Raw genomic sequence first — 228,745 nt, 5'->3', positions numbered from 1 at the left:
CCAAAGTACAAACCAGAAGAGTCAGGGTCACAATCCAAGCAGGGGGTCAAAACACGGGAGATCCAACAGAATATCCAGAGGACAGCAACAGGAAACAGGAGCAGGTCAACAAACTAAACAGCAAGCTATAACCGGCAGTGAGGCTGCAGACCTCACTGCCTTAAATACTCAGGGAGACCAATCAGGGCTTGTCCCTGAGAAACACACACACACTGAAACTAATAAATGAGAGCTAGTGAGCTCTCGCGCGCGCGTACCCGGCTTCTTACATTGCCGGGACGCGGTGCTGAAGAGGCATCCGACCATTGCCTTAGTCGGGTACTGGGCGGAAGTAACGTCCCCGTCAACAAGGTGACGGCCGGGACGCCAGGGAGCACAGGAAGCGAGCCGCAGTGGCTATGAGTACCGCCGCGGGTCGTGACAATGGAAGAAACTGATTTGACAACAACACAAAAAACAGTCACTTTCAATTTGAGCAATATTAAACATACCAGGATATTACAGGCAAAGCAAAATTGGGTGCACAATACCACTACTGTTTTATTTGTCTTTAACCCCAAATTTATATTATACTACTATTTTCCTCTAAATAGAGCATGTTTTATTGAAGTAAAACAACTGTAAGAGAAGCACTTAGAAAATAGTTGTATGTCTGTCCTGTGCCTTTTAAACTTCAGGGAAATTGTTTTGTGTGTTGGAAAGACAGCTTTTGAATAGGTTTGGTTCAAGAGAGAGCTGATTTAAGGGTTCCTTGAGTGAATAGAGAAAAGAGCAGGCCTCAGTTCCTGGTGACCAGTTCGGGTCTTCTGGCCTACACCCCAGACAACTGGCTGATTAGCAGTCGCAAGGTCTAAATAAAAGGGTGTGACCCACTACCTGGAGAAAGAAGCAGGGAAGTATTTGCTGAGAGGGACACCTGTTTTTTGTAAGTGGGACAAAACCTGCCTGTATATTTATTGTGTGTATGGGCTGGATACTATGTTCCCCAGAAACAGATAGTTAGAACTGAACAGGCTAGAACGTATGTATGTTAGTTAGATTTAGACAGGCTAGAACGTATGTATGTTAGTTAGATTTAGACAGGCTAGAACTTATGTATATTAGATTTAGAGGGGCTAGAACTTATGTATGTTAGCTAGATTTAGACAGGCTAGAACTTATGTATGGTAGTTAGAGTTAGACCATATTTGCCTACTCTCCCGGAAATTCCGGGACGCTCCCAAATTTCGGGGAGTCCTCCCGGACTCCCGGAAGAGTAGACAACCCTCCCAGATCCTTAAAAAATGCCCAAATTCACAGCATTGAATATCGGGGGGCGGGGCTTAATCCAATAATTAAACCCTGCCCCCGCTATTCAATGCTGTGAATTTAGGCAATTTATTGTGGGGGCGTGGCTGTGGTGACGCGAAGACGTCACCATGGCCCCTCCTACCCATCACGTGATCTGTCCCTCCGGAGGACAGAGTCACAAAGTCGGCAACAATGAGTTAGACAAGCTAGAACTAATTTTGTTGTTTTTGCTATTTGCTTATTTATTCTCAAATAAATCTAGTTGCACCAGACTGCTGTGCTTTTGTCTCACTTACTGGCTGCTGTGTTACAAAGAGCCAGAATCTACACCAAGAGAATCCGGTCACACAATATGAACTTATATCTATGTAGTTAGCTCTATTATGGTTGTAACGAAAGACATGGAAAGAAAAGTATTCAAATAAAACATATGTATATAAATAGGCAAAATACAAAATAAGGAATTATTTTTCCCTCTTTGAGAAAAATGAAATGTCTCTGGGTGTTTTCTTCACCTTCCTCTGAATCTATAGATCAGTAAATGAGAAAACAGATCCCAGCAAGCCCCAACATGACCAAAACAATGAATATTACTTCAGAAATACTGGTGAATTGGTCAAAATAACTACACCTAAAAATCTGTGGTCCCATGGGAGCTGAATGTGTTGGTTAATAAATGAAACTTCAAAAATATTTCACTCGGTGTGATTCTTGTTTAAATTAAACTTCACACACTTAAACACAATTATCAAATTAGGCATAACTATGTAACTGGTTGGTTATCAACTTAGTTGGAAGTGTTTACTGGGTAAGGACACATCAGTGGCCCCATCAAAGTCTGAATGTGGGTAGGGAAGAGGGACTGAGAGAATGAATAGCTTCTGGTCTGCATGGCCACCCCACATAAGCCTAGGGGGTGTCCATAAGAAGCACACAATCCTATTGGTGGCCCTGAGTACCGCGGATACAGACTACAAGCTGATAATATGGAGGAGGTTTGTTTATAACCAGTGGTTCAGCAGGACGTGAGCTGTTCCCATGCTGCAATACTGCAATACACTGGTGTATTTCATACTTGCCAACTCTCCCGGAAATGTCCGGGAGACTCCCGCATTTTGTGGGAGTCTCCTGGACTCCCGGGAGAGTGTGGCAATCCCCCGCATCTGGCATAATTCTGTCCACTTCCTAGTGAAGTGGGCAGAATTAGTTGAAAAACGCCGTGATTCACGGGAATCGCGGCGTTTGGCTCCACCCCTACTGTCAAATGACGTGATTTCTGTCATTACGTCATGGGGCGGGGCCAAAATGGCGCACATTTTGGAGCCCCGCCCCATCACGCCCAGCTCACCTGGCAGGCTCCCGGAGCAAGACTTCAAGAAGTTGGTAAGTATGGTGTATTTTCATTAGGAATTCCAGGAAAGTGGTTGATTCTGCAAAAATATCAGATGGGGGTAAGATTGGAAGGAGGGGTACATGACAACTAGTTAATCATTATGAATACAGGTACAGTTATTGGACATTATACTTGGAAAACCATAACCAGATAATTCTAAAAATCACAAAGGAAGAATTAAATAATTGCTGCTATTTGGTAATAATGTGATATATACAGACATTATCATAAAGTGTCTCCTTCTTCAGGTACTGCGAGGAGATCTGTTTATTGTTAAAAAAAATATGAAACACCTAATGTGAAACATGCTTCAGCATATTTTAATGTACAAGTTGTTAGACACCTTGGACCGGCTCCCTTCATGAGTGTACCAGAAGTCAGTAGTCTTTTCACACCTTCATTCCAAGATTTACGCAACAAAGCAGTTCAGGAAGTGAGAATTACAGCTTAGCTCTTCATTACATGCAACTCATAAGTTTCTGATGTTTCTAAAATGTATGCAAAGATGTTTCTGTTCAGCTTAGGCTTTTATACACTTTATACATTGCTCTACCCCTCGATTAATACCTTAATTTCCTATATGTCTGTTCAGCACGAAAGCAATAGCCTTCTGTAGCAGAGGAAGGACACTCAATTATGATCAATGGTGTAGGACAGTTATTATTGCTACAAGCTGAATGTTCCGTTCATGTTTCGTGTCTCTGACTTCTGCTGCCTCTTCCCGTTCCAATTATAATACAACACCAGTGGCTGCACAGAAATGACAGTCTCCAATGGCAGTTTCATTATTGGCGGCTGTGACTAGACTTCTCCATTTCTCTCTCAAAATACAGCTTATTGGGTTCTCAGGGTGCATGGAGGATGCCCTTAATTCTTGTGTCACACTTATTACATTGGTATTTGTTTGACAGTGCAAATACTCTGCAGCCATACACTGAACCAGGAACGATCTAATTCCATCCCTTCCTCTTGAAGCACATGTAAATATCTCATTGCACAACATGGAGTCTCAGCTTTGCATTTGGGTCCAATACAAGGTACATTACTGCGACTAACCTGCATTCAGTAGAAATGCTCTAATCTGCCCAGCACCTCCCATCAGAAAGCACAACATTTTGCCCACCTGCAGTCGCCGCCATCTTAATGTGTCGCTATTTCATTTAGGGATGTGCACCGGCGACTTTTGGTGTCTCGTGTTTTGTGTTTTGGATTCGGATTTTCTTGATGTTTTGGGTTCGGATTTGTTTTGCAAAACACCTGCCGAAAGGTTTTGGTTCGGATTAAAGGTTTTGGATTCGGATTTTTTTTGAAAAAAGCATAAAAAGTTCAAAAATCAATTTTTTGGCCTTATTTTCACTCCTACGCTATTATTAACCTCAATAACATTCAATAACAATCATTTCCACTAATTTACAGTGTATTCTGAACACCTCACAATATTGTTATTAGTCCAAAACGTTGCAACGAGGTATCTTTCTGGACTGCGTAGTGGAGTGGTCCCCACAATATAATTTAAAAACCCTGAACTTGTATGATTCGCACCAATAAATGTACCTGGACTGCGTAGAGGAGTGGTCACCACAATATAATAAGAAAACCATTAACTGGTATGAATCACACCAAAAAATTTACCTGGACTGCGTAGAGGAGCAGTCACCACAATATAATTTAAAAACCCTGAACTTGTATGATTCGCACCAATAAATGTACCTGGACTGCGTAGAGGAGTGGTCACCACAATATAATAAGAAAACCATCAACTGGTATGATTCGCACCAATAAATGTATCTGGACTGCGTAGAGGAGTGGTCACCACAATATAATTTAAAAACCCTGAACTTGTATGATTCGCATCAATAAATGTATCTGGACTGCGTAGAGGAGTGGTCACCACAATATAATAAGAAAACCATCAACTGGTATGAATCGCACCAAAAAATGTACCTGGACTGCGTAGAGGAGTGGTCACCAAAATATAATTTAAAAACCCTGAACTTGTATGATTCGCACCAATAAATGTATCTGGACTGCGTAGAGGAGTGGTCACCACAATATAATAAGAAAACCATCAACTGGTATGAATCGCACCAAAAAATGTACCTGGACTGCGTAGAGGAGTGGTCACCAAAATATAATTTAAAAACCCTGAACTTGTATGATTCGCACCAATAAATGTATCTGGACTGCGTAGAGGAGTGGTCACCACAATATAATAAGAAAACCACCAACTGGTATGAATCGCACCAAAAAATGTACCTGGACTGCGTAGAGGAGCGGTCACCACAATATAATTTAAAAACCCTGAACTTGTATGATTCGCACCAATAAATGTATCTGGACTGCGTAGAGGAGTGGTCACCACAATATAATAAGAAAACCATCAACTGGTATGAATCGCACCAAAAAATGTACCTGGACTGCGTAGAGGAGTGGTCACCACAATATAATAAGAAAACCATCAACTGGTATGAATCGCACCAAAAAATGTACCTGGACTGCATAGAGGAGTGGTCACCACAATATAATTTAAAAACCCTGAACTTGTATGATTCGCACCAAAAAATGTACCTGGACTGCGTAGAGGAGTGGTCACCACAATATAATAAGAAAACCATTAACTGGTATGAATCACACCAAAAAATTTACCTGGACTGCGTAGAGGAGCGGTCACCACAATATAATTTTAAAACTCTGAACTTGTATGATTCGCACCAATAAATGCATCTGGACTGCGTAGAGGAGTGGTCACCACAATATAATAAGAAAACCATCAACTGGTATGAATCGCACCAAAAAATGTACCTGGACTGCGTAGAGTAGTGGTCACCACAATATAATTTAAAAACCCTGAACTTGTATGATTCGCACCAATAAATGTATCCAGACTGCGTAGAGGAGTGGTCACCACAATATAATTTAAAAACCCTGAACTTGTATGATTCGCACCAATAAATGTATCCAGACTGCGTAGAGGAGTGGTCACCACAATATAATTTAAAAACTCTGAACTTGTATGATTCGCACCAATAAATGTATCTGGACTGCTTAGAGGAGTGGTCACCACAATATAATAAGAAAACCATCAACTGGTATGAATCGCACCAAAAAATGTACCTGGACTGCGTAGAGGAGTGGTCACCACAATATAATAAGAAAACCATTAACTGGTATGAATCACACCAAAAAATTTACCTGGACTGCGTAGAGGAGTGGTCACCACAATATAATTTAAAAACCCTGAACTTGTATGATTCGCACCAATAAATGTATCTGGACTGCGTAGAGGAGTGGTCACCACAATATAATAAGAAAACCATCAACTGGTATCAATCGCACCAAAAAATGTACCTGGACTGCGTAGAGGAGTGGTCACCACAATATAATTTAAAAACCCTGAACTTGTATGATTCGCACCAATAAATGTACCTGGACTGCGTAGAGGAGTGGTCACCACAATATAATAAGAAAACCATCAACTGGTCTGAATCGCACCGAATAATGTACCTGGACTGCGTAGAGGAGTGGTCACCACAATATAATTTAAAAACCCTGAACTTGTATGAATCGCACCAAATAATGTACCTGGACTGCTTAGAGGAGTGGTCACCACAATATAATTTAAAAACCCTGAACTTGTATGATTCGCACCAATAAATGTATCTGGACTGCGTAGAGGAGTGGTCACCACAATATAATTAAAGAAAAACCCTCCACGGCTCTGAATTCCCCAAAAAAAAAATCTGGACTGCGTAGTGGGGTGGCCCCGTTACTCAATTTGATACCGGGGCCACAATATAATTAATACACCCTCAACTGGTCAGAATTCCACCAAACAAGTATCTGGACTGCATAGTGGGGTGGCCCCGGTACCCAATTTGATACCGGGGCCACAATATAATAAATACACCCTCAACTGGTCAGAATTCCAGCAAACAAGTATCTGGACTGCGTAGCGGGGTGGCCCCGGTACTAAGTTTGGTACCAGGGCCACAATACCTCCTCCACGTTCCAAGTGTAGTGTTTATAACATATTAACACTACACTAATTTTAGCACGCCAATACCTCTTGTTTTAAATAATGACAGGGCATTTAACTTTTGATTTAATTTTTTGAATTTGTTGACATTTTCTTTTACTTTTTGAACATGGCAAACGACTGTTTAATGGTCACATAATGGCAAAAAAAGAGTTGCAAGATGGAATTGTCCTTGGGCCCTCCCACCCACCCTTATGTTGTTGAAATAGTACATGCACACTTTAACAAACCAATCATTTCAGCGACAGGGCCTACCAAACAACTGTGGCTGAAATGATTGGTTTGTTTGGGCCCCCACACCAAAAAAACAATTCATCTCTCCCTGTACAAACTAAAAAGGCTCTACTGAGGAAAGATGTCGTCCTCATCCTCAACCTCTGATTCCTCTCCCCCTACAGTGTGTACTTCCTCCTCCTCACACATTATCAATTCGTCCCCGCTGGACTCCACAACCACAGGTCCCTCTGTACTATCTGGAGGGCAGTGCTGTACTTCATTGAGGAATTGATTATTCATTTTTATAAACATCATTTTTTCAACGTTGTGAGGAAGCAACCTCCTTCGCCGCTCACTGACCAGGTTCCCTGCTGCACTAAAAACTCTTTCCGAGTACACACTGGAGGGGGGACAACTCAGGTAAAATAGAGCCAGTTTGTACAGGGGCTTCCAAACTGACTTTTTTTCCTGCCAGTAACAATATGGACTGTCTGACATGTCTATTTGGATGGTGTCAGCAAAATAATCCTCCACCATTTTTTCAATTGTGACAGCATCCAATGCAGCGACAGTACACATGTCTGGAATGGTTGGCAGGTCCTTCAGTCCGGACCAGATGTTATCAGCATCCCCGCCAGCGGCTCTTTTAGGAAAACTGAGCTTTTGCCTCGCAGCCATAGATGTGGAAGAAAATGAGGGTGGAGCTGTTGGCATGTCAAGGTCCTCTTCAGAGGACAATCTCCTGACCAGAAGGTCTTTGCACCGCTGTAGACTTGTGTCCGCCGGAAACAGAGACACAACATACGCTTTAAACTGAGGATCGAGCACGGTGGCCAGAATGTATTCCTCTGACTTTAAAAGAGTGACCACCCTCGGATCCTGGCAAAGCGTACGAAGGGCTACATCCACAAGAGCTACATGCTTGGTGTAATCGCAATGGTTTACCAGCTCCTCCCTCACTTTCTCCAGCTGCTTCTGCAACAGCCTGATCAGGGGAATCACCTGACTCAAGCTGGCAGTGTCGGAACTGACTTCTCGTGTGGTAAGTTCAAACGGCTGGAGAACCTTGCACAACACAGAAATCAGTCTCCACTGCGCTTTAATCAGGTGCATCCCCACTCCTTTGCCTATGTTGTAGGTGGCTGTGTAGGCCTGAATGGCCTTTTGCTGCTCCTCCAGCCTCTGCAGCATATAGAGGGTGGAGTTCCAGCGCGTCACAACCTCTTGTTTGAGGTGATGGCAGGGCAGGTTCATGCTTTTTTGATGTGCCTCTAGTCTGCGGTAGGCACTGGCTGAATGCTGAAAGTGTCCAGCAATTTTGCGCGCCACCGCAAGCATCTCCTGCACACCCCTGTCACTCTTGAGGTAATGCTGCACCACCAAATTAATGGTGTGGGCAAAACATGGGACGTGCTGAAAATTGCCCATATTTAATGCCCGCACAATGTTACTGGCATTGTCTGACACCACAAATCCCCATGAGAGTCTAAGTGGGGTAAGCCACTGGGAGATAATTTCCCTCAGGTTCTCTAATATGTTGTCAGAGTTGTGCCTCTTATTAAAGCCTGTAATTCACAATGTTGCCTGCCTTTGCACGAGCAGCCTTTTTGTAGATGCTGCTACTGATGCAGCTGTTGCTGTTGCTGCGGAAGGGGATGCATCTACCCAGTGGGCTGTCACAGTCATATAGTCCTTCGTTTGCCCAGAACCACTTGTCCACATGTCCGTGGTTAAGTGGACAGTGGGTACAACCACATTTTTTAGAGCACTCTGGACACTTGATCGTACTTCTCTGTACATTTTTGGTATCGCCTGCCTAGTGAAGTGGAATCTCGACGGGATTTGGTACCGGGGACACAATACCTCCATCAACCCTCTGAATCCCACTTCACTGATGGCGGACACCGGGCGCACGTCTAACACCAACATTGCCGTTACAGCCGCAGTTATACGCTTTGCAATAGGGTGACTACTATCGTATTTTGTGGTCATGGCAAACGACTGTTGGACGGTCAATTGTTTTGTGAAAGACTTAGCGGTCTTACGACTTCCCCTCTGGGAAGATGACCGACTAACAGCAGCAACAGCAGCAGTGGCAGTAGAAGGCGTACCGCTGCAGGATTCCTCGGATGAATCCCGTATTGAAGAGGACTCAGTCTGGCTGCTGACTTGGGCTGCAGGACTGAATCTGATGGAGATCGTGGAGGAAGTTGACGAGGAGGGTGTTGCTGGTATGTATCCAACTGGACCACGGGATTTAGGTGTCCCTGTACCGATGACGGTCCTAGCCCCAGTTCCTGAACTAACCACTGAACTATGAAGGTTATTCAGGTGACGTATAAGGGAGGATGTCCCTAGGTGGGCAAGATCCTTACCCCTGCTTATTTGAGCTTTACGTAAGCTACATATGGCCATACATTGGTTGTCCGGATTGGAATAGAAATAACTCCAGACCGAAGAGGTGCATTTTTTGGTCTTCTGACTAGGCATGACGATGGGCTTTTTCATCCCATGGACATCAGCTGTTTCCCCCCCTGGTGCCTCATTTTCAATAACCACATCACCATCCTCATCATAAAGTTCCTTCACAGCGCCAGCTACATCATCAATAGCCTCCTCCCAAGCCACCTCTTCCCGTACAGTGATGGGAAGGTCAGGCTTGACAACCAGGATACTGCAGGATTGGTTTTGCAAATTTTGTTGTAATTAATTTTTTTTTAAATTATTTTTTTGTATTTTTTTTTATAACTTTTTTTAAAATTTTTTAACACTTGGGAATATTGGGGAAATAACTATGCCCTTAGAAGCACAGAGCACAGGACACAGGACCACTGGACTGAACAGGACACAGCACACAGGACCCAGCAGCATCACTGAACTCAAAATTGACAGAGCACAGGACACAGCACCACTGGACTGATACTGCAGAATGTGGGAACTTTGTAATATTGCAGCAGTACCACTGGACTTTTACTGCTGAATGTGTGAACTTGGTAATATTGCAGTACAAATGGGCTTATACTGCAGGATTGGTTTTGCAAATTTTGTTGTAATTAAAAAAAAAATGTAATTAGTTTTTTGTATTTTTTTTTATAACTTTTTTTAAAATTTTTAAACACTTGGGAATATTGGGGAAATAACTATGCCCTTAGAAGCACAGAGCACAGGACTAAACAGGACCCAGCAGCACCACTGAACTCAAAATTGACAGAGCACAGCACCACCGGCACGGCACGAGATCTACCAGGACAGAGGACCACCTAACACACCCTCCCTCTACCCTGATCAATGCCCGAGTGAAGATGGCGGCGACTAGCGGGGAATTTATAGGATCTGAGTATCGCGAGATCCGACAGCGGGATTATGACTTCGAGCCTCGGTTTCAAGTTTTCATTTGGCGCCAATACCCGGATCTGTCTTGGATACGACTCAGATCGGCAACGCTCGGGTGGGCTCGGATTCAGGAAATCCAAGTGCGCTCATCTCTAATTCCATTACCCTTACGGGAGCAATCATGCAGAGATAAAGGCATCATGCCGCAAAATGTAAAGGATTAACATTTTTTATACATGAATTAATCCGTACATTTATTGTTTTACATGATTCATTTATAAAACACATTTTTGATTGATTAATGCCAATTCTGTTTCTACCTTATGCAAATAATTTTGGCCATTTGATAATTAAAAAATGCCTGCTTTGGAATTCTGTCACTGGATTGTAAAAAAAAAACCAAAAACACAGTTGTTCTCTGACAGTTATTGGCGTCAGAAATTAACTGGATTTTGTCCTTGTCCGGAAACTTAAGCCGCAGATCGGAAGGCGTTTGTTTAAATGATATCACACTTTGATTGACACCTGCCAATAGCACAGAAATAAAGGTGAGATCGGTATAAATTTTCTCTTTTCGTACAGCGGTACTTTGCTGTCATTTACAAAAAGACTGCAATACCTTTCAGCCAAGGTATTAAAGTTCAGGCCAAGATATAGTCACCTAACTTGGACAAAATATTATATGGGCAGCACGGTGGCGTATTGGTTAGCACTTCTGCCTCACAGCACTTGGGTCATGAGTTCAATTCCTGACCATGGCATTATCTGTGAGGAGTTTGTATGTTCTCCCCGTGTTTGTGTGGGTTTTCTCCCACACTCCAAAAACATCCTAGTACGTTAATTGGCTGCTATCAAAATTGGCGTGTGTGTGTGTGTGGGGTCACAGGTGGGCTTTAGTCATCTTGGTATGTCTGTCAACATTTGGAGATTTCTTTTTGTGCTGCTTTTAAAATATTATGTGTTATATGAAGACTATATTGACAATTAAAAATGAATCTGCAGGTTATTTTATATGCAGGTGTTTTCCATAAGTGTGACAACGTAAACAGTAAGACATCCCAATATAATGCTAATTACCCCCTCCCCAATACAAAACATTTTTCAAATAGAATGCTAAATACTTATGTCTATAACATGAGACAATTGACTTCATGTAATAAACACTTGTGTAAACAGTGGAAAGAAAAAGTATGTGAACATTTGGAATCACCAGAGTTTCTGCATAAAATGGTCATAAAATGTGATCTGTTCTTCTTCTATGTCAGAATAGACAAACATAGTCTGCTTAAACTAATAACAGACAAACAATTATATGTTTTGATGTGTTTATTGCGGTGGTAGTCATATTACCGATGACGAGAATTCCGACAACAGGGATGGAATCTGGATAATTTCGATGGATATTATAGGGACATGTACTGAATGTACACTTACACAAAAAGTGGAGGAAAGATTTCCGACAGGAGTGAATGCCAGCAGTCTCATGCTCTACACTTAACTTCCCGACAGTCAGTTTGCTGCTCTTAAGGGGGCAATACGAGGACCCGGATGCAGGATAAAGTATAACTGTTACTACATAAGGTAAAATAAAAATCCAAAACATGACAAAATGTGTTTGTCTTCCTTCATATTTATATACATGTTGTAACAAATGTTAGTCCTTTGCGGAAAACAGACAGTTTATCTAATGCAAATGTCTTACATTAAAGGTTAATAACAATGCCATTTAGATCATCACTTCCCAAGGCTCGTTACAAACTAATGAACATACTTTGAGCTTTGCTTTGTGTAGTATCAATGGTATATTCCATGCTGCATTTTGGTTGGTGCACCAAGGTTTACCGACATCACAATAGTTTGAGTTGGAATTGGTGATGCCTGTGAGATCTGTTAGTACAGATTTTGCAGTATGTTCCTCCTCAATCAAATTAGCGTCACAACAATGTGAATATATGTTTCTATATAAAAATAAAACCTTTACATTGCTGCTTATAAGACAGCTTTGGTTATCGTTGTAAGTCAGCATCACGGGATGTGGGAAGATTCACAATATAGAAGCATATATTAAATAACTTCTAAATCATTTCTCCAATAAAGAAATAAATAAACAAACAAAAGCAGACACTAGTGGTATACATCACCTCTAATGGCCCATTATCCACTGAAAATTAAATTGTGGCTCATGTCTAGCACCAGTTACCTTAATTGACCTGCTCATAGAGAACATTGATGTCCATGGGAACAGCAAGGACATTACAAAATGACATTTGTTACATATGTTGACCAGTTCTAAATGCTTTTTATGATCTGACGAGCAGGTTTGGGGGAGGGGGTTGAAACCAGGCAGTGGATACTGACAGTTCTGTTACCATAGGGATCAATGATCTCTATGAGCAGATCTATTTCAGCTGTGGTTATGATGTGGTACAGCTTAATGCTGCACCTCACACTTAAATGAGACCAAACAGCTGTAATTACATTTCTAGTGGATGCATAACCTTAGTCTATAGCAGCTTCATCACATTAAAAATTTTCGGTATGGGCACCGTGTAAATCATTATGCCCCAAACACTTGTTTCTCACTGTTCAGTGCAATTTATCAATTCATTTACAAGAGACACTAAAAGTGATCCATTACCAAGGAACACACAGAAAATGTAATTTTTCCAGTGGTTATACGTGGATAGTATTAATGAAGGCTGCAAAAAGACATAAAGGTCATATGGAAAACTCCTGTTATGCTTATTTTTTTTTCCTTTGGATTTATCCATAATTTGCCTGTGCGTCACCCAGTAGTTCTGTAAGGATGACTGGACAGAGAGCGCTTGCTCTAAAAATCAAATGGCAAATACAGTAAGAGCAGCCCTCTCGGAAGTCAAATTTCAAAGTGATTGTTGCATATATTGTCACAGAGTGTGACTAGAGTAATGCACAGTGCAAAATGGCAAATTGAAACCCACACAGAAATGTGGACCATATGGTAAATATGCAGAAATACTGTTGATTTTAATTGAATTACTACAGAATTGTCTAAAAATTCTAAAGTAGGATTAAGAGGATTACCGTGTATTTAAACGCATGTTAATAAAGCATTTATATTCCCCTTTTGTTATGCATTAGTAACCAGGACCGGGCCAATTATCAAAGATGTAAAACTATATCTTGAAAAAAAGCAGGTGCTCATGTGGAGTTTAAGGGGTTTTATGACGTATGTATGCTCATTATTACAGGTACTTTGACACTGCAGATATGTGCATACAGCAGCAACATGAGAGAAAAAAAAAAAAGCTTACAGTATTTGTCAGTAGTGAGGCCTATCTGGAGAGTCTTTACTATGATGGCACATATACATATTGTATCAGACTCAAAGGGTATGATGTCTACTTTACAGATATCGTACTATGTTATAGATGTTCAAATCAGATAAGCACGTGATCCTTTACTAAACTGGAGCTTTCTCCTCTGTTCCATTTTTTGGCAGGACAGGGGAAGAGAACATGATACATCAATTTCATTGTCCTCTATGGAGAGGCGACCAGTGCAGTGCACATTAACACTGTACTGAAACAAGATAACAGAAAAGGAATGAGGAAATTAAAACTACTTTCCACACTGCCTGCTCAGTCATCCACAGTTGTAAAGCCTTTGTGTGCATTGTACCATGATTTCATTGCGAGTATCAGTCTCTCCTACTTTCTGTCAATAAACAGAACAGAGGGGGACATATGTGAAGTACTAGCTCTAAGTTCATACCTTTCATGTACATCTTGGATGATAAAAGATTACATCAGGATCTTTATTTCATTTTTGCTTTGAGGTGTGTTTAGAAGTCTTGACCCCTGAACAATGTTGTATTTGTAGTTCTGTAGTCTAGTTTCTGTAGTGTTTGCATTATACCGCAGCAGTGCCTTTGCATTATACTGCTGAATAATATGAAATAAATGAACGGTTTGTAATTTAAGCCAGCATGATATTCTTTGAGGCAAATTTGTCTAAAGATCACCTTATGGGTGCAGCAAGATTCCTCTAAGTTTCAACACCTGGAAATGAGACGACAGGCTGTACACAGAAGCTTCACAAGTTCAGTTTGCAGACTTGTAGTAGTATTGTAGATACAGAGTCACACACGAGGACTAAAACAGTGGTTAAGCTGGGTACACACTATAGAAAATTACTGCAGATGCGATTTCACCAACGACTGAAAGTCCCAATGATGATGCAGATTAATGTGTACACACCTACACAATTTACCTTCAGATCCATCTTTAACTCTCATAACCATCTGCTGAAAAGATTGTGACTATGTACACTCTACAGATAACTGTCTACACTGCTGATCATGAGTACATACACACTTCCACATTCATTTAAGTTGTCGTCAATTAAGCGCTACTGCTCTGTAATTGTACATGTGCATTCTATCACTATTCAAGCTACCTGAGCCATCTGAGGTATTATTACCTCTATGAATTAGATTTAATTCCTTTCATCACAAAGCAAACAGTGACAGTACCGAGTCATCTGCATAAGTATAAACTATACAGGGGAATGGGGTTCTCTTTGCAATGCAAACACCATTTACATTTATAAATTTGTATAGTACATGGATGTAGATCTGTGCTGTTGGGGAGTCTCTTTACACAAGACAACTGATATAAAGCAGTTTACATAGTGGAAAATGAAGCAAAACTGTGAAGACCTGCATCCATGTACAATACAATTTATTAACAAAGCAAAATGGCACTTGTGTGCATGAGCCATTTTTATTACTATAGATGTTTGGAGGGTTATACTTCTACTTAATGAATAGGAAGCAGCTTGTTCTGTGACAATACATTTGTCCCCATCATTGTACACCTTTGCTCAATGTGCAGGGCAGTCTACAGCTTGTCCACACATCAGACTCTCAAACATAAGTGAGAAAACCCAAAGATAAAATACAGCACATTAGCGAATCACTGCCCACTATGCCCCAGCGAGTGTGCTGTCCACATGGACACCAATGAAATATGCAATACAAAAGGAGAACACAAAAATTGGCTTCATATTCTCACACTCTCCTCCATGTCATATATGTCATTGTTATTAACAGAGGCAAATATATAAAATACAACAATAGTTTCTCTAACCTAGCAATTAAACATCACTTGTTTGGGAAGCTTTTAAGTCAATTTATTCAGCGACAACTTTGAAAGTGATCAGAAGAATATTCTCCTGATAATTAAAATATGACTTAAAAAAAAAAATAACAGCAGTGTATGTATGCTTATTACAGTCACAGATACTGTGACTATCTTATTACAGGACTTCAGTCACTTTCTAGATCAATCGGGTTAAAGTCAGGATCATCTTCGTCATCGAGTTCTAAATCATCCAAATCTTGGAATAGAGATTCATCCACTTCAACACTGTTCCCAGCTGTAAGGTAAAGAAGCCAAATCATGCATTTTGTTATCGATATTTACAAATAATCAATTTTCAAACACAGCATTTGCCTGTAGTAACTGCCATCTAATATAACTGGTATCACAGTACTTTACAAAACCAAATCAAAAACATATATGGTATACCAGACTCTATGTGACCAAACAAAAAATGCCGAGCATGAGATGAAATATATTGTTTTATGACACACTCACCCTTACAAATATATGGTAAATGTTGTGCCTGTCCCTCAAACTTACTCACAGCTTTCGATATGTCTGGAATCTGGATATTTCCGGTTAGGTTAATGAAGTGCTGCACCGTACAGATAATATCATATGGGATAAGGTTTTAGATTTTAGGTTAGCTATGACAGTTAGGGCTTAGAGTTATCCATTAAATTGGGCAACATGTTTTTCTTTTTCTGTACTGAAAAAAGAAACCTCATCAATCAAAATGTGATTTAAAAAAACGTTCTGCCTGTCAATGACAATCGTTCAGACTGACAATGGCAGAACCTGCTTGCATGTGGTGTCACATGGTTTATTTTATTAAGTGATTAACTAATGGCAGATCCCTTGCAATTTACGTGGCAGCATCACCCTCATTATTACCAGGTATGGCCTGGGAACTGCTCACACAGAGCATGCAGTGATGGATCTACCCTCAGCAAACAAAACTCTGCTGAACTAGAAGAAATGTTGCACATGAAAAACATTTAAATTTGAGAGTAATGAGTATGAAAATATAAACAGAGCTTTAGGATATAATTGTGCCATATATGCGACAGGATTAAAACAGGGAACTTTGGTAGTGAAACCATCTTTCGAAAAAAATAAATAGAAGCTATTTAAGAAAAAAAAAAAAAAGAAAGAAAAACAAACAGACAAAAAAAACAACGTTTCTCAATACTCGTAAGCCACCTAGTGGCTGCATCTTTCAGGTTCTCTACGGAATAGACTTGCTAACAAAAATGCACTGGTGCTAAAAATCTCCAAATCACAATAACTTATTTACAGAACATTTCATTACTAGAAAAAACTTCTATAAAAACAGATCCATAATATGCTATTAAGTACCATTAAAATACCTCTAACATTTTTTGAACTCCTAAATGTCTGGAAATTATGTAATTTTATATTTAACAGACATATTAAGTATTGACGCAGATACAACATTTACATTCTCTAATATTAAGCTGAACCTGTATGGTAGGGGAAGGGGGGGGGGGGGGGGAATCCCTGCCAAATTTACTTGGCAGGGTTTACTTTGTATTGACCTATTCACAGCTCTCCCAGAGGTTACAGTGGCAAGGGACAGATTTCTCTTTTCTCATTTATATACAGTGCTAGTGGTAAAGTAGTAAGCATTTACTTAACAAATGACCAACATGATATAAAAACAATTTTGTTATGCACTTCTGAATTGGAAAAAAACGCTACTTTATTGTGCCTGTTCCGGTTTTAAATTAATATTTTCTACCAAATATTACAGTTGTTTTCTACATTGCTATAACTCAAAGTCTATAAATAAATGGAACAGGATAACAGAGTGCATATTTTCTATGGAAGATCTGCTCTGCTATTGGCTGTCTTATAACCGTATCACCATAAAGCAACAACCATAACAAACCTTCTTCCAGGAACTTTATGTCGGACGTGTCCAGGTTATGATCCGTTTCAAACAACTGCTTTCCTGCACAAAAAAATATATAACAGATCTATTAAATGTTATAAGCTATCAGCTGATATAAACACTGTATGTAAAATAAACAGTGTACATTATGCACTTGTGTACCATCCCTTGTTATAGCCTGCACAAATAAATGGTAGTATTCCTATGTAAAGTCCATGAAGATTCTACAAACCAACATAAATGCTTACAGATGAACAACCATTGCATAGAGTGCTTCCAAGCAGTAAAAGTGGACATAGTTACCACATGATAGTATAGGAAGACAGTTATATATTTTGTAATATTGTATTTTCTTCTAAATAAAAGAGCTGAAACTGGTGTTTGTGGTTCTGTAGTGAAGGCACAATAAAATATACTCAACATAAATAAATATGTAAAAGATAAAACAAGTGTTAACCAACAAAAATATTTGCCCAACAGAGCTGTGGGAATATTTATGAAGATAGTAGAAAAACTGTACCAAAAGGACATCTATTGGAAGTATCTGAAAATTTAGTAAAAGCATCATTGATATGCCTTCAGGATTGTTTTTTTTAATCAGTGTAAACTCCACAGTGGCCAGCCTAGTATCAGCTTAAATGAACAACTCGGGCCTCCGTAGTCCATTCTTGCAATCTTAGGTCTCACATGGTCAGCAAGAGGTGCAGTACATTTCTCCCCGCAGCGCAGCTTGGACGGTACGAACTTGTGACAGGTTGTGAAGTTATGTCATGTTGTAATTGCATTCTAACATTTGTTTGTTAGTTTTACAACTTGAACTCACATGTTCTTCTACTACTATAATAAACACCATTCTTCAGATCTTCACATCTACATTGAACTATTAAGTAAGGTAGGAGTGGTTATGCTGTCTGATCAGATCAAAGGGAAGTTTATAGTGAGGACAGAGCAATCATGGTTGCACGAACTTCCATATTACACTGTCTAGAAAAGGAACTGTTCAAAACCCTGTAATAGGTACACAACCAGATGTCTCTTCATCAAAGTAAATTAATATAAAACCTCTTCTAGCCTGGTACTGAGAAGAACAATTGGCCCGTACTACAGTGGAATAAATATCAAGAATGCTGTGAAAAGCTTACCAGTTAATTTACTTTTTCCTGATTGTTCCTCTTCCTTCTGTCTTTTTCTTCTTATTTCTGCTATTTCTGCTTCAAATTTAGCTTTCCAATTAAGAAAGCTTTCAATTGTTACTGGAGTTCCATGGAAAACAACCTAAGAATATAATCAGTTAGTGATGCTGAGATATTCCTTCTAATTTGTAGTAATTGTGTATTAAACTACATTACTTGCACATCAAAATGTTAAGTCATAATGATTTTATAACTGTAACAGGTAATTTCTGAGCCACTACAATTCTCATAGCGCGCCAAGGACACCCACTCATAACAGGAACATTGACAAATAGCCAACATTGTGATCACGTCTTTTAGCAACACACATGAATGTACAGTGTCTCTATACAGTATATATCTATATCTAATAAAGAAAATAAAACTAAATACAGATGCTTTATTGCTTTTGACAACCTTTTCAGAGACACCAAAATTTAAAGACTAACTGTATATTTATAGAAACCGTATTTTCTGAGAGATATTATCAGCATATACAATTGTTGCTCGTTAGATATATAAAAAATTACAAAAATAAGAGAATAGTAAATTCATTAAATATTGATTCTACTACTCAAGTGGAAATTGGCATACAGGGAAAAGTAGAAGCAAATTAGAAAATAAAAAAACTGTAGATAGCAAATCCCCCAAAAAATAAGGCTCAAGCAAATACACAAATAATTGAAACAGTTCCATTTTGCGAATAGCAAATGTTTCTGGTAGAAGTGACCCTTTAATTATTCAAATGATCACCATACACATGGAACACCCTGGTACATGTCAGACTGCAACATATTAGCTTTGCCTACTCCCATGCAGTGTATGAGTGACGTCAGCATGACCGAATGGAAGCAGTCCACTTAATTCTGCTCCATCAGCACATTGTAATAATCGCTGGTGTTTCAATTTACAGTCTTGATAGGGAACTAGCTGTAGCACAACCACTGTTGTGGTTTGGAAAGTCTGTACATCTATAGGTTATCATAAATCTCTTACAGAATAAATACTGCTAATATAACCCATTATTGTCCAGCAACATCATCCTGCAAGAGAAACACATACCTTTTCTGCTTCCTCTGCCTCTCTCTCCTTCTTTACTTTTTCTTCTTCTCTTCTGGTTTTTATTTGGTCTACAATTTCATTTAGTCTGTCTTGGACTGCAGACACTAGAGTAAAAATCATAACCATTCCCAGGTTCTCCTGAGCCTAGAAGATATTAGAACATGGCATTTGACAACACAATCACGCTGACATTTGTGCATTTAACATGATCTCCTAACCTAATCGTGATTACCTTAGCAGAAAAACATTTTGTTAAATTAGCTTATTCTCTAAGATACTTCAGAAAAACTCCACATTTAATTATGGTGTGCAAGACTTATATCCACTGGCACTTTTACAAACCAGGGTTGAATGAATGGGTACACTGTGTAAGCATACAAGACCTGGGACAAAATTTAGGTCCCCTTATGTATCACTGTTGCCTGGATTTCTTGCATGACTGCAACACTAGATCTTAGTTTCTATTCACACGACAAATGGAAACTACAGGCACACTTGAATCCACTGCAGTAGCCCTGGATTGTAAATGAAATGCTGCCTCCAATGTGTGACACTGCCGCTGCACACCCAAAAGTTATATTTATATATATATATATATATATATATATATATATATATATATATATATATATATATATATATATATATATATATATATATATATACACACACACACACACACATATATATATACACACACACTGATCAGCCACAACATTAAAACCACCCGCCTACTATTGTGCAGCTCCCCTTCATGCCACCAAAACAGCTCTGACCCATTGCTGCACGGACTCCGCAAGACCTCTGAAGGTGTCCTGTGGTATCTGGCACCAAGACGTTAGCAGCAGATCCTTTAAGTTCTGTAATGCCGCAGGGGGAATTATCCTGCTGAAAAGAGGCCACTGCCATCAGGGAATACCGATGCCATGATGGGGTGTACCTGGTGTGCAACAATGTTTAGGTAGGTGGCACGTGTCAAAGTAACATCCACATGAATGCCAGGACCTAAGGTTTCCCAGTAGAACAGTGCCCAGAGCATCACACTTTATCCACTGGCTTGCCTTCTTCTTATAGTACATCCTGGTGTTATCTCTTCCACAGGTAAACAATGCATGCGCACTGGGCTGTCCACATCATTTAAAAGAAAACGTGATTCATAAGACCAGGTCACCTTCTTCCATTGCTCCATGGTGCAGTTCATGTGCTCATTGTAGGCACTTTCAACAGTGGACTGAAGTCAGCAGGGATCTTCTGCAGCTACACAGCAAGCTGCGATGCACTGTGTGTTCTGACACCTTTCTACAACAGCCAGCATTAACTTTTTCAGCAATTTCTGCTACAGTAGCTCTTCTGTGGGACTGGACCATACGTGCTAGCCTTTTGCTCCCCTCACGCATCAATGAGCCTTGGGTGCCCATGACTGATGCTGGTTCACCAGTTGTCCACTTTTGGTAGGTACTGACCAATGCATACCGCATTGGAACACCACACAGGACCTGCCATTTTGGTGATACTGTGACCGACTCGCTAGCCATCAGAATTTGGCCTTTGTCAAAGTCGGTCAGATCCTTATACTTGCCCATTTTTGCTGCTTCCAACACATCAACTTCAAGAACTGACTGTTCACTTGCTGCCCAATAATTCCCACCCCTTGACAGGTGCCTTTGGTATGAGATAATCATTATTATTCATTTCACTTGTCTGTGGTTTTAATGTTGTGGCTGATCGGTGCATATATATCACTTTCAGTCAAGGAGTAATGTTGTATCTAGTATTTTGAATTCATTTAATTCTCAAGTGAGTCGCATTAGAACAATCAAGCTGAGACTATGCTTAGGAAGAACGTATTGCTTCTCTGACAACGGTCGTAATAACTCTTCCTGAAGCTCTGATATTCTTGACCATTATAATAATTACTAGCCCTACATATAACCAGTTGATCCCTATATGACCATCTAGTTACTCAGGTGACTCATCAATTGGATTTGGTGGATCTATAGTATTGGTTATCTACAGAGTGCAAATGTTTCTAAATTACATGCATTGTTTTGACATTTAAATTAATTCATAAAGCTAGATAGAACATTTCCTCTCCTCTTCATTGAAAGTGATTATACACACACACTAAATATAATATAACATATATATATATATATATATATATATATATATACACATACATACACACGTTTTGTGCATTTTAGAATTGTAATAATCATTTTTTCTGTTTAAAACCTTGGGAACATAGTTATGTATTTTTTCAAGGTCCAAGATTTTCTTTTGATACAATCTATATATATAGCTATATATATATATGCTCATTTCAGATGATTTGTTTTCTTCTTATAGAGTGTACTAGAGGGTAGCAATACAGATAACTCTGTACACAGGCAAACATTACAAATGCAGTTATTGGTGATAACAGACATTTGTTGAAAAATGAGACCACAAGAACAATTGGCAATTATGTCCAACATGTAAAGAGTTCTGCCTGGAAAGCATTGTCCCTTTTTTATATTTATAATATTTTACATCAAACTGTTCGGAAATGGCCTTATAACCCTTTGGAGTGATCAGTAGCAACAATTGCTGCTCTGACATCATTGCAGAGGTCCTTTCTTCTTGGCATGACGTGAACACAAACAATTATGCTGCCAACCGTTCTGCTTTTATAAAAGTTGGTAGCATTTCCTGATTCTCAAATGAGGTGCACTGTATTATCAGCAGTTGGTTAAATTACCTTCTTTATTGATATTAAAGCAGTAAGGAAGAACGTTTTCACACATGGCTCTTCAGGTTGGCTTGCTTTTTCTTGAATAAGTGGAATCTGTTATGTGTTGTCACAAGAGCTTAGACCAATCAAATTTTAGGATTTTATGATGGTTAATTTTGTCCTGATATGTAAAAACACATTTGATAGAGGGTGTACTTTCTTTAGCTGTCACTGACTAATGCTAACACAGAGATGGAGCAAAGTCCACTTAGATTTATGGCACAATCAGGTGCTTCCTAAAGTGAAGAGCACATGCCAGATCATGCAACATTAAACTACTCCATTAGGTTTCATTTTACTTTTCTGTGTTGGGAGTGAAGCAAGAGCAATCAGATCCAACATAGGAATAGGTTAAATCACGGAAATGTGTGAAGATATATTATCAAAAAGCTTTGTATCAGTAGTACACAGGCTCAGCGAAACCTTAAGGAAAATTGTAGGACTTACCTGCTCCTCTAATAAAGTCAGTATACCAGATGCATCAGCATCTTCAAGGTTCTCTTGGGAAACTATTTCATACAGAGGAGCTTGATCTGGATACGACCCCGCGTAAGTAAACTTAAGCGCTACTTGTATATCTGTAAAATATGGCATATTGCATTAAATATTTTGACAAATAATTTTAGTCTTTAAAGATAGCAGTTTCATTTTATCGATAATTTAACCAGACTACTACTGTGATAAAAAAATAAAAAAAAATCCAGCTTAGATACTTAGAGAGAAGATTACATGTAATAAATTTTTTAAAACATATTGAAAATAGCAGTGTAACTAATTACATGAATTTGCAGATTGTGTGGCTGCAAATGCATTTAAAGGAAGATTACAGAAAATGATATAGATCATAGTTGCCTACTCTCCCGGAATGTCCGGGAGGCTCCCGAATTTTTGTGAGTTCTCACGGACTCCCGAGAGAGTAGGCAAAAATCCCGGATCCAGCTGTCTCCAGTGTTGAAGATGGGTGGGGGCGGGGCTAACCGTGCAATCTTGGCCCCGCCCCCTACTGCGATTGGCAGAAATTGCATAGGATTGACAGGGGCAGAGCCTAACAAAGCACCACACGTGGCTACGCCCCTTCGATGGACCCCCTCCCGGACAGCTGCCTTCAAAAGTAGGCACGTATGATATAGATCCTACAGGAAATATATTAGTCTACACGTTGTCTAGGTGTACATATTACCTTAAAGCTTAATGTTTTAGACGTGTGTTTGAATGTTAAAAAGATATAACCACTTTGTGGATTTCACACGTAAGAATTCCTCAGTGTCAAAGTAACATTTTAACAAAATTCATGATACGTTTTCTTTGTCATGATAAAGAATTAATTTGCCTTAATTTCCTTTTAGTTGATTTTGACAACATGCGTTACTCTGTCTGTCTTCCACACATGCATTAGTTAAAACCTTCAACTTGAATGGTGAAAATCACAGCTGTCTTTTATAATCATTGTGCATCAGTATACATTCTCACAACAGCAGATGCATATTGCAGCAACCCCTGACAATATATTGACAAGGGACTGTGTTCAAAAATTGTTTGTACATTCAAGCAGCAAAATATTCTACAAACTTACTTTCTTCTTCTTCTTCTGCTGCTTCAGATGTCACAGTGATAGAGAAACTTGCTGGGGATGAAGACAAGACTGCAACAAAATAAAAATGAATTGTGCATGACAATAAAGACATTACTAGTTCATTATATGCCTGCTCCCACTTAACAGGACCACTAAATCTAAAAATTAGTTGACGCTATATGTAAAACATATTGCCATACTAATACATGTAAATGTTCCCATATGTTTCAAAGTATTTCTTTCCAATTATCAGCCATGCGACGTTCTCAAGCAGTAAGCTTACAAAGAATGGTTGGTGTGCATACAAACAATCCTTTTTTCAGACTTACAACCTTTTCTCTCAATTATATTTACATATGGGAGTGAGAGCAGCCAATATAAAATGAAAAGTCCCCATGAATTTAGAGCAAACAGCTCTCCCGGTTTCAAAATATTACTTAAACAATGTGTCGAAGTCAGCAAATTGGATAAAGTCATTTCAATTAATATCGAGCAAACTTGGTTGTCTTTGTCTGAAAAGATGCGTTGAGCACGCTACGGCATGGAAGGGCGTATCCAGCCGCAACACGTGGCAATAACAGTTTTTACACTTTTATACACATTCGCACAAACACACATATTTGTAATTAGTACACATTAATTGTAGTTGCAACACAGATATTTATGTCAAAATATAGTAGTATTTATGTTTAATATTATAAGTTATATGAAGAGATCGCACATTGCATACTCTAGTTAGCGATGTTAGGGAATAAATGTTTAAAGTAATACGGACTATTAAATTCTAAATAGACTAGTTGAGACTGGATTCTTGGCGGGAAAGTCGGAGCACATCCCCTGGAGAGATGACCCCCACCTTTGGATATTTTGGTTTGAACTAGCCTATGACCAGCAACATCCTGGACCTTCCTAAAACCTGGACCAATAGAAGCAAGCCACATCATCTGCATTGTTTTACTGTATTTCTGACTGCATATAAGCAGGAGCTCTTCATCTAGTGAGCAGTCTTCTTTGACCACAGACTTCAGAACTGAATGACTGCTCACTGGATCCAGAGCGCCTGCGATAAGTAACGGCTGTACTTATATTATTTCGCTTGAATTATTCTGCTACTTTTGGATAATAAATCTTTGTTTGTTGGAAACACAAATCGAGATTCGACAATCGTTATTGGATAGCGACAAAACGTGCATAACAATTGTTTTATAAAACAATGACTTTTGAGCAAAGCTAACAAAAACTATAAAAACTAACTAAATAAATATACTGTGTGGCTTAGAGAATTTAGACTGTAAGCTCCAATGGGGCAGGGACTGGTGTAAATGACAAATATACTCTGTAGAGGGCTTCGGAATTGGTGACGCTATATAAATGGTGGTGATGATGATGAAGTATATGCCGCTTCATGAAAAGTCTGACAGTTATTCTATAAAAATAAAAGTAGTAACAAACCTCAACTATGTTTGTTGTGAATTATAACAAGAGTTGCAGCCCATACTGTACTAGGCTTAAGACCTACAGCAAACCCTTGATGTAAAAGGGCCAAATGTTTTGACTGGAAACAAAGTAGGGGATATACCTTTTCTTTTCACATCATCTGAGAAACATTTTGACATCATTTATAGGGACATGTAACTACATCTCCTTTAGGCCCAATGTTACCATTATGCCTCATTGATTCCATACACACTTGGTGGTCTTGACAGATTGCATTTTGAAGATAGCGTGTCTCACACCGGAAACCGAGGGGTGAATGGAGCGGGGCGGCAGCCTAGGCAAGAGCAATCAGTGTTGGAGTGCCAATCGAACATCAATTTGCTATACCCAGTAGTATTTGGCAGTGTGAACTGTAATGAATACATTTCTTGCCCCTAAATATCTTTGGGAACCTTATTGACTCGTGTGGTTATTGTGCTTCCTCCAGCACTGGTTAACTTGAACGTGTGCATGGCATCATGAAATATGGAGATTACCATGCCATGGAGGAGTGCATGTTGAACCCAGTGTCAGACAGCTGGGTTGAAGGTCACGAGTCATCCAGCAGGACAATGACCCCAGACACACCTCAAAAAGCACCCAAGAATTTAAGACTAGATGCTGGACTGTTCTCAAGTGGCCAGCAATGACTCCAGATCTAAATTCTATCTAAAACCCAATTATCTAATTCCCCTGACAATCTGGCTGTTAACAATTTAAAGAGGGTTAAATGGGAAGCTTGGATCAGTAAGGCCAAGCTGTGGTTTTGGGTTGAATAAAATAAATGTTATGTTGTAATGATTCGAACTATTAGAGTGGTTACAAGGCCTATTCCGACGATACATGTGTTCATTTATGAATGAGTTATAGTTTTGTTTAACTTTCTAAATTAGCCCATTCTCCAAGGTCCCATGTGTGTAATGTTGCACACCTTATGATGTCAGATGAGAGATGCTGCAGAGGACTCACTAAGGAATAGAAAATATAAAATGACAGCTGCTAACTATAGTGCAAAAGAGAAAAAACAATACTGAACACCAGACACTCTTGTACCTCTATCTGCATGGTCAGGATTATTGGAAATAAACACCTATAACGTTTATTAGGTCACATCGGTGTATGCGTTTTCTGTTCCCAAACCATTGGGAACCTTACTGAAAGTTGGCAAAGAGTCAATTAGTGTCATGGCACAATACTGACGGCTGGCAGGCTGAGGCCCCGGAGTCCTAAAGATGAGACATGGACCAGTAGTCAGGTCACACAGTATGCAGCGGCTGGCTCCGGGGTTACTAGTGATCCCCATCCCCTACATCTATTGTATTACATAGGGAGGCTCCCTATGCTGGCTCCGCTCACCTGTAAAGGAGTCGGCATAGATAGACTCCAGAGCCTCCAACTCGTTGCGCTGTTCCTCGGCGTAGTCCGTCATGGTTGGCGGGCCATGGAGCGGGGGGCGCTCACACGGGGTATTGGGTGTAGTGAGGACTCCGCCGGTGCCGGGTCCTGGCAGTCGCTACCACCTAGCCAACCACGCTCAGGAAAGGATCGAGCGCTCCAACATTGATTGCTCTTGCCTAGGCTGCCGCACCGCCCCGTTCACCCCTCGGTTGCCGGTGTGTATTACAGCACAGATGTGGAAGCAGTGTTGTCTCATAGTGGTGCTACCAAGCACAGGATACACAGTCCCCAATCTCCTCTGACTTACATTACACAGAATGACTCATTTAGGATTCATGTAACAGTGGACGGGAGCGCATTTGATTAGTTAAGCCTTAAACGGCGCTCTTATGATGTCATAAGAAAGCGCTCCTTCGCATGTGATGACTTCTTATGTATGTAGTAACCATTTAGACTCTGGCTTGTGTACATATGAAACCGCTGATGTTATTACCGGACTGTCAGTTCCGCCTCGTAACCAATAAGTAACATTTATACTGTACGGAGGAGATGTGTCTGCAGTCTCCAGCTGAAAACAGACATCGACTGCAAGTGTATTCTCACAACATCAGAGTTTTTTTTTATTGTCCAGCATACTAATGTCAGTTGCTGCTGTTGAACTGAATAGAGATGTACTAAACGGATGACCGCAGAAAAGGATGATCAGGATGACTGCCTGCAGTTACATTTTCTGCCATTAGTTGGCACTAACTTTTTTCTTTCACCCAATGCTTTCAAAAGAGAAAAAGCAACTCTATTACACTTTAATAAATTGTAAATTGTAAATAATTGTAATAAAGTATAAATTCCACTTTAATATACATTCCTGTTGATAAAAAAAAATAATTGACATGTATTGATTTATTCTAGCAAAACAGCTGTATCATTTTTGTTTATGTGAAATGAAGGCATTTTAAGCATAGATATGTACACTGTGGAGTGTTTTCTAAGCGTTTCTCATGGGAAGATGGCTATATCTTTTTTATTTATGTGGGATGATCACGTTTAAAGCATAGATATGTAGACGTATTGCTTTTCTGACAGCGGTCGTAATAACTCTTCCTGAAGCTCAGATATTCTAGACCATTATAATAATTACCAGCACTACATATGACTATGTATTTACTCAGGTGACTTATTAATTAGTATTGCATTTGGTGGATCTATAAAATTGGTTATCTACAGAGTGCAAATGTTTCTAAATTACATGTACTGTTTTGACATCTAAATTAATTCATAAAGCTAGATACAACATTTCTCCTTGATTGAAAGTGATATATATATATATATATATATATATATATATATATATATATATATATAAATAAATAAAAACAGACATAGGTCCTCTGCACTCAACATGTACAGACTGGGGTGCAAGAGGGGGTTGCCCACATTGTATAGACAAGAAAACAGGGATACTCTGCACTCTCCAAACACATAATTAATGCTATATCAAGTACTGTTCTATATTAAAAACTGGGAATGTTCGTTCCACATATTGCAATATATGTTTAAGCTGACCAACTCACGCCAAAGTCTTCCCATTCTAGTCAGTCCTAACATGATCAAATGCTATGTTATTTTATCTGGGCTTAAGGCTTACCTGCACACTCTGGTGAGTGCAGAGGACCTATGTCTGTTTTTGTTTATACAATGTAAGTCCCATGACTCTTGCACCCCATTCTTTACATTAATTAATTCCAACTTGTGTCAGGTGAGTCCCAGGTCTCCCATGGCTGCTAGTGCTAGGGAAAGACTTGCCTTTAAAAGCTGTGTGCAGGTAAGCCTTAAGCCCAGATAAAATAGCATAGCATTTGATCATGTTAGGACTGACCAGAATGGGAAGACTTTGGCGTGAGTTGGTCAGCTTAAACATATATTGCAATATGTGGAACTAACATTCCCTGTTTTTAATATAGAACAGTACTTGATATAGCATTAATTATGTGTTTGGAGAGTGCAGAGTATCCCTGTTTTCATATATATATATATATATATATATATATATATATATTATATACTTCATTCTGCAATTCACAGAGTTTCTAGTTTATTCTGATTTATAGTTCAAAGCTGTATGTTTCTTGTAGTGTGCAAAATTCTGACACCAAGTATTGTGGAGTTGAACTGCAGGTAATCATCCTGATCATCCATTGTCTTTTATTTAAAAAGAGACCATTATGCGTGTTGGTGTCCATTCTATTATCCCAATCTCCTCCTCACTTCTTCCCAAAACTACGCATGCCCAAGACGGACAGCTGTACGCAGAAGCATGCTATCATCATCAATGTTTATTTATAAGGTGCCACAGAGTCTGCAGCGCCATAAGCAAGGGAACACCAATAAAATAAAACATACAGTAATACTACATAATAGGAATAAAAATACATAAACCATATAATACCTGGACTCAGATTAGCATATATCAAATACAATCATACACGGAGCTAACACAGTAACTACAGTGTACATTGTAACAGGGACATACAGACGGAACCGACACAAGACCAAGGGTAGAGATGGAGGGAAGAGACAGAAGGAGTAGAGAGGGCAGACATGCAAGAGAGGGAGCAGATGGCAAAGCTGGGGTCCAGGAGGGGGGAGTTTAGGCCAGCAAGAAGAGGTTAGTTTTGATGGAGCATTTGAAGGATTTAAGATTGGGTGATAGTTTTGTAGAGCGTAATTGGGGTAATCTCGAGAGAAGTCTTTGAGCTTGAAGTTGGAGAAGGTAATAAACAAGGCGGGGCATAGGGGTTGCGCAGGGGTATATCTAAGGTCAGCTATATAGGGAGAGGCGGGCTTTATAGGCGAGGGTGAGGAGTTTGAACTGTATTTAGAAGGCAATGAGAAGTCAGTGGAGTGATTTGCAGAGGGGTGCAGTATATGAGCGTCAGAAGAGAAATATTAGTCTGTCCGCAGCATTCATGGTAGATTGGAGGAGGAAGAGGCAAGTGAAAGGAAGACCAATGAAGAGAATGTTCCAGTAGACGAGGCAGGAAATGATGAGCAAGTGGACCAGGGTTTTAGTTACCTCCTAAATGAGGTAGGAGTGGATGTTTGCTTGATGTGAGTAGAGAAACTAAGGGCAGAATTGAGAATCACACCGAGACAGTGGGCATGTGGAAGCGCGGAGAGGGTAATGTCAACTGTGAGGTATATGCAGGGGGGACTTTCGTTCAGAGGGGGGGGATAACAAGCTCAGATTTCGACATTTTAAGTTTGAGAAGGTGTTGGCTAATCCAGATGGATATGGGTTGAGAGGCAGTTTGACACAGGTGAAGAAAGGAAGAGAGGATGGGAGAGGAAAGATCTGAGTGTTGTCAGCATAGAGGTGATAGTGGAAGAAAAAGGGGTGTATGAGTCCACCTAGGGAGGTGATGTAGAGAGAGAAGAGTAGAGGGCAAGAACAGATTCTCGAGGGACACCGAAAGAGAGGCAAAGGGGAAGAGTGAGAGGTAGAAACACTGAAGATGCGACCGGAGAGGTAGGAGAAGAACCAGGAGAGTGCAGTGTCACAAATGACAAGGGATTGCAGAGTGTCAAGGAGAGGAGAGCAATCAATAGTATCAAAGGCAGTGGAGAGGTGAAGTTATATGAGGATGGAGAAGTGGCCTTTAGAATAGGAGGCAACCATTAGTCACTATGGTGAGGGTGGTTTCCATGGGGTGTAGAGCTTGGAAACTGGACTGTAGATGCTCAAGAACGGATTAGAAGGAGTGGAAATGGTACAGTTGATTAATACAAGCCTTTCAAGGTTTTTAAAAGTGAACAGAAGGATAGAGAGGGGGAAGTAATTAGAGATGGAGAACAAGTCAAGAGATGATTTCTTAAAAGTCAGGAAGATAAGAGTATTTTGGAAGGTGGAGGGGAAGATGCCAGTGGAGAAGGAGAGGCTGAAGAGGTGGGCAAGGGGAAAGGTTGAAAAAGAAGCAGACACGAGAATAAAGGATATCTCAGATTCAGTTGCCGGAGGAAAGGAAGAGAGAGAGTGTGGAGTGAAAGACGGGGGTGGGTAAGGGGAGGCAGATTTGGTGAGAGGTGATGTGTGGGTGAGTCTATTTTGTTTTTAAAGGAGGTGTCAAAGTCATCAGCAGTGAGAGTTGAGGGTGGAGTGGGAGGACAGAGAAGTGAGGGAACAGTGGTGAAGAGGGATTGTTGCATGGGTGAGAGATTTAAAGTAAGATTGTTTGGAAAAAGAGAGAGGCAGAGGAGAGAATAATTTTGAAGGTGGTTTTGTCGGCGTCACAGCTCCATTGGCATTCAACAGAACGGGCGCACCTTTGAAGGTATGAGGTCTGTGGGGAGTAGTAGGTTTGGAATTTGGTTCATCAGAGTTGAAGTGTGATGGCCAGGGCGGTAGTCTCAGAGGCTGCAGAGAGTGAAGTGTTGTAAAGAGAGATGGCAGGATAGGGCGGAGATGTGAGACAGGAGGGGTTCGAGATTGCTATAATGATGTTCAGTGCAAGCAACTTTAAATAGGTATGGTGGCGGAGAGGTGTAAGGACAGGAGGTTATGGTCGGAGAGTGGGAAGACTGAATTAGTGATACCACAGAGGTGGGAAAACATGAGGTCAATGGAGTGGCTATCATGGTGGGTGGGGGATAACCAGAGTTGGATTAAGGTTTTGGTGGGCCTGGGGCACTTTAGACAGGGGGGCCCCTAAGATGTAACATGGTTATCATTTTAGACAAATACACAGGCAATACTGTGTGCACTTCTGTTAGGTGCACACAGTTCTGCCTTCAGGAGCAGTACAAGGTGAAGCAGGACATACTTCCCAACTGTCCTTGTAGTCGGACCAAATCCTGACTACGTGAGACAGTCACCCAAATTTAGAACTGCCCCAACAGTCTCGGGACAGTTGACAGACTGTCTTCCTCTCTCCTACCTGTTCTTGTCACTTTTTCCACCTGTGGCTGCTAGTGTCTTTAGCTCAGTTGCTGCTTGCCTAGATCCTGGAATGTTGGAGGCCCTATTTGGAAAAAAATGGGTACATGAAATTTAGAAAATTCCAACCAGCCCCAGCATTAAAACAATAGTACTCCCGTTTAATATATAAACATATTTCCCACCCTCCAAACAGCCCTATCAATAAATGAAATGGCATTTACGTTTAAAAAATATAACCATTTCCCACAACCATCCACGGCATTAAATAATTAATTTTCACATTTAATAAAAAGACCTAATCCTAAACAGCCCCACATTCATTTATTAGCTTCCAAACCACCACAGCATTAAATTTAAAGGTCCAATCACCCCATCTTAAATTGATAGACCCCACCATTAAATTAAATTGCCCCACCATCACTCCACAATAAAATAGCACCCACCTGCAATCCACCATAAAATTAATAACCTACCTCCCACATTATATTAAGAACCCCCCTTCCCTCACACATTATATTAACATACGACACCCTCTCACACACACATTATATTAACATACTACCCTCTCTTACACACACACATTAACTACCTCCTCTTACACACACACACATTATATTAACATACTACACCCTCTCACACACACATTATATTAACATGCTACCCCCCTCACACACACACACATTATATTAACATACTACCCCCCTCACACACACACATTATATTAACATTGTTACGAGACGCGGCAGTATGCCGCATCCTGGCGTGAGGTAGCAGCCGAGCACGTGCATTAGTTTCAATACACTGTTATCTTTGTGGCATAGAGTAGGAGTGTGTAGGGACATCCTACAACTCCAGGGGGAGCTCTCGCATGATTCTATTTGTCATTTATACATGTTCCCTGTTTGTGATATGACCTATGCTAGTTCCCAGCTAGTAATTAATTAGCAGCCTCTTGAAGCTCATTGTCAGCCCTGTCCTTTCAATCAGATTGGCCGCCCAAGAGGAAGCCGCCAAGGCCTCTCAAGCAACCCTGTCACCTGCCATAGAACCTAAATTGAATCTTCCGGATCGGTTCTCCGGGGACAAAATCCAATTCCAGAACTTTAAAGAAAGCTGTAAGCTTTATTTTCGCCTAAGACCCCGCTCCTCGGGTTCGGAGCAGCAGAGGGTGGGCATAATCATTTCCTTGCTCCAGGGTGATCCACAGTCCTGGGCCTTTAGTCTGGCCTCAGTCAGCCCTGCACTGCAGTCCGTGGATGCCTTTTTCAACGCCCTTGGTCTCCTCTATGACGACCTAGACCGGGTGGCTTCAGCAGAGTCGCACCTAAGGGCACTGAGACAAGGGAGGCGTACCGCCGAAGAATACTGTGCCGAAGTTAGGCGCTGGTCCGTTGATAGTCAGTGGAACGACCCTGCACTAAAGAGTCAATTCCGCCTGGGCCTCTCGGAGCAGATAAAGGACTCCTTAGTCCAGTACCCCTCATCTCCAACCTGGGAGACACTTATGCAACTTGTTATCAAAATTGAGCGCAGAATAAAGGAACGGAAAGCGGAGAAGGACACGTCTGCACCATCATGCCCTCCTCCGGACTTTTTCCCAGTTTCTCAAGACCCATCTGAACCCATGCAGCTAGGAGCCTATCGCCTTTCTCCAGAAGAAAGATCTAGGCGGCGTTCCTTGGGGCTCTGCCTGTATTGTGGAAACAAGGGTCATCTTCTGCGCACCTGTCCTAACAAGACGGGAAAAGATTGGGCCTAGGTGTATGTGAAGAGGTGCGCCTAGGCCTCCAAATGGTCTCTTCTAAGAATTCGGTCCTGATTCCTGCCGGGTTGCTTTTGAGAATAACTCAGTTTCAGTGTCTGCCTTTCTGGATAGAGGTGCTGCAGGAAATTTCTTTGACGTGGAATTTGCCAAGTCCCTCGGCATTCCTGTAGTGAAACTGGAATCTAGCTTCACCGTCTGTGGATTAGACGGTGGACCCTTGATCGGAGGCAGGATCCACTCCAGAACCCCGCCGTTGCAACTCTGTGTGGGAGCCCTTTACTCCGAAGCTCTTTCATTTTTTCTTATTTCTTGTTCCTCCGTGCCTTTGATCCTAGGGCATCCCTGGCTCCAACTTCACAACCCTCATATTGATTGGAGTAAGGGGGAGATCTTACGTTGGGGTACAGCCTGCTCTTCAACCTGCCTGACTCTTGCTCTCCGGGTTGTTCAGCCCTGTTCAGAAAAGCTTCCTTCAGCCTACAGGGAGTTCCAGGATGTATTCTCCAAGAAGAAAGCAGACTCTCTTCCCCCTCATCGGGACTATGATTGCTCTATTGAACTTATTTCTGGTTCTAAATTTCCCAAGGGGAGATTGTATGCCTTATCCATTCCTGAGACCAAAGCTATGGCGGTATACGTAGAAGAAATCCTTCGGAGGGGATTCATCAGGCGACTTCTAAATCACCGGTGGGAGCCGGTTTCTTTTTTGTGTATAAAAAGGACGGAAGTCTTAGGCCATGCATAGATTACCATGGCCTAAATCAAATAATGGTAAAAAACACTTACCCTTAACCGCTCATCTCTGTTCTTTTTGATCAGCTTAAACAAGCTAGTGTTTACTCCAAAATTGATCTGCGAGGAGCATATTATCTGGTTCGAATCAAACAGGGGGACGAGTGGAAGACGGCCTTCAACACCCATTCAGGTCATTACGAGTATCTGGTCATGCCCTTCGGCCTATGTAATGCCCCTGCCGTGTGCCAAGATTTTATTAATGATGTGCTGCGAGATTTTCTGGGCAAGTTCGTTGTGGTCTACCTCGATGACATTCTAATCTACTCCAATTCTCTGGAACTTCAACGGTTACACGTCAGGGAGCTACTTCTCAAATTACGTCAGCACCATCTCTTTGCTAAATTGGAGAAATGTGAGTTCGAGGTTACCAAAGTCACATTCCTGGGATATGTCATCTACCCTGATGGCTTTTCGATGGACCCCAGTAAAGTTCAAGCTATCTTTGACTGGGTACAGCCTACAAATCTGAAAGCCATTCAGAGATTCTTGGGGTTCGCCAACTACTACAGGTGATTCATTCGTTCCTTCTCAGTATTGGTGGCTCCCATTACAGCCCTTACTCGCAAAGGGGCCGACCCCACTAAGTGGTCTCCCTCAGCGTTGGATTCCTTCAGGGCACTCATTCATTTTTGCATTCATTTTTGCACCGGTCCTTCGACATCCAAATCCAGAACTGCCGTTCATAGTCGAAGTTGACGCTCCCGATGTTGGAACTGGCACTATCCTTTCGCAAAAGGATCCCTACGACCATGAATTGCACCCCTGTGCATTCCTCTCTCAAAAATTTTCTTCCGCGGAAACCCACTATGATGTCGGTAATCGGGAGTTATTGGCAGTAAAGTGGGCATTTGAAGAATGGCGCCACTGGCTTGAGGGAGCAGCTCATGTGATTACGGTATATACTGACCACAAGAATCTTCAGTTCATTCATTCCGCTAAGGTCATAAATTCCAGACAAGCTCGGTGGGTCCTGTTTTTCTCTTGTTTCAAGTTCTTCATCACGTTCCGACCAGGATCCAAAAACACCAAGGCTGATGCCTTGTCTCGCAGCTTTATCTCCACACATCTTCCTCCCACTGAACCATCTTCTATCATGCCTGCCTCTGACATTGTTCTAGGTCTAACCAAGGATTTAGGCACGATCCTTCAGGACTTTTAGCATTTGGCACCACCAGCGACTCCCACAGATAGATTATTTGTACCGGACCACCTGAGGAAGACTGTCCTCACCGAATGTCACGACAACAAGACCTCGGGTCATCCTGGAGTGTCTAAGACCATTGAACAGCTGTCCCGTTCGGTCTGGTGGCCTTCTTTATCCGCTGATACCAGAGAATTTGTGCTTTCCTGTGAAAGTTGTGCTAGGAATAAGTCCTCTCACAGTCTTCCTACTGGTCCTCTCATGCCGCTGTCTATTCCAGCTAAACCATGGACACATATATCTATGGACTTTATCGTGGAATTACCTCGCTCATCTGGCTTTAACACCATCTGGGTAGTCGTTGACCGGTTTAGTAAGATGGCCCACTTCATTCCACTTACAGGGTTGCCATGTGCCAGAACGCTGGCGTCCTTGTTTATCCAACACGTCTTCCGACTCCATGGACTCCCCGTCAATATTGTCTCGGACCGTGGCTCTCAATTTGTCACCACCTTTTGGAAAGCCTTTTGTAGCCGGCTGGGAATCAAACTCTGTTTTTCTTCAGGATATCACCCACAGTCAAACGGACAAACTGAGAGGGTTAACCAATCCCTTGAGCAATTTCTTCGTTTGTATGTATCCAAATGCCATAACGACTGGTCCTCTCTGCTTCCATGGGCGGAGTTCGCTTACAACAACGCATACCACTCTTCTTCACAGGTATCTCCATTCTTTTGTAACCTGGGATTCCATCCACGGTCAAACTCCTTGTCCATTCTGGCATCCTCCAATATCCCAGACTCTCATCATTCTGCTGGCCATCTCTCACGGATATGGAGAAAAGTCCATATAGCCCTCAAACAAGCCTCTTTTAAGTGCAAACTTTATGCAGACCTGCATCGCAGACCATGTTCTTTCAAAGTTGGTGATAAGGTCTGGCTGTCAACACGCAACCTAAGACTCAAGCAGCCCTGCAAAAAGTTAGGTCCCAGATTCATTGGGCCCTTTGTTATTACTAAGCAGATTAATCCAGTGGCTTTTAGACTGAATCTTCCTTCTTCTCTCAGGATTCCCAGGACTTTTCATTGTTCACTACTCAAACCCGGTACTTGGTCTCAAAAATTTAGGCCGCATCAAGCCCGCAAGCCTCATTCTGTTACAGTCAAGGGACACCAGGAATTCATAATCGAAAAAATTCTCAACTCCAAAAAGGTCCAAGGACAAATTTACTTTCTGGTCCATTGGAAGGGCTATGGCCCAGAGGAACGTTCTTGGGTGCCACAAAAACATCTACATGCTGACGAATTGCTCAATGATTTTTTCAAATGGTTCCCTGGGAAACCAGGTTGTCGGTTTTCCTTAACCCTTCCTCAAGGGGGGGGTACTGTACCGAGACGCGGCAGTACGCCGCATCCTGGCGTGAGGTAGCAGCCGAGCACGTGCATTAGTTTCAATACACTGTTATCTTTGTGGCTGTCACACGCCGGTCCTATAGTCAGGTCCCGGCTCTGTGACTTTCCCTTTAAGAACTATGATTCTGCTTGCTTCTCTTTCAGAGACATTACTTTCACAGGTGCTCCTAGTTACTGTGATCTGGACCACTCCCTAAACCTCATTGGTCCTGGAGCACTATATGAACCTCCCATGGTTATGGGCTCATTGCCTGATCTTCGTGTTACTCAGTCTGCCTTGGTCTAGGCTAAATCTACTGCTGTTACCTGCTGGCTGGACTCCTGCCAAATTACTTCATTTCATCTGGTACCTGTAGTTCTACGCTGTATGCTGAATTTACTACTGCTGTTACCTGCTGGCTGGACTCCTGCAATTACCTCATTGCATCCGGTACCTGTAGTTCCACGCTGTATGCTGAAGTTACCTGTTGTGTCTCATCTGCACACTGAACTGTCTCATACTCTGTACTCATATTGATTGGCTCAAGTACCTCTATGAACTAATGTGATATCCATAACACCCACTATACTGGATCATTATATTTCCTGTGTATTCATGCTGTTGCCATTAGTTACCATCTGAAGTGCTGTCGTTATTCCATAATGTTTTGTGAACTGCCATGTGCTTAGCACAGCTGAGTTGTATACAGATATTTATCTCACCTCTCTTATTGTTGTACCATCAATCAATATACTAAGTTGCAACATAATCATCGTTTGTGTTGTCCTTCCTTGTGATACTTACTATCTAGAACTATCAATCCCAGCGTGTCCTGTCTCCACCACACTCTACATTACCATCTCGGTAGAGGTTTGGGATCCATAACTATTCATAGCTGTGACAGTGGCATAGATTAGGAGGGTGTAGGGACATCCTCCAACTCCAGGGGGAGCTCTCGCATGATTCTATTTGTCATTTATACATGTTCCTGGTTTGTGATATGACCTATGCTAGTTCCCAGCTAGTAATTAATTAGCAGCCTCCTGAGGCTCATTGTCAGCCCTATCCTCCTCCTTTCTGATTTGTCCATCATAGTATTTAAGGCAGTGAGGACTGGGCCTCACTGCTGGTTATAGTTCCTGCTCTGTGCATACTTACCTGCTCCCTGCTCAGTTCCCCTTCTCTGCCTTTGGATTGATCTTGCTGTGTATGACCTTGGACCGTGTACTGGACTCTGCTGTATTGCCTGTGACCTCGATCTATGCCTGTTTCCTGGATTTGTTGTTTGTCAAAAGCCCTGACCTTTTGCCTGGACTTCACCACCGCTGTCTGCTATTACACAATATCCCTGGGTTCTCCCCAGTCAGTGCGCATCTCACGACTCTCTGTCTGTCTGCAGCCAAGTCTGTGCCCACCACTAGGGGCTCCAGTGAACACCAGACTTTCAGAGCAGATTCCAGGTTTTGTTGTACTGGCTGGAGGGGTTCCTAACAAACATACTACCCCCACTAACTTTGTTCTATCCGCACGCTGTATGACCTTGTCTCTCTTCACACATGGGACGGCACCTGTCACGTGGTGCACGTCCCATGTGAGACCAATAGCTGGCCACACAGGGGAAGGGGGGGACGGATTGAAAGGATCCACGGCCAATGATAGAAGGTGGCTTGTCTCGGATGAGGGGCCAGCCACCATGTAATAGAGACTTGTGCAGGGACTGGCCCAAAATAGTCTTTTTTCTGTCCGGCTCAGCGGGCATATGCCCCCAGCTCCATGTCCCAGCCCGTCCCTGAAACTAGCATTGATACTGCACATTAAAGAAAAAGAAACACTGATAAAATGACATCAGTTTTGACATATATATATATATATATATATATATATATATATATACACATATAATATAGATAGATATATAAAAATTGGTGTCATGTTATCAATGTTTGTTTTTTTTAATGTGCGGTATCATTGCTATATATGTATATATATTATATATATGTATATACATATATACAAACACAAAAAATATGTTATGGGATCCTATTTTATTAATAATTATTAAAGTAATTATTGAAGCCTGCCTTTTCTATTAAAAGTTTAATTAGATTACACACACACACACACACACACATATATAATGATTAATAAAATAGAGGATCCTATAACTTATAAGTTATAGGAACCTCTATTTTATTAATCATTATTAAATTATATATTATATTATAACGAAATACACTCCCCGACGCTCAAAAGAAAAGATACTAAGTGAAGAGGGATAAAGGTAAACAGGTTTGAAACCTTATGTGTAAATGAGAAAAAAACAAACAAAATATTACCACAGAGGACTTAACACTAATGTAATACATAAATAGATAAACACATACCCTTTGATAAAAAATATAAAAAATGTCTGCAGACAAATGTAAAATAACATTGAAAAAATGTAAAAATGATGAAAACACAGTCCAGAAAAAAGTATAAAAACAAATTCAAAATGGGTGGAACAATTGCAAAGATAGAAGATGTATATTCTAAAAGTTAAATATCGGAATCCTTTTAGATGTATACCGGCTCTTCCATATACTTATTCCATGAGCCAACAAGGGGACAATCCCAGATTTGCCTTATCCAAAAAGAGGTAAGGAAAAATGGGTACCTCAAATGTATAATATGTCTGGAAGGTCAGCTGTCCAGAAGTGGATCCAATTCCCTACTGGCGTAACTTCACTGGAGAGACGCTGGCCGGCTCTGTACTCTCCTTGCAGTCTTCCAGTCTCCGTGTCAGTACAAATAGATCATTGCCATCCATATATTGATGTGTACACGTACAAATCCAACGCGTACCAAAAGAGAGCCTGGGAGGAGCTGCTGCGGCTGCACATGCGCAGCAGCTCCATTTCGACATCTTAGAATGTACAGCAGCCGCGGTGCTGCTGTACATCAGGCCAGCTGTCAAATTTTGTGAGGGGAGTACGCCTGCATCAGGGGGGCCGCACAAGCAGAAGAATCGGATCACCAACTGACAGGTGATCCGATCAGCGTGCAGCCGTGGGCGGGGTCCCTCAGAGAGGGGGGCCTGGGGCACGTGCCCCCTGTGCCCCCCCCCCCTTAATCCAGCCCTGGGGATGACTTCATGGGAGAGGCCACAGGATTCAATGAGGGTTAGGAGTTTAGAGGATGCATAGCTAAGAGGAAGGTCTACAGGGATTTCAACTCCCCAAAAGCAAGACTGGGAAGGTCAGCTGAGAGGACATGGGAGAGCCAAGTAGCAAAGTTGTTGATGAATTGGAATGGGGTCAAGTAGGGATAATAGACAACTGATATGGTGATGTAATTTATGGATTATTTAATCTATAAGGATAGGTATATGCATATAACAGGTAACAGAAACTAGGCTTATATGTTTATTGTACCTAAAGGAAAAGAGAAAACTCCCGTCTTAATGGTGTTTCAATGGAAAATGTATACAAATCAAACATGGTTGTCAATGTGACAGATGGAATGTGAGAGATATGGTTCCTTCTAGAATTGTAAATATACCAAGAAAAAGAAAAGGATCCAGCTCTTTATTGAGTAACCCTATAATATCTATAATTTCACTAATATTAATGAATGCCCGTGAGGACAGGATAAAAGAACAGCATGAATATAGAAATTCAATATTTATTCTAAAACAAAATATTTCAAATAAATAAATGAATTAATACACATTAACAAAAGTAAACTTTCACATTCTAAATAAATATAGAAATGCAAAACCAGTATATCTGAATACTCTATGTGACGATTATGTATTATATCTAATGACTGATTGTTATTTTCTGTTGAATTCATGTATGACAATGTAAATTGTATGTAACCTTGTAATGTAATCCCAACGTGTGCTTTGCTAGATGAACCTATGCAAGGGTCAATAATCTTTTGCAACTAACCAGCAAGAGAAAGATAAGCATCTCTGAGGAGTTTTTTTTGGTATGCAGAGAATGTGGACCTGACCAGCAAAGCCGAACGAGCATAGGTGAGAATTCAGGTCCTGTGAACATTCCAGATCTCAGGACATCCCTAGCTCACTTCGAAAGCCCTGTGACATTTGAGAGATCAATCTGTCGTTATTGATAGCTAAACTCCAAAGGTGAGTGGTGAGAGCTATGTGGAAAAGGGTTTAAAATCTTCTGACTTAGAAAATAATGTGTGCATTTTCATGAGGGGGTCTATCAAGACTGAAATGTCCCAATTTATCAATTGTGTTCCCTCACACACACCAAGTCGAAACTTATTTGTGCAACATATTGTATGTCTTGTTGTTCATTTTTTGTAATTAAGCCTTGGAAACATTTTTCAGATTAAATACATTTTATCTAGCGTATTCTCAGTGATTCTTTGTGACCTTACGAAGCCCAGGGAGGCTCATGCTACATGTGTATATGATTTAAGCATGAAACATTACTAAGTGGCTTTGGTGAACGTAAGGACACCATAATAAATCCTTTGTGGTGGCAGAAAAAGTGTATCCATTGCTAAGTGACTAAGGTGACCCCAGTCACAGCCAGCTGCTCAGATTGCTGTATCTGGGACAGGCTGGACATTCGTGACACTCTATTTCATATAAACATCTAAAATAGGAGTAATATTGGATTGCGATATATCACATCTATTGTCTTCAATCAACTCTTAATGAAAAATCTAGCAACATATAACAGTTCCAAATAAAAATCAAGGTATAAAGAATGGGTATATAGCAGTTACCAATTGCAATGTAATTGCATTAAATGTCATGGCAACATCATATCTCATCGGTCGATAACAAGCAATGAATGAAATGCTACTTTGTAACATTAGTTGGAAGCAATCCCTAAATGGTAATGTCAGATCAATAGTCTGTGCTACAGTCTCACTCGTAAACATTCATGGGATCTAATTAGCAGTTCAATGTGATTAAAGGTAAACTTACAGCTCATATGGCTAACGCAGATGAATATATTTATTGTACTATATGCGAGTGGAAAATATAACAACATCAATTTTCGAATTGTATACACAAACTAGTCTTACAAAGAACATTAAACATATTAACTGTTTAAACTTTGAAATTAGTTAGGCAAACGGATCAAAAATGTCTATAGAGACTAAATAATGTAGTGTGATCGGCAAGTAAAAATTATTCTAAGCCTGGCAAAGATTGTCTTGATATAGCAATGGCGGCGCCTACAGGGTCATGCAAATATTAAATTTATGTCTATAATGACATACACCGACCAGCCACAACATTAAAACCACTGACAAGAAAAGAGAATAACATTGATTATCTCATTAAAATGCCAACTGTCACGGTGTGGAAATTGTTAGGTGGTATGATGGCTAGATGATTGGGTCAGAGGAAGAGATAGCACCAGAATGCACTATGGGAAGAAGGCAAGCCGGTGGATGCAGTGTGATGCTCTGGGTAATATTCTGCTGGGAATCCGTGGGTCCTTACATTCATGTGGAATGTTACTTTGACACGTACCACCTACCTAAACATTGTTGCAGACCAAGTACACCCCTTTATGGCAACTGTATTCCCTGATGGCATTGGGTTGTTTCAGCAGGATAATGTGTCCTGCCACACTACAAAAATTGTTCAGAATGGTTAGATGAACATGACAGAGAGTTCAAGGTGTTGACTTTGCCTCCCAATTCCCTAGATCTTAATCCGATCGAGCATCTGTGTGATGTGCGGGAAAATCCAGCCCGAGCCATGGAGGCCTCACCTTGCAGCTTACAGGACTTATAGGATCTGCTGCTAAAGTTTTAGTGCCAGATACCATAGGACACCTTCGAGGTCATTTGGAGTCCATGCCTCGATGGGTTAGAGATGTTTTGGTGTCATGAGAGGGACCTACACAATGTTAATCAGGTAGTTTTAATGTTGTGGCTGATAAGTGTATATGTAATATTCACAGACTTACTTCATGCTGTGAATTGCACTTTTAGGAACCAATGTGGTCCCAACATGTGTCCACAGCTGATCTCTTCAGTATATTTCCAAGTATGTTTTAAATATAAGTTGCATACAAACTGCAGATTGATTCAGATGTATCCAGTAAAGCTGCCCATTTCCTTCCATGCGTATAAGAAGCACTTCAGTTGCAGTATGCAGATGAAAGTGCAGGATATCTGATAATTAAAGGTAAATAAAACTCTCTTTGAAAATCGTCTGAGGAATGACTGAACAGACCAGTAGGATTCAGAAGGAAGAATATCATTGCCCTATTCTATCTCTGTTAAATAAACAATCATTTAATGAGTATCCCTGCACACATAAGATCCATCAGAGAGATTTATGTTGATTATTTTTTACGTCAGATGACCATATTTTGGAATTGCGGCAGGGCTTGCTGTGCTTTCTTTTTTCTACCAATTACCCTCTTTAATCCTCATGGCATGACTAAGGCTGTTTGGGGCAGGTAATATATTAGCGGGTAGTGGTGGATAATCTTGTGAAGGTCCGACTATTGGATAGGGGTAGTGATGTTAGTGTAAGTAAAGGAATGACAGTGGTAATAAGAGAACAGTAAGTATAAAGATAGTGAATAATAATCCACCATACTTACTCACACCTTTATATATTACCACCCACCACCTCTTAATCCTAATTTTTAAACCCAACCTAATCTGTGCACGGAACTTGCATCTTGTCCCAATTACCCAACTTCAAATGTCGGGAGACATGATTTTAACAGAAAACTGAACAGTTTATTCATTGTTCCAGACAGGCACAAAATGTGTAGGATGTGGGATTTTTATGAAATGTTTAAACTTTTCGACAGTTCACCTCTTATTTTCCATCCCCCACCTATCAAGGTGCGCTCCTAGTTTGCTTAGTGTGGAGAGGAGGTGTGCACCGTGATGTACAGAGGATGGGCCATCGAGGTACATCAGGGCAACCAAAGTGTTTTGTGGTGCAGAAGACATTCTGAAACAGACTGTTTTCTTCTCAGATCATGATGCTGGCCATGTCAAATGCAGACCTGTCATCACCAAATCAGTGAAGTGAACAAATCCCACAAGATTAGCACAATCATGACTTCTGTGTTGCTGTGATGATTTACAAGCAGAAAATAAAATTGCATCTATTGTGGTATACTACAAGGAAAGTAATGCACCATAATAGACACAATTCTTTAATCTGCTTGCTGATATATCAATTTATTTTGTTGTGGCAGCACCTCCAAACTTCACGATGGATAATGTATCTTTGGAAATAGTTGATTAGGAGAGTCCTAGAAATCAATAGAGAATAATAAATAGGTTAGATAAGTTGTGGTGCTGTTGTATTTTCCTTTGTGTAAATGCTCTGAACATTACAATGATCTGACTAGCTTCACGTTTTCTTTTTAGTTTTTGGAACTTTTTGGATAAATTGTTTCCAGATACGAGAACCAATAGCTGTATAATAAAATAAAAATGTTTATTTTACAAAAAAAACCCACTGCTGTTTACCAAATCTAGAAACCAAATGACAATTCAAAACTCTTTATTCTAGCACCCGGCAATTGGCCGGAATTGCTAATGTCTGCATCCTTATAATGCTGCTTCTTCTGGATATGAAACAGCAGTAGTCTCTAAATAAAAGAATGCTACTTACAAAGCCTTTTATTCTAAAGACTGCTTATCATAACACATGCCACTTCTAGCCCAACAACCTCTCTTTGCTTTCAATAATTAGCATACAATCTTCATCAGGGTCTTTATTATAAACTAAGGACAAAAGAATTGGACTATTCTACTTAACTTCATAAGGAGTGAGGTGAATGCACATGTTTTTTAAAGATTTTATCTTTGTTTTCAAGAACAACTGTGTACAATGGCAGGCAAGATATAGACATATATAATTAACTAACGCCAAGTATACAGTGCGCACAGACATAAGTCTTGAAACATAAAATTCATGAAATAGCATAAAAATGTTTAGGCATACTATGCAATGTCCGTGGATGAATTCTTCTCACGGTCTCTCTCGCACCAGCAGATGTTTGTCCCGCGTCCCCCCCTTTCTGACCCGGTCTCCACAGGCAAATGTAATTTCTAAAAAGGGTTTGGATGAAAGTTACCTGCTGTGAGGTTCACTCCCAATCGGTTAATAGGAGTATTCCTGTGTTTTTATGTATATGCCTACAATCTGAGGATTTCTGGTACTTTCAAAACTTTTTTATGCTTTTACCAATAAAAGATTTTGTTAATGCACTATGGAAGCACCCCCGTTTGTTCTTACTTTTTATATATAATTAACCATTTGATAATAAACATGGCCAAGATGGCTACATTAAAAGTAACACAATGGTGTTCAAGAGTTACTTATAGGTATGTCTGATGTAGGTATTTGCCTGTGAGCAGTGTAAGTGCATGGTGTAAGTGGGGAGGAGGGGAGTTGTGGAGGATGGTCCCTAGTGGCGAAAGGACAGGTGTATGTAGTGTTAAATAGTTAGCTATTGTATCTTTATTTTTTAGAATAAAAGGTACAGTGCTAAGATTGGCCAAACTTTGACAATTAAAATACAAACACAGTAAGAAAAAATGTAAATAAAATATAAATTTAAGGGGGTGTGGCTTGGCTGCCATACTGGAAGGACAGGAACTTCCAGAGCTCTCCCTTGGCCTCACAATCCGCTGGCTTTGCAGCAGTTTTGGGCCCCCAAAAATACACTGGGCAGTACCACCGAACCCCAGAGGCTCACTGGAGCCCAACTGCCATCACAGAATCTCCCCTATCTGACTCCCGCTGCCCAGCGCGGCGAGCGGGGATTGGCGTGATCATCACCGCCTGGCTGGATCCTGCACGAGCTGTTGCCTGCATCTGGAGTCCCTCCCCAGCCGCCTGGCACCCCCCTACACTTACCTGAGCCACCAGAGCCTCCAGATCGAGGACCCGCGAAAACCGGAAGTGCCCGTGCCTCCGCACTTCCGGTATCGGCAGCGGCAGCGGAGACAGGCTGTTCCTGTCCAACTTGGCCAGAGTTATTAAGCGGTGAGTGGGGGCGGGCTGCGGCAGACTCGGGGAGCCTTCCCCAACCCTGGGGGCCACTGTCAGCTCTCCAGAGCTCCGGGACCCTAACTTCCGGTCGGCGGAGGGGTGTACTTCCGGCCAGCGGCTGCAGAGGGCTAAAGCACTCACCAGATAACTGTCTCCCCACCCCCTTCTCTCCTACACCACCAAGGAGTGCCTGGCAAAGCCTGAGGCAATAGGACAGCCACTTAAGTCCATCTCCCCCCTCTGGTTGCAGACAGAGCACAACTCAAGCCGGCTAGTGAAGTTTCCTTGCTAAGAGATGTCCCCCCCTGTGACCCTGTCAGGGTTGTGCAGTCCAATGGAAGCATTTTGAAGTGTTACAGCGCCTTCCCACCCGCGGAGTACCCTTTTGAAATTCTATCTACGCAAAATCTATCTACAGATCTTGAGGTCCTGAAGCTGCTCCTAGGCAATCATGCCTCCTAAAAAGCTTAAACCTACTACTACTGCTTTGGCTCCTCCGATCAAATTCCAACCAAAACCGAAATCAACAACGACCTCGCCTTCTACACCAAAAGGCTCGTCTCCGTCACGACAGACACCAGAGCCGCCAGCCTCCGCCCTGGGCGCTTCGCTGCCTGACCAGGGCCTTGATACAGCTCAAGACGCACCTCTAACAGTTCGTGCCTTACATCAGATGCTGACTGCACTAAGGGCGGACCTGACATCTGAGGTTAAAGCAGCGATCGGTGGTCTGAAAACTGATGTGTCAGAACTAGGAGATCGAACAGACCATCTGGAGACGAAGATGGGAGAACTGGTCTCCTCGCATAACGACCTCTATTCCTCACACAACGCTCTTAGCTCTTCGCATAACTCTCTACAAAGCGAAGTCCTGTCTCTGAGAGAAAAGGTCGCAGATCTGGAGGATCGCTCTCGCAGAAATAACATTAAGATAAGGGGCATACCGGAATCTATTGCAAATCCTGATCTTCAGAGCTATGCTGTTTCCCTATTCAGCAGACTTCTTCCATCATTGGACGCTAATGACTTTTTGATAGATCGTATACACCGTCTCCCGCGTCCACGCACTGCTCCAGGGAATGTCCCAAGAGACACTTTGCTCAGGGTCCACTTCTACCATGTCAAAGAGGCGATCCTTAGAGCGGGTCGGGATCCGAGCAACGAGGCATCCCTCGGAGATCTTCAGCTTTTCCAGGACCTCTCACTTACCACCATCAACCAAAGACGAAGTCTACAATCAATCACGTCTGCCCTGAGGGCCAACAACATCACCTACAGATGGGGCTTCCCCGTGAAATTGCTGGTTCGCTACGAAGACTCTACTTATGTCATCTCCTCCGTGGAGGCAGGCATCAAGCTGCTGAAGGAGTGGCGTATCCCCATACCGTCTGGATCTTCTGCAGCCAGGCCCCCTCCACAGGCTGAATGGTCCCAGGTTTCCAGAGACTGAGTTGTATTCCTATCTTCTATGTTGAAACCTCATGGGACCTAATCCTGATTTGATAAGTATAACTATAAGTAATATCAGCAATTCCGTTTAACATAGATATGCTTTCTCGAGTTTCGTGAGTCTAGGGTGTGGCTGCCGGGGTGCCCGTGGAGGTAGAAGCTTAGTTCTGTGCCCAGGGTCAGTTATCCCTGGTAGTGGCCCGCCCGCTCGCGGGAGGCTGGTCCTCTCGCGGGGGGGATGGGTCAGCAGTGGACTGCTTCCATGGGGGCCCTGAGGTGGTTGTACCCCATAGAGTTTGTGCTAAACCTATCTTTGAGGCTGTCGTAATGCTACAATGCTATGTATAATTCCTCTTGCTGTTCTTTATTCTTAAGTTGTTTTTTGTTTGTTATTGGTTGTTGTTTTATATATTTGGGTGTTCCGCGGGTGGGAATGTGTTCCAACTACCCCCCACATGTTAAACAATTTGCCACACTCTTACCCATGTGGCAAATACTCTGACCCAGTTCCTCGGGTCAGTCCATCCCACTATTTCCCTTGTTCCCCTTTTTCCCTCCCTTTTAATCCTCCCCTTCTTCCTCCCAGTCACTCCAGAACTAAATTTCTAGTGCAATACTTACTCTCGCTCTCTCTATCGTATCACCATGACCCTTTAGAATATGGTTAAGTTCTATACCTTAAACACTAAAGGTCTTAACTCCCCTAACAAACGGCGCCTAGCGCTCACCACATTCCATAAACAAAAAGCAGATGTTGTGGCCCTCCAAGAAACCCATTTCTCCTCCCATGCCCCACCGCAGTTGAGGGACTCGAGATATCCGTTAGGTTACTTTGCAAATGGCCCTTTTAAAAGAAATGGAGTTGCTGTCCTTTTTAGCGCCCGTGTACACTTCCAACTCCATTCAAAACTAGAAGATAAGTCGGGGAGGTACATCATCCTGACAGGCCTCCTAGAGGACAAGCCAATAACTATAGTTTCATTATATGCGCCAAACTCCCGTCAAATCCCCTTCTTGAAGGCCTTGTGTGAGGAGGTACAAAAAGTCCGAAAGGGCCACTTGGTGTTATTGGGAGACTTTAATCTGACTTTGGACCCGAAGGTTGATAAATCCAGGCCCCAGAGGTCATCCGGTCCTGACCCTACCCTTGGCCCCTCTACTGCTTTCCGTAAGCTACTAGCGGAATATGACCTTTACGATGTTTGGCGGGCGCAGTGTCCGGGTGCTCGAGAATATACCTTTCACTCAATGGCCCACAACACCTACTCTAGAATAGACATGATTTTGTCGGATAAGTGGACACTCCAGCATACTGACTCCATCAATATCCTCCCTATTACGTGGTCTGATCATGCCCCGATGGAATGGTCCTGGAGCCTATGTATTGCCAGAGCTCCTCCAAGACCTTGGCGTATGCCGGCCTACCTATTCACTTCACTGGAGGCTAGGACTGCTCTCTCGGAGTCATTGTCACAATACATTCAGTTAAACGACCCAGCTGACACTTCCCTTTCAACACATTGGTGTGCCCTGAAGGCAGTAGTTAGAGGTGCTGCTATTCAAATTGGGGCCCGTTTAAAGAGGCAATACCTCCTACGCCAACGAACACTTGAGTCTGACCTAGCGAGATTAGAGCTCCAAAACCAAACACGCCCATCTAAAACCTTACAAAAAGAAATAAATGAGGTGAGGAAACAGCTGAATAATATTTTCATTACTCGCATGAAATCCTCCTTACTCAAGTTGAGGCAAAAATTCTACACAATGGGTAATAGGGCCAGTCGTCTCCTAGCCCGAAAATTAAGAGGCAAGCAAGCTAGAAATCGTGTTAAAGTATTGCACGGTCCTAGAGGCAACAAGATATATAACCCAGCGGCCATAGCTAACCAGTTTGCCAAATTCTACTCTAAACTTTATAACCTCCAGGACGATGATAATGTTTTTAAACCATCTGAGGCCTCCATTTCCGCATTCCTCCAACACTTAGACCTTCCCTTGTTAGACGCCGATAGCTTACAATTGCTTAATCTCCCGTGGACCCAGGGAGAAGTTGAGAGAATCATTAAATCCCTTCCAAAAGATAAGGCTCCCGGCCCGGATGGTTTCATTAATGCATTCTATAGTGCCTTCGGGACCGAAGTTTCCCCTCTCCTTACTAACCTGTATAATAGTGTTTCGGAGGGTGGGGGCTTTCCAACAGAGATGTTGGAAGCACAGATTATTACTATACCAAAACCGGGCAAGGACCACTCAGACTGTAAGAATTATAGACCAATAGCATTGCTTAACACAGACCTGAAAATTTACGCTAGATTGCTCGCCGATCGCCTGAATCCCCTCTTACCACAACTGATACACCCGGACCAGGTAGGCTTTGTAGTAGGCCGCCAGGCCTCGGATAACACTCGACGCATATTAAATGTCGTGGACCTCCTCTCTGGGTCCTCGGAGGAAGTCATTTTGCTCTCTTTAGACGCAGAAAAGGCCTTTGACAGACTTCACTGGAAGTACATGAAGGAGGTCTTGTGTAAGTTTGGTATACAGGGAAGAGTTCTTCACTCCATATTAGCCCTTTATCAAGACCCCTCCGCTAAAATCTTCAGTAACGGCTTCCTATCATCCTCATTCCCCATCACTAATGGCACGAGGCAGGGGTGCCCTCTTTCCCCTTTAATGTACGTCTTGGCTATAGAACCCCTGGCCCTCACAATCCGGCAGGCAGATAACTTCCCAGGTATTGACATCCATCCACATAGACAGAAGGTATGCCTATTTGCTGATGATGTCCTACTGTTTGTAACCAGCCCGGAGACCTCATTGATAACTTTGAAGCACATCCTAGACAGGTTTAGCGAAGCATCATACTATAAATTGAATGTTACAAAATCTGAAGCCCTTCCCATTAATATACCACAATCTTCCCTTTCAAGCTTACAAAAGAAATTTCCTTTTGTGTGGGTTAAAGACTCCCTATCTTATCTAGGCATACATATCCCGGCAAATCTATCTGCGGTGTTTGAAGTTAATTTTTCCCCGATCTATCTTCACCTCTCCTCACTGGCTAAGAACTGGATGGATTTTGAGGTCTCTTGGTTGGGGCGCATAGCGGCTTTTAAGATGATGTTGCTACCAAAACTTATGTATATTTTCCGTACCATACCCTATATTATACCAAAACGAATGATGGATAGGTTCCACACTCTGATGATGTCATACGTCTGGAGGCAGAAACGCCCCCTCCTTACATACAAACGTATGTCTTTACCAAAGTCAAGAGGCGGCTTATTGCTTCCCAGCTTAACACTTTACCAGGATGCCTGTGTTTTGAGTCACCTCCGGGACTGGTCGCTACCCCTTGCAGCTAAGCCGTGGGTTGATATCGAGAGGGCTTTATATGTAGGATTCCCCCTGCTGGATCTTCTTTGGATTCCTAGGCCGGACCGCCCACCGGGTGCCCGTAAATTACTCTCTATCTCGGATGCCTTACGGGTATGGGATAAGTTTATTGGGTCGCACAAGGATGTTGTACTCCCTTCTCGCAATCTTTCCCTCCAAGCATTGTCGAAACTCATACCGGATATCAATATTACTGTATGGAAAAATAGAGGGATAGTTTCTCTGGCGGATATGTTTGCGCAGACCCTTTTCCTCCCCTTTGACGTGCTTAGGGACAAATACAATCTGCCTCAGTCTGAGATGTTTAAATATATGAGAATTAGACACTGGGTGGGGGCGGCTTCCAGGACCCCCCATGCCTTGTCCACACTTCCAGCTCAGGTCCTAGATAGATTAACAAAGGCGGGTAGTAGGGGAGGAATAACATTCTGGTACCGCTATTCCCAGTCCCTGATCCCAGTCTCCAAGACTCCGATTCAGGCACGTTGGGAAGCAGATATTGGTATGACTCTCTCCCTCCAGCAGTGGGAAAAGATCTACATTTCCTCACACCGCATGTCTAGATGCATCAATCACACCGAAATGTATGTTAAGCTCCTCAATCGGCTCTATCTCACCCCGGATCGCCTTCATAAGATATGGCCAAGTCAGTCTAAATTCTGCTGGCGTCAATGTGGTCAGATAGCAGATGTTTATCATGTCTTTTGGACATGCCCGGTGATCCAGACGTTCTGGGGCGAGATATCCGCTTTGATTTCGGAGGTCCTGCGAGTTTCTGTCACTCTTGACCCGAAGGTAGCCCTCTTACATATTTATCAGCCTGGGGTCCCTAGCTATAAGCGCTATGTATTAGGACACATACTAATAGCCGCTAGAGCAGCAATTGCTCAGAACTGGAAGTCCCCTGCTCCCCCCAGCATCACCAAGGTCGTGTCTAAGATCCAGTATAGTTTTGAAATGGAAACAACGGATGTGCCCTATACGTCATCCGCCTCCAATCCAATTTTCAAATGGTTTAGCTGGCATGAATATGTTACAGAGGGCTCCGGTAGAGCACGAGTAGCTTCAAATACTTCACCCTCTCCATCCCCAGCAGCCCTCATAGAGGAACCCCAGCCTAACGATTAGGCTCTGCCTGTGTGCTATCTGAGCTACCTAGGTACTAATGTCTTCCCATCAGGCATACTATGAGAAAGACCAATGTGTATATTTTATTTATGTTTCTTAAAGTAACGTGCTTGCTATAATATCGTTGTTTCAATTGAGTGACCCCCCCCCCTCCCCCCTGCGTGGGGGTGTCCCCTCTTGTTCCCTTTTGTTTTTTTCATTACCCTTTTGTTTGTTACCTCAACTGTATTTGTTACCCTTTCTTTTTTCTGTACCCCATTTAACTCTGAAAAAACTCAATAAAAATTTATTGAAGTAAAAATATAAATTTAATTTTGTTCTTGAATCGCATAGATAGAATCATATACTAAAAAATGGCATTTGCTAAAACTCAAACTAAACTAAACAGTTAGTGTTCATCACAAAAAGATAAATTTAGAGCTAATAATCAATAATCGATTTTATGTAAAAAAAAACACAAAATCACTGTTGTGGATAATTTTCGCTTTAAACAGCCAACAGATGAGATGAAACTGATATGTATAGATGGTCATTTAAAGGTCCTTATGCAATCCACTAATACTTTACTAATCATCTGGGAATGATCAGCAATATATGAAAAGGTTCATCAGCAGCACTGATTAAAATAGATGTATCACATGATCAACTTAAAAAACTCACTGTGTGAGTGATCTTGTTTAAATCGCACTTTAGTGTAATATGTCCCTCCAGAAACTAATGTATCAAATGTTCAGAGTGCCTACTTACCGTATGTGTGGGCTGCCCTGCAGGGGTCCAGGCCAACTGCAAACAACAGCCAGTCAGAATACCCGCTGTTGACGGCAGCAGATGTAATATCCTGTGCACAACTGATAATCCTTCCTTAGTACTTCTGTAAACCAGGAGGAGCTCCAGCCCTTAAAGTGTCCACTGAGACTGTCCGCTTCCTTTCATTCCTCTGTTCCAAATAGTTTCCACAGTAATTCAAACACCATCTGAGCGAGTTGTTTAAATACATGGATCAATTAAAGTCACACATAAAATCTTATCTGACACGTTTCTTTACCCCCTTAGAAACTTCATCAGTGTTGGTGTGTGGTAGTATAGACAGATTTCAGAAGATACAAGCAGAAAAGTGCACATTTCAATGATGTCTGAAGCATAGATGGGAGTTTAGGGACTTTCAAGAAATGAAGACCCTGAATGTTGGGATGTGACCTTTAATATTTTGATCAAAAATTAACCATTATCTCTTATTTCTATTGTGTTAGTTATATTCAGATTTATATTACTAAGGACAAGCGCTGACAACAGCTTTTTGTACACTTCAAACTATATTTAGTATATCTGAACATATTTAATTAGCACAATTTAGAAAAGTTATTTGTATAGCTGAAACATCTCCTATTTTTCATGAACTTTCTTGCACATGTTACTGTTTATGATTTTTTCCAGTCAATCCACCAACTTGATAAACCTGAATTAGTTTTCACTCCTTTTTAATTTTCTCTTTTTTCCATGATCCCTTTGTGGAAAAAGACATCTGAAGCACAATGATACATTTCTACAGTTAGAGGACCCCTAAACCCATAGTTGCCAACATGTTTTTGTGAACTGTGAGGTGATCTGCGACTGCTGAGGGGGGCGGTGTACCATGAATCACATCATTTTAGCTCTCCCCAGCCCCCCACAACGCAATACCGCAAAAGAAGAATCTCCGATTTTTGTACTTTACTTTTGTATCCTGAGAATGAGCTAAAGTTAGCAATGGTCTCCAAAATAACTGGGATGGATGTAACTGGTTTAGATAAGAAAAGTAACATATCATCCGCGAAGAGAGACAGTTTTACCTCAATCCATCCTACAGAAATTCCTGTAAATAATTGATTTTGCTGGAGAGCCACTGCCAATGGTTCGAACATGATTGCTTTAGGCAAGACTTTAATAACTGCAATGTTAAAATTTAACGGAAGGTTGTTATCAGAAATTAGAGCATTATAAGGCCTGCAAAGTTTTAGAAATACGAGGCTACAAGATTTTGTAGAATTTCCTCCATTTGAGCCAGGGGACTTATTAGGTTTTAAATGTTTAATGGCCGCAATTACTTCTTCCTCAGATATCGGCTCAGTAAGGCTAGCCACCTGCTGCGTATTAAGCTGGGGCAGATTAATCTGATTCCAAAAACTATCTTTAATGAGTAAATTTTCTCATTGAAACATTCAAAATATCTACTCCAGCATATTTCAGTTCGCAATGTGCATCCCTAAGAGATGTGATCATAGTAGGAGACCTATCTCCTGAAGCAGAGATTTTTAGCCATTTCCATTGATTTAAAAAAGGTGAATTCACCAGTGAAGTTTAAAAATCTTGGAGAAGATCCGATTCGTTTCAATGTATGGGCTACATGTAGAAACTCCCCTGAAATAAGTAGGAGAATTGAAATAAATTGGAAAAGCTCAACCTATGGCTGGTTAAGATAATCTGACATTTGGGCATCGTGCTGGCGTTGTTATTTTTTGTGTTTTCATGTGCATGGTATCGCCAGCAGTGGCTATTTAATAGAGATCTGGAAGTGGTTGATTCATTTATCATCATGTGATTATGCTGCATATTGAAAGCTTTCACTGAAATTATATTAATAAAATAGTAGTGAACTTTCAATAGTGTGCATTACCAAAGTGTTAACAAATTAATTTAATTCATTCAAGACTTCCAAATCTCTATAGAGACTTACCCATTAACACTTCTGGGGAGCTGGGAAAAATTCAGGATCAAACGCAAAAGTTGACAACTTAAAAAGAGTTTCAAAATGTCAGACTATTCTATAACTAGACCATTTCTATAGTAATGGAACATTCCATAGATGGATTATTTCACATTTATTTCAATCCACTCATTTATTGCCACCTTCAATACATAACACTGGAAAAAATCGATGATTTCAACAATTGTGCAATTTTATTTTTTTCTGCACATTTGGAAAACTGATTTATGGGTCGTTTACTCTTAATAGGTTTCAAAACACTACAAAATAGCGATCACTATTTCTGCAAATTGACCTTTAGTAGATTACCTATCTGCAGCCATATTTTATATCCTAGTGGTACCTTCAATACACTTCTTCCCTCCCTTTCAGCACAGTTTCCTGTTAGATAACTCTGCCCAACATTTAATTAAAGTTTTCCATATCATCATCATCACCATTTATTTATATAGTGCCACTTATTCTGCAGCACTGTACAGAGAACTCATTCACATCAGTGCCTGACCCATTGGAGCTTAGTCTAAATTTCTTAACACACACACAAACTGACATAGAGAGAGACTATAGTCAATTTGATAGCAGTCAATTAACCTACTAGTATGTTTTTGGAGTGTGGGAGGAAACCAGAGCACCCGGAGGAAACCCACGCAAACACGGGGAGAACATACAAACTCTACACAGATAAGCCCATGGTCGGGAATTGAACTCATGACCCAAGTGCTGTGAGGCAGAAGTGCTAACCACTAAGCCACCGTTCCATATATCTGTTTGCTTACAAATCTCCAAAAACTTAATACAAAACAGATGTTTTACCTAGACTATCTTGTAGGGTGTGCAGGGGGAACAGAGAGGGTCAGACCCAATTAGACACACTAAAATAATTCTGTTATCTCAGAACAATAAAAGGAATATGATATATTTAATTGTCTGTAGATGAAAAATATTAGAACATGATGTACCAAAATTGGAGGTATATCATAGAAAATATTAAAATTAGGGTTAGAGTACCTTTAATTAAAAGCTAAAGCGTTCTTTGACCTTGATTTCTTTGACAGTGTTTAAAGTGTTAAAGATGTGCATAACATGATTATCATCTCTTCTATACTTTAGCTATAAAATTATGGGATAAAATAACTATTCCTAGTACTTATTCTACCATTTTGAAAGAATTTACATACATTTTTGTGAAATCGCCTTCACCTATTCCCGTGGCATACAATTTTCACACATGACTAGCCAATAATTTAAACTGTATGATGAGCATGGGAGACATAAAACATAAGAGAGTCATTTGGTCAGTCAATTAGACAATGCGTGTCTTTCATTAGTTCCTGCATTTCCAGGACAGTGTGTTTAGCATTTATGGTAGAACTAAAAAAAACAAACTAATGTTTTAGTCAAATAGGGCAGGCTAGAGAAAATAATTAAGACAGAATTCATTCAATTTTATGAGAGATGTGCAAATATTCGCTTAATGCATGATGACTGGTCTTGTTTTTTTTAAGACCAACTCCACTTTTGTTTTAATAAAAAAAAAATTCTCCCCACAATGTGTATGCCTTAAAAGGCTTTCGGTGTCACTTAGTTTATCAATGAACTCTGTTACATTACATTGCGGTTAATAGTGATACCCATACTCAATACCGTATCGGTTTTCCCATGCCGCTCTGACCTATCAGAGTGAAGCCACTTTGTATCAGTAAAGTGACAGGCTCAGAACCTGTCATTACAGTTGCTGCTTCTCATGGAGCAAGAACTTGTCGTTCCAGAGGTTTTGCTTACATCCAAATGGTGAAAAAAAACTGCATTAGGAACATTGTGGCCTCATAGTTTAGTGCCTGGAGCACTAGTGCTGGTAGCATTTTTTTGGGATGGGGAGCAGGGTGGTGGGGTTGTGTATGCTGTTTTTTTTTTTAAAAATGCATTTAAATCCTTTTTTTTATTTAAACCACTTGCAAGGTCCGCGCGATGATCACTCATAAGGGTGGAGCGCCAGCAACAGATACACCTCCTGACAGGCGTATCTGTATCTGTCTAGAGCTCTACATAAGCACTTGGCTTACATTGAAACATCCCTTCCCTCCCCCGTCCACCTCTCTAAGTGTAACAAGTGTTTAAATCTGCATAGGGACTTGCATCCAACTTTACATTAGACCCGGAGAGTAGTACCAGGGCCGGATTTACCACTAGGCAACCTAGGCAATTGCCTAGGGCCCCCAGAGGGTCCTCCCAGGGCCGGCGGTGAGACCACCCTTTAAAAATGGGATGCTACTTATGGGCCAGTGCTATATGCTTGCCCCCCCGGGCTAAAGTCTGCCAGCCATCCCCTGAATAGGGGTATATGTTATGCTAAAAAACTAGAGTGCTATGGATATTTTCAGGGAGGGGGCCCCAAACCAGTATCTTGCCTAGGGCCCCATGAGGTCTAAATCCGGCTCCGAGTAGTACAATGCATCTGCAAGGGGAGGACCATAGGCAGCATGGACTGGAGGTAGCAGAACGATTCTTCCTGAAATGAGCAGAAATTATCAAACCTTTGACCATTGCAGTCTGTAAGTTTTAGTGGAGACTTTGATATGACAAAATAGTATTTTAAAGTGGTTGACCAGTTTTTGGAGAACTCCCCCTCCCCTATATCTTCAGTTTTGAAGTGAGTGGGGATAGAATAACTGTAGCCAATCAGATCATCAGAATTATTGTAGTAGCACAAAGTGTTTCAGGAGATGAGTGCTGGTTTTGTGGAATACATTTGTGTACAAGCACTAATAAACATTTAGATAAGGATTATATTAACTTTGTATGATTAACTGATATGGGAAAAATCTTGCAGGTGGAAAAATGGACCATTATTTTTCAAAAGAAATAGAAATACAAGTCTCAACTATATCTCCTCAGGTTTACCACAAACATTGGAATTAAATTTTTATTCACTGAACCATCATTTATCAAATATAATAATTAAAAGAAGATAATAAAAAAGCAATTACGACGTTACAGTTGGAGGTATACTTCCAGGAACTTGTTCTATATCTATTGGAATAAATTTCCCGTCTGTTGGATCCTCATCTACCCATGCATGAAGAAGACTGTAATGGCAATATTCCTGATTGACCACCTTTAGAAGGTCAAGTCCAGAGACAGTCTTCCAGTCCAAACGTGATGGGATGCGGATTTCAGAAACATTTTTACTCCCGGGCGAGAACCCGAAAAATTTCTTGATGTTCTCCATGGCAAAGATCTTTGAGTGCTGATCTGTTGCTTGCTCAAAGAGAGCCTGCTCATTATTGACATAGCTGGTCCAATACCTCAGATGAAGATATGTGAGAGGAGAACAACACCTGGCTACACACAGGGTTATGAAGAATACGACGGCCACCAATGCTATTAAAAGCCATCCACTGATCTGAAAGAAATCAGATTGGAGAACAGGTAAAGTGCAATATACTGTGATGTTAAAGTAGAAAATTACCAGTTCCATAAAGTACTTAACTCAATTGTAAGCTACATCTAACTTATTCTACTTATTTATATTTGGATCAGAGACTGATTACTGCAAATGTTCAGAAATAAATATGAGCTTACTTTAGCCACAGACCACACACTATTTTTCGCTGGTAACATATTTCTTAACCCATATATCATAACTATGTGAGCTCTTGTAAAGTGGCAATATAGCAATGTAAGTTTTAGCTCATTCATGTTTATTAACACCACAAGCTTTCTCCATTTACCACGTGATTTATGGTTTAGACACTTGGACACCACTTCTAGACAGCATACTTATCCATTTTTTCAGCATAGTATGCTCTATGTTACATATCCTCCTTAAATGTGAAAAATATGGTAGAATTATGATGGTATTAATAAAAACTTAGCATTTTTGTATTCCTCTGGGACACTTGTTACTTTAGGGTGAAACCTCAGTGTTACATACCTCCCAAATGACCTGATTTTAGGGCTCTGTTCCGCTGTTCCACCCGTTGACATGTTAGTCCTTCAGGTGGGAAAGTTGGGAAGTAGCTTTCGTTCCCTGCATAGCAGAGCAGCAGTAAACGGGTGCAGCGTACCTACTACCGGTGCGTTTTTTAGTGTTTGGAGGGGAAGTGATGTTTCTAAGGGACAACCTAGTGCTTTGTAGAGCTAGGCAGTCCCCTGGGGGGGTGGCCACGCTCCCTTTCCCGACGCCAGGTACTGAAATGTGAGGTATGGTGCTGTGTATTTGTTTTTGGGCCCCTAGGTGTCAAGAGCATTGTTGTTATAGTTGCTTGTAGTATACTGAAATAACTTTGGGATAACCAGAAATTATGGAAATGTTTTAATTTTGGGAGAATGTTGGTTTTTTTTTAAATAGAAAGGAACAGAAATGTAATTGCATAATACATAAACTATAATAATACAAATCTGAAGACTGCTCTATATTAATATGTTACAGCATAGTGCAGCACTGTTTGCATGCTGGTAATTTGAGCAGTCTCACTGACTGCTTTGTCTTCACTCTTCCAAATCACAGAAATAGGGAGATTCATTAGTTGAAACTGCTGAGGCTTCATTACTTGAACCATCCTTCCCTCACTTACCCTTCTAGACTCTCTCCTCAGAGAGGAAGGGGACATCATGGTTCCCTTACCCTCTAAGCAGAATTTCATTTTGGAGCCCTAGAATGCCTTCTTACGTGCATGTCATTTTGGGGCTCCAAAGTGTAATGTTGACTGTCACACTGCTACAAGCCCTGCATTGAGGTACCTGTTGGCACATGGGCTACAACCATACAAGCTAGACAACATGATTATGCTTGCCACAATTTTAAAGTGACCATACACACTGCTTACTTTCAAACCTAACTGGCCCCAAATATCTGCATGTATGGATCCAAAAAGACATGATCAACACCTGGGGCCTGATTCATTAAGGATCTTAACTTGAGAAACTTCTTATTTCAGTCTCCTGGACAAACCCATGTTACAATGCAAGGAGTGCAAATTAGTATTCTGTTTTGCACATAAGTTAAATACTGACTGTTTTTTCATGTAGCACACAAGTATCAACTTTAAATTTCAGTGTGCAAATAAGCTATCAAGTATTTGTGTGCTACATGAAAAAACAGGCAGTTTTGTCCAGGAGACTGAAATAAGAAGTTTCTCAAGTTAAGATCCTTAATGAATCAGGCCCCTGGTTAATATCTACCAGATGTTGACTGGGGCAGGCGGTGTATGCGGTCAATGACCACATCGCCCTCTGCATGCAGTCATTATCTAACTGTGCTAATGGTGATTTGTAGTTTCAGAATTGGTTAAACACATGTATGTACAAGTATGTTCATACTGGGTATAGATCCAGCAGCAGATCAACCAAGAGAGTTAGTTCTACACAGCAGTACAGGTTTCATAAAGGTTGGGTTACAATAACATGCTTTATGACCTAAGGCTAACCAGCCTCTGACCCACTGTTATTAAGAGAGCGCCAGTAAAAGCATATATTTCTCATGATTGCGGATGGGGTTGATGGAGAACAACATGAGTAAATTCTATCCCCGAACCTGTTTACATGCTTTTACTAATGTTAAGATATGGTGGTAAGTGTGATTTTGAACACCAGGGAAAGGGGCCTTGGTACAAGGATAAAACTGAAGTGAGGACTGTTAAAACTGTTGTAAAACACCTAATATATTATATAGTTTAAACCATTCTCATTTGGGCTCAATACAGGAATAGCTTTCAGCATTTAACAAGAAAAACAGCTCTAATACGTCAGACTAAAATACAACATATTTCTTTTCAATAAATTGGCAAACAGCCCAGATAAGGTTAGGCAATGAACAAGAATTCACATGCTCTATAAACCTTAAATAATTATTTGTTCAAAATGTATTGCTGTTCTATTCCTGTCAAAGGGTCATGTTTAATGAAGCTGCAATCCCACACTTTTTTTTTATTCAAGTTTTCACAGGGAGTCTCCCTATAATATAACTCAGTCTTCTCTTTGCAAAATCTCACTGTGGGACAGATTCACATGGCTGCCACTGCAAGAAAGTGTCTCTGTGGAAGTGAATCTCCTTCAGGAGGAGAGTGCAAAGTAATCTCGGAGTCAGAGTGCGTCAGGCAGGAAGCTCCGCAATGGTCATGTGATGGCAGAGGAAGGACAGAGTGAGGATTGTACTATGAATGTGCATGCTGAGAAGATAGATGTTCTAAAGCCGCTAATTAGATTATATGTCATGTGACTGATTGCCATGGTACAGACTGTAAATTATGAATGGCAGTGTGAATAAAATACAAAGGAAAATAGAACAAAACAATGTGCCTTCTAACAGGCAACCAGATATATTTATGTTAAAAAAACACATTTTTTTCATGGAATTGTAGCTTTAATTTTCTCTACCAAGACTAAAGTAAATGATTAGGAGCCGATTTAGAGTTAGGTGCAGATTTAGGAGCTGCATTTGCTCCTGATTGTAAATAAGCCTTTAATGTGAACTCCCAACCTCCCCCCAACTAGCAGTACTGCTTCTGTGTAAGAGACCTTATCATGCAGTAATAGTTACAGAGATGCCCATAGTCCTAGTTGTTGGCGGGGAGAAAATATTTAATTGGTCAAACTGGTATAAAAAAAGACATTGGCCAGATTTGGTCTTGGTCTAATGTTCAGATGTATATATGCCTTTTAAATTGTGGCTGCACTAATTGCATGATAATAACAATGGGATGAATCATGGAAAAGAATATTTTTGTATGTTAACCATTTTCCCCTTATATAATGCTTATAAAATGCAAAGCTATTTGCTCATATCCTGATCCAAAGCTAAATATTCCAATATTTAATTAGTACTGAATAAATTACCCAAATTGAGAAATACAAAATATAAAACTTGTTTGGGCAGACTGAGGAATAAAATAAAAGCACTTCTTAGCATATAAAGTGTTGCATCACAATATGAAATTTGGTCACAACCACCTTACTGAAATTGCAGCACCAAAAACAATCACACTAACATTCCTCATGTCCTTTCTACCCATTCTACTTTCTAGTGCACTCAGTCACACTGCCTAATCAGTGGTTTGTCATTGTCTGAATATTCCTAAAATAAGTGTGATAAAAGACTGAACACCTTTTTGGACTATTCTACTAAAAAACGGTATAATGATTATTATTATTATTATTATTGTTATTATTATTATACATATTGCAATTTTTGAGACCATTAAAGTTAAAAGTTTCCAAATTCCTATAAATCAAATCATGTTTTGGTTTACTGGTTTCTTAAATATACTTATTTTGTTTAACATATCTTTACACTAGTTATGATAGTTATGGGCAGCACAGTGGCTAAGTGGTTAGCACTTCTGCCTTACAGCACTGGGGTCATGAGTTCAATTCCCACCATGGCCTTATCTGTGTGGAGTTTGTATGTTCTCCCTGTGTATGCATGGGTTTCCTTCAGGTGCTCCAGTTTCCTGCCACACTCCAAAAACATCCTGATAGGTTAATTGGCTGCTATCAAATTGACCTTAGTCTCTCTGTCTGTGTGTGTATATTAGGGAATTTAGACTGTAAGCTCCAAATGGGCAGGGACTGATGTGAATGAGTTAAGCGCTGCAGAATTAGTGGCGCTATATAAATAAATGGTGATGATGATAGTCAAATTCAGCCGTACAGATATGTGTTACTGTTGCATTTTATATTTTAATCATATATGTACTTTTTAAAATGCAGGGTCTTAGCTGCAAAGTGCAAAACAATAGAGACGCATCGTAAAATATTTATGTTTTCCTTCACTTGACTTAGGGGCCCATTTATGAATTAACGAGGTTTTGCCCTGCTAATCATGTCATCACAACAATGACGTTTTTCGTAACCATTTATTAATAAAAAAATCATCCCATGACAGTGTGTCCAATAGGAAGCTGTCCCAACAATGACTTTACTTATCCTAAAACACCAGTCGCTGTTGCAAAGTGGCAGGTAAGCTTTAGGCTTTTTTTTAAATCCCCTTAATGCAGCATTTGTGGAGAACTTTGCACTGGCCAATGGGAGAAAGTGGTTAAGGTGAGAACATTCCTTGCAAGTTAAGGAGGAAGCACACTCGTTTTGCAGAGCAGTGTAAAACAGACTTTCATTTTGCACAGTGAAATAATCTCATTGAATTGTAAATTTGCCAGCAGGGGCTTCTCACCTCTTTGTCTCTTTTACCCAGTTTGTTAATTACTATGTTTGTCCCCAATTGTAAAGTGCTACAGAATTTGCTGGCCCTATATAAATAAATGATGATGAAGGTGTGGAGACAAAGCTTTTTTGGGGGTGTTCATTGATTTACAGAAAAGCAAAGTGACTTTTTTGCACTTTGGCAGAGAATCACATTTTTAGGTGCTCAATGTAAAAATTAAACTAGACTAACCTGATATAATTTAATGAAGTTGGTGGTTCTAAAGAGGTAGGAGGTTGGACTTTGATGTGACCACTGTACAGTTTGTATCTTTGGAATCCTCCACCTCTTTCTACATCTAGGCGCACATCTAGTTTATGGCGGCGTTTCCAATGACCATAAAATAGTCTTGCCCCCTAACATTATTGGGCAGACAGTACAGGAACACCATTGCAGTACTCCTCAAATGTGCTGTCAATCAGGTCCACTGCACACCAGCATGTAAATGAAACAATAAATAGCTGTAGCTTTTCCCTTAAGTGTTTTGCAGTTTATGTATGGTTTAGTTGTGTACAAACTGTCTTCCTACTTGTGGAAGTGTCCCAACTTCTGCATCATTATGTAATCGTGATATTGTGCCTAATGTCCATGACACTTCATCTGTTTCCTTTGTCACACTTGTTTCATTGCCTGCAATTATTTCTACTATATTATATAACAAGTTTGCATTTTGTGTTGCATTAACCATATTTATATATTTAATCATGGTAAATTATAAAAACACTGAATACACTTTTAAAGTGCTGGAATAGCAACCTGGTGCAATATATGAGCATTCACATGAACTTTGCAGTTATATCTCTGAGCATTTGTAGTATCAAACAATCTGCCATTGCAGTCAAATATGATGCATCACATATACCTGAGATTGGTATTTGAGCTCCAGTACCACTTCATCTTTGAATCGGGTTAAATTGCTTGGAACCAGCTGGGGACAAGGGAACTGAGCCAGAGTGCGCCTCCTTACGTCAGCACTCAGGTTCTTGAAAATATCATAGCGATCCACACTGGCAAACTCGCTGACAGCGCACACATAGTAGGACCCGTTCAGCAAAGTGACTGCTAGCCAAGTGATTGGAGCCACAAGAGCTCTGCCAATGATGTTCCCAAGCACAAAGCAGATAAGCTTATATTTCATGAGGATGCTCTGGGTACTTCTCTCCTGGATGGACGAGTCATATGTGGAACCTGTGAACAATCTCCAGGTATTGTCATTGAACACTAGTCCCACGATGAGCAGGACCAAGGCAGGTACTCCCAAAAAAGCAAGTCCGTACCTCAGATTCTCCGTGGGACTGCATGGGCAGCTGAAAGCAAAAAAAGAAAAAAGTTGTTGTCCTCCAACAGTCAATAATGCTACCACAGCGTTGAAAATAATCGATTCTTTGCTTTTGAGGAAAGAAATAAGAGATGCTAAAGACATCTTGGCAGTGTTCCTATTTACTAGGCTCCTTTGTTTTTCCTTTAAGTTTCACCAGCAACAGTGTCCTCCTGTTAAGTGATCTTTCTGGCTTTTCTGGGTGTGTACAGACAATACGCCCTGCTTCCAAACCACTCCCCATTCCTTTACTATCCTGTATCATCCTCTGTAATTGTACACCCTTAAAGCTGACACCAGTATAACCCCACTTATTGTACACATTCATTTGGAGTTAGGTAAAAGCCGGAATGTGTCTTGAGTGAAGCTTGATGTGTCTTTTCTATAGGGAGAGAAAAGACAACTATGTCTTCTCTCCCTGCATTATGTTCTGCTGCACAGATATGCCCTCTGTAATATGTGTAAACTTATCATATTGCATAATATCTTGTATTGTGTGTATGATATATATATATATATATATATATATATATATACATATATATACCGTATATACTCGAGTATAAGTCGACCCAAATATAAGCCGAGGCACCTAATTTTACTACATAAAACTGGGAAAACTTATTGACTCGAGTATAAGCCTATATATATATATATATGTGTAAGTATATATATATATATATATATATATATATATATATACTTAATAGATTTATATTGTATATATATTCCATTATATCTTAGCTATATATTCTACTTATCCGTCTTACCTGCCTGAATGTATGTTGGAATGGAGCGCTAAGTGCATTACCCTTCCATTCCGGCTGCTGGAATGGAGCCCAAAGGACCTTAGCCATCCAGTCCGGCTGCCAGAATTGAGCTCTCAATATCTACGACAATTATTCCAGGTGCCGGAATGAGGCTCTGAGTACATTATTCATCCATTCCGGCAGCTGGAATGGATGGCTAAGGTACTGGCAGACCCATTCCGGCAGCAGGAATGGATGGCTAAGGTACTGGCAGACCCATTCAGGCAGCAGGAATGGATGGCTAAGGTACTGGCAGACCCATTCCGGCAGCCGGAATGGATGGCTAAGGTACTGGCAGACCCATTTGGGCATCCAGAATGGATGGGTAAGGTGCTCAGAGCCCCATTCTGGCACCCAGAATGGATGATTAATGTACTCTGAGCTCCTTTCTGGCAGCCAAAATTAATGCTTAATGTACTCAGACCTCCATTCCGGCACCCGAAATGGTTGTCTAAGGTACTGGCAGACCCATTCTGGCAGGCCAAATGGATGGCTAAGGTACTGGAAGACCCATTCCGACACCCGAAATGGATGGGTAAGGTGCTCAGAGCTCAATTCCTGCACCCGGAATGGATGGCTAAATTGTACAGGACCCCATTACGGCAGCCGTAATGGATGGTTAAGGTACTCGGAGCTCCATCCCGGCAGCCGGAATGGATGGCTAAGTTCCTCGGAGCACCATTCCGGCAGCCGGAATGGATGGTTAAGGACCTCGGAGCTCCATTCCAGCAGCCAGAATGGATGGGTAAGGTGCTCAGAGCCCCATTCCTGCACCAGGAATGGATGGCTAAGGTGTTCAAAACCCCATTCCGGCAGCCGGAATGGATGGTTAAGGTCCTCGGAGCTCCGCAGCCGGAATGGATGGCTAAGTTCCTCGGACCACCATTCCGACAACCAGAATGGATCGTTAAGTTCCTTGTAGCTCCATTCTGGCAATCAGAATGGATGGGCTAAGGTACTGGCAAACCTATTTCGACACCCGAAATGGATGGGTAAGGTGCTCAGAGCTCCATTCCTGCACCAGGAATGGATGGCTAAGGTGTTCAGAACCCCATTCCTGCAGCCAGAATGGATGGTTAAGGTCCTCAGAGCTCCATTCCGGCACGCAGAATGGACGGTTAAAGTCCTCGTAGCTCCATTCCGGCACCCAGAATGTATGATTAATGTACTTAGAGCTCCAATCCGGCAGCTGAAATGGATGACTAAGGTCTTGGAAGACCCATTCGGGCAGCCGGAATGGATGGCTAAGGTTTTCAGAACCTCATTCTGGCAGCCATAATGGATGGTTAAGGTCCTCGGGGCTCCATTCCGGCATCTGTAATGGATGGCTAAGGTCCTTGGGGCTCCATTCTGGCAGCTGGAACAGATTGGTAATGCACTCTGCGCTCCATTCCGACATACATTCAGGCTGGTAGAAAGGATAACTAGAATATATAGCTATGATATACAGAAATTTATATAAATATACACGTGTGTGTGTATGTGTGTGTATATATATATATGTATATATATATATATATATATATATATATATATATATATATATATATATATATACATATATATATCGTATATACTCGAGTATAAGTCGACCCAAATATAAGCCGAGGCACCTAATTTTACTACATAAAACTGGGAAAACTTATTGACTCGAGTATAAGCCTAGGGTGGAAACTGATAGGTTCAATCTATGAAATCATTTTTAGCTAAACCATAAATAACAGTACATGACAAGGAACATTCATAAATAATGATAAAATCATTGGGTACAACCTAACCTAAATAAAGGGGTATATAAGGGGTAGGGATATAAATGTATGAACATTTTCTGTAAAGTGCTACATAACATGGTGGCTGTATTGTTTGTTCATTATGTAATTGCACTGTAAATTAAAAAAAAAAAAAAAGAGAGAGAGATTTTTTTTCACTTACCGCGCAGTGGAACGCATATGCGTTCCAACAACAGGAAGTTCGGCATTTGGAACGCAAGTTTGCGTTCCAAATGCCGAACTTCCTGTTGTTGGAACGCATATGCAGAAGTTAACAGCCGAGGGACCGGACACCAGGTAAGTTCACCCGTGTATAAGCCGAGTGCCCTTTTTCAGCATACAAAAGTGTGCTGAAAAACTCGGCTTATACACGAGAATATACGGTATATATATATATATATATATATATATATATATATATATATATATAGTATGTGGAATAGTGTTCCACATATTACAGAGAACATATCTGTGTAGCAGAACAGAGTGCACATATAGGGAGGGAAAATAGAACTAGCTTCACTCAAGACACCAAACAGCAGAGGGCGTTGCAGGGAGCCAAATCATTCCGGTTTTCACCCACACCCCATTCAAATGGGTTACAATGAGATTTTGAAATGGCTCGCTAAAAAGATGATAATCACATTTAATTAAGAAAAGTGCTTTTTGTATAATCTGACAACAAATATTTTCTATTTTTTTCAGAATCAATTAAAGAAAGAAATAATAAAGCATTTTTTTCTGTTTTAGGACCCCAGCTATCGCCAATATCTTTGAATATAGCAGTGGTACATGGTAAATGGTCCCTCGTTAAATAGATGATGATGATGATCGAGCAGACCTCATGGTCGCTTAACTATTTGAATTATTTTAGAATTCAGAGTTGAAAATTTCACACAAAAGTATCATGAAAGTATACTTTCATTAAAGCTTGATTTAAATGAGTAATATGTCAAAAATTCAAGCTACTTTGGGGGGAATTCAATTGTTCTCACAATTACCATTAGTACGGTAATGGATGCGCATTATTACAGTTACTACGGTAATTTCCATGCTGATTTTTGCTTGCAGCTCCCTGAATCGCGAGCAGACATCCACATTGAAATTACCGTACTAAAGGTAGTTCTGCATATCCCGTTAGAACAACGCATGGAATTGAATTCCCCCCTTTGTGTTTAACAGCTGCTAATTGTATTAAAAAATATACATGGAATAGTTTAGGAGATTGTCAACTATTTGAGATCAAAGGATAATTCCACTTTCAAACAAGTGGCTTCCATATTAAATATTCAATTTATTTGGCCCAAACATTTGTACTTCCTATGCTTGGTATCCTGTGGAGTAAAATTGTAAGCTTTATTGCTCTGGTTAACAGACATAGCTTTGGCGCGGTCTGGTCCACCCTTTCCATTTTGTATCACATTCTCTGCAGGTGTTAGCTCTTATGCAACCAACCTACAAACAGCAGACAGCGCTACATATACATATTACACATTAATCTCCATTTCCATTTCTATGTACGCATAAAAAGACATATGCAAAAAAACTGTACTAAAGCGTAGATGTTGAGTCGAACATATCTCGAGATGCATGCAACACAAAAACAGTAGTGTTTGTGTAAATGTCTTATGATAGTGTAGAGGTGCTGCTTGACAATGTTAGTAAATGCTGAAGTCACATTACCCTATTTGTACACATTATAATATTATGCCTCTCATATAAAAACATAATATAAAAACCTCCACATCTGTTTATCCCTTTAAAAATGGCAATTTTGTTTACTGCAGTATTCCGAATGGAAATGGCAAATTATAATAATCTAGTATCTTTGCAAAAGCTCCCATGACCCACAAGAGATACGACTCCTTAAGAGAATGAATCCACACCTAATCATGTCATTCTTGAATGTGTCCTTACTGTACTCAGATTGTGCTTGCCCACCTCTGCTGGCCCCTGTTCCACCTCTCCAAGCGTGATTGGTCGCAAGTCTTTGATTCCGGGTGTGCACGCCCAATTTGCAAATGTGTATATCACAGATGAGCGAGCACTCCCTTTTGACTGCCTGTCTTTTAAGTAGGCAGGCTTACTGGACATTAACTCATTTCACATTGGGAGCTCCTCGGGAGCGGTCCACGCTGGTTATTAGGGTTCTGTTATTTGTTTTTCCTTATGGATTATGTTGAATCCAGAACAGAAGATCCCAGGTAAGTATATACTGTATTCATCCCACTGCACTAATGATAAAATTTTGGACAAAATTATTTCCCTTATGTACAGTGCCTATAATATGTTATCTTATATCTTATAAGTGGTCATTATGAATTATTTAATTGTTATAAGAAGGCTATCATGAAACACACAGAAGCGGTTGGATTCTTTACAATCTGCCTGGTTTAGCTCCACCCACCATGGAGGCACGAAATCTAATGTGGCGAAGGTTATCACCAGGGACCTCTGCAAGGAGGTTTGGTCTTTGCTGCTTACACCACGCAGGTCGCAGTTCTCTGGATGGGTAACAGGCGAGACTGACAGGAGAAGAAGATTTTAACTGACAAAGGGAGACCAGAATAGGAAGGATAACTTGAAGTGTAAAGGATACAGGATAACAGGGTTAGCTGAGAAGCATATAGTGCTGGATTCCAGGATCTGGTGAATAGTAATGGATACAGAATACCAGGATTAGCTGAGAAGCATACAATGTTAGATATCAGGATCTGCTGAATAGCAACCAATGCAAAATAAAAGAAATCACAAAGAATACACAGTATAACAAGACTCAAAAAATCCAGCAGCTAGCAGGCTTACAGGACATGAAGATCTGGCATCATATTGCCAGAACAGGTCCATACCAGTGGCGGAACTGGGGGTGGGGCAATTTTGGCAATCGCCTCCCCCTCTAGCAGCACAAACATACCTTCAAGTTGCAGCTGAGACGGCAATGAAAACAGTGAAAGGGGAGGGGCCAACCGGGACCAGCCAATCAGCATGGAGTGGGGCGTGACTATGCTGAATCACCCGCCACCTAAAAATAAAGTCTAGGTCCGCCCCTGGTCCATGCATAGTCTGAAAGATGAGGTGGAGTGAAAATAAGCCAATTGCTGAACAGGGAAAACGAATAAAAAATAGCAGCTGGAGTGAAGGAGTCCGGTGGAGGAGGCCAGGCCTGCACATTGGACCCTGGTGAGCAAGCCGGAGGGCCTGGTGCGTGACAGTACCCCCCCCCCTTTTTAAGGGTGGGAACAGGACACCCTACAAATGGTTTGTTGCAAAATTTAACATAGAATTTTTTTCAGAAGTGTAGGAACACGAACATCAGAGGAATCAAGCCAAAGCCCTTCCAGTCCATAAAGTACTGAATCTTCCCTCTGCACCGTCTGGATTAGAGAACCTGTTTAACTTTGAATTCATCCGTATGACGATTACAGATGGAGGAGAAGACATAGAAGAAAAATGAGTGATAATGAGTGATTTCCATAAGGAGATATGTGTTACAAGCCGCGGCGGCTCTAGGCACCACTGTGACTCGCTCCCCTCTGTCTTCCTGGGTCCTGGCCGTCGTCATGACGACCGGGACGTCACTTCCGGCCTACGCTAGTAAGCTCAGCGCCGCGTCCCGGCATTCAGGGGAGTCAGGGGGGCATTTATAAGGCAGGGAGGGGCAATCCTCCCCTGCCGGTTATAGTTCCTGTTTTCTCAGACTAGCCTGCTGTGTTCTGTTGCCCTCTGATAATTCTGACTACTGTTGCTGACCCTTGCTTTGTTTACTGACTACGATTGATCGCCTGTGCCCCTAGAGCTTTCTGCCTGGACTCCTACATTGTTGATTGCCTGTGACCTTTGACCTCGGTTTTGTGTACTGGATATTCTGTCTGTTGCCGGCCCTCGACCCTTGCCTGGATTTCACTCTTCTATTGTCCCTTTACGCTATCGCTGGGTTCCCCCAGTCAGCGCACAACTCACGACCCTCAGCTGTCTGCGGCCAAGTCTGTCCCCACCACTAGGGGCTCCAGCGAAAACCAGACTTCTGAGTTGACTCCGATTTTGTGTTGCTGGCTGTTGGGATTCCTAACAATATGGAAGGTTATGGAGATGAAAAGTGAAGGTGGTAACTTCAACTTGAATGCCAATGGGTTGATCATTTGAAGAATTTTGTAGGGTCCTATGTACTTTCATACATGAAACTTTTAAATCTATGTTCTAGTTGAAAGTAAGATTATCTCCTTTTTAGTGCTGCATTTCTTGTAGAAAAAGAAAAAGGTGTAGCGTTTGGAGACTTTCTTGAGACCAAACACTAGAGAAATCCTGACTGCAGGAACTTCCGTAGAAGGTAAGATAATTTTGGAACTAATGGATGAAGTTCATACACAGTGAAGAAAGGAGTCGAAACGAAGACTCATGTAAAAGGTTGTTACATGCAAATTCTGCCCATGTGAGTGGGTCTGTCCAATTATCTTGCTTAAAGGAAGTGTAGATTATAATGAATGTCTCAAAGTCTTAAGTTAATCTCTTGGTTTACCCATTATACAGTGTTTGGTATGGTAGGCCGAGAAAAAGTTGAGATATTAAGACTGAATGAAATGATTTAAACTCCATGGTCTGAAACGTTCTCTAGGGAGCATCCAAGTAGACGAAAAATTTATTTGACAAAGATTTTCACAAGGGTTGAGGCAGAAGGTAAAATAGTGGAATGAAATGGGCCAATTTAGAGAAACAATCCAAAACTACCCTGATTGTGTTATATTTTTTTCTAGGTGGCAAATAAGTGATGAAATCCATGGCAATGTGATTCCATAGTCTCACAGGAATAGGCAAAGGAAGAAGAGGACCGAAGGGTGCTTGACGAGGGATCTTCTGTTGAGCACTAGTTGCACAGGCAGAAACAAATTCCCTTACATCCAGACAAAGAGATGGCCACCAGTAATTTCTTGATATGTACTCCGGAGTTTTTTGAGAACCAGCATGCCCAGAGACGCGCAAAGAATGTGCCCATTGTAGAAGTTTCTTCCGAAATTTGGAAGGAACGAAGGTCTTACTGGGAGATGGAGTCACAGGAAGATCCACAGTGTTAGGAACAGCAAGTAACTGCTGTTTTTCTGCTGCAGTTTTGTTGTCAGTCTGGGTAGGATCACTGAAGCTCAATCTTACACCTGCCCTGAATAGCTACTACTGTTTTAAAGTGTCAGTTTCACTAAGCTTGTGCCGATTATAGCGTTCACATGCTTGCTTCTCCATGTTATTGTTCCTCAGTATATTCTGCTCCTGTCTGATACTCGGTTTTGACTTCTGCCTGTGACCTGATTACCCCTGATCACTGCCTGGATAGACCTTTTGCCTGTGACCCCCAACTACTTATATCTCTGCCTGGACTGACCCCTTGCCTGTTGTTTTACATAGCCTCTCATCTGTGAGTCCACCATCCAGCCACAGGATTGTGGTGCCTGCTATCTGCTCCATTGGGCGCACTTTTGTCTGCGTTGTTTTGACCAAACTGTCACGTGAATTTGTAAGAACACAGAGATTTGAACTTATTAAATGTAATTTAATGTGGAAAATATATCCACAATGCTTAAGATAAACAATTAGCAAATGACATGCAAATATATAATGCAATGGTCTTTGTCCTGAACATAGAGACTTTACAGTTATTTATAAGGGTTAACCCATCACATAATTGTGGGGAATAAGGGATAAATCATAACTGCAGTGTAAATATGTTATAGCAAATGAATCCATTAATAAGTTCAGCTTCTAAAGTGTAAAGTCTGTTGTCAGTGTGAGAAGATAGAAGTGTCACCTATGGCAGCTTCAAAGAACTCTTGCTGTGAGATATATACTGACACAAGTTCGGTTTTGGACACCTCAATAGACTTTGTGGGGCCGGTCACAGGGGTGTGGTACACATATGCGATGCTTACCACACCGACAACAATGTAATCGATACTGATGACGAGGATTCCGATGGTAAGTAGATAACTACATATCTTAATGTAGATCTTGAACATTTCCGCTAACACTTGGAGCTGGCATGTGAGAATTGCGATGTAAGCGAAATCGGCGTGTGTTAAGCACGTCATTCCCCCTGATGACAGTGGCATTGCCGGTTTTAAGGTGGCAATGGCTAGACCTGGCACCTCTATAAGGTTTTGTGGCAGACAGAAACACAGACAGAAATTCCAAGATTTAAAATGCAGTGCCTCAGACACTTATTCAGGACTTGTGGCCCAACTGTCTGCTTCTTTCAAACAGTGGATTGGAGGGTTAAAGATGCTCTGAAAGATTTGATGATCCAGGAGCAGTTTCTCACTTTGTGCCCAGCTGATGTGAAGGAATGGGTGGTGGATTGGGACCCTGAATCATCTGTGGAAGCAGCTAGACTGGCTGACAAATGTACTGTCACCCGGACACCTGTAGCTAAAAGGGGGACTTTTGTGCCAGGGCAGTCTGTCTGGAAAGGGGGACGGCAAGGAGGATCAACGCCACCCCCCTTAATGCCATCACCCACTGTGTCTTCATCATTTGGGAGGGTGGGGGCAAAGCCTGTTTTGGGAGACAGGTGGGACACATCAGTACCGCCTATCCAGAAAGGAAGACCACTTCACCCTCCTCTGGGGGAGGGGGGTACCTTCCCTGCAATCTTCTCCAGCTGTCCTGTGTGTTGCTCGACCACAAGGGGGCCGGAAGGGCAACCTGCAAACAGTCACTGTGGGTTACAAGGTAACTGTTGGGTTGAGTGACACTTGGTGCGGATATTACGCTAGTGCGTTCAGACCTGGTAGGGTTAGAGGTCTTTATTAAAGGAAAGTGTATTTCTGTGCCAGGGGTGAGTGGAATTCACCTTACTGTGCCTGTGGCCAAGGTTTACCTTGATTTGTGTGCTGGATGAGGTCTAAGAGATGTCGGGGTATCAGATAATATGCCTACAATTGTGTTACTGGGGACAGATTTAGGAAGAATGCTATCTCAGTATGTCTATAATGATGATATTAATGCCACACCTGTTACTGTGTCAGAATCAGCTGAAAGTACCAACGTTTGTTCCCAGGTACCAGGAGATGACATGGAAAGGGAATGCCATATTGTACCTGAAGTGTGTAATGATTTTAATGCCACCCATGTTACAGTATCGGAACCTGCTGAGAGTAACCACGTTTTTTCACAGGCACCAGGATGAGACAGGGAAAGGGTATCTTCTATGGTACCTGAAGTGAGTAAGGATGATAATGCCAAAAGTAGTATTTCATTAGAGTCTACACATGTTCTTCCACTGACATCTTGTCATTAGGTAGGGAAAGATGACACAGGGCCCTCTTAAGAACCTCTTGGGCCCCCGGGCACAGCAGTGCACTGGGGCCCCTATATATACAAAAAAAAAAAAAAATTATTATATATATGGGCCCTCCGGAGGCAGGAAAAAAAAAAACCCTGCAAAAAAAGAAGAAAATACTTACTGTGCTGTCAGCTGGCGATCCGGCTCCCTCCCTGGTCTCCTCCTCCGTCGCGCTCTGCAATGGATGTCGGGCGGGCGTGATGACGTCACGCCCGACATGCACTGCCCAGCGTGCCCAATGGGAAAGACGGCCCTGAGATGACAGTGTTACTGCAAATATTGCCATTGATTCTGATGTAGATAATATGCTTGCTAGAAATGGGACAGATGACAATGTGATTAGTTCTGTTGTGTTAGAGAAAGGCAATGTTTCTACCCAGGTAATATACTCCGAAGATAGGGTACTGGTTAAATGGGAGGGAGGGCAGAGTGAAACTGTGGGTTCTGTACCTGAACCAGCTGTACTATATAGCGAGTGACAGCAATCCTTTCATTGGTGCTGGGACCTGTAGTTCGAATGTTCATCACTTAGATCTCCAACTGAGTTCACCTGAGTTTTCTATAGAGACAGGGGGGTCATTTACTAGCCCAAACTCACTTAGTCACTCCCTACCCATGCTACAGTTATTTCAGTCCCCTATCTCACCACTGTACTTCAATTCTATTTAAGCTTTGTCTCCCTTTACAAGTAGGAAGAAATTATACTGTCTTTCAACCAATCTCCTCTCTCATGAGTCTGCAAAATCTCAGCTACTCAATTACCTGCTCTTTATTACTCTCCATTCAACACATCCACCCACTCCCCCACATGGCTCCCCACATCATTACTTTATACTATCCAGACATCCAGGAATACACTACATTTACTGCAGCCTAGCTCTACACTACTTATCTGATTACACTGGACATTGCAATTAGGCAATTCCTTTAATTCCTCATTTTTGCTATTTGACTACTAGTCCCAATGCTTGCCAAAATATTTTTCTTTCTCTCTTTTCATGGCATTATCTTTAGGACTATATCATCCCTCACCCATCCTGCAACACACACCTCTGTCCACATTGCCCCTTCATTACTTCACTCACCTCTAGTGAACACTCATGAACTCTTTTGCTATTTAAATTCAATAACTTTAACAGCCTCACCCTGCCGCCAGAAACTAAAAGGACACACACCCTACAATCATCTTTCCTACCTTTCTTCCTCCCTGCTTCTATTAGCTGGTGATATATCACCTAATCCAGGTCCCCCTCACTTTTCCCACACACATATATCTGAACACTACAGAAATCTGGCAAACCTCAAACACATCACCTGTCTCCCCTCTCTTCCAAAGTCCTTTAGATGTGCCCTTTGGAATTCACGCTCTGTTTGTAACAAACTTACCTCCGTACATGATCTCTTCCTCTCATACAACCTCAACCTTCAATAACTGCAATAACAGAAACATGGCTCACGCATTCAGACACTGCCTCACCTGCAGCCCTTTCACATGGTGATCTCCATTTCACCCATATCCCCCAGACCAGGAGGCAGACAAGGAGGGGGGGTTGGACTACTTCTCTCCCCACAGTGCACATTCACAGTTCTACCAAGTATCCCTTCACTCACATTCACATCTTTTGAAGTACATGCTGTTAGGATTTTTAACCCATTCTCTATGCGTGTTGCTGTCATATATCGCCCCCCTGGTCCACACCAACAATTTCTTGAACACTTCTCTGCATGGCTCCCTCACTTCTTATCTACTGATATCCCCACCATCATCATGGGTGATTTCAACATCCCTATTTCTAATCCACGTTCCAATGCTGCTTCCAAACTACTCTCTCTAACCTCCTCACTTGACCTCTCCCAGTGGATTGAATCTGCTACTCATCAGGATGGCCACTGTCTTGATCTTGTTTTCTCTAGACTATGCTCAGTTTCTAATTTCCTTAACACTCCTTTCCCTCTCTCGGATCATCACCTTATTAGCTACGCGCTCACCCCCAGTTCTTTACCCTCCCTGGTGTCAAACTCTTCCAAGCCTCCTCGTACCCGCAGGAATATCAACGCTATTGATTTTCAACAGTTCTCCACCTCTCTCCAACACCTTCTCTCCCCAATTTCTACATTCTCCTCCCCTGATCGGGCAGTACCCCATTTTCATCAAACCCTAGCAACTGCCCTGGATCAAGTGGCTCCAGCAACACTACATACTTCACGTAGAATTCGTTGCCAACCATGGCACACTACAGTAACACGAACTCTACAAAAACTTTCTCGTAAAGCAGAACGTCACTGGTGTAAATCTTGTGCCTCTAATGATTTCATCACATATACTGATATCTACCACTCCTACAGAAATGCTCTGGACACTGCTAAACAAGCATACTACCGATCTCTCATCTGGGCTCAGGCTTCTAACCCCAAACGCCTCTTTAACACATTTAACTCTCTTCTGAATCCTCCCGCCCCAAATCCTCCAACTAACATCAGTGCACAGGATCTTGCTTCCTATTTCAAGGACAAAATAGATAAGATTAGGCTTGAAATGGTATCTCCCTTGACAAGCAATCTGCTCAATTCCTTTGTAGCACCCTCTGACAATCTCTCTTCATTTGATCCCACAAATGAAGAGGAAGTTTCTACTCTCTTCTCATCTTCCTACTCTATCTCCTGTCCTCTTGATCCCATCCCTCCACAAATGGGTATGTCCCTGTCTCCTGTGCTCATTCCCCCTCTAACTAAAATCTGTAATCTATGTCTTTCTACTTGTATTTTTCCATCTATATTCAAGCATGCAGTGATTACTCCCATGTTAAAAAAACAGATTTCTGACCCTAACGTTCTCGAGAGAATTGCCTACTCACACCTTACACACTTTCTTACAGCAAACAACTTATTGGATCCTCTTCAGTCAGGCTTTCGCTCTCAACACTCCACAGAGACTGCACTGACCAAAGTTGTCAATGATTTGATCACTGCAAAAAATAATAACCAATACTCTCTTCTAATTCTCCTGGATCTCTCTGCTGCATTTGACACTGTTGACCACTCTCTCCTCATACAAACGCTGCAATCCCTAGGTCTTGAAGGCACTGTCCTATCCTGGTTCTCATCATACCTATCTAATCGCTCTTTCAGTGTTAATTTCTCTGGATCCACCTTTGCTCCGCTTCCTTTATCAGTTGGAGTTCCACAAGGCTCAGTCCTAGGTCCTCTGCTATTCTCTATCTACACCACTTCTCTTGGAAAACTAATAAGCTCCTTTGGATTTCAGTATCATCTCTATGCGGATGATACACAAATTTATCTATCCTCTCCTGATCTTTCACCATCTGTGTTGTCGCGTTACTGACTGTCTTTCTGCCATTTCATCTTGGATGTCTTCTCGCCAACTCAAACTCAATCTTTCAAAAACTGAATTATTAATATTCCCACCCAAGAACAGAAGCTTTCTGCCTAACATTTCTATTTCTGTCGATAACATGACCATAAATCCCACCCCGCAAGCTCGTTGCCTAGGTGTAATCCTTAATTCACAACTGTGGTTTATTCCCCACATCAACTCTATATCTAAATCATGTTACATACACCTAAAGAACATTTCCAGAATACGCACATATCTGACACAAGACTAGAGATGGGCGGGTCCGGTTCTCCGAGAACCGAACCCACCCGAACTTTGGGTATCCGAGTACCGAGCTGAGCAGCTCGGTACTCTCCCACCCATTCCGAATCCAAATCGAGGCCGAACGTCATTGTGACGTCGTCGGATCTCGGGGCTCGGTTCTCGCGATACTTCAACTTTATAAATACACGCCTCCACAGCAATCCATCGCCATTTGACAGAGGGAGAGAGCAGGGTGTAGTCATAGGCTAATTAGAGCAGGGACAGAGAATACAATATTGTTCTTGCAATTGCTCTAACCAAAATCGCTAGTGCAGAGAGGAGGATAGAGGTTTATTATTTTTTCTTCATATTTGGCACTCCCCAGCGCTTTTGGGGTGTCCCCCATAATTGTGCATAAATATTTCTGGCTGTCAAAAGTCATATCTGTCAGCAGTATCTACTAAATAATTTTTAGCACCCCTGATTGCTTTTGGGGTGTCCTCCCTAATTGTGCATTAATATTTCTGGCTGTCAAAAGTCATATCTGTCAGCAGTATCTACTAAATAATTTTTAGCACTCCTCAGTGCTTTTGGGGTGTCCTCCCTAATTGTGCATTAATATTTCTGACTGTCAAAAGTCATATCTGTCAGCAGTATCTACTAAATAATTTTTAGCACTCCTCAGTGCTTTTGGGGTGTCCTCCCTAATTGTGCATTAATATTTCTGGCTGTCAAAAGTCATATCTGTCAGCAGTATCTACTAAATAATTTTTAGCACTCCTCAGTGCTTTTGGGGTGTCCTCCCTAATTGTGCATTAATATTTCTGGCTGTCAAAAGTCATATCTGTCAGCAGTATCTACTAAATAATTTTAAGCACTCCTCAGTGCTTTTGGGGTGTCCTCCCTAATTGTGCATTAATATTTCTGGCTGTCAAAAGTCATATCTGTCAGCAGTATCTACTAAATAATTTTTAGCACTCCTCAGTGCTTTTGGGGTGTCCTCCCTAATTGTGCATTAATATTTCTGGCTGTCAAAAGTCATAACTGTCAGCAGTATCTACTAAATAATTTTTAGCACTCCTCAGTGCTTTTGGGGTGTCCTCCCTAATTGTGCATTAATATTTCTGGCTGTCAAAAGTCATATCTGTCAGCAGTATCTACTAAATAATTTTTAGCACTCCTCAGTGCTTTTGGGGTGTCCTCCCTAATTGTGCATTAATATTTCTGGCTGTCAAAAGTCATATCTGTCAGCAGTATCTACTAAATAATTTTTAGCACTCCCCAGTGGTTTGCGCTCAGAATGGATTCAAAGCAGTCCACATATGATCTGAATGAGCAACCAGGTTCTGTCACCAGTCCTGATGTTAGTGTTCCCAGTACGTCATCTGGCCAAGGCAATGTCAAACAACAGAGTGTTTTCAAATTAGTGCAAAAACCAAAAACCAAAAAAAAATTTACTGTATTGAAGCGAAAAAGAAGTGTAACTGAGCAAAAGTTAAGTGACGATAAAAAAAAATTTGCAAGCATGCCATTCTACACACGCAGTGGCAAAGAGAGAATGAGGCCTTCACCTTTGGCTATTAGTGGCAGATCCCAAAAAGTTACCCAGCCTACAATTGGTGCACAACTACTGTTACGCGTCAAAGCCGAGCTGCAAGATAACAGTGAGGCATTACAGGAGAATATTTGCTCTGATTCACAAATGACAACAATCCCTGTGGAGAGTCCATCCAACAGTGGGATGTCTAATCGTGAGCATTCTGCTGATGTGTGCCTTAATAGCCCGAGTGTAGCCGGTGATACCCAAATTGAGGATGCCACTTTGGAATTAGAAAAGGATGAGGGGGAGATTTGTGTAGGCGACGAGGGCGCTAATGATGATGTTGATGATTATGATGCAGACAGATACCAAATTGCCTTTCTCAATTTCTATTTATATTCTAGATTATATAACGGCTGAATAGTTTTCTATTTTACTCCTAGTGGAGAGAGGATCTGATGCAGACAGATACCAAACTGCCTTTGTCCATTTCAATTTATATTGTACAGTATATAACGGCTGAATTTATTAGTATTTTATACAAGTGGAGGGGGGCCTAGAGAGACAGAAACCAAACTGGCTTTCTCCATGTCAATTAATATTGTACAGTCTATAACGGCTGGATTTTTTTGTATTTTATACAAGTGGAGGGGGGCCTAGAGAGACAGAAACCAAACTGTCTTTCTCCATGTCAATTAATATTGTACAGTCTATAATGGCTGAATTTTTTAGTATTTTATACAAGTGGAGGGGGGCCTAGAGAGACAGAAACCAAACTGGCTTTCTCCATGTCAATTAATATTGTACAGTCTATAATGGCTGAATTTTTTGGTATTTTATACAAGTGGAGGGGGGCCTTGAGAGACAGAAACCAAACTGGCTTTTTCCATTTCTTTACATATTTAACTATAAGTGTAGGGTGTAATATACATTCAAAGACGATGGCTGCATTGCCAATATGCATAGATGGAGAGGAAGACAATCTGTTTTGTGTGTAGAATAGGCCTACCAACGAAGAATTAAACTGTTTTTTTGGATGATTTATTACCTCAACTATTAGATTACTTGTCTCTAAAACAGTTGGAGCACTAAATTGGGTTAATTTAGGCCCAAAAACATGGATTTTCCAAAAAAATAGCAAAACAAAACCAAACAAAACCAAAACCAAAACCAAAACACGCAATGGCAGTTTTGCAAAACCAAAACCAAAACCAAAACACGACGGTAATCCAGATCCAAAACCGAATCCAAAACCAAAACACGGGGGTCAGTGACCATCTCTACACAAGACACCGCAAAAACATTAATTCATGCACTCATCATCTCCCGCATCGACTATTGCAATTCCCTCCTTACTGGTCTTCCCAAAGTCAGACTTGAACCCCTACAATCTATTTTGCACGCAGCGGCTAGACTGATTTTCCTTACAAACCGTTATTACTCTGCTGAGCCACTCTGTCAGTCTCTACATTGGCTGCCTGTATTTCAACGAATCCAATATAAAATTCTTCTACTAACATACAAGGCCATCAACAAAATTGCACCGACATACATTTCCTCACTTGTCTCGAAATATCTCCCTACTCGACACCTCCGTTCTGCACAAGATCTACGTCTCTCCTCCACTCTCATCACATCCTCCCATTCTCGGTTACAGGATTTTTTCCGGGCTGCACCTACTTTGTGGAATTCCCTCCCTCGCACAGTAAGACTTTCCTCTAGTCTTCAAACCTTCAAGCGTTCACTGAAAACCCACCTCTTCAGACAAGGTTATGATATTCCTCAACCATCATCTTAATTTCCCTAGATTACCCTATTGCCATCCTCTACACTGCTAACGCAAGACAACAACCTTCTGACCAACATTGCAACACACACAGCCCACTCAGTACTTTTACCTTTGCAGTCTGGCTGGTCCATTGTGCAATATGATGTAGCACATGCCCTTGTGTTTCTAACTCCCATTGTCCTTTAGATTGTAAGCTTTCGAGCAGGGTTCTCTTACCTCTCTGTCTGTATGTATTACCCAGTATTGTCTTATTAATGTTTGTTCCCAATTGTAAAGCGCTACGGAATTTGCTGGCGCTATATAAATAAAGTTGATGATGATGATGATAGTCAGCTGTCTAACAGCTTAGAGGAGGTAGATGAGGGGCCCAAACTCCCTGTTACTCTACACCCAGAGATAGATGAGTCCAAAGGGGAGCGGAGTGTCCTGTAAAGTAGCTCCCCAGATAAGAATTACTTAGTGTGTCCCCTGACAGGGAATATTGTAACTGGAAAGCAAGGCAGAGTGGAAGTAGATATTCTGCTGTGCTAGAATTAAGTGGATTCCACTTACAGGAGTTTTTGGGGGAGGGAGGCGTTCTTTTAGGCAGCACCCACAAAGAGACACAGTCTGTGAGAGGTACAGAGAGGGTAGGTAAGAATGCAGAGGTTAGCCCACAGCTATTGAAGGGCCAGAAGTCCCAGCAGAATTAGATATTTAACACCTTCTTAACCCTTCTCACCACGGATCCTAGTGAGACCCAGCTAACAGCTATTCCAGTTGAACCAGGGGAAATCTGTGGGTGATGGCTTGGGCAATGACCTGTCAGTCAATTCCCATGCCATCTCTTAAAAAGGGAAGGTATCGTGAACATAGTGAACTTACAGTTATTTATAAGGGTTAACCCATCACATGCTTGTGGGGAATAAGGGATAAATCATAACTGCACTGTAAATAAGTTATTTCAAATGAATCCATTGATAAGTTAAGCTACTATAGTGTAAAATGTGAAGACAGAAAGTCTGTTGTATGCGTATTTGCACATTCCAGTGTGAGAACATAGAAGTGTCACCTATGGCAGCTTCAAAGAACTCTTGCTGTGAGATATATCCTGATACAAGTTAGTTTTTGGTCACCTGAATAGACTTTGTGGGATCGGTCACAGCTGGACATTCTTGCAGCCCAAGGCAGCATTTTGAAGGCTTATACAGGTATATAGAAATATGAGCTTCAAAGGAAAATGTCTTCACAGTTCATATTTTGGGAAATCCAGTTTTACTCCACACTGAGGAGCAGAAATCACACCAGGGTTGTGAATGATAGGTACAGGTGGTATCCGGGAACAGCTAAAATCACATATCTGTGGAAAAGGTATGTCACATTGTCAACATTTCATCATGTTTGGTATCAAAAGATGGACAAAGTCATAAAGGATTTATTAATAATAAAATTGGGTCTGTGTGACGCTCCACAGAAAAGTTAGGTCACATAGTAGAATTGAGTCTGTGGTAATCACTTCAACGATGAAAAGAAATCCGACACAGACAAGACCTACAAAAATAAAAACGATTTGAGCAAAAAACAACTGCAATATACACAGACTTACCTGAAAACCGACTCTGCAGATATCCGATGGCAGCAGAAAGCTGACAGGACCTCCTTCCGAATGGACTACTCTCCGGCAGTAGTGTCTGACGTCAGTGCGACCTGAATTAATTTTAAATTAAAGCGGCAATGTCGGGACCCCGTACATTAACTGTAATCTGCGGGGTCCTGTCATTGTCGCTTTAAATTACAAACTCCACTTTCAACTCTATATCTCTTCTCCTGATCTCTCCCCCTTGCTCTTCTCTCATGTATCTGACTGTCTTTCCGCCATCTCCTCTAGGATTTCTTCACGTTTTCTCAAAATTAACATTGACAAAACTGAGCTTGTTCTCTTCTCTCCTTCTAGATCTTCTTCCCATCTTGATATCTCCATCAATGTTAACAATACTACCATATCATCTGTTCCCCAACTTCGCTGCCTGGGCATCACCCTTGACTCCTCCCTCTCTTTTGCCCTTTTGCCTCCCACATTCAGTCTCTTGCCCAATCCTGTCGTTTCCAACTCCGCAATATTGCCCACATCCGGCCCTTTCTATCTCAGGATGCCACCAAATCTAATATCCACGCACTCATTATTTTCCGTCTTGATTACTGCAACCTTCTCATCACTGGCCTCCCCCTCTCTCACCTTGGCCCCCTCAGGTCTATATATATATATATATATATATATATATATATATATATATATATATATATATACTTAGCGCTGCTGCAAGACTCATATTCCTCTCCTTCCGCTCCTCTTCTGCCTCCCCTCTCTGCCTTGCATTACACTGGCTTCCTTTCCTCTACAGGATCCTTTTCAAGCTCCTCACCATCATCTACAAGGCCCTCTCCTACTCCACTGCCCCTTACATTTCAAACTCCTCTCCACTCACACCCCATCACATTGCCTGCGTTCGGCCAATGACCGTCGCCTCTCCTCCACGCTGATCACCTCATCCCACTCCAGAATTCAATTTCTCCTGGGCTGCCCCCCTCCACTGGAATGACCTCCCATGCTCCACCTGACTGTCCCCTAATTTGTGCACTTTCAAACGGGCACTTAAAGCTCACCTCTTCCTCAAAGCCTACCAGCCATCCACCTAACCTGCACTCCATGCCTGACTCTTTCAACTCTCTTCCCCTACCCCGCCACCCTCTTCTCTTGCAATTAATCCCCTCTTTATCCCCATTGTACCTTCTGTCCGTTTCCCCTCCCATTAGTATGTGAGCTCTCACGAGTGGGGCCCTCTTCCCTCCTGTATCGCTACCTATTCTTCTGCTCCATCCTCAATGTGTAAGCTATATTGGGAGCTTTGAAGTCCTGCTATTTTTGTTTATTGTTCTGTATGGTTCTACCCTGTATGTTTCACTGTCTGTACGGCACTGTGGATACTTTGTGGCACCCTATAAATAAAGACTAATAATAATAATAGTAAGTAGTATTGCTAAGTTATATTTGCCCATTTTTCTCCAAACCAAAGTAATCTATTTTTCATATAAAATCTACTAAAAAAAAGTCTTTAGAGGTCCATGCCTCACTTATAATCGTGTCGGTGTGGCTTCTAAAGACCAATTTGGTGTGATAATATTTCCTTTTCCAGTGTAAGGATGCAGAGGGTTCCTTGGTCTCTCTCTGGTGTTGCTAACTCCAGAACAGTACCCCACGAAGAGCCTACAGTACTTAGACGAAGGTGGAAACACTGCATAAAATTGAATACAAGGTAAAGAGTCCATTTGCAGACAGTGCACACAAAGACTAGTACGCACACCTTAGCCGAGGAAAGGGGGTGTTACATTGGAGGCATTGCTGAGATTCGAGTCACCAGCTCAGAGTTGCTTACAAGAAGACGAGCACCACGGCAAAGTTGTTGCAAGAGGAGATATACAGCTGGTGTGTACAGCTCTCTAGAGATGCAGAAAGTTGCTTTGCACTCAGCGGAGAGTTGTCCGACATTACAAATGTCAAAATCACTAAATTAACTTCAGAAAGGGCATGAATGACCAGGCCTAAAGTTTTGGATAGCTGTGGAGATGGGTTGACCTTAACACATTGACACTGTGTTACTGGAGGGTCAATCCAGATTAGATAAGGAGTTACTCCCTGGTGCTATTTCAGATGGGGAAGGACGTCATTGGAGGATGGTGTTGCCTGCTAGGCCTAGTGAAGATGGAAGAGCCGAATTCAAGTAAGGAGGAAAAGCAATCTGGTGTGCAACTCCCAGACACCCACAGGAGGGATGGTCCCTCCCTAGACTCCGGTGAAGTATCGGATGTGCAGAGTCAGATGTTCTTGATGGCCCTGAATAAGCTTGTTGAACAATTGGGAAAGTCCCTATATGATGGTGGATAAAGAAGATTAAGACCCTTTTCAGGTGTACTACCGGTACCCACAGGAGAAGCCAATCAAAGACAGAGGATGAAGGAGAGTTTACGAGGTTCAGCAATGGAAGTTGTAGAAGTTGCTCGGCGGAGTGATCTTCAAGCCACTACTCGAGACTATGTGTACATTAGAAAGAGAATTCGGGATACTGGAAGACGCGAATGGTCTATTATATAAGTTGAGAAATGCATATCAAGGGTCGGGGGAGAAGTTGTCAAAATATTTATATTGATTAGACAAACTGATATATCGAATAATTGAGGAAAAGGGACTGACCCTGGCGGAAATGGATGAGAGTTGAATGTGACAATTGATGAGAGGAGCGTTGTCTTTGGACCCTGTTGCTATAAAGTTGTGAAATAGCTGTACTGGGAAGACAGCAACTACCTTCAACCAGTTGATACAAGAGGTCAAACAAGAAGAAGCGTTAATCGATATGAGAGACGGAGTGACCAAGAAGGCCAAGACAGTCAGTTTGAAGTCAGAACCCAGTGTGAATGTGGAGGAATTGATTAAGATCATTCAAACGCAAAAAGAACAAATTGACCATTTGTTAGCCATTCAGCTAGTCAGGGAGGTTCCCAGACCTACACCATAACTGCCTTCTAACCCATCACAGAGAGAGAGAGAGTGAACCCAGGAGGTGTTTTGAATGTGGCCAAATGGGCCATGTAGTTTCAAGATGTCCCAGTAAATGGCCTATGAGAACACCACCAGAGAAGGTGCCTTTCTCAGAAGTCATTGGGAAATGAGAAAGGGGGACCTGAATACCCCAAACTGCCCCTTTTCAGAGAGTCAGTGTAAACACTATGGGGAAAGTGACAACTATGTAAAACAAATTACCATCTGGCCTGGTTGGCCCAGCTTCACATGTTCCTGCTGTACTCAATGGGAAGAAGTGTACTGCCCTCTTGTATAGTGGTTCAGAAGTGTCCACTGTATTTGAAAAGTGGTTTCGGGAGAATCTGTCTGATGTGGAGTTACATCCATTGTCTGGATTGACTATCTGGGGCCACAATGAACAAAGTTATTCATTTCTGAGATATTTCACCGTTGGCCTTAATTTCCTAAGAGAATTGGCTAGCAATGAATAGGAAGTGCGAGTAGTCACACTAGTGTGTCTGGACCCGGAAGGAGAGAACAGGGACATGCAAGTTATTGTAAGTGGGTTCGACAAACTAAAATCCAGACCTGGCAAGTAAAGCAGAAGCTGGCAAATATGTGGAGAATAGAACCCTATGAAGTGGTGTCAAAGATGTCTGGGTTGCCTGTATATCGAGTAAGGCCAGAAGGACAGACAAGATCAGGAAATACTTACCATAGGTGTGATGAAACGAGTTCAATAACACCTTAACCAGCCTGTCCCTCGTTTCTCACAAAATGTTTAGCTTTATAACGTGTACTTTTTATAACCCTGGTTTTGTTTCTCAGCTCACCAGAGTACAACTGCAGTGTCTAATCACATGATAAGGGTCCATTGTAGCTCATTGGAAATATGTTTATTGTATTTTATTGCTATTGCAGTGAAGCTGTTATTCATTGTTCCTAAAGTGAAGCCAAGTGGGTTATGAGTAAGGATGACATTCCAATTATTAAAGTAATTCTATCGTTTTCAAATAAGCATTGCGTGAGCGATTGTATTGTGTTTCCAAAGCACAAAGTAATTTATTTTAAGCAGATGTAAAAATTCAATACATGATTATAATACAGTACAGCCAATACCAAAAGATAAATGCATACCGCTGCACTCCCACTGGTACCTGCGCACAGTATTTCACTCCAGAATACTGTGGTCAGAGTAGACTGAAGCCAGTGCCAGCACAGCTATAATATATACACTCAGTGTTACAGAGAGAACAATGTAGATGATGTGGCTTGCTTCTATAGGTCCAGGCTTCAGGTGGGTCCAGTGTAAACAGGTCATAGGCTAGTTCAAACAACCCCCTCCAAGGCTGAAGGTCAACATTCCAGATGATTCTCCCACCCAGAAACCAGTTTAAGCTAGTATATTTACACATTACAGTAAGTATCACTTTAAGTATTTATTCCCTAACATCACTAACTAGAGTGTGCAATGTGTGATCTCTTCGGCGAATGAACCGGACAACTGCTGATGAATAGGGGATTAAAATGGTACCAGGCATGACACTTTTCCTATAACCTGAACCTTATATAACGCTAAAGTGTACAAATAATCATAATATATAAACTAATAATAAACTAAATACTATCTTCTCATAAATCACTGTGGAATGGAATCAATTTAAATATGAAATATATATAAATAACTAAATGTTGTAGTGCGAGTGTGTGCATGCGTATTTTACTGCGTGATAGCGCCATGCCCCATGTAGCGTGACATACTGAGTGCAATCGCACAATAAAACAATATTAACCAATATACTTTTGTTCATCCAATTATACGACTTCGACACAGGATACAGGTGAGGAGCTGTGGCTACATTCATTCTCCCCCTACTTTCTCTACAGGAAGCCTGGAACAGCTCTTCATCATATTTCGCTGGTGTGGGAAGAAGAAGTCTGGATGAAGTAGGCGGTGCAGCAGGACTTACTGGCTTGAGTGGGATGTGAGATAGTAGGTGAATGAAGGATAACTGCAAGGTATCTGTCAGGACCTTGAATACACGGTGCGCAGGTCGCGGTCCTCCAAGACATTTACCAGTATAGTGATGGAGGAGAGTAGTCAGGATAGTCTGGGTCAAAGCCAAATCAGGACTAGGCAATACTGTAGGAAGAGCCAGAAAGAAGTCAGACTAGCCAAGGTCACAAAAGGAAGACAAGATTAATCACAATCCAAACAAGTAGTCAGATCAGCCGAGGTCACATCGGGTAGTGAAAGTAGCAGGCACAATCCAGTAGGGTAGTCAAGGGAGAAGCTGGATCAAACCAAGGAAGCAGAACCTATAATGAACAAAGTGCTGGAGACAGGAAACCTGATACTCTGGCACCAGCACATTTTAAATAAAGGAAGTGTGGCTGTGATAGGTTGGGAGTGAAGGGGGCGGTCAGACATGCCAACCGCCGGATACAATGATAGTGTCCCGTTGCCTAGCAACGAGACAGGCTACTGTGCATGCACCCAACGGCGTGTGGGCAGCCGGGAATGCTGAGTGCCTGTTGCGGGGACAGCGTCTAACAGTATCCATACGGTTGAACAACTCCTGCAGAAATCTTAAAATTTGCCCCTGATTTGTTTCTTGCCTCTTTATTGCGTTTAGCTAGGATTTGGACACTGTCCTCCCTCGTGCTATGTTCCCCTACCAGATACAGTAGGCCAGAACAAACTGTCACGATCATCTGTTTTTCTTGATCCGATTCAGGACCCTTGGGTTTTGCTGAAGCAAGAGTGTAACAGAAACTGGAGGCATTGAAAAACTCTCTGCTCATCTGGAGTGCACTGAGTAGCACTAACAAGATAGGACTGGAGTCTATACTAGAGTACGGAACTACGCCGCAGCAACACTCTGGAACTGTTCATGGGAACTCAACCCCGGCACCTGTAACCAGGCACATGGAACTGGAAACCACTATTAGGAATTCAGAATGTGTAACATACGGAAACTCAGAACAGAATGACCTGGAACTGGAGACAGGAACTCACAACTGTGACTAGGAATAGAGAACTCAGGACTGTGAGACAGCCATAAACATGTATCCCACACACAATTACACAGAACTGGAAATGAGCCCTAGAGACTCAAAACCAGCCCCAGCTACAGAACGGATGATACTGACACAACCTCAAGCACTGCAGAATAAGCATTAGATAATGTAAAGTTCTTGCTGAGGTAAGCAGGTTAAGCGCTCTTGATGAATTCAGAAAGATGAGCAGTTTGGAAATACAGGGTACTTGCAGAAAGATGATCACTTGGTTATGCAGGGTATTTGCAGAGAGATGATCAGTAAGTAATGCAGGGTATTTGCGGAAATGTGGTCACTTGGAAATGCAGGGTATTCAGCAACCATGCTGGAAAGAACTGGAGCCAAGAACTATCCTCAGGAGAGAAAGTGTGTTGTTCTGGCAATGAGCAGATCACAGGAGCAGGTCTAAATAGGGTGTTCTTAATACCTATTGGTTGCACAGATCATGTGATCAAAGCTGCTGATATCTTGTCTGGCTGGAAAGATCAACTGACTGAATCCAAGATAGCATACCTGAAAGTTTGGACCATCAATTTAGACTTTTTTAGAGAAAATATTGGTATATTTCACTTCTTCCTTGACAAGTTTAGGTGGGAAGGCATAGTCAAACATTCATTACACTCTACCCATGTTACTAACTGTCATCTTTGTCTATTGTGATGTACCTGTTTGATGCTATGACAGGCTCTCATTTCTCCTCCACCTAACTTTTTCCAGTCTCTGTTCTTAGTCTCCCTCTGCTATAGTGAGTCAAAAAGAGAAGCTCAAACATCATATGAATGTCCTAGGCCCAGCCATGGAAAAAGCTCTGCTTAGGTTAATGTGCAGATTTTATTTCCTAGATAAAGATATTTATACCACTTTGGATGATTAGAATTGCATGCATTACCTACAATAGTGGTGTTCAAACTCAGATCTCAAGAGTTTCTAACAGTTGATGTTTTCAGGATTTCTTTAATCATGCGCAGGTGAGTTAATCTATTTTTCAGGGACAGTAATTATCCCACCTGTTTCTACAGATGGAAATCCTGAAAACATGACCTGTTGGCAGTTTTTGAGGATTAGGTTTGAGCACCTCTGACCTATAGCTCTGTCCTGATAGTTTGTTGCACTCTGCTTTATTTGTAATATAAATATGGTGTTTGCCCTTTAAGAAACTTTTCTAATTCCACCATGAGCTTTTGATATTATTCTAGATTTTACTTCTATAATATAGCCTTTTTATACAATAGTAAAAGTGTAACAGTTCTAGTTTACAAAATGCAGTTGAAAAAAACGGTGGTAGTCCTGTTTGCGACGATGAGAATCCTGACAGCGCTTACAATCTTGAATCTCACTGTAGTTATGTTGTAATGCCGGACTTGTTGACAGTCAGTTTTTAAGCAAGTTATTGCAGGTTTCAATTACAGCATTTGGAATTTCACTGCTGCTGTAAGTGCTGTCAGGATTCTCATCATCCAAACTCCTACCCCACCTGAAAAAAAGACTTCTGGCACAATATTTTGGAGCTCATATAATAGTAATAATAATAATAATGATAATGATAATTATAATATAATTTTAATTTTATGTCATAATCTATAAAGCTCATTTCGGGTTTGCAACATTATATCATAAAATAACAACAGTAAACTGGATGCATAGAGGTAAATTAGCTATCTATTTTATCCATTTGCCTAAATGGAAGAACCACATTATTTAATCTGAGTCAGGTTATTGTGCTTTCAAACAGTGCTGCTGGCAATCAATTTGCTTTCCAATGCTAAATGCATGCACATTGTAGGAGGAGCAGCAAAATGTACTACATCAGAGACAAGAGACAAGACCAAAGAGAGGATCAATGGAATGAACTACAAAACAAGCTAAGGACACAGACAAACAGACAAACCGCTGAGACAAGATATCACCATTCATTTATCTGATTTCAGGATCATTGAGATGGCAAGGTCATCAAACCGAAAACAAGAAATCTTCAAAATAGTAAGAGCATTTACTGATAAGATTTTGTTACTGTATTTGTTACTTACCATGATAGAACAACGTTAAATGTTGTTGTATAATGGGAAGATTGAGAAATGCTTTTATTGCTAATGGTTAATATCCAGGACATGCTACAAATAAAGATGTCTGTTTTTAACGCTTACAGCATTCTGCTTTCATGATATAAGACACCTTTTTGTATTAATGGAAACTATTTATAACAGATTTATACTGTAGGTTTTTCTTTGAATATAATTTATGAAATGCAAAGTATACTTGATGACTTTTTGTTTGTTTGGTTTAGCATACAGTAGTCTGGTGTCCTTCTTAAATTAAATTAGTCTTTTAGCCTTCCAACGAAAAACTTTAAATGTTTTATTTCAGCAATATCCCTAACTAATAAAACTATGGTGGTCAGATGCAGTGAACATCACATGGTTTGGAGAATTCAGCAGGTACCAGAGGTATTTCAGACGTAGGAAACCCATTATTCTACTACTTGGGGGAGAATAGTTAAGTGCATAAATAAAACATTTGTATATCATTTTTTTATTAGTGGTATCTTTGTTACATAGAGAAAACATTAGTAAAACCTAAGCAAGTAAGTTACAAAAATAAAACTTAAAATATAAATTCATATTGTATTGATTTTTCAATAGAAACAATAATCTTTTTTTTTAATGTAATACAATCTGACATTGGAAACTAGTAAAACATTTCATCCACAGTAAATGATCAGTGCTACAGAGACAGTACCCAACATTAATTAAATAGTGCTAGTATACAGTATAACATTTACTTGAAGCAATACAGGACAAAAAGCCTGACGAAGGCCCCTGCATTACCTATGTGCGGGATGCGAAAGGGTGGCTTATTCTCCCAGGAGTCCAGGAGAACTCCTCAACATTCCAGGAAAGTAGGCAATTATACTTGCCTACTCTCCAGGATAATCCAGCCGAGTAGGCAAGTATAGCTGTAACTAAGGTACCTAGCCATAATTTAAAAGCTTAGCTAATACATTAAGCAACATTTTTAAAAACTAGCACAGAGAAAAACAGGGCACTAATCACACCAAGCATTTTTTGAGATCAGTGCATAAAATATGTGATTTGCTTATAAACGACTCTACTGTACTTTGTTTGTAATGTAACTATGATGTTTGCACTGGGATTTTTTCATCAGGTTCTTTATTTTCACTCATTTTTCAGAAAATTGTCTATTCATTTTTCACTTGTATTTTGTTGGTTGCAAGGTCACATTAAAGATAAATAAGGCCAGATATGATTTATTTTGATATCAGGCTTTACATCACAAACACCTGTAAAGTCAGTAATGGTGTATAGACTTTTTATATCCACTGTATGTGCTTAAAAAATACATGAAAGCTAACTCATGCAGTTGTGATGCATTTTTAACTAATTTTTCTTTCACTTTTTAGAACTCAATGGTGACTCTTATATGTGATATTTTAATGCACTTTTCATTTGTATGTTAACGTGTGAAAATCACAAAAAAGCAGAGCAAGAATGCGTCTGAAATGCACTAAGTGATTTTCTTAAGAGATGTGCAATACACATATTTATACAGTGGTCAACTTGGAAATTTAGAAGTGCTAGTATGGAAATTTCACTTTGAAATGAATGGGTGGGAGCTTAGGGGTATGATAGAGTGAAATTATTTTAGATGCATTTTAACACTATATAGTATAATATGAAACATATTAAACTATGCAATAATGTTCACCCTGTCCGCCCCCCCCCCACCTCTCCTGTGTCCAATTACCTTTCCTCTGTGTCCCTCCACCTCTGCCTCTTGTCTCCTTTGTGTATTTACATTTTCCCTCATATCTCCATAATATTATAATAAAACTTTCCAAAATATATCTCTTATATCTTCCATGTTACCCTTTATCTTTCTCTGATCTGTTTCCTTTCTCTGTTCCTATGTGCCCCTATCTTCATTGCAGGTATCCCCCTCTCTCCTTCCCTATGCCTCACATACTGCTTATCTTGCCTCTCCCTTACTCATTTATACTTTCTATATATCCTCATTCCTGCTCCTATTATTCCCTCTCACTGAATTCACACTTTTGCCACTTCATCATCACATTGTACTCTCCTTCGTCACACTGAACCCTCCTTCATCACACTGTACCCTCTCCTTCAGCACAGTGGCTTAGCGCTGCAGAAATAGTGACGCTATGTAAATAGCTGATGATGATAATGATCACACTTTGCCCCCTCCTCCATCACACCCCTTCCTTCATCACACTTTTGCCCCTTCATCACTGTGCCACCTCCTTCATCACACTTTGCCCCCTCCTTCATCACACTGTGCCCCCTCCTTCATCAATCACACTACTTCCCTCCTTAATCACACTTTTGCCCATTCATCACATTGTGCCCCCTACATCACACTATAATATAACCACCTCTGTTCTTTACTTATCTTTCTATGACCTTTTTTTCTTCTGTTTTCTTCTCTTTCTCTTCTTCTTTTTTTCTGGCTCCTCTCTGCACTGCTTCTCACTGACAGTGTTAGGACGTGATGACGTCACGCCCGACCGTCAACGAGGAGGAGCAGCGAGGTGGGCGCTGCCACCGGCACCAAGTTTATATTTACTGGGCCGGTGGACAAGCGGGAAATGAAGGCAGAGCGGGGTGTCTCTCAGGCATGTCACCCCCAGCCTTGCTACCACATGTTCCGCTGGCCCTTGCTTGTGTTTAAGGCAGTGGGGTGAAGAAGTGTCACTTCGAGCACTGTATAAATTACTGCAAGGGCTTGCATTGATAAAACAATCAAGCAATCAATAGGATATTTGTAATAGATGCAGACCTCCAACATTTTTTGTGTTCTCTGCCGTATCTGACAAGCTATTTAGTACTGTATGACATTACTTCTTAGTTAGCATTTGGTCTGTAGAGTATACATATATGTGTCAATTTTCTTACTTGGACAGAATTGATCTACTTAATATATGCAAATGTGCATTTATTATTATTGTGTTTTCTGACTGGAATGTAAAGTATATCTGTAATTGTAGCTCCTTGCCACCCCTGTGTCCTCCTCTAAAATGATTGTATGTAGGAGGACAAGCCAGGAAACCGTATAAAATAGCAGTTTTTTCAGTCTACAGTTGATCTGCATTATTTATAAGGTGGCTTACCTCAAGTACATTTATTTATAGTTCCTATAGTTCACAGGTCTCCATCATTGTGTATATAGGTTCATCAATGTACCTTGCTTAACTGTAATCACTGTCATTTAGTGTCTACTATTTTATAACAGCATAATGGAAATATATGAAGAATGGCTAAATATTATCTTCTAATAATTTTTAAATACTAATGTTTGACAGATGTTTCTAGTATGTATTGTTAATCTAATTTTTCGGTATGATACTGGAGTAGAGGACAGAGTAGCTGAAGAGAAATCAACTCTAGAGATGGTGACCACATCCCATACATTTCAGTGTAAGTGATCTGTATAATTGTGTTGCCATCATGACATATCATTAGGTTTTGTACAGCTTTGCTTGCTTGTTTGTTGAAGTGTACAGACACTTTCCCAGTGATAGCACAGATGAACAAATTGTATTGTAAAGAAATGACCTGTATATGTATATATATATATATATATATATATATATATATAATGTCTAGTGGCGTGTGTTAGTCTGTCTGTGTGTGGAAAAAATAAAACCAAGCTGCAGCGCCACCTGCTGGGCGGAGTTATACACTGACCTACTAAATTCTTAGTGTGTGTGGGGAAAAAAATCAGAAAGGGCTGAAATTTGGTATACTAAGATGTTTTTAATTTGTTCATTTAATTTGTTAATTGTTAAAAGTGTTTATAAAGATTTTAAAAAAAATATATATATATTTCTTGAAGGAGAAGTGACAGTTGGGAGTGGTTGGTGGTTGCCGGGGGTGACAGTGGGGAGTGGTTGGTGGTTGAGGCCTGCGCTATGGCCCAAATGCATGACAAGAACCTTTTTAACACCTTAAGTAGCTTGATTTAACTAGAATGCATGAGTATCATGCACGGGTTAACTTGTGTGTGTATATATATATATATATATATATATATATATATATATATATATATATTTATACCTCTAAAAACTATAATACCTATGAAGGTTTCAATATTAAAAATATTTAATAATTTTGCGGAAATGCTGCAAACCAAAGAGACTTGGTAAATAAAATTCCTAAAATTAACAAAATTCTAGTTGCACTTGACTCTTTATTGCTGAGATATGGTAAAAAATTACTCAAATATATTGCAATGTATATATAAGAATACACAATTTTTTGAAAATACAAAAAATATTTAAAAAATGTCAATTGCACTGATCAACTGTTTCAGTTCAATATTAAAATAATTATGAGACAGATTAATTAGGGAGAATAATTGGTGATGATTTTAGGTCTTATTTTTCCATTCCCTTCTCTCATTACCTAGCCCAGCTAATGCACATTCATCTCTTCATCATCCACCTACTCAATTTACACTATCTCCTATTCACTATCACCAAACGTCTCTTCAAGCTCCTCTTCTTTCTTCATAATCCTATTTCTCCCTCCCCTATTATGATTTCCCCTTAACTTCTTCCCTACTCACAAGTCTGCACACATGAACTGTTTTGTGTCCTGCACCCAATACACTCACCAGCCTACATAAACAGAAATTAGCCTAACACTGGACCCCATACAATCCCCATTCTCTGATTATGTTCCTCGCTCCATCCCAAATGTTTCCATCCACCCCATACTTGCAATCCTGACAACCTTATCCACATATCTCCACTACCCTTTCTTCCCTTCTCCTGTGCACTATGGAACGCCAGATCCGTTTGTGACAAATTTGCATCCATTCATGATCTATACATATCTAAGTGCGTCAAAATCCTTGCCATTACTGAAACTTGGCTCACCTCTTCTGACACTACATCCCCTGCAGCTCTCTCCTATGGGGGAGTCTCCCTCAGCCATACCCCCAGACAGACAAGGTGGTGGAGTAGGCATTCTACTCTCTCCAAGTTGCACCTTTTAAATCATACCCTCTGAACCATCACTCTCATCTATTCATTTGAAGTCCACACTATCCCTCTTTTTTATCCTCTCCACCTTCGTATTGCTATCATTTATCGCCTCCCAGGCCCAGTTTCACCAGTTTCTTTACAACTTTATGACCTGGCTCAATTATTTCCTATCCTTTGACCTGCCTACTCTCATACTAGTCACTTTCAACGTTTTCATTGATAATTCCACTGTCTCTTCAACCACTAAACTTCTTTCACTTACTTCCTCCATTAGTCTCCCCCAGTGGACCTCAACTTCCACCCACTGTGATGGCTGCTCCCTTTAACCTTTTCTCTTGCTCCCGCTTCATCTCTAGTTTCAAAAACTTGGCATTCCCACTCTCCCACCACAACCTTCTTTCCTTAAGCCTCCCCTTACCTCATTCCCTCCTCTCTGTACCTAAGTACTCTTAACCCAATCCATTTCTCATCTTCACTAAACAACAATTTTCACCTATGTCTGCATCATCCTGACCTAAGCCTCCTCTTTCTACAAAATACACTCACTTCAGCCCTATACAATGCAGCTCCAGCTACCACATACAGTCTCTGATGATCCAAACCCCAACCCTGGCACACCAAACTGCCTGCAAAAGTGCTCCCGCACTGCAGAGCGCCACTGGAGGAATCCTCCTTCTTATCCCGACTTCCTCCACTATAAATTCATCCGTTCATCCTCCAGCACTGCCCTTTCAATTGCTCAACAAACATTCTTCAAATCTCTAATATCCACCCAGTCTTCTAACCCACATCGCCTCTTTGCCACCTTCAACTCACTTCTCTGCCCACCTGCACCTCCTCCCCCTTCCTCCCTCACAGCCATGATTTTGCCATCTACTTCAAAGACAAAATCTACAACATTTGTCAAGATGCCAAATTCCACACACTTCACCCACTCTACCCACCTTCACCTACACTCCCCAATCCACCCTTAATTCATTATCTCCAGTAACTCAAGACAAAAACTTTACACTCATCTCATCATCTCACCCTACAACCTGTCTCCTCGACTCTATTCCCACCCAACTTCTCTGCTACTCCTCTTTCATTGCATGCACACCTCTAGCTCACCTCTTCAACATGTCTCTTTTCACTTGCACATTTCCACCTTCCATTAAACATGTGCTCATCTCACCAATTCTAAAGAAACCATCTCTTGATCAAGCCTCTCTCACCAACTATTGCCCTTTGCCTCCAAAACACTTGATCGATTAGTGTACAAACGCCTGTCTCACTTTCTCTTCACTCCATTCTCGACTCTCTGCAATCAGGCTTCCGTCCCCAATATTAGACTGAAACTGCTTTCACAACAGTGATCGATGATCTACTTAGTGCAAAGTCTAAGGGTCATTTCTCCATACTCATTCTCTTGGACCTCTCGGCTGCTTTTGACACTGTTGATCACCATTTTATCCAACAAATTCTTCACATCATTGGCCTTCATGACACAGTTCTTTCATGGTTTGCTTCCTACCTATCGAACCACTTATTTAGCATTTCTACCTTTGGCATATCCTCTCTTCCTCCTCCTTGACCTGCAAGGAGGAAGACAGAGGGAGCGAGCCAGACATTCGACCTGGTACAGTGACAGTTTTCTACTAAAGGTTTGTTTTGGTTCATGTGTTCCCAGTATTTAAAAGGCTCTTCATTAAATCTGAGAGTCCCTTGGATTACTGAATTAGTTATTCTTATTGATTAAGTAACACGTGTGCACAAAGCAAACACTTTAGAATATATGAGTTAAAATCAACTTTTTATCATTAAACAAACAATAAACCACACATCTATGTAAATTAGTTCATTACAATTTATTATTTAAAAATATCTGGTTATACTTGTATATTTGTATTACATTAACTTGGTATTAAGCCAAATTAAAGAATATATGTATATATGACACTTTACATATACTGTATTTTACTATAGATGGTTGTTTCATCAAATAATCATCCATAATGATTCTGCATAGTAATATAAAATTTATAATTGCTTAGCTAAGATTAAAAAAAGAAAATGTAGGGATCAAACTCCATTTTTATACACAATCAGCTGGAACAATGGGAGAGACTAAAGGATAATCACAAAAGCAGCAAATAGTGGAAGATTCACCATATTCTGGAATGGTGAGACTACTTGAGGAACAGAACTATTCCAAATACTGTGCACACTCCTAATTTAAGAACTATGTTTCTTTGACCTTAAATATCTGCAACAATATATTTTATTGACAGTTATGAACACTTATTCCCCTTAATTAATCTGTTTCAGAATTATTTTAATATTAATCTGAAAAGGTTGATCAGTGTCTATACAGTGCAATTGACATTTTTATATAATAAGGTTGAAATTACTGAATGTCCAGAAAAGAAGTCAAATATGGGCAGCATGGCGGCTAAGTGGTTAGCACTTCTGCCTTACAGCACTAGGGTCATGAGTTGAATTCCCAACCATGGCCTTATCTGTGAGGAGTTTGTATGTTCTCCCTGTGTTTGTGTGGGTTTTCTCCGGGTGCTCCGGTTTCCTCCCACACTCCAAAAAAAACATACTGGTAGGTTAATTGGCTGCTAACAAAATTGACCCTAGTGTGTATGTGTGTATGTGTGTGTGTTAGGCAATTTAGACTGTAAGCCACAATGTGGCAGGGACTGATGTGAGTGAGTTCTCTGTACAGCGCTGCGGAATTAGTAAATAATTAGTATAAATTAATGGTGATGATGATGATAAAAGATAAATACTAACAGCAAGTAAAACATCCATCTTACAAAATGAGAGTATACAGGGGCGGGCTGGCCCAGGGGGCAGGGGGCACACGTCCCCCGGGCCGGACATAAAAACATTGTTTCGGGCCGCCAGGTGGCTGGCCCCTCCCCCAGGACCAGCCACCTTCAATAGGCCGCGGATCCTAACGATCCGTCCGCCTCCTCCCTCCCACTTTCTATGTTCGCGCGATGCACCTCGCGCGGGTGCCGTCCCATGACTGAAGAAACTGACAGCGCCAGGTAAGTGCTGGGGGGGAAGGGTATTATATTTATATTGTGTATGTCAGTGTGCTAAATTAATGTCTGTGTGAGAGAGGGGCGGCAGTATATGTATGTATTGTGTGTTTGGGGCGGCAGTATATGTATGTAATGTGTGTTTGTGGGGGCCAGTATATGTATGTATTGTGTGTTTGTGGTGGCGGCAGTATATGAATGTATTGTGTGTGTTTGTGGTAGCGGCAGTATATGAATGTATTGTGTGTGTTTGTGGGGGCGGCAGTATATGAATGTATTGTGTGTGTTTGTGGGGGCAGTATATGAATGTATTGTGTGTGTTTGTGGGGGCGGCAGTATATGAATGTATTGTGTGTGTTTGTGGGGGCCAGTATATGAATGTATTGTGTGTGTTTGTGGCGGCAGTATATGAATGTATTGTGTGTGTTTGTGGCGGCAGTATATGAATGTATTGTGTGTGTTTGTGGGGGCGGCAGTATATGAATGTATTGTGTGTGTTTGTGGGGGCCAGTATATGAATGTATTGTGTGTGTTTGTGGGGGCCAGTATATGAATGTATTGTGTGTGTTTGTGGGGGCAGTATATGTATGTATTGTGTGTTTGTGGGGCCAGTATATGTATGTATTGTGTGTTTGTGGGGGCCAGTATATGTATGTATTGTGTGTTTGTGGGGGTCAGTATATGTATGTATTGTGTGTTTGTGGGGGCCAGTATATGTATGTATTGTGTGTTTGTGGGGGCCAGTATATGCATGTATTGTGTGTTTGTGGGGGCCAGTATATGTATGTATTGTGTGTTTGTGGTGGCGGCAGTATATGAATGTATTGTGTGTGTTTGTGGGGGCAGCAGTATATGAATGTATTGTGTGTGTTTGTGGGGGCGGCAGTATATGAATGTATTGTGTGTGTTTGTGGGGGCGGCAGTATATGAATGTATTTGTGGAGGCGGCAGTATATGAATGTATTGTGTGTGTTTGTGGGGGCCAGTATATTTATGTATTGTGTGTGTTTGTGGGGGCCAGTATATGAATGTATTGTGTGTGTTTGTGTGGGCCAGTATATGAATGTATTGTGTGTGTTTGTGGGGCCAGTATATGAATGTATTGTGTGTTTGTGGTAGCAGTATATGAATGTATTGTGTGTTTGTGGCGGCAGTATATGTATGTATTGTGTGTTTGTGGGGGCGGCAGTATATGTATGTATTGTGTGTTTGTGGGGGCGGCAGTATATGTATGTATTGTGTGTTTGTGGCGGCAGTATATGTATGCATTGTGTGTGTTTGTGGGGGCGGCAGTATATGAATGTATTGTGTGTGTTTGTGGGGGCAGTATATGTATGTATTGTGTGTGTGTGTGTGTGTGTGTGTGTGTGTGTAGGGGGCCAGTTTATGAATGTATGGGAGGGGCCAGTATATGAATGTATTTGTGTGAGTGTGGGGGCCGGTATATGAATGTATTTGTGTGTGTGTAGGCGGGGGGGCAGTATGTAAATGTATTGTGTGTGGGAATGACCAGTCTAGGAATGTAGTGTGTGTAACACCCCCCTAGTGGTGTTTTAGTTAAACCTTTACCTCAGTGAATAGAGGAGGGGTCACCTAGAGGGTAAGATAGAAGTTTCTGAAAAGTTACATAAACTGGTTACCATGGTGATAACCCAGCCCAGCCTGTGAGACTAAGTGAGAGGAAGGAGGGGCTGTCATTAAGGGGGGATAGGAACTGAGAAGGGAGACAGGAGAGGAGAGATGGTAGCTGGGGACCTAGGAGAGAGTGGGGTGGAAGCTCCCAGGCTCCCCCAGCATTCCCTGGAAGTCTGAGCATGGTGACTGAGCCAGGGCAAGGAATGTGTGCCCTGGATGAGGGGGAGAACTCCATGCCACTATAGAGAACCCAAGAGAGAGGGGGACACTTCGCATGGAAGAGGCCCTGGAGTGAGGGCTGCTACAAGAGGCCTGGTAGCTGTAGTGTCAGATCCTGAGGCTGAGAGTACACAGAGTGATGTATCAGAGCACAGGAGACATCATCCCCGCAGAGGAGGGGTGAGCTGCAGTTGAGAGGTACACAGAGTGTGTCAGAGCTGCATGGAGGAGAGGCTGCCTGCCTATTAGCATCCATGCATGTGCCCCTGCAGAAAGGGTATCTGCAGTGAGTATGGAGTGCAAGAGAGACCAATGATTTATGTTACATAACATCTGGATAACATTAAGAACTGTGCAGGAGGAGTGATAAGATATTTGCAACCATATTCGTATTGCTCATTAAGAACTGTGCTGGAGAGAGTAAGGAGATGTATATATTCTGCAACCATTATGATTATCGTGCTGGAGGAAGAGTGTAAATAAAAGTTCAGTTTGTTATAGAGATGGTCTGGCGCCCAAATTATTGTGACTTTTACACTGCATTACAAAGTGACATTACCTGTGTCCCACTAACTACAAAGAAACACCTGCATGTGCAGGGACCCCCTGATCATTTACACCCATGCCCATCAGCTAGCCAGGGCTTGAGAAGGAGGTGCACTGTGTACCCTTTGCACCCCACACTACACACAGTGACAGGGGGTTACATAATGGCGCCCAACGTGGGGCTCGAGCACAACAGATGGAGAAAGTGCTTGCAGGACACAGGAACTGAGAGCAGTGTGCCCAGCCGGAGAAACACCCTTGGGACACCATGTCTGACCGTCTCTAGGTGCCCAACAGAGACCAAGGGTAATGAGGAGGTAAAGCAAGTTGTTTGCTGAGTAGTTCTGTCCAGGACAGTATATGGAGCAGCAGTGTGCTTGTTGCTGAGACTTGTAGTGCCACTTATCCCAGCTGAGTGGGAAGCAAAAGAAGAAAAGGTTCAACATGTGAGGTGCAATTACAATGCAGTCTGTATATTGCCTTTCCTGAGGATTTGGGGAAGCAAAGAGAGGCAGGCTGTGCAAGTGACGTCTGTATATTGCCCTTCCGGAGGATTAGGGGGAGCAAAGAAAGGCAGATCGTCCACGTTGGAGAGAAAGGGGGGGAAGAAAACCCCGCTGGTCAAATGCCACCCCTGCATATATTGCTGAGATGTATTTGTTGGGAGGGGCCCACGAGAGCCACCTGTCTCTTTTTGACCCAGGAGGGGGGAGACATGGGCAGGCATGGGCAGGTGCTACATTGCTTTGGCATAAAGCCATATTTAAATGTACATTGAAAGAAAACAGGACACCTGTGACTCACATGTTTACATCCATTGGGGGTGTTGTGGGGTATGCAATGTGAAATGTGTTTTATATTGATACTGCCATTGTATTGCTATGTATGTATTCACTTTACACTGTGATTTTTCATGCAATAGTGATGTAGAAAAGTTTACATGTGTGTGGTCATATGTGAGTTAGGTGTGAGTGAGATTAGCTAGGCAGCCCCATTAGGTGTAGTTTGGGGTGCCCAGCTAATCGGGGGAGAATGTAACACCCCCCTAGTGGTGTTTTAGTTAAACCTTTACCTCAGTGAATAGAGGAGGGGTCACCTAGAGGGTAAGATAGAAGTTTCTGAAAAGTTACATAAACTGGTTACCATGGTGATAACCCAGCCCAGCCTGTGAGACTAAGTGAGAGGAAGGAGGGGCTGTCATTAAGGGGGGATAGGAACTGAGAAGGGAGACAGGAGAGGAGAGTTGTAGCTGGGGACCTGGGGTGGAAGCTCCCAGGCTCCCCCAGCATTCCCTGGAAGTCTGAGCATGGTGACTGAGCCAGGGCAAGGAATGTGTGCACTGGATGAGGGGGAGAACTCCATGCCACTATAGAGAACCCAAGAGAGAGGGGGACACTTTGCATGGAAGAGGCCCTGGAGTGAGGGCTGCTACAAGAGGCCTGGTAGCTGTAGTGTCAGATCCTGAGGCTGAGAGTACACAGAGTGACGTGTCAGAGCACAGGAGACATCATCCCCGCAGAGGAGGGGTGAGCTGCAGTTGAGAGGTACACAGAGTGTGTCAGAGCTGCATGGAGGAGAGGCTGCCTGCCTATTAGCATCCATGCATGTGCCCCTGCAGAAAGGGTATCTGCAGTGAGTATGGAGTGTAAGAGAGACCAATGATTTATGTTACATAACATCTGGATAACATTAAGAACTGTGCAGGAGGAGTGATAAGATATTTGCAACCATATTCGTATTGCTCATTAAGAACTGTGCTGGAGAGAGTAAGGAGATGTATATATTCTGCAACCATTATGATTATCGTGCTGGAGGAAGAGTGTAAATAAAAGTTCAGTTTGTTATAGAGATGGTCTGGCGCCCAAATTATTGTGACTTTTACACTGCATTACAAAGTGACATTACCTGTGTCCCACTAACTACAAAGAAACACCTGCATGTGCAGGGACCCCCTGATCATTTACACCCATGCCCATCAGCTAGCCAGGGCTTGAGAAGGAGGTGCACTGTGTACCCTTTGCACCCCACACTACACACAGTGACAGGGGGTTACATGTGTGTGAGGGAGGAGGTCTTAATATAATGTGGGAGGTAGGCTATCAATTTAATTGAGGAGTGCAGGTGGGGGCTAAGTATTGGGTGCTATTTTATTTGTGAGGTGATGGTGGGACAATTTAATTTAATAGTGGGTCCTATGAATTTAAGATGGAGTAATTGCACCTTTAAGTTAATGCTGGGGTGGTGAGCTATAAATTGATTGTGGGGCTGTTTGGGGAGAATGAGGTCTATTTATTAAATGTGATTATGAATTATTTAATGCCTGGGATTATTGTGGGAAATGGTTATATTTGTTAGATGTAAATGCTATTTAAAATAATGCTGAGCTGTTTGAAGGGAGGGAAATAGGTTTATATATTAAATGTGTTTGCTAGCTAATGTCAGGGTTGGTTGGAGGGAAAGACATCTATTTAGCAAATATGAATATTATTATTTTAAATTGTTGTGGCTGGAGGGAGGCCTAATTATAAAACGTGGGTGCTATTGATTTAACACTGGGACTTGTTGGAGTTTTCTATTAGTTTTAGTTCTAGTTTTATATTGGGCCTCCAATATTACAGGATCCACACAATTAGCAAATGAGTTAAAGTAACCAGCAGCCACAAGGGGTGACAGTGACAAGAACAGGTAGGAGAGAGCAGGACAGTCTGCCAACTGTCCTGAATCTGGTGAGACAGTTCCGAACTTGGGTCACTGTTTCCCTTAGGACAGTTGGGAGTTATGTCCTGCTTCACCGTGTACTGCTCGTGAAGGCAGAACTGTGTGCACCTAACAGTAGTGCACACAGTATTGCCTGTGTATTTGTCTAAAATGATAACCATGCTACATCATAGGGGGTTACCCAGTCTAAAGTGCCCAGCCCCCCAGAGCCTTAATCCAGCTCTGGGCCTGGGCATAAAATATATATATGGATAAGGCAACACTACAATAGCCTCTTTTTATGTAGAAAAATATATATTGCACCAAAAACCACCCTTTAAGGATGGGCCGCTGCTGTGTGCTTGCCCCGCGCGCTGAAATCTGCCAGCCCTCCCCTGAGAGTATACATCTCCTTTGGCTTCAGTCCAAAAGCTTAACACTCCATTCTTCACACTTGATATTTATGGGTTACAAGTTACACAACTAATTACATATTCATGATATCCCAATTGTAAAGCGCTACGGAATTTGCTGGCACTATATAAATAAATGTTGATGATGATGATGATGATATTCTAACATGTACATTCCAATTTCTAAGAAAACACAAGATATCATCTTCTATTCTCATAGTCCAGATGCATCAGTTACACCCTGGTGCTCGATCTTCATTGGTTTATTCCATTTCAAATTAAAAAAAATAACTCATCTTGCTTCATTTGCATATTAGCATACTGAAAGCTATTTTCATTGTGTCAGCCCTACAGATCAGATACTTAAAGCAGTCCTTCTGGTTGATATAGGATTACAGCTCAGCACAATAGTTAGAACATACAATCTTGATAACAAGTTACTAGTTAAGCTGTGAATGTCAGATTCTAGCATATGCAGTGTCATCCTTAATTCTAATACAGTTTGATACATATAGATTTCTATTGATTTCTAATACAAATGCCTTATTATATATTATGTCTAATTATATAGCTATGCAAAAACACACTTATTATATTGTTAGTTATTAGCTTCAGATATCAAATATCTTCCAACCATATAATTGCTTTAACATATATTTTTGTCTATTTTTTAAATTATGTTCTATATACCATTCCCGTGCAATCGTAAATGTTCATTTACACAGTATATATATATATATATATATATATATATATATATATATATATATATATATATATATATATCTCTATCATACAGTATCACTTCAGTTCTAAATGCATATCATGCCTGATTTATGCAAGGGTATTGCTTAAAATATTGAGGGATATAATTACTGGACAGCATTTCTCAATACAGGAATCAATGCCATTATGACAATTACTGGACATTGCATTATTTAGAGTTACATGTATACGGCTATATTTCCAGTATTTTTATGACACAGCCAAATACCTCTATATAGTCAGTTTAAATAAAAAACTAAGGCTGGGTACACATCACAGAATTTTCCAACCAATGTGTTATCTACAAAAATTGTATCTACGACTGAAGGTCTGATTGGGTGGTGGATTCATGCATGCACATTGTACATGTTTTAAACATTTTTTTGCACGGCTAACATCCAGCCAGTAATTTTTGTCAGGCATACCGTCGTCTCAAAAGATTGTGATTGAATACACACTGAAACAATATATGGGCTCCCTGCATTGATATACCTAAGAAAATTAAATAAAGGGCTGAATATCACCATGAAAACACTCCCACAAACTCTGATTCAGGAAAAGGAACTACGTGATCAGCATTCATTCTATAACACATCTTTGTGCATAGTGCGCGTTCGTTCGCAACGGGACATTTACGATTTATTTTAATATAATGACTTGAAAAGGAAGATGGACTAGCAAATGCAAGCAGTGTCCATCTGTAGTACTCTGGAGATGTATAACACAAAAAGATCTGATAGTATAGTATGTTAGTATTCAACACCTCTAATATGTACTCCAGTTAAATAATCCCGTGCATCTATGATGAACAGTACACATAACACCCGTGTCTTCAATCAAAAGTGAGCCGCTATAGGGTATGCGCTTACTGGAACGATGTAACATCCAAGCCCTTATAGGAAGTATAGATGTTCCACTCGGCCACGAATTACCTCGATGGCGTCACATGCGGATGACAGTATAAACACGTATTCAACAAAGAGGAAAGTTTCACCACGATCCCTCACCGCAGGAAATTCTGTGTGTTCATACGCGCTCTCAACGGTCCCAATATCAGAAGCACGATAAAACCAACACGTTTCGACCTGGATGCAGTCTTTATCAAGGTATATCACACAAACTCTGATTCAGGAAAAGGAACTACGTGATCAACATTCATTCTATAACACATCTTTGTGCATAGTGCGCGTTCGTTCGCAACTGGACATTTACGATTTATTTTAATATAATGTACACAGTTGAACAACCGCAAGCTCATGGTCCTTTGCTACTTGCTATGACAAGAACATTGTAAGCACAGACCCGAAGGGAAAGAAGAGGACTTGTTGGACCAAAGAGTGGTTCCAGAGGAGAGATTAATTTTCTCATATGCCCCTGCTACAGGAGATATGGGACAACAACCCTGATCACTTCAGGAATTTCCTGAGGATGAATGAACCCACATTCCAGGAGCTGCTCCAACTTTTCACCCCCCCTCATCCAGAAAGAAGACACCCATTTAAGGAGACCCATTCTGCAGAGCTACCCTGAGATATTTGGCCACAGGAAAGACACTTGCTGATCTCGAGTACAGCACAGCAATTTCACTTCAAGCTCTGGGTTTTATCATACCAGAGACCTGTTATGCTACAGTTCAAATTCTGCATGGACAGTATATGAAGGTTGGTAAAAGAAATACTCTGTATTTTTAAAAATAATATTTTTTTTATTCAAATAGAAACTAAACAGTTTACATAAACGGTTAAACCATATAAAAACTGTAATTTTAAAAAAAGGAAGGGGTCACAGCTGTTCATAATGGAGATGGTCACTGTTTTCCAATGGGGATGGACTCCCTGTATACTGTACATATTTGTGCTACCCATTGGTGTACGAGTCCTGTAGGCTGCCGGGGTAACAGATTGTCCTCCCATGACGCGATGTTGGAGTGATAGTGGCCGAAAGGTAAATGATTGGGCTGGCCTGAAACGTCCTTGCTCCTGTGTGTGGTGGGATTGTGTTAATACAGTGTCTGGTACAAATTTAACATTTTTAACAACGTTTCTCTATCAGTTTCCTTCAATAGTAGAGCAATGGCAAGTAATTGCTGAAGATTTTGAAAGTCTGTGGAATTTCCCAAACTGTGACGATGCTATTGATGGCAAACATGTTAGAATTATGCCACCCTCAAAAAGCGGATCCTATTACTACAAATATAAAGGATTCTTCATTATTATTCTGATGGCCATAGTGGATGCTAACTATGAATTCCTATTTGTGGAGTTTGTAAAAAAAATGGTGAATAAATCGAGTAAGGAGAACAGGCGCTCACGGGTCAGAATGCCAGAAAATCAGATGCTGCCTCAACCAAGAATTATATCAAGTCTGGTCCTCCCTTATGTCTTAGACAATATTTACATTTGGGGTATGGGTTGTGGCACTGCTCAAATGGCCCTGATATCTTATCACTATGGTGTAGGTATAGTGGTGTATAACAATGCTAATATGAGATACCTGGGAGTATGATACAGTAACTGTGTGCATTCACAATAGGATACTGAGACACTATTGCCAAACAAATTGTGTCTTACAGTTCTGTGGATGTAGTATCCTTTAGATGTGTTTTTAATTGCATTTCCTTCGTCCTCTCGATGCTTTGGGCTAAATTTACTAAGCTGCGGGTTTGAAAAAGTGGGGATGTTGCCTATAGCAACCAATCAGATTCTAGCTATCATTTTGTAGAAGATACTAAATAAATGAAAGCTAGAATCTGATTGGTTGCTATAGGCAAGATTCCCACTTTTTCAAACCCGCAGCTTAGTAAATCTAGCCCTTTATCTTTATCTGGTTCCCAGGTGGTCACAGAGATTTACATGAAACGCAATGGTAGAAAGATACATATAGTGAAGTACATCTCTTTAAAGATCTGTTCACAGTAAGTAATGGACTTATGCTCATATGTAGTTGATAGGCATGTAGGTCCTTTATCCAAGATAAACGCTTTCCTCCTTTATTGGTCGGATACTTCTTATCCTCTTACCGTGTGTAGCAAAAAGGATAAGTTAGCAGAAGGAGAGAATGGTGAAGTACGTATATAAACTTTATTCTTATACCGCAATAATTGCACTTACATCAAGATTAATAGAGTCTTGTTCTATAGGGTGTTAGTAAATGTTGCTCCCCCCAGGAGGGTACAAGTCTGCACCGTCCTCCTATCGTAACACTGCATTCCTTTCAGGTCAACCGAGTAAACGCTACTGCCCATGCACTGAAAGGAATGCAGTGTTATGGCAGAAGGACGGCGCAGACGTGTAACCTCCAGGGGAAGGGTTTATTTGGTGCACTTGCAAAAAATATAGACTTCAAATAAAGAGAAATAAAGGGAAAACCAATTACCATGTTCTATGGTCTTTGGGAGGCACACAGGGTGGATGCAGGTTAAAAATTATCTAAGGTGACATACACTATTAGGGCAAAAGTATTCGGACGCTTGACCATTACACCAACAGGGACTGTAATGACATTGTATTCAAATACATATACTTTAATATGGAGTTGATCTCCCTCTTGCAGCGATAACAGCTTCCACTCTTCTTGGAAGGCTTTCCACAAGATGTTGGAGCATTATTGTGGGAAATTGTGCCCATTCATTCTTTAGAGCATTTATGAGGTCAGGCACTGATGTTGGATGAGAAGGCCTGGCTCGCAATCTCCGTTCCAGTTAATCTCAAAGGTGTTCGATGGGGTTGAGGTCAGGGCTCTGTGTGGGTCAGTCAAGTTCTTCCACACCGAACTCATCAAGCCTTTGTAGTCCTTGCTTTGTGCAATGGGGCACAGTCAAAGTTGGAAGCATAGCATTGTCCAAAATTACTTGGTATGCTGGAGCATTAAGATTGCCCTTCACTGGAGATAAGGGGCTTAGTCCAAACCCTGAAAAACAGCCCCATACCATTAGATCTCCTCCATCAAACTTCACAGTTGGCATAATGCAGTCAGGCAGGTAACGTTCTCCCGGCATCCGCCAAACACAGACTCGCCCTTCTGACTGCCAAACAGAGATGCGTGATTCGTCACAAAGCTACACGAACAAGCAAGAAAGAACAACAAGAACAGGTAAGAGAATCTGTCTAAATTTGCTTGTAGAAGAATACTCCTGAGTTTTCCTCAGGATGATGTGTGTGTGTGTGTGTGGGGGGGGGGGGAGTGGGTGCTGCTACTAGTGTAGCCTAGGGCGGTCAGAACCCTTAATCAGACACTGGTATCAAGTGTAACCCATACCTCTTAGATTGCATGGTTATTTAACTTCTGTGTCATGTAATCGTATGTTATTGTTTGTTGTATGTTATTTATTTGTATTATTGTCCCCTCAATGTACAGCTCTCCATAATATGTAGATGCTTTATAAATAAAGGATAACAGTAATAATAATCAGCAAAATGACACACAATGGCTTCATATTCCTGTGTAGTGCAAAGAGCAACTTTTGAATTCATACATGGCCTGAGTGCCTTCCTGGCCACAAATAGGCTCTGCTAACACCTGTAGTCAACATGGAACGTATTTCAAGATCTATTCCTTGTTGAATACTGATGTATTTTAAAACCCCTCCGTGCTCTACTACAGAAGATGCTGCAGGTACGTTTGTACCGGTCAGCTCCTATAGCAGCCTGCGGGTTCAGCGGCATTATAGCTGCCAGACCCGCAGGCTATATAAAGTGTTAAAAATTGAATAAAAAAAATTCTTGCCTCCCTCCAAACACTATTAACACTTGTGCTTCCAACCTAGTGCTGGTAATCACAAAATCAGGGGGATGGAGTGTGGGGACCCCCGATTTTCTGAAAACTAGCTCTAGGCAAACCAGCTGGGGCTTTTGGCACTATAGCAGGCGAACCCACAGTGTGGGGTCCCTCTGCCATAATGACACTCAGCCCCAAACTGTTCAGCACGGGGCTGAATTCTCTAGGGACTGGGGTCTGCAAAAAAATGTGCGGGCCCCCCTCCAGGGACACCCAACCACTAGGGACCCCACCCCGGGGGTGGGGGTGGGGTAATAAAATGGTCAATGTCAGTGTAAACAACAATGTCCTTTGTAGAACTACAAGTCCCAGCCAACCCAGGCTGCTATTAACTCCTTCTCCACACAGGTATATAACTACACTCACACAAACATCAATAGCGAGTTTGAGATCTAAGAGCTTCCCCACCCAGACTAAAGTTAGCGTCGACTTCATCCTTCTTGGACTGTCATTGTTACCTTTTCCAGCCACCAGTCTTGTCCATTCAGAGGGGAATTACTTGCCCAGACAGTGAGGATAGAGTTCAAATTCATGTCATGGAACATGTGGCAAACTAATTGACCAACTTCACTGAGTTTCTCACACATCAGAAAAAGGCATACGGTGTAATAAAAAAAGGATATACAAAAGAAGTGATGAGCGCCAATCTTGTTTGATTCCAAATTACATTCTCTTAATCTTTACATTAATACTGTATATAGTTCAGGAAATATGGCAGGAGAGAAATAGGCTCCTGGTTTCACAAAATTTATTGAATATATAATAACAAACATAAAATTTGAAAAAAAGCAAGCATATAAAAACAATTATTGTGCACACGGTAGGGGATTTAATGAAAGAGAAACTAATGTTTTTGAATATTGTCAGAGGGAACAATCTCATGAGAAAGCGAAGTCTCCTTACATGTATAAACTATAGCACATGGATATTGTACACCAAATGTAGGTGGCTGTTGAATGGCCAGCCCAACTTACTCTATGTCCACAAACAGAGATTGGGGAATGTCAATTAATTGTACACTGCAATGGTGTCTTCCATAGACTTCATGTATCATTAGCTGAGAAGAGATACATCGATCTTCCTTTGTAATAGCACAGGGGGAGATGTTGTAGTGCTTGCTGTATGTATGAGAAGCACAGTTACTGTACAATGTCACTATCTCTGGGCTCCAAAATAAAAGTTCTCTTTCAGGACATTGAATCAAGTGGCTGAATAGGGAACTCCCAATCCAGCACCTGCCATGAAAGAGCAGCATTCAAAATCGAAGGCCCAGGTTTGTTGATGACCCTGTAACAATTCTTACCCTCTGCTGCTCTGATCCAGAGGATCTGGGTCTCAGTTTATGATATAATTTGCAACTTATGAAGGTTGGTTATAATGTGAGGCCAATGTCAGGATAATTAGGATCCCTAGAATCGGCTAACCGTGGACTTCTTCCCCAAGAGAGAGATATGCTCACTGGTACTCAATTGCCCCAGGACTTGATATGCGGTAGTAGGAGATTTTTCCCATTTTTTGGTGCTAGCTCAAGAAGGCATTGGAGACAGCAGCTTATTAAAAACAAGGTACCGTATATACTCGAGTATAAGTCGACCCGAATATAAGCCGAGGCACCTAATTTTACTACATAAAACTGGGAAAAGTTATTGACTCGAGTATAAGCCTAGGGTGGAAAAGAGCGCTAATTTAAAAACCTAAATAAAAATGATAGGTTCAATCTATGAAATCATTTTTAGCTAAACCATAAATAACAGTAGATGACAAGGAACATTCATAAATGATTATAAAATCATTGGCATTGGGTACAACCTAACCTAAATAAAGGGGTATATAAGGGGTAGGGATATAAATGTATGAACATGGTGGCTGTATTGTTTGTTCATTATGTAATTGCACTGTAAATTAAAAAAAAAAAAAAAAAAAAAAGGAGAGAGAGAGATTTTTTCACTTACCCGGCAGTGGAACGCATATGAGTTACAACAACAGGAAGTTCGGCATTTGGAACGCAAGTTTGCGTTCCAAATGCCGAACTTCCTGTTGTTGGAACGCATATGCAGAAGTTGAAGCCGAGGGACCGGACACCAGGTAAGTTCACCCGTGTATAAGCCGAGTGCCCTTTTTCAGCATACAAAAGTATGCTGAAAAACTCGGCTTATACACGAATATATACGGTATGTCTGAAATATTGGTATTCTCAATGATAGATGAAAGTGAGCTGCACTCACCAGAATAGATACAGCATGAACTCTAGTGAATAAGAGTTTGTCCAATCCACAACATTGGGGTAGTGCTGACAAAGGTCCAGGAATGGTCAGTGTCCAAACACAAGGTCAAGGCAGGCAGCAGTCAGGAATGGTCAGTATCCAAATGTAAGGTCAGGGTACAAAATTCAAGCGAAGTCAGAATACAAAAACTGAGTCAAAACCAGATACTAGTTCAGAGCATAAAAGTTGGCATTTAAGAAAGAGTGTAGGTGCAACTATAATCGTCACTGAGACAAAGGACTCTCTCTGAGCAGGAAACCAATCATTAGGCTGTTGTTGAGCCAAGCACTCTCTGCAGAATTTGCTGCAGGTCGTCTATCTAATATGCTATTTCGTCTGACAGTGTGTGTTATTGGAGCAAATTCTCCCTATTTAGGTTTGACAATGACAATTCCAAGTAAATATGTAATATGGTATACTGAGCTGGAATTTCAAATTTTGATTTAAATGCAGATACATTTTTTTCTTTTGTTATGAAGAAGTAAAAATTCAGTCATAGATCTCTGACTATGACTTTTTCTAGGTGATATGTTTTTGGGAGTACTTTGTCTACAAAAAGTTCCATGTTTATAGTATTACCATATCAGTGGAAATGCATTTTTAAAAATATCTTGGAGATATGTGAGAAGATCCTTCATGTGATCCAACATTTTCCACTTGTGTTTTGATTTACCTAATTTATACATTGCAGGGGTTCTTTTTACACTAAAGTGAATAGTGTCATCAATATCAGTGTTACATTGATGTACGGAGGATTACATATTATAATTTCCCTCATTTATGCATGCACTGAAGTGCGTGGTAACATTTTAAATATAGTGACTTTGTACTATGACTCTGGTGACATTATTAGAAAATATTTGTTTTCAGACAACTATATGTATATGTTTACAAAATCCATAAGAAAGGAAAACGAGAAAGTAGTCATCATATTGTGGTGCACAGTGAACATATTTGTTAAAATTTCTAATCTTTATTAAAACCCACTTAAAATTATATAACTCTGCAATGTTCAAACTTCCTCTTTATATATAAAAAAATGAATTATTCATATCTAGTATAATAAAGTAAAAGATTCCTTGGTTAAGTGTTTGAACAATGACAGGAAATTCTTTGACACCCTGCAAGACAACCAGCTACACAACTACACTGCACATGGGCAAATCATCCCCCTTTCCTTTTCTTTGCCTCAAATAAACATTTCCTTGACCTCAACCTGTTTCAATAACAAGAGATGTAAAATGCCTATTTTCAGCAAATTTAAACAAGAAACTTAAGCATTAACTTTTAACATCTGTAAATACCACTCATAAGCCAACATTATTCTAGCTCCGTTAAGAGCTCCTCTTAAGTGAGGTCTTAGCGGCTAACCAATGGATTTCCCACTAAGTCCCAGAGAAATCATAAAATCATATATTGTTGAGGCTATCTTTTTCACTTGTTGGTAAATGATTATGGTCAGTCATACAACATCAAGACTGCATAACAAGGTCTAGCCCTTCTCAAGCCCATCAATATTGCACTGTCACCTCTGATACCCAACCCCTACCAGACTTCAGGTCCCATCTCCATAGTGGACTGTGACTTGATCCTTGCCCTGGAAGTCTTTTTACCTTTACAGGCAATCAGAAGATTCCAAAATAACCTTGTCAGCTTTAGCGCTATAGCTTGAATGCCAATAAGTCTTAGGCTTGAGTTTATTGTAAAATTTTCCTAGTGACTCCCTCTAAGATCCAGGCCTAGTTCATTTCTGGCCTCTATCAAGCCTCGTTAAGTAAAAGAACAACATCCATATTGGGCCTGAGCTCTAAAGTGGAGATCTGAGAAACTAGTTCCTGTTATTAAGTGTTTTTTAGTTAAATTGTTGGACTTTTTAGTGCCTGTGCATTACGAAGTGAGAGTTTTCATTAAGTATCTTGTTACATGTTATCAATGTGTGCCACAACTGACTACCTACCAGTAGTTTTTTTCTGTTTCACATTGTGGACCACTGTCCTGCTCTTGCCCCTCTTAGTCATGGCTCATGGGATGTGCCACATATCTGTACATAGAACTAGACCCTGTTGAATAGTTTTGACTCTAATACCCTTCCTGAACCCCAGCTGTGTAACTTTACTAACTATTCCTGTCTTTCCCAACTATCTTATCTTCCTTCCTCAATCAGAGATGTTAGCCCAATATGTCCAATTTTACAACAAAACGTCCCTATAAAATTCCACAAGGAGTCTTAGAATTGTTCCCTTAAATTATAATGGTCTCAAATTGCCTCAAAATTGCACCATAGCCCACCAATATTTTAAAAGTCACAGCACAAATAACACTCCTACAGAAGACACATTTTTTGATTTTCCTGCAGTCTATTATAAAAATATTACTCCACTACTAATTGGTTTGTTGAACTCCATCTTTAGAGGTAAAAAGTTTGAAAGGGTCCACCATCAGAGCCAAGATAGTTGTAATTGGTAATGAATGTCTAAATGCATCACTATGTGCTAGTTATAGCCCTATGTCATTATTGAATTAATTTGCTAGGCTACTGGCTAATAGGCTGACCTCAGTCATCTCTTCTTTGGTACTTCCCGACCAGGTAGGGTTTATTCCAGGTTGCCAAGCGGTATATATTACTTGAAAAGCGATAGATCTCATCTATGCTGAGAACAAAGCACGCCCTGATGACTTCCTTAGACGCAGAAAGGGTTTTTGACAGGCCCTTTATGCGTAACACCTTTCAAAAACTTGGTATTCATGGACATTTCCCAAGTGATTTTGCTGCGCTTTATTACACTCCAGCATTGGTTTTGACAACTCCTTTACTTATTCCCTATAAAGAATTGCTTTATAAAGGGGTGCCCTTTATCACATTGCTTTGCTTATGGAATCCTTGGCAGCCACATAACAAAATGAATATCAAATAACTTGTCTCTGCAAACTTCCCTTCCCTCATTGAGAAAATTAAGACTCAAATAATATATAGATTTCTTTGATTGGCCGAATAGCTGTGACTAAGATCAATGTTCTTTACAGGCTCTTTTATTTGTTTTGGGTCCCCTCTCTATTTGTTAAAAATGTACATCATTACATTCCCAAGCTTATTTGGTCATGACAGAAATTCAGGTTATGCATTTGTGTTCTTTAAAAACATAAAAACAAAAACATATCTAAAAACAAAACTACCTGACAGTGCACTTGCAATTGACGGTCTGGTGCCATGCAAATGGCCATGGGGTGTCAACATTAAAGCAAAGTTACTTGGTCCTTTTTACCTGTATCCTCTATTCTGGATCTCACATAGAGTACGCCTCCCAATTGCAAAGCTTTTTCCCTCCTTGAGCATAGTACTCTTCAATGCAGGGAGGGGTTTACAAATTGATCACCAATTCTGCAAATATGATTCCCTAATGGTGCAACCCAGCTTTCCCCTGAGTGTTAACTATAAGGTCTTGGAATTGACTAAACATAACATAAAACTCTTACCAGATTTGGCCATACTGCAGTCCTTCTAAGAATTTCAAGGGCTCAGAGACCGATTTCAACTTTTCAACTGAAACACTTATATTGCTCCCGTTTTAAGACACTCACCCCACACAACATATACATATATATGCTATATAGACAAGAGAGAATAGTGATTTGACTGTTTTTAATAAATGTAAAAGTCGAATTTTCCATATAAAATTAAATTAAATGCAAACACCCCCACTGCATTGTTTACTCATTTAAAAATCAAATGACAAGCTTCTTTCCTGCAGCAGTACAAGTGTAAATGACAAATACATAATAGACAACTGTATCTTGATATAATATAGCCACAATGATAATGAATTAAGCAGTAACAGCCAATCAGAAGCCGCTGGATAGTACTGCATCATGTGCACATATATTTTCACCAGCTCTCCAGTATGCATCTACTATATAAATGCCTAGTGGCGTGTGTGGGAAAAAAAAAACCCAAGCTGCAGCGCCACCTGCTGGGCAGAGTTATACACTGACCTATATATTTCTTGAAGGAGAAGTAACAGTTGGGAGTGGTTGGTGGTTGCCGGGGGTGACAGTGGGGAGTTTTTAACACCTTAAGTAGCTTGATGAAGGATGTGGCGATGAAGATGAAGGATGAGGTGATGGAGAAAAATAATGAGGTGGTGACATGTGGACAAAACCACGTTAAAAAAGGGCGCTTGCGTCGGGAAGTAACGCTCTTCCTCTGAGGAGGCCTGGGCTAGGCCCAAATGCATGACAAGAACCTTTTTAACACCTTAAGTAGCTTGATTTGACTAGAATGCATGAGTATCATGCACGGGTTAACTTGTGAAATATATGCCTCCTAAGAGAATTATCTGAGGATTTGTCCACATCTTATTATGAGAGAGTTTTGGGAACGTCCCCTTACTGTACGTATGTTTGGTCTATCCCGTGGTGAGAGTGTGCAAGTCTATGATATGCAAAACTCTAGATATTGACATATTTTTGGAGCTCATGTATAGTATGGTGTATCTTACGCAAAAAATAAATTGCCTTACAGCCAACTCTAAATGATGTCCTATATGTTGTATAAATTTAGAGCTGGGTAGGCAACATGCTTGGTAATTGCAGAGTTTGCAACTTTCACTAAAACTAATGGATACTGTATCTAATGTCTAGAGGATACTCACTCAGCACTGTTCATATCACCATTTACCCAATTTTTGTAAATAAAATATTACAATATATGAGCCACATTCAACACCAATGGTGTTAGCAGAACACACACTTAAAAATAATAGCTAGATAAATGTACATGTTCATCTATATTCTCTACAACAACATTTTGAGTTTAGCTTGCACACAAAGAGAATGCACACATATGCATGCACACACACTTCATTGATCATGCATTTATTGTATGATTTTATGGGCCTATTTTAAAAATATATTTTTTGCTACTTTCATTTGTACACAAGAAGGAATATTATACCTGCTGCAATATATCACGCCTAATAGTGAATGTGTTTTTCACCATCAAAATACACTTTCTTGTGTTTATGATCAGGTTGTTTGTATTTGTATGTCGGTGCATGTATGCAGTGCTGCCATTAGAAATCATGGGGCCCAGTACGGGCCCCCCGGGACCCGCGCCCCAATTCATGAGCAATAGCACAACACATACTTACCTGGGGGCCCGCTGTCTTGCAGTCCGCTGGTCTCCGCTACTCTGTCTTCAGCCTGGCTGTCACCGTGACACCAGAATGCGATCGCAGGGGTGGAGGAATCATTCCCCTGCGATCATGTGATCTGTCACAGGCAGGGAATGATTCTTCCACCCCTGCGATCGCATTCTGGTGCCTGGCTGTCACCGTGACAGCCAGGCTGAAGACATAGTAGCGGAGACCAGCGGACTGCAGGACAGCGGGCCCCCAGGTAAGTATGTGTTGCGCTGTTGTACCGGGCCCCCTGGTGGGCCCGGGCCCGGTACAACAGTACCCCCTGTACCTCCCTGATGGCGGCCCTGCATGTATGCCTGACGTAAACCTGACACATATGCTACATGTGCAGAGCTGGACACATCTTCAAAGTGACTCAGCATATGGTCGTAGATACGCTATTTTAACGGATGGCTTTTTTATGTGGAAATTATGCCCAACATGCGTCAAACTCAGCATCAGGCTCTTTGTCTTTAACTCTCTGGCATGCATCTAAGTTATTGATTCTATTTATGTCATGTAGCTAAAAAGAACCATATTATTACTATTAAAATTGCTGTGTCACATTCAAAAGCTTTTAGTTGTACACTGTGAAATATTGATGTTTCCATCGCATACCCATAGATAGCATAAATAATAGTACAAGAGCATTATGAGTGAAGTGCATAACACAATTAGCTTTGACATTTGTTTTTAGTCTTCAGCAACACAACAACAAAAAGACAAGACCAAGCACCATGCAGCATGCATAAAGATTATTGATCGCTATGCAGTGTGCTTTGTGAAATAGATCACATAGGCATATGGTACATAAAATCATTTCTCCTTGTAAGCTCCATGTTCTATTTCCCTATATGCTCATTTGTACAGACAACGCCTATTGCCTAGGGATTTGATTTTTTTTTCTGTGTTTGATGTAGAACATAATAGATCTGTTGAAGTCGTATAATTGGATGAACGAAAGTATATTGGTTTAATATTGGTTTGCCGTGCGTATTGCGAAGCGTACGCCATGTGTTACGTGGCGTGGTGCGTTCGCACGGTAAAATACGCACGCACACACTCGCATTACAACAGTTAGTTATTTATATAATTTCATATTGGTTCTGTTACACTGTAATTCAGGAGCAGATAGTATTCGGTTTATTATTAGTCTATATATATTAGAGATGGGCGGGTCCGGTTCTCCGAGAACCGAACCCACCCGAACTTTGGGTATCCGAGTACCGAGCTGAGCAGCTCGGTACTCTCCCGCCCATTCCGAATCCAAATCGAGGCCGAACGTCATTGTGACGTCGTCGGATCTCGGGGCTCGGTTCTCGCGATACTTCAACTTTATAAATACACGCCTCCACAGCAATCCATCGCCATTTGACAGAGGGAGAGAGCAGGGTGTAGTCATAGGCTAATTAGAGCAGGGACAGAGAATACAATATTGTTCTTGCAATTGCTCTAACCAAAATCGCTAGTGCAGAGAGGAGGATAGAGGTTTATTATTTTTTCTTCATATTTGGCACTCCCCAGCGCTTTTGGGGTGTCCCCCATAATTGTGCATAAATATTTCTGGCTGTCAAAAGTCATATCTGTCAGCAGTATCTACTAAATAATTTGTAGCACTCCTCGGTGCTTTTGGGGTGTCCTCCCTAATTGTGCATTAATATTTCTGGCTGTCAAAAGTCATTTCTGTCAGCAGTATCTACTAAATAATTTGTAGCACTCCTCAGTGCTTTTGGGGTGTCCTCCCTAATTGTGCATTAATATTTCTGGCTGTCAAAAGTCATAACTGTCAGCAGAATCTACTAAATAATTTTTAGCACTCCTCAGTGCTTTTGGGGTGTCCTCCCTAATTGTGTATTAATATTTCTGGCTGTCAAAAGTCATATCTGTCAGCAGTATCTACTAAATAATTTGTAGCACTCCTCAGTGCTTTTGGGGTGTCCTCCCTAATTGTGCATTAATATTTCTGGCTGTCAAAAGTCATTTCTGTCAGCAGTATCTACTAAATAATTTTTAGCACTCCTCAGTGCTTTTGGGGTGTCCTCCCTAATTGTGCATTAATATTTCTGGCTGTCAAAAGTCATATCTGTCAGCAGTATCTACTAAATAATTTTTAGCACTCCTCAGTGCTTTTGGGGTGTCCTCCCTAATTGTGCATTAATATTTCTGTCTGTCAAAAGTCATAACTGTCAGCAGAATCTACTAAATAATTTTTAGCACTCCTCAGTGCTTTTGGGGTGTCCTCCCTAATTGTGCATTAAAATTTCTGGCTGTCAAAAGTCATAACTGTCAGCAGTATCTACTAAATAATTTTTAGCACTCCCCAGTGGTTTGCGCTCAGAATGGATTCAAAGCAGTCCACATATGATCTGAATGAGCAACCAGGTTCTGTCACCAGTCCTGATGTTAGTGTTCCCAGTACGTCATCTGGCCAAGGCGATGTCAAACAACAGAGTGTTTTCAAATTAGTGCAAAAAACAAAAACCAAAAAAAAATTTACTGTATTGAAGCGAAAAAGAAGTGTAACTGAGCAAAAGTTAAGTGACGATAAAAAAAAAATTGCAAGCATGCCATTCTACACACGCAGTGGCAAAGAGAGAATGAGGCCTTCACCTTTGGCTATTAGTGGCAGATCCCAAAAGTTACCCAGCCTACAATTGGTGCACAACTACTGTTACGCGTCAAAGCCGAGCTGCAAGATAACAGTGAGGCATTACAGGAGAATATTTGCTCTGATTCACAAATGACAACAATCCCTGTGGAGAGTCCATCCAACAGTGGGATGTCTAATCGTGAGCATTCTGCTGATGTGTGCCTTAATAGCCCGAGTGTAGCCGGTCATACCCAAATTGAGGATGCCACTTTGGAATTAGAAGAGGATGAGGGGGAGATTTGTGTAGGCGACGAGGGCGCTAATGAGGATGTTGATGAGGATGAGGTTGTTTGTGTAAGTCCTGCACCAGTGGCAGCAGTTCTGGCACGTGACAAGAAAAAGGCCATTGTCATGCCTGGGCATAAAACAAAAAAATCCACTTCTTATGTGTGGAATTATTTCTACCCAAATCCAGACAACAATTGTATAGCCATTTGTAGTGTATGTGAAGCCACAGTCAGTCGAGGGAGGGACCTTAACCATCTTGGAACCTCGTCTATGTTACGCCATTTAACGAGAGTTCATGGCAAAGTGTTGGGAAAAGCTGAAAGTTCTTCCCAAAAGAATACAAGCACTCCCTCATCAGCTAAGACCCTCCGCTCACCGACATACCGACGGCTACAAAATACACCCACCACACCATCCTCATCAATATCCTCAGTAGCGCTCGGAGTTAGCCCGGCATCCCACTTAAGGCTGGATGACTCCGGCACTATTATTGATTCCTCTGAAGAAAGCGTTAGTCCTGCTGCTGCTGTTGCTGCTGCTGGGGGTGAATCGTCATCCCAGAGGCAGGTTAATAAAATGAGCAGTCCTACATTTCAGCAATTAACTGTGAAACAATCATTTCCGAGGGGAAGCAAATATGATAGCAGTCACCCAGTCGCCAAGCGAATCACAGACGCCATGGCTGCAATGTTAGTGTTAGATCTGCGTCCAATCTCCACAATAAACGCAGCTGGTTTTTCACAGTTAATTGAGGTTTTGTGTCCGCGTTACAGAATTCCATCGCGACACCATTTCTCCCGTAAAGCTATTCCACAACTATACCAAAAAGTGTGTAAAAATGTAGAGATTGCGCTGAAAAATGCCATTCTGCCCACTGTTCACTTAACCACAGATATGTGGACAAGTGGAAGTGGCCAAACCAAAGACTATATGACTGTGACAGCCCACTGGGTTGGTCATTCACCTTCACCAGCAGGAACAGCAGCAGCATGTACACCACTACGTAACATTTGTCACAGGCAGGCCACTCTTTGTATCACCGGCTTTACTAACAGGCATACGGCTGACAATTTGTTACGCAAACTGAGAGATGTGATTGATGCATGGCTTATACCACTCGGACTCTCCCCAGGGTATGTCATTTCAGATAACGCCAACAATATAGTGAGAGCATTACAGCTGGGTAATTTCCAACATATTCCTGTTTTGCTCACACCATCAACTTGGTGGTGCAGAGCTTCCTACGAAATAACCGTGAGGTGCAGGAGATGCTTTCGGTGGCCCGTAAAATTTCAGCCCATTTCAGGCATTCAGCCACAGCATGTAGGAGATTACAGCAGCTCCAAGAGCAGTTTAACTTGCCCTGCCACCAACTTAAGCAAGAGGTGGTAACTCGGTGGAATTCCACCCTGTACATGCTTCAGAGGATGGAGGAACAGCGCAAAGCCATCCAAGCATATTGCACAAGTCATGACATTGGGAAAGGAGGGGGGATGTATTTCACTCTTGCACAGTGGGGAATCCTTTCAGTGCTGTGCAAGGTGCTGAAACCATTTGAAGTTGTGACATGTGAGGTCAGTGCAGACTCTGCTAGTTTGAGCCAAGTCATTCCTTTAATTAGACTATTGGAAAAGCAGCTTGAGAAAATGAAGGAGGAGCTGAAAGCAAGCAATTCAGCAAAGTATGTTGGCCTTGTCGATCAAGTACTTAATTCGCTTCACAATGATCCTCGAGTTATTAAGATCTTGAACTCGGATCAGTACGTTTTGGCCACTGTGCTTGATCCAAGGTTTAAAACCTACATTGAGTCTTTACTTGTAGATGTGAACTTTTGCAAGGAGCTATTGCTCAGCAAGTTGGCTGCTGAACTGGGCCTCGGCTTGACGACGTGTCCTCCTTCACTTTCTCAAGCTGTTGCTCGTAAAAAATTAAATTTCCAAAAAAGAAGCAGGGAAGACACAGGGGGCAAACGAGAACAATTTAACATCTGGGCTGGTTTGAAGGATTTTTCAAAAAAATGTGTCACTTTGCCCATAACTCCATCCAATTTGAGTATAAACATGCAAAGGATGGTGGAGGATTACTTTCAAGAGGTAGTTGATATGGAAATGTCAGACAGTCCCTTTCCTTACTGGGAAGAAAAGCAGGCCATTTGGAAACCCATGTACAAACTTGCTTTGCAATACCTAAGCTGCCCACCCTCCAGTGTGTACTCTGAACGAGTGTTCAGCACAGCAGGGAACTTAGTCAGTGATCGCCGTAGAAGGTTACTTCCCAAAAATGTGGAGAAAATGATGTTTATAAAAATGAACTACATCTTCCACGAGGAAGGCCTTCACCATCCAAGACATCCAAGCACTGACTGTTCTCTAATGGCGGATTCAAGCGGCGATGAATTGATAGTCTGTGATGCTGACGTACACACTGATGAGGGTGAGGATTAAGCTGAAGATGATGCCGATAACATCTTTTTAAAACTTTCTATGTAAGTGTAGGGTGCAATCTACCCCCAAAGAGGAAAGGGACTTGTGGCATTTCCATATCACATACCTTCTTGAAAGGCTGCTGTTAGGGCAATTTATCCTTAAGGGTAGGGTGTCATAGACAGAGTGACCCTAAACTGGCTTTGTCCATTTTTCATAATATTGTACAGTCTATAATGGCTGGATTTTTGGGTATTTTATACAAGTGGAGGGGGGCCTAGAGAGACAGAAACCAAACTGGCTTTTTCCATGTCAATTAATATTGTACAGTCTATAATGGCTGAATTTTTTGGTATTTTATACAAGTGGAGGGGGGCCTAGAGAGACAGAGTGACCCCAAACTGTCTTTCTTCATGTCAATTAATATTGTACAGTCTATAATGGCTGAATTTTTTAGTATTTTATACAAGTGGAGGGGGGCCTAGAGAGACAGAAACTAAACTGGCTTTCTCCATGTCAATTAATATTGTACAGTCTATAATGGCTGAATTTTTTGGTATTTTATACAAGTGGAGGGGGGCCTTGAGAGACAGAAACCAAACTGGCTTTTTCCATTTCTTTACATATTTAACTATAAGTGTAGGGTGTAATATACATTCAAAGACGATGGCTGCATTTCCAATATGCATAGATGGAGAGGAAGACAATCTGTTTTGTGTGTAGAATAGGCCTACCAACGAAGAATTAAACTGTTTTTTTGGATGATTTATTACCTCAACAATTAGATTACTTGTCTCTAAAACAGTTGGAGCACTAAATTGGGTTAATTTAGGCCCAAAAACATGGATTTTCCCAAAAAATAGCAAAACAAAACCAAACAAAACCAAAACCAAAACACGCAATGGCGGTTTTGCAAAACCAAAACCAAAACCAAAACACAACGGTAATCCAGATCCAAAACCGAATCCAAAACCAAAACACGGGGGTCAGTGACCATCTCTAATATATATATATATATATATATAGTGATTATATGTACATTGTAGTGTTATTAAAGGTTTAGGTAATAGGAAAGGTGTCATGCCTGATATCATATTGAAGCCCTAATCATCAGCAGCTGTCCGGTGCAGTCGGCGAAGAGATCGCACATTGCATACTTTAGTTACTGATATTAGAGAGTAAACCTTTGTATGATACTGGCTATGAAAAGGAGCAGACCCCCTGGACAGAAGACCCCCACCTTTGGATTCCTTAGATTGAATCAACCTATTACCTGTCTGGCCTGGACCCACCCAACGTCTGGACCTATAGAAACAATCTACGTCATCTCTATTGTTCACAATGAAACATTGACTGTATATATTAGCTGCATCCCCCACCAGGGTCTCAGTCTACTCTGACCAGTTATCTAACAGATACACTGTTCCATTGGGACCCATGGAAGCGCAGCGATTGCAGCGGTATGTATGTATGTATGTAACTTTTGGTATTGGCTGTGCTGTACTGTACTTTATTATGATATAATAATGTATTGAATTGTTGACTATTAACATCGTTAAAAATAAATCACTTTGTGCTTTGGACACACATACAATTGATTGGGCAATGCTTATTTTAAAACGATAGAATAGATCACACACAGAAAAAAAATACACTGTGTGGATAGGTGTGTAGGGTGGCAAGTACTGAGGCATGTCTAAACTAGAGATGAGCGCACTCGGATTTCCTGAATCCGAGCCCACCCGAACGTTGCCGATCCGAGTCGGATCCGAGACAGATCCGGGTATTGGCGCCAAATGAAAAATTTAAACCGAGGCTCGGAGTCATAATCCCGCTGTCGGATCTCGCGATACTCGGATCCTATAAATTCCCCGCTAGTCGCCGCCATCTTCACTCGGGCATTGATCAGGGTAGAGGGAGGGTGTGTTAGGTGGTCCTCTGTCCTGGTAGATCTCGTGCTGTGCTGTTTAGTTCTGTGCTGTGCTGTGTTGTGCTGTGCTGTGCTGTGCTGTGTTCTCCAGTATCAGTCCAGTGGTGCTGTGTGCTGTGCTCTGTCAATTTTGAGTTCAGTGGTGCTGCTGGGTCCTGTGTGCTGTGTCCTGTTCAGTCCAGTGGTCCTGTGTCCTGTGCTCTGTGCTTCTAAGGGCATAGTTATTTCTCCAATATTCCCAAGTGTTTAAAAAATTAAAAAAAAGTTAATAAAAAAAATATACAAAAAACTAATAAATTTTTTTTTATAATTACAACAAAATTTGCCAAACCAATCCTGCAGTATAAGCCCATTGGTACTGCAATATTACCAAGTTCACACATTCAGCAGTAAAAGTCCAGTGGTACTGCTGCAATATTACAAAGTTCACACATTCTGCAGTATCAGTCCAGTGGTGCTGTGTGCTGTGCTCTGTCAATTTTGAGTTCAGTGGTGCTGCTGGGTGCTGTGTCCTGTTCAGTCCAGTGGTCCTGTGTCCCGTGCTCTGTGCTTCTAAGGGCATAGTTATTTCCCCAATATTCCCAAGTGTTTAAAAAATTAAAAAAAGTTAATAAAAAAAATATACAAAAAACTAATTAAAAAAAAAATTAATTACAACAAAATTTGCCAAACCAATCCTGCAGTATAAGCCCATTGGTACTGCAATATTACCAAGTTCACACATTCAGCAGTAAAAGTCCAGTGGTACTGCTGCAATATTATAAAGTTCACACATTCTGCAGTATCAGTCCAGTGGTGCTGTGTGCTGTGCTCTGTCAATTTTGAGTTCAGTGGTGCTGCTGGGTCCTGTGTGCTGTGTCCTGTTCAGTCCAGTGGTCCTGTGTCCTGTGCTCTGTGCTTCTAAGGGCATAGTTATTTCCCTAATATTCCCAAGTGTTTAAAATTTTTTAAAAAAGTTATAAAAAAAAATACAAAAAACTAATTAAAAAAAAATTTAATTACAACAAAATTTGCAAAACCAATCCTGCCGTATAAGCCCATTGGTACTGCAATATTACCAAGTTCACACATTCTGCAGTATCTTGTGCTACATATAATGGAGAGCAAAAATTTGGAGGATAAAGTAGGGAAAGATCAAGACTCACTTCCTCCTAATGCTGAAGCTGCTGCCACTAGTCATGACAACATAGACCATGAAATGCCATCAACGTCGTCTTCCAAGCCCGATGCCCAATCTCGTAGTACAGGGCATGTAAAATCCAAAAAGCCCAAGTTCTCAAAAAATAGCAAAAAGAGAAACTTAAAATCATCTGAGTAGAAACGTAAAGTTGGCAATATGCCATTTACGACACGTAGTGGCAAGGAACGGCTTAGGCCCTGGCTCGTGTTCATGACTAGTGGTCCAGCTTCACCCAAGGATCTTAGCCCTCCTCCTCCTCCCCCCTCCAAAAAATTGAAGAGAGTTATGCTGTCAGCAACAAAACAGCAAACAACTCTGCCTTCTAAAGAGAAATTATCACAAATCCCCAAGGCGAGTCCAAGGGTGTTGGTGGTTGTCAAGCCTGACCTTCCCATCACTGTACGGGAAGAGGTGGCTCGGGAGGAGGCTATTGATGATGTAGCTGGCGCTGTGGAGGAACTTGATGATGAGGATGATGATGTGGTTATTGTAAATGAGGCACCAGGGGGGGAAACAGCTGATGTTCATGGGATGAAAAAGCCCATCGTCATGCCTGGTCTTCGGTCTGGAGTTATTTTTATCCAAATCCGGACAACCAATGTATGGCCATATGTAGCTTATGTAAAGCTCAAATAAGCAGGGGTAAGGATCTTGCCCACCTAGGGACATCCTCCCTTATACGTCACCTGAATAACCTTCATAGTTCAGTGGTTCGTTCAGGAACTGGGGCTAGGACCGTCATCGGTACAGGGACACCTAAATCCCGTGGTCCAGTTGGATACACACCAGCAACACCCTCCTCGTCAACTTCCTCCACGATCTCCATCAGATTCAGTCCTGCAGCCCAAGTCAGCAGCCAGACTGTGTCCTCTCCAATACGGGATTCATCCAAGGAATCCTGCAGCGGTACGCCTACTACTGCCACTGCTGCCGTTGCTGCTGTTAGTCGGTCATCTTCCCAGAGGGGAAGTCGTAAGACTGCTAAGTCTTTCACAAAACAATTGACCGTCCAACAGTCGTTTGCCATGACCACAAAATACGATAGTAGTCACCCTATTGCAAAGCGTATAACTGCGGCTGTAACTGCAATGTTGGTGTTAGACGTGCGCCCGGTGTCCGCCATCAGTGGAGTGGGATTTAGAGGGTTGATGGAGGTATTGTGTCCCCGGTACCAAATCCCGTCGAGATTCCACTTCACTAGGCAGGCGATACCAAAAATGTACAGAGAAGTACGATCAAGTGTCCTCAGTGCTCTAAAAAATGCAGTTGTACCCACTGTCCACTTAACCACGGACATGTGGACAAGTGATTCTGGGCAAACGAAGGACTATATGACTGTGACAGACACCGGGTAGATGCATCAACTTCCGCAGCAACAGCAACAGCTGCATCAGTAGCAGCATCTACAAAATGGCTGCTCGTGCAAAGGCAGGCAACATTGTTTATTACAGGCTTTAATAGGAGGCACAACGCTGACAACATATTAGAGAAACTGAGGGAAATTATCTCCCAGTGGCTTACCCCACTTAGACTCTCATGGGGATTTGTGGTGTCAGACAATGCCAGTAACATTGTGCGGGCATTAAATATGGGCAATTTCCAGCACGTCCCATGTTTTGCCCACACCATTAATTTGGTGGTGCAGCATTACCTCAAGAGTGACAGGGGTGTGCAGGAGATGCTTGCGGTGGCGCGCAAAATTGCTGGACACTTTCGGCATTCAGCCAGTGCCTACCGCAGACTAGAGGCACATCAAAAAAGCATGAACCTGCCCTGCCATCACCTCAAACAAGAGGTTGTGACGCGCTGGAACTCCACCCTCTATATGCTGCAGAGGATGGAGGAGCAGCAAAAGGCCATTCAGGCCTACACAGCCATCTACAACATAGGCAAAGGAGTGGGGATGCGCCTGAGTCAAGCGCAGTGGAGACTGATTTCCGTGTTGTGCAAGGTTCTCCAGCCGTTTGAACTTGCCACACGAGAAGTCAATTCCGACACTGCCAGCTTGAGTCAGGTGATTCCCCTGATCAGGATGTTGCAGAAGCAGCTGGAGAAGTGAGGGAGGAGCTGGTAAACCATTGCGATTACACCAAGCATGTAGCTCTTGTGGATGTAGCCCTTCGTATGCTTTGCCAGGATCCGAGGGAGGTCACTCTTTTTTAAAGTCAGAGGAATACATTCTGGCCACCGTGCTCGATCCTCGTTTTAAAGCGTATGTTGTGTCTCTGTTTCCGGCGGACACAAGTCTACAGCGGTGCAAAGACCTTCTGGTCAGGAGATTGTCCTCTGAAGAGGACCGTGACATGCCAACAGCTCCACCCTCATTTTCTTTCACATCTATATCTGCGAGGAAAAAGCTCAGTTTTCCTCAAAGAGCCGCTGGCGGGGATGCTGATAACATCTGGTCCGGACTGAAGGACCTGCCAACCATTGCAGACATGTCTACTGTCGCTGCATTGGATGCTGTCACAATTGAAAAAATGGTGGAGGATTATTTTGCTGACACCATCCAAATAGACATGTCAGACAGTCCATATTGTTACTGGCAGGAAAAAAAAGGCAGTTTGGAAGCCCCTGTACAAACTGGCTCTATTTTACCTGAGTTGTCCCCCTTCCAGTGTGTACTCGGAAAGAGTTTTTAGTGCAGCGGGGAACCTGGTCAGTGAGCGGCGAAGGAGGTTGCTTCCTCACAACGTTGAAAAAATGATGTTTATAAAAATGAATAATCAATTCCTCAATGAAGTACAGCACCTCCCTCCAGATAGTACAGAGGGTCCTGTGGTTGTGGAGTCCAGCGGGGATGAATTGATAATGTGTGAGGAGGAGGAAGTACACACTGTAGGGGGAGAGGAATCAGAGGTTGAGGATGAGGACGACATCTTTCCTCAGTAGAGCCAGTTTACTTTGTACAGGGAGAGATGAATTGTTTTTTTGGTGTGGGGGCCCAAACAAACCAATCATTTCAGCCACAGTTGTTTGGTAGGCACTGTCGCTGAAATGATTGGTTTGTTAAAGTGTCCATGTCCTATTTCAACAACATAAGGGAGGGTGGGAGGGTCCAAGGACAAGTCCATCTTGCAACTCTTTATTTGGCATTATTTGACCATTCAACAGTCGTTTGCCATGTTCAAAAAGTAAAAGAAAATGTCAACAAATTCAAAAAATAAATCAAAAGTTAAATGCCCTGTCATTCTTTAAAACAAGAGGTATTGACGTGCTAGAATTAGTGTAGTGTTAATATGTTATAAACACTACACTTGGAACTTTGAGGAGGTATTGTGGCCCCGGTACCAAATTTAGTACCGGGACCACCCCACTACGCAGTCCAGATACTTGTTTGGTGGAATTCTGACCAGTTGAGGGTGTATTTATTATATTGTGGCCCCGGTATCAAATTGGGTACCGGGGCCACCCGACTACGCAGTCCAGATACTTGTTTGGTGGAATTCTGACCAGTTGAGGGTGTATTTATTATATTGTGGCCCCGGTATCAAATTGGGTACCGGGGCTACCCCACTACGCAGTCCAGAATTTTTTTGGGGGGAATTCAGAGCCGTTATATTGTGGTGACCACTCCTCTACGCAGTCCAGATACATTTATTGGTGCGATTCATACCAGTTGATGGTTTTCTTATTATATTGTGGTGACCACTCCTCTACGCAGTCCAGATACATTTATTGGTGCGAATCATACAAGTTCAGGGTTTTTAAATTATATTGTGGTGACCACTCCTCTACGCAGTCCAGATACATTTATTGGTGCGAATCATACAAGTTCAGGGTTTTTAATTTATATTGTGGTGACCACTCCTCTACGAAGTCCTATTACATTATTCGGTGCGATTTAGACCAGTTGATGGTTTTCTTATTATATTGTGGTGACCACTCCTCTACGCAGTCCAGATACATTTATTGGTGCGATTCATACAAGTTCAGGGTTTTTAATTTATATTGTGGTGACCACTCCTCTACGCAGTCCAGGTACATTATTCGGTGCGATTCAGACCAGTTGATGGTTTTCTTATTATATTGTGGTGACCACTCCTCTACGCAGTCCAGATACATTTATTGGTGCGATTCATACAAGTTCAGGGTTTTTAATTTATATTGTGGTGACCACTCTTCTACGCAGTCCAGGTACATTATTCGGTGCGATTCAGACCAGTTGATGGTTTTCTTATTATATTGTGGTGACCACTCCTCTACGCAGTCCAGATACATTTATTGGTGCGATTCATACAAGTTCAGGGTTTTTAATTTATATTGTGGTGACCACTCCTCTACGCAGTCCAGGTACATTTTTTGGTGCGATTAATACCAGTTGATGGTTTTTTTATTATATTGTGGTGACCACACCTCTACGCAGTCCAGATACATTTATTGGTGCGAATCATACAAGTTCAGGGTTTTTAAATTATATTGTGGTGACCACTCCTCTACGCAGTCCAGGTACATTTTTTGGTGCGATTAAGACCAGTTGATGGTTTTCTTATTATAATGTGGGGACCACTCCTCTACGCAGTCCAGAAAGATACCTCGTTGCAACGTTTTGGACTAATAACTATATTGTGAGGTGTTCAGAATACACTGTAAATTAGTGGAAATGCTTGTTATTGAATGTTATTGAGGTTAATAATAGCGTAGGAGTGAAAATAAGCCCAAAAACTTGATTTTTGAACTTTTTATGCTTTTTTCAAAAAAAATCCGAATCCAAAACCTTAAATCCGAACCAAAACCTTTCGGCAGGTGTTTTGCGAAACAAATCCGAACCCAAAACATCACGAAAATCCGAACCCAAAACACAAAACACGAGACACCAAAAGTCGCCGGTGCACATCCCTAGTCTAAACATATACACATAGCAAGCATGCAATACAGACAATGCAGTTCTTGTCCATATACCAAGCTGACCACAAATTCAGTATGGCACATCACAGCATATGCTCTCTACACCAACATGTGCCCATTAGGGCAGCATGGTATCTTAGTGGTTAGAACTTCCGCCTCACAGCACTGGGGTCATGAGTTCAATTCCAACCATGACCTTTATCTGTGTAGAGTTTGTATGTTCTCTCCGTGTTTGCGTGGGTTTTCTCTGGGCGCTCTTGTTTCCTCCCACACTCCAAAAACCTACTAGTAGGTCAATTGGCTGCTATCAAAATTGACCTGAGTGTGTGTGTGTGTGTGTGTGTGTGTGTGTGTGTGTATATGCTAGGGAATTTAGACTGTAAGCTCCAATAGGGCAAGGACTGATGTGAGTTCTGTGCAATTAGCTGCGCTATATAAATAGCCGATGATGATGATGACGACGTGTGGGGTGTTTTGTTTTCTTGTTTTTATGTTTTGGTTTGTTTTTTTTTGTTTGGAGGGGGGGGGGGGGGCAGTGTTTGAAAAACTGGTGATTTAATCTTAATTAGCCTAAAATATATTTGGTGGCTGCCCATCAGATGTTGATCGGGATTAGCAGTCTTTTTGGATTCATGACACTGCTTTTGCGGCCAGTTAGGTGTACAATTATCTGATTGGCTGCCAGAATCAGTGTTTATGAAAACCAATAGAGCTGTAAGCTCCAATGGGGCAGGGACTGATGTGAGGGAGTTCTCTATAAAGCGCTGCGGAATTAGTGGCGCTATATAAATAAATGGTGATGATGATGATGGCAGCACGGTGGCGTAGTGGTAGCACTTCTGCCTCACCACACTGGGGTCATGAGTTCAATTCCCGACCATGGCCTTATCTGTGTGGAGTTTGTATGTTCTCCCTGTGTTTGCGTGGGTTTCCTCCGGGTGCTCCGGCTTCCTCCCACACTCCAAAAACATACTAGTAGGTTAACTGGCTACTATCAAAATTGACCCTAGTCTCTACCTGTCTGTCTGTCTCCCTCTCTGTATGCGTGTGAGTTTGTGTCTATATTGGGGAGTTTAGACTGTAAGCTCCAATGGGGCAGGGACAGATGTGAATGAGTTCTCTGTACAGCGCTGCGGAATCAGTGGCGCTATATAAATAAATGGTGATGATGATGATGATGGTTACTTGTTTGTCTCAAACTTTCTCCATCTGTATGTGTTGTATACCTGGTATAAACAGTACAATATTAAATTATGCCCATAAAAAGCAGAGATGGATATGGAGACCTTATCTTTCAAATTAATTTAGCAGTAAGCATAAATTGCAGGTTAATACTTTCTGTTTTTTCATGTAGCACAGAAATACTTGATAGCTTTATTTTTGCACTGAAATTTAAAGTTGACTTAGGACATGCTCTTACCCAATTAGAAATCTGTCCCCAATTTTTAAATTGACCTCCCCCTCCAATGCAGCATGGTTTTGCCAAGTTATTCATTTTTTTTGCTTTACTCCTTAATGAATCAGGCTCACTGTATTTCCAACTCTACATGAGCACCTGAATAAACCTGCTATATCCCATAATTGCCAACTTTGTATTGTTGCCCTCCTGGAGATCCCAGAGGGGGAGGAAGTGATGAGAGCGCAGATTGGGTAGGGCGCTGTGAATCGCGTCACTGAGGCGCCTGAAAGGCAAGATGCAGAAAAATTGCCTGCTCTCCTGGGAGTCCAGGAGAGCTACCCAGAATTTGGGAGTCTCCAGGACATTCCGGGAGTGTGGGCAATATGTTATGTTCTTAAAGAGCCAAAAAGTATATTTAGCAAATCTTAAATAACTGTATAATGACAAATATTTGAGAAAAATGCAATTTTTAAAATTGAAACATATTTAAAATGTACATGCACTCTTTGTGAACAGGACAGTGATGATGATGCTGATGATGAGAAATACTGATAGTGGATAAAAAAATAAAAACAACTGTGTAAATGATGGACACGAAGCATATCATAAGCAAGGTTTTCCCCACAGGTGTGATTTCATGCGATAATTAAGAAAACAACATCCAAGCATTGTCAGGGCCATTTATAAAAATGCAGTACAGCCCTGCTTATAATTATCGCTAGCATGGTCTTAGGGACTTTGAAAGAGAGGTGATTGTTGGGCATACTTGCCAACTCCCGGAAACTTGCTTCCGGGGGTTGGGGGCGAGACTGGAGGGGGCGGGGCGAGGCCAATCGCGTCATTTTGGCCCCGCCCCCCGCGAAAACATACAAATGACGCGATTCTCTGTGAAATATTGGATCCGGGAGAAATGCAAGCTCCCCCGGGAGCCTGGGAGACTGACCAGAATTTCGGGAGTCTCCCGGACTTTCCGGGAGAGTTGTCAAGTATGTTGTTGGGGCATATTTGACAGCGGCTCCAGTGACCAAGACAGCTCCACTTGCTAATACTTCCAAAGCATAGAACTCGGAGGAAAAAATCACATCAGCAAAGAGCAACAGAGGGGGGAAGCACATACACTAGGACTGTGATATCTGTGTGTTAATGCAAAACAGACAACCAACTGCAAGTCAATTAAACTGCACAATTCCAGAAATTGGTGGACTCAGTGATTTAATAACCATGGCACAGAGAATGTGTTTAAAAAATTACCTTGAACAATTTTGGGTGAAAGTAAAATCCAGTCCCAAAAGGTTACTTACCATTGTCCAGTGTATAGGATATGTAGTGGGCTTCCTAAAGCCTTTGGCATAACTGTTGATTTTCTGCTTTTCCCTGCATACTTACATTGGTAGACAACAGACTGTCTGAATAAAAGATTGGGTTGGCAGGAACATGTGGTAGAGTTCACTGAACTCCTCCTGCTCCTGGCTCTCCAGTGTTTTCTTCAGATAGATAGTATATTCTTGGTTGACAACATACTGTACTTCGAGCAGGAAAATGCTGGAGAGTGGAGTGCAGCAAAGGGCACGCAGAAATTATCGGTGGTCCATCCAGATATCCTGAGCATTAGTCCACCATTAGTTATTTTGCAGCCAGGTTGTATATAGAATTTTCCACCCAAAGATTAATTTTCCGTTTTGGGTGAAATTATTTTTTAATGTGCTATTCAATTTAATGCTGTACCTGGTATAACTTAAACGTATTTACTAAACTGTATATGTCCAGAGTACAATCTGTCCTGTAAGTGTGTAATACTTATTGTGAAGTTTGATATTTGACTAAATGGCCTGAAATGCCATTTCAGATTACCACAGGTTAGTTTGTATGAATGTTTTGAGTGAGTACACAATTGTATCTGAGCACAAAACCTGTGGCTGCTCTTAAAAATAAACTTCAGCTGACGTTTGCACCATATATACCTTAAAGTTACTGTATGAAATAAACCTATATTTTGAGATAAAAATGTCTGCTGTAGTGGAAATTGCAGTATGCTCAATGAATGGACACATTGTGGATCTATACAAATATAAACATTTAGACATACTACATTTCAGACAAAGGAAGTTTTGTGAGACAAACATGAATCAATTATGAATACATTGACATTCAGGCAGTAATTCAAAGCATACATTGTGGAAAGCTGATGGGCATAGGAGACTCACACCAGTCATGTGAGAGCTTCCATTTACTGCTTGCACAGCATGCACGCACAGATTTACACACATTTATTGAGACACTAAAACTGGGATACTGATTTAGGTATTTCACAACTGGTTGTATTCTTCAAAGCAGAGATCATTTAGTCACCACATAACCCTTACAATCAATTATCATCCAAGATGCATGCTCAAGAAATGATCATTAACAGAACTTTTGAGGAAAGTCCATATTGCAGGGCTACACTGAACAGCAGATTCTAAACTAAGCTTACTAATGAAATTATCGAATTGGATATGTGACATCACTCCATTATTGGCCAAGCAGGCACACTCTCTGGTGAGCCTGAGGAGCAGAGTAGAGTGATAAGTGATACCCCTGTGCTTTAAGATGAGTGCTTGGCTTCAGGCAGTTGATAATCATAGGTACAGCACTATTTCCTAGCTTTGGATAGAAATAGGTGTTAAACTATTAGATAGAGGGACAGTAAGGTGGCACAGTGGTTAGCATTGTTGCAGCAGTGCTGGGTTCATGGGTCCAAAGCTAAACTGGGCCAGTACCATACAGTTACAGCTACAGTCCACTGGTTCCTGTAATGTTGGATATTAGGCCGATATGTAACTCACATTTGTGCATTCTGGGCCACTTATTTTTCGCTCTGAAGCCCTCTCTGGGCGATTGGCCATATAACTCCATTTTGAATGTAGTATGGGCTTAGTCAGGAACACTAATGTTGTCTGTTACATAGCGCCAAATCTCTCCTCAACTGTGCCAAATGTTTGTGGGATACCTTGCACAACCTGTCTTTGAAGAACTATTGTTAACATCTAGACGATTTGCACTGGCGATTTACTCTCTTATTGTTAGAAACTTGACAATTCACATTGGCAAATTATTTTCAGGTCGGAGCCATTTATTAAGGAGTTTAGAAAAATCACATAACTGCAGTCTGATTGTTTTCACTCTTTCAAACTCATGTAATTGTTGAACTCTACCAGGACCATAACTCCAATCTGAGCCAGAATCTCTAGTTTCAATTCTTGATAGTCCAATATCTCTATTTCACCTAAATCCATGTAAACTTGTTCGGCTTCGCCTCATAAACATAGCACTTGAATTTCAGCCCACTTCTCTTCTGGCCATTTTGCAGATTTAGAGGCCCGTTTAAATGCCATCAGGTATGCTTCAACATCGTTTGCTGGCATAGTTTTCTGAAAAACAGGTGTGTGCTCTACTATCTTGTCCAACTGTACAAGTATCAAAATATTCAGCTGTGCTTACAACAGCCGTGCAGTCTCCTTCTGAACAGTTGCAGCACTTATGCTTGCTGTGTAGCAATCACTTGCCACAGTTCATTTAACTTTTCCTCCAATTTGACTATTTGGGGAGGTGGGATGTGGAATCTGGCTTCTCTAAAAATCCAACAATGTCACTGTCACCTTCAAGATCACACTCACAACGTAAATCTGATATATTAGCTATCTGTTTTATTTGTCAGAATGGCAGACAACTTTCACAAAAACAAACAATATTCCCTTGGCGATCTCTATCACTAATCTAATGAGAGAATGTCCAGCATTAATCACCCTGCCCACAGGGAACACAAGTCTTTTAACTCTGTAAGGGGTATATTTACTAAACTGCAGGTTTGAAAAAGGGGAAATGTTGCCTATAGCAACCATTCAGATTCTAGCTGTCATTTATTTAGTGCGGTTTCCCAACTCTAGTCCTCAAGTACCCCTAACAGTGCATGTTTTCCATCTGTCTTTGCTGGAGCACAGGTGTAATCATTACTGACTGACATATTTTGAAAGATCCACAGGTGGTATAATTATATCACTGGTCACCTGGAAAACCTGCACTGTTGGGAGTACTTGATGACTAGGGTTGGGAAACACTGATATAGTGCATTCTACAAAATGACAGCGAGAATCTGATTGTTGCTATAGGCAACATCTCCAATTTTTCAAAAACGCAATTTAGCAAATATACCCCTAGCCTCTCCCCAACTCGACAGAGTTGTCAAGCCCATGTCATCCTGCTACTGAGACTGATCCCTCTCAGCTTCCCTAGATAAAAAGTGATAAGAACAAATGCTCTGCTTGGCCTATTTGTAAGGCTTCATTACAGCCACATTCTGGAACCTTCTAGCTGTGAGGGTCTCTCTACTAAATACTGTTGCAGTATACCCTTTCACACACTGTCCATAGGCACACACTGGGAAGTTTTTTGTCTAACAATAACTTTATATTAAATTTTATAGTTAAATTAGCATACAGACAGAACACATATTGCATGCAACATGAGAAGAAACTAGAAGATTCCATGTACAACAGAGTTCATTGCTATAATACAGAGTGACATTATGGGGGGTATTCAATTGACGGCGTGATCGCCGTAAATCGAGCACTCTAAAAATATTACCGTTAACGGTAATCTGCGCGTAAAAAACGTTAATACAGTAATTTAATCGCTGGATTTCAGCTCGCGGCTCAGGGAGCCACGAGCTGAAATTCAGTGAGTAGTTACCATATTAACGCAGTGGCGCACGCAGGGGGGGTTTCTGAGTCTCTAGTAACCCCCCCTGCGTTAACTAAGTGGCCACTCTCCTATACAGCAGCCGCGGCGCTGTCAAAGAAGCGTCCACGGCGGTGCTGTATTGTATACAGCACCGCCGCAGATGCTTCTTAGACAGCGCCGCGGCTGCTGTATAGGACAGCGCTGGCGAAACGGAGCTGCTGCGCATGATCACGCCGTCACGCCGTCAATTGAATACCCCCCAAAAAGTCAAAAAGTATTTTCAAGTCTTCTGAAGTAAATATGAAGTCTTTATTCCTTTCACATCAGATGTGGACACTTCTCAAGTAGAGAGAAGTGTCGTTGTGCATACAATAACAAGCTTTTAAATATTTTAGCAACATCTGCTACACAATGTAATCATCTGTACTCTTATTTACAGTTTCCTAATATGGTAAAGAAGTTTCTAATAAACATTGGCTACCTTGAGATAAAGAAACAACATACATACACCAACACTGATATAAGTGGTGGCATCGTAAATCTCACTCCACTTTGTTTAGCTTGATCTTTGTTCTTTAAACCTGAAGGTAAATAAGTTTGTCTTTCTGCCACTAAGAATACATCTTTTCAGACCATGTCAACCTTTGACCCCTTCCAGCTGAATTCTGAAAAGAACAGAATTGGACACATAGGAGGAATTCAATTTACCGCGTTACTCTCGAAAGTAACGCGGCCTGGCCTGCGTACTATTACCATTATTACAGTAATAGTGCGCATTATTACTGTTAGCACAGTCATTTATAATGCTGATTTTTGCTCGTGACTCAGGGAGCCGCAAGCAGATATCTGGGTTAAAATTACTGTATAAACGGTAATAGTGCGCACCATTATGCAACACCATTGCTTAACTGTCTTATTAGGTGAACCTCAATTAAAAAAAATCCTGAAGTAAATTTCTGGTATGAAACTGGGTCAATTCTGACAACTGTCTTTTTTTGTTTTATATACATATATGGGCATTTATATTGCCAAGCAGCTGGTACCATATATAATGTGGGATATACCGAACGCAGGCTTTTTTTTCTCTGGCTTTGTTTCAAAATATTGCCTTATTGTCATAGCAGCTGTCCATCAAGCCTATTTAAGGCACATTTGGGTGTGGCTCACAAGCCAGCCCTTCCTAGATATAAACCCCTATACATGGGAGGTGAGTGCATCTGATTTTAATTGCATTTTAATGGTGTTTAAAGCATATAGGTCAGTGTAGGACCTGCAGAGAATGAGGTACCCTTGACGCTCGGATGCAGGCTTAAATGTTTTGATCAAAATGTTTTCATTTTGCTAGATACACACAGATATGCAGTGTGAAGGATAAGCGCTGACAACGGTCTTTTTTGTTTTGTATACATATATGGGCATTTATATTGCCACGCAGCTGTCCATCAAGCCTATTTAAGGCACATTTGGGTGTGGCTCACAAGCCAGCCCTTGCTAGATGTAAACCCCTATACCTAGGTGGTGAGTGCATCTGACTGCATTTTAATGATGTTTAAAGCATTTAAAATAGTAAGTTGGTAACCAGAGCTAGGCGAAATATTTAAACCAATCAAAAAGTGATATAGATATGAGAAGTGTGAATTTAAAGGAAAGAGCAGTGACTCCTTGTCAAAAGAAAATAGATATTCTTATTAATTAAGGGTATTTGGGATAATAACCCTAAGGTGTGTTCCCTTGGCTGCAGTTGTCACGAGTCACACTTGCATAAAAAGACATCATGCAATCATAATGTCAGAAACAGGATCCATGAGCCCAATTAATTATTTTGTTGCCAATTGCATTAACCATACCTGCCTACTCTCCTGGAATTCCCGGGAGGCTCCCAAATTTTTGGGAGTCCTCAAGGACTCCCGGAAGAGTAAGCGAAAACTCCCGAAATTTGGTGAAATTCACGGCAGTGAACGCATCGTTAAGCTCCGCCCCCTCCATTCAATGCTGCGAATTTCGCTTTTAAAACAGTGGGGGTGTGGCTATGGCGGAGGGAGAAATCTTAAAAGTGGGCATGTATGGCATTAACGTGACCTCTCTGTACACCTTTGCTGTGCTATGTATTACACCGATCCCCATCACATTAAGGTGTAGTTTACCAATGCGCCTCCAGCTACAGTATATTATCAGGACACAGCGCAGTCAAATAAATGAATTCTTAAAATTCTATGCACTTTGGTCCCTCAATAAACTGGCAGATGTCTAAATAGTATATTGTTGGCATGAACTCATTAATGCTTTAGCACAGTGATCTGTCTATATGTTAAACTGTTCCTTAGTGCTCTTCAAATGCAGCCATGTAATACAAATCATATGTATCCTAAAGGACACAGTGCTGACTTATTGGTTAATTATATGCTATTTCAAACAATACCATAGACGACCTTAGTATCCATCCATGTTTGTCAATGTAATAAGACAAATTGGTCTCAGGCTGTCCCAGACAGGATAAGTGATTCTAAAAGTGTATTGCTACCTTCCATTAACCCGTGTAATATCGGGTATTAGTTGGGGCACACTATCCGGTATGGGGACTGATCGTGGTTCATGTTACAGGGATAAAGGTAAGTTTCAAGCAGTCATAGCAGATGCTGACACGCCTTTCTCCTTGTTAGCTTGTTCACCTCCCTGTCAGTTAATGAGCACTCAAGAAGTTAGTCAGCATTCATATATTTTCGTGTATTCCTTTGATTCTGTGCAGCATAATAATGTTTTTTTTAAAGGTGCTCTCATCTAAGACAAAAAATAAATAACTATGTACAGCCAGTGGGTAGTACATAGTGAAAAAATAATACTCACCCCCTCTACACAGCCAGTGTCGGACTGGGACATGAAGGACCCACCAGGGGACTGCAACGCTAGGGGCCCACCAGAGAGGGTGTGGCCAGCCATCATAGAGGCGTGACCAGACACTAGAGGGGGAGTGGTCAGCTCACTAAGGACACCTAGCACCATAGTGTAGTATATAAAGAATGTAGTGTGTATATAAAGAGTACACAGTGTTGACCTGCCCCTTAGATTGGGCAGAACAGTCACCAAAAATCGGGATTGTCCCACTAGACAAGGCTTGATTAACCTGTGGCACTCCTGGTGTTGTGAAAGTACAAGCCCTAGCTTTGCTTTGCCAATATATAGCAGCTTATTGCTGGAAGGGTATGCTGGCACTTGTAGTTTCACAACACCTGGAGTGCCACAGGTTAGCCAAGCCTGCACTAGACTCAGAACATTTGACAGACTGTCCTACCTGTTCTTGTCACTTTTACCACCTGTGGCTGCTGGTTTCTTTATTTTCGGCTTGTCTGGATCCTGGAATGTTGAGGGCCCTATTTGGAAAAAATAATAGGTACATTTAGAAAATTCCAACCAGCCCCGGCATTAAATAAATAGGACCCACAATTAATACTTAGGCCTTCCTCCAGCCCCAACATTAAATAGTATTCCCATTTAATAAATAAACGGGTCCCCAGGGGCAGCTCCGCCAACTTTTAAAAGGGTGTGTGGCCGTAAGGCAACGGGGCCCACAAATGATTTTTCAGGTGTCCCGGTGGGCCAGTCCGACGCTGTACACAGCTATGATTCTGCAAACATCTGATTGTTGACTTGCTTCCTCTGGGTACCCAGTTTTGCTCCCACACTCCAAAGATATACTGGTAGGTTAATTGGATTGATGGAATTAAGACCAATATATAGTTAATTGTAAGCTCCACTGGAGCAGGTACTGATGTGAATGGTTAAGTATTCTCAAAATGCTGTATAATATGTAGCCACTATATAAATAATTATCTGTTCAAAAATAAATGTCACTACATTATTATTTGCACTGCCAGTGGTTTTCTCATGCTGCAGCTGCTGTGAAGAAGTTGCAGGGCAAACTATGATTTGGCATTCCGCCTGTCTTTACGTGGCTTGAAAGTTATTATACAAACTGCATACAGATGATGCTAGAGATAGGTGAATACACTAAAGCCAACTTTGCTGGCAAATCCATTTGTGAATCATTCCCAGTTCGCTAAATATTCAGCAAATAAGTAATACCCACAGGAGAAACGACAGTCAGTACAAGACAATTGCCAGATGGCTAGAATACCATACAGTGCTTTGTACTTCCTTGCCAGTTTTTTATACAGAGCCCAGTGCCTGGTGGCCCATTGTACAATGCAGTGCTCAGTCCTTAATGGCCCAGTGTACAATACAGTTCAGAGCTCAGTTCTGAGTGGCTGAGTGTACAGTATATTATTGAGTCTTTGGTAATCAAGTGTACCCTACTGAGTTCAGTCACTAATGGCCAATGTACACTATGATGCTGTGACGAAACGAGTTTGATAACACCGTAACCAGCCTGTTTATCGTTTCTCTCAAAATATGGATTATAGCATGTACTTCTTATAGCCCTTGCTTTTGTTCCCCAGCTCAACAGAATACCACTGTAGTGTCTAATTACATGTGGATAAGTGTACATTGTAGCTCATTGTAAATATGTATATTGTGTATTGTATATTGATGATGTGGCAGTGAGGTTGTTATTCATTGTCCTTAAAGTGAAGCTGGGTGGGTAATGGGTAAAGTTCAGGTGGTGTCCAGGATACAGGTGAGGGGGCTGGAGATGCATTCATTCTCCTTCCCCTACAGGAAGCATGGAACAGCTGGGGACCCTGTAACATCACAAAGTAGTGTAAGGGGTTAATTTTAGGAGGGACTGACTGCTACCTTAACTTTGGAGGTGAGGGAAGCCAATTAGTATTCATTGTTCTCCATAGGACTAGTCCAAGTGTTTTGTCTGCGTCCCAGCAGGGGGCTTCTGTGGAAGCACAGCTCATTTCACCTTTCCCCTCCAACCCCCTGATCCAGGACCTACCAATGTTTAAAGAGAGAGAGACCCAGGGGTTTGTCGAGGGACGGGAAAGCACTGTGGAAATTTGACCCTAGATATAAGGAGCCACTCCAGGGAGGGGAGGAGATGTTCATTCTTGGATTTCATTCATGGAAGGTGCAAGATCTGGTTGTGAGTTGTTGGTCTCTAAAAGAGTCTAGATATGCAGCTGAGAGAGATCCATGGGTCGTCAAGTCTGGACAGCCGGTGACTGTAACTCCTTAAGCTAGTTGGGTAAGGTACAGATGATGTAGTAAACCTGTCTGGCATTTATTTACTGTGTGTACATAATAATCTAGTGATTTTTATTACAATAAATGTATTTACTTTCTAACTGCATTTGCCTGAGTGACTATACGAATCCTAGAAGGTACTGGGTAGACTTCCCTGGCATAGGTAGGCACCCGTGGGTGGCCAGCCAGAGTGAAGTGTGTAGAATAGGGCCAGAAAACCCGGTGTCTTCACAGATACATATTCTGTGACGGCAAATGTACCCAATAGTTCTTAACTCCTGATGGCCCAATTATTATTAATATTATCATTTATTTGTTAGGCGCCACAAGGTTTCCGCGGCACCATACACATTACAAACAGTAGACCATACAGGGTGACATAGTACAGAACAATAAACACAAAGTACCAATACTTCAGAAACTCCGGGCAGACCTGTGGGTAAAGACGGAGCAGAAGAACAGGTATGGAGATAGGAGGGGAGAGGGGCCCTGCTCATACGAGCTCACATCCTAAGGGAGGGTGAACAAACAGGCACAAAAGGGAGCCATTAAAGTAAGGGAGAGAAAGGCGGGGCTAGGGGAGAGAGGGGGAACGAGAGAAGGAGGTTAGCGAAGGAGCAAGAAGGTAGGGTTAAGAGGATGATTGGTAGGCTTGAGGAACAGGTGAGTTTTAAGTGCTCGTTTGAAGGAGCACAGACTGGGTGAGAGACAGATGGAGCGAGGGAGGTCGTTCCAGTGCAGAGGAGCAGCACGGGAGAAGTCTTGGATTCTGGAGTGGGAAGAGGTAATCAGAGTAGAGTAGAGGCAACGGTCATTGGCCGAGCGCAGGGAGCGGGCAGGGGTGTGAATGGAGAGGAGGTTAGAGATATAGGGGGCAGTAGACAGGGAGAGAGCTTTGTAAGTGGTGGTAAGGAGTTTGAAAAAGATCCTGTAGGGGAAGGGGAGCCAGTGTAAGGCATGGCAGAGAGGGGAGGCAGAGGAGGAGCGGCGTGAGAGAAAGATGAGTCGGGCAGCCAATATATCATACAGGGCCTGAGTCATTAAGGAGAGCAAAGTAAAAAAATAAAAAAAAAAAAAAAAAAAAGGATTCAGTTTGCTCCTGGACAAACCATGTTACAATGCAAGGGGTGGAAATTAGTTTATTATTTTGCGCATAAGTTAAACTCTAGCTGTGTTTTCATGTAGCACACAAATACTTTATAGCTTTTTGCACTGAAATGTAAAGTTGATCTAGGACATGCCCTAGCCAAACTGTAAATCTGTACCCACATTTTAAATTTACCTCCCTCCAATACAACGTGGTTTTGCCCATGTGCATAGTTACTCCATTTTTCTATGATTTGCTTTCCTTAATGACTCAGGCCCGCAGAGTCCAGTTCCTGGTAGCCCTGTGAACAGTATATTGTTCAAATGCTGGCTTTATATAGTTCAGTCCCTTGCCAAGTTCCACATCAAAAAGTGTGCCCTATCAAGCCCAGTCCCTGTTGTCATTTTACAATATATTACCCAGTCTCTGTTGAAAGTGCAGAGCTCATTCCTTGGTGGCTAGTGGTAGTTTACGCATCTCCATCCACAATCCATCTCAGTTCTGGTCTCTCAACTGCTATCAGCTTGATTGATACCAGCCTTGTTTTCATGCCGTTACTGAACTCGGCAGCCAATCAGAACTCAGCGAAAGGACAGGAACACGATTGCTATTAGCCAATAATGGAACAGATTGAGGTTCAGTAGAGGATCGCAGATGGAGTCACTATCAGTTACTACAATACTTCTCAGTATTGCCCTCCTCTTGAATCAGGAAGATGAGGCATGGCCACATTTGGGAACATATTCACACTATTTGTGGAATGGTCACGTCATGTCCTCTGGTGGCACGCCTATCACTTCAGAAGCATACAACTAAAAATACAGATAAGGAAATGTAAGTGTGCAGACGGATATTACACAAATGGAATATTTTACATTCAACACAAAATCAATCCCTAAATATTAATATAAGAATACTTAATCAAAGTTCAATGTACCAGAGTAAGTAATAGATTTATACAGATTTAGCATTAGATTGAAAGGTACTTTCCTATATATTACTTTCTTCAAATGTACAATTGACATTATAACCTCCAATAAATAAAATCAAAAGAACAGATTTAATACATCAGTTCTTAAGAATTCAAATAAATAGCTATATATGAATAAATAATTATATGGTCGAAATCTTCGTACCACTATGCTATTCTTATATATTATTAAATTCCCTTTAATTATTCTTTATTATACAGTGAACAGAAAGTGCTTCTCTATGTATTTATAATATTATTTCACCTTTGATTTGAGTTATATGTCTTATTCCATCTGTGTATCCAATTTATTAACACTTTATCTATTCTGAGCAATTTATTTATGTTGGCTGTGCTCTGTTTAAGTGGTATTTGTAAGATGCTAGAATGTTGTTTCACCAATGACAGCCCTTAGTACACTTTTATATTAGTAACAATAACAATAGCAACAAAGTAAAAAAAAGTGCCTACATTCCCAATGTAAAATTGCAATCATGTGTCTGATGTAGAGTTTGATGCATGTTGCTTCCTTAATTAGTCAGAACATACATGTAAATACTGTTGCAAACAATGCGCTGTTAAATTTTTATTTTAAGCTGCACATCCAACACAAAAAACAGTAGTATTTCTTTTCAGGTGTACAAATGTGTATACTTCCGTTCAATGACAGCGTAGATAAAAGACTCAACCGTGTTTGTAAAAGATGTGAAAGTCACATTACCCTACTTGTACACAATATAGTAATGAAGTGTTATGTACACAAGAGAGATAAGTGTCTTGACAGTGTCATTAATAAATTTGAATTACACTTCTATCAAAAAAAATTTTATGAAATTCCCTCACATCTGTTATTTACTGATTTACACATAGAATTGAGATCTTTCCTGTGAGAAATTAGAATATAGAAGTCATCTAATAACATGTGTTGTGCCTTTTAAGATTGCTTTAAATATATTGTAGAAGTTAACAAGTTAAAATAATGAGCATGTGGCAATGTTCCAAGAAATAAGTGGAACATGTTAAAATAGTAGATAAGAGAAGCGCTAACAAGAAATAGTTTATTTTAGATAACGTTGTTGCTCGTAATGTTTTGAAACTTACTTTGAAAGGCTAAAATCATAATGACAGATTTATACCACAATTATTTTAGACATATAATGTCAGGTGTTATATCTTTTTGCTATAAGAGCAAAAAGATATAACACCTACATACATGCTATAAAAGTTCCAGAGTGCTATAAGAATGTGTAATCTTGATTGTAATAAACAGAACAGTTTCTATACACACAAGATATGGTGTTGTGATCTCTGTGTTCTTTGATCGATCGTAATCCATACATGCAAAAAAAATTCCTTTGATTGTGTTTAGCTCAGTTTCAATCCACAGCTAGCATAAGATGGATTTGAAACCTGCAATAGTCCGAAGGGAAATGACAAAAAAGAAATCTGAATAGACACACTTAGGCCACACATTAACAAAATATAGCCATGAATGCTTTATGAATAGAGTACTCAGCTGGAAGGTTCAATACACAAACTGCCAATCTGAAGCCGCATGATAGTGCTGCTGGTGTTATCATCATCATCACATACCTTTACACCATGCCTTCTGTACCAGCAAATCTAAGACTAATATAAATCTAAGAGATGTCTCCCAGGGGGCCTGCTACACTTATGTACAGTGTACACAGACTTACTGTACTAAATTTATGCTTGCTCACCCCCATTAAGCCTGTACAGGATTAAGCGGCTGCATTTGTAATATACATTAAAATCTAAATATGGATGCATTTTGGTAGACATACACATATGAGGCCTTCATTTAAGAAGTACAGTACATCCAAAGTACAGTAATTTAATCAATTTCTTTAACTTTTCATGTGCTTACCACACTACAAAAATGTAATCCCTTTAAGTTAATATGATAATTTATGAGCCATGCTGATAAATATGTCTGTGTATATACAGTATCTTAGTCCGCAAATATATTTTTCAATTTATGAATTGTTCTGCTGGTGAGTTTCTCTTGGTATATATGTGATGGAATCCAGGGTGGGACACTACATCGCTAGGCCCCATAGCAAATTTCTCAGTTGAAATTTTACAGCCTCAGCGTCGAGACATAGGGCGTGGACTTGTCGGTTGCGTGGCCACATTAGGATGTGGTCATGGCCATGCCCTCAGAGGGCTGCTTAGCACTGTAAAGCACTAGGTTGCCCCTTAAATAACTCCCTTCCCCTCCAAACACTGCGCTGCACCAGCTCTCCTGTGCTATGTCGAGCAGCTGTTAACAGAAGATACTGTACTTCCCAAGTTCCCACTGGCGGGACTGTCCCACCAAAATCGTGACATTTGGGAGGTATGTGGGTGGACCCCTTGCATGCTCAGAATAACAGAGTGGGGACAGCAGGAAAATGACTCACCTCACCTCCGAGCCCCATGGCTGCTGCGCTCAAGCAACAACAGAAGTTTTACCACTGGATCAAATGTAACTAGTACTAGCAGCTATCAGTTTATAGAGCAATTAAGTGCTAAATTGGTTTAGGTTCACACTCTACAAAATGTCTCCTGATGCGATATCCTTAATGATTTTACCAACGACTGAAAAAAAGAAGTCCTGATCAGCATACCAATTCATCTGAACACAGTCATATTCATTGGCTGAAAAGATCGTGACTCTGCACTCAGCATAGAGATTTATGGACAGCAGTGTCCATAGATCTCTATGCTGAGTGCAGAGTCACGATCTTTTCAGTCCTGAGTGCAAAATTGGCATGACATAGATCCATCGTGGAATGAGAATTTTAGTCTACTTTAAAAATGAAATCAAATGATACAATGTGCTTTGGAACGATAATCATTCATCGTTGAAACATACACACTAATGTGATATCGGGCAGACCGCTCATTTACCGTGTGATTGGCCCGATAATCGTCTGTAAACCCTGTAGTGTGTACCCAGCGTAATAATCATATTCATGAAATTCATCACACTTTTGCTGCCCATTTTGTACATTTGCATGAAGGAGGACGGGACCAGTGCTCCTATATGCACTGTCCAGCTTGACAAAAGACCAGTTAGGTCTGAAACGTTGCTGTTCTTTATGTACCACATTTATTACTTTAGACACATGAAGATGTGCTGGTCTTCTTTTTATATTGGATTATAAAATTGAGGAAGCCAGTCTGGAACCTGGCACTGGTTTAATATGATAATTCTGGGGTAAGTGTTGAGTGACAATACCATTACTATGGCCGTCAATGTTATCCTACCTATCCCTTGCCAATTGGCCAGACGCTAATCTATTGTACACACAACATTTTTTCCCCCAGCACACTGCTATAGCCAGCAACAGATCTGCCATTTCTACTGTAGATAAAAATGCAAAAGTCTTTGTTGCACACATTTCCAAATGTATGTTTAAGCCATCCGCCACGCCAAGGCGCTTTTGCTAATAGGATGGTCCTACTCTAAACAATGAGAGTCCCATATATTTAGGCCATACATATGTGTTTTTAAATTGAGAGCCAACTTACCAAAGAGGTACCCCAGAAGCCTCCATACAGCAATTCAGTGCCAGTACCCCCTCTCAGCTACTGACACCAACATGCCTCTCAGACAAATACAGAAGTGGAAGCTGCTCAAATCAATTTATAGGCCATACCAGGTGCTTGAAAGGGTGGGGTTTATCCTGCAAGGAACATACACACAACATTTTTTCCCCCAGCACACTGCTATAGCCAGCAACAGATCTGCCATTTCTACTGTAGATAAAAATGCAAAAGTCTTTGTTGCACACATTTGCAAATGTATGTTTAAGCCATCCACCACGCCAAGGCGCTTTTGCTAATAGGATGGTCCTACTCTAAACAATGAGAGTCCCATATATTTGGGCCATACATATGTGTTTTTAAATTGAGAGCCAATTTACCAAAGAGGTACCCCAGAAGCCTCCAAACAGCAATTCAGTGCCAGTACCCCCTCTCAGCTACTGACACCAACATGCCTGTCAAAATGTTGTGTGTATGTTCCTTGCAGGATAACCCCACCCTTTCAAGCACCTGGTATGGCCTATAAATTGATTTGAGCAGCTTCCACTTCTGTATTTGTCTGAGAGGCATGTTGGTGTCAGTAGCTGAGAGGGGGTACTGGCACTGAATTGCTGTTTGGAGGCTTCTGGGGTACCTCTTTGGTAAGTTGGCTCTCAATTTAAAAACACATATGTATGACCCAAATATATGGGACTCTCATTGTTTAGAGTAGGACCATCCTATTAGCAAAAGCGCCTTGGCGTGGCGGATGGCTTAAACATACATTTGCAAATGTGTGCAACAAAGACTTTTGCATTTTTATCTACAGTAGAAATGGCAGATCTGTTGCTGGCTATAGCAGTGTGCTGGGGGAAAAAATGTTGTGTGTATGTTCCTTGCAGGATAACCTCACCCTTTCAAGCACCTGTTATGGCCTATAAATTGATTTAAGCAGCTTCCACTTCTTTGCTAATATATTGTATTGTGAGAAGATTAACATGCTTCAAAATATTTACAGCAGCACTCTGTAAAGCTGGGTACACACTACACTGTTTTCGTCCAATAATCGGCTCAAACAGCCGACATACGACCGCTCATTCAAAAGTCGGGTCAGTGTGTGCAGTGACACGATGGTCGAAAGTCTGCCCAAATGGACGATTATCGCCTCATTTGGTTGGTCGTACCGTTTAATATTTTCGTTCCAATCTCGTTTCCGCTGTGTAGTGTGTATAAACTTCCGACCGATCCACAACAGTGAGTACGAAATTACAATCATTGCTCACGACAACATGGTTGTAAAAAGTCGCTAAAGGGACGTCTGCGCTTTCCTTTATTGTCCTAAACAAGGCTAGTGTGTATGCAGTCCATGGACCGAGCGATCGGAACATCGATCGCATGTAAAATCGCTCGGCATAAAAAGTTGGTCGAAATTTCTGTAGTGTGTACCCAGCTTAAGTAGATAAATGGATTATTAGAAAACAATAGCAGTCTACTGAAAGATAAGCAATATAAACAAATTTATCCACTTGGTTTGGTAACACCGCATTTGTGGCAAATGAACTAGTGCGGACTTGTGCTTTTATATGATTATAGAACTTCTTGGTTCCATATCCATTCACAGTAGGGCGTGCATTATGCCATGTATATTCAGTATACATATATATCTGGAAGAAACTATTGTATTTTTAGTCTCATATTACTTGGTCCATTTCAAAGTCTCTTCTTTTTATTTCTTTCCCTGCTGTAAGGTATAAGGATTCACTGTCTAACTGGCCCTAACCCACAGACATCAGTGTGGCTGTCAGAATATGTACCAGGGCACTGCCAATTATTATTATTATTATTATTATCCTTTATTTGTTAGGCGCCACAAGAGTTCCGCAGCGCTGTACAATGCACAAACAGTAGACAGTACAGGGTATTACATTACTGAACAGTAAACAAAAAATACTGACTCTTCAGGAGCTCTAAGCAGGCTAATGCGGTAGAGATGGAGCAGAAGAGCTGGTAAGGACACAAGAGGGAGGAGGGCCCTGCTCAATGAGCTTACATCCTAAGGGAGGGTGAACAAAACACAAGTACAGAGGGAGTGAGTGCCAATGCTGTTAGCACCAGAAATTTGTCCTGATAGGATCTGATACAGGTGTCTTAACAGCATTATAGACCCCTGGACTTATCAGTGCACTGGACCAGACCTACACAACCACTCACAGGAATAAAAATGTAAATTGGCAATAAAATTAAGCTTATATGTGTTAGTGCCTCAAACAAAATCAGTCTTTAAACATTAAAAATGCATCATAGCCTTCAAACTTCATTTCACTCAATTTCTTTTATTATTTACATTTTGTAGGTAGCAGGGGAAGGCAACTGACATGGACTATTAAAAATATTAGAACTTGTAGGTTTACGGCTTCAATAAATGATGTGTGTTGATTTTGTCTTGTTTATGAACAATTAGTATGTTGTTTTCGTCAAAGTCAAGATATTTATTTGCAACAGCAAGATCGCATGTACAGATAACAGCAGATACTGAGATGATTAGTCCACCTAAATGTTTTAATAAAGAGGTTCGGAATAAATCTCCCAGAATAATATACTGAAAGTTGGCAAGCCTATGGGGCTTCTATGCTCGCAGAGCCCGCTAAACTAATTTAATTAATGTGAGGTCACTGGCCCTGCTCATGTGTATGAACTAAGAAATTGGCACTGTATTTCTGTCTAGCAGTCACTCGCTTTTTATTTAAATATAAACTCCTCCCATCTAACATGGCGCCACCATGTAATCGAGCAAGAGAGTAAGGTGGACAGATCTAGTTAAGTGAAAAAGAAGAATACAATCAGATGAATAAAACCTTGCAACTGCAACAATAAACAGAGCAGACTAAAACACAGAAATAAAACCTTTATATAAGGCACTTTTAACTCTTATATAACTTCCTGCACACAATGGGTATTTTAAACATCTAAACGGAATTATACTATTGTTCTTGTTTCTTTTTCTTTTATATATATCCGTATTTGCGTGGGTTTCCTCCGGGTGCTCCAGTTTCCTCCCACACTCCAAAAACATACAAGTAGGTTAATTGGCTACTATCAAAAATTTACCTTAGTCTCCCTCTCTCTGTCTGTGTGTGTATGTTAGGGAATTTAGACTGTAAGCTCCAATGGGGCAGGGACTGATGTGAATGAGTTCTCTGTACAGCACTGCGGAATCAGTGGTGCTATATAAATAAATGGTGATGATGATGATATGTACACGCAAAACTTGGAGAACACGTCTTGATTTGGTGGCATAACAAAAAGATCAGAAGGTTCTTTTTTAGACTAATATATATGACATTACCCTGGTTTTTGTTTTTTTTTAAACTTCAGAAATAAATTGCTTTAGAACTAAGATAATATAAGTTTTATTGTGAAACATATTCATCGCTAATATGTTTATGAAAAATAAGCACCTGACGAGTTTTATTTGTGTGTTATATCTAGTTAAATATTAAAACTTCAATTTATATATATTAGGCAGCTGAGTAATACATAGCCATATATGTTAATGTTCACTAGTGGCTTTACTTGCCCTTTAAATGGTTATATTAGTGGATTTTATTACGCTACACCTAAGAATGGACTAGGTTCAGAACATGTCCAGTGTGAGACTGCTCACTTGCCCTCCCATATCGCATGTGCCTTAATGATGGCAGAACTGTTCATAGTAGCTTTGAATTAAATTTTTTGTTGCAGCCAGTCACAACACACTGTTGAAGCATGGTGGCGTAGTGGTTAGAACTTCTGCCTTACAGCACTGGGGTTATGAGTGCAATTCCCGACCATGGCCTTATCTGTGAGAAGTTTGTATGTTCTCCCCGTGTTTGTGTAGGTTTCCTCCGGGTGCTCCGGTTTCCTCCCACACTCCAAAAACATACTAGTAGGTTCATTGGCTGCTAACAAATTGACCCTAGTGTGTGTGTGTGTGTGTGTGTTAGGGAATTTAGACTGTAAGCTCCAATAGGGCAGGGACTGATGTGAGTGAGTTCTCTGTACAGCGCTGCGGAATTAGTTGCGTTATATAAATAAATGGTGATGATGATGATGATATTGTAACTGTGCCTTATGTAATATACCTATAGATTGTTGTACTAAGGGGAGCTCACTTAAATATTATAACCAGGTATAGCCACCTCTAACAAATAAAAATGGAAGCAGCATTGGCATTGTGTGAACACCATTAACTGTGTGGAAAATTATACTCCTTCTTTGTTTCAGTGCTTATAACCAGTGCTTAATAATTTTTCTTTTTCATACTAATAAATATTCTAAATGATTGTATCTTTAAATGTTTCAGGATTGGCATTTACCAGCTATCTCATCCTCTGCCTCAGCACATAACATTGTAAGTACATTGCCTGCAGCCATAACATATGCATTGCAATTTACCAATAGAGTTTGTAGATATGTGTGACGTAGTTTCCGGTTTTCTTCATTGATATAAAAAGTAGGCTATTCTTTACTTTTGTTTTTTTTTATTATTATTTTTATATATATAATTATATAAACAAAAATACAGTAAGGACAAATATTTTTCAAATACCCTGTTTGAAAATATTTAAGCCTCCATGAGTAAAAATTCCATTTAATTTACTTTTTACAGAAGGAAATTTAAAGGATATTTTTCAAAAGGTGTGTTTTCATTACTTGTGATTTTATTTATTCCTGAACAGTGTGAGATTAGCCACATGAAGAGATTTCTATGGTCACAAAACTCCTTGGTGGACTTGTGACAATTTTATTTTTGAAGGCAGAAAATCAGAGATTAGCAGGGTACATCACAGCATTAAGAGGCATAACATGTACATAAATATTATACACTAGTAGTAATACTATATGCACTCATGCTAATGAGATTATCAATTATACTGAGCCATACCATGTTGTTCATGCTAAACTACCCTTACCCACTACCATTGTGTTTGCATCAAAAAATGTAAGTGCAAATCACATGTGAAAACATTTATAAACACTATGGACTTAATGCTGAATTTAACTTGCATTGCTTTGCGCAGCTTAAATTCCAAAAGTTTGCACTGAGCACGCCCAAAAAGAGAGCGTGCCAAAGCTGTACTTATCTGACATTTACACCTCCTGAAGACTGGAGAGGTTACGGAAGAGGGAAGGGACTAACGTTGTCCGAGTACATTAAGGGCATGTTTATGCTAATATGACTAGCATATATGGGCATAAACATGCTATTTTTTGAGTAAAATAAGCCCAACATGCATCCAACTTAGCATCAGGCCCAATGCATTTGTGCATGCATAAAAGGTTGATATGTGCTGGAAGCAGAAGCAGGCAGCACAGAACTCCCATTTATTTAAATGGGGAAGTCCCTGCTTTCATTACACATAAATAATGATTAAATTATTCTCTACTTATGTGGGGAAAAAACAATTACCGCTGCCATGAGGTCCATTCATTTCAATGGGTTTTCTATATGTATCACAAAACCCCAATGAAATGAATGGGCCATTGACATGAATGGGAAAATGTGTTTAAAGCATGTTCCTGTTTAAGTGCAGTAGCATGCTTTAAACATAATGAATATGAGCAAGCAGTATTCAAAATAACTGCTGAAACGCAAATACATATAGACTCCGATATGAATGTAAATGGCTATGGACACAGAAGGGCTTTTTTTTTTATACATACGATTGCGTGCATTGCACATGTGTAAAAAATGTAAGTCAGACACAGCATCTTAGCATCAGTGGATAACTGGCCTTAGTGAGATAAGATGAAGAATGCACTTAGCTATGATGGCAAATTGCCTATAGGGTCCTTTTGCTGCTAGGGACTGGAGTAGAAAAAAAAACACTAGCCTGCATAATAACAGAAAATGTATGAAAAAAAATAAAACTAATTTCTTTTTTGGTTTCAGAGTAGAGATCTCTTTGTTCTCACACATGGAGCATTAGTAGCACAGTTGTGTAAAGATTATGACAGTGATGAGGAAGTAAACAAATACTTGGATACAATGTAAGTATATATTGATATCTATTTTAATATTTCTGTTTTTGCTTCATGCAACAGATCCCATAACATATAATAATAATAATTTTTATTATATTCCCATATTGGTTATGCAACTGAAATGGGGAATTGTTTTAGACTAGTTTTAAAACATTTCTTAAAAATATAATTCAGTCTAAACTATCGGATTAAGAAAAAAATATCCTTATTTATAAGATTTATTTTTGTGTTATATTTCAATAAATGTTCAGGAAATCACAGAAGAATTTGTATTTTTTTTCACAAAAATGACCTATAGCAGATATCAACTCATTTAGTCTTTTGGTTGAAAAACAACATTTAGGATAGCACCATTGTTTGAACAGAATAAAAATAATTACTATTATTATTATCCTGTATTTATAGGGCACCACAAGGTATCCACAGTGCTGTACAGAGTACAGACAGTGGAACATACAGGGACAACAGTACAGAACAATAAACAAATAATAACAAGACTCCAAAAACTCCAAACGTCGTAAAGTGACATTGGATCAAAAGAATAGGTAGAGAAACAGGAGGGAAGATGGCCCTGCTTGTAAGAGCTTACATCCTAAAGGGAGGGCAAACAGATAGGAGGCACAAAGGGAGTCAGAGGAGGGGATCAAGCACAAGAGGAGTGAGTAGCAAAGACAGGTGAAGAGAGAGGTGAGGAGATCAAGAATAGAGAGAAGATTAGGTGGATGGTTGATAGACTTTGAGGAATAGATGCGTTTTGATTGCTCATTTGAAGGTGCACAAATTTGGTGGACAGTCGAATATTCAGAGAGTAGGAGGTCATTCCAGTGGAAGGGGGCAGTCCAAGAAAAATCTTGGATTCTGTAGTGGGATGAGGTGATCAGAGTGAAGGAAAGGCGACAGTTATTTGCCAATCACAGGGAATGGGAGGGAGTGTGAATGGAGAGGAGGTTGGAGATGTATTGGGTAGTGGAGTGGGAGCGAGCGCTTGTAGGTGAGGGTGAGGAGTTTGAAAGGATTCTGTAGGGCAGTGTTTCCCAACCCTAATCCTCAAGTACCCCTAACAGTGCATCTTTTCCATATCTCTTTGCTGGAGCACAGGTGTATTCATTACTGACTGACACATTTTGAAAGATCCACAGGTGGCACTAATTATTTCACTTGTGACCTAGAAAACCTGCACTGTTAGGGGTACTTGAGGACTAGGGTTCGGAAACACTTTGGTAGGGGAAGGGGAGCCAGTGTAAGGTAAGGCATAGAAGGGAGGAAGAAGAGTGACGTGAAAGGAAGATAAGTATTGCAGCCATGTTAAGTATAGAATGAAGGGAAGTGAGATGGGAGAGGCGGAGGCCAGTGAGGAGAAGGTTACAGTAATCAAGACAGGAAATGATGAGTGCATGGATAATGGTTTTGGTGGCGTCCTGAGATAGGAAGAGCAGGATGCGGGCGATGTTGCAGTGTTGGAAGCATTAGGATTGGGCAAGAGATTGAATGTGGGTGGCAAAAGAGAGGAAGAAGTCGAGGCAGCGAAGTTGGGGAACAGATGAGTTGGTAGTGTTGTTGACAGTGATGGAAAGATCAAAATGGGATGAAAATCTAGGAGAGACGATAACAAGCTTGGTTTTGGCAATGTTAATTTTGAGAAAACGTAAGGACATCCAAGAGGCGATAGCAGGAAGACAATCAGATACACGAGAGGGGGGGGGGGATTGTCAGGAGAAGAGATGTAGAATTGAATGCCATCAGCATAAAGGTGATTGGAGACAAAAAAGTGATGAGAATATACTAGAAATAGTGGCCAAGGTGTATTAGTGAACAGGGAAGTTAATGGATAATGAGACACTAGACTGCAGATAAAAAAAACAACTTTTGTACAAATCAAGATTCACTGCAGAACAGGCCCTTTCACCAAGGAGCAAAGTTTTGTCATTCAAATCTATTGCGCTCCGCTTTTGATTCTCCTTTACACTGAATGCTGTTCTGCACTGGGTTTTTAAGTCCAATTTAATTGAATTTATAGTCTGGGGCAATGATTGCCAATTCATTCATGCTGTGTAGTGTGGTTGGGGTAGGACTGGCAACTTTTAGGGACAAATTACACAGGCCAAATGTGCACATTTTTAGGTTAAAGGAAAATAACTCGGTTTTGAAAGTTTTGCCAATATATATATTTATATAGATTAGAAACAACTTTAATACCAGATCAAACAGATAATAACATTACATTAGAAAACATGCTCTTATGAATTGGGAGATGATAATATATTAATAAAATGTGAGCTTTCCTTACTGCTCTTGTATCTGCTAATATGTATAAGAGCTGCCACCTATATTGTCATTTAATTATTAGCCAAATATTACGTTGCAATAATGCCTCCAATTATGGTACAAAACTGTTAATATTTGAACCCAAAAAAATTTCCCAGCATAAGCATACAATGGATATTCAGTTATGTAGGAAATTACTTATATGGTGGCATTTGGGAGCTGTTCACTCGTGAATGCCTTTTATTGCCATCCATTAGTAACCTCTACATATATAATTATTATTTATCTGCAGCTTTACTGTGTCCTGTATTAGTACTAAGCCATTGTAATTACCATACCTTTCGCATGACTTTGCAGTTTTATTGTTTAAGACTAAAATCTAAAAGAAAATCTCTCATCCATTACTGAATATTCAGTTACTGTATCCATATACTAAACACAATAACATAGTATTTATATGCAAATATAATGTAAATATGTATAATAATGTTCTGCACACATTATTATTTATACACTTTTAGAAATGCCTTGTGGTAGAAAGTGGGAGAAAGTGAGAAGGGCTGATCATCTTGCAGTAAAGACACCTGCATACACTCAAGTCTACCTTCACTGTCTTATTCGGTTAAGAAGTAACCGAACTAGACACAACTTTTCATGTTGTATTTAACTATATATAAGACATGTTTTTGTCCATGTGTGGTGTAGAATGATAGGGCCGCAGGTAGCAGCTAGGATTCTGCTGGATCACAAGAAGCTTAACATGATTATTAACAAACATAGGGTCTCATTTAGAGTTAGGAGCAAAGCAAAAAACAGGAGCAAATTTGCTCCTTGACAAACTATTTTGCGAAAGAAGGGGTGCAAATGCATTTATTCAATTTTTTTGCCCGGGAAAATGCTGGTTGCTTTTGCATGTAGCACACAAATACTGGACATCTTTATTTTTACACTGCAATTTAGAGTTGCGTTGGGGACATACCTACTCCCACACTTTAACAACCTCCCCCTTGCAGTGCAACATGATTATCTCAAGGTGCAAATTTGCTCCTTTTATGCTTTGCTCCTAGCTCTAAATGAGGCCCATAGTGAACTTATCTGAAAAAATCCCCGATATATAAGTCACACAGGCTGACATTGGATTGCTCTGGCCATTCTTTCAGGCCTAAATGTTTCTACAGGCGCAGTCTTACATCGGATTGGATAGAGTAATTGTAGGTCCCATTTATCCTCAACTGGTAACATATAACAGAGGCATTATTGAATGCTTGAATGGACAGCGTACACAGACTCAAGATCCTTTTATAAGGCTATCAAATGTTTTTAGTAGTTTGGGGAGAAATCTGGGGACAACATATTTATCTATGTCTACTTGATTTCTTAGAATGTGTGATTTCCCACAATTAGTTTATATAATATGCCGTAGTATCACCTTTTAGCAGCACCCACTATATTGTAAGCATATGCTTTTTATTATTCTTTGTTACTAAAAAGGAATTTGCTTTGCCATTCACAGGGGATACAATATTGGAGTCAGGATAATTGAAGACTTTTTGGCTAACTCTGGTATAAAGAAATGTAGAAGTTATAGTGAAACAGTGGATATAATAGCAAAGGTAATACAAATGTATTCTTTTACTAGTTATTTCTTGTTACAGAAAAATGTGCTTTTTTCATACGGCTATATTAGACATGATTGCATGTAGGGCTACGATCCATACCTACAATGCAGCTATAAAAGAAGCAAGCCAGTTAATGGCTCATACTCAGTGTGTTCATTTTACATATTCATGACTCATTCTTAAAGTACACTGTGCTCACATTAATACTGATAGTAGTAATATTAATATAAGCGAGTGGACTTTCTGGCAAATGTACACTGTGTGTCAATTTGGTGCTAATGTTAACTCTTGGTGCAGTTCCATGGAAGTTCTCATTATGTAGATAGTACACCAGGGTGGTATCTAGGGCTGTGCAAGAGGGGCGACTGCCCAGGGCGCAACACTGAAGGAGGGTGGAGTTTATGAATATTTTAGGTTCATTTTGTTAATATGGAGGGCTACAATTTTCCTTCTCGCCCCAGGCACTAAAATTTTAAGTTATGGCTCTCAAGTACTAGGCAAAATGGATTTTGATATGCTAGAATTGGAGTAGCAGTGGCCCATCTCTGCCTAGACTAAAATGTTACTCTTGTGAAATATAGATTTACATTTGGAAAACTGTTATGTCCCTTGTGTTACATGTCTTATTTTAAAGTGTTTCATGATTGAAATACATAACTGTTAGTGATGGAAAATGCACTGGATCAGCACATACAAATAACACGTTACATAGTTATTAAGTTTTAAAAAAGACATCAAATTCAACCAAACTCTTACTTGTGCCAGATTCTGTCCATTTCTTTATGATGGACTTGAAGGTGCTCTAGGGGATGATATTTTTTTGCATCCTTCCCATGATTTGATGCCTTTCAGTACATTTTTCTAGGATTTGCTTTGAATATTCTTTGCAGTGAAGCTCTTGTGGTATGTACTAACCATCTATAGACATTATTTTGAAATCAGTTGAAAAAATGAAATTGTACAAAGGGGAACTCCAATTAAATAATTTTGTGAACTCTGAAGACAACTGACTCCACGGAGGAGGGGGGGGGGGGGGGATGGGCAGTTATTTAGGTGTATCTTAAAAAAAAAAGAGGTGAATATTTATTGTTGTCTTTTTATTTGCAATCAGTTGTTTTTTAAATTTGACATTACAGAATATTTAGAGGCTGGAGTGGAACGTATGCCTGTGTGCATATGGCATCTTGCGTGACATCACTCAGGACAGGGGAGGGAAGGGGTGTTCTAACGTAGACCAAATACAGCTCATGTGGACCTGCAGAAACACATATATAAGCCTGTTAGGAGGCGCAACTGTTGCACCCGCTGCAAGCCAAATACATACTGCTCAGGATGACAATTGCATATGCTGCCGATTCGGAGGCAGATGCATTAGATATGTACAGGTCTGCATGTGTGGAAATATGCTATTTTTCAGTTTTTGGGGTTTTTTAGAGTGATTTACCATTGCGCCAGCAACGCTGCATCAGCCCTTTAGTGTTGATCAGTGGTAAGAATTTCAAAATAAATCGATTTGTATTTCTTCATGTAAGAAAATAAAACGTGATGCTGCTCGGTTCTTTCTGTAGCAGCTGTGATCCATCACAGTAGCTCAAAGACTTTTAATTACAGATATTTTACATAGATTTTCACTAAACTAATTACTCACTTGAAAATTTTGTTACGGTTATGCTAACAGCAACTCAATCAGAGTTGGTCTAGTAGCTTGAAAGTAAAGTATTTACTGACAGTCCCAGCCATTATTTAGGCATGGCAGCTACAGGCAATTATAGTGCGTAAGTCCATATACAACAATGTTATGTGTTATAAAAGATTACCTTTGTTTTAGTGAGTTTCATTCCATGAATCAAAATGGTCCCACCTTTCACTTGATAGTTGATTCACAAGCAAACCAATTATGGATTACTTGTTTATAGATGCTGTTTCATTAAAGTAATCTAGACAAATTTACTTTAATTCTCTCCACCCCAGTGATCTCCACTCTTTTAAGTTACTGTTAAAATAAGAACACAAGAAAGTCAACTGCCCTTAATACAAGAGTCAGGCGTATTAATGTGCCATTAGAAAACCTGCAGGCTTTTGCTTCCACCAAAGCTGAGAAACAGCCATACATCTTTGTCTTTCTCATTTACTTTATATGTCAAATTCATACTTGCCCACTCACCCGGTATGTACGGAAGACTCCCGAATTCCAGGTAGGTCTCCCAGACTCCCAGGAGAACAGGCCATTCTCCTGCATTCTGCCCACTTCCTAGTGAAGTGGGCAGGATTGGACCCTCCATGATGTGATTTGCGATTCATTTTGGCCCCAAACCCTGTAACAAAATTACACTTTTAAGTCATTGTGTCACAAAGTCAGGGTGAAAATGATGCCATTCACCAGTTGGTAGGTATGGTCAAATTAAACATTATTCCTAGCCTATGTCAGAAATGAATAGAGGCTACATGACCAGTTTACTAGTTGCACATTGAAAACGTTACAGGTTGAAGATTTCAAAAAAACATAACAATTTTTCCTAGTAAAACCTGAAAAGGTTCATGCATATATGCGATGGGTTAAACTGCATACATGTGGTCGCTCTGCGTCATGACAAATATCTGAACCACATGCAAAGGACTTGTCCAGTGATCTTACACACATGCTGGTGTGACCATTTTCGGTTTCATTTTACAAACTTACCAGTAAACCAGGCTTGGCCAACATGTGGCTCTCCAGGTGCTGTGAAACTGCAAGTCCTAGCATGCTTTGCCAGCTATCAGCTGTCTTTCTGCTGACAACGCATGTTTGGGGCTTGTAGTTTCATCGCAGCTGGAGAGCTACAGGTTGGCTGAGCCTGGTGTAAACCATTTGATTAATTCCGATCAACTTTCTATAAGTAACCATACATTCCGGCCTACGTAAATATAGATTTCAAGTTAAAAAGACCAAATTGGCAAACAATATATATCAATTTATGGTAAAATAAATATTTACCCCTTGTTTATAAAAAACATAAGCTATAGTAAGATCAGATGACAGTAGCCCCTATGAATTTAGATTTATTTTACTGCTACAATAATGATTAAAAAACATGACCAGTATACTACAGCTAGAGTGTGAAATTCATTCTTTAGCCCCGTCCATCCCAGAAAGAAATCCATGGGAATAGCCTAAGCCTAAGTGGCTCATGGCTATTTCAGTAGGGTATAACAAAAAAACCTGCAAGCAAACCCTACAGCAACAGTTAATCTTTAGTTGGGGTTAAGCACTTTCATTGCAGGCAGGTGTTTGCTAATTACCTTTGAACATGATTTTGAATATGATTGGTTAACTGAACACAGCTACAGCCCCATTATGAAAGGGTGTGCAAACTTGTGAACAAGGGTATTGTTATTTTTATTTATTTTCACTTATTTTTCCTAAACAATTATATTTTTTTTCACTTGAAGCTTTAGTTTCCAGATCACATTAAACTGATAAGTGATTTTATTTATATTATATATACACACACATATATTCACTAATATTAACATATTTGTGCAACAGTGCACCTAGTTTAAAGATAAACAGGTGGAGGACATATGTGTGACAAAATAATGGTATAGAGTCTGATTTAACATGGTTTGGAAGTATCACTTCCCAAAGCTGCTGGGCCTGTCTGCAGTAAGAGCAATCGAATAGAAGCAGATGATGAGAACTCCCTTTTAAAGGGAAGGTGGGAGTGTCACCTGCCCATCAAGATAGGGCGGTGGGAGGCGTGTCAGGTATAAAAACCTGTTTGTTTCACTGTTCAGTGTGACCGATAAGTCCTGTAAAATATATCTGTATTAACAGTGAGTTCTGATCTCATAGTTTATAATCAGTGAATCTGATGACTTTTCTTTAGTGTATATTAGGTAGACTTGTGTATTATAAGACATAATGCACCTTTTGCTGTAAATTATTAAAGATATTACGTCATTACAGGTTTTTGTGAACTCTATAGAATCACTCTGCCAACCGACTCGTGCTTGTAGAGGGTGGATTTTCCCATTTATGTTGTTGTGCTTTAAAGGGCATGTTCACATTCTGAGATCCCCACCTAGAAATTAGGTTTACATCTTTACAATAATATCACAGCCATTCCTTTCTATAAAATGTTTGAAATGAGATTGACGACTGGTGACTGGGAAACATTCAAACTGTTATTAAAGTAAGTGTAAAGTCGAGGAGACATCTGATTGGACAAGTGGTGTGGTCATCCAATCAAGGGTTAGATGTGCAGCCTCCATAAATGTTTTTTTCAAGTGTCAATGTTTTCATGACATTCCAGCAATCAAGTCTGGGGTTCTACATCATTCTTTAGATGTGGCTATGTAGTGATAATATAATAACAGTGGGGTTCCAAGTGAGGGGCTCCCACTTAGTTGTTGGAAGTGGAAATGAGCAGCAGGCAATTGCTAGGCAGAGGGATGCCAAAACTGGACATTTATTTTACATAACCCTTAAAATGTCACCACTTTATCTTGTGCCATATGCAACATTTCCATTCCTGTAAAATCCATTTGTGAGGCTAAACATAATCCAATCCCTACAATAGTATATAATTAAACTATACCTGTTAGGAGCTGCGGCAGTGACATTGTTTACATTTGGGACATGTCCCAGCTGTCACCACGAAGACCGGGACTTACTTCCTCTTTGTCCTTGCTGTCACCAAGGCAAAGTCCGGGATGCTCTGTCAGTTAGCGCGGCGTTCAGGCATGAAGCGGCAACCGGGCACGTGCGCAAATATTCACAATCAATTAACAGCCTTCTGAGGCTGATTATCCCAAGTGTGCCTCCTTCCTTTGGATTGGTTCCCCTATGTATACAAGTGGGCATGTTTTTGAACCCCACTTGAACTCTGATTGCCCTGACCTTTGGCTTGTTATTTAGATATCCCTGCTTGCTGCCAGTCCTGATCCTTTTGGTTATTCTACAAGCTATGGTCTGCTTCTGACTATCCGCTCCTGTCTTGGCTACCGCCTCCTATCTACCTGCTGTGGTATTGAGTTAAGAGTGGAGGCATCCGAGTACTTGTGACCCTGATAAGCTCTATGAGAAAGGCAGCTGCTAAGGCGAAAACCTCTGTTTCCTGTTCTGAAAGCTTATGTCAGTCATAACAATACCATTTTTGATCATTGCCTCTTTAACAGATAAATTCAAACAAAAATATTTTAACGGATAAGAAAATGCAAAAAGAGAAGCCTCAGTGCCTTCATTTAATCCTCCCATTACTACATCTACTTTTCTCCTAAGGAATGTATATATAATTTTATTAGAGTCATTTAATTTGAGTCGTTTTAACTTTCAGGATTAATTATTTAATAGTCTTTCATTCTGTCATTCAGACCAGTTACACCTAGCCTGCCAAACTAATCTTCAAGCACAGCATCATGACCTGTTTTTACGTTTTTTAAATTTTGATCTGGGAGGATTTACTTTGATATCCTGCAACTGACATTTTGCATTGGAAATAATGTAATTGTCCTAATACAAGACATGTTTTAAAGACATTAAAAGTCCTGAATATGACAAACCAGTAAATGCTTCTGTTTCATGCTGGGCTAGGTTTTGTTGAGAGATACTGCAGCCTGGAGACACTTTTGATAGACTAAAGAGAAAAAACAATGCATTTTATGTGCAGTCATTTTTATATAAATTAATAACATTTCTTTTAAATAACATTGTAAATTACAGTGAAATGTACTGTATGTTGCGATATGATAGATGCGTAAAGTGAGATTTCTCAGAACTAATCATTTGTATACTGTTTTTCACATACTATATGTCACGGGCACTAGGAGTTTTACCCAGAATTCACCAGGTGTAGCTACACTTACCAGAAGTGCGGACCTCTGGGTAGTGTGGTGAATCAGTAGAACCATACAGTAGAATAAAGGAAAGGAATGTCAATAGTATAAATGCTGAGTCTTGGCACCATGGAACTGTGATGGTACAGCAGTTTAGTAAACAGGATAAAATGAGGAAAGAGTCCAAGTGCCTTAGCACGCAGGTAGCATATAGCAGGCCAGTACTTGATAACTGGATAACGTTAGGCAAAGACCAATCAACAATATAGTAGAAGAGTCAGCGACTTGCAGCTACAATACAGAGGCACTTGTAGACTTTAGTCCAGCTAATAGGTACCATACAGAGTAGTAGCTATATCACAAGGAAACATGAATGGTCTAAAGCTGGGAAGTTTCACCACAGATATGTAGAGAAGACTTGTCCAGCGCAGGTGTGTAACAGAAAAGCGTGAGTGGTCTGCAATAGGCAAGTTGTACCACTGATGTGAAGGGAAGACTTGTCCCGGCGCAGGCATGGAACGGAGTAACGTGAGTGGTCTGCAATAGGCAAGTTTTACCACTGATGTGTAGAGAAGACTTGTCCAGGTGCAGGCGTGGAACGGAGTAACATGAGTGGTCTGCAATAGGCAAGTTGTACCACTGATGTGAAGGGAAGACTTGTCCAGATGCAGGCGTGGAACGGAGTAACGTGAGTGGTCTGCAATAGGCAAGTTGTACCACTGATGTGAAGGGAAGACTTGTCCAGATGCAGGCGTGGAACGGAGTAACGTGAGTGGTCTGCAATAGGCAAGTTGTACCACTGATGTGAAGGGAAGACTTGTCCAGATGCAGGCGTGGAACGGAGTAATGTGAGTGGTCTGCAATAGGCAAGTTGTACTACTGATGTGAAGGGAAGTCTTGTCCAGGTGCAGGCATGTAACGGAGCAACGTGAGTGGTCTGCAATAGGCAAGTTGTACCACTGATGTGAAGGAAAGACTTGTCCAGGTGCAGGCATGTAACGGAGCAACGTGAGTGGTCTGCAGCAGGTAAGTTCTACTACCGATGTGGAGAGAAGACTTGTCCAGAAGCAGGCAGGTAACGGAGGTAGCGAGAGTAGTCTGCAGCGGGTAAGTTCTACTACCGATGTGGAGAGGAGATTTGTCCAGAAGCAGGCAGGTAACAGAGGTAGCGAGAGTAGTCTGCAGCGGGTAAGTTCTACTACCGATGAGGAGAGGAGACTTGTCCAGAGCAAACGGATAACACGAGCAGAAACAGGAAACATCTCAAAGTCTCAAGGAATGAGAACCAAGAACAGGCAAAGGTAATAGGGCAACAGGTGCCTTAAGTACCGAGAGGTGATTAATTAACCAATAAGACTAGAGGCGAGGTATTAACAGTTCAAGGTTTCTGCACATGCGCAATCTTAGTCAAGATGGCGGACGGCCGCGGCTCAGGAGAGGCGCCGGCAGGAGCGAGAGAGACCCATGTCGCAACCTAGAGGCACTAACAGTCCGGTGAGTGACAGTACCCCCCCTTTTAAAGGTGGGCACAGAACACTTAGAACCAGGTTTGCCCGAATATTTGGAATAAAACTTTTTCAGAAGAGCTGGAGCATTAAGATCATCTGCAAGGATCCAAGAGCGCTCCTCTGGACCAAAACCTTTCCAATGCACTAGGAAGCGAAGGACTCCCCTAGAGATTTTAGCATCAAGTATATGAGTAATCTCAAACTCCTCCTCTTGTTGAGCTTGAACTGGGCGAGATACTGAAGAAGGAACAGAAAATCGGTTGATGATGAGAGGTTTGAGTAATGAAACGTGGAAGGAATTGGAGATACGAAGGTTCTTCGGTAAAGAAAGTTTAAAACAAACAGGATTTATCACTTGAACGATTTTATAAGGACCAATAAAACGTGGAGCAAACTTCATGGAAGGAACCTTCAGGTGAATATTCTTGGTAGAAAGCCACACACGATCTCCAATTTTAAGTGCTGGAATTGCTCGCCTCTATTTATCAGCAAAAAAATTATATCTTGAAGATGCCTTTTTTGAAGAGAATTTAACCTGAGCCCAAATGGATTTAAACTTTTGACATAAACCCTCCACAGCAGGAACTTGGGTGGGAGGGAGGGCAGGAAATTCTGGGAGAGACAGATGGTGACCGTATACAACGAAAAATGGTGTTTTAGAAGATGACTCATGATACATATTATTATGGGCGAATTCGGCCCATGGAAGCAAATCTACCCAATTGTCCTGGTTGGCTGAAGAAAAAATTCTTATGAAAGTCTCTAGATCTTGATTGACTCTCTCGGTCTGTCCATTTGATTGAGGATGGTATGACGATGATAGTGACAGTTGGATACCCAAGGTTTTGCAAAGGGCTCGCCAAAATCTGGAGACAAACTGCACTCCTCTGTCCGAAACGATTTCAGATGGACATCCATGAATTCGAAATATTTCCTTGATGAAATGATCAGCCAATGTAGAAGAAGAAGGTAATCCTATCAAAGGGACAAAATGAGCCATCTTAGAGAATCTATCTACCACTACCCAAATGGTATTGCATTTCTTGCTGAGAGGAAGATCAGTCACAAAATCCATACTTATATGGGTCCATGGTTTAGAAGGAATGGGTAGTGGTTGAAGTAGACCCGCCGGTGTTCTACGGGAAACTTTAAATTGGGAACAAACATCACAAGCAGCCGCAAACTCCTTGACATCTTTCCTAATAGAGGGCCACCAGTAACTTCGAGAGAGAATCTCTAATGTTTTTCATTCTCCAGAATGCCCAGCAAAACGAGAGGAATGATACCATGACAAAATCTTTTTACAAAGAAGTGGTGGAACAAAGGTTTTCCCAAATGGTAGAACATTGGTGGAAGAAGCAGCTAAACTGACACATTTAGGATCCAGTATGGAACGATCAAAACAATCTTCAATATCAGAGGAAGAGGCCACCGCCCGAGACAATACATCCGCTTTTTTATTCTTAGAAGCCGGTTTGAAGGTTATAATTAAGTCAAACCGAGAGAAAAAAAGTGACCATCTGGCTTGTCGGGGGTTCATACATTGAGCTGACTGTAGATAGAGAAGATTTTTATGGTTAGTAAAAATAGTCACGGGGTGATGAGCACCCTCTAGTAGGTATCTCCACTCGTCCAAAGCCACCTTTATGGCTAATAGCTCCTTATCTCCGATAGTATAATTCTTCTCAGCAGGTAATAAACTTCGTGAGTAGAAGGCACAAGGATGGAATTTCTTTTGTTCAGATTTCTGAGATAGAATGGCTCCTAGTCCAACATTAGAGGCATCTACCTCAAGGAAAAAAGGAAGGGTAACATCAGGTTGTCGAAGAATAGGAGCAGTTGAAAACGCCCTCTTGAGGAACTGAAATGCTTGAAGAGCCTCAGGGGACCATTGCTTGGTATTAGCACCCTTACGGGTAAGCGCCACAATAGAAGAGACAATGGAGGAGAAACCTTAAATAAAACGTTGATAATAGTTAGCAAATCCTAAAAATCGTTGAATAGCTCTGAGAGTAGTTGGCTGGGGGCAATATAACACTGCATTCACTTTCTCCGGATCCATCTCCAGACCTACTCCAGACACAATATATCCCAGGAAGGGAATCTGAGATAATTCAAAGGAACATTTCTCCAGTTTACAGAATAACAAATTTTCCCAGAGTCTAGAAAGGACCTCTGCCACATGTAATCGATGGGATGAAAGATCTTGAGAAAATATCAATATGTCGTCTAGATAGACAACGACACAAACATACAACAAGTTCCGGAAAATCTCATTCACAAACCCCTGGAAGACAGCTGGGGCGTTACATAACCCAAAGGGCATGACAAGATATTCATAATGTCCATCCCTGGCGTTAAAAGCTGTCTTCCATTCATCTCCGGCCTTGATCCGAATTAAATTATAAGCACCACGAAGATCCAGTTTAGTGAATATCCGAGCTCCCTTAATGCGATCAAAAAGTTCAGTAATTAACAGAATGGGGTAACGATTTTTGATGGTTATGGCATTAAGACCTTGATAATCTATACACGGTCTCAAAGACCCGTCCTTCTTCTTAACAAAAAAGAAACCCGCTCCAGCGGGAGAAATGGACGGTCAAATAAACCCACGATGGAGATTTTGTTTGACATAGTCAGACATCGCCTGGGTCTCTGGTAACGCAAGGGGGTAAACACGACCCCTAGGAGGATTTTTGCCAGGTTGTAAATCTATTGGACAATCCCAAGCCCGATGGGGCGGAAGACGTTCTGACTGGGCTTTATCAAATACATCAGCAAAGGAGTTGTACTGTGGAGGAAGACCAGGTGGACAAGGTGTTATAGATGATTTATTTATTTTCACTGGAACCACTTGAGTCAAACATCTGTGATGGCAATCCAAACCCCAGGAAATAACTTGCGGAACATTCCAGTCAATCTGTGGAGAATGGAGTTGAAGCCACGGAAAGCCAAGTACAATAGGACTAGTAGTAACCGGAAGAACTAAAAACGAAATTTGCTCTTTATGTAAAGCCCCGATTTGAAGGTTTACAGGAATGGTATGTTGAGTAATAGTTCCATTGATAATTCGTGAACCATCTATGGCCGTAACAGCAATAGCTGTTTTTAAAGGAGTCACAGGTAAAGACCACTGACACACTAAGGAACTTGAAATAAAACTCCCAGCAGCTCCAGAGTCCAGAAGTGCTTGCGATGTAAAAGACTTAGTAGAAGTGGAAACAGTAACAGCAAACGAGCAAACTTTAGAATTCAAAAGGTGTGGAGAGGATTCCAGGGACCCCAACCTTACCTCTCCAGAACAGGTTAGGGCCTCGCGTTTCCCGACTTTCTAGGGCATTAGTTCAGCAAGTGATTAGGATCATCACAATAAATACAGAGCTTATTCTTCAATCATCGTTCACTCTCTTCTGAAGTCAATCTAGAACGTCCTACCTCCATGGGTTCCACTGAAGGTGAGGGATGACGAAATCGAGAAGGCAGGCGACCCGATACTTTAGGTGAAGACTCCTTTTCGGAATTTCTTTCTCGGAATCTCATGTCCACTCTGTTGCACAAAGATAACAAAGCATCCAAAGAAGATGGTAACTCTTGGGAAGCCAGCACATATTTAATCTTGTCAGCAAGACCTTGCCAGGAGGCAGCTATCAATGCCTCACTATTCCATTGGAGTTCAGAGGCAAGTGTGCGAAATTGAATTACATACTGTGCTACTGAACGGGATCCTTGGCGTAATCGAAGAATACTAGAGGCAGCAGAAATAACACGACCAGGTTCATCAAAAATTCTTCGGAAAGTTGAAATGAACATGGCACTATCCTCCAGCAGGGGTCATTTCTTTCCCACAAAGGAGAGGCCCATGCCAGAGCCTGTCCAGAAAACAGAGAGATTAAATAGGCCACTTTAGAGCGATGAGTAGGGAAATTTTGAGGTTGGAGCTCAAAATGAATAGAGCACCGATTGAGAAAGCCCCTACAAGCTTTTCGATCTCCATCAAATTTTGAGGGAGTAGGCAGGTGTAGAGTAGAAGCGTCATACAAAACAAAAAGTATGGTCGCACTCAAAATTAGGACCAATCATCTATAGTGGGTACTAAATGCAACCTCACGCAATAGACGGGGTGCACTCTAATATTTACTAGGTCATAGTAAAAAAAAGGAGAAAAAGAGTAAATAGAGGCACTCCGGTCCCTAAGGGATTATTATCAATTAAAACTAAATTTTATTAAATTCTTATTAAAACATCAAGTAAAGCAGCGAAATATTGTTAAAAGTGTAAGTTGTATATGTGGTGTATTTAAAACACAAACACCCGACAGTGGCAGATATTGGATATCACAAGGGCCAATTCAAATGCATTAAATATATCTAGAACCATGTCATACTTCAATTAAAGCTTCCGCAATCAATTCCTAACATAGTATCCAACCTCATATGGGTCTATCTATGGCCTATTGAGAAATTATCTGTAGCCTATAGGTCAATTTCTATACAGCCCAGCTATGAAAAAAGGGGGAAATAAAATGTTGCCCCTAAAATCCAATAGTTATCTGTGTGTGACCATATAATTCAAAAAAGTGGGAATATAAAGAATTAGGAAGAAAATTTCTGCCACCATATTATATCAAATATCCTGGGTAGCACTTATGAGCATTATCTATAGATGTTTGTGTAAAACATTTATTATTTTAGCTCTTTCCTTATTAGGTTTCTCCTTTGATCTAAAATGTGGTGTGCCAAGCTAAACAGCGAGAAACACACGTGGTTTGCAAACACTCAGGGGGTAGATAAATCGTGCATATGCACATATATATTATAAGAAAATACTACAGGGTAATCAGACACCTGTTATTTGTATCCCCACTCTAACACCTAACCGAGTGGTGCAATAGCGTGGACCCCACTTTCGTCACACTAACATAGCTATAATATAGATCACTACATCCTAATTAAACGCATATTATGAGGATAAATGAAATACCTCTAACGCTTGTTATAGGATGTACGGGACTGTTAACCAGGGCATACAGCGCCGGGACCAGACACCACTGTCGGGTGCTCGTGACGTCACAAATGACGTCACTAAGCCTCGACGTACGTTTCGCGCTTTGCTTTTTCACAGAGGTAACCCGAGAAACAGTCTCGGGAAGCTGATATATAAGAACCGTCCAATCCCCTGACGAGAAAATGATTGACGGGTAGAATAACAAATCATATCATAGATCATGCTGGCATCCAGTACAGAGTGTCAAAGTTTGCAGTACTAATCGCGGAGATATGTTCAGAACAGTGAGATCCACATTGTCAGAGTATGTAATTCGCACTTATTGTTATAGTAAATAAGAGATAAAAGATATGTCATACAGTCACTATCCAAACTCAAGTACTCCATACAAATTACATTCCTTTGGCCCATTGTTAGAAAGGTAATCATTCAAACTAAATTACATCAAAGGATACATTATTATTCCAATTTTTTAATTTTTTAATTTTTAATTTTTTTGAAATAGTCGCCATATACAGTATTGGTGAAAAATGTACCGTATAAAGATTATTTAATGATAACCAGAGTTGTCATATTTTCATAATAAATATCCAGACTCTAATACTCCATGAGAAATGCAAAATATTGGCCTATTATTAGAAGGGTAATAGTAGAGTAGAAGCAACAGACACCTGGGATGGCACTGGAAGAGAAGACTCTGGGGGGATTATTAGTAGAAGATTCATTTTGCACAGGATCTCCCTGAGAGACTAGAGACTGCAAACATTGAAATAATTGTTGCTGACGAGCATCTTGTTCAACCCGAGTAACCAGGTACTGCAGCATATCCCTAGCTGTTGGTTCCGATCCTGGGTCTGTCATGGCCTGTTCTTACTGTCACGGGCACTAGGAGTTTTACCCAGAATTCACCAGGTGTAGCTACACTTACCAGAATTGCGGACCTCTGGGTAGTGTGGTGAATCAGTGGAACCATACAGTAGAATAAAGGAAAGGAATGTCAATAGTATAAATGCTGAGTCTTGGCACCGTGGAACTGTGATGGTACAGCAGTTTAGTAAACAGGATAAAATGAGGAAAGAGTCCAAGTGCCTTAGCACGCAGGTAGCATATAGCAGGCCAGTACTTGATAACTGGATAACGTTAGGCAAAGACCAATCAACAATATAGTAGAAGAGTCAGCGACTTGCAGCTACAATACAGAGGCACTTGTAGACTTTAGTCCAGCTAATAGGTACCATACAGAGTAGTAGCTATATCACAAGGAAACATGAATGGTCTACAGCTGGGAAGTTTCACCACAGATATGTAGAGAAGACTTGTCCAGCGCAGGTGTGTAACAGAAAAGCGTGAGTGGTCTGCAATAGGCAAGTTGTACCACTGATGGGAAGGGAAGACTTGTTCAGGTGCAGACGTGGAACGGAGTAACGTGAGTGGTCTGCAATAGGCAAGTTGTACCACTGATGTGAAGGGAAGACTTGTCCAGGTGCAGGCATGTAACGGAGCAACGTGAGTGGTCTGCAATAGGCAAGTTGTACCACTGATGTGAAGGGAAGACTTGTCCAAATGCAGGCATGTAACGGAGCAACGTGAGTGGTCTGCAATAGGCAAGTTATACCACTGATGTATAGAGGAGACTTGTACAGGAGCAGGCAGGTAACGGAGGTAGCGAGAGTAGTCTGCAGCGGGTAAGTTCTACTACTAATGTGGAGTGGAGACTTGTCCAGAAGCAGGCAGGTAACGGAGGTAGCGAGAGTAGTCTGCAGCGGGTAAGTTCTACTACCGATGTGGAGAGAAGACTTGTCCAGAAGCAGGCAGGTAACGGAGGTAGCGAGAGTAGTCTGCAGCGGGTAAGTGCTACTACCGATGTGGAGAGGAGATTTGTCCAGAAGCAGGCAGGTAACGGAGGTAGCGAGAGTAGTCTGCAGCGGGTAAGTTCTACTACCGATGAGGAGAGGAGACTTGTCCAGAGCAAACGGATAACACGAGCAGAAACAGGAAACACCTCAAAGTCTCAAGGAATGAGAACCAAGAACAGGCAAAGGTAATAGGGCAACAGGTGCCTTAAGTACTGAGAGGTGATTAATTAACCAATGAGACTAGAGGCGAGGTATTAACAGTTCAGGGTTTCTGCACATGCGCAATCTTAGTCAAGATGGCGGATGGCCGCGGCTCAGGAGAGGCATCAGCAGGAGCGAGAGAGACCCATGTCCCAACCTAGAGGCACTTACAGTCCGGTGAGTGACACTATAGTTAATATATTGTATTTCAAGATATCCTTTCAGGCTTGGTTTTAGAAATGTTTGCTAGAGGCGGATATCAACTTTTTGCTCAGCTGATCATTTTGCTATTCATGTATATGCCCAGGTCTGGCGGAATGCGGCAAGTGGGGTAAGCAAGGCACCAAGACTGAGGGACGCTTCCTACCACCTGCCATTACTGGTTGTCCGCCGGCACAAACAAAAATGAATTAGAAAAAAACCTGCCAGCTCCCTCTTCCTCCTCCCCTCTGCTGCCTTTTCACTGACAGTGTCGGGCGTGATGTCATCACGTCCAGACACCGTCAGTGAGGATCGACGCAGAGAGGAGCCGCACACCGAGACAGCAAGAAAAGAAAACAATAGAAGAAGAGAAGGAAAAGAGGTCATAGAAAGGTAAGTAAATAATGGAGGGGACAGCAATGCTGAAAAAGGAGAGGGGGCAGCGTGTGGTGGAGGAGAGGGGGGCAGCGTGTGATGGAGGGGGCACAACCAAACTAATTTGCAAAAATTTTTAAATCTTATTACAAATAATACATATTCTTCATTTATATTATTCATATAGCAATTTATGTTTGTTGTTTAATGTATTTATTTGTATCATTCTCTTTATTAAAGTGTATTATAGGATTTGTATTAAAAGAAAAAACATTATTGCATGAACAAATAATTATAAAAGAGGAGGGTGCACATTTTTTTTTTGCAGGGTGGTGCCCAACATACTCGCCCCGGCCCTGTGTATGCCTATATATGTTTTCCTATATATGTTTGACTGTTGACAGGTAGTAAACATGACAGTCACACTGTAGACATTGGAACGACAATGTCAGCACCAGCCATGGGACCTGCTGGCAGAAAGCAGTTAATACATAACAAAAAAAAAAAAAAAACAGTGCCCCCCCCCCCCTCCCCACAAAACACATTAACATTAGTGCTACCAGCGCTGAGAACACGGGAAAGCCCCCTCTTTACGTTAAGACATTTTTTTATTTTGCCAAGTCAGAAGCAAGGATTCTCTGGATTATTTTTTGTTTCAAAGCTGCAGGACCAAGGATGTGTTGTGTTTGTTGCTTTTATTTTTTTCTGGGACATGGATTTTTTTCCGGTATCAAGCTACCCGATCCTATGATATAATTTTATGGACAAGTATGTACTACAGATGAAGAACCTGAATGTTGTTGGATATTACAGGAGTGTTTTTTTATTTATTTCAAATAAAGTTATTTTACAAACAAGGTGTGTGTTTTATTTATTAGACATTATTTACATTTTATTTGCCTTGGTGTACTACAAGTCCTAGCGGTCCCTGGGAGCCAGGGCATGCTGAAACTTGTGGTTCCCCAAATGCCTGCATGCCCTGCCAGCCATGTATATACTCGTGCAACTACAAACACCAGCATGCTCAATCTGTTAATGACAGCCTGGGCTTGCTGGGACCTTTCGTGCACCAAGGACAAAATGGTGTTTTTAACAATAAATGTTTTTTTATTACCCCACACCCACCGCTCAGGGTTGTGGGAAGAGCCCTTATGCTTTCAATATGTGGCTGGGTACCCTAAGGAAGGGTTTTTGGTTTTTTTTCTGACTCCCATCTCCCTAGGGAATCCAGCCCCATGATGAACGGCCTGGGGCTGGTTTGTCATTATGACAAGGGGACCCCACGCTGCAGGTTTCCCTGCCTTAGTGCCACCAGCACTGGCTGGCAAAGCCTAGTGCGGTTACTAGTAAAGATGGGGGGACCCTAGGCTTTTTCCCCCCTGTTTTTACTAGTACCAGCATAGGCTTTCAGCATTAGGGTTAAGCTGTTTTGGGGGGGAATATTGTTTTATTTTTACAGTATTATTTACAGTTTTGTGCCGACAGCTGTATTGATGGTCAGATGGATACAGTGGCTGGTGCCGACATTGCCGTTTGAATGTTGACATTGTGACCGTCGACTTTACTATCTAGTCAGAATGTAGCCATTTTAACCACGTCTTAACACTGAACCTGTCGACATTTCTGACTGTTGACAGGTTCAGCATCGAGAGATTGACTAAATCCTGTTGAAACAACTTACAGACACAGGGGCACATACATATACAAATCAATAAGTGCAAGCAACTTGTTTAAAGAAGCTACGTAACTAACATGCTTGTGCAAAATGTACACTGCTTAAGTTTAAGAACTTTCTTCCAAACAATGATGTTAGATTAATTGTTTTCATCCATGAGATACCTGTGGCTTGCAACAATGTTGGACTGTGGTGTGAAGGTGTGATACCCAGAAACTGTTGGGCACTAGGACCCAGTGAAACAGAACAGTCTCACAGCAGGATACAGGAGAGACTTGAAGACCCAGAAAAGTCCAGTCTGTGAGGGCTGCTGGAAGGTTCTGTGTTTTGTGTGACAGGAAAAATGATGAGACAGTGAAGACAGTGATTCAAGGAAGCAGAGAAACAGAGAGAGGGCTGAGGAGCCTTGTGAAAAGAGAAGATAGAGGGAAAAACAGACAGAAAGAACATAGCTAATGAACTGGAGGGACACAGCAGCAGTGAATAGCAGAGCAACAGAGGAACAGCCGTGATGAGACACAGTGAAAGAGAGATCCGAGACAGACATTAAGTGTGAGAAAGCTAGCATTATAGAGAGAAATTGATAAAGAGATAGAAAGAGAAGAGGATGAGACAGTGAGATATATTTACCTGTTTGCAAGTGACAATTACTGTGACCGGAAAACAACAAAATAGTTTCACATATTTATCAAAATATCAGTATTATTTATTCCTCCTAATTTATAAGAAGAAATGCACTGAACAATTGGCAAGAAAGCTACGTTTAATCACCAGATGAGTGTGATGTGTGTCCAGTGACAGAGATTCTTACCTCAGTCACACAGAATCTCCATTATAACTGTAATCAACTGTCACCTCAGAGACATCCTTCATCTTGTGGTTGGCATCCATATTGCCTAGATATGTTCATTACCACGAAGACTACTAATTGTTGATATAGAAAGGAAAAGATTAAGTGTTTTTTTTGCATGCTGTATGTAGCTGTAAAAATGTGTTTAAATCCGCTGTGCAGTTTCCATCACTGTTGCCAAATACACTCAAAGTGAATATTGATTTAGATTAAGAGTAAAATATTTGTGAGTAGCATTGGTTATGACTACAAAATTGTAATTATATGGTATTTGTTGCTAGTCGTTATTTGCAATAGGAGTGTTTAAAAGGGTCTACTGATGGGAAGCAGAGTTCTGCTGCATCATGCTATGTGGCCTGTCCAGTTTCAGTGTGGTCAGCCCACCAAGGGTATGAATGGTGCTTAACTGGTCTGTCCTTCATTCACCTGTGATGTTTGGGCAGCACGGTGGTTAAGTTCTTAGCACTTCTGCCTTACAGCGCTGGGGTGTTAGTATGTTCTCCCTGTGTTTGCGCGGGTTTCCTCCGGGTGCTCCGGTTTCCTCCCACACTCCAAAAACATACTGGTAGGTTAATTGGCTGCTAACAAAATTGACCCTAGTGTGTGTGTGTTAGGGAATTTAGATTGTAAGCCCAATGGGGCAGGGACTGATGTGAGCGAGTTCTCTGTACAGTGCTGCGGAATTAGTGGCGCTATATAAATAAATGGTAATAATAGTAATAATGTTTGAGAAGGGAAGCGAAGTGACATTAGATGTAACATTAAACTCATTGAGAAGACAAAAATTAGCATAGTGCTTTGATGAGCAACAGAGCAGTAATTCTCATTAAGTTGGGTGACGGAGCATGGTGCGGACAGATGGTCTACATAGAAGACATATACCAATTAATCAGATGGGAAGATGCGAATGTTGAGTATTTGAACCCTAATGGTCTCCATGTTATAACTTCTCTGAAGTTTGGATATGATTTTAGAAAGAGGTGGGGAATTGGAGTTTTCCAATACTGAGCTATTGCAGCTCTAGAGCTGTTCAGCAGCAGCATTTTTCTTTATTTTTATTTATAAATTCTTAAGTACAAACCCTACTGTGTGTAGAGCAAAATTTTTATAACTCTGTTGCTTCCATCTGAATGTGGTCTCATCTTCTTTGCTGACCTGATATGGATATAATGAAGGGGCCTGGAAAGGGACAGACTCATACCTCCTGGCTCAGATGCCATATATCGGTAACACGGTTAAGATGTCATCTCATTGCCCTTACAAGTCAATCAACTATTACTGTGTTTCCAACAAACAACTGCAATACCATGAAATACAATTTGTCAATTTCTGGTGGTTAATAAATATTTTATTTTACTCCAGTGATGATCTTGACAATGACACCTAGAGTTTTAGTTTAAATTTGACCTTTTTCAAATATTAGATTCATTGTCAGCCACGAGCATGTGTGCAGGTGCCATAAATGGATTAATTCTACTTCCGTTCCAGAGTCTGAGCAGATGACATGATGTCCCCCCAAAAGTTATATGAAAGTGAACATTTTTATAATTTAATATTTAACACTGTGACTATATGCAAAATCTTAACCTGTAAATCACCTGGTATTATTTTGACATTTGTCCAAAAATACTCAGATATTTTAGTATTGTCATAAAAGTCTTCAACTGCATAAAATGTTGTTTCCAATAATAAAACAGTCATCATGTCTCATGATTACCAAAACAAAAGCTACTTCATACTGGCGCCTCTACAAGGTCCATCATGTCTTTTTTTCCATTGAAATTGTCTCCAAGTTCGACAAATCTGTGAAGAGTGCTATAGTACTGGTAATCCGGATTGAAAGTATGTAAAGAAGAGACCTTCTCCCAAGCCTTGTTACTGGGCAATTCAAACTCCCCTGGCGCTTTATTTTCAAAGAAGCATCTCAGGTTCCTCTCGGCAAGTTTGGTGGCAAATTCCTGAGCCAATTCATCAAACTTCTCCCTTTCTTTGTCAATATAAATTCTCCAGAATGACATTTGAGTGGAACTTACTTTTGATTGACAGCTAGACCAACAGTTGCATAGAAGAGATGCTAAAGCCAGCACTGCAATGAGACACCAGCCTATAACCTGCAAATTACAAGGAACAACATAGTGAAAAAAGCCCATAGTCACACATTCTTCATAGCTAGATTCCATATTTTCTAATAGTTTAAGTACACTCTGTCAATACTCATGTAACGTTTCAATTACTGTTTGAGTAGTTAAGGGATTGTAATTGTTAAAAGATTTACAGAAAGTTATTGCTAGCAAATGTCCTCGCCTCTCGGAGTTTGAGTTCTAATGGCAAGTTTCGGTTTTGGAAAATCTGTATTAGTGGTCCTGACAGCAGGATGCAATATGTACAATTAATAATGAGCAGCATTCACAAATGATTTATTTATCATCACTATTCAGCCTGCGTAAGCCTAGGTACCCTGAAGCAGAAGTGACAAATGTTAAAGATAACGGTCGCTGTTCTTTCTTTTATAAATCAGGACTTAAAATTGACAATAGGTGAATTATTTGGGAATACTTCTTGTGACCAGAACTACAGTTATATTCATAAGGAATAAAAAGCAATGCTATTCTTCTATATTGCCTGCTCCCCCATGTATATATTTATTTATAGTCTAAGAAAAGCTTGCATTGGTAGGGACAAAGACAAGCTGATGTGACAGAAAATGAATGACAATCCCACTCACCCAATTTAGGATGGAGGGATTGTCAAGCAGTAAATCAGGGTCATGGGAAAGTTTACATTTACACAAACCTTGTCATCAATTACTTTAACATAGTGATGATCCCATATGAAAAGTCATATAGTGTACAAAATAATATCAGGTGTAAAGATGGTGAGTATCATCTGTTAAAGTACTTGTGTTATGCTTTACTTGAGTGACAAGGTTTAGATCACAGGAGTCCTGCCTTGCAATTCTTTGCTTTGTCTCTTACGCTCCCATACCTTCATTTGACCAGTAAAGTAACTGCAAAGTGTGGCAGTTATGTTGGATGACTTTTTCTCACATCTGTGAATGACTTTTTCATATGTGTATGTAAATTTTCTGTCATTCTTATTTAGTGGGATATAATGTATAAATAAGTCCCATGTTTCACAATTTGTAAGATAATTATATTTCACACTGTATTTTGGGGCTTAATACATGACTAGGTGATATTTATTGCATCATTGCAGATTCACCCAAAAATTATTTTAAGAATGAATTAAATTTAAACTGAAAACTTTTACTCAATCTAAGGGGGAGAATCAATTCAGCGCAATGTGTCTAACGTACAGCTCACAGAAACACATTGCGTGAATGTTGGGGCTGAAATATCCTCATTTTTATGGGGTGCAAGGAAGACTTTAATATTTTTTTTTATATTTTGACCAACAAATTAAAGACACCTTACAATTGGCAGCTGGCTTATGTGCATTACTACCATACTATGATGTTACCTATGCTAATAACATATTTTTATGCTTCTGGTAAAGTTTTTGGTTTGGTTGTGGTGATTGAGTGCTCCACTTAACATATGGATTGAACTTACTTTAATTTTGTTTGTATGTACTTTACTTTAGGTGATAGTCCTCAGAGGCATTTCTATTTTTTAAAAACACTCAAATCCCAGGCAGCAGGAAATGTCGCCTTCCCCACATCTGTTATATAAATGTGGGTATAGCGTCAATTTAGTCAGTATTATTGCAGAAATATTGTCTATGGTACATATATGCATTGATGTGTCCTCAATAAACTGTGTATGTGCTTCAAGCAATATTGCTGCAATAATGCTACCCAAAATGACAACTGTAAATTCAATACTGTGGTAGTTTGGACAAAATCAGGTATGGTAATAGTGAAGAGAGTCTGTTGTAAAATAATATGGAGGTACAGGAGCATTACTCTTAGAGGGCCCGATTCATTAAGGCACACAAAACGAATCATTTTCTCTAAAATAACATGTAAATCGGACATGCGCACGTCCATATTACACAAGAAGCGGATTTGAAGAAACATCTATTGATGAATTGGGGTCTAGGTGTGCTCTGCTCTGAGACAATACACTGCAAGATATGTCTAATACATATGTGTAATATAAAGTCCCCCCCAAAAATAATATCACCTTTTAATAATATAGTCATTAAGGACAAAACAAATAAAAAAAAATAAAAAAATGTTTTTGCCATCCCCCCCCCCCCAATAAAATACATGTATTAGGATGTTATAAATGTCTACTGTACATAAAATGCATTTTTACAGTCGCTTCTGATTGCAAACACATGTTCTAACATGCATACATATCCGTCATCACTATCACTAGGCCATTACACCCGACCTGTAGAAAGTGCAAGTGATACGACAGAAAAACACGTAAGTTTGAGATGCCCAAAGCTTGAATCTGTTGCTGCTGCATGCGTTCGAGCATGGCACTCCCTAACTGTACATGGACTACGTGCATACGCCCACTCCCCTCCCTGCTCCGGTCCTGAAATCATAGGCTGTAGTAAGGGTCCTCAAAGATAAGTTGGAAGTTGCTGCATTCACTGGCGTATAGTCCAGCTCTGGGCATACGCAAATTTTTATCAGCATGTATGTGCCTTAATGAATCAGTGGGTGGAAATGCTAGCTTTTATATGTGGTTTCAATGCCAGTTTTAATGGGCCAATAGGCGTTTTAATGTGTGGTGTCAAGCCTAGTTTTAATGAGTGACAACAGTGTTCGGTTTATTATGTGCTATCAATGCTAGTTGCAAAGTGTGGTTCCAGGGTTTGTTTACATGTTTTTATTTTTAATATGTATTTTTAATGTGTAGTACTTGCTGCCAGTTCTATTTTTAATTTGTGTCAGCAGTGCTAGGATTAATGTGTGCTGCTAGTTTAATATGCACTGCAATGCTTGCTTTAGGTTACGGATCCCCTGGCTTTTAAATCCATTTTAAAAACATATTAAAACACAAGTAAAGATGTAGATAAACTGTAAACAGTGAAAGCACCATTATGGACCAAAAAGCATCCAGAATAATGCACTGCAATATATGGTCTCATTTGGTAAATTGTGAAAATAAAAACAAACAAGCAAACGTTTACATGCATTTAACTTTGCTTTAATCACACTGAGATCTTCCTCTCAACTTTGCATATGAGCTTAGATTTACCCACTGTTTGTTTAGTCTTGTTTTGTTTCTACACTTGGGATTTTGTGGTTTCATATATTATTCTTACCCCCCTGGTAAACTTTCAGTCTGCCGCCCACACACCCCCAATACCCACTTCACAGGCCATCAGTTGTTTGTAAAATTAAAATAAATAAATCTTACCTCCTCTTCGCTGGCTGTCCTGAACTCCTCCTACCTGTTCTTGCACCTTTCACTACCTGCAACTGCTGGTGTCTGAAGCTCAGTTGTTGCTTGTCTGGATTCTGGAATGTTGGGACCCTATTTGGACAGGTGCATGAAATACAGCAAGCCCCAACAAGCCCCAACGTTAAATCAGTAGAATCATTTTAATAAATTAGGACTTCCTCCCTGCAACCAGCCCCAACTATTAAATAAAATTAATAGATCTACCTTTTAAGTGTGAATACTATTTCCCTCTAACCAACCCTGACATTACTTTAATAGCATACAAATTTAATAAATAGACCTATTTCCTCCCAACCAGCCCAATATTAAATTAATAATAATATTCCCATGTAATAAATAAACCTATTTCCCACCCCAAACATCCCTAGTATCAAAACGAATAGCAATGTATGTATATATATATATATATATATATATATATATATATATATATAATCACACATACACCTTTTTGCCACAACCATCACAACATTAAATAATTTGTATTCACATTTAAAAAAATAGCCCTCCTCTCCAAACTCGACCTCACATTCAATTAATAGCCACCAAACCACCCCACCATTAAATTAAAGGTCCAAATCAACACACTTTAAATGAATAGGTCTCACTATTAAATTTAATACCCCATCATCACCCCACAAAAAATTAATGGCATTTACCGTTAAATAATTAGCCCCCACCCAGTGTTAAATTAATAAGCCATCTCTTATTCTCAGTGCATTAAGACAAACCCACTTCATCCCTCATTACAAACAACTCCACACCACCACCACCCTTTCCTTCACACTTACCTTCTTCCAGACCCGCTGTGTTGGAGAGGCAGACACTTCTGTCTGCCTCTCTTGCAGTCTGCATGCATGGTATGGAACCTGCCACAGACACATATAGGGTAAGAGAGGGTAGGGAGGACAGATCATATGCTCTGCATGAATGTGGCTGGTAACGGAGGAGGGGCCAGACACCAAAAACCATATAGTTCAGTTGCAGAGATTGGGGCCTGGGCCATGTACCAGGCCTGCCCCTGGTAATAAAGGAACAAATACAGCTCAACACACACTAATAAGCAGATCATATCTGAGCAGCACTTGGTCCAGGTTTGTTAAGTGATGTCACTCAATCATTTACACAAAGCTTATGTGACAGACAAAATATTTTACAGATTCCGAAAGCTAGTGTCACATGAACTATACCAATGTTCTGAAGAAGCAGCAATGCAGCATTTAATCGCTACATTCGCTTGATCATAATTAACTAGATATGCTCTGGTCATCTGTAAGCCTGTCACATGACTTCACTACAATTTATTGCAAATAATAAGTGGGAGGCAAAAATGATTAAATGCGCTTTCATTAGTTTAAAACACTTCTTTGCTCTAGCAATGCTTAACAACTGATGTTCTCTTGGAATGAGGGAGAGGTTTGTGTTTAAACCTAGAAATCACATTTTATAACACATTAATGATATGCACAATATGAATGTATACATTCTAACAACTACCTATACCTAAATGAAATGGGACCAAAATAATGTTTTTGACACTATTGAATATTTACTAGAGGTAACATAAACTGTTTTATTGTACTTTGGCCCTGAATATTTTTTTCTTACATTTAAACACTACAATTATCTGGCAAATGGAAGCAAAACATGTTGGGCCGATTCATCAAGGCACGCACACTGAGTGCTACATGCGTTTTAAAACAAACGCATGCAAATCGGCTCTGCATACTCTGCATGAATGGATCTGAAGATACGTGCACTGATGAAATCGGGGGGCAGGTCTGCTCTGCTCTACTACACAATACACTGCAGCATACGTCCAATGCCTATGTGGAACATACATTGGCAAAAAGAATGCACAGGAAAAAAATTAATGTCACCTGTTAATAATATTAACAAAACAGTTATAAAAAAAATAAAGTTTTTTTATATATATATATATATATATTTTCAACGAATACATTTACTAGGATGATCTTAATGACTACTGAATATAAAATAAATTTTTAGAGTTGCTCCTGATTGCAAATACATGTTATAGCATACATACACAGCTGTCATCACTGGTAGTGGAGCAAGAGATACGGTAGAAAAATAAGTAACTTTGAGATGCCCAAAGATTCATTTGGATGTGGCTGCATGCACTCGAGTTTGGCATGCCCTTTCTGTACATTGACTACTGCTTTTCCTGCCCCATTCTCTCCCAGAAATCATCGGCTGTAGTAAATGTACTTTGCATACAAAGATGCGTTGAACATTGCTGCATTTAGTTGCGTATGGTCCGGTTCTAGGCAAGCGCAGAGTGATTATCGGCAGATACAAGTCTTGAAGAATCAGGCCCGTTGTGTATACTTTAAGTTGTTCTGTAACTACAAGTCACAGCATGCAGACAGCCTATTGCAGGGCTGGTCACAAATGACTTTCACAGTCTAAGTGAATAGAAAATGAATACATAGTTACCTGAAACATAATTTTAGAAATTCACCCCTACAGTAACCTGTAACCATCGTAACTAAGCACCAAGCAAATACAATTTAGAAAATAAAATCTTCATTGGGCAAAGTAAGGATGTCTCTGTGTTTAGCCTGAAGTTTTTATTTTTTTTAGTTATGAGTAATAGAAATTATACTGTATGAAAGAGCCCTCCAGTGGTTACAATGAAAATCACAGTTACATATTTATATAACCCGTTGCTGGATTTTCCATTTTGCAAATGACCCCCAGTGAACGCTGGATCACTTTGTTCAACTAGATCAGGAAAATGCACATTTCTCCTTTCTGTTATTAGTCTCTTTTTGTCTAGGACTTAAGGAACTAGAAACCCTTTAATATATTTTTTTCTTCCAAAACACATAACCTCCCCAATATGACAATAAATGTTTTCACTTAAACCCTGCAAGATTACTAATTTCTGGGACATTTATGCAGGGATATAGATAAATGTATATAATTTATCATATTACTGTGATTTTTCTTATCACAGTGATATGCTATATGATAAGTGTATAATAAGAGTAGTAAATATAGAGCATTGTCATGAAGTATGACAAGAGTAGTAATTATAGCTCATATAGAGTACAGATACAAGTTGGAAGACATATAGTCATGGTCAAAAGTTTTGAGATAGACACAAATATTGGTTTTCACAAAGCTTGCTGCTTCACTGTTTTTAGACCTTTTTGTCAGATGTTGCTATGGCATACTGAAGTAAAATTACAAGCATTTCATAATTGGCAAAGGCTTTTGTTGACAATTACATTAAGTTTTTGCAAAGAGTCAATATCTGCAGTGTTGACCCTTCTTCTGGAAGACCTCTGCAATTCGCCCTGGCATGCTGTCAATCAACTTCTGGGCAACATACAGACTGATGGCCATCCATTGTTGCCTAATCAATGCTTGGAGTTTCTCAGAATTTGTGGGTTTTTGTTTGTCCATCCGCCTCTTGAGGATTGACCACAAGTTCTCTATGGGATTAAGGTCTGGGGAGTTTTCAGGCCATAGACCCAAAATTTCGATGTTTTGATCCCGGAGCCACTTAGTTATCACTTTTGCCTTATCGCAAGGTGCTCCATCATGGTAAAAAAGTCATTATTCGTCACCAAACTTTTCTTGGATGGTTGGGAGAAGTTGCTCTTGGAGTATTTTCTGGTACCATTCTTTATCCATGGCTGTGTTCGTAGGCAAAATTGTCAGTGAGCCCACTCTCTTGGCTGAGAAGCAACCCCCCACACATGATCTCAGGATGATTTAATGTTGGCATAACAAAAGGACTGATGTTAGCGCTCACCTTTCCTTCTCCGTTAAAGCGTTTTATCAAGATGCCCCAAACAATCTGACAGGGGATTCATCAGAGAAAATGACTTTACCGCAGTCCTCAGCAATCCAATCCCTGTACCTTTTGCAAAATATCAGTCTGTCCCTGATGTTTTTCTTGGAGAGAAGTGTCTTCTTTGCTGGCCTTCTTGACACCAGCCCATCCTCCAAAAGTCTTCACCTCACTGTGCCTGCAGATGTACTCACAACTGCATGCTGCTATTCCTGAGCAAACTCTGCACTGGTGGTGCCCCAATCCCGCAGCTGAATCAACTTTAGGAGACGGCCCTGGTGCTTGCTGAATGTTCTTGGGCACCTTGAAGCCTTCTTCAAAACTACTGAACCTCTCTCCTTGAAGTTCTTAATGATCCGATAAATGGTTGATTTAGTTGCAATCTTACTATCCTTGCCTGTGAAGACCTTTTTGTGCAAAGCAATGATGACAGCATGTGTTTCCTTGCAGGTAACCATGGTTAACAGAGGAAGAACATTGATTCCAAGCCCCACCCTCATTTTAAAGCTTCCAGTCTGTTATTCTAACTCAATCAGCATGACAGAGTGATCTTCAGCCTTGTGTTTGTCAACACTCTCATCTGTGTTAATGAGAGAATCACTGACCTGATGTCAGTTGGTCCTTTTGTGGCAGGGCTGAAATGCAGTGGAAATGTTGTTTTTGGGATAAAGTTCATTGTCATGGCAAAGAGGGACTTTAATTGCAATTCATCTAATCACTTTTCATGACATGATATATGCAAATTGCAATCATGAAAACAGGCAGCAGATTTTGTGAGAAATAATATTTGTGTCATTCTCAAAACTTTTGACCATGACTGTAGAGGTATGTTTTATACCACACGTTTTTCAAAGGAACCTCATATCACTACTCTGCTAGGAATATTGCTTAAACTATTATCAAACATTGGGGCTGATTTATTAATGAACAAAAACTGAGTTTTCTATGGCGTTATGGCATTTTCATCTTGCTCAATTCAACACGGCTATAACACTATCGCAACAGCAAAGCACATGCCAGCAGCGGTTGTGTCTTTGCCATCTCAGAATGGCGGTAACAGATGAAATGATTAAAAAATGCTTTAGTCATTTAGCCAATAATCATTTTTATTGTGTAAAGGTTTTCAAATATATACAAATTCTTTTTAAAAAAATAGACATAACATAATTTGTATCTATTTTTTCAAGTTTTTTATGCTAGTGGAACTGAAAGCTCAAATCTGGGCTGCCTGACTCATGCATTCACTGGTCTACAGAGATTGGCGTGATGAAGAGTTAAGATAACTGTTACTGCTCTGGGCCAGTATAGCATGATATCATAATAATAAGTGGCAATAATCAACGGAGAAATGGGCATAGTTATAGGTCACATTCAGTCTGTGTTTTGCTTCCATTCTACAGCCTGCATAAACCACACAAATACACACATCACTGCCTCTCACAAAATCAACACCAGACATTGAGGCCAAGGTAAGGCTCTAGAATTGCCAGACTATAAGGCTGGGTACACACTACAGGGTTTTCAGACAATCGGGCTAATCACACGATAGATACATTTGAACCAATATTGCAAAAGCGTGTACACTGCAATGATGAACAATTATCGTTCCAAAGCACATCGTACTGTTTTATTTGATTTTGAAACCAGACTAAAAAACTTGTTCAACGATAGAACAATGTTGTTCCACATCTGCAGTGTCTATACAGTCAGGACCAGCAGTGTCCATAGATCTATATAGAATGTGCAATATTTTCAGCTGATGGTTATTACAGATGAAGAGCAGTAGAGCACAGATCTGAAGGTAAATCTTGTAAAACGTTTATAGTGTGTAATCCCCGATCGGCATGCTGATCGGGGATTATTATTTTTTCCCCTGTCATTGGTATAATCGTTAAAGATGTCACATTGGGAGACATTTTCTGTAGTGTGTACCCAGCCTTAGTGGGCTGGGCTGTTTTCCAAACTTTTGCTACAACGAGTCCTTCTAATAAAGAAGTCTCTAGCTGCTACACATACTTCTTAGGTTACCACTATATGCTGTCCATGCGCCAATAGATAGGACATGACGAATAATGATAGATCTCTCTGACTTCAAAGCTAAATAAAAATGTTATAATTCAACCTTATGGACACATACTCAAATAATGAGGGTTATTTTTGTATTTTTATGCCATGCCTGCTTTCAGGACCAGTCTAGCCCTGATTAACACACTTCTCTCCTGAAACATTGATTGGTTACAGCTTGCTCTATCCTTACTTAAAAACTCGATATGCATAAATGAGCAAGACATGAAGAATGATAAAAAAAAGGTATTCGGACCCCAATCTAATGTACATATAAAGTATTGCAGAATAAAAATATCATACTAGCTCATTAGCTGTGATTTCTAGGTAATACTTGAAAAGTAAGTTAATTGCTTGAATATATCATTTTGTTCCACTTTTCACAAAATTAATTTTCTGAAATTAAATAGTACTCGGTCACATATATATATATATATATATATATATATATATATATATATATATATATATATATTCTAAATAATTTCAGATAATTTCTGGACATTAGATAGTCTTTCATGGCATTATTGTAAACTGGTGTCAACATTTCCACCCTGTAAAACACCCTGAAAATAATCTATGCTTGTGTTGATATGGGTCTGATTCAACATATAGACATTAGTGGATCTCTTTATTTTTGTTACAGTTTTGAATTATTTACTATGTGTTAATGCTGCAATACTGCATCATTGGCTGTAGTCTCAGTAAATATAATGGAAGAGGTGGCATTGGACAACTGGGCATGAACATTTGGGGTGCACAATTCCTAGTTTATAACTTAATCACTCATCATGCCTAAGTCATCACCAACTCTATATATGTGGCCCTGCACAGACTCATGAAACAGTTTAATGAAAAAGGTAGAACAATGTCTGCACTAACTTCTCTATAATGCTTCTTTTGGCTATAAGAACATGGAAGTACCAGCCTTTTATTCAGCAGACATTGTACAAGAAGATATCTCAACTCTCTGACATCCCCCTAACCCGAGGACTAAAAGCATATATTTCTCATACTGATAAAAATAGTGTTTTCAAATACTGAATGACTCCAACAATAACAGCATGTCCTGATTATGTCCTGTGCTTCTATGAACATTCTGATTCAGACTGACTACAGTCTACGCACCCTCAAAACTTCAGACATCTGGACAACACACTTGAGTGTCATCACCTGCAAAACGTGTAATACTGATCATGTGTGAACTAGCCCTCGTTGTTTACAATATCCCTTAAAGTTGTTTTCAATGACTACATGAAATCATCTGAATATAAATGTAATATTATTAAAATATATATTCTCTGCTGTTTGTGCTGTACACGTGAGGCTTGTATGAATAGATCCATGTACAAACCTGAGACTGCGCTTGCAGAAGCAGTACGACTTCCTTTGTATCATTGGAAGACATTGATGCTTTCCCACAGGTCACTTTGTAGAGCTGCGTCTGACAGTGTTCAGACTTGTTCATACACAAAAACTGTACATACTCTGGATTCTGCCATCCACTCATTGCACATGAATAAAAGGATCCGTGAAGCAAGGCTATAGAAATCCACATCACGGGAACTATGAGAGCGCTCAGCGAAAGCTGTAGAAAAACATAAGGACCGTAACAGCGATTACCTTTGGGGCACATCTTCTTTGGGTTTAGACAGCAACCTGTAAAAAATTTCCAAGTCCTGCTGCTCAGGAAATAACCGATGATCATAAGAACTACAGCAGGAGCGAAGATAAAAATAAACCCATACATAAAGTTTTGATCAGTGCATGGACACTGAAAAACAACTAGAGTGAACAACTGCTGGCCACCGGCAGTCGCAAGTGTCAGAAAGCCATAGCCTATAGCAGATTTCTTGTGAACACATAGCTGTACCAATTTGTGCAAGACATCCATGATAGACATGTGAATGCTGTAAAACTAAAGTCACTGTCTGCCTAAATATATGTCTGTGTGACCATGAAGAGTTCAAAGCATAAAACCAGTGTGTCAAGTTTTCTGGTATACAGACCTGATGTCACTTTTCAGTAATGCAATCGTAAAAGTAGTTATGAAACTTTCTGTATATCTTATGTATTGACGTTTATTATGTTATATGTATTTTAAGCTCTTACAGAGAAGGCTGGTAAATTCATTATATTTAACGAGGGACTAGTGAGATAAGTAATGATGTGCAGTCATGTGCAATCATATTTTTATGTTATGGGCTTCATGTAACACATCATCAATGTTTCCCTTGTATATGGGCTTTGTTTTCACATTCTTTATGAGAAGACTTATTGGGCTAATATAGCATGATGTAATCATATGATCTGACCTGAAAAAGCATAAAAACAAAGTCTGCAGCCATTAAAACACCTCTGGTGCAAATCGAAAACATGATGATGATGGATGGATAGAGATGATAAAAAATATTATTTGGAAAAACAATGCAATATGTAAATGTGCTTTAACAAAAATCAACTTTTATGAATTTAAAACATAAAACTTTTTGTTCTTCCCTTAACACTATACATTTAATAATTTTACTATAAATATACTGTTACCACCAAAACAAAGCTATGCCTCTCTCGTAGCCCCTTTTTAATTCTTCTGCAAATAGATAAGGCTGTGATTGCTTTTATAAATGGAAAGCTGATAGCTATTAAAACAATGTGGTGCTAGCTATCCTCTAGCTTTCAATTTCAGAACTGTTTTAACAAAGGGGCATATGGATCTGATGGAGTATGGATGGTAAAAACCCTACAGTTCTTCTGTCTCAACCCCTTGATATCCTGGGAAGACCAGTGACCATAGTGTCAAATAGGGCTTTCTCATTTTACAAGTCTCTCCACATCAGTCTATCCTGCTTATTGTACTGTCTGTTGTCATCATCAGACAATGGGTTTGATGCAGAGTTGGATGTACGCCAGTTGGCCTAGCATAAAATTTGAAAATTTGCACTGTGCATGCCCACAAAGCAAGCTACACTCATATGCACTTATGGAGTGGAAGGGGCAGTCTAATGTAGGTCGAGTAGAGTAAGAATTCCAAAACTTCCCAGTATAAATCAATAAAAAAAAATATTTATTGATTTATTGATTTATACTGGGAAGTTTTGGAATTCAACCTGTCCAGACCCACTTTGGCAGCTTTTATACATTTTTTAGAGCAGCGCTGTGATCCCTACTACCTTTTATACCCTTCGAGTAGAGTAAGAGTATGTTTGCTTATTTAAGAGTGATGCAGACCAGAACAGAGACACAGGTACGCCTGTTAAAGCTGTATCAATTGCGAGTGCCGGAGGACTGGTGCAAATATACTGATGATAATGATGGTCGCCAGCACTAATTAGCCTCTGATTGCTTGATTGCAAACTCACCTCTGAAGTTAATAGGTGCTTTCTTTATCGATCGTTTATATGTTACGGGATAAAATTTTGTGGGAGTATTTCTTATTTCTTTTTTATTTTCATTCCTATGCGAGAAGCAATACTAGATCTGCTGTGTAATATCAAGCCTAATAGTGAACTAGTTTTTTGTAGAGATGAGCGCACTCGGATTTTGTGAATCCGAACCCACCCGAACCTTTCCGATCCGAGTCGGATCCGAGACAGATCCGGGTATTGGCGCCAAATGAAAACTTGAAACCGAGGCTCTGAGTCATAATCCCGCTGTCGGATCTCGCGATACTCGTAACCGATAAATTCCCCGCTAGTCGCCGCCATCTTCACTTGGGCATTGATCAGGGTAGAGGGAGGGTGTGTTAGGTGGTCCTCTGTTCTGGTAGATCTCGTGCTGTGCTGTTTAGTTCTGTGCTGTGCTGTGCTGTGCTGTGCTGTGTTCTGCAGTATCAGTCCAGTGGTGCTGTGTGCTGTGCTCTGTCAATTTTGAGTTCATTGGTGCTGCTGGGTCCTGTGTGCTGTGTCCTGTTCAGTCCAGTGGTCCTGTGTCCCGTGCTCTGTGCTTCTAAGGGCATAGTTATTTCCCCAATATTCCCAAGTGTTTAAAAAAAAAATTAAAAAATTCTAAAAAAAAAATTAAATTACAACAAAATTTGCCAAACCAATCCTGCAGTATAAGCCCATTGGTACTGCAATATTACCAAGTTCACACATTCTGCAGTATCTTGTGCTACATATAATGGAGAGCAAAAATTTGGAGGATAAAGTAGGGAAAGATCAAGAGGCACTTCCTCCTAATGCTGAAGCTGCTGCCACTAGTCATGACATAGACGATGAAATGCCATCAACGTCGTCTTCCAAGCCTGATGCCCAATCTCCTAGTACAGGGCATGTAAAATCCAAAAAGCCCAAGTTTTAAAAAAAAAAGCAAAAAGAGAAACTTAAAATCATCTGAGGAGAAACGTAAAGTTGGCAATATGCAATTTACGACACGTAGTGGCAAGGAACGGCTTAGGCCCTGGCCCGTGTTCATGACTAGTGGTCCATCTTCACCCAAGGATGTTAGCCCTCCTCCTCCTCCCCCCCTACAAAAAATTGAAGAGAGTTATGCTGTCAGCAACAAAACAGCAAACAACTCTGCCTTCTAAAGAGAAATTATCACAAATCCCCAAGGCGAGTCCAAGGGTGTTGGTGGTTGTCAAGCCTGACCTTCCCATCACTGTACGGGAAGAGGTGGCTCGGGAGGAGGCTATTGATGATGTAGCTGGCACTGTGGAGGAAATTGATTATGAGGATGGTGATGTGGTTATTGTAAATGAGGCACCAGGGGGGGAAACAGCTGATGTCCATGGGATGAAAAAGCCCATCGTCATGCCTGGTCAGAAGACCAAAAAATGCACCTCTTCGGTCTGGAGTTATTTTTTATCCAAATCCGGACAACCAATGTATGGCCATATGTAGCTTATGTAAAGCTCAAATAAGCAGGGGTAAGGATCTTGCCCACCTAGGGACATCCTCCCTTATACGTCACCTGAATAACCTTCATAGTTCAGTGGTTAGTTCAGGAACTGGGGCTAGGACCGTCATCGGTACAGGGACACCTAAATCCCGTGGTCCAGTTGGATACACACCAGCAACACCCTCCTCGTCAACTTCCTCCACGATCTCCATCAGATTGAGTCCTGCAGCCCAAGTCATCAGCCAGACTGAGCCCTCTCCAATACGGGATTCATCCGAGGAATCCAGCAGCGGTATGCCTACTACTGCCACTGCTGCTGTTGCTGCTGTTAGTCGGTCATCCTCCCAGAGGGGAAGTCGTAAGACCGCTAAGTCTTTCACAAAACAATTGACCGTCCAACAGTCGTATGCCATGACCACAAAATACAATAGTAGTCACCCTATTGCAAAGCGTATAACTGCGGCTGTAACTGCACTGTTGGTGTTAGACGTGCGCCCGGTGTCCGCCATCAGTGGAGTGGGAGTTAGAGGGTTGATGGAGGTATTGTGTCCCCGGTACCAAATCCCATTGAGATTCCACTTAACTAGGCAGGCGATACCAAAAATGTACAGAGAAGTACGATCAAGTGTCGTCAGTGCTCTGAAAAATGCGGTTGTACCCACTGTCCACTTAACCATGGACATGTGGACAAGTGGTTCTGGGCAAATGAAGGACTATATGACTGTGACAGCCCACTGGGTAGATGCATCGCCTTCCGCAGCAACAGCAACAGCTGCATCAGTAGCAGCATCTACAAAATGGCTGCTCGTGCAAAGGCAGGCAACATTGTGTATTACAGGCTTTAATAAGAGGCACAACGCTGACAACATATTAGAGAAACTGAGGGAAATTATCTCCCAGTGGCTTACCCCACTTAGACTCTCATGGGGATTTGTGGTGTCAGACAATGCCAGTAACATTGTGCGGGCATTAAATATGGGCAATTTCCAGCACGTCCCATGTTTTGCACACACCATTAATTTGGTGGTGCAGCATTACCTCAAGAGTGACAGGGGTGTGCAGGAGATGCTTGCGGTGGCGCGCAAAATTGCTGTACACTTTCGGCATTCAGCCAGTGCCTACCGCAGACTAGAGGCACATCAAAAAAGCATGAACCTGCCCTGCCATCACCTCAAACAAGAGGTTGTGACAGCTGGAACTCCACCCTCTATATCAGGCCTGTCCAACCTGCGGCCCTCCAGGTGTTGTGAAACTGCAAGCTCCAGCATGCTTTGCTGGTAGACAACCAGTTGATAGCTGGAAGGGCATGCTGGGACTTGTAGTTTCACAACATCTGGAGGGCCGCAGGTTGGACAGGCCTGCTCTATTTGCTGCAGAGGATGGAGGAGCAGCAAAAGGCCATTCAGGCCTACACAGCCACCTACGACATAGGCAAAAGAGTGGGGATGCGCCTGAGTCAAGCGCAGTGGAGACTGATTTCCGTGTTGTGCAAGGTTCTCCAGCCGTTTGAACTTGCCACACGAGAAGTCAGTTCCGACACTGCCAGCTTGAGTCAGGTCATTCCCCTGATTAGGCTGTTGCAGAAGCAGCTGGAGAAAGTGAGGGAGGAGCTGGTAAAGCATTGCGATCCAACAAAGCATGTAGCTCTTGTGGATGAAGCCCTTCGTACGCTTTGCCAGGATCCGAGGGTGGTCACTCTTTTAAAGTCAGAGGAATACATTTTGGCCACCGTGCTCGATCCTCGGTTTAAAGCGTATGTCGTGTCTCTGTTTCCGGCGGACACAAGTCTACAGCGAAGAGGACCGTGACATGCCAACAGCTCCACCCTTATTTTCTTCCACATCTATGGCTGCGAGGAAAAAGCTCAGTTTTTCTAAAAGAGCCGCTGGCAGGGATGCTGATAACATCTGGTCCGGACTGAAGGACCTGCCAACCATTGAAGACATGTCTACTGTCGCTGCATTGGATGCTGTCACAATTGAAAAAATGGTGGAGGATTATTTTGCTGACACCATCCAAATAGACATGTCAGACAGTCCATATTGTTACTGTCAGGAAAAAAAGGCAGTTTGGAAGCCCCTGTACAAACTGGCTCTATTTTACCTGAGTTGTCCCCCCTCCAGTGTGTACTCGGAAGGAGTTTTTAGTGCAGCGGGAAACCTGGTCAGTGAGCGGCGAAGGAGGTTGCTTCCTCACAACGTTGAAAAAATGATGTTTATAAAAATGAATAATCAATTCCTCACTGAAGTACAGCACTGCCCTCCAGATAGTACAGAGGGACCTGTGGTTGTGGAGTCCAGCGGGGACGAATTGATAATGTGTGAGGAGGAGGAAGTACACACTGTAGGGGGAGAGGAATCAGAGGTTGAGGATGAGGACGACATCTTTCCTCAGTAGAGCCTGTTTAGTTTGTACAGGGAGAGATGAATTGTTATTTTGGTGTGGGGGCCCAAACAAACCAAAAATTTCAGCCACAGTTGTTTGGTAGGCCCTGTCGCTGAAATGATTGGTTTGTTAAAGTGTGCATGTCCTATTTCAACAACATAAGGGTGGGTGGGAGGGCCCAAAGACAATTCCATCTTGCATCTATTTTTTTGCCATTATGTGACCATTCAACAGTCATTTGCCATGTTCAAAAAGTAAAAGAAAATGTCAACAAATTCAAAAAATTGAATCAAAAGTTAAATGCCCTGTCATTATTTAAAACAAGAGGGTTTGACGTGCTAGAATTAGTGTAATGTTAATATGTTATAAACACTACACTTGGAACTTGGAGGAGGTATTGTGGCCCAGGTATCAAATTTAGTACCGGGGCCACCCCACTACACAGTCCAGAATTTTTTTTTTGGAAATTCAGAGCCGTGGAGGGTTTTTTATTAATTATATTGTGGTGACCACTCCTCTACGCAGTCCAGATACATTTATTGGTGCGATTCATACAAGTTCAGGGTTTTTAATTTATATTGTGGTGAGTGACCACTCCTCTACGCAGTCCAGGTACATTTTTTGGTGCGATTCAGACCAGTTGATGGTTTTCTTATTATATATATTGTGGTGACCCACTCCTCTACACAGTCCAGATACATTTATTGGTTCGATTCATACAAGTTCAGGGTTTTTAAATTATAGTGTGGTGACCCACTCCTCTACGCAGTCCAGATACATTCATTGGTGCGATTCATACCAGTTCAGTGTTTTTAAATTATATTGTGGTGACCACTCCTCTGCGCAGTCCAGATACATTTATTGGTGCCAATCATACAAGTTCAGGGCTTTTAATTTATATTGTGGTGACCACTCCTCTACGCAGTCCAGGTACATTATTCGGTGCGATTCAGACCAGTTGATGGTTTTCTTATTATATTGTGGTGACCCACTCCTCTACGCAGTCCAGGTACATTTTTTGGTGCGATTAAGACCAGTTGATGGTTTTCTTATTATATTGTGGTGACCCACTCCTCTACGCAGTCCAGATACATTTATTGGTGCGAATCATACAAGTTCAGGGTTTTTAAATTATATTGTGGTGAACCACTCCTCTATGCAGTCCAGATACATTTATTGGTGCGATTCATACAAGTTCAGGGTTTTTAATTTATATTGTGGTGAGTGACCACTCCTCTACGCAGTCCAGGTACATTTTTTGGTGCGATTCAGACCAGTTGATGGTTTTCTTATTATATATATTGTGGTGACCACTCCTCTACGCAGTCCAGATACATTTATTGGTGCGAATCATACACGTTCAGGGTTTTTAAATTATATTGTGGTGACCCACTCCTCTAGGCAGTCCAGGTACATTTTTTGGTGCGATTAAGACCAGTTGATGGTTTTCTTATTATATTGTGGTGACCCACTCCTCTACGCAGTCCAGATGCATTTATTGGTGCGAATCATACAAGTTCAGGGTTTTTAAATTATATTGTGGTGAACCACTCCTCTACGCAGTCCAGATACATTTATTGGTGCGAATCATACACGTTCAGGGTTTTTAATTTATATTGTGGTGAGTGACCACTCCTCTACGCAGTCCAGGTACATTTTTTGGTGCGATTCAGACCAGTTGATGGTTTTCTTATTATATATATTGTGGTGACCACTCCTCTACGCAGTCCAGATACATTTATTGGTGCGAATCATACAAGTTCAGGGTTTTTAAATTATATTGTGGTGACCCACTCCTCTACGCAGTCCAGATACATTTATTGGTGCGAATCATACAAGTTCAGGGTTTTTAAATTATATTGTGGTGACCACTCCTCTACGCAGTCCAGGTACATTTTTTGGTGCGATTAAGACCAGTTGATGGTTTTCTTATTATATTGTGGTGACCCACTCCTCTACGCAGTCCAGATACATTTATTGGTGCGAATCATACAAGTTCAGGGTTTTTAAATTATATTGTGGTGACCCACTCCTCTAGGCAGTCCAGGTACATTTTTTGGTGCGATTAAGACCAGATGATGGTTTTCTTATTATATTGTGGGGACCACTCCACTACGCAGTCCAGAAAGATACCTCGTTGCAACGTTTTGGACTAATAACTATATTGTGAGGTGTTCAGAATACACTGTAAATTAGTGGAAATGCTTGTTATTGAATGTTATTGAGGTTAATAATAGCGTAGGAGTGAAAATAAGCCCAAAAACTTGATTTTTGAACTTTTTATGCTTTTTTCAAAAAAAATCTGAATCCATAACCTTAAATCCGAACCAAAACCTTTTGGCAGGTGTTTTGCGAAACAAATCCGAACCAAAAACATCGCGAAAATCTGAATCCAAAACACAACACACGAGACATCAAAAGTCGCCGGTGCACATCCCTAGTTTTTTGCTATCAAAACAAATGTTAACAACTTTTCTTGTGTCTTAATAATATAAACAAGGAGTATTGCAGCGCTACTGGGTTTTCGATATTTCAAAATCACAGAAATAAATTGTAGATATAAAGGGAGAGACTATTTCAATCTTGCTGAGTATTCAAAACATGCACAAACAACTACTGACTTTGTGAGATAACCGTATTTTTCATAGATTGAATGAAGTTTCCCAAATTACGGTCTATAGGAAATGAACTTACAGTCATGTAGTGTTTGGCGTTCATGTTGCTGTTACTTGTGCAGAGAGACAGGCTGCCGTTTTCATCAAGATGTTCAGTATAGATCTTCCGAAGTCAGACCGATTCCTGTGTCCAAATTGACAGCAGCTGATGGTGTCAGAGATCTCTCTAGTCTTCACCTCTCCACAACAGAGTGAATGATATTGATATGGAGGCAAAAAGACATGCTTGTGTAATACGTAAAAAACAAAGGTTTATTAAAACATATTAAAACCCATAGGACCGGGATTCAGTTGCCCGTACCAGAAGGTGAATGGGTCACAGACTCAAAGAAATCTAGTATGAAACGAGGATTTCAGCGGTTGGAACCAAGATGTTATAGTCACCAAACGGATGTAGCAGGCAATCAGAGCTCCCCTATCCGTATTTCACCGACACGTTTCGACTTTAGAAAGTCTTTTTCAAGGTGTCTTGTATTTAGGACCTAATTGTGGGTATACACTAGAGATGCTCACTGACCTCTGTGTTTTGGTTTTGTTTTTGGATCTGGATTACCGTCGTGTTTTGGTTTTGCAAAACCGCCATTGCGTGTTTTGGTTTTGTTTGGTTTTGTTTTGCTATTTTGTTGGAAAATCAATTTTTTTGGGCATAAAGTAACCAAATTTAGTGCTCCACCTGTTTCTTGGATAAGTAAGGTAATTCTAAAGCTAATAAATTAGGAAGAAAACAGTTTAATCTCTGGTAGGCCGTCCTTAATTCTGCACACAAACCTGATTGTCTTCCTCTCCATCTTAGCCTATTGGCAATGCAGCCATCGTCTTTGGGTGTATATTACACCCTACACTTCTAGTTAAAGATCTAAAGAAATGGCAAAGAGAGTTTCGTTTCTGTCTGCATCAGTCCCCTTCCCCCCATCCACTTGTAGTAAAATAGAAAAAAAGCAGCCTGCATAGACTGTAGAACTAGAAATTCAATATACAAAGAAATGGACAAAAGCAGTTTGGTATCTGACTGTATCAGATCCCCTCTCCACTAGGAGTAAAATAGAAAACTATTCAGCTGCTATATAATCTAGAATATAAATAGAAATTGAGAAAGGCAATTTGGTATCTGTCTGCATCATAATCATCAACATCCTCATTAGCGCCCTCGTCGCCTACACAAATCTCCCCCTCATCCTCTTCATTTCCAAAGTGGCATCCTCAATTTGTGTATCACCGGCTACACTCGGGCTGTTCAGGCACACATCAGCGGAACTGCTGAAAGGGTCCCTCTTTATGGGTACACTAACAGAATGCTCACGATTAGACATCCCACTGTTGAATGGACTCTCCACAGGGATTGGTGTAATTTCTGATCCAGAGCAAACATTATCCTCTAATGCCTTACTGTTATCTTGCAGCTCGGCTTTGACGCGTAACAGTAGTTGTGCACCACTTGTAGGCTCGGTAACATTTTTTGATCTGCCACTAATAGACAAAGGTGAAGGCCTCATTCTCTCTTTGCCACTGCGTGTGTAGAATGGCATGTTGGCAATTTTGTTTTTTTTTATCGGCACTTAACTTTACCTCAGTTACACTTTTTTTTTGCTTCCACACAGTAAATTTTTTTTTGCTGTGTGTTTCCTTGCCTGATTTCAAAAGACGGTGTAGTTTGACATCGCCTTCCCCAGATGACGTACTGGGAACACTACCATCAGGACTTGTGACAGAACCTGGTTGCTCATTTTGCTCATATGTGGACTGCTTTGAATCCATTCTGAGCCCAAAGCACTTGTAGTGCTACAAATTGTTTTTGACACTGCTGCAAAATAGGACTTTTTTGACAGCCAGATAAATTTCTGCAAAAGAATGGGGGACACCCCAACAGCAAATGGGAGTACTAAATATATTTTATTTACACTGCTGCAAAATAGGACTTTTTGCACAACCAGATCAATTTCTATCAAAGAATGGGGGACACCCCAAAAGCAAATGGAAGTGCTAAATATATTGTTTTTACAGTGCTGAAAAATAGTACTTTTTTCACAGCCAGAAAAATTTCTGCAAAAGAATGGGGGACACCCCAACAGCATTTGGAGTGCCAGAAACGGAACAAAAACCATCCTCTCTTCTCCTCTTACTGCTGTAACAACTGGTATTAAGCTTTCAATGGTATTGAATACAATCAATCACTGTCCCTGCGCTGATATAGCCAGTGTGACCTAACCCTGCTTTCTCCCTCTGTCAAATGGCGATGGATTGCTGTGGAGGCAGGTATTTATGCTTTTCAAATCTCGCGAGATCCGAGCTCAGAAAAATGAAAACGTCACGATGACGTTTTGCCTCGATTTCGAAACCGAACAGACGGGGGCCTACTTTGCTCGGTACTCGGATACCCTAAATTCGGTAGGATTCGGATCTCGGGGAACCGAGCCCGCCCATCTCTAGTATACACATGTATGTAGGTGTATGTATACCTATCATAAACCTGGCTCATATGCTACAGGTGCAGAGCTGGACACATCTGCCATGCATGAGACTCAGCATATGGGTGTAAATATGGTATTTTTAAATTAAATTATGCCCCATCAATCAGCTCGGTGTTGGTGTGAACTTTCCTTCCATTGAAAAAGCTGCTTTGTTTACTAAGCAATTGGCTTAAGAACAGAGGAATATGGGGCCCTGGTACAGCAATTTTTTGGGCCCACCCTCCTCTACAGGCGATAGGAAAAGGTGCTGTATGCCGCCAAAGGGGCGTGGTCACATAATGGGGACATGGTCAATATGGGCTGTGCTTCTTTAGACACGACATACTGAGGGAGATTCAATTGCAGGTGATGTAACATATAGACATCGCGCAGCGCACATTGCCGGCAAATTACGGTAAAAATCTCTGCTCGTTTTTCTTCGCACCCCATCGAGGTACAAGGAAAAACGGGAGGTGATTTATGTCAAATCTCTGCCGCAAAGTGTCGCACGGACGTTCCGGAGACTCTTCGCGGCTAATTGAATTCCTGCATTATGTATCAAAATGGTGTTACTCTCACCTACCTGTTATTGCAGCTTTCACAACCTGATACTGATTCTTGCATGAATCCTGGAATGTTGGCACCTGTTGGAAAATGTAAATATGGAAAACCGAGTAATAAGTAAATACCGTACATAACACAGATCATGCAGTATATAATACATTATATTATAATATTACATTTATCACACCCTCCCAAGCTACATCATGTCACCCCTCAGCTACAACACGCATCACACCATATCACCCCCCAGACACACCAAACCTCAGACATATCATGCAACCCCACAGTTCTATTATCATGCCACATTACCCCAGCCACATTATGACCCCCAAGACACATTATAACCCCCTCAGCCCACCTGTACTTACCTACATGCTGCTGACATCAAAGTAGAAAACATCCTGCAGAGTGAGCAGGGAGGTTCTTAGTCTCGCAAGCTTATTTGGAGCTTCTGGCTTGCTCTGCAGGCTGCTGTACATTGTGTACGAGTGTGATGACTAGAGATAGGCGGGTCCGGTTCTCCGAGAACCGAACCCACCCGAACTTTGGGTATCCGAGTACCGAGCTGAGAGGTCGGTACTCTCCAGCCCGTTCCGAATCCAAATCGAGGCCGAACGTCATCGTGACGTCGTCGGATCTCGGGGCTCGGTTCTCGCGATACTTCAACTTTATAAATACACGCCTCCACAGCAATCCATCGCCATTTGACAGAGGGAGAGAGCAGGGTGTAGTCATAGGCTGATTAGAGCAGGGACAGAGAATACAATATTGTTCTTGCAATTGCTCTAACCAAAATCGCTAGTGCAGAGAGGAGGATAGAGGTTTATTATTTTTTCTTAATATTTGGCACTCCCCAGCGCTTTTGGGGTGTCCCCCATAATTGTGCATAAATATTTCTGGCTGTCAAAAGTCATATCTGTCAGCAGTATCTACTAAATAATTTTTAGCACTCCTCAGTGCTTTTGGGGTGTCCTCCCTAATTGTGCATTAATATTTCTGGCTGTCAAAAGTCATATCTGTCAGCAGTATCTACCAAATAATTTTTAGCACTCCCCAGTGGTTTGCGCTCAGAATGGATTCAAAGCAGTCCACATATGATCTGAATGAGCAACCAGGTTCTGTCACCAGTCCTGATGTTAGTGTTCCCAGTACGTCATCTGGCCAAGGCGATGTCAAACAACAGAGTGTTTCCAAATTAGTGCAAAAAACAAAAACCCCAAAAAAAATTTACTGTATTGAAGCGAAAAAGAAGTGTAACTGAGCAAAAGTTAAGTGACGATAAAAAAAAAAATTGCAAGCATGCTATTCTACACACGCAGTGGCAAAGAGAGAATGAGGCCTTCACCTTTGGCTATTAGTGGCAGATCGCAAAAAGTTACCCAGCCTACAATTGGTGCACAACTACTGTTACGCGTCAAAGCCGAGCTGCAAGATAACAGTGAGGCATTACAGGAGAATATTTGCTCTGATTCACAAATGACAACAATCCCTGTGGAGAGTCCATCCAACAGTGGGATGTCTAATCGTGAGCATTCTGCTGATGTGTGCCTTAATAGCCCGAGTGTAGCCGGTGATACACAAATTGAGGATGCCACTTTGGAATTAGAAGAGGATGAGGGGGAGATTTGTGTAGGCGACGAGGGCGCTAATGATGATGTTGATGATTATGATGCAGACAGATACCAAATTGCCTTTCTCAATTTCTATTTATATTCTAGATTATATAACGGCTGAATAGTTTTCTATTTTACTCCTAGTGGAGAGAGGATCTGATGCAGACAGATACCAAACTGCTTTTGTCCATTTCAATTTATATTGTACAGTATATAACGGCTGAATTTATTAGTATTTTATACAAGTGGAGGGGGGCCTAGAGAGACAGAAAGCAAACTGTCTTTTTCCATTTCTTTACATATTTAACTATAAGTGTAGGGTGTAATATACACCCAAAGACGATGGCTGCATTGCCAATATGCATAGATGGAGAGGAAGACAATCTGTTTTGTGTGTAGAATAGGCCTACCAACGAAGAATTAAACTGTTTTTTTGGATGATTTATTACCTCAACAATTAGATTACTTGTCTCTAAAACAGTTGGAGCACTAAATTGGGTTAATTTAGGCCCAAAAACATGGATTTTCCCAAAAAATAGCAAAACAAAACCAAACAAAACCAAAACCAAAACTAAAACACGCAATGGCGGTTTTGCAAAACCAAAACCAAAACCAAAACACGACGGTAATCCAGAACCAAAACCGAATCCAAAACCAAAACACGGGGGTCAGTGACCATCTCTAGTGATGACACACACTGTCATTATACACTGTCCGTGGACAGCTCTCCCCACCCCCCACCCACGGACACAAAAATAAGTACTTTCCAGTAGGGATGTGCACCGGCGACTTTTGAGGTCTCGTGTTTTGTGTTTTGGATCCGGATTTTCATTATTTTTGAGGTTCGGATTTGTCTCGCAAAACACTTGACGAAAGGTCTCGGTTCGGATTTAAGGTATTGGATTCGGATTTTTTTTGAAAAAAACATAAAAAGTTTAAAAATCAAGTTTTTGGGCTTATTTTCACTCCTAGGCTATTATTAACCTCAATAACATTCAATAACAAGCATTTCCACTAATTTACAGTGTATTCTGAACACCTCACAATATAGTTATTAGTCCAAAACGTTGCAAAAAGGTATCTTTCTGGACTGCGTAGAGGAGTGGGTCACCACAATATCTTAAAAACCCTGAACTTTTATGATTCGCACCAATAATTGTACCTGGACTGCGTAGAGGAGTGGGTCACCACAATATATTAAAAACCCTGAACTTTTATGAATCGCACCAATAAATGTACCTGGACTGCGTAGAGGAGTGGGTCACCACAATATATATAATAAGAAAACCATCAACTAGTTTGATTCGCACCAATAAATGTACCTGGACTGCGTAGAGGAGTGGGTCACCACAATATATTAAAAACCCTGAACTTTTATGAATCGCACCAATAAATGTACCTGGACTGCGTAGAGGAGTGGGTCACCACAATATATATAATAAGAAAACCACCAACTTGTTTGATTCGCACCAATAAATGTACCTGGACTGCGTAGAGGAGTGGGTCACCACAATATATTAAAAACCCTGAACTTTTATGAATCGCACCAATAAATGTACCTGGACTGCGTAGAGGAGTGGGTCACCACAATATATATAATAAGAAAACCATCAACTTGTTTGATTCGCACCAATAAATGTACCTGGACTGCGTAGAGGAGTGGGTCACCACAATATATTAAAAACCCTGAACTTTTATGAATCGCACCAATAAATGTACCTGGACTGCGTAGAGGAGTGGGTCACCACAAGATATATTAAAAACCCTGAACTTTTATGATTCGCACCAATAAATGTACCTGGACTGCGTAGAGGAGTGGGTCACCACAATATATTAAAAACCCTGAACTTTTATGATTCGCACCAATAATTGTACCTGGACTGCGTAGAGGAGTGGGTCACCACAATATCTTAAAAACCCTGAACTTTTATGATTCGCACCAATAATTGTACCTGGACTGCGTAGAGGAGTGGGTCACCACAATATATTAAAAACCCTGAACTTTTATGAATCGCACCAATAAATGTACCTGGACTGCGTAGAGGAGTGGGTCACCACAATATATATAATAAGAAAACCATCAACTTGTTTGATTCGCACCAATAAATGTACCTGGACTGCGTAGAGGAGTGGGTCACCACAATATATTAAAAACCCTGAACTTTTATGAATCGCACCAATAAATGTACCTGGACTGCGTAGAGGAGTGGGTCACCACAAGATATATTAAAAACCCTGAACTTTTATGAATCGCACCAATAAATGTACCTGGACTGCCTAGAGGAGTGGGCACTGGGCACCACAATAAAATATATAAAAAACCTTCAACAGGTCTGCATTACACTACACATACGGCTGCTCCTCCATCCTCTCCATCATATACATGTTGGAGTTTTAGCGTGTGACAACCTCTTGTTTTTGATAATGTCAGTGCATTTTGAATATTTTTCAATTTGCCCCACACCACTGAATGTACTTTATCTATGATACGCATCTATCTATCTTGACTGCGTAGTGTGGTGGCCCCGGTACACAATTTGGTACCGAGGCCACAATATAATTAAAAAACCCTCCACGTGTCAGAATTCCACCAAACAAGTATCTGGACTGCGTAGTGGGGTGGCCCCGGTACCCAATTTGATACCGGGGCCACAATAAAATAAATACACCCTCCACGTGTCAGAATTCCACCAAACAAGTATCTGGACTGCGTAGTGGGGTGGCCCCGGTACCCAATTTGATACCGGGGCCACAATAAAATAAATACACCCTCCACGTGTCAGAATTCCACCAAACAAGTATCTGGACTGCGTAGTGGGGTGGCCCCGGTACCCAATTTGATACCGGGGCCACAATAAAATAAATACACCCTCCACGTGTCAGAATTCCACCAAACAAGTATCTGGACTGCGTAGTGGGGTGGCCCCGGTACCCAACTTGATACCGGGGCCACAATACCTCCTCCAAACATGCTACAGACAATTCGTCATTGAGATCCCATCAAGTATGTTAAAGACAGACAGGGTCCAAGTGTTATTAGTTGACTTTGTAAAGAAAGAAACTGTCCCTGTTGCACATAGTCGTGCAATGAAGACTTACTTTTTCATTTAAAGGCACGATCTTTCAAGTGTAGTGTTTGTAAGTCTAAGTCATATTATACTTTTGGTAAAATTGGTTTTTTTTGTTCCTCTTTATGGTAATTAATTAGTAATAGAATTAAAGTAGGAAATAGAATTAAATAGAATTAAAGTAGGAAATAGAGTGGTATAGAGTTGTAGTGTGGTATAGATAGAGTGGTCCACACAATATAATAATAAAACCCTCAACTGGTCTGAATTCCACCAAACAAGTATCTTGACTGCGTAGTGTGGTGGCCCCGGTACACAATTTGGTACCGAGGCCACAATATAATTAAAAAACCCTCCACGTGTCGGAATTCCACCAAACAAGTATCTGGACTGCATAGTGGGGTGGCCCCAGTACCCAATTTGATACCGGGGCCACAATACCTCCTCAAAACATGCTCCAGACAATTCGTCATTGACAGACCCCAGACAGACAGGGTCGTAGTGTTATTGTTTGACTTTGTAAACCCAAAAAAATGTCCCTGTTGCACTTGCACATAGTCGTGCAATGAAGACTGACTTTTTCATTTAAAGGCACGATCTTTCAAGTGTAGTGTTTGTAAGTCTAAGTCATATTATACTTTTGGTAAAATTGGTTTTTTTTTGTTCCTCTTTATGGTAATTAATTAGTAATGAAATTAAAGTAGGAAATAGAATTAAATAGAATTAAAGTAGGAAATAGAGTGGTATAGAGTTGTAGTGTGGTATAGATAGAGTGGTCCACACAATATAATAATAAAACCCTCAACTGGTCTGAATTCCACCAAACAAGTATCTTGACTGCGTAGTGTGGTGGCCCCGGTACACAATTTGGTACCGAGGCCACAATATAATTAAAAAACCCTCCACGTGTCGGAATTCCACCAAACAAGTATCTGGACTGCATAGTGGGGTGGCCCCAGTACCCAATTTGATACCGGGGCCACAATACCTCCTCAAAACATGCTCCAGACAATTCGTCATTGACAGACCCCAGACAGACAGGGTCGTAGTGTTATTGTTTGACTTTGTAAACCCAAAAAAATGTCCCTGTTGCACTTGCACATAGTCGTGCAATGAAGACTGACTTTTTCATTTAAAGGCACGATCTTTAAAGTGTCAGAAAGAGAGAGAAGACACAGGAGAGGAGAGTTGTAGCTGGGGACCTGGGGTGGAAGCTCCCAGGCTCCCCCAGCATTGCCTGGAAGTCTGAGCGTGGTGACTGAGCCAGGGCAAGGAATGTGTGCCCTGGATGAGGGGGGAGAACTCCATGCCACTATAGTGAACCCAAGAGAGAGGGGGACACTGCACATGGAAGAGGCCCTGGAGTGAGGGCTGCTACAAGAGGCATGGTAGCTGTAGTGTCAGATCCTGAGGCTGAGAGTACACAGAGTGACGTGTCAGAGCACAGGAGACATTATCCCCGCAGAGGAGGGATGAGCTGCAGTTGAGAGGTCTGTTGTTGAAATAGGACATGCACACTTTAACAAACCAATCATTTCAGCGACAGGGCCTACCAAACAACTTTGACTGAAATGATTGGTTTGTTTGGGCCCCCACACCAAAAAAGCTATTCATCTCTCCCTGTACAGACTAAACAGGCTCTACTGAGGCAAGATGTCGTCCTCATCCTCAACCTCTGATTCCTCTCCCCCTACAGTGTGTACTTCCTCCTCATCACACATTATCAATTCGTCCCTGCTGGACTCCACAACCACAGGTCCCTCTGTAGTATCTGGAGGGCAGTGCTGTACTTCATTGAGGAATTGATTATTCATTTTTATAAACATCATTTTTTCAACGTTGTGAGGAAGCAACCTCCTTCGCCGCTCACTGACCAGGTTCCCCGCTGCACTAAAAACTCTTTCCGAGTACACACTGGAGGGGGGACAACTCAGGTAAAATAGAGCCAGTTTGTACAGGGGCTTCCAAACTGCCTTTTTTTCCTGCCAGTAACAATATGGACTGTCTGACATGTCTACTTGGATGGTGTCAGCAAAGTAATCATCCACAATTTTTTCTATTGTCACAGCATCCAATGCAGCGAGAGTAGACATGTCTGCAATGGTTGGCAGGTCCTTCAGTCCGGACCAGATGTTATCAGCATCCCCGCCAGTGCCTCTTTTGGGAAAACTGAGCTTTTTCCTCGCAGCCATAGATGTGGAAGAAAATGAGGGTGGAGCTGTTGGCATGTCACGGTCCTCTTCAGAGGACAATCTCCTGACCAGCAGGTCTTTGCACCGCTGTAGATTTGTGTCCGCCGGAAACAGAGACACAACATACGCTTTAAACCGAGGATCGAGCACGGTGGCCAGAATGTATTCCTCTGACTTTAAAAGAGTGACCACCCTCGGATCCTGGCAAAGCGTACGAAGGGCTACATCCACAAGAGCTACATGCTTGCTGTAATCGCAATGGCTTACCAGCTCCTCCCTCACTTTCTCCAGCTGCTTCTGCAACAGCCTGATCAGGGGAATGACCTGACTCAAGCTGGCAGTGTCGGAACTGACTTCTCGTGTGGCAAGTTCAAATGGCTGCAGAACCTTGCACAACACGGAAATCAGTCTCCACTGCGCTTGACTCAGGCGCATCCCCACTCCTTTGCCTATGTCGTAGGTGGCTGTGTAGGCCTGAATGGCCTTTTGCTGCTCCTCCATCCTCTGCAGCATATAGAGGGTGGAGTTCCAGCGCGTCACAACCTCTTGTTTGAGGTGATGGCAGGGCAGGTTCAAGCTTTTTTGATGTGCCTCTAGTCTGCGGTAGGCACTGGCTGAATGCCGAAAGTGTCCAGCAATTTTGCGGGCCACCGCAAGCATCTCCTGCACACCCCTGTCACTCTTGAGGTAATGCTGCACCACCAAATTAATGGTGTGGGCAAAACATGGGACGTGCTGGAAATTGCCCATATTTAATGCCCGCACAATGTTACTGGCATTGTCTGACACCACAAATCCCCATGAGAGTCTAAGTGGGGTAAGCCACTGGGAGATAATTTCCCTCATTTTCTCTAATATGTTGTCAGCGTTGTGCCTCTTATTAAAGCCTGTAATGCACAATGTTGCCTGCCTTTGCATGAGCAGCCATTTTGTAGATGCTGCTACTGATGCAGCTGTTGCTGTTGCTGCGGAAGGGGATGCATCTACCCAGTGGGCTGTCACAGTCATATAGTCCTTCGTTTGCCCAGAACCACTTGTCCACATGTCCGTGGTTAAGTGGACAGTGGGTACAACCGCATTTTTAAGAGCACTGAGGACACTTGATCGTACTTCTCTGTACATTTTTGGTATCGCCTGCCTAGTGAAGTGGAATCTCGAGGGGATTTGGTACCGGGGACACAATACCTCCATCAACCCTCTAAATCCCACTCCACTGATGGCGGACACCGGGCGCACGTCTAACACCAACATTGCAGTTACAGCCGCAGTTATACGCTTTGCAATAGGGTGACTACTATCGTATTTGGTGGTCATGGCAAACGACTGTTGGACGGTCAATTGTTTGGTGAAAGACTTAGCGGTCTTACGACTTCCCCTCTGGGAAGATGACCGACTAACAGCAGCAACAGCAGCAGTGGCAGTAGTAGGCGTACCGCTGCAGGATTCCTCGGATGAATCCCGTATTGAGGAGGACTCAGTCTGGCTGGTGACTTGGGCTGCAGGACTGAATCTGATGGAGATTGTGGAGGAAGTTGACGAGGAGGGTGTTGCTGGTGTGTATCCAACTGGACCACGGGATTTAGGTGTCCCTGTACCGATGAGGGTCCTAGCCCCAGTTCCTGAACTAACCACTGAACTATGAAGGTTATTCAGGTGACGTATAAGGGAGGATGTTCCTAGGTGGGCAAGATCCTTACCCCTGCTTATTTGAGCTTTACATAAGCTACATATGGCCATACATTGGTTGTCTGGATTTGGATAAAAATAACTCCAGACCGAAGAGGTGCATTTTTTGGTCTTCTGACCAGGCATGACGATGGGCTTTTTCATCCCATGGACATCAGCTGTTTCCCCCCCTGGTGCCTCATTTACAATAACCACATCACCATCCTCATCATCAAGTTCCTCCACAGCGCCAGCTACATCATCAATAGCCTCCTCCCGAGCCACCTCTTCCCGTACAGTGATGGGAAGGTCAGGCTTGACAACCACCAACACCCTTGGACTCGCCTTGGGGATTTGTGATAATTTCTCTTTAGAAGGCAGAGTTGTTTGCTGTTTTGTTGCTGACAGCATAACTCTCTTCAATTTTTTGTAGGGGGGGGGAGGAGGAGGAGGGCTAAGATCCGTGGGTGAAGCTGAACCACTAGTCATGAACACGGGCCAGGGCCTAAGCCGTTCCTTGCCACTCCGTGTCGTAAATGGCATATTGGCAACTTTACGTTTCTCCTCAGATGATTTTAAGTTTCTCTTTTTGCTACTTTTTCTTAACTTGGGCTTTTTGGATTTTACATGCCCGGTACTACGAGATTGGGCATCGGGCTTGGAAGACGACGTTGATGGCATTTCATCGTCTATGTCATGACTAGTGGCAGCAGCTTCAGCATTAGGAGGAAGTGGGTCTTGATCTTTCCCTACTTTATCCTCCAAATTTTTGGTCTCCATTATATGTAGCACAAGATACTGCAGAATGTGTGAACTTGGTAATATTGCAGTACCAATGGACTTATACTGCTGGATTGGTTTTGCAAATTTGGTTATAATTATTATATATTTTTTATTTTTTTTTGTTTTTACTTTTTTTTTATTTTTAAAAAACTTGGGAATAGTGGGGAAATAACTATGCCCTTAGAAGCACAGAGCACAGGACACAGCACCACTGGACTGAACAGGACACGGCACAGGACCCAGCAGCACTACGGAACTCAGCAGGACAGAGCACAGGACACAGCACCACTGGACTGATACTGCAGAATGTGTGAACTTGGTAATATTGCAGTACCAATGGACTTATAATGCTGGATTGGTTTTGCAAATTTGGTTATAATTATTATATATTTTTTTTTTTTTAAATTTTTTATTATTTTTTACTTTTTTTTTATTTTTTAAAAACTTGGGAATAATGGGGAAATAACTATGCCCTTAGAAGCACAGAGCACAGGACACAGCACCACTGGACTGAACAGGACACGGCACAGGACCCAGCAGCACTACGGAACTCAGCAGGACAGAGCACAGGACACAGCACCACTGGACTGATACTGCAGAATGTGTGAACTTGGTAATATTGCAGTACCAATGGACTTATAATGCTGGATTGGTTTTGCAAATTTGGTTATAATTATTATATATTTTTTTTTTTTTAAATTTTTTATTATTTTTTACTTTTTTTTTTATTTTTTAAAAACTTGGGAATAATGGGGAAATAACTATGCCCTTAGAAGCACAGAGCACAGGACACAGCACCACTGGACTGAACAGGACACGGCACAGGACCCAGCAGCACTACGGAACTCAGCAGGACAGAGCACAGGACACAGCACCACTGGACTGATACTGCAGAATGTGTGAACTTGGTAATATTGCAGTACCAATGGACTTATAATGCTGGATTGGTTTTGCAAATTTGGTTATAATTATTATATATTTTTTTTTTTTTAAATTTTTTATTATTTTTTACTTTTTTTTTATTTTTTAAAAACTTGGGAATAATGGGGAAATAACTATGCCCTTAGAAGCACAGAGCACAGGACACAGCACCACTGGACTGAACAGGACACGGCACAGGACCCAGCAGCACTACGGAACTCAGCAGGACAGAGCACAGGACACAGCACCACTGGACTGATACTGCAGAATGTGTAAACTTTGTAATATTGCAGTACCACTGGACTTTTACTGCTGAATGTGTGAACTTGGTAATATTGCAGTACCAATGGGCTTATACTGCAGGATTGGTTGTGAAAATTTTGTGGTAATTAAAAAATATTAAAGTAGTTTTTGGTATTTTTTAAAAAAACTTTTTTTTATTTTTTTAAACACAGGGGAATATTGGGGAAATAACTATGCCCTTAGAAGCACAGAGCACAGGACACAGCACCACTGGACTGAACAGGACACAGCACAGGACCCAGCAGCACCACTGACCTCAGAAGGACAGAGCACAGCACACAGCACCACTGGACTGATACTGCAGAACACAGCACAGCACAGCACAGCACAGCACAGCACAGCACAGCACAGCACAGCACAGCACAGCACAGCACAGCACAGCACTAAACAGCACAGAACTAAACAGCACAGAACTAAACAGCACAGAACTAAACAGCACAGAGGACCACCTAACACACCCTCCCTCTACCCTGATCAATGCCCGAGTGAAGATGGCGGCGACTAGCGGGGAATTTATAGGATCCGAGTATCGCGAGATCCGACAACGGGATTATGAGTCAGAGCCTCAGTTTCACTTTTGAATTTGGCGCCAATACCCGGATCTGTCTCGGATCCGACTCGGATCCGCAACGTTCGGGTGGGCTCGGATTTCAGAAATCCGAGCGCGCTCATCCCTACTTTCCAGCTCCAGTGGGCTCCCACAGGCAGGCCCGGGTAATTTGTAACCGCCAGCTCCCCTCTCGGCGCCCCTGCTTAAGAGGATGTGAGCATTTTCCTCCAATAAAATACTTGGAATCCCAATCTATATGTTTCACTACTCTGAGCTAAACAAGCAAGGCTTTTCAAACAACATTTAACATAGGAAAATGAGAATTCATAATCTCAATCAGTGTACAAAGATAACATAAATCAGAGAACTTTATCAAATATCATTATATACATATAAAAAGAAAGTTACTAAAAAATTTAATGAATAAAACTTTAAGAAAATATATGACGAGATAAATTGTTCGCAGCGAAATGTATGATGAGAATAAGAGCCCTGTAATCACTGGAAGTGTCTGTAGTCAATGCTATACTTTTTTTTTTCAGATGTAGCTAATAGTAAAATATGGACAGTGATCAGGGCCTGATCAGGCTGGGGGGCTGGGTATCGGGGCGGTGTGGTGCTGCGGTATTTAAAAAAAAAATTTCATTTTTTTTTAAGCAGTATGCTCCGTGACTGTCTGGCATTGGGGCCGCCAATATGCAGACAGGCAGCCTAGCAGCAAATTGGCTGCAGATGGGGAGGGAGAGAAGGTGAGGAAAAAGGCTGCAGGAGGGGGAGGAGAGGATTCGCCAGGACACTTAATCAGGCCCTGCCAGTAATAATCTAGATATAGAATATAGGATATCTAATAAAAAAAAGTCTTAAATGAACAGACAAAAATAAATCTCAACAGTGAGCCAGATATTAATCTACTAAATAAGATTAATTAATTTCACAATCTTCATTCAATACTTTAGGTTTCTCTTTGAGCTTATTCAGTGGTTCCCAAACTTTTGCAGTTCGCGGCACCCTTAGAGTCTCCAAATTTTTTCAAGGCACCCCTCCAAAATAATTATTGAGCAGTCCTGTTTTAGAGGTAGTTGGGTCAAAAAATTGTAATAAGTATTTAGGTCAGGACAGAAATACTTATTTAGTTGTATGCAAAAATGCCCCCTCTGCATCCAGACACTCTGCCCTCAGGCACTCTGTCCCCTCTGCATCCAGACACACTGCCCCCTCTGCATCCAGACACACTGCCCTCTCTCACACTGCCCCCTCTGCCCTCTCTCACGATGTCCCCCCTCCTCTGCCCTCTCTCACGATGTCCCCCTTCCTCTGCCCTCTCTCACGCTGTCACCCTCCTCTGCCCTCTGTCACCCTCCTCTGCCCGCTGTCACCCTCCTCTGCCCCGCTGTCACCCTCCTCTGCCCCGCTGTCACCCTCCTCTGCCACCTGTTACACTCCTCTGCCCCCTGTTACACTCCTCTGCTCCGTTGTGCCCTAGCTGTCACCCTCCTCTGCCCCTGTTACACTCCTCTGCTCCGTTGTGCCCTAGCTGTCACCCTCCTCTGCCCCTGTTACACTCCTCTGCCCAGTTGTGCCCCAGCTGTCACCCTCCTCTGCCCCTGTTACACTCCTCTGTCCGGTTGTGCCCCAGCTGTCACCCTCCTCTGCCCCTGTTACACTCCTCTGCCCTGTTGTGCCCCAGCTGTCATCCTCCTCTGCCCCTGTTACACTCCTCTGCCCTGTTGTGCCCCAGCTGTCACCCTCCTCTGCCCCTGTTACACGCCTCTGCCCCGTTGTGCCCCAGCTGTCACCCTCCTCTGCCCCATTGTGCCCCAGCTGTCACCCTCCTCTGCCCCCTGTTACACTCCTCTGCCCCGTTGTGCCGCCATAGAAAAAAAAGAAAGAACACAGAAACTTACCAATCCGTCGGGCGCCGGGACCCAGCAGCCTCCTCTCTCCCGCAGCAGCTTGTCACTGACGTCGATATTCAGTGACAGCTGTGGGAGAGAGGAGTCTGCTGGGTCCCGGCGCCCGACGGATTGGTAAGTTTCTGTGTTCTTTCTTTTTTTCAATGCTTGGCCCGCGGCACCCCAGTGACAGCGCCGCGCAGAGCTGGATTAAGGCTCTGGGGGGCCCGGGGCACTTTAGACAGGGGGGCCCCTAAGGTGCACTATGGCTATAATTTTAGACAAATACACAGACAATACTGTGCGCACTACTGTTAGATGCACACAGCTCTGCCTTCACCAGTAGTACAGTGTGAAGCGGGACATACCTCCCAACTGTCCTTGTAGTTGGACCAAATCCTGACTAAGCAAGACAGTCACCCAAATTCGGGACTGCCCCACCAGATTCAGGACAGATGGCAGACTGTCCTGCTCTCTCCTACCTGATCTTGTCACTGTCACCACCTGTGGCTGCTGGTGTCTTAAACTCAGCTGTTGCTTGTGTAGATCCTGGAATGTTCGTGAAAATCTAAAACAGCCCTGGCATTAAATCAATAGCACCCACATTTAATAAGTATGCCTCTCTCCCTGCAAATAGGCCTGAATGTAAAATTAAATAAAATTAATAGTATACAAATTTAATAATAGAACTGTTTCTCCCAACTAGCCCTGACATTGAATTAATAGCATACACCGGCGGTTCCCAAACTGTGTGCCGTGGTGGCTCCCAGGGGTGCCGCGGGCCAGTGGAGGGGGACAGCGTGACAGGAGGGAGACAGCGTGACAGAGGGCAGAGGAGGGGGACAGCGTGACAGAGGGCAGAGGAGGGGGGACATCGTGAGACAGGGCAGAGGGGGCAGCGTGAGAGAGGGCAGAGTGTCTGGATGCAGTGGGGGCAGAGTGTCTGGATGCAGAGGGGGCAGTGTGTCTGGATGCTGAGGGGACATTTTTGCATACAACTAAATAAGTATTTCTGTCCTGACCTAAATACCTATTACATTTTTTTGACCCAACTACTTCTAAAACAGGACTGCTCAGTAATTATTTTGGAGGGGTGCCTTAAAAAAATTATTGAGACTCTAAGGGTGCCGCGAACTGCTAAAGTTTGGGAACCACTGGCATACACATTTAATAAAAAAAACTCCCTCCCCAAAAAAAACAGACCATTAATAAATTAATAGTATTCACATGTAACAAATAAACCCATTTTACACAACCATTGCTGTCAATTTATATTTTATATTCACATTTAATAAGTTAGCCCTCCTTCTCCCCAAACTTAGACCCAAATTGAATAATAAATTAATAGTCCCGAAACCAGAACAGCATTTAATTAAATATTCCACCAACACCAGTAAAATAAATATATATGATGGCATCCATCATTAAATAATTAGTCCTCATGGAAACTGTACCATTAAATTAATATTATTATTTTTTCTCTCTCTCACCACTCTGCCTCTCTCCCTTTCCACCTCTCTCTAGTTCTCTCTCTTTTTCCCATTGTCCTTCTCTCTCTCTCACTGTTCCTTTCTCTGCCACACTGTCTCAGCCTCATACTCTCTCCCTCTCGGTTTCTCACTCTCAGTTAATATAATATTCTTGAAATATAACTGAATAATATATTGTACATTTTGTACACTTAGCTTTCTTCCAAGTCATACACAGAACAGTTATGATCGCTATTCAAGCAGAAGAGGTCCAAGACAAAGGTGCTATCACTTTTTTTTGACTCACCTAAGATTCACATCTAACTCCTGTGTGTCCGGCTGTGAGTCTCTCTCCCCCTCCCCTTCTGACGCAGCCGCGCACCTCTCATTAATACAAACCCTCCCCCTCCAGACGGACCAGATCCTTGTTAGCAGTCTAGGTGTACAGCAGCACCGCGGCTGCTGTACATTTTAGATCGCCGACTTCTCTTTTCTCAGCCGGCGGCGGGGGGCCCTCAGAGAGAGGGGGGCCCGGGGCACGTGCCCCCTGTGCCCCCCCCTTAATCCGGCCATGGCGCCGCGGCACCCCTGGGAGCCGCGGCGCACAGTTTGGGAACCGCCGAGCTAATTTAAGAAATATATCCCTGACCTTTATGTCCAGATTCACATGCTCAATAGCTGTAAACCTAAGGCTCTCCTGATCAGATCAATGCCTTGGAACAATATGATTCTCCACATTAGCCTGCACATGTGTTCTGCATATGTTTTAAAATCCATCTCTTTAAATGTCTTTTTTTATATATTTCTACCTGCACTCTCATTCTACTAAATGTATTATGTTTACAAATTATATTAGAATATATCTTTTATATTTTACTATTGGTTACATCTCAAAAAACTATAACAATGTCTACATACCTTACAGTGATTGCAGGGCTCTTATTCTCGTGAAACATTTCACTATAGATGATCCATGTCATTCTTCAAAAGACTAGCCTACAAATAAGATGTCAAAGTACTGGCTCACTTAAAAATCATAGCAGGTTTGTCAGGTAAATGGTTTGATGGAATAGGATCAAACATCAATAAAGGCCAATGTTTGGCTAAAATTCTCTTAATGGTTTTCTCCCACTGATTATAATTTGTAATTAAAAAGGAAAAACATTTCTCCACCAGTTTTCTTTGTAACTCCCTTAATTTTATACTTAAATAAACTCTGCATATCCATATTTTTGGCCGTCCTCAAGCTCTGACCAAAAAGTGACCTAGGGTGGATTGTTCTTCATATACTTCCTCCATACTTAAATCCTTTAGTGGCAGGTAGAGTTATCTAGATAGCAAGTGCACTTCTTTAATATGCTTAAAAGTATCAATATGATCCACAATTGAGAAATGTTTTAAGTCAAGAACCAGGTCTAAAAATTCAATTGTTGATATGGTTTTTGAATTGATTCCCCATAATACACCATGGGAGTTGTGTGATTTAGATGACGTCTTAGGATAATAGAGATAGTTAATATATGGACACTGATACATATGATAGAAAATACACATAGTGGAAACCTATGTATAGGCCCTGAATACAAAATAGCATGTTAGACAAGTTTGAGGAGTGCAGCAAAAACACGCAGGAAGTCCAAATAAATCAGCTAGTTTAGACCAAAATATGTCCTAGGAAACATATGTAAAAACTAAAAAATAATTAAAAAAACACACAATAACATTTACATCTACATTCTGACCTGCATTGTAAAGGTCATATATTGAAATCAATATAAAGAAAACCTAAACCACTTTACTACCTTAGTAGCTGTTTGATTATGCTGTCATAAGAATCAGGAGGATGTGTTGGACTGATATCTTTAGGGTGATGATGAAAAGACCTTTTTTTGCTGAACAGTATGTGTGTAAACAAGAGGAACTGGACTCGTCTGTGAGGGTAGTGCAACAGGGTGTACTAAACATTTATCTGGAATGGCACGGATATATAAAAAATGTTTTGAATTATTATTAGAGATGGTCACTGACCCCCGTGTTTTGGTTTTGGATTCGGTTTTGGATCTGGATTACCGTCGTGTTTTGGTTTTGCAAAACCGCCATTGCGTGTTTTGGTTTTGTTTTTGGTTTTGTTTGGTTTTGTTTTGCTATTTTTTAGGAAAATCCATGTTTTTGGGCCTAAATTAACCCAATTTAGTGCTCCAACTGTTTTAGAGACAAGTAATCTAATTGTTGAGGTAATAAATCATCCAAAAAAAACAGTTTAATTCTTCGTTGGTAGGCCTATTCTACACACAAAACAGATTGTCTTCCTCTCCATCTATGCATATTGGCAATGCAGCCATCGTCTTTGAATGTATATTACACCCTACACTTATAGTTAAATATGTAAAGAAATGGAAAAAGCCAGTTTGGTTTCTGTCTCTCAAGGCCCCCCTCCACTTGTATAAAATACCAAAAAATTCAGCCATTATAGACTGTACAATATTAATTGACATGGAGAAAGACAGTTTGGTTTCTGTCTCTCTAGGCCCCCCTCCACTTGTATAAAATACTAAAAAATTCAGCCATTATAGACTGTACAATATTAATTGACATGGAGAAAGACAGTTTGGGGTCACTCTGTCTCTCTAGGCCCCCCTCCACTTGTATAAAATACCAAAAAATTCAGCCATTATAGACTGTACAATATTAATTGACATGGAAAAAGCCAGTTTGGTTTCTGTCTCTCTAGGCCCCCCTCCACTTGTATAAAATACCCAAAAATTCAGCCATTATAGACTGTACAATATTATGAAAAATGGACAAAGCCAGTTTAGGGTCACTCTGTCTATGACACCCTACCCTTAAGGATAAATTGCCCTAACAGCAGCCTTTCAAGATGGTATGTGATATGGAAATGCCACAAGTCCCTTTCCTCTTTGGGGGTAGATTGCACCCTACACTTACATAGAAAGTTTTAAAAAGATGTTATCGGCATCATCTTCAGCTTAATCCTCACCCTCATCAGTGTGTACGTCATCATCACAGACTATCAATTCATCGCCGCTTGAATCCGCCATTAGAGAACAGTCAGTGCTTGGATGTCTTGGATGGTGAAGGCCTTCCTCGTGGAAGATGTAGTTCATTTTTATAAACATCATTTTCTCCACATTTTTGGGAAGTAACCTTCTACGGCGATCACTGACTAAGTTCCCTGCTGTGCTGAACACTCGTTCAGAGTACACACTGGAGGGTGGGCAGCTTAGGTATTGCAAAGCAAGTTTGTACATGGGTTTCCAAATGGCCTGCTTTTCTTCCCAGTAAGGAAAGGGACTGTCTGACATTTCCATATCAACTACCTCTTGAAAGTAATCCTCCACCATCCTTTGCATGTTTATACTCATATTGGATGGAGTTATGGGCAAAGTGACACATTTTTTTGAAAAATCCTTCAAACCAGCCCAGATGTTAAATTGTTCTGGTCTGCCCCCTGTGTCTTCCCTGCTTCTTTTTTGGAAATTTAATTTTTTACGAGCAACAGCTTGAGAAAGTGAAGGAGGACACGTCGTCAAGCCGAGGCCCAGTTCAGCGGCCAACTTGCTGAGCAATAGCTCCTTGCAAAAGTTCACATCTCGCTCATTTACAAGTAAAGACTCAATGTAGGTTTTAAACCTTGGATCAAGCACAGTGGCCAAAACGTACTGATCCGAGTTCAAGATCTTAATAACTCGAGGATCATTGTTAAGCGAATTAAGTACTTGATCGACAAGGCCAACATACTTTGCTGAATTGCTTGCTTTCAGCTCCACCTTCATTTTCTCAAGCTGCTTTTCCAATAGTCTAATTAAAGGAATGACTTGGCTCAAACTAGCAGAGTCTGCACTGACCTCACATGTCACAACTTCAAATGGTTTCAGCACCTTGCACAGCACTGAAAGGATTCCCCACTGTGCAAGAGTGAAATACATCCCCCCTCCTTTCCCAATGTCATGACTTGTGCAATATGCTTGGATGGCTTTGCGCTGTTCCTCCATCCTCTGAAGCATGTACAGGGTGGAATTCCACCGAGTTACCACCTCTTGCTTAAGTTGGTGGCAGGGCAAGTTAAACTGCTCTTGGAGCTGCTGTAATCTCCTACATGCTGTGGCTGAATGCCTGAAATGGCCTGAAATTTTACGGGCCACCGAAAGCATCTCCTGCACCTCCCGGTTATTTCGTAGGAAGCTCTGCACCACCAAGTTGATGGTGTGAGCAAAACAGGGAATATGTTGGAAATCACCTATCTGTAATGCTCGCACTATATTGTTGGCGTTATCTGAAATGACATACCCTGGGGAGAGTCCGAGTGGTATAAGCCATGTATCAATCACATCTCTCAGTTTGCGTAACAAATTGTCAGCCGTATGCCTGTTAGTGAAGCCGGTGATACAAAGAGTGGCCTGCCTGTGACAAATGTTACGTAGTGGTGTACATGCTGCTGCTGTTCCTGCTGGTGAAGGTGAATGACCAACCCAGTGGGCTGTCACAGTCATATAGTCTTTGGTTTGGCCACTTCCACTTGTCCACATATCTGTGGTTAAGTGAACAGTGGGCAGAATGGCATTTTTCAGCGCAATCTCTACATTTTTACACACTTTTTGGTATAGTTGTGGAATAGCTTTACGGGAGAAATGGTGTCGCGATGGAATTCTGTAATGCGGACACAAAACCTCAATTAACTGTGAAAAACCAGCTGCGTTTATTGTGGAGATTGGACGCAGATCTAACACTAACATTGCAGCCATGGCGTCTGTGATTCGCTTGGCGACTGGGTGACTGCTGTCATATTTGCTTCCCCTCGCAAATGATTGTTTCACAGTTAATTGCTGAAATGTAGGACTGCTCATTTTATTAACCTGCCTCTGGGATGACGATTCACCCCCAGCAGCAGCAACAGCAGCAGCAGGACTAACGCTTTCTTCAGAGGAATCAATAATAGTGCCGGAGTCATCCAGCCTTAAGTGGGATGCCGGGCTAACTCCGAGCGCTACTGAGGATATTGATGAGGATGGTGTGGTGGGTGTATTTTGTAGCCGTCGGTATGTCGGTGAGCGGAGGGTCTTAGCTGATGAGGGAGTGCTTGTATTCTTTTGGGAAGAACTTTCAGCTTTTCCCAACACTTTGCCATGAACTCTCGTTAAATGGCGTAACATAGACGAGGTTCCAAGATGGTTAAGGTCCCTCCCTCGACTGACTGTGGCTTCACATACACTACAAATGGCTATACAATTGTTGTCTGGATTTGGGTAGAAATAATTCCACACATAAGAAGTGGATTTTTTTGTTTTATGCCCAGGCATGACAATGGCCTTTTTCTTGTCACATGCCAGAACTGCTGCCACTGGTGCAGGACTTACACAAACAACCTCATCCTCATCAACATCCTCATTAGCGCCCTTGTCGCCTACACAAATCTCCCCCTCATCCTCTTCTAATTCCAAAGTGGCATCCTCAATTTGGGTATCACCGGCTACACTCGGGCTATTAAGGCACACATCAGCAGAATGCTCACGATTAAACATCCCACTGTTGGATGGACTCTCCACAGGGATTGTTGTCATTTGTGAATCAGAGCAAATATTCTCCTGTAATGCCTCACTGTTATCTTGCAGCTCGGCTTTGACGCGTAACAGTAGTTGTGCACCAATTGTAGGCTGGGTAACTTTTTGGGATCTGCCACTAATAGCCAAAGGTGAAGGCCTCATTCTCTCTTTGCCACTGCGTGTGTAGAATGGCATGCTTGCAATTTTTTTTTTATCGTCACTTAACTTTTGCTCAGTTACACTTCTTTTTCGCTTCAATACAGTAAATTTTTTTTTGGTTTTTGTTTTTTGCACTAATTTGAAAACACTCTGTTGTTTGACATCGCCTTGGCCAGATGACGTACTGGGAACACTAACATCAGGACTGGTGACAGAACCTGGTTGCTCATTCAGATCATATGTGGACTGCTTTGAATCCATTCTGAGCGCAAACCACTGGGGAGTGCTAAAAATTATTTAGTAGATACTGCTGACAGTTATGACTTTTGACAGCCAGAAATATTAATGCACAATTAGGGAGGACACCCCAAAAGCACTGAGGAGTGCTAAAAATTATTTAGTAGATACTGCTGACAGATATGACTTTTGACAGCCAGAAATATTAATGCACAATTAGGGAGGACACCCCAAAAGCACTGAGGAGTGCTAAAAATTATTTAGTAGATACTGCTGACAGATATGACTTTTGACAGCCAGAAATATTAATGCACAATTAGGGAGGACACCCCAAAAGCACTGAGGAGTGCTAAAAATTATTTAGTAGATACTGCTGACAGATATGACTTTTGACAGCCAGAAATATTAATGCACAATTAGGGAGGACACCCCAAAAGCACTGAGGAGTGCTAAAAATTATTTAGTAGATACTGCTGACAGATATGACTTTTGACAGCCAGAAATATTAATGCACAATTAGGGAGGACACCCCAAAAGCATTGAGGAGTGCTAAAAATTATTTAGTAGATACTGCTGACAGATATGACTTTTGACAGCCAGAAATATTAATGCACAATTAGGGAGAACACCCCAAAAGCACTGAGGAGTGCTAAAAATTATTTAGTAGATACTGCTGACAGATATGACTTTTGACAGCCAGAAATATTAATGCACAATTATGGGGGACACCCCAAAAGCGCTGGGGAGTGCCAAATATGAAGAAAAAATAATAAACCTCTATCCTCCTCTCTGCACTAGCGATTTTGGTTAGAGCAATTGCAAGAACAATATTGTATTCTCTGTCCCTGCTCTAATTAGCCTATGACTACACCCTGCTCTCTCCCTCTGTCAAATGGCGATGGATTGCTGTGGAGGCGTGTATTTATAAAGTTGAAGTATCGCGAGAACCGAGCCCCGAGATCCGACGACGTCACAATGACGTTCGGCCTCGATTTGGATTCGGAATGGGCGGGAGAGTACCGAGCTGCTCAGCTCGGTACTCGGATACCCAAAGTTCGGGTGGGTTCGGTTCTCGGAGAACCGGACCCGCCCATCTCTAATTATTATGAATCCTGGGTGTGGCACTCAGTGTCTCCACTTTCAAATTTCTTCATCTTAACCTGTTCTCTCCTGGCAAACCCGGGGGAAAATTTAAGTGGAAACACTGGTTGGTGATGTACGTGAACATGGAGTAAATGCAATGTGAATAGACAGGCGAATCTAGCATAAAACTATGATAACGAGTGACACTATATGCAATGGAGACACAGCGCGTCATAAGGAAAATTATATGTGAAACTCCTGTTTTTGCCAACTGAGCTATGAGTTCATATATGCAAGTATGTGGAACAAAGATTATAAATAAAAACATGAATATCTGCCACACTTATCCATAAGGGTTGACTTTTTTTAAATTATGAGCCAATGACACATGCGTACCCCTTAAATGGTGCTATAGGCATAATTGTAGCATAGCTGAAAAACAATTAAGGGGAATGCTAGATAGGAGAAGGTTGCAGTAGTCAAATCAGGAAATGGTGAGAGAATGGATAAGAGTTTTGGTTGCATCTTGGGTAGTGTATTCTGGCAATAAGATGGAGGTGACAGGACTAGGAAAGAGGCTGGACTTGAGGAATAAAGCATAGGATGGAGGCAAGTGTGACATCAAGACTGTAGGCTTGGGAGATCAAGGAAATTGTGAGGTTATTGCTGGTGTGGAAGATATGATGAAAGGTGGTGATTGGGAGGAGGATAGAGGATAATTGATTTTGTTTTGGACATGTTGAGCTTTAGGAAGCATTGGGACATCCGTGTAGACATTTGATTACATAAGATGACACAAAAGGAAGAAGTCAGGCAAGGAGAGTGTCACTCACCGGACTGGGAGTGCCATTTCTCCTGTGTTCAGGAACCGTGGCCGTCCGCCATCCTGAGGGTCTGCGCATGTGCAGCCCTTATTAAACCTTCAGTACCTGTTGCTTTTAATTGATTGGATGATCAGGCAACCCTCCCTATTTAAACCACCTGTGATCATTACCTGGTTGCCTGATCTTGGAGTCTCATTTCCCATGAGCCTCTGAAGGTGTTCCTGTGTTTCCTCGTGTATTCAGCTCCAGCTGATTCCCGTCTACTACGTTTGTGGTTTCCAGACCACTTCAACTCTCCTGTGTTCATCGTGCCTGCACTCAGTTGATTCCTATCTGCTTCTACTACCGGATTCCAGACCGCCTCTACTCTCCCGTGTTCAGCGTGTCTTCCCTCCGCTGCCTCCGCTACTACTGCCGGATACCAGACAGCCTCAACTCTCCCGTGTTCATCATGTTTCCAGTTTTACTTACTACTGCTTCCTGAGTATTGCTCTGTTGATACTGGTTACCTGCCGTGCGCTGCACCAACCTGATTACCGCTTCCATCCTCCAGTGGTTTCTCCTCCTGCCGGCGTTCAGCCGTTCAGGTATCCCTACACGTCTCACTGACAGCCTGCTCTCCTGAACCGCGGTATGCATACCTTCCATTGACTTTGCTTTTGTATTGCATATCCGTCTGGACTGTGTTGTGTTCATCTCCGGAGTCTTCTATCTACTGAAGCTATTGTGACTATTGACTTTGTGTCCTATTACCTGGATCGCTCTAGTGACTTTGTATACTTCAAGCAGCGCTTGTCAGTTATTATTGTATTGTGGATATCATCGTGGAATCAAGTTCCGTGTGCCCCGTGTATCCTCTGCATTACATTCATCTCCTCGTGTCCCTCCTCACATATATATAGCAGTGGTACAACTTGCTGACGCAGACCACTGACTCCTGTTTCCCTGTGACACCAGTTTCTAGTATCCTCTCACATAAGCAGTGGTACAACTTGCTATACGCAGACCACTGACTTCCCCGTTACCTACTTGCACCTGGAATCCATTCCTTCACTATAGACAGTGGTACAACTTGCTATATGCAGACCACTGACTCTCACTACCTCCTCGCTACTCCTGGACATTCCCCTTCACTATAGCAGTGGTACAAATTGCTGTACGCAGACCACTGACTCTCCTCACGTTTACTGGTTCCTCGTGTACATTCATCTACTCATTACCAGTTGCTGCTAGTCATAGACTTTCTTTGAGCATTCTCTCACCATCTGCTGATTCTCCTGTTCCGTTGTCACCCTGCTACCAGAGAACCATAGTACCAGCTATATTACTCTGGTAAGTACATCATCTGGTGATATCCTGGGCAAAGACTCCTAGTGCCCGTGACAGAGAGGTAGATTTGTGTCATGATCATAGAGGTGGTACTGAAGGGCAAACTAACAATTTAGCTCACCAAGAGAATAGGTGTACATTGAGAAAAATCAAAGGACCAAGAACAGTCTTTTGGGACTCCAACAGATAGTGGTGATGGAAGGGTGGATGTGCCAGAAGTAGAGACAATAAAGAAACAGTTGGATAGGTAATCAACAGTGTTGAAAGCGGCAGAGAGGTTCAGGAAGATGACTATGGAGAAGTGACCCTTAGAGTTTGCTGCAAGTAGATCAATGATTACTTTTGTGAGTGTAGTGAAATGTTGGGATGTCTAATTGCAGAGAGATTAGAAGAGAGTTGTCACGGAGAAAGTCAGATAGGTAGTTGTACACTAGTCACTCAAGTAGTTTGCAGCCAAAAGAGGAGGAGAGAAATAGGATGGTAGGTTAAGAGAGACTGGGTTGAGAGATGGCTCTTTTAGGATTGGTGAGGACGATGGAAGTGTGCCAGTGGAGATAGACAATATGAAGAGGTGTTCTAGCAGTAGGCATTCAGTGGGAGACAGGTAGCTGAGAAGTTTGGTGGTATAACGCAGGAGGGGGGCAGTTGGGTGAGATGATGAGGAGATGAATACGAAGACTTTGTCCTTTACTGGAGAGAACGAACTGAGGGTGGATTAGGGAGAGTAAGAGCAGGAGGTTGGGGTGGGGGTATTTGACATGTTGATATATATGGTATCAATTTTGTCTTTGTAGTAGGTGGAAAAATCATGGGCTGGAGGGAGGAAGGCAGAGAAGGTGCAAGTGGGCAGAGAAAAGAAGTGAATGAGGCAAATGGGTGTTAGGGTTTACTTGGCAAGAGAAAGGGTAGATTTGCAAGATGAAAGGATGAATTTATAGTGGAGGCAGTTAGCTTTAGAGCAATATTTTCTCCAGTGGTGCTCAACAGTGTGGAAGCACTTTTGCAGGTGACAATTCTATTTGGTGCGCCATTGTTGAGGTTTGGATCATGGCAGGCTGAATCGAGACCGCTGAAGGTGTCCTGTGGTATCTGGCGCCAAGAAGTTAACAGCAGATCCTTGTAGCTTGTGAGGTGGGGTCTCCATGGCGCCGTCTTGTTTTTCCAGCACCTCCTACAGATGCTCGATGGGATCGAGATCTGTGGAATTTGGAGGCCAAGTCAATACCTTAATCTTTTGTCATGCTCCCCAAACCATTCCTGAGCAATTTTTGCAGTGTGGCAGGGTGCATTAACCTGCTGAAAGAGGCCACACCACTGTCATCAGGGAATACCATTGCCATGAAGGAGTGTACTTGGTCTGCATCAATGTTTAGGTAGGTATGTGTCAAAGCAACATCCACATGAATACCAGGACCCAAGCTTTCACAGCAGAACATTGCCCAGAGCATCATACTGCCTCTGTCGGCTTTAGAAAATCCAGCAAATTATTTTACATTCACCTGCTTATCAATTTCATTTTTTCCCCATTGTATAATATATTGTGTATAGTTTTCTGAATAGTATTTCTTTTTTTCTGTGTTCATTTTTTATATGGGGAAAGTCACTCATTTTAAGATGCTAGCTAATGCAAATATTATTTATGTGTTATTGTAATCCTAGGTGGCCTTCAAAATGTACCTCGGTATCACCCCTTCTACAATTGGTGGTAATGCTGGTGGAAATGAATTTTCCCTCATACTGGATAAAAATCCTCTTTCCGAGTTTGTTGAAGAGCTTCCCACTGGCAGATCATCACTGAACTACTGTAACCTCCTCTCTGGAGTCATAAGAGGTGCTCTTGAAATGGTAGAGTTTTTATAACTAGGGTTAATAAAATATTATATGTGGATTGATACTGTATTCCATTCAAACTGCGCTCATCCAGTCCCTCCTACTAATCAATGAAGTCAGCACTTTTCCACATATCACTGGGACACCGCAGACTACTCTCTTAGAAAGGAACGTGTGATCATTCAGGTGGCAGGTTTACTTATTTTGTATGGGAGTTTTGAAAGCTTTTCCAGCACTTTAGAAATCACTGGCTTGTGGTCCCCTGTACCCCCTGCCCAGCCAGTGGGTCTAACAAAGTGCCACGGTGCCCAGAGATAGCAAATGCTCAGGTATCCCCCTTCCCCATTGGTGCAAAGTGAGCATACTGCCACAAAGTGTCTGCATGCTACCAATAGGGGTGTGGTCAGCGTTTAAGCTAGGTGCTTAGAGGCTTGCAGGTCCTAAGCCTCGCTCTAGCCTTCAACTCTACCAAAGATAAACAGATGATGGAAAATTAGTTACAGTGATATACAAGTATATCAAACCAGCACTGCTAAAATCCCACCTTCAACTCTAATACAGGAGCCCCCATCATTCCTCATCCCCCAGCACTCTTATTCATCACCCCCCTTCATTATCTTCCTTCATTACTCCTCAACCCTGTTACTCATAACTACTCCTTAATTATTTCCTTTAATCAACCTCTCCAAGCCCTGTTATTCATTATCCAATTAACTATTTCTTCACACCTCTTCATTAACTTCCACCCCTTTATTCATCATCCCCCTGCCTTCCTTTGTTATCTGCTGCAACTCTTTCTTACATAGTGACAGGTATGAGAGCTGGAGACAGTCCCTGCATCTTATCACATGATGCTGCAGCTTCCAGGCACTGGAAGGCTTGGAGCTCTGTACAGTGATGAGGTCACTGCTGCATTGCTATCCCAACCGATCAGTTACTGAGAACTGCAGCATCATGTAATCAGATGCAGGGACTCAAGCTTTTCTACCTGACTTGTTTAATATAAATTAGCTAAATTATTCCCCATCCTAGTGTAGTGGGATGTAATATGGGCTCCACTAGAGTGATGTGGATTCATAAGAGATGCCCCTCGTGTAGTAGGGCGCATCATACTAAATTAACCACAGCCTACTACTGGGGTCCTAATCCAGAATGGAATAGGTGCTTCAGCAATTACAATTAGACACCAGTCTAGTTTCTGGCAACAACATTATCAATGATTTATTTCCTTAAAATAACCTTCTTAGCCCTTACAAATCTTTTTCTATAAGGCAAACTTGGTCCCCCCCCCCATTTTTCTTTCTATATATTTTTATTTCTTTGGTCAACTTTGGACCAAAATAGAGATTAAGATCTTCAGATTACTAACTGGGTTATTACTGATGAAGTACTAAGCAGTTTATTTTGGTAAAATATTGTATTATTAAGTGGGGATCTGTGGGGTGTTATGCATTTATAGGGGTTAGGGGTATTGCATTTCTGGGGTTTGGACTTTTATTTCCTGGTTACTTACTGCACCTATTTGGTTCCATACCACATTAGATGGCTGGCTAGTAAACTAACCCATCATGTGATGTGTAAAAAGAGTGACAATCAGGGGTATTTTTTTTTATGCCATCCTGTTAATAAAACGGCACCATTATAGAAAGATGTGGCTGTAAAATTTATGTTATTAGTGAAAGTTACTTATAATCATACTGTATCTTTTCAGATTCATTTACCTGCTGATGTCACTTTTGTTCAAGACAGACTAAAAGGAGATGATGTCACTGAAATAGGAATAACATTCCTAAGAAAGACGGATGAGAAAAAAACAAAGAAAAATAAGTGAACAAACCTTTGAGACACCAGAAGAAACGTTATTCCTCTAATCTATAGAGTATATAGCTGAAGAAATGCTGAAAACCATGATGTTTTTTCTTCATTTTTTTTTTAATTTAAACCTTATTTAAAATTAAATGTTGAACTTCTATCATTTGTTTGAACTGTTTGATATCAAATGTGTTGACTTGTGTTTATAAACATTTATATTACAGTATCATCATGATAAAGGCTATTACACATAAAAAACAAACAAAAAAAAACCACAAAAAACACACTAACCCTTTATGTTGCTCTCACAAGCACATACTTTTTTTTTTAATCTAGTGTGGTTGAGTTACTACTTACAAATATAGTAAAAAGAATTAAATGCAGTGCTCCCTCTTTATACCGCCAGCTTAAAATAAAGGCCAAAGGTGACACTATAAAAAGGGGCGCTTTATAAACAGAAGGAAATTATGGACAGAAAAAAGCTTTTTGTAATATGTAAAACTATAAACACCTTATGGTAAGGGTGGAATTATAGTGGGGGCGATTTTGAAGATTTAGCACTATATATAAAGCAACACGGACAAATGTAGCATATTTATTGCATTAGTAAAGACCTTTTATCCTGGCATAGGTGTACTGCAATTCAAAGCACCTCATACCGTTGAAGATGGGACTGCAGCTTGCTAGGCAGTTAGACTGTAGCCCGTCGACCGAAGGAATAATTAACAAATTAAGAAAAATGCTTAAGTGCAGCGTTTTTCCTGTTTCATCTTCTTTTCTGATGTCTTATCTTTTATCGTGCATATGCTTCCTCTTTGCGGTTAGGGTACTCACACAATTTAGTACATCAAGGTGTCACCTAACCAGAAAATGAGATATTCTAATAGGAGGGGGAGAGTGCATGTTTTAGCATTCACTTTCTCATTTAGTGCGAGACTTTTTGGGTGTGCAAAACAAATTGATTTTTCTTATGCTCAAAATTTGAGGTGATAGATCGGACCTGGCTATCAATTTCAATGAGACAAAAGCTGTGCATTTTATGCATAACAATGCATCTATACGGAGTACATAAACTAATGCAATTAAAACATTAAACTGTGCAAATGGGACACATGAAATAATTACAGCCTTAAAGTCCACTTATGATGATCAGTATTTTAGGAGAAAAAGGTTGTAATGAATTAAAGGAGGTGCTTCCAAAAGCAACAGTAGGTTGTAACATAAATTGGCAGCAGACATGACTTTAAACTAACTTGCTTGTTGAATGGGGTTGGGTACGTTATCCAAATGCTTGGGATACAAACACCCAGTATACCTACAAAAAAAACACAAGCACTTCAATAACGATATATACTACACCTGCAGATGACACACACACACAAACAAACAAAACCAGCCACAGCCTGCTATACTTTACAGGTTAATACAAAACAGTTAATAATAAGACGTAAAAAAATAAGTTGCACAAATAAGTTTCAAAAAATAGGAAATAAAATTAACTTACTAGTGTAAGACTTGGTGTGAGAGTACACTTTCAGAAGGATGGCACACTCGAGGTCTCCTCTTTAGAAATGCTCACTTTCACTAATAAGGCAGCTGATTTTAACATCTCTTACATAGCTTTTACCCCAACACCTTTGGAGATTGGCTCTCAACCAGGGCAGATTAACTCCCAGAATGACACAGAACTCTCCCAGTGAGATATCTATCCCTGTGATATATGTCTGGCATTTCAGAGGGCATGATCCTCACCTCATGCTCTGCTTGAGTGGCCAGACTGTATACACAAACTTTGTCAAACCTCAGAGATGTTATCTGTCTGGCCTGGTTACTATAAAAAGACAATTAATACTTGCATGGGTCAGTCAGCTAAGCAGTTTAGTAGAATGTATGTTAGAAGCATAGGTCAAGATGGGTGATCAAAAATGCAAGTCTTATATGGGGAGAAAAAAGGCTGTACACTCTCTAGCAAAACAGGGACCACTACCTAAGTGTGCTCTTTTTACAACTTTATTGTGAAGTTGTTCCACAAAGAAAAACATATTTTTGTACGTGGGTGGAAAAGTAATTGCAGTCATGCATTTAATTTGTGCTCTACGGCCACCTTCAGTACATCCCTAGACTTGTGCTCAGCTTCAGAAAAAGCCAGTGGTGTGTGCACAGCTTAGGTGGTGTGTGACTGCATGGACAAATAGGAAGCTATTGGATTGGCAGCACGGTGACTTAGTGGTTAGCACTTCTGCCTCACAGCACTGAGGTCATGAGTTTGATTCCCGACCATGGCATTATCTGTGTGGAGTTTGTATATTCTCTCTTTGTGTTTGCGTGGTTTTCCTCTGGGTGCTCCGGTTTTCTTCCACACTCCAAAAACATACTAGTAGGTTAATTGGCTGCTATCAAAAATTGACCCTAGTCTCTCTCTCTGTCTGTATGTGTGTATTAGGGAATTTAGATTGTAAGCTCCAATGGGGCAGGGACTGATGTAAATAAGTACTCTGTGCAGTGCAGCTATATAAATAAAGTGATAATGATGATGATTGCACAGACACTTGGAGCGCACATAATCCAGATCAATTGTGGAGGTGGATGGACTGGTGGGGCCAGAACCCCATCCAAACCCACCATAACCTCCACCACTGAGCCCTAATGAGAGGTACAGGTCTGTTTACTTTGTGACCAGATCACATTACTTAAGAATTTTAGGGTAGTGGAC

General features: G+C 41.2%; 4 protein-coding genes across 5 annotated transcripts; 1 reads left to right on the top strand and 3 right to left on the bottom strand.

The window, feature by feature from the left end:
* Positions 1 to 15,424: 15,424 nt before the first annotated feature.
* RWDD1 (RWD domain containing 1) lies at positions 15,425 to 27,091 on the bottom strand. The gene is made up of 7 exons (XM_075202960.1): positions 26,740 to 27,091; positions 23,908 to 23,976; positions 22,782 to 22,912; positions 19,562 to 19,705; positions 18,470 to 18,602; positions 17,325 to 17,387; positions 15,425 to 15,686 (listed from the first exon to the last, which is right to left on the bottom strand). The coding sequence occupies exons 1-7, from the start codon at positions 26,810 to 26,812 to the stop codon at positions 15,577 to 15,579; spliced, it is 723 nt and encodes a 240-aa protein (XP_075059061.1). The 5' UTR covers positions 26,813 to 27,091; the 3' UTR covers positions 15,425 to 15,576.
* Positions 27,092 to 57,445: 30,354 nt separating this feature from the next.
* Positions 57,446 to 64,242, bottom strand: CALHM4 (calcium homeostasis modulator family member 4). The gene is made up of 2 exons (XM_075202959.1): positions 63,599 to 64,242; positions 57,446 to 57,939 (listed from the first exon to the last, which is right to left on the bottom strand). The coding sequence occupies exons 1-2, from the start codon at positions 64,157 to 64,159 to the stop codon at positions 57,520 to 57,522; spliced, it is 981 nt and encodes a 326-aa protein (XP_075059060.1). The 5' UTR covers positions 64,160 to 64,242; the 3' UTR covers positions 57,446 to 57,519.
* Positions 64,243 to 90,218: 25,976 nt separating this feature from the next.
* TRAPPC3L (trafficking protein particle complex subunit 3L) lies at positions 90,219 to 226,157 on the top strand. Of its 2 annotated transcripts, none has more exons than XM_075200643.1 (6): positions 90,219 to 90,481; positions 151,508 to 151,555; positions 153,098 to 153,195; positions 156,968 to 157,067; positions 224,050 to 224,235; positions 225,932 to 226,157. In XM_075200643.1, the coding sequence occupies exons 1-6, from the start codon at positions 90,440 to 90,442 to the stop codon at positions 226,049 to 226,051; spliced, it is 594 nt and encodes a 197-aa protein (XP_075056744.1). In that variant the 5' UTR covers positions 90,219 to 90,439; the 3' UTR covers positions 226,052 to 226,157. The 2 variants fall into 2 exon arrangements, with proteins under 2 accessions (XP_075056744.1, XP_075056745.1); XM_075200644.1 differs by having other exon boundaries at positions 224,050 to 224,221; positions 225,932 to 226,010.
* CALHM5 (calcium homeostasis modulator family member 5) lies at positions 175,896 to 196,502 on the bottom strand. Its single transcript, XM_075200642.1, has 3 exons — positions 195,750 to 196,502; positions 187,186 to 187,419; positions 175,896 to 176,668 (listed from the first exon to the last, which is right to left on the bottom strand). Exons 1-3 carry the CDS (start codon positions 195,771 to 195,773, stop codon positions 176,291 to 176,293), a joined length of 636 nt encoding a protein of 211 aa, XP_075056743.1. The 5' UTR covers positions 195,774 to 196,502; the 3' UTR covers positions 175,896 to 176,290.
* Positions 226,158 to 228,745: the final 2,588 nt, after the last annotated feature.

Source organism: Mixophyes fleayi, chromosome 3, assembly GCF_038048845.1.
Source record: "Mixophyes fleayi isolate aMixFle1 chromosome 3, aMixFle1.hap1, whole genome shotgun sequence".
In the NCBI taxonomy this organism is placed as follows: Eukaryota; Metazoa; Chordata; class Amphibia; order Anura; family Limnodynastidae; genus Mixophyes; species Mixophyes fleayi.
The sequence above is the reverse complement of the archived record's forward strand: the minus strand, read 5'-3'. Positions and strand labels throughout refer to the sequence as shown.

Coding starts and splice junctions, on each gene's coding strand:
- CALHM4 (XM_075202959.1), bottom strand. CDS start 64,159: ATGTCTTTAGCATCTCTTATTTCTTTCCTCAAAAGCAAAGAATCGATT. Junction 57,940..63,598: donor AGCTCAAATACCAATCTCAG/GTATATGTGATG, acceptor GATTTCTTTCAG/ATCAGTGGATGGCTTTTAAT.
- TRAPPC3L (XM_075200643.1), top strand. CDS start 90,440: ATGGCAAGGTCATCAAACCGAAAACAAGAAATCTTCAAAATA. Junction 90,482..151,507: donor AACAAGAAATCTTCAAAATA/GTAAGAGCATTT, acceptor TAAATGTTTCAG/GATTGGCATTTACCAGCTAT. Junction 157,068..224,049: donor CAGTGGATATAATAGCAAAG/GTAATACAAATG, acceptor TTGTAATCCTAG/GTGGCCTTCAAAATGTACCT.
- RWDD1 (XM_075202960.1), bottom strand. CDS start 26,812: ATGACGGACTACGCCGAGGAACAGCGCAACGAGTTGGAGGCTCTGGAG. Junction 19,706..22,781: donor TGACTTTATTAGAGGAGCAG/GTAAGTCCTACA, acceptor AATATCTTCTAG/GCTCAGGAGAACCTGGGAAT. Junction 17,388..18,469: donor AGGAAAAAGTAAATTAACTG/GTAAGCTTTTCA, acceptor TTTTTTGTGCAG/GAAAGCAGTTGTTTGAAACG.
- CALHM5 (XM_075200642.1), bottom strand. CDS start 195,773: ATGAACGCCAAACACTACATGACT. Junction 187,420..195,749: donor ACGCCAAACACTACATGACT/GTAAGTTCATTT, acceptor GTTTTTCTACAG/CTTTCGCTGAGCGCTCTCAT. Junction 176,669..187,185: donor TTCTGCAAGCGCAGTCTCAG/GTTTGTACATGG, acceptor TGTAATTTGCAG/GTTATAGGCTGGTGTCTCAT.